Source organism: Zonotrichia leucophrys, chromosome 3 (genome assembly GCF_028769735.1).
Source record: "Zonotrichia leucophrys gambelii isolate GWCS_2022_RI chromosome 3, RI_Zleu_2.0, whole genome shotgun sequence".
Classification (NCBI taxonomy): Eukaryota; Metazoa; Chordata; class Aves; order Passeriformes; family Passerellidae; genus Zonotrichia; species Zonotrichia leucophrys.
Genome location: NC_088172.1, coordinates 40413366 through 40701723, shown reverse-complemented (window position 1 = coordinate 40701723; position 288358 = coordinate 40413366). Strand labels below are relative to the sequence as shown.

The window sequence follows — 288358 nt, the reverse complement described above, 5'->3', positions numbered from 1 at the left end:
CTACAGCTTGTTCTGAAATAATCACTCCAGATCCTCTTTACTGTGACTTGAGGGAAGTACTCATGCCTGAGATTGGCTAACTGGCATCTAGACAAATCAGTCATTGACTGAAGATTCTCTAGTTCTCTCTCTTTTCTCCACAGATACTCTCACACGGATCAGATTTTTCTTTTGTGCTCATTGAATGTCCAGGGACAAAAATCTCACTTTTAAAAATGCAACAGCTAAATCAAAATAACCAAACATTCAGCTACAGGCGCTGCTTTACCTGGTATGAGCAGTAGAGTCAGTGATCATTTTAGTGTAAGTCCCCTGAGCACAAGTTAACAGATGCTTGCTCTACAACAAATTCTTTATTTGTGAAAGTGAAAATTCTTCTAGTCCTTCTTCCTAGCCTGGAACTCTCCCAAATCCTGGGGATCATTACCAATAACACAGTTGACTTTGAAACAATCTGTTCCTTAGAGCAAGCATTTTCTTCACTGACCATAGACAGTTTTGTTTTCTATGTACATGAAAACCCCTAGAATATGCTCAGTATTTCCACAGTGTTGAAACATGGGGAGAAACCAACTAGTCTCAGACATTTGTCTTGTCCTTCCTGGTCAGGTAACTAAACCTAGGATAAAACTGCCTTCTTCTGTAAGGTGTAGGTTAACCTCTAAAATATTCCTGTGAACTCTTTGTCTTAACATTTTTTAGCATGGTAATAATAAAAACAAATTGATTTTGGTTTTCTGATTGCTAAAAACCTCCCAACACTTTCTTCAGCATCAATGCTGAATAAATCACTGTAATGTTCCCCTGAAGTGAATTGAAAATTAATTTACACAGTGAAGATGATCCTCCTAATAACAGGGTACATGGAATGGGGAAATTGGAAATCATTACCCAGCAAACATTATCTGTATTATTTTTGTAGCTGCTTTAGATTGTATTGTAATAGAAAATTAGGAGACTGGCTGTGAAGAAGTTTAAGAGGGTCCCCTGAAGAGCTTCTGCTTTAAAATTGATTCTTTAAAAAAGCATTAAAAAGCTATTGGAATTGATTGCCTGCTAATATAAAGGAAAAACTCTTTGCCACCATTTGTGTTAAAAAAGAGCATCTTCATTCATGCATGTTATTAAAACTACTGGCCTGAAAGCCCCTGTAGAAAGATAAAGGATATGGATGGGATATTAAAACAGCAATCTTTACTTTATCTGGGATTTAAAGTTAATATGTCGCTTTTATTAATTCAGCGGGAGCTATTAGTTAGTATGTCAAATAAGGGATTTACAATTAAAATACTATATAATAGAGGTATCTTTAGTAAACAGTGAAGCAGCAATTCTTCATTAATCTTCCAAGCATGAGGTATACCCCTGCAAAGAATAAATCCTGCATTTACAGTTTCTTTATTGCCTAGCTTGCTACATAGAAACAATAAAAGTCAGAGCTGATAACATCCCTGATTATCTTCAGCAGTTTCCACTGCTGTGGGGTAATGGTGGATCAGATCTTAGCCAGCCACCATATCTTATTTCCAAAGACTCAATTGAACAACCTTTGGAAGATGTTGCTGTATGTAATGCGTTTGTAATATTTAAAAATTACATGGAAATATAATTTCCTTTCTTGACTTTAAACTACTCAGTGCTTTTCATGGTGTTCTGATTTCTAACACATTTAGGACAAATTTCCCTTGTCTCTTTTAATTTGGGATAACAGGAAACATTTAGGAGAAATGAATATTGAGGAGGAACAATCTTAATAATGATCCTATTAGAAAAACAAATGGAATGAACTTTAAATCAGCAATTTGCATGGGTGCATTCTTCAATTTTGCTTTCTTTTAAAAAGGAAAACAGAGATTGTGTTAGAAGGAAGACCATCTTGGGAACTTTGTCAAACACAGCAATCAAGGTGAAGTCCCTTAGGTAAAGTTGCAAAGAAATTCAAGTTGATGAAATTATATTGATGAAACTATTGCAGATTCAGAGACCAAGGGAGTGGTAAGAGTGACAAAGCATAATAGCAGTCAATATGGAGATTAAAAGAAATAGCCTGATCAGGAAAGTGACAAGCCAGACATAGTAGAAGAGCACCCAGGTGGTAACAGAAGCCAGTGTTTATTTATTCTGGATTTCAAATGTCTGAAGATTAAAAAAAATATAGGCAGCAAAGCCCAGGTGTGAATAAAGTTAAATAGAAATTAAGTGTAATGCAAACTGAAGAAGGATATTGCCTACTACATGGACATGATACAAGGACAGTAATTTTTTTTTCAACATTCTGTATTGTTATGATGGAAAGGAAGATTAGCTTTTAACTCAGCCTAAGGACATGTTGTCATCTTATTGCAAAGCTCCCATAGCTTCTTGGTGACTTCTCATGTGCAGCGCCTCATTCTCCTTCTTCACAGCTCAGCCAACAAACCCCAACTCCCTCCTCACCCAGCTGACCCCCTCTTTTGTGGCACTCATCTTCTTATTGGACACAGCTGTGGCCCACTAAGGGCAAGCCTGTTCCTACTCTTTGGTGATTGGTACAGCTGCAGCTCCCCAGGTGCAAGAAAACCTTCTGCACTATTTTCTTACATTCTATCCCTCCACAAGGACAAACACTAGTTCTTGAACTGAGGAAAGCTGGAGAGGAAAATGGAAAGGTTGTAAAGAATTTAAGGATTAAAGATTCTGTAAGACGAGACAATATTCCTATGGATTGGTGGTTCAAACTTTCATATCAGGTCTGGGGCCTGGAAAACAAGATGTAATAGAAAACTACAGGGTTATTATCACATGACTCATAATTCAGTGCATAATTTAGTTTGTTGACAAATAGCAGGAACTTCTCTCATCAAGAAAATTCTGGAATTTTGGTCACTGGTTTGCCAGTCAGTCTAGAAATTCCTTATATTTTGCATTAAATAATACATATTGAAAATTTTAGATTAATTTAATAAATGGTGGTTGCAATGATTAACTCAATAGGATGCATTTTACACATCAAAACAAAATTGACTTTGCTGAAATGATAAATATTGATGTTAAGCCAGTAAAAAAATCTATATGTTCTATGAATAATTTTAATTCTTCAGACCATGATTTCCTGGCAGAAAGCACGACTATGCTAATAAATATTCCACTACTTCAAGTAACTACATGAAAAAAATTATTTATAAAGAAGAAACATTGATTCCTGAGTGACAAAAGCCATAGTAGAAATATCAAAAATATAAACATGTAATTCTGAATATACTTACAATAAAACTCCTTAAAAGTTCACCCTCAATTATCATTAGGTGTTCTTAACTTTTGAAATATTTAACTGCTTTTATCTACCATCAATAACCAAACTTTCATTTGTGAGCAAATACAGGTTACCTACAATCTTCACCCTCTGGTGTATTTGTGATTCAGAAGTTTGGAGGATGATGAGGAGGATGAAAATGAAGAAAAACTACCACAAGTCTTTTGAGAATAATCAAAGTAAGAGGAAAAGTCAATTACAAATTCCCTAGGCAAATAAGATGACAACTTTACGATGTCATGTATATAAAAAAAATAAATCCTTAACCTTCTATATTTTACATTTAAAAGTCTGTTGTTTAAGATTTGATAATTTCAGAGTTGTGTTATATACATGTACTGGTTATAACTGAGTTAAAAAGATCCCTGAACAGAAAGACAGCTACATGCATAAGCATTGATGCAGGCAACCCCAAAATGTGCAATTTTAGAAGGCTGTTCAATTACTTTATTAAGCTATATATATATTACACTACATACTATACTAATATTAAAGAAAAACCCATGACATTTTTCAGACAGTCATGATATAGCTTTGACCTAAATGGTCAATCAGTCAAAACAGCCATCACCAGTGTCCAATTAAGAAGTCCCTTCTTTGGTAAACAATCTCCATAACATATTCTGCATGTCTCAAACAACAGGAGCAGCAAATAGAGATAAGAATTGTTTATCATTCCCTTCTCTGAGCTTTCTCATTGCTTTCCCAAGGAAAAATCTGGGAAGATTGTGTCTACTGCTCTCTGTGAAGACAGCTGCGGCCACACATAAGTTTTCACTTGGTAATATGGGGATGTAGATTTATAGAATTTTTGCTATACTCTAACAACAGTCTGAGTGCTTGCTCTCATTTTGCAGTAAAAGTGAGACAGCTTATTCCTCACTGAAGAAGAAAACTACCTGTGTTTACCATAGCATAAGTACAGGCAGTTATTGCAGAGTACCTGATATCATAAATTCAAACTATAACTTAGACCTTATTGACCTGTTGAAAGATTGGGAGTCCAGTATGCTAACCACTGTACAAACATACAGGAATAAGTATCTTTTGTCAGGCAGAACAAAGAAAACAAATGACTGTCTGAATCACAGAAATCAGATGACTTGCTCAAGGACAAGATGTGAAATCACAGACCTAGGACTTGGATATTTATCTTTGAAATTTCAGTCATAAGACCGTCTTTCCTAACCTCAGTAGTAAAAATTCTTTTCTGCAAACAAAGTGTGCATTTTAGATATACACATATTCTTTTAATTCAGCACTTCCATTGTTTGCTGAAGTCACATCCCTACCTAGATCTGAAAAAGAAAGTGTTGGAAAAGAACCCATTCAGTGCAGTCACCCAAGGGTCACTGTAACAACCCTGAGGAATGTTCTCTTGCTATGCTGCTCTACAAGCCTTAAGAGCTTCTTGTCCAGGTCCCAGATGCACTACTTACCTGAGGCACTGCTTGGGAATGTGAAATTCATCTTTTTTTTAGTTTTTTTTTGAAGAGCAGGATTCTTAAACTGGTCTAATGCACACATATACAGCACGAGGTATTGCTCTACAGCATGCTGCAAAAAAATACCTCGAAGTCCAAATAATTACAAGAGCCACTACATTAATGCATGGCCTTTATGACAGAGATCTGTGATGCTTTTCTGTTATGCCATAGACTATAACAGTGATTTTGCAGATTTGTGCTCCCTTTCCTGTATTGTATTAATCTTATGGCTTCCTGGACATAGAGATGGATCTGGGTCTTCCAAAATTATGGCAAAAAGGGATAATTCTACTTTTTTCTTTTGCTGTTTAGTATGCTTATACAACTGTCCTAATAGCAGCCTCTATTTTTATTGAAAACTGGCATGAAAGCGTAATTTCAGACATATATTGGACATTCAACAGAAACTTCACTTTGGCATTACAAAGCAAATCAGCATCCCCTTGTAATTAAAATAATAACCTAGTGCTGACTCTTGGCAGTTCTTAATGGGTCTCTCTATTTTTCTCAAAATTTTTCCCCTGCAGTTACCATAGTGAAGCTATGGTCATATATACAATACACCTGGCAGCTTCGAATGTCCAGATGTCAAGTTTACCTTTCCACTATTGGCATTAGTTTATAAATCTGAAGTGATTTGAAGTGTGAGTTGTGCTAGAAAATATGTTCCGAGCAACAATTGTCAGAGAGGAGATGCTGAGCAGCAATAATTAATTTCCCATTTTGAATTTATTTTGGGTGATCACAGGTATCACAATTAAAGTACACAATTAAAGTATCACAATTAAAAGTACAAATGAATTACAGCAGTAGAGGAATATTTTTCTACTTGAAATTAATGAATGAGGGCTTTAATGGTTAATGCTGAACATTTAGGTAAATCCTCAACTGAGTTTTTCATGCACCTCCCTTTGCAAGTGCTAAGGCCTCTGATCCCATCTCCACTGATGGCTGATAGATAGAAGTGGGCTAAAAGGTAATAAGATTTGCTTTTCTAGAGCACTCAATTTCATCTAAAAGTGCCAGAAGGTACCCTCCTGACACCTTTGCGAGACAGACTGTATCATTTTCCCCCCAGTTTCCTGCAAAATAAATTGAGGATCAAAAAGGTTAAACTACTTGCCCATGGATTCATACAGAAGCCTGGGGCACAGCCAGGATTAGAATATGAACTTCCTCACTCCCACACTCTGTTTTGCCACAAGACCATTCTACACTTGGTAAACATCAGATTTGTAACTCAGCCATGGAGTAAATACTGCAGTAAAGTGATTTGTGCTTTTCCATCTCGCAGTATGAGCAAGGAAGCTCTCAAGCCAAAGAAATGGCAGTACTTTATACAAGGAAGGAATGCAAATCTTAAATTTTTTCCGGGGTTCTTCAGTGTTCTGGGACTATCAAGTACTGCTCATTTATAGATCATATAAAATTATATATGTTGGATGATTAAATAATTGAAAAATTTGTAAACTCCAACAGTAGGGCTCACAGTGTTTAAAATGGCAAAGTCTATGCCTAAATTATTGCAAAATGGAAATATTAGGTCTAAAAATATTAGTTTCTTTGCTGTATTTTTTTTTTCCTGTGGCCTAATAATCTCTGATATTTCCTTTTAATAAGTCAAAATATTTTTTTAATTCATTCCCTTTAAATTATACGTTTTCCCCTGTAAACTACGGCATTGCTTCTCTCTCCTTGTCAAGGTAGAAAGAGGCTATGCATATCCGTTTCCACCTATGGCATAAAGAAATTGTTTTGCATTATTTAATTTATTTTAATGTGCCATGTTAACCAACATCAAAATCCAAAAGAACACAACATATAACCAGTATGCTCCAGATTTCCCCAACTGCAATGAAATAAAATATTTGCTCTAAAAAGGAAAAACCCAAGTCATTCTTTTCATTGAAAAGTCAATATTTTATGGAAAATTGAGATGCTAAGAAATGCATTTCACAATTTCAAATTATTTCCCCATTATTTTTTTTGTATGTTTTATCTGAATTGTAATGAAAGCAATCTGGATCCTAATTCTGTACTGTCCTTTAGTTTTTCCTTTGTGAATTCAAAGAAAAGAATGGTAGAAAACCTACTAAAGAAAATATAAACAAATTTTAGCAATTAGAATCTACAAATAATATTTAAGAAAGTGAAGTGCATATTACTTGTTTTCATTTTAAGTTCAATTTTGGAATCTTGGTTGTCCTCCAGTGACTTCCTTTGCCAGTGTTTATTGTGAGTTGCTGCAGCTGCATGCTGTGAGAGAAGTACTAAATCACAAACTGGGAACTTCATCTAGATGCATAGTCTCAGGCAGTCTGTTTCACTTATTCATCATTTTGGGGCAGGGAGTAAAAATTATGAAGTATAATGGAGAGGATTTTTTTTTCCAGGCAAATAATGACCTACTCGTGAGCTCCCAATAATATGCAAGTATTACTGCAAGAATTGAATGAAAACTTTTGAAATATTTCTTAGTGGAGGTGCAAAATTATAAAAGGCATAAAATGTCACAAAACAAGGCAGAACCTTATGAAACAGAATATGCAAAACTGATTTGCTAATTTACCTTGGAAATGCAAGGAATTTCTCTGAGATATTCTTTTAAACATTTCATATGGTCCTTTGGGAGAACAAATTGGTTAAACATGGAGATGTTTAGAACTAGTATAGAAGTTAGACAAAGAGTAAGAGAAAGGGAGAAAATAGTGGAAGATACTGAAGGAAGCTTACCAGCAACACACCATTTCTGGAAACTAGATAACACTTCTTTCAGTGACCTTGTGGCAAAAGGATAGCTTGTTTTAATGGAATTTACTGATGTCATGACATTGGGAAAACACCCCCAATACAAAAGAGGTTTGGAAGACCTGATGACCTTAGAGACTTGCATTATAGTAATGAGATAAAAATTCAATCAAGCAAAGGGCAATGCCATACACTTAAGGGCTATCATTAAGAACTTATAAGCTCAAAAGATTAGAAAAGAAGAGAATCTACGTTTACCAATAATGCCTATGAACCATAGTGATATTCTTTAAAAGGCAAAGGTAATTCATACTTGTATCAGGCAAGGCATTTCCAGAAGGATCCATGGCAACTGAGTGTTTTTACACCAGGTACTGCTGGTTGCTTTTGGAGAACTGTGCAATATTTAGGATCACTCAGCAAAGAACAGGGTAAGAAAATGGCTCTTGGAGTATCAGAGAACTATGAGTCTTAGAAGAAGAATAAAACTGGCTTTGTTTGAGGTAATCTAATAAAACAGAAGTTGGATGATATTGAATTACTTTCTATAAATACACAGACAGGGAAACACCAGGGCAAGAAAGGATCTGTTTAGACTAAAGGACAGCATTGGCACAAAATCAAATGGATAGAAAATGCCATAAATAATTGTAGTGTGGAAGTCAGAAGAAGGTTTCTAGTTGTTAGGAGAATGATATTCCATGTAATATATTTCCAGTAGACTTTTTGCTTCGCCCACTCCACAAGTTTATAGAAGGGATTGCAAAGAGCAAATCTCTGCAGCAGCAAAGATCCAGGAGTTTCCACACTAGGTTAAATGCCCATTCCCTTCTTACTAAATAAAGGAAACATGCCACACATTAAATGTCATGCCACAAACCAAAATACATTCAATCTCTTAATGGGCAAAAATGGGTTAATGGGTCAAAATGGGTTAATGGGTCAAAATGTGAAGGGGAGGAACTAAGTAAAAACCAAATATTTAGTGAAAAGGTAAAGATGCCCAGCTGCAAAATGCTTTTATAATTCCCTTCTTAATTAAAGAGATTGTGCAGAAGGGCAAATCCTGTTGTGTAACCTGTTTAAAAAATACCCAATGATGTAAAGTTCCTACATGACTCCTTTAAACTTTATTAGAGAGTTGTGTCAGACTGGAAAGGATGCTGCCTGAACCTTTAGACCATTATTTATTTATTTGTACTTGGATTTATGTCAAAGTTAGACAGGAAGAAACACTAAACTTTTTACTGTAATGAACCTTGGCGTTTGACTTCCATTATAAACAATGTGAACTAAAAATGCCTGGAGGCACAATACCTTGTGCATCTGGCATTTATACAGCAGATTACCAGCACTCTCACTGACCTTGGCAGCTCTGCAGGGGACACAGTGTATATTCATTGAGCTGAGTTGATTTAAAAAATCTCTTGCCTGTGCACATCCGTATCAGGGTGAGGCTCAACTTCTCTCCATCATTGTGTCAAAGGGATTCATGTGAAGTTCATCATGCTTTCAGCAAAGCACATTTGTGAAGGTGTGAAATCAGATGGTGAGTGTATTTAAAAGCCCTCTGTTCCAAGACCCTTCAGCTCTTACATGTGTGTGCAACCCACCGTGTTCAGTGCAAATAAAAAATGTATTTGTTACATACATTTACAATGTATTTGTTACATTCGAGGGCCTACTAGATCAGAGGGCATAAACCTTAAGGGCCAAGATTTCCATAGACTGTTTGCAATTGTGTGCAATAGCTGTACACAAGGAGTTTTCTACTTACATGTTCTGTGGAAAAGTCATCTCCAGCACTTCAAAGGAATAAAGTTTGAAAAGCAGGCCACTGCCATCAGACATGCTGGATGGTAATCAAAGGCAAACTAACATGAAAGGTTTGGGAGAACAGATGTAGCACTCAAAAGCAAACAGAGACTGTGCTCACTTTCTTTACCCATCATTTCGCTGCACATTTAGGAACCAAGTCTCCAAAAATTACTAGCATATTAGGCACAACCAAGCCATCTAATCTCAGAAATACTTTAAAACCAGAGTTTGGGCTTTCCTGAAATGCACTACTTTACCTGAAGTTATAGTAGTGGTAGCTGTAGCAATTAGTCTCAATTTCCCTCACTCTTTCTTAAGTTCTACTTATAAGAAGACTTCAAATAATAAAAATGCAAAGAGTGAAAATTAATTCTTCTGGCAATCCATTTTCTGCATGTTTACTTCCAGAAAGGTTTAAAATGGAAAATTAATGGGTGCTTAAAACCCAAACTCTTTGGATTACTGTGAAGTAAAACACTTATTTCTGAGAAATAAAGGGCCAAAGTTATCCATACTGTTCTAAGTATGAAATTATGACCAATGCATATTACTACATATAAACATATTCATATATATGTAAGCCATTTGACATATATTAACTTTCAAAGCCTCTCAGAAGATATTTTTCATTACACATTAAAAGGAATATCTGCCAAAACATGTTATTTAGACATAATGGAGTCTATAACACTTCTTTTGAATTTCCCATTCTTAAAACATATCTGGTCACTGCACATACTGAATTTCTGAAGAGCTTTATTTCATGAATTTAAAGAATAGAAGAATCTTTTTACAGAATAATCTTTTCTTTCATTCAATAATGCAGTAGTCCAAAGTGTTCGCTAAATAGGTATAGCTATCTAAAGTGTGTTCTAAAAACGGCTAAAAGAATTACATATCCACATTTTGAAGTAGTGTGTCAGGTGAAAAATGAACACATTTTCTGAGAAGTGTTTACCAAACAATTATTCTTACTTTTTTCTATTTTTTTCAGAATTTGTCATAGATATTTTGTCACAAGCAGAAATACCCAAACCCAACATTCTATAGCTATATTCCTGCAATAGAAAAATACAAACTAACCTCTCTTCCAGTCCTAACAAGAGAAAAAATGAGAAAATGTTGGCTTTTCATTTACAACATCATTTCAGCAGTCAAAAATTTATCAAAACATTCCCTAAAACTAATTAACCAATTGAAATTAATAGCAGCCCTTAGTATTTCACTAATTTAAGCAGGCTTTGTTCATTTGACATTTTTAATTTTGGCTGCCAACCACAAAATGAGCTTCCTAGTCATTTAATTACCTGAAATTATGAGTATCTTCCTGATAGAGAATGCCAGTTAGATAGTAAGGACAGAACTTTTGGCTTTTATTCCAGAGTTTTTGTGTTGCTGATGTGGCACAAAGCTGACCCACTTGCTTCAGTTCCCAGTGTTCAGCCTTTCTAAAAAGTATTCTTGAGGGGAGAAGCATAGGAGCAAAATGGGGATTGGAAAAGATAGAATGCTATATGCAATGACCCAGTTGATCCTTGTCCATGAGTGCAACATTGTAAATTAGGGTATCCTAAAAATAATCCTAAATTACGGAGCAGATTTTCTTCACTAAAGAGGAATTATAAAATCATAGGAAAATGGCAGAAAAAACCCTCTCCCTAGACTTTTTTCAGATACTTTGAAAGAATTAATTCTCTGCTGACACCAGTATAAGCATTCAAAATATCAGACTACCCACATATTTAAAAGCGTGAAAAAAATGAATGCCTCTTTTTAAAAAATTATTTCCTATTTAATGGCAAGAAGTGCAGGGTTATTTGAAGAAAGGTTATATTTCAGTTCTCCCTTTGGAGTAATATTTTCTACAAAGTTAACAATTCAAATAGTCTCCTATTTTTCTACAAAAACCAGGCCTGTCATGCTTATTGACATGAAGGGATTAGAGCCCGGGTAGGGGAGGTATTGTAGAGTATAGCAATGTCAATTAGCATGTATATTAACACTTAAAGGGCCTGTAGAAGAAACGAGGCATTCCTTGCTGTATTCGTGTTCTTTCTGTACTGCAACAGCTCCTTCAGGTCACACAGTGAGGCAGCATCCTGTATAAAATGCAAGGACAAACAAGGAGACATTGTTTCCTTCTGTCTTGTTATTTCAAATAAAATGTTAGTTCTTGGAAGAACATTTATACCATTTCATTTATCTCTCCAACCTAGGAAATTTCAAGAGATGCTTATTCATTGTTCCTACATATTTCTGAGTGTATTCACTCTAGGTGCTTTGAACTTGAGCCCTTATGCAAGTTCAAATCACCTGTCTCAGGCAGCTTGATATGTAATTAATCACACTAGAGTAGGATTGTATGTTTAACACTTTCTCTGTATTTTGGAAAAAATCATACTCTCCAGAGGTTGCTCCATTTTCAGTGTAGTAATGTATATAAGGAACTTTCCATCAGCAAACATGTTTGAGCAGATATAAATTGCTTTACAGCATTTCATTGACTTCAGAACACAGAAAAAAACCCCAGCCAAATGACAAAAAACCCTACAAATTTGTTTCCACTAATGAAATAGAGTAACTTGCTTTATAGAAGTTTTTGACGGGTAAAAAGTAATGAATATGTGCTAAAATATATTCATGGTAAAGCTCTGATTAAGTTTAGGATGGCTGATATGTGATACACATTCACAGCAGAGAGAAAAAAAAATGTAATGAATTTTAGCAGGAAAAAACCAGCAAGTGAAACCCTTGAAGATTATTCCTTTTTTTCTGCAGAAAATCCAAGCACCAGCTACTGCTCAGCAAATCAGGATGAAGATACCCTTCAATGCTCGGCCATAGCAGACACTCTGCATGAGATTCATCTGAACAAAAAGGCTTTTAGTCCCACAAAAAATAGGCATTTCTGTGCTGAAAATCCTATCTTTTGAACTAAGCAGCTACATTTGGCCAGATGAATCATGCAATAAAAATGCCTGTCTCTCTCCACTCTGCTGCTCTCTTCCAGAGTCTATGCAGATGCCCGTGCTGTACTTTCTGACTTTTCTGTCATGAGAGTCCCATCCTAGTCGCCACCTCAGCATTAGTGGCTGAGCACACCTGCAGCTGCTTGCAATGCTCCCTTACCCTGGTAGTAGTTTAGCTCTATATCCTTGGGCAGCTGTGCACAAAAACTCTCTCTGATGACCTTTCTGAGCCCATGGGTACTGTAGCTGTAGTCTCTGTTGTCAGGCAAATTCTGTGAGACTCAACAAGTCCATATGGGAAGAATACTTAATGACTAGATCATTTCCAGTATAGAAAAATAAGAAAAATTACAAGTTAAGGTCTTCAGGAAAACAGAAGAGGGAATTCAGTAAAAACAAATAAAAATAAAACCACTTTTAAAGGGCTCAGAAAATGCTTCAGTTCAGTTCATAGCAAATAACAGAAAATTGCAATGTAAGGTGGAAAACTAGAAATAATTTTGGTGACTTTTGTAAACCACAGACCTTCTCTTTTGTACTCTGAGAAGAAATCATCACAAGGCTGACATGTACAATCCTTCTATGGGTGCCCTGATCTCTCACTAATCACCATTTCTCTGTAGGTATTAACTGCACTTCTCATATTCTCCTTTGAACTCTGTGTTCAAGAGGGTACTACTCAGCCTGGTTTTTTAATTATTTTTCACATAATTCACTCAATCTTCTTCCTCTCTCATTCCTCACAGAAATTGATAAAAATGATAAATTGACCTTTTTCTTTGACTCAAATATAGGAACTTCCTGATACTGCTGATGCAGCCCTTTGTCTTCTCTCCTGTTTTCAGTTCCACTTGTGCTATGGACACTAATTGAGATGGAAGAGCACAGCTGTTCATTAAAACACAATGTGTACAGCAGCTAAGTCTCCTAAAGGAGTCATTCCTTCAATCTGTTTCAATATGCATTGTTCTGTATATATTTATATAGAGAAAAAAATAAAAATAATAAAGACCACTAGTCTAAGGGTAATACATCTTGCTAGGAAAAATAAATTAATTTATAATTTCCATATGGTAATTTCTATTAAAATTACACTGGAAGGTACTCTCCCAGATAACAATGGCAATTCAGAGAGAAATATACAACAAATGAAATATGCAACAACAGCTGCAAGCAGTTTATACATCAAACATGTATTTTGCTGGAGTATCTTTTCAAGAATTTCTTGCTTTTGTAGCACCAGCTGAGTATGCTCTCTCCAGCAGCAACTCAAACCAGAGGGGCAGAGGGGAATTAAGAAGAGGTAACCATTGTTTCCCCCAACTAATCTCCTAGACTTCAAAAGTTTTTGGCTCAGGCCATTTCCTGAACCATAGAGAGTTTTTCTGTTTAGTAGCCTACAATGGATATTTCTTCAAAATTTCTAGTATCCCATGAAACCATGCATCCACAACATTTTTTGGTGAGGAGCTTGGCAGGTCTGCTACCTAAAAGTCAGGCAACTGTGAATGCACCACTTGGAAGGTAGAATCAGGACAGAATAGTAAGGCAAAATTATCTAAGAGCCATCCATCTCTAATTCTCATACCATACACCATATACCATAATAAGAAAAATTATTGAGTTTTTTTACAAAACTGTTGCACTTTTAGATACAACCTATTTATAAAATATTTATTCTGCAGCAGTGTACAGATTGCTGAAAATGTTCTGCTTCTCTCTCCAAATGGCTCCTTTGCATTACTACTAACAATCATTCTGTAAAGCTTTGTCTCTTTTTGGATACATGTAATCATTTCGTGTTGGAGTCAGTGTCATTTGTCCAGGACTTTAAAACCACTGTGACACTTCTCAGTTTGTCTGCTTAGTTTTGGCAGAATACCATAGGTGGAACTTTAATTCTGCCACCTCATCCCAGTAAACTACTTGCATCCTTTCTCAAGACTTTTCCATTTCTTTTCCTTTGAAGAGCAACCAAATTGTGTGTTAACAATTTGTAACCTGTATGAGGGGCAACCTACCAAATCAAAGTTTTAGGCCTGAACTGTACTTTTTTAGGTCAGTTTTGTTATTTGCTGTGATCTTTTTTCATTTTGAATCCTTTTACTTGCAAGAGAATCTACAGCTTATAAATCACTCTTCAGAAATATCCACAGCAGTATCTAACAGAAAAGTAGAGAGCTTTGTGTTTCAATTTTAAAAGGAATCCTTTTCAGAAGGATACTATAAGAGCTAGTAGAAGAAATGATGAATCACTTGAAATTTTTTTTTAAGAATAACAACTTAATAAAGACATTTTTAAGAAACAGTGAAAGCATAATGCTCTAATTTCCTGAATGAGCTGTAAATTGTCAACAGCTTTCACTTTAATAAATATTTTTTACTCACATGAAGTTTAAGTCTCAGATGCCTAACCTTCAAGGACTATAGTGTGAGGAAGAACACAGAGGCAGTGCCTTTGCATCTTAATTATAGCAGCCCTATTCTTTTCAGCACTGAGCCAAGCTACACCCAGAGGATGGGGAGATAAATGTGGGAGCTGTGAGGTTGACGTCTAATATCTGCTACTGAAGATTTGGGATTTGATTTAGTGCCTCTATTGGAAGGTTTGAAAAAAACAGGTCTTCCATCTTCTTTTAATAAATTCATTTTCAGACCTGCAATTTACCTTTTTGGCAGTTTTACGATTCAGAACAATGGGCCTGTTTTTAGTCGTGTAATTTTTTTGGGCTGTTTCTGTTTTCTCTCACATTTATAAACAGAAAAACAGTGTTCACTAATTTGCAGAATAGGGAAGCAGGAGACATTCATAGTTCCCTAGCTGGAGAAACTTTGCCATGATTCCTGAGTGCAAAAAGGCTTGGAGAGTATTTGACAATTTTTATCAGTGATAAAATGATACTTGTAAATTGCCAGATCACATTATATTACCTCCATGTACACCTGCTTTACTGGAATATCTGAAAAGTAAAAATTCTGAGGTGACATAATAACTCCTAGCAGAAGGGAAAAGAGATTTTCTCCAAGAAGGAAAAGAATACCATGAAAAGGCAACTTTGCTTTTATTTCCTATTATTCTTAAAATAAAACGCTGTGAGGGCAGGAAGGGAGGTAGTGGGCAGGCAGTGCTTAAAAGGACATATATAAGTTTGGAGTCTAGTGTTCCTGATGAATCTGAGACCTGACAAGCTCAGGACACCAAAGGTTAGCCAAATTTATAAAAAGCCAACACACACCTGAGCAACAGATTGTGCAATGACAGACCACATGGAAGAGTGTGGTGGCTGCTATGGGCAAAGACAACAGGATTACATGTTCATCACCCCTTAGGGGACTTTCTGAGCTTGCACCAAGAGACCACTGGTGCTTCAGTGTGACCTTCTGCTTATGTTGGCCTCACTTTTCATTGGCCTCTTCCTTGTGGCTTCCACTGGGTAACTGTGAGTGACTGTGAACTGTGATGAAACAAGTAAATGTACCGTGCAAACAGCTATCTGATATCAATACCAACAGCAAGATTATTTTAATAACAAAATCTTAATAAAAAATGGCTGTTCTGATAAATCTTGTTTATGATCTGCCCCTCTGTCTCAAGAACTAGTTGGGGAAAAAGGAGGTGACAATAGCAGCCTAACCCCTCTGCATACATGCACTGCATTCTGCCTGGTGGTTGTTTTGAGTAACATATATACTGTAATTGTGTATTCTTGAAGAAAGGTACAATCTAACTCAGAAAATTAAAAGAGTGACTGAGATTTTTGTCGTACACAACAGTTTCTGTATTGTACTGACCTGTCACAAACCTGGATGTCTTGAACACCTGGGTCAACCAGCTTTTAAATAAAATTTTAATTGCTTTTAAATAATCTATAAAGGAGGAAGAAGATAATCTGTATCCTATACAGATATAGATAGAATCACACAATCTGTCCTCTGTCGACCAAAAGAAAATAAACTGCCGAGATAGATGCAGTGATTCACTTGCTTGTATCACCATAAAACTGAAATAGCATCCTAGTAAATCAGTCCTGCTATCTATGCAAATCAAAGTAGATATTCTGTGCTCCAAGTTCCATTTATTTGGTAGGAAAGAGCTGCTGGAAATGTCTCTTGGTGAGAAACCAATTCCAGCTCCACAATGCTTTTGGTCCCTGCTTGGACGTAGATCTAGACAGGGTTACAGGGTGTGACTGATCCATATACACATACCTGCTCTGACTTCACTCTTTCTTGCCATTCGTACTGCAGATAGAATGAGTAGGGCAAGTGTATAACACAGGCTTATAGGCTTTTTCATCTGGGAAAATACCTTCCATGCTTGTAGGACTAGTGACAAGAAAAAAGACTGGTAAGTCCTTATTCAGGTTGCTCACAGGTCAATAAAAAGAATGTGGTTTTAGCTACATTATACCTTTGTTTTTATTTAGATCCTTTTCTGAAGATTGTTGGAAGGATTTTGGAATGAGGCTATTTTAAACATTTATTTAAGTAATTAAATGACAACATTACTCATATAATAAAACATTTGTATTCACTTGCTTCAAATTTCCTCTGAATTAACTACATTAAGGGAAGCACAACTGCTTTTGTATATGCATTAAATTTTGTTGATTCACAGTTAGAATCAGGGTTGTATTCTTGTTCTTTCGATTCTTGCTGTCAACATCCTTTTCAGTAAATGAAAGTCCCATAGGGCACCATTGCCCTTCCTTTTTATACATTTGTCTAAATCCAGTAAGAATGGAAGAAACACTAAGGCATTTAAAAGAAACAAAACCCACAAAAATAAAAACAAAATAAAGAAACCAGAAAGCACTGAAACACCTCACTACAAACAGTATCATTAGGACAATTAAGGTTTTAGCCTCCACTCAGCATGCATACATTACTCTGATTAACGTTATCAGGAAATACAGGCTCACAGACTGGAGTATAGGTCCCTTAGCTCAGAAGAGAGCATTACTCTTGTATCTGAATGTGCCCTTTTAAAAATGACCCTTAAGTTTATCCCACAGCAACTATTTTCCCTTTTACTGTACATTCAAAACTATTTTAGCTTGAAGTGCTGTCAGGAAACTAAAATCTTGTTATAGAATTCCCTACACAGTTTGAACCACATGTTTAAGGAAGCACTTGGTATTAATTGCAAGATATGTGGAAATAAATTCTGTGATACCCGTCTCACAGATGGAAAGGGCCCTATATGGATGTAACAGGGAACAGAGTCTATCCAATTTATTCTACTTAATGCAATACTATATAGGAGTGTTTTTGAAGAGAGAGAAAAAAGAAGAGGAAGAGGAATTGGAAACTCATTTTGTCCCCTTGTATCTTTTAAATGTCATTATGACTAATGGTCTATGGATAATTTCCAGGTCTACATTCTGCAGTAACAATAAGAAAAATGGAAACTTCTATATGCAGATATGGTATCTAGTTAAAAAAAAAAAACAAAAAACAACACCACAAAAAAAAACCTCAAAATCAAACAACTCAAATCTCACAGAAGCTTTACAGAACCTTACTTCTGTTCCAATTTTTCATATTGTATATGGGAGGAAACCTATTTTAGCAAGCCATTTACTGAAACAATCCCAAGACTTATTTCATTAACTCATGTTCCTCATATCAGCTGACAAGGAAAATATTCAAGGTTTTGCTTTCTCAGCTCTTTTGATGGGCAAAATATTATACCTCCCTCACAGTTGTGCCATCATGCAGAGCTACTTTCCAAACAAGTTTAAAGATATCTTGAACTGGCAATTAAAATGAATTACTCTGTTTAGCTAACAGATACTGAACCACAATGTCTTTTTCCAGCAGAATTCAGACTTGTTTCTGACTTACTGTACAACTAACTTGAAGGCCATCAAGTCATTTCCTCCTGTGTATGCTAGAGATTGTCCATTGATTGGATACAGATGCTGTAATTCACTTCTGTATATATATATAGTTCAATATCTCTTGTATTCCTCTGTGTGAAGTCTCTTATCTCTTCACTAAAAAATAGATGTGTTTAATCCTGGTAGAATGTGTTTCTTCTGGAAAGTTTACTGAGAATAGAAAGTAATTAAATAATTGGTGTGTGGCCTAAGAAGGTTAATGCTCTTCATTATTCTTACAGAAAAAAAAATCTACTTAGGTCAACTAGAGTATTTTAGTTGGCTTCACAGACTTTTATGGCCAAAATGAATCATTATAGCTTCTACTCTGAATGCCTTCGTATTGCATTTCATCCAATTAGCTTTCCAGTGTGTTCACTAACCTGTTTTGGCTAAAGCTTATCTTTCAAAAAGGCATCCAACCTTGATTTTATAACCTTAGAAGTTGAAGGACTAGTCACATCGATACGTATGTTGTTTCAGAGAATAAAATCTGTGAGAAAATGACATTTGCAAATTTAAGCTTTTCAATAATCAATTCCCTTGATTTATGTTTCTAGTAACTGGCTGGTTATTTTCTTATCATTGATAAGTTTTAGGCTTTTACAATCCATTATCTCCCTCAGAAACTTATTCATGAAAACACCTAATTTTTCAGTTCTCCTTTTAACAAACAAAACATCTTTCTCTGTCTTCATTAATCCCCAGCTAATTCTAGTTAATTAGAAGCTACCCTAAACTACTTTCTCCAGTTTAGAATCACATAGCTGTAGAAGACAAAAAATATCTAATTCTTTTTCCTCCACAGTTTTTACCATAGATTTAGAAACCATGGCAAAAGAGCAGATTGCAGCTGACAGTCACATTCAGATGTAGATTTACCTAAATGTATCCTGAATATGAGTCATTCTTTCCAAATCTATACATCTAAAATTAATTTTGCCCTTTTAATATACCACCACACAGGACAGTTTCTTGTCTGCCATAACCATCTCTTGGAATTGTTACTTTCCAGAGCTGCAGCCCCTCCTTCTGTACTAATAGGGACATCAGTTTTACATTCAGTGATTTAGACCTATGCAAATATGATTCTAACTTATGGTACTGCTGTGCATTTCAAGCTTTTTCTACTGATCTTCAGCTGTCTCTCTCCTTCATTTAATAATGAACTGCTGCACAGGGTGCTAGCAAGGCACTAGTACCTAACACTAGCTCCTTTTCACTCTGCACAGAGTTAAATAGAAGATAAGGGCTAGTGACTGGCACGGGTGAGCTCCAAGCTAGTAAGCCTGTACATTTGACTGAAAAGAGTAGGAAGTGCTGCAATAGAAGATATATTACATCATTCTCAAATGCAACTATGCCAGCAACAGCAGCTGGGAAGAGTATGGGGTTCTAATTACAGATTGCATCAATCTCTGTGAACAGAAGCAAATCTCCTTCCTAAGTTTCCTTTCCTGGTTGCAGCTTGCTTGGAGAGGCATAATGAGTTAGGATTAAATGTTCACTTACAATAGGATGACATTATAGGATGTAAGCAGATGTTGCATGCAAAAGCTTTAATGATGTATATTTCAGTGCATCAAAACTTCAAACTTCTAAAATTAAGTCTTTATAAACCCAACTCTATGTGTAAGGATCCCTGCATTTATTTTGGGATGCAGAATCAGTGATTGGAAGGTGTTCTCTATGCATGTTAAGTAAGATTATAAACCAGCTAAAAACTTCTTAAAAGAAATATTGAGAGAAGGCAACAATAAATATTTAAATATGAGCAGAAATGGTGGCTTTACAATGCTAAAAGTCAAAGATTACCAGACAATACAGAGGAGCAAACATATTATTATAGTTTTTCTCCCATCACAACATTAATCCCCAAAGACTCCAAATTAAGATGGCACTGTACTAGTCTGTTCGACTGGGACTGTTACTAACAATGCAATTGTAGTTTTGGGACATTAATCACACAATATTATATAAATATGACTTCAAAGTGCACATATTAAAGGCCAAGAGTTAGTTTCAACCACATCTCCATTTTGTTTTTTATTCCTGTTACTATGTCTTCATCACTACTTCTGGCTTCAGAAAAAAGTATATATTTCTTACTTTATCAGGAAGATTATTAAACAAAAAAAGACCCACTGAAAACCCCTTTAAAGGTTTAGTGAGAAATAGGTGCTAGATAGATTACCTCTGCATCATCTGTACCATGAAACCAGGTATATTGATGCACTTGTTCTCCCCTCTGGTGCTTGAAAACTTACATCAAAACACAGGACTTTTCAGGTATGGGGAAATCTAAGCAGAATTACAATAAATGGTGACAAGGGAATTTTTTAAATGCAGAAGAGTAGATACCTAGGCCAGGCTTCTTCTTCAAATAGGTGGCAAACCTGAGGGACCCTTACACCAGAAGATCATTACAGTCAACACATCTGAGCTTCCTTTGATCCCCAGGGATCAATTCTTCCTCTCATAGCAGGACACACTGCTACACAGTACCAGCCTGAAAAGGACATCTGAGACTTGGGTCTGCCTGGCACGAAGTGTGGCCTTCAGAACCAGGAGCTGCAATCAGACAATGACAAACCCTTCCCCTTATGACAAGAAAAGGTTTAGTGCAAGACTACTGACAGTGTCAACTGCTTGCAAAAACATTGTTTGGATTTTCAAATGAGATGGTTCTAGAAGACAAATGAAATGCAAGAACTAGAAGGCCAAAATAAATCCCTTTCTCCTGTTTGATGAAAAGGAGTTAAAAAGGGACTTGAAACCATGTTTGTTTTATATTCCTATTCATTCCTCATGGAGCAGATATCTATGAGCAGAAAATAGCATCTTGCTTAATAAGGTTTTTTTGTTGTTAACAATAAAGGAAATCATGAATCTACAAAATTTTAAAATGGCAAATAAAGCTTTTAAAATATTCTTTATGGAACTACTTAGCAAAATTTTGTGGTAAAACCCATGGTGCTCTATAGAAACATGTCCAAAATAAAAGAAGCGCAGATAAATCATGAGCACTATCAACAACTGCTGCTTTCTTCAGCAATTACAGTGCTTCAGAACAGGCTTTTGCTTCCACATTCCTCTTCTAGTGAGATAACACCCATATATTCATCCTTATGAATGCACTGCCTTGAGTACCATTCATGTCGATAAGGAGTTTTAAGGAGTGTTGGTGTCAGGGAGCAGCAGGAGCTGCTCTGTGAAGGAGGAGGATGAGCAGGATGTGAGGGGGACTCCAGGACAGACTGAGCTCATCGGCAGGCATCACCCTGGAATGAGCTGAGCAGGCCAGCAGGGCAGGGCTGTCACTGCAGTGCATCCCACCAACAGTCCAGTGGCAATGAGACAAACATGACGTGACGAGTCGGGTGGCTCCAAGGTCAAGTCAGCACAGCCAACATCAGCTGGGGACAAGGCTCAGACACATCTAAATCTTAGCTCAGCAATAACGGCAGGCTGAGCAGAAAAGAGGTGCCCAGACCCCTGTGGACAGTGTGGGAGAGGGTGCCAGAGGGTCCCAGGTGAGGCTAGTCAGAAACACCATGGACCACTGATGCCCTTGGGGCATTGACACAGCGATCCTCTTTTCTTTTTTCTTTTTTTTTAAAGCTAAGTAAGCTGCTTCTGGCATGTGCTTATAATTACTTTTCTTATATTTTGACAGACATGTACAGCTGTGCTCTTCAAGTACTTAAAATTCTTATTAACACGGGTTATTTCATTTCAAAAAGAGCAATATGCAATACCTATTCATAAATAAATGTGAAATTGGGTCATATTAGTTCAGTGACAGCAGTTTAATTGTGCTTCAAACCTTCCTACACAAAATTAGCTGGAAAATAAGAAGGAAAATTCTCTAAGTGGCTTCCTAGGATCTATGTACAGAAGGTGGAGAGTTTCTTAGCCACCCACAACAAAGACCAAATTACTGAGCCACAAAGTCTCCAGGAACTACAAAAAAGTCCAGAGCTTTCTGAGGGATCCTCTCTCCCTGCTTGCCATTTGTATGCACACACCTGCTTCCAGCAGCATGGCTCCATCCCTACAGGCACTTCCCAGGCACAGTATGTTATTTTCATTGCTATGGCATGGAGAGCTTGAATTTAACACTGAGATTACTTTTATTTAAACACTGCACAACTCAAGCAGTGAGAGTTTGGCTTCAGCTGCCGACCAGAGCCTCGGGCTTCAAAAATAGAAGCCAAACTTTTTCTCTGTAGCTTCAACCCACTTCCTGGCTGAAAAATGGCAACTACTGCATGCAGAACCTGTGCAGAAGTTGTGCAGCTTCACAAAGATAGATTTTATTGAGAAAAGTCACTACATAGAAAAAAAATATTATTATTACTGAATAAACAGGGTGACAAAGAGCAAGGACAATTAGCTAAATTTAGAGCACAGATTCAAATCCCTTCACCTTACATTGTTGATTATGTCTATTTTAGGACCATAGTTGCCAACAGAGAAAGACATTTCCACAGATAAATTAGAACACTAGTGGCCTTGAGGTGCTGTGGTTTTTGTCTGTTGCCCATACAAAAATCTAAGCTAGGTGATTTAATTAGAGGCTGGAATAGCAACAGGTAAAAATATCATTTCTGCAAATGTTTCCTTTTTTCCATCCATGTGTGCTGAGTTTAGAATAAGGTTCTCCTTTTTTACCTATATTTCACTTGGATGAATTATTATTCTTTCCCATATTAAGGCTGCTCAGGAGTTTTTCATCTGACAAACATAGGTTTCTCTATGGCTGGGAACAGTAATGGGGAGAGATACAGCTGGTGAGATAGGGATCATTTGGTTAGTTTAGCCCTGTTGTGAACCCAAGAGCTTGGAGGGATCTGCATTTTCTTGTATTTATTCTTCATTTTACATTTCCTTTGCATAGTAGAAACAAAATGCATAATGTTGCCTCGAAAGAAAATTTTATTTTTTACTTCTTCTCCTAGACAAGTAATTTATCTAACAAACACTGCTTTTCTTTGTTCTCCCTCTTAATTAGCCCTCTTGGAGTCTTATTTCCTATTTTGTTTCACAGGCATGCCCACCTTCCTTTCATGTTTTCTGCTCTGTGGTCACCCTTCTTGAAGAACACTTTTTCCCCTGCCACCCATTTATTCTTATCTCACGAACCAGAATATGCATTTTTCTTTGTGTTTGCTTTGGCATACTTGCTTTTTAGTTTTATATCTAAATACCATTTTTCTCACTTCCTGTCTTTAAGGATTCAGTTGACACAGAGAAAGCATAAGTTTCATTATACTAGATTTCTAATGCTTCTTTTGGATTACTTATGTCAGGTTTACTCTTCTCCTGACTGATTTTATCATCTTGTCAATATAATAAATGTACTGCCTGGTTGCTCAGTCAACATCTCAATTGGAAATACTATTCTTATATCCCAATCATTTCAAATTAAAATTGTTCCAAAAGCTGGCCTATAAGTACTGGCCCACTTACACGGCTTTGTTCTTGTCTGAAAAGGAAAAAACAAGGACCATGTGAAAGCTCTTACTTTTCTGAATTAAAGCAAAAGACTGACATGGTAATAGCCAGACAAAAGCTACTGCCTATGCTGCCTTCCTTTCCCATTCCAAGGTAATATTGCTTCAAAAAACCAGTGCTGTTCTGGTACTTCGTCTTTAATTTAGACTTCCTTAGAATTTGTCAGCTTAAACCAGAGACTTAATACTATTTTCATGCAGCTTTTTTGTACTTAATGACAGACAATCCATTCTGCTGTGGAGCAGTAAACAAGCTCACTGCAAGATGCCAATTGGGAATCACAATGGGAAATAACTGATCTCCTGAGAGATATTAGCTAAAACGGTGTGTCCTACAGCCAACCTTGAGACTTGGTAAAGCATTGTTGTGTGAGGGTTTAACTCACACTTAATACATGATGGAACAAACACCATACATTATCAGATAATACAAAGGCATTTTTAAACAATTTTGGTTTGTTGAGAGGCGATTAAACTAGCAATCATATATACCTGTCAAGAGATGTCTGTGTATTAATAGTTCACATGTGCAAGTACGTGTGAGTATGAAGCTTAAAGAAAGTTAAAAGAAACTTGAAATCTCACCTCTACTTTTTTTTTTTTTTTGCTACTAATACTGAAATAGTACTGAAGTTGGTTATTTTAGGCAAAAATACACAGGATCAAATTCACCTGTTTTCTCACATGTCCATGGGGTGCTATAGCTCATGCCAAACCAAAAAAAAATTGAAATCTGAAATAGCTAACAAGGGATTTGGGTTAGTGGTGGTGTTGAGTTTCTGACTATTTTGATTTTTAGAAATAGTCTAAAGCATTTAAAAAGTGCTGATGATATTTGAAAGTAACTTTAATGAAACACTTTCATTACACAGTAGTAAGATTGAAAAAGAGTAACTTTAGGAAAAGTCATTTCTTTACAACTACAAAATACTCCACTTCTCCCAAAAAACAAAACAAAACAAAACAAAACAAAACAAAACAAACAAAAAAACAAAGAAAAAAACCCCCAATTAAAAAAAAAAAAAAACAAACCAACAAACCAAATCAACCCCCACCATGGCATTGTAATATAAGCTCAGATCTCAGATCTATGTCTAACTGTGGTACTGATTTTGTTTGGTGGTGAAAAAGTATGAGATAGAGGACTTATTTTAAGCTTAATAGCTAAGAAACTAAGGATAATGCACCAACCGTAAGTTATTTTTAACTTATTCAGGTCATGGAGAAGGTAAAAGAAATTGTGACAAAGAGAAAATTATATAAAAGGGAACCATGACTCAGGATGCCTGAAAAATACCTTCTTCCTTTAAGCAGATTAGTTGGAGCCACATGTTCAGAATCTAATGATTGTTCTTTTGTGAGCAGATAAGGAAAAACTTGCTGTTCTCAGTTGCCTAAAGTTATCCCAAATGTTCCTGAGCAAAGTGTGATTGTATTCAGTGGGAAAGAATAATGCAAGGAAAATAAAGGAACTCCAATAGGGAGAAAATAAAAATTATCAACATTAGCAATCCAAGTCTCTCCCAGTGTCCTATTTCACACAGTCAGGATGCTGTAACTGGAGAGATATCAGCTTACACCAGTCAGCATTACTTCATTTTCTCTTGCTACCCTCTGGCTGAGAATTTCTATCTTGTACTGTTCAAGTTGCTCTGCCACCTGTCAGTGTTATCTTGATAAGTACCTTTCCTCTCCCAGTTAAAATGCATGGTGGGTCATGCATATGTAAAGCATTTCTATTTCTTGTAGGTGATCAGAGCACACATTATGTCCCGGGGTTATCAAAAAACCCCTGCAAATATGTCCAGCTGTTCCACAGCTGAGGTGATGCTTAAAGTTGCACAGTATGGGCTTCAGTTATTGCTGTGTTAAATTTTTTCTTTGACTGGGAAATTTTTATCAGGGAAAGCTATTATCTTCCTTACCTCCTGAACGCCACCTCCTGAAGCACAAGATTCTTTGCTGCTATTTTTACAAAGGACTTGCTACATTTTAGTTACTTGCTCTTCCCTTTGTGTGTATGGATAGACATAGATACACATTAAGTTCCCCCATTGATTCTGCAAGTGAAAAATTAACAATAACAATTATCTCCATTTCTTACTTAATTGCCCTTATAGGCACAAATCCCTTTTTAAATAGCATTTAAACAAAATGTGCTATTTGAATACTGATATTATATATCTCCAAACCTCACTTGAGGGGAAAAATTACAGCAGAAATACTATTTCCAGTCAACAAATTCACATACAATATACACTCTCCTAGTCCAGTTGGTTTGGAGACAACCTGTTTCCTAGACTTTCATGGTAGGTGGGACAGCAACTTCTGTGTAAGGTCAGTACTAACTCTTACATGTCTTGAGAAAGGAAAAGGCAATGTCAGTCAAGGTAAGAAAGTCAACATATGATGGAAAAGCCCTTCCCTTCCCTTCCCTTCCCTTCCCTTCCCTTCCCTTCCCTTCCCTTCCCTTCCCTTCCCTTCCCTTCCCTTCCCTTCCCTTCCCTTCCCTTCCCTTCCCTTCCCTTCCCTTCCCTTCCCTTCCCTTCCCTTCCCTTCCCTTCCCTTCCCTTCCCTTCCCTTCCCTTCCCTTCCCTTCCCTTCCCTTCCCTTCCCCTTTTTTTGGTAATGCTAAGGCCATGGGAAGCTGCTTCACCAAGTGTTTCATGCTAGAGCTTCATGGTAATTGTGCAATGTGGGACTCAGACATGTTTCAAGGAGATCTCAAAACACAGCAAATACTGACAGTCTGTGATCATCTCATATTTTCTCTGTCTAGTGTCAGACATGATTCACTGTGATGTAAGATGAGTAAGTTTATAAAAATAATGATATTTCCTCCATAACACAGTTTTGTTAGGCTCTGCATGTAGACTAACTGTGGGCAAGTGGGACAGTTTGCCCCAAGGCACACCACTAAGAAGGATCAGAGAGTCCAAACTTTTTACAGTTGGATATATCATCATATACGTAAGAGACACACAGAGGCTAAATAGTTGTGAATATAGTGGAGAAAGTAAAATCTGGGCCTGCAACTTTTTGGTCCTTTGTGAATCCTTACCTTCATGGAAAGGCCTCACAAAGAAGAAAAACATGTCCTCAAATTAAAGTCTGTTGGAAGAAGATTATGGGTCAAATTAAACCAAATCAAACCAACAAATAAAAATGGAACAAAATAAAAATCCACAACCATCACACATTTTTTAGCATACATTGAATATTTGTAAGGGTCAGAGCAAGGAACTCTGCCTAATTTCCATAATTTCATCAGGAGTCAAGAGTGAGTCGATTGCTATCTCTCACATCTCCTATTCTGAAAAATGTATGCTTCAGAAGAAACAGCCTAAGGAATTTGTATTCTGTGTCTCTAATTTTCTAGAATATTAACAGTGAAGCCTAAAGCAACTTGGCTCATATTATGAACATGTTTAAAGTTAACCCAGGGCCCTAAGTGCCACCCAGAGGGGATTCTTTGAAGCCAGAAATTCTTAGCCAAAAATGCAGACTTACATTGTTCAAGCCAAGCAGTGTAGCAAAATGAGGTCAAATAATATGTACTGAGTTATTGACATTCCTGTGGTTTCTCTGTGAAAGCATTGGGTAGCACAGCCTGGCTGATAATTAAAGTTTGTACATTTTGTAGAGCTTTCCAATATCAATATGATTTTCTTTCAGATAAAGCTTGAATGAGAAGGTTAGAGGTTGTGTCCAACGTACGTTTGAACAAATCTGTCAATGTTTGCCCATGTGCAGATTAAAAACCTTGTAATAGTGTGCCAGGTGTGTGTGTGTGGGGGGTTGTTTATGTTTTTCTCTTCATTGACTACAAGTCACGTATTTTATAGGGAAACTGTCTAAACTAAATCTGATATCCAGTATGACTTTGGTTTACTGCTGCTATGTGATTCAAAGAAAGAATTTTCTAACCCATGTGTTGCTTTAGCATTGGGGTTTCACAGTAACTAGAACTTTTAATTTTTCTGAACTCTTGGATGTGTGTATGAAATACTTTGTACTTGATTCTCCTCATCAGCACCCTAGCTGATTTCTCTTGAACTACTAAATAAAATGACACTCAAAAGTAGAGCAGCAAAACCATGTTTGTCATCCTCAGCAGCATGAGGTGTTATCACTTGCAGGTAATAGAACATAAAAGTTCTTATCAGAGAACAAATCAACAATCAAGTGCCAAGAGCTGTACCATAGGAAATAAAAGCCTCTTACATTTTAAGCAGCCTGGATGGAATCAAAAAAGATGAAAAATAAGGCAGTGGAAAAATCCCACAAAAGAGAGAAGTCAAGAAAAGAGGCACATCCAATATGATCAGTAGCAGTCATAGTACACTCATTATCTAACCAGGTATGTTTCACTGGAATCCCAAGTCATTACATGTGCAAATATTTTGCCTTTTGAAAAACTCTGAATGATCTGATAATGGGCACATGGCAGGGTATAATTGTCTCATGCTTTATTCCTGGCTTGTTCCACTGAATAGCTCAGGACGAATCCCTTTTTACCCCTCACCATCATCTAAGTGTGAATAATTATAGCTATCCTACTTCTCAAAGGTGGTATTAGGAACAATTTAATTGATGCCTGTGCAGTGCTTTAAGAAACTTGGGTGGGTAGATCAATGCTAAATTAGAGCAGGCAATTATATTCAGCCCGAGGGGGAGAAATCAATATCCATATGGCAAGGCAGGAGGCATACTTTCATGAGCCTCTTTTAAGTCTCCTTTACCCCACTCTCACATGCCTGTATTTTGTTTACTTCCTTGGAATTAGTTCTAATTCCTTGGAATTAGTTCTGGACAGCACTGGAAAAGGAGAGAGCACAGCTGGAATCCATGAGTCCATATCTGTGGGGAACCACAGTCAAAATGAGAGTTTGGAAGAGAAGGGAAACAGTAAAGGTGGTCAGAGCTGAGCTCTTCTGTATTATGCAAAATATTTAGACTTCTCCACTTTTACACACACATTTGGATTTTTAATCAAGTTTTATCTTTTAGGGCAGTATTATAGTTCTAGAGGAAATCTGAAAATGCTGACATTTTGTTTTTGCATTTTATGGCAGAATCTTTTTCTTCTCCTTCCTTTGGAATAATGATTGAATTTTTTTTCATATTTACATTTCTGTAAAATTATTTCTTACATGAAATGAGATAATAAATAATTCATTGGTTTTATCTTAACGGGTAAAAAATTTTTCTTAAGATAATTTTTATGTCTATAAACATAAATTAAACTAATAAATGTTTTCAAAATATTAGATTTATCTTAAAGCAATGCTGAAACATGAAAATATTGAAATAAAATTTTATAATATTTTTCTCATGAATGATATGGGTAAAAATTCCAACAAATGTTATGAGAAAGCACACTTTCTGGAAAAAGAAACTAGTATATAGTTATACATGTGTATGTGTGTGTTTGCTTGTATATATAAACAAATTTATTACATTCACAGAATTTGAAACTTAATTTTACTGTGATCTCTGCACTGCTCCAAAGGGTTCAGAGCTCTGTTTTCCCAAGAGGTGAGAACTGTTCTGGGGAGAGGGTGAGAAATAGCAAATACAGTAATCCATAGTTATTAGCACAATTCCTTTGGGTAAAAGGGAGGAGTTGGCAGCTGAAATCACGTTAGGCCAGCCCTGAAGCTGGAGTCTGCCTCCACTTCTCAGATCCAGGGCCAGAATTAAACAGCAGTTCAGATTTGGGCCTGGATAACGCTCGATATGAACACAGGCAGATGTATTCTTGGAAAATGCATATACACTTGGTTGTTGCACTTTGTGCTCCTGGGGACCACTAGGGAGATCTTCAGTTCAAGACTGGATCATATTTGAACACTGGTCTTTTGGTCTATTTTTTTTTTCCCTGTTGCTAATGAAATACATGTTTTGCAAACTTGGTGCAAAACCACCTTGAATTTCCACAAACTTATAAGGCTGAATCCTTTCACAAAAAAGTGTTTTTATCTCAAATCTTTCTCTTTACTGTTGTTAATGCTACTGATGGTTTTGGGGACTTGCAATTAAAAGTTAAGTGGAAGTTTTTGTTTATTTTGCAATAGAATTCTTAAATATTTATGAAGGACCTTAAGTCTAACTCGCCTTGAGGAAATATAGATGAATTAATAATTTATGTCGTTGTTTTGCAGAAAATTAAAGGTTGGGAACAAGTGTTTAAAAATTAAATCATCCACAATATAAGAGAGCAGATGTTATTTTGTTAAAATCTTGCTAACAACAAAGTACAATGAGGTGCTATCTTCTCCTTGGTCCAACTGAAATCTTAACGATTCATTACCATTGAGCAGATTCTGGAGCCTGAGGCTAGCTAATGTCAGAATAATGAAGAGGAACTTCAATTATGTAGACCAGATTTTTTTATTTGTTTTTGTTTTATTTTATTGCCTTCAGTGAGAAAGAGTCTGTATGTCTGTATTGCATGGTGATTTGTAAGATGCTACACTCCCACAAAAATCACTGCATATTTCACTAGTAATCCTACAACGGAATCTCCTGCAACCAAAATGTGTGTGCATCTACCTGTGTAAATAATAATAATAATAGCCATCATCGTTGATATAATGAGATTTTAGATGGAAAAGAGACACTGAAATTGCATAGCTTAATAACTTCAAGATTCTTACTCCTTTTATCCCAAATGACTTAATTTTTCTTCTTTCTTTCTTATAAATGAAAGCTGTTTCAGTCTCACTTACTCAGGACAGTATAGTTAGCCAATTTCTGGTCATCATCAAAAGTCCTACAGGTTCTATAATGAGTTTTCTTCTTGTCTTTGATAAGCTAAGGCCAAGCATGCAGTCTTTTGGAGCTAAAATTCTCTTTACAATACCTGGACCCTAAGCACAGCCCAGTTGTTAGTCCTACTTCTACATCTGTTTGCAGTGCAAGGCTTCTACTAAGATCAAGGCAAACCCCACAAAACAAACCAAACAATCAAACAAAAAGGGTATCAGATCAGAACTTGAACCAAGATTCATTCTGTAAATGCAAATTCTAAGAGGTCTGTATCTGCAGAAATGTAAACCAGGATCTGGAAAATGCATGCATTAGTTTCTCCTCTCATTTCCTTGCTGGTTTGAGAGTGACTGCAACTGCATATACAAAACTCTGTCATTTTGGCAAAGACATAAGCATATCAATCTGTACCCACAACTGCAAATATAAAAGAGATTTCTTTACCCTTCAAAGATCTGTACAGCACAGCAGATGAGAGAAATTTTTGCTTAGATTCCATCTAATAAGAACCCAAAGGATTTCATTGCTATTAAAAATGTAAGTTGAGAAAACTTCAATTTAAATAAAAAGTATATGTAGGAAAAATATAGTCATAAAGGGGTTCTCTTTCAAGATACTCTGTGAAGATTTAGCAATGTGATTCTTGAGATGCAAATAAAGACAGAAAAACTGAAAAATTGTACATTGCTTGACAGTATAATTCAGCTCAGGAGTTGTGCATTTTTTACTCGGAGGAAGCCAAGTATTGGCAATTCATCTACACTGATGCTAAATTATGGTTGGTATAGATATATAAGACTGTAATTGCACAGTAATAATAAATGAAAAACTTTCACAAAAACTACATACATAGCAGTTCATAGACTCAGCCAGCTCCATTTTCCATCTAAATGTTTATCTTCAATCAGCATTGCAAAAATCAATCTTTTTTTCTTTCATGTTTTTATTTTTCCTGTTCTGAATTGCTGTTTATGAGATTTACTATTCCGAGTGATTTCAGAGGAAGCTAGGTTTGCCTAACACACATATTTAATAAAATGGCAGCAGTCTGAATAAACTGAAGTATTTAAAATTAGAGTCACTTTTCTAAATATTAAATGTAAGGGACATAATGAGCAGATTGATTTGGTAGCATTAGAAGTTTTTTCTAGGTGTACATTTCCATATATGTAAGCTTTCAATTTTCAAGTGTTCTTTCTTCTGACCAAATGAATCTCATATTCACATTGCTGGGGTTATTTTCATCATTTATCTTGTTAGTATCAATCAAAACAGCCAAAACCAAAATCCAGTGCCTAGTTCTTAAGGGTTCATTGCCAACCATTTTGTTCCCCCTTAGCAGACAAAAAAAGTATGGATGTGATCAAGATTAGGGCTTTCCTGCATGAGGCAGTGTATTTATGTGATAAGTAGTATTACTGCAAAGGTAAAATATTAAAAATGTTCACACTTTGAAACAGCTGGTTTGACTTACTGTGTGATATGGCTGAAACCCAGAATTATAGCACACAAACTCATCAGTGGTCTGAAATGAGTTCTTGTTTTCTAGTGGTTGAGTGGGGAAAAGAAAGAAAACCTTTTGTTAATTGTCATGGAACAGAGAACATCTAACGTGCCTCAGAATATCTGGTAACTCAATAGCTAGCATGCCTCACACATGGAAGTTCAAGAGTCAGATTTTTATTCAGCTCTTTACTCAAAATAATTGGAAATTAAAATTTTCACTTTCCTTTTTCCTGATAAAATTTCTCTGAAGTCTTTTTATGAAGTATTTTAGTTTCAGTTAAGCATCATCTCATAACATGGTAAAAATACTTTTGGAGAAAGATTGCTGACTGCTGCATTGCTAAGTATTGTGAAACTTTATGCCACTGCACCTTTAAAGCAGAGTAGATTTAAAGCTGTACAAATGTCTGAAGCTCTGCTGACATCAGTAAAATAAACCCCCTTATGATTGATTCAATTGAAGTTCTGACCTAAAGGATGTAAGAAAACTGTCAAGTGTTAAATGAAGATAACTTATAATTGTAGTTCTCAAAACCCTTTTGTTATCTAGAAACAAAAAGTAAGATACAAAATATTTTGAGAAGCTGATAATGTATCTGACAGTTCTTCCAATTTCCAAATGATCTGGAATTCACAAACAGCTGGTTTGCATAATATCTACAAGCATTGCAGATTAGATGTGAGCTATCACTTTCAACAGGACTAGCCAATCTGAAAGTGCATTCTCCTTTACATTTTAGCAGTCATGTCTCATTACACAGCTAATGTTCTATTACTCTGTCTAATGTAACATGGCATGACTGGTAAAATTTGTGGAAGCAGACAATTTTTCATATTAGAAATCCCCTCTTCCTCTCTCTGAACTGGTTGTCAATTCCATTTGGAGTGCATCACACTGTAATCTTGCGTAAACCACTAATATGGGAGAGCTGTAGATCTTAGCAGCTATCTTATTACCAGAGGAATGAAAAGCCAAACTAGAACAGCTTGGCATGTCATTAAAAAAGAAAAAAAATCATGACATATGATGTTTGTTTCTTTGAATTTGCTTTGAAAGCCTGTTATGATTGAATACAAGGTTTTTCTCTTCTGTTTATGTTTTCATCTACCCACACACACAAAATATAATCAGGTTGTACTTTTTTTAATTAAGAAAAACAACACTTAGATAGATATTAAGGAAGATATATTGCAAAGCTTGGTAATTTTTTGAAAGCTGAGTACTTAGGATTGAGAGGAGATGGAAACATCGTAGTCCTGCATATGTTTTATGTATACAGTCCTCAGAAAAAAATGCAATTCCATTAACTTTGGTGAGTATCTGTTTCAGTAATGATTTTGTACCGAAAGTAACAAATACTTCTTTGGCACATCTGCCTGGAGCATGAGAAGGGCTGTGTCCCAACCTGAATGGCAGCTACACCATAATCCTAAAGTGGACAGATTTGATTCTACCTGTGGTCTTCAGCAGAGCCAATATGGACACAAGAAGTTATAGTAGTTTTCAGATTTGGGACCAATACACAGACTTAGGTCTATGGGATGTCCATGTTTCCTGTGCTCTATATGAGGACAGAATTTAGGAAGAAAACCCCCAAACTTTATGTCTGAACCTAATTAATTTGGATATCAGAAACGTTTTGAGACAGTGAAACACATCATGATCTCACTTTAAGGAACATGGAAAATAACCAGATTCCTGTAGAATATTGCTAGTCATAACAATCATTAGTTAATACCTCAGGACATTTCCATTATTTCATTAGACCAGGCCTAACTAAGTCATTGATAATAATAGGAGAGGGATTACAGAATCAGAAATGCAAATTAGGCTCAGAAGAAGTAGCAACAGTCTTACAAAACCAAGCTGTTCCAAGATTATGGCAATTGGGTTGGCTAGATCTCAGGAACTCTAGTCTCTCTAATCAGTGGCACCAACACCTCTACTTGTACATTATTGGAAACAAAAGCTATTAATAATATTGTTTAACAAAGCCCTATCACAGAAAAAAAAAGCCTTAACTAAACAAGTTTCTGCTCTACTTTGATGTCAAGTGTTTCTTTTTTCTCTACTTTTTCTATGAGTCAAACAGTGTCTTTAGAGACAAATTTCCTGTCTTGGCAGTAGTTGGGTTAGGTATGAACTGGGCAAAGGTATTTTACATGATAGAACTCATCCGTGCTGCTTCAAAGCTGCACAGTCACGAAAGAGGACTGTAACAGCTGTGTCTTTCTCTACAGAGATTTTGAAAAGCTTCTGAAAATTGGAAGAGGGAACATAGCAAAGAAATTCTTTTTATTCAATGGCTTTAGATATATATTTAGTATTTTTGATAGCCATAATATTTTCTTAATTTAAATGTACATAAACTATATGCAGCATATATACTTGGCACCAGGAAATCATTAATGGTATTTTTTTTATTAAAAATCTCCTATTAAATTTAATTTTGGTCTATGGACCTTGTATAAAGAAAGACAGTTTATTCAGTTTATAAATGTTACTTTATAAAAAGGAACATTTCATACTGTAGTACTAAATATTATGTAATTAATAACAATAACATAATGTTAATAAAATAAAAATGAATGTATTATATTGCAATAACCAAAATGTTAGGAATTTTAATAAAGTGTCAAGTTAAATATTCGCCAAAATTATTACTTGCTATATTTTATTCAGGTAAAAAATCCCCCAAAAAACAGTGATTTATTATTAAATCTTCTACATGTAATTCGATGGGTTTTTTTCAGTTGCAGCACCATTTGGAAAGATTGACATTAAAGAATACTCTTAAATTTTACCCCAGTGTAAATAAAATAGATTTTATGGCAAACTTCTTACTCAGGAAGAATACATCCTTAAACTACATATATTTTTCATATTTAGACAGTAAAAAAAGATGATGCAGGAGTGTGACAGAACTTTGTTTTTCTTAGTCATACTGCAAATAGAAACAAATAGAGGAAAAGAAAGAGATCTACATTAAATATATGCAATAACAATGGATTAAGCTTTCTTTACTAAGCACTAAGATTTTTTTGCATTTCTGAAAACTGTGGACTGGAGCTCATCAAAAGTGTATTGGCACTCCACCTGTTTTTTCTGACCATTTTAATTTTTAGCTTCCCAGCTTTCTCTAGACTTTTTTTTGATCATTTAAATCTCCTGTTGTTTTTTTTTTTTTTAATTATCATACCTTTAATAAGGTATGATAATGAAATGTCTATACATCATAACAATAACAAATATATATTTCAAGTCCTTTATATTTCATTCTAAACGCATATCACTAATATGACATGGGTTTTTGTGGATAAAAAGCTGGACATGGGCCCTCAGTGTGGGCTCACAACTCAGAAGGACATCCTGGACTGCATCAAAGGAGGAGGGGTCAGCAGGTGGAGGGACATGGCTCTCCTCACCTACTCTGCCCTTGTGAAATCCCACCTGGAAAGCTGCATCCAGCTCTGGAAGCCCCAGCACAAGAAAATTGACCAGTTAGAGTCCAGAGGAAGCCAAAAGGATGATCAGAGTGCTGGGGCACATATCTTATAAAGACAGGCTGAGAGAGCTGGGGTTGTTTGTCTCTGGAGAAGAGAAGGCTCTGGGGAGCCCTCCAGTACCTTAAGGGGGCTTGTAAAAAGAAGGGAGAGACACTTTTTATACAGGCAGATAGTGACAGGACAAGGGACAATGATTTTAAAATTAAGGAGAGCAGGTTTAGATCAAGTGTTAGGAGGAAATTCTTTAGTGTGAGCATGGTGAATACTGGAACAGGTTGGCGGTGCCCCATCTAGAGAAGGTGGGGATGCCCCATCTCTGGTAGAGTTCAAGGCCAGATTGGAGGAGGCCCTGAGCAATCCCATCTAGTGAGGGACTTGGAACTAGATAATCTTTAAGGTCCCTTCCAACCCTATCCCTATTTTGTGATTCTATAATATGCACTCAGAATACAGTATTTACTGTGTAATGCATCTCTCTTGCATTGAGCAGACACTAAAACTATGGACAGGTCCTTGAGACATCCATACTCAAAAACCTATAGCCTTTACAAATGGCTATAAAGTGACTTTAGATAAACAGAGACTTAAATATTGTATTGTTCTTAAAACAAAGTGGTTTTGATGATCAGTTTTCAGGTGTCTTTGCTTAGCAGCATGATCTCATAGGGAACTTTTTAAAAAAGGGGGAAAGACTATAACATACCATTTAGCTTAACTACTTCCCAAAGCAGAATTAGCTGCACCTAAAAAATTCCTGACAAATATTTCTCCACACACCTCTCCAAATTTCAGTGAAAGTAATTGCTTATTCTTCACAAGAATTCTGTGTCCATATGTAACCACCATAACTACACCTTTTCTCTTCTGGGCTGTAAGCCTTACAAAGTGGTAGTTCCTTGCAGAAGAGAAAAAGAAAAGGAAAATTGTCTTTTGAAATGTGTGTTTAGGAGAATGAAAAGCAATAGCGCAAGTGTTATCTGCTGCGGATTTCATCAGGAAGAAAAGTGTTCTCTTCTTCTGAACGACAGAGATTTGTCACTCAGTGAGAGGATAAGTTTATATTCTGTATTCTCCCAGAAATATTATTCTTAAAATAGACCATGTTTTTGATAGTCATCTACTTTTCTACACCTCAAATTTACTAGCTTCCTAGCTATATGTACATATGTGCACATATGTGTCTGCATGTACACACACACACATACACACGCACATTCCAATCCCACACGTATTTTAACTCTGTGAAAGAATATACTCTTGCTCTCATGTCAGTGTGCCAGCTGAATTGGTATCTTTTTTACTTTGTTGCCAGGACTATTACAATGAAATTGTCTCCACTTTTGATCTCATATTATAAAGATTCCTAAATCTCTGACAACTCAAGGCATTATGATATACTCTTCGTACACTGTTAAAGCAGACACAGAGAGCAGAGTTCTCTGTACAGGATAAGTAAAGATTTATAGACATGCTGAAAGAACACTTTGCCTGCTGCCTTCTTAAAATAATTATGACTTTCCATGAATCTCTTTATAAATCAAGTGTAGAATGACAAAAGCATAAGGAAGTAAGCCACAAAAATACCATTTACAATAAGCTTGAGTGGACTTATTTAAGCAGCATATCACTTTGCTGATGAAAACTGTATATAATTATTTCAAGAAAACGTACATGCCATAATATGAAAAATAAGAATTTATTGTGCTTGTCACTACGTTTCAAAAGCTCGCTTTCTGCCTTGATTTTTGTCTTACTAAAATACTTTCATATGATGGTACTAAATATTAAAGGAATGAACAGATACATACTGAGAGACACATAAAAGGACACTATATGACACAAAATAAACATAATAGGTTGACAGTTTCTAACAGTCATGAAGAAATACTATTATTTAGAATGAAAGTGAACACCCTTGAAATTTTACTGAATTCAGGCTGCAAGAGAAAACTCTCTGATTTGTTTCATTTAGCAGCAGCAGCTACCTGGCCTCATCGATAGGTGGGGTTAGGTATCTGCCGTGTGCTCAAGGGTATCAGTGACTTTCCAAGCCACCATTTCTGCCTGAGCTTCATATGCATCTCAGTACCAGTACGGGCTGCTGAAGTTATGCCCTTCATTCCTTGTGCTAATTACACAGAATAAACCTATTCAGTATTAGTTGCTAAATTGTCAAGAAACTGTGGGGACAAAACCACCCTTCTGTTATATGGATCGCAAATTCAGAATGTTGCTTCCTGGTGCTCTCTGGCAGCCTCTCTCAGCTGAGCAGTGCCTTGCCAGGCTGTAAAACCATCCTCACATCTGGCTGCTCAAGTGTCTCAGCTCACCTCCTCAGCCCTCACCCTGCTGGCAGGGTTTCCTCTCAGCCTCACAAGCAGGGGACAACACACACAACCCTCTCATAACAACAGGGTTTTTCCATTCAGTGAAGAGCACCCTCCTCTTCAGAGTAGGGTGAGGTGTCATCAGGAACCCTTTCAAATTAGCTGTCTTCATTCACAGCCACCCATAACCAACTCTTTCCCTCAGCACTCACATCTCCCTGACTGTATGGCTCCACACAGGTAGGTGGGCTGGGTTATCCCAATCTCCTTGGGTTCATAGCTTCCATTTTTCTGACCTTCAAACACTGGCTTGACTTCAAATGCTGTCTGTGGTTTTCATGGCATGAATCTGCATTTTAGAGATTGCTAAAGCCATTCAGACACCCTCCTGCTGTTATGTAGTAGTACATTCACTTTAGATGATTCACAGATCCAGTTAAAATCATTAAACTAAAAGATGATGTGGACATAAAAAAGAAGTGAATAAGAACAAGCTATCAAAACGATTTGTGTTATTAAATTGCATTAAGCCAAAATATACCAATTTGTGTGATGACTTCAAATAAAGTTACAACATAAATCCAAAAGATTTATGAATTACAGAGGGTCAGCACTCAAAACACAGTTCTTATAGAAGATATGGATGACAAAGCACTTTAAATATGGAGCTCTGAACAATAAAATAGAAAAAGGTTACTTTCTGCAAAGAAAGTGAAGTAACTGCCAGAAGAAAGCAAGGGCTCTAGACCTATTAAATTGTTTTATTTTTGCTATGCCAAACCTTCCACACTCTGATTAAGTTCTGTGCCAGTGGATCTTGATGGATAGTAAAGCTTTCTAACAGCTTGATTCTTTTAGAAGAGGTAATTTTATTCTCTAAAATAAAGCATTTCAGGTGTTTTGTACGTGCAAGACAGGCATCCAGGTAGTACTTTAAATCCTGTGTAACCTTGTGCATGCAGGGAGTAAAAAAACTATTTAAATGACACTTGGTTTGCAAATGTTGTCATGTTAGCTTCAGTTTCATTTAAGCTAACTAGCCTGTGAAGTAGTAGTGCCCTATAAACCTTACAATTATAAGAGTCTTTAAACAAGACAAAGCAGAGGAAAGAAACATGATGGAAAAGAAAATGCTTTCAGATACAAACAAGGCTGTTAGCAAGACCTGTGAACACATCTGTTTAGATTAAGGCAGCAATGAAATTTGGGCTCTTATGTTGGTAATGTCACTGCAATACAGCTGCTCCTCCCTTGTCAGTGAGGCAAAACATAATAGCTAGAAATAAACTCCTGAAAAAAGAATAAAAATCTCCTGAATCTGGGGCAAAAATTCTCCATAAAAATAGTAGATTAATAGTGCTCTATGCATCCTACCAAAATTTCACTCTGCAACAAAATGGCCTAAGAGGATTGCAGACTCAGTGGCTCCCCAGTGATCTCACTAAGCCACAGGTAGGTGTGTGTCCTGAAGTCTCAGCGCCCTTTACAAAAACCTTAGCTTAGGTAAAGAAGAAAACTAACCAACCATGCAAGAAACAATTTTGTTTTCTTATTCCTTGACATATAAAAAAAAGCAAGGAAAAAAATTGAAGCATATTGAAATGTTGTCATACAGAGGTGTATAAACTGCAGATGAGGAGGACATTTAATTTATTTGTTGCTTTTTTTAAATACTGTATTTATTTCAAAGTTCATAGAAACTGAGCTTTGTTGCATTATGTATGGCAATTTTCACTCCCAGCTGGACATAACCACAATAAAAATTGTGCCATGTTCAACGAAATCAAATAAGAAAATGTTATATGTAACACTCCTAACTGTGCTTTAACTATTGAAATTTTCCCTATATTTTGACTTTATTTCAACTTAGCTTGCTGATAAAAGATAGATATCAAATATCTGTAGCTGCATGTAGCATAGAAAAACTGTGCTTTCCTTTTCTATATTTATTCATATGAGCCTGTTCTTTTACTGAATGAGCAATGCTAATGGCTGTCACTTTTCTTTAGAACAAGTAACATGGCAAATTATGAAGTTTCACAGTGAGCTTCTAGACAAGAATTAAAATAAGCAAGGAAAAACTCATGTCCATTTTATTTTCTTCAAATTCAGTGAAGAATTGATGTATTTTACTATGTGCTTAAAAACAGTGTGAATATTTTATATCCAAATTGAGAACTATGAACAGTCTAGATATATTATCAACAAAGTATCATTATATACTATTATGTTATACAAAATATATTATTGTTGGAAAATATTAGGTATGGATATTTCAGCACACCAATCTCTAATTTGTAATGCCAGCAAAAATTTAAATCCTATGGGATAGAAGAAAAGTTCAAGACAAAGTCTTTATATAATTTTCTTACCTTTTAGAATAAAAAAAAATTCTCAATGTTTTCAAACATCAGAGAAGCTTCTTTTGAATTGTAGGCTCCTTTAACACTTTATTCCAAAGACTTTTCTCTTGCTCTTCATATTATATTCTCAACATATGACACATGGCTTTTGTGTAATTAAATGTGTTACTCTGGATGCTCACACAAAAAATATTCACATTTTAATGGGAAGTGCTGTGCAGGTGAAAAAGAAAAGACCTATTTGTCATCCTTCATTATGTCAATTCACCATAATAAATTAACAGGGAAGAAATATTCTCCATATTTCCACAGCACATTCTATAACTCTTCCCCTTCAGAGTGTTAAGAGACCAATCTTTGTATGGAAATAGTGCAGAAGTACTTAAAAGCACTTTGCAATCTGGTGTCTGAATTTCTTTCTTATAAACTCTGTTTGGCTCTGGATTAATATCTAATTTTTCTCTGACACGAATAAGCAAAACTTATGCCTGCTAAAAGGCTTATTTAGGCTGCATATGAGAACATTTGTTTCTCTGTGGGAAATATATATATATATATACAAAGCTAAAAAAGGGAGCTTGGGCTGTGGAAAAAAGACAGCACTTGAAGATTTGGTAATGCTGGCAGTTCACACAGCTGTGTACAAAAGAAATTATACAAAGTACATGAGTGTTTTAATAATCCATCTCAAACTCTATGCAATATATATGAACACTCACAAATGAAATACAGTGAATTATGTTGACAGAAAACATAATGGAAACAGGTAGGAAACAACATATACCCTTTACTATATGGAAAGTATGTTCTGGGATGCAAAATTAACTGGAAAAAAGATCTTATGGGAACATTGTATAATGACTGTCTGCCATAGTGATGGTGCTTACATGACTTCAGAGAACATTTACAAAGTTACTGCATATTGTAGACCAATTCTTGGACCTAATTCTATTACTTTTTTTATTTATTATTTTATTTTTTGTGTCACCACTCCTTTAGAGCTCTTACTGGTTTTTTATTAAATTGTGGAAATTATTCTTTTCCTGTCTCATCGTAAGACCACCTCTGTCTTATGATGAGACATATTTTGATTTGGTCACTTTTCAGAAGGTGCCTTACCTATCACTGCTAATTGATTTTGGTTCTAATTCAACCAAAGAGAAAATCACCCTGGGATTTCAGTGAAAAACTTGGGGTCACCTAACTCATTGAAAAGTTCAGGTCAAAAGGTAAGTTTTTGAGAAAGCTACAGTCATTTGCAGAGAGAAAACTAGAAACAATCACCTTGATTTCATAAAATACCACATATCATTAAGTGTTTACCTATTCTAGCATCCAGATAGTAGAGTTTTGTACTAAAATTTAAGAAGCCACAAATAGATCTGGTAATTTATTTGTTGGGTTTTTTTTTCAAACAGTTGACAAAGCATTCTCATGGCAATAAAAAAATGTGACAACCATTCCTTGTCTCCTAAAGAATTATTATAAGATTTTTTCCTTATCTGTGTATTTATTTGACAAGATAGCATTTTTTTCCCCCAATGTTGTAGTGGATATTTCTATTAAGTCATTGGCTAGATATATTTGCTATTGGACCACACAACATATTTTATATTATACATATATTTATATTATATATGTATATTCCAGATACATATTAATGTATCTGGAAAAAAGGATTACAATTAAGATAGACATTGTAAAATTGGCAAAGACATATTTTTAAGGGAGAGCAGCATACAAAGGCTTCAGAAAATATTATCAAGGTGGCTCCTAGTTGAGTTCTGCAGAATGCACTCCAGGAACTCATCTGGTTTATTGGTTTCAATCAGGCACAGGTTTAGATCCATAATGATAGCTATGCACGTGCAAGGTAGGACAGAGGAGATCAGAAATGAATACCAAAAGATGCAGATGAACAGAAGTAGGAGTAGATTGAAATGCAAGGTCATGCACATGGAGATAATAATAAAAAGTTCTCTGATATGCTGGAGGCTTATCAGATGGAAATGTTTTGTAGAAATGGGATGTGACAGTCAGGTTCTCAATGAATGAACTGACAGTGTGATGGAGCATAAAAATCTCAAACAGAAACTGAAAACTTGTTGCAAAAGGTGAATCTGTCAGACACAGGCAAGCACTGGTATCATTGTACTAGGCCCTGGTTAAACCTCACTGCAATCCAGCATTGAGATTTCTAGTCAGGCAGGTAACCTTGAGAGAGAAAATGTAGAGAGAAGGTAGAGAGAAAGTAGGAGAAAAGGAACAGTTTTAATGGTGATCCTGAAAATGGTTTTCTGGTATGAAAATATATAGAAAAATGAAGCAGATAGGGAGGTGATTGAGCTCTATAAATATGTCAGTGAATAAAGAAGAAAGAGCTCATTAAATCATAATACTGAAACAGAGAATATTCTATGGACATTCACATGGACATAAATGTGCTGAAGTGGAAATTGAAAAAGCTTCTAGCCATTACACCAAGCAAATTTTACAGTGTTTTTTTCAGTTATATTACATACAAAGAAAGTTTTTGAAAGAGTCATTTGTAGCCTCTTATGAATGGGATTATTTGGCATATGCTTGAGCATGGGGGAAGTGAGATACATGGCACATGTCCCTTCCACTCTCACCAGCAAGACTTCAGGTGCATCAGTGCTTCTAAGTGACTCTCAAAGTGTAATAATCTGTCCCATAATACCTAAATATATTGAGACTGAACCCATTTATTGATGTGTGTCTCATAAAAAAAAAAAAAAAATTGAATAAAAGAAAAAATCAGATTACCAAAGCTGGACCTGAAAGATTAAAATTAATTTGTACATCAGCTTCTAAATATGGAATCTAGAAGGACTTTGCCCAATTTATATAATGTAACCTGCAATACAGTTGCCACTTATCTTTCTCTAGTTTTGCCAGCTACAATGTAAATTTACTAACCATGTGGTTACAAGTGTTTATATTTGTTCCCTAAAAAAACTGTTCAATATGTCAGTAAACAGTCACGCTCACAGGCAGTACTCGAAATATGTTATTCAACACATACTTGTATACATTTGCTGGTTTTTCTTCTGGAAATTAGGGTCTGAGTTAAAGAAATTCAGCTGTTTCCATTGTCCAAAGCTTGTTGTGGATCCACAGTTCAAGCACGAAAACACAGCAGCAGGGAGAGAGTGCCAAGATGTGCATGACGCATTTTCTGAATTCTGTGGAGAAGAGAAGAGGCCTCATCTCTGCAGCACCTCTCCACTCTGAAGGAGATGTGTGGATTCAGGCAGGCACCTGGATCAGTCAAAGTTCAGAGTAGCAGTCTGTAGTAGGGCTTCAAAAGAATTGGTAACTCAGAAAACCAACGATGATTACAGACGTGGTGAAAAAACCAGGGCTTTCAACTTTATTCTTCACAAGCCTGACCTTAACTAACCTGGTTTTGGAGTACAGATTAATCAGATTATTTTTTTATCTAGCAAAGCAATTCCTTGCCAAAAAAAAAAATTAACCAAAAAGATATCAATTCAGAGGAAATAGTCACTGGGTGATTTTTACAAATAGAAGTTCCCACATGAGGTTGTTAGCAAAGAAATTGACACCCCTCCCCCCTTCCTATTGTATATCGATCCTTGTTAAGGTAAAGGGATTTGGTTTCCAGGTTCCTTCAAAAATGGGTATGAAAATAACTGTAACATTTTATGTCCCATTAAAATCCCCATAAGACATAATTTAGCAAGAGAATTTTCTTATTGTTGACAATAAAGAAACAAATTGACAATTTTACTTTTTCTTCAATGCTTGTTCCAAACCAGAAAACTGGAAAGGTTATCCTGGCATTGCTGTTAGAAAATGTCAAAAGAGAAGGAAATGGTTCCAGCCCCCACTAATTCTGAGCAATTTCCCTCTCCTCTAGTTCTGCTTGGATCCTTTCTCCTCCTATAAGTGCAATATCTTAAGTGTTCAAAAAAAATGAGATCACAGCACCAAAAGGGAAGTAAGCTGTCAATTTCAAAGCTGGAAATTTTACAGGCACTTCTAGACAGTAGACAAACTTTTCCAGTTTGGCTCAAAAATAAATGTTCAACAAACTTTTCAGTAACACATCATTCTGGGATTTAGAGTTTCACTATGCTTGAAGAACCTACACTCCGTTATGACCTCAGTCTTAAGCATAAGTGGGTTCCAGGGTAGCTTGCACACAGATTGTGAAAATATCTTACTTTTTTCTGCAAGACTTCTCATCCTCACCTCTGTGAACAAAGTGGGATGAGTTTTGTAACAATGCTGTCATCTTTGTTCTTGCTGCCTTTTATTACTATTGCTATTTTTGGCCCATATACAGTGAAAGAAGTTTCAGTATGCATTTCAATTAATGTTTCATTCTTAAAGTATTTGAATTTTTGTATGAAATGCAGGATATTATCCCCTTGCAGTGTTAGAAAATTCTAGTGATAAGCTAGAAAATTCACCAAAAATTAGCTGGTCACTTCTCAAAAGCTATTTTGATTTTGAATGCCCTACTTCAAAGCCTGTGTCTCATTTGTAGAAGTGGGCCCCTCTCAGCTGAAGCGAGCACACAGTAACCTTTCAAAGAGTAAAATGAAAATTTCTAGATAATTTACATTTACACTCAAAAGTGGTGGATACTCATTCATTAATTGGTTATGTCTCAGTTTCATCTCTGCAATGGGAATGGTGGAAGCACTGTAGAGTAAATTAATAATTTGTGAAATATGCAGATGTCATATTGACTGCTTTCACAGAAAATCTTCTGAAAAGGCAATTAATACATTTTCTCAATCGAGTTTAAATAAATTGGTAAAATGTGTCTGATTTGCCCAAAAGCCAATGAAAATAAAATAAAGGCGGTTAGCCATTAAGCAGGACTTATCTTTTGCAGTGATATCCAGTGTTGATGAAAGATGAAACAGTATGTTTTTGCAATTTTAAACTGTGTTATAATGTATATCCGCAAATAGGGAAGAAGTTGAGTAGAGTTAGTAAAGGCAATCTTAGTTCTAATGTTACCTAGTACATGACAGCAGGATTTTACTGCAATAAGAATTAAGAGGTTCCATTCTTCCCTTTCATTTTCCTCCTTCTCTTTCTCTTCTTTTCCACTTTCTTTTCTACTTTTCAAAGAAGGATGAACACAAGTATCTCAACAAGTGGCCTGACACCAAGAAGATTCATGGTTGAGGTTGGGAAGTTTAGACCTGCAGGGTATGTTTCTGCATGTAGAGCTGCTGTCAGGCCTGACAATGCCAACAGACGGTCACCTCTTGTGTGGAGCTGCACCAGAGGAGACTGAGGGGCACACTTTGCCAACAGCTCTCACAGATAATTATTGATAACTGTGAAATGCTGAGGTTTGGGATGGCTGGTTCATTTCCAAGACCTGCATGGCAGTATGCTCCAGTACCACAGACTTTTCTGTCTCTTTTTCTGCTTTTATGTCTTATTCTAGTTCTCTCTTTCTCTCTCCCCCACTTCTGTGACTTCATTCACATCTTCACATCTTCACTGGCTTTTTTCCACCTGACTTTTCACTTAGCCAGCTACGGTCTTCACTACTTTGATTTCTTCTTTTTCCTTGTCAGCATATCCAAAATTTTAAGCTTCTCACTTAGTTTTCCCATCTGAGTGCCACATAGGCAGATCCCTTGTCTCTTCCCATGCTCCTTCTCTGCACCTAGCAGTCAGTCATCTGAATTCAGTCTCTTCCTTACCACTTCCTCACAGGTCTCAGAACTTTCTCCCATACTTTTTACCATTGAAGTCCCTGTCACTTCATCCTTGCCAGCTTCCCAGTCCCAAGAAATCCAGGGAAGACTTCTTTCATTCCAGAAACACTGAAACAAGCCTACTTCTCAGTGCATCTTGGGCTCTACACAAAATTAAGAGTGGAGGAAAAACAGACCCTCTTGCTTAAGAGCAACAGCATAGGGAGACACAATTCCAGACCATTTCTGAATGTACCTCGGTGGAGAATAGCTAAACATATGCATTAAATTGCATATTCCTAACAAATCACTATTTCACCTGTGTCAACTAATCTTCCAAATGTTCATGAACTGGAAAAATGTAAATGAATTTTCATGGAGATACCAAGTCATCCTCAGCTAAATCCTGCCAACTGTAAGTCTCTTCTCCGTTACCTGAAGGTGCTAGAATTCTTTCAAAAATAGGCCTTGAAATGAATATATTAACAAGAAATATAACAAAATATTCTTCCCCAATCTTATTCTCAGGTACAGCTGAGCTGTTTTGGTTGGGTAGGCTAAAAACATGCAGCCTGAGACAGAACTTCAGTGCACAGAATTTCAGATTGAATCACTGAAGTTTAGCAAACTTGCAGTAAGCTGGAAGAAGTGTAAGTGTCAGGAAGAAACATGGAGTGGACAGAAAAATAGTTGAGAATTATTCCTCTTATGTGCAAACCTCAGCTACTCTGTCAATACCTATCAGAATGGAAAACAAGAGTCAATAGGCCTTGTATGTTAGTTTTTACCTGAACAAAGTAGAAAAAACATCATAAACATCTGTGAAAATGATGCCTAGCATGGGTGCCCAATGACCAAATAGCTCTGCACATACCCAAAGAACTTCCACTAAAATTAATGTTATGTGTTTGCATAAAATCTTTTTTTCCTCCTAGAGGGAATCATGCATGGACATTTGAAGGCAGAATTTGATTCTAAGCCTAGTATTTTTGAATTTATTTCCCCCAGAATGAAAGTCTCTCCTTAACATGCTAGTCACATTCCCCTACGATTTTAAATAAGCTGCCTCTCAGCCTATTATTGTTTAGTATGTTTTCCTATATATTCAGAAAGGGTTGTCATAACTCTCAGGTGCTGAAGATAAGCCTGCAAAGCAGAGCTTCAACAAAATAAAGAAGGAGATTGTATAAATTCTGAAATATATCAAGGTTAGATTACCTTTGTTGCTTTGTATATCTGAGATTTGAATTGATTTTTCTGGTATGAAAACAAAGGGGGGAAGGGACTTCTGAGGTAATGCTTCACAGAAACCAGAAAAGTCAATAATATGCAGACAGCTCAACATATAGTATTTACTGATTCAGTGAAGCATGTTTTTAATGGGTTATGAAGGCAAATTCCAACCTAATAGATGTACATTGGTTATAAATTCTAAGAAATCTGTTTTTTTTTTAATTCACAAGTTTACATAATCCTATGAGATTCTTAAAAACCTTAAGTTTTTAAAAGTTCTTGAAAAGAATTTTTTTTTTGCAAAAAGTAAGTCAGACTGCCATAAGTTAAAAAAAAGTTGGCATGGGAGACATTTCATATGGAACAGAATGCAAGTTTTAAAATTTGGGAGACAATTACATTAAACATACATTTATGACAGACCAGATGTTTAAGTAAAGAAACACTCTAGTCCAGTTCCAAGAACTATTAGTGAAACTTGAATTTTAGACTAAAAATCTTGGTGCCCTGGTGTTATATTTAGAGGAGTAGACATCCTGTACCAATCTGTGCACTTTCTCTGACATTTTGGCTTTCTTAGAAAATCCTCTTGAGTGTCAAAACCTCACTTGGTTTCAAGTTGTTAATGAGATTTCAAGCCAATGCAGCCATACAGAAAGGTAATAAAGGGCATTTTAGTCTTGCCATTTTTATCTAATTTTGCAGAGAACAAATTTTGCTTGTTATTTATTATCAATGCCTGTTTGTAATAAATGGTACATACTTCTTCAAGTTAGAGTACTGAAAATGAATACAGTAAAGCTGTTGGATAATAGGCTTTGTAGTAGAAAAATATACAAAAGAAACAAACAGAGCTTTATTAAAGAATAGAGGTTTCAATTTTCTATTTCCTTAAAAGTCTGGCTGCTGAATACCTCTTACTTCTATACCACATGAAAGTTGGGAATCTTGGATGGACAGAAACTTCACGGTTTTACATGAGCTAATGTCAATGTGAGTATCCTACACAACATATTAAAAGATGGAGCAGTGTGTCTGATACCTTATGACTCTTCCCTGCCACAGTAGATGGCTCTTAAGTAAGGAGAAAATACTGGATTTAGTGAAGAGAACAGAGAAAAAAAGCAAACAGAATATATCTGCTTTCAATCATTTGACATATTATCTACAGTAGAAGTAATCATTCATTAATTTTAGGGCTATTTATGACTACTCTTGCTGCAACAGGTGGAAATATAGCCTAAATTTGACATTACAGTGTAGATTTCCCTTTCTTTCCCATCCCTAGCATCTGCTCTTGAAGCCAGGAAGTCTCATACACCCAAAACTTTATGCTAATGTACCAGTCACTTCTTAATTTTATTACTGATCTTAATGAAAATGGGATCAAGACTACATTTTTGTGAATTAAATAAAGAGCCTTGAGCCTTTCTCTCCTTGGGCTAGGATAGAATGGTGCCTGGTGCCTACGTCTGAGGAGCTCGTTAAGGTGACAAAAAATACACCACTAAAACTTCCCTCAAGTGGTGAGCCCTATTAACTTAGATCCTTTATAATTTCCCAGAATCTCACATTTGGTATATTTGAGAGGACTCTTCCTAAACCACAGAGGATTTAGAAACAGTGTGTGGAGGTCTTGAGAAGGTGTAGGTGTTATCTTACACTCTGCATTTCTAATGAGCAGTAGGATGTGTTTTACAGCACAGCCTGACCATGGCAAAAGGAATAAAGGTCTTCTTTCCTGCTGCCTCCTCCACATGAGATTGCATTTGTTTGCAGGTCCAACCATGTCTGTAACATAGAGAGGTATCTCTATAACATTCTTGAATTCACTCTTGTTACCCAGCTAGCCCTTCTCCCCATTCCCACCACATATCCCATTCTTTTTTCCCCAGGTCCTCATGTGATCAGTCATCCCTTTTGCACATACTACCTATCCTCCATTCCCAGAGATGTAGTTTGATTTAGCAGGGACAGATTCAACCTCTCTGAATGTAGACTTTCCAAAACAAATATTTTGGCTATTAGGACCACAGCCTGATGTCCTACACAAAAAAAAAAAAAAAAAAGAGAAACACAGAAAACATTGTATACTTCCTTTTTATTTTTTTTCCACAGATGTATTTCTACTACTTAAGTTGTTTGTGTGAAAAATAAAGTGCAAGGTATAACTTTCATTTCTTTCTGTATCAGTGATTCTATGACTTCTCCTCCAAGTGGTAGCACTTTTTTATAGCACTCAGCAGGATGTTGAGAGATGTGTTTTTAGCTTTACCTCTTTTTATTCTAATTTTTCAGTGATTTTGAAATATGTTATTTATATAATTGTTATATATAGAGCATGTACACATGCACAAACATTTAGGTATGAATATATAGCTTCACACAGAATATTTTTGATTAAAGGGCATATATGCGTATATATATTTACCACACATGAAAGGGAGAAAAAGACCCTATATATCCCCTTTTCGTACTTTTATTTTGATTACATAGGGTTTTGCTTGGTTTCTCTCCATAAAGAGAACTGGAACTAAAACTCTGAATTCTAGATAGTCTAAGTAGTATTTAATCCAGTGATGAAGGTAAAAATTATCCAAAATCCTTCTTATAAAATAAGAATTTTTAATATGCCTCTGTCCACCTTTATGCATATTGCCTTAAGCATAGTACAATGTTTTTGCCCATAAAATGAACACAAAGCAGCTAAAAACTCACAATATTATTTCTTTCTCAAAATTTTTATTGTTGATACTCTATTTTTAATTGCAGCATAGAAGAGGGGAGTTTACTGTGAAAAGAAAATGGCTTGTCTTTAAAATGTAAGAATTTATTCGTGTGCTATTGTTGCCTGCCAACAATGAGCTAAAGAGGTTAATGGATCATAGGTCTGGCAAACAGCCACGCTGCCTCAAGCTCCATACATTTAACTGCATAATCTGGGTTAAGATTTGGTGCTATTTTTTTTTTTAATCAGAGCATGAACCGTTGATAAATAAAAATTAGCTTTTATCCAGTCTTTTTATTTTATTTTTTTTAAATTTATTTTGCAACCGAAAACAGAGCCACTTATCACAGATCTCTCATGGCACGGCAGGAGGAGCGAGGGGAAGCAGGCGGGGGCCTCCCTGCCGCCCTGTGCCCCGGGATGGGGCGCTGCCCCCGTTGGCAGCCGCCGGGCACTCCCTGCATCCCTCCGGCCGGGCATCAGCGCCTGCTCCCCCTCTCCCCGGGCTGCCAAACTCCAGGGCCCAAAATCCCAGAGGAGCACTTTCAGGGGTCCTCTACACACAACCCTTTCCCCAGGAAGCTCCTTTTGGAACTCCGAAACCACCACCTGCAGCCACCGTTCCATCAAAGGAGTGGGGCGTGCGGGGTGTGATTGATTGGGTTTTGGTTTGGGTTGTTTTTTTTTTTTTTTTTAAGAAAGAGATCACAGAAAAAGTACGTAGCTCCCCCTCTCCCATATTGTATGTTCTTTGGGCACACTGGTGGAGGTGCCAAGCAGCAGCGGCAGCGTTATAATGCAAATCACTAAGCGAGCAACTTTCAATGTTGTTGTGGCTATTTTTGATTTCTCTCCCGAGAACGGGCTTTTTTTAGTGTGCGTGTTGCTTTTTTCCCCCCTTTCCATTCGATTTCTATAATCAAGCCTTCCCTCCTTTCTCCGCTCGCTCCCCCCTCCTCCCCCAAAACATCCAGCAGCTATGATGCACCGTCCTCGGTCCTCTCCAGCGGGTCACTCGGCTCGGGCGGGAGGTGAGAAGCCGAGCGAGGAGAGAGCGGCGTTTGCAGGGATGCGCCGGGGCCCCGCACCGCTGCCCGGCAGAGGCGTGCCCTCGCCGCTGCTGCTTCATTCCTCCGCTTCTGGGCCCCGCCGGCAGCTCCTGGGGGCAGCCGCCTTCCCCTCCGCGCCCCTCGCTCTGCCCCTCCAGCCGCGTCCCGGCGGCGGCAGCCTCCCAGCGCCAGCCCGGTGCCTGCGGGAGCGCGGCCGCTTCCCGCGGAGGAGCCAGCGCCGGCGGAGGGCCCTGCCCGGCGCTTCCTCGGCCGCAGGGCGAGCCGGCAGCACCTGGCTGCGTCGCCCGCCGTAGCGGACTGGGAGAGGGAGGGAAGGATGGAAAAAAGGGAGGGAAGGAGGGAGGGAGGGAAAAAGGGAGGCTCCTGCGTGCGCGGGGAGCGGCTCTGGCTCTCAGCTGGGCGCTCCCGGCAGCGGCAGCCTCTGCCGTGCTGCGCCGCGGGCGGTGACGGCTCCGGCGCGGCGGGAGCGCTCCGCTGCCGCGGGACCGCAGCTCCAGGGCGGGGGGCTCAAACCTCGCCCGGGAAGTAGAGACAGAGTTTTGCGGGTTTTTCTCTTTTTTCCCCCTAGTGATTGGGCTTTTTTTATTACCCTTTTTTTAAATCCCTCCCCCCGCTCCCCCCATTCACCCGGCTGTGCGTGTGGTGGCGGGGAGGATGCGCGCCTCCCCCAAGCCGTTCCCCGGCAGCTCCCGCCGCGGCTGCGGGGCGCTGGGGGCCGAGGGGCCGGGGGCGCGCTGGGCCGCACCTGGCGGCACCGCCATGCCCGGGCTGCGCCCCCTGATCGCCCCCGCCGCTCCCCGCCGCCCTTCCGTGCCTGAGTCTCCCTTCGCTTGTGTCCAGCATCGCGCACACACGCACACGCCGTCACGCACGGAGGCACTCACTCACTGACTCTGCCGAGCTGCCCAGACTGCCGAACAGCACAGCGCAGCGCCGCGCAGCCCGCCTGGAGCCCCCTCCCTCCCTCCTTCCTCCCTCCCTCCTTCAATCCCTCCCTCCCTCTCTCCTCCTCCTCCCTCGCTCCCGCCCGCCCGCCCGCCGCTCTGAAGGATGCCCGGTAAGTAGCGACGAGGACCGGCACCTCTGCCGGTGCGTGATGTGAGGGGTGAGGGACTGCTTACACTGCTGCCGCCCGCCGGGGGGGCGCAGGGCGGGGGGCGAGGGGAGGGGAGGTGACAGCGATCCGAGGCAGGAGGCGGCGGGGCTCGCTGTGTGCTCCTCAGAAGGACTTTTAGCTGCTCGACCGGGGCTTGGATGTGGGCGCCGAGGGACGGGGTCTGTGCACCGCAGCGGGCACCGGCCGGGGCGGGGGCGCTTCGCCTGCGCTGCGGGTTGCTGCCTGCAGCACCGCGGTGAGTACGGGGCTCCGCGCCTCGCCGGGGTCCCCCGGGGGCGGGTAAGGTGTGGAGGGTGCCCTGCCGCGCTTGGGGCTCCCTCCTTGGCGGCTCTGCTCCGCGCCGTGCTGGGACCGGGGCACGGAGGGCGCGGTGCCCCCCGTACGCCCCGGGCACTGCCCGCTGCTACTCCTCGGGTTTGGCCACGTCTGTAGGGGCTGCCAGCGCCGTCCGGTGTTTGGGGCGCCGCGGCGGCACCGATCGGACACGGGGACGGAGCTCCGCCGGGCGCCTCACCTGCGGAGAGGAGCGGCCAGGTGCCGGGCACCGGGGAAGCGCAGCGCAGCCCCGGCCGGTGCCCCGGCAGAGCAGCGAGAGCCTGCCCGCGGCTCCTGCCGGCTCCCCGTCCTGCGCGCTCCGTCCTCCTGCGCTGCAGAGGGCTCCGGTGCGAAAACGCTCGTCCCTCGGGGAAGCGTAGTGTTTGTAAAATGTTTGCTATCAATTAGCGGGGGGCTCCGCTCTGCTCGGGTTTGCGCGCGGCTAACTCCGCTCAGGCAGGGGCTTAGCTCCGGCTACCAAATTCTCGGAACACCGTGCAAGGGGCTTTTTGTTCTCCTACACTGCCTGGTGCGATTTGTGGGAAACACATATGAAAGCGCACAGTTGCTGGCGATTTTTAGGTGGACTTTGGTAAATCATTGAAATCTTTTTACTTACTTCTACTGTGTGTACTTTGGCAATGATCTCACTGTGTTTTTCATCCTGGGTATAATAACTCCGCCATTGAAGTCAATGGCAAAACTCCCAACTGACTTCAGAGGAAGGCAATTATGGTCAATATGGAATGAAAGGGACTGGGCAGAAGATGGAGAGATAGCAAAGCAGAAGGGATGTATCAAAGAAACTTCCTCTTAGAAGCTAGCTCTCTAACCAAAGAGTTTCAGCAGTGTCAGGATTGTCTTCTAGAATTTCATTGCCATTTTTTGCACTGGAGAATACTGGAATGATTTCTTGATATGTTGGAAATCAAGTGGGCTGAATCCCATTTTTTTACCCATAGACATAATAACATATTACTTAGTAACAGATACTTTTTCCAGTATATCTTTTTTCTCACTAAAAAGTTGAAAGCAGTTGGAGACAATTAGATGGGCTCTCGTTGACTTCAGTGGCCTGTGGATCGGGCCCAGAAAGGCTCAATAGAGAAGTAACAAGAGAACTGTAGTACAGTTTGTAAGGAAAGGTGTTGCATAAGCATTTAACTCATGAACTCCCTCCCTCTAGAGAGGAGAAAAATCTAAAGGTACATTAATTTTTTATCCCATTTTATCCAACTCTTTCACAGCACAGATACAAATAAGAAAGAATGCTTCTGATTAATAATTAAAATGCCCATATTCATATGGATTACAAAGAAGATTTTATGCAAAAAAAAAAATCCATTAGCAAATGGAAGTTCTAGTTCACAGAACGTCCTCTGTTCAGTGCAGTATTTAGATTGGGAGCAGTCAGATATATAATGAAGCACCAAATACAAATATTGATATTCAAATGGCAAAAGCTAGACTTATTCCTGTAACCTGACTAACCACTCTCAACTCCTTAAAATGTCTTAAAAATGAAAATGTGATTTTTAATTTTTTTTCCAAATCTGAGTGTTGCAAGAACTCCCAAGCATCCCTGCATGCTGAATTTGGTCAAAAAACTTATCAAGTATCAGAAATATGTTCATGTTCATGAACAATGTAACTATTACAGTGATAGCTGTGCTGGGATGCCCTGGCTGGATGCCAGGAATTTACCAAAACTGTGTTATCACTGTCCTCCTCAGCCAAACAGGGAAGAGAAAATGTAACAAAAAGCTCACGGGTTGAGATAAGGACAGGGGAATCACTCAGCAGCTACTGTCACATGCAAAACAAATACTTATTGGGGAAATTTTTTTAATTTATTACCAGAGTAGAAAAACAAGAAATAAAAGCTAAATCTTAAACATCTACCCTTCCCCTTCCGCTCTCAGCCCCCTCTCTCACCCCTCCATTCGTCTCAGGCTTGACTTGGCACCTTAATTATCTACCTCCTCCCTGCCAATGGTTCTGGGGGATAAGGAACGAGAGTTAGGGTCAGTTCATCACAGGTTGTCTCTGCCACTCCTTCCTTCTCAGTAGGAGGACTCCTCACACTCTTCCCCTGCTTTGGTGTGGTGTTCATGGTGTGGGAGATGGTCTGCCATGAATTTTTCAACAAGTCTTCCTATGGGCTGCAGTTCTTCATGAGCTGCTCCAGCGTGGGGCCCTTCCACAAGGTGCCCTCCTTCAGGTGCAGGCTGTTCCCATGTGGGTCTCCTGAAGAGGGACACTACTCCAGTGTGGAGTCCTCCCTCCACAGGGCCACAAGCCTGCTCCAGCATGAGCTTCCCAAGGGGTCACAGCCTCCTCTGAGCATCCACCTGCTCTGGCACAGGCTCCTCCAGGAGCTGCAGGTGGATCTCTGCTCTACCATGGAGCTCCCTGGGCTGCAGGGGCACAGCTGCCTCCCCATGGTCTGCACCAGGGACTGAAGGGGAATCTGCTCTGGCACCTGGAGCAGCTTCTCTGTTGTATTGCACTAAACAGTTTATTTAGTTGTTTTGCACTGGGGTCAATCTTACACTCCTCCCACTCCCTATTCACTGACCTTGGAGTCTGGAGAACAGTTGCTTTCACATGTTGTCAGTCCTCTCTGTCCATGCAGTTTCTATTGCTCACTCCTCTCTCTGGCTGCAATTTCTGTTGCTCAGGGTCTTTTTTCTCCCTTCTTAAACCTGTTTTCTCAGAGGTGCTGCCACCATTGCTGATGGTGCCCAGCCTTGGTCAGTGGCAAGTCCATCTTGGAGCTGGCTGACATCAGCTCTGTAGGACACGGGGAAGCTTCTGGCAACTTCTCACAGAAGGCACCCCTGTAGCCTCCACCACTAACACAATCCAAGAAGAAAAAACCTTTCTCGTTTATGGTCCAATAATGATGTTTCCCTTTTAAGTACAACTTTGTGGTAAGAGGCAAATATTAAAGCAAAGTTTGAAGTGCTGCATCTCTTGTGCAGCTTTTTTTTGCAGGCATTTGGTAGAATTGTCATTGAAGTGAACTGAATGTGTCACTAATACTTAACTGTGAAAAGATTAAGATGTTCATGCTACAGCGGGGAAAAAACCTGCAAAATGGACAAATGCTTCACTGATTATCTCTTCTCTCCTTGCAAATCCATAGGCAAGACAGACACCTCATTCTTAAAATGTCATATTGCAGGTTTCTTTCTAATTTTCCTGTGAATTCTAATGTTTCTTTTATCATGTGCCATATATGGAAGTGGAGGGTACATGTTTTATGGGACTTTATGTGGAGTAAAATTTATTTGAGCTACTTTGTTGCTTCCTCTATTCTCCAGTCTATCTGCTGTTTGAGAACATGTTGTAATGCCACAACCTATTTTTGTTGACAAAACTTCTATTTCAAGTCAAATGTGAAAAATATGGTAATTACTTCAATATTAAGAGGTTTGGATTTTTTTTTTTTTACTGCAGGGTATGGTGGGGTGTGATGATGGTGCTTTTTATAAGATCCAAAGCAATGCTCCTCTTCTTTCTGTCAGCAGTTCTAAAAATGAAGATATTATTTGAATAAATATTTGGGTTTATCTGAGAGCCATTATTTATAATTATTTGAGGGTTTTTTTTTTATTTTGATGTTGTAGTACTTATTCTTCAAAGATGTGTATGGACAATCAGACAGATCCTGTGGACAGCATCTCCAAAACTGAAGTTTAGTTTTTTTAGGCTTACCTGTAACTAAAGACTTTATAAGATCTGAGTATTTAAGGCACAGCTGAATGAAGCCAGATAATGAAGTACCAGGAAACTCCAGAACATGATTCTGAATAACCATTACTCACTTTTAGCAGCAATATAAACCTAATCCTGTTTTGAGGAGTAAATGCTGTTCATCTTTATTCAGATGAATATATCAAGATTACTTTTGCTGTCCCTTGCCTGACTCTGAAACATGTTTATGCTTTTGTATTGCTATGGTTGTTAAGTCAATGGTAGCAAGCATTTACAGGTCTCTTGGTATTTGAATCTAAGAAGCAACATTACTGGGATTCTTGAAAGCCACCTAAATTTTGTCATTACTCCACCTATAAGAACACATTGAAAATAAATTTTATTGTTTGTTAGACTCAGAACACATTCATTGGATAATTTATTTAGGACTATATTCTTCTATTCAACAATTTAAGAACAAAAGCCTCCACTGTAGCTCAAATCATTCAAAATATTGGTTTTAGGTTATACATTGTACATATGGAACCTGGCATGTAAAGCAGATGGTATGTAAAATTATGCATAGCATGTCTGGAGAGCCATACAATATCTAAATGCAGTGCAACAGAACAAGGAAAGAGTATCATGTGCAACTTAAAATATCAATCACTGGACTATGTCTAGTCTCAGCTGTGCTTTGCTTTCACATGTGTGTGTGTATTTGTGTGTGTGTTCGATTTTCTCTTATGGAAACCAGGACATTTCCTTGATAAAATGATCTTCCTAAGAAAAGCATACAGACTGAAATGATATGCTACTGGCTAAACTAATTAAAAAGATGGATGTAACAAGAAAAACTAGCTTAGTTCCATTTGGGTGCAGAGCACAAATGTATGGAAAATAAAAAAAAAATAAAATCAAGAACAGAAATTTCAATCTTTTAAGGCAAATGGCCAGACATCACTTACTACCAGGACTGTGTTTTTCTCTGTTATTTATGCTTTGCCCAGCACAGCAATAGCACTTAAATGTACTTCTATCCTGTTGCATAAATACTGTGTTAGATTCATCCCTCTCTCTCTCTCTCTCTCTCTCTCTCTCAAGTATTACAAGTCTGTAAGCACAAATTTTTTTCCTGAACAAACAAGCATTACTGTGCATTGTTAACACAATCAGATGAAATGGTAATTGCAGAAAGATTCACATCAGCAAAACCCTTAAATAAATATTAGTCTTTAAGCATGTGCTGACCTCAAGAGAACCTAATCACATTTTGTTGAACAGAGATGCTTTTGTGATCAATGACCATGAAAGGTAATAGTTTCCCAGGTTTATTCAAATATGTAAATCTGTGGTTATAAAATTTTGTCAGCACCAAACAACTTTAACTTTCAGGGGAAAATCTTCAAATATTGCTACTTTTTCTTTTAATGTTTTATATACTTTAGAAGTACTGGAAGAAATTAACTGTTTTAAAATGGGTTGCACAGCTGTACTCTTTCATATTTCTAGCCAAAATGAACTTTTGTAGATAAGATGTGAAGGATGATGTTTATAATGAAGGACTACTGCAAAATGAACTTTACACATAAAAATGAACTAACTGCGCAAGGTAGACTTTAATAGCCAATTCTGTTAGATTCAGACATTTTTCAAGGAGACAAATTGAAGGAATGTCTCCATGGGTAAACTGTTGAATATCCCCAAACAAAGAATTTTTAAGATACCTGAGTTGATATACAACGTTTCACACTACAAAATAGGTAAATAAATAGATAATTCCTCAACTTTTTGTTCACTAATCCTCTTAGTCCTTAGGCATTTTATTTTTTGCAACAGTGTTGCTTGAGAAAATACAGATCTGTGTCTGGGGGACTAAAAGAACATATTTGTCCTCATACATTACAGAGCAGTGTCTAACAATTTATTTCCCTTTTGGAAATGAAAGAACTTTTATCCATTCAAATCACTGTAATACAATCTTGTATTATAATGGCTTGAACAATCTTGACTGCACACAGTTGCTGGAGTCTCCAAAGGACTGTCATAAATAAAGCTATTAGACTCTATTATAGCAGACACATATTCAGAGTCTACCAAGGGATGACAGGATTTTACGTTACAGCAGAAAATGGTAAAAAGTGTCTGCAAATTACCAAAAATTATTGATAGAAGGACTTAATAAACTGATTTATAATACATATATATGCTAATTTTCTTTTAGAGTGTGCAAATGCAACATTCATATTAATGAATTAATTCTATGTAGAATTAAGTGAAAAATGAGATGGCAAATAAGAGATTTGTCCTCTACAACAAGTGTTTAAGCTTGCTCAGCAGCGTGCAAACTTTATGCACTAACTGATGGACATTCAACTTACATCAAAACCTCCCTTTCCAACCTGACATTGCTGCTGTGATGACAGCCTTAGAAAACTGGCATCTCTTGAGAGATAAGTCACTTTACATCAAGGGAAATGGATTTACACTGCATCTGCATTCTTTGCAGACAGGTTTGTTTTTATTTTTCCTCTTACTTTTATAGAAGGCATGACATTTGCCAGGTATGAAGACAAAAATGAGTTTGGCAAAACCCTGAATGAACTTAGAAACAAATTTGGAAATGGTGAAGACATAGCAAAATGAAGTAAAAATATATATATAAAGATGTGTTATGTTGTTGGTTTGCATTTTTTTCAAGAGAGGGAAAAGTGCACTATTTTGTGAAAAGATCCCTAAGACAGAAGTAAGACATAAAAGAAGTGCAACTGAGGTTAAAAATAAAATTATGAAAGTTGAGTTACCTAACATGTTCTGGCCACGGGAGAAGTAACTAAAGCTGACATAACGACAGGATGGGAGCCTCAAAAGAAGACTAAAGCCAGAAAATAACCACTTCCCATGCTGGAAATCCAGATGGCCCTAACAGATTTTGTGTGCATTTGTATACACATTTATCTGTGTGTATACATGTGCATACGTATATACTTTTTTAATATCCAAATCTGTATAATCTTTGTTACTGACTGACTTCCTCATCCCAGCAGGGATTTGCTGGTTCTTCTTTCTGTCTGACCATGAAGTTACAGAGGAAGATTTGACAACACAGTAAATAGCTGAGAGTGGTTAAATTGTTTCCTGAAGGTAGAACAGTAGGGTCCAATGGTTCTCCTGCAGAATGTTTTAAACCCAAGGCTATAAATAAGAGGCAGTGCTGTCAAAGCAAAACAAAAAAACAAGCAAACATAAAACAACAACCAAAAAAAAAAAAACCTCAGCAACCCCCCCCCGCCAACCAACCAAGCAACCAATCAAAGAAAAGAAAAATAAACCCAAAAAGTATTCAAATCCTGAAAAGGAGAAAACAAAATGAATCTTTACTTCAGTGTCTGAAGCCAGTGTTACATTTTGTCCTGTAAAACATGAATCTGAAAGATTTTTGCCAACTACAGGCTAGTGTCATCTACAATCCCATTCAATGTTGTCCTGTTTAAACTTGAAAAATCAACTACAGTCTTCTACTGGAGAATTGAAAAAAAATTTTCTCTGAATGTAATGTGGAGCTTTTAGGTAAACTGAAGATGACAATGGAGCAGAGGAGTATTTCATACAGCATTTTATTTAATACAATAAATAGATATACCATTTTTTCATATAAAATTTTGATCCTGAAAAGACTGTTGAATGGATTGAGTGGAGCTAACTTTGTCATGATGTCAGAAGGAAAATCTGAGGAAAAATATTTTAGATAATTTGCTGCTGCATGTCCTCGCCTTTGTAAGTGCCATGTAAGTCTTAAAAAATGTCAGAAGTGGCAGCAAATCCTTCCTCTTTATAATTTCACATTCCTGCCTCTTGTAAAAGGATTAATCTCAAATCTAAGGTAAACCAGATTTGCAGCAGGAAAAAAGTCTGCCAATGTAGAATCTATCAGTATAGTCAAACAACATGTCTTTATTTGTCCTCTGGTGGAAAATTACATTCCTGAGTGATGATGCAGAATCTGCATAAAATAATCTATTATGATCTTTTTGGCAAATAATTCTGAAAAAGTAAATATGACTGATAAGCTCTTTACCAACCACAGAGTTTCACTCAGAAGTAGAAAACTTTTGAGGAGAACTAGTGAAAAATCTGTCCTGATATCAGAAATTCTCAGTTCACATATGAAAAAATTCTGGTTACCAATGACATTGCTAGCTATTCTTTTGGTGCTTTCTGAACTGAGAATGAAATTCACTTCCTTCAGGTATGGCAAAAAGCATGGGCTTCCAAAAGTCAAACTGCAACTGCAGGAAATGGAACTCAGGCCTTCGTTCTGATGTGCCTGAAAACATATTTCATTTCTCTGGTTGCTTTCCCAGCAGCTCCTTCAGGAATGCTCCCTGGCTGCTAGTGAAGTACATTTAGGTGAGCACGAAGCAACAGCTCTTTCCTCTCTTATATATTGGACGTACAGTGCTGTAACTGCCCTCCTTCCCTCCTGGTGGCAAACAAAGGGACAATTTATGGTGTAGATGCCTCAGAGAGGTTTTTGTATACCTCCACCTTCCACAACTTAATAGCAAGGTACAACAAAGGATGAATTTCATGATAGAAGCTTTACTTGTGAGCATTATACTTGAACAGAAATTATTTTCTTTAACAAGAATGGATTGAAAAGATTTATCTGTCATTAACATTTGTCATTTCTTCTTTTGTAACAAAACAAACTAGAAACTTTTGCTTTGTTTGTTTCAGAAACAGAGAGTATATAAGTCATTTTAATGATAGTGTGTAATTTTCTTTTATTTTCCACTAGTCCTTTTTTCGGGGAAGCAGAAAGTATTTCAGCTAGAAAAGAAGAGAAAGATGAGAAAGGGATAAAAATATTTTCTAAACTTTCAAACTATTTCTCTTTTACACAAAACAGATATATCTGAAAAATGCCTCTTTGTCATTCACCACTTTGAAAGAATCTTTATTCAATTTTAAAAATCAATTTGTAAATGTCAATTCAGAATGGATCAAAATTTCTTATCACAAAAGTCTTGTTTTTGAAGATATTTCAGTCAGGTCTCAAGTAAAACTTGAAGCTGGCTCAAATTTCTTTGAAATTTAGGTTTTTCTGACATATAAGTTAATTTAAAATTAACCTGTCCATAAAAATGACATATTGTCCTACATTTCCTGTGCACTGTGATAATATATTAATTAAAAGGTATATTTTTAATTTTTCTTAACTCTATAAGGCAATTTTCTTGTGAAAATAAGGAAAAATTATAATCTGCAAAAGTCCCCAAAATATTGACGCAAAGTTCTTGATCTGTCCCTAATAAAAATTCTTTTCTTCTGAGATTTTAAAGACTTTAAACTTACTTTGTCAAGTTCAGAAAAAAAGCATTTGAAAAGATCCAAATATTTTTCTGGATGGGGGGAATAATCCCTGCCCTGTTTCTGAGCAGACGCAATGTTGAGTAGATCATGGTTTTAGGCTAATGGACAAAGGAGAAGAATTAGGAAGGTAACTAGGGGATTTCTTTGAAAGGTACTTGCTTAGTGGAGGTTGATTATTTTATTCCTGGTAATACAGCTCATACATTAAGGAAGACTTCATGTGAGATGAGAAAGAAAGAAAGAAAGAAAGAAAGAAAGAAAGAAAGAAAGAAAGAAAGAAAGAAAGAAAGAAAGAAAGAAAGAAAGAAAGAAAGAAAGAAAGAAAGAAAGAAAGAAAGAAAGAAGAAGAAAGAAAAGAAAGAAAGAAAGAAAGAAAGAAAGAAAGAAAGAAAGAAAGAAAGAAAGAAGAAAGAAAGAAAGAAAGAAAAAGAAAGAAGAAAGAAAGAAAGAAAGAAAGAAAGAAAGAAAGAAAGAAGAAAGAAAGAAGAAGAAAGAAAGAAAGAAAGAAAGAAAGAAAGAAAGAAAGAAAGAAAAGAAAGGAAAGAAAGAAAGAAAGAAGAAAGAAAGAAAGAAAGAAAGAAAGAAAGAAAAAAAAAAAAAAAAAAAAGAAAGAAAGAAAGAAAGAAAGAAAGAAAGAAAGAAAGAAAGAAAGAAAGAAAGAAAGAAAGAAAGAAAGAAAGAAAGAAAGAAAGAAAGAAAGAAAGAAAGAAAAAGAAAGAAAGAGAAAGAAAGAAAGAAAGTGTCTCCTTGCCATAACTAAAGAGAGCAGTGAGTGGGAAATTAAGTGTGTCTTTTCAAAAACTTTGAAGAGGAAAATGCCCTACAGCTGAACAATATATAGGGTCAGGATGTACGTTCAAAATGTGGCTGAAAGCTTAGTGCGCAGCTGGGAGAAAGAAATCTGCCTTCCTTGGCATGGTGTTTGAGCACCTAAAGCTGCATGGGTGCTGCTGATGTGAGCTGACACGTGTCAGTAAGGGGTGCTTACGGGCCAGACAGCTGCCTGCAGAGCCGGCTGTGCAGCAGCACCCGTGCACTGGGTCGGTGAGGGAAGCACAGCGCGGACAGGCAGCGCAAACCCCCGGCGCGCTGGTGGGCAGGAGCTGGCCACTCGCGTCTGTTTATCCCCCAGGGACACGAGAGAACAGATTTGTCAGGGTTTGTCTCTTTTATTCCAGTAATTATGAGAGATTAATTGGGAATGTTTACTGTTGGGAGACTAATTGGGAATGTTTGTTGTTTACATGTTTGTTTGGTTGGGGCTTTTTCCTATTACAGCTGCATTTCTGCTCCTTGCCTGTAATCTTTATGAATAAATTGAATGATGCAAGGCCTCCCTCTAGCCTGGAGGCCAGCTAGGCACGGCCAATTCCATATGGTTAAGCTCCCTTAGCCTCCCAAGCACAGGCTGCATCCAGCCTGCCTCTTGGGAACAGCCCTAGAGCTGGGCTAGTGCCCTAGCTGTGCCCAGGAGGCCCTGGGGAGACAGCTGGTCAAGTAGCCAAGATCAAAAGAGTGTCAGGGCCTGCCCTGACATTTTATGTTCTAGGAAAAAATGTAGTTTCAGGGCATGAATTCATGCCCTACTATAATTCACTCATTTCCATAGATGTAATCTTAGTATTATTTAGGTCAGTGTGATTCCAAACACATAGATGCTGTTTATTCACTTTGCTTGCTAGGAATGAATGAACTAGGTTGATTTAAATGGTGCTACTACAGCATAGCATAACATTTATACAAATCGTGTAACAGGGGTTTAATATTTATTTGTAACCAGTCATTAACTGTGGAATATATAATACTATTCTGGAAATAGAGGAAGATTTGAATGTGGTAAAATATTTTAGATAATGGTTGCTACTCTTCTACATACTTTTCTGCATTACTTATAGTTAAATTTCTTATCAAATGCTGGGGTCATTTTATCCAGAAATTGTTGTTATAGGAAAGTTATTATCTATTTACAGTGTGTTTGTTTTCAGAAACTTATTTAGTGTTGAAAAATCTGGTTTTTCAGAGGTACAAAAAATTGAGGACACTAGCGCTGCTTTTAAAAGATGCATTACTAATTTTTGCCAAGAAGGCAAACAGACACAAAAATCTTCATTTGGCGATTATCAGTATTCTTTGTGTCAAGAAAACAAAAATAATGACAGATTTAGGGCAGAGTCTCAGAAATCAAAGCTTTAAAATATACACCTTTTAACTAGCTGGAAATTATGTTTAGACAGGATATTTTAGACAGTTTTAATATGTAGTTGAATGACAGTGAGCTAATTACATAAGAAAAATAATATTTAATTTAGTTGTGGGGGAAAACACATGTAATTTAAAGTGACTTTTAACAATTTTTTATTTCTTGATATTTAATGTCACTGCATTTTTTCCAACATCTATAAGTCATCTTCTCTAATCTTTTATTGGTGAGCTTTTGCAATGTTTTATTTTCTTTCTCTGATGCAAGATAGCAAAACTTCAAAACAGTAAATATTATTCTGGGTATGGATACATTGAAATGCTGCCTAGAAGAGACACTACTTCTCAGCATAGTCCTACAATATCAGTTTTATGGTTCATGAGTTACATATGTAAATTACAGTGCTCTTGGGGGAAAGGTACCTATCAGAGAGCTAATAATTTCCCATCAATGGTAAAATAATTGCCTTCAAATGCTGTGACCCCAGGTGAGTGGTAAGACTGAATCCCAGGGGGAAGGTCATGAGGTCCCAGTGCCTTCTCTGGACATTACTTCCAGTTAGGGTTTCAGCAAGCTGCATTTAATATCTCTGGAGGATTCAAATTAGGAGAAAGAACAAATCTAAATATTTTAGCCATTTCTTTCTCTAAGTGATGCTTTTAGTGGAATTTCAAGGAGTCTGATTTAATTATTGCACAAGCACATGTATAATGAACTTGATGTATCTAACTTAAGAAAACCCCCTGTATCTGAATCTGATAAATAGGCAGTAGCCAAATATCAGTTTCATTATTCAGTAGTAGCTTTAGGCTTGACCAACAAAGAAGTGAAGATTATTTAGAAAATTGAAACTTAATGAAGCATATCAGGATTTTTAGCTTAGCTTAGTTTGGAAGTTGAGATGATATATAAGTCACTTACTTTGTTTAGTGAAATCACTGAGTTCCCTAAAATTCTTCATGCTTGGAAAATTATGTGTAGCTTGCAACTCCATGAATATATTTAGGAACAGTAGGGTAGGAGCAGATATTGAAAGATCCCTTGTAAAAATTTGAGAGAGGTACTGTACGATTATTCATGATATACATGTGCATATTGATTTCTGATTTATAATTTAATATATATTGTGCATACTCTCACCTAAATATAAATTAATCTTTTCTCTTGGTATGGCATATAATGATTAAGGAGATCTGAGAGTGTTCTAAAAAGTTTAAGTTATTTATCACTGATACTTAAAAAGGAATAGTTAAGTAAGTAGATCTAAAGCCGGCCTGGAGCTTCTTTGGTGTGTGTCTGAAGCACGTCTACTAACTGCAACTGTAATTCATGATCTAAAGAGCATCCTGCTCCTTGCATCCTGCTGTAATGCCTCTGGTGCCTCTGCCTTTATCTCTTCCTTCCCTTCAGTTTGGTCTGCAGGGATGATAGCTCTCAGTGGATGAATGCAACTCATGCAGCCCAGAAAAAGAGGAATTCATACCAAGCAGTTGCTAATGGGGAGTGAAGTAGTAGCCAGCCTCAGATCTGGGTCAGACAAGGAATTTGCCACAAGTTTGAGATTTCTTGAGGTGTCTTTCTTTCAAAGATGAAGCTTCTTTCTCCAGCCTCTTTCTTAGTAAAAGCTCCACTTTAAGATCCAGCTTTGCAAATCATTTTGCAGATTGCTTCAATATCAAAAAATTGTATTTTTCAGCAATAAATTGTCTATTAAATATTTCAGTCCATTTGACAAAGGCCCTTTGAACAGATGTTAGACTGAAACATTCAGGGAGAAAGATCATGACACATTTGGTGACAATGTGGTACCAGTGCCAATAGCTTCCTATAAGCTGTGAAAAATCAGATGTTATTCTGGCCAAAATTGTGCCTTCCTCTTGACTGCTTTCAGCAGGGTGCAGGCCTGACTCTGACCCCCACTCCCTGAACTAACCTTGAAGGTGCTGTTGCAGTGATGGAGACCTCTCAATTAGCCTGATCCTACAACTGTTTGACACATGCTACAGCAAAATTGTCCTTGCCTGCCTGTGGCAGCTGCTGCCTCCAAAGTGGTACTGTCTGCTTATAACTCAAAGTATAACTCTGTCATACATACATTAGTGCAGAATGGCTCTTAAAAGGCATTTTAATCTGCTGGCATTTTAGTTCGTAGGCCTCTGGGGTCAGGTTGAAAAATTACACTAATGCTGAACTTACTCTGATATTCTGGGCAGCCTTCTGAATTTTAAATAACTATCCTCAGAAGGCTACCCTTTTCAAAAATTATCTTAAAGACTGCACACAGAATTTTAACTCTGTTCAGTAACCACACTGATATGCAGACCGAATTTTATAAAAATGTGAGGTAAGAATCTCTGAATTTATGGATAACAGCAGTTATTTTAGTTTTCATTATCAGAGTATCTGTTCCTACAGTGCTAACTATATGAGTTCTGTTTTACAGTAATTGTTAATATTTGCATCTGAATTAACTGTTCTGCATTGCTGGTTTTTGTCGCTGACTGCCTATTCAAATACATGGGATTATTTTGAAACCTACATAGGAACTGATTCTTTTATAGTCTGGAAATAGGCAAGGCAAAAGATACTGGTCCATTTTTCAACCAATGGCTCTTCTTCATCCATTTCTTTTATGTATGTAGGGAAAAAAATTGCCTTTGGAAATATTTATGCAAGTATTTCATATTTTGCTTATTTAGCATTTGTTGCTTCTCCCAGTGATCTGCCTGGATTGTTGCTGATTCTCATCATTTCCCCCAGCCTCTGTTGTACATCTTCTTATGCTGTGGCCTCTTCTGCTGCAAAATTGATCTTGTCCAGCTCAACAAATTGGACTCCTCTTCTGGTCCTCTACCACCCATCTCCTCTGATCTGACCCTGCCCTCAGACTCTTTCCAAAGTGCAGATTGCAGTGGGCATCCAGCCATGGAATGGGACCAGATTTTGGGCACAAAATAAACCCCACTGCTTCCAGGCAGGGACTGAAACCCGTTAGCCATCTGTTCTGCCTGATCGTTAGGGATAAGGGCTGCCCAGAGGTAGATTTTATCAAGGCCCTGAGCAAGTGTACCTTTCTGATTTATCTGAACCCTCTCTTGCTTGCAGCCTTAAAGACATGCTAAGTATTCTATATTCTCAGTATTGAAATCGGATTTTGAGAAGCTGTAAACTGTTCCCATTTCACAGCACTTCTTCTTACTCAGCTTGACTGGAGCTGTTCTCCTTTGGGAGGAGGTCTTGCTGAGCCAGAGGGAAAGGAAGGATGAGCTCAATATATTCCTTGTTCTACCAGCTGCCACCAAACATATTCATCTTCCCTCCAAGGAGCTGTGAGTCCAGATCCATTCACACTGTGCACCCTGATGAGACAGAGTGACATCTTCCATGATAGGTGATGAGGCTGTGGTTCCAACCTCAGGGGGTTTTTTAGGTTGGTTGGGTTTTTTTTGTCACATCTAATGAAGAATGCCAAAGCAGATGTGTTTCAGTGTTGTGCTTTCAGGAGCAGAATGAAATAAAAAGCCTAGGATGGCAGCTACAGTGAACTTTTGCAGCATGCTGAATATCTGGATTGTGAGGAAAAGTAATTCTTTGGCTGCTCAGATAAGTCACAATCTTTTCTGAACGCTCCAGCAAGCTGTAGGAAGAAGGTTTAATGACTTCTCATCTACACTGTGTTGGAAAAGGCTTTTTTTTGCCATGTGTCCAGCCTTTTGCTAGTTAGCAAAGAGTTTCTAGAATGCTTCTTCAGCTCCTTTTAAGATCATGTATCTTATTTTTAGATTGACAGCAAACTGTGCCTGGCAGTGACATCTGCAAGCTATTCTTTCTGGGGCTGAATGGTGGCTTTTGTGTTAGATGTGTGATGCATAAACACACCAGTTCTGCTCTTTGAGTAGAAGGAGGGCACAGTTTGCTTCAGAGGGTTTATTTTTTCCTTGTCCTAGTCTAACATCGTTGCCTCCATATGAACTGGGTGACTCTGATTGTTACTTGAGGTAGACAATGGTTCTGATTATACACTGGAGACTTCTGGTACAAATGCATCCCAAATAATACAAATAAGAAAATAATGATAATGCTTCATATTATTTAAAGGTCAGGAGGAAATAAACTGTTACTTTAGTAAAAAAATTGTTCTTTTAATGTCTATGAGCGCATGGTTGTATAGAAGATTTAAAGATATATCACAAAATCCCTGTCTTTTGATGCTTTGCAAGACTCCTCTTTCAAAAGTTTTGGTTGGGGTCCTTAGGAAGACAGAGATCTGTTGTCAAAGTATTCTGCTTGATTAGTAGTTAATTTTCTCATTTTGGGAAAATCTTTGCTGAAAAAAATATTTTAAAAAATGTAACTTCATCGCCCTTTGCTCCCTCTTGGGAAATACAATTACCTCCCTTTTTATGAACCGCAATTGTGATTTTTATCCAAAAGATTCAGGTCTTGAACAACACAATACTGTATTACTTGCTTTCATAATGCTAGTGAACCATGTCAATTTTTCATTAAAAGAGGAATGACCTATGCTTTCTTATCCTTTCCTCTCTCCTGGAATTTGACACAGAATTTCAATGTCACAGGAAACAAATAACATTAGATCTATGCAAAAATAATTTACTCCACCATATATCATTCTTAGCAGCATCACACTTTCACCTTTTTCAAAATTGGAAGATGAATTAATAAATTGGTGTTTGTTTCAATCATAATGGAAAACTGTGACTACTTAAACAGGCTCATGCCCTCCCTGTAATTGAAATTTGCAAATATTAATGAGATTATACCAGTGTTCTGTCAATAAATGTTATCAGCTGAGTTCATTTGGGTGGAGGTCTTGGGATTTCTGCAGCATGATTTTGCATTGTCACTCTAAAGGTTTCATATTAAACCTAACAGGTCATGACTACCTTTTTTAATTAACTCAAGTCCTCTCAAGCTTTATATAATATGTCAAAGGGTATAAAGTATACAGCTCTTGCACACGTAAGCAGGCAGGAGGAATGCACACTGATGTGACTGCTGCTTATGAAGAGTTACAACTATTTGGAGAAGTGCAGTGGCATCCCTCCCTGAAATAACCAAGTGACAGATAATCTAGGTCTGACCCAAGAGTAATTTGTTCCTGAATGAAGGTATATATCTCTCCTGGCCAAAAATCATCCAACACTGTCACTGGGAGGCACGGCTCTTAGCTCCTACCTCGTCCTTAGGTGGCAGCTTTGTGATAAAAAGGGACCCTGTAGTTAACCAACTCCTTAGTTACTTGTAGGGAAAAGCTGCTGGAAGAGGCTGAATCCTTTGGCACAGGCCCTGACAGCCAAAGCTGCAGGTGTGTATGAACACAGAGAGCAGGAACACTGTGACAGCACCACTTGGGTCACCTGCCATACAGATGTCACCACTGGGCAAGTTCTAACTACCTGAGCTATGTTTAATAACCCTGAGGAGTCAAAAGATGGGTTTCAAGGGGTTAGAATCTCTGAAAATGTCCCTGAACAGACACTTCCAGGATCAGCCTACCTCAAAAGGTCAAGGAAAACAGTTTCTCTTCTTAACTCTGAGGAAAACTCCACAATCATGCAAATCATGAAAAAGCATAATACTTGAATATTTTTAATGCCTGTGAAAACTGAAATTCCAGAGCTGAAAAACTGAAAAAGACAAATCCAAAATTGTCATACAAATAAGTGTTTCTTAAAATGCATTTGTTCATTCCAGTGATATTTGACTGAGCTCCAGGTTTTCAAAAAGTATATAGTGAAAAGGTTTTTTTTCTAAATTTATTTATAAATGTAGCTCTCTCTGTATATTTTTTTGGTAATTGTTTGGAATGTTCTGAGCATTCAAAGGAATGAAAGAGATCACTTATCCTCTGTGTTTGGCATGAAGGGTGTCCTAATGCACATTTAAGCTTTTCATTGTAGAAGAATGCTATCCTGTGGCTTGCTTACAGAAAATGGGAGAGGCTGTATCTGATACAAGCAGTCAAATGACATTGCGTAGTACACAGTCAGCACATTTCAAGCTAAGAAATCCTTTTTTCTCTTGTTACCTTCAAGTTTTTCCTTGAAAATATTTCCAGATAAGTGTGGAAAAATCATACTAAAAGAACAACTACTGAGAGGAAACTTGAACTGTCATTGTGCAAAACTGTAAACTTAATAAAAATAACTTATTGCAGGTATTGCCTACCAATTTTCTGTGTTCTGTGTTTTGAAAAAGGTCAGACTGAATTATCATATTTTTCCTCCTGACCTTAAAATCTATGTCAGCACGTTTTATTTTTTATTGGAACCTGGCACAGCATTTCTCTGGTGATTTTCTCAAAGTTATATCTTTTATTTTTAAGTAAAAGTAGAAAATCAAGGTGGGGGTGAGGGCAAGGTGGAGGAGAGAAGCATAAATCTCTAGCTGTGACCATGACAAAGAAAACTTAATAAAACCCTCAAAAAGTTAAGATTTTGCCTTTTTTTTTTATTTTTTTCTTTTTTTAATGAAAGTAACTGGCATTGAATTTTACTATTTGATATAGTCTAATTTAAGGTGTGAATAGTCATATTGCAAAGTTCTTTGTATCTACACTGGGCCTGAGATTGCCTTTGTGCTGTGCAAGGATTCTCAGACCATTTCTTACTGCCTGAAGCCCACCACAAAACTAAGCCACCCCATTTTTTTTCCAGTTAATTAAGAAAAGAATTCTATGCTGTAGGAGACTTTCTGAAGAAATATGACTTGAAGAGAATTTAAATAAGGAGAGATTCCAAAAATAATCAGTACCCCATCATTCATATACTTTTCCTAGTGATAGACATTCATGAACTCATGGCATGACTTTCAGTATCATCGCTGAATTTCTTTCACATGCAGGATACTTCCCTAGAATAATAATGTAATTTCCCAAAACTATATCTATGACTCCATAGTATATTAGAAAAGAAATTAATACAAGAAAAATAATATTTGCCGCATTCATTTCAGAGAAATGTGTTATTAATTAATAAAATATATTAAAAAGTTATTGCAGAAACCATTACAGTTGATTTATCTGCCATATTCCAGAACCTCCTGTTTTTTTAATAAATTTTATATTTTAATTTAATTATTCTGCAGATTATCAGATTTTATCACAGTGTTCAGTTTTGGATATGAAGAGAGTAAAGGGTGAAGCTCTCCAGACTGTATGTGCACAAGGTGCTTTTCACTGTGAACTTGGAAAAATAATTAATCTTTTTTTTTTTAATTTGTCATGTATTCAGAAAATTATCACATCTGTAGATTTCATAGGATTTCACACTTGGCTATGTCAGTGTGAACATTCCTATATGAGATTAAATGCTTAGTCTCATATTTGAGTCTTTTCCTTTCTTTACATATATAAACCATATCATACAGGCATATATTCTATTTCAAAGATGCAGAATTTTCAACATATGCTGAACTATTGCTGCTTTAGTCTACATATATATATATATATATGTTTATTTATTTATTTATTTCACTTTAGACATTTCCAGTGTATAAATTTGAATAAATTTTTTTACACTTATCTATCAATAAAACTCATTATTGTTTACATTCCTCTAGATTGTGCAGTTGAGCAAGTCAGGCTTTCATCTAGCTGAGTTATTGAATTTAACTTCCTTTTATATATTTGGTCATTTTCATTTTCCAAAATAAGGTGTTTACAACTATTTATAAGGAGAAAAAAGATAATGGGACTGAAAATGTTCAAATATCCAGTAAAAAAGGACACCATTCTACTAGTAAGATAGAGATATCTGTACTAGAAATGGCCAACACCTGTAATTTTTAATATGATTGAAACCACAGGCCTCTCTCTGATAAGATAGACTCTATTTTATAAAACTTTCTCATGAAACAAATTAATTTTTTTTGAATTTATTAATAATTAAATGAAATTACAATGATTTCCAAAGCAAGGAACATGCTTTTCAGGATATTCTTTCACAACATGAGCTTTAAAAAATATTTTAAAAGAAAACAAGAGGGACCCCCTCCCCACCCCAAGTTTTACTACATCCACCCTAAGGATTCTTCAGGTATTTCCTGCAATTAAAATAAGAGAACAAACTGTATACCTTTTCCATTATAGTGGGTATTCCACAGTATTTTCTTGTTACAGCACAGGTAAACAAGAGAGTGCTGCAGATCCCATTCCCAGTGTGGTAAGAGGAGCATGGTCCCATCATCAGACTATTGTTCTCACTTAACAGAGAACCTCTGCCATGCTTTTGGAAAACCTTGAGATCTAAAGATTTGATTTATCATACAAGCAGTTAATTGCAGCTTCTGCAGCATCCATGACAGCAATTTCATATAGAAGCAAAGGTGAAGTCTAGTGCAAGGTGTATAAGCTACTTTATAAGTTTCTGGCACAATCTGAACATTTGTGGTCAGGTGGGAGGACCTGCAGTGGACACCTTTCTCTGCAACATTAATGTAAACATGTATAATCAAGGAAAAGTGTGGAAGGGCTCTGAGGATGCCAGAAAAAGGGCAGAATGTCAACTCAAAGAAAAAGAAGTGATTCTTTTCATTCAAAATATTCTGTACGCCTGGCTGGACGTGTAGGTGCCAACTGACTAAGCATAATTTACCAAGCAGAGTTTGGGTCTGGATTGAAAGACAGGCAGAGGAAAAGAAACCAGGTCTGCAATCTGCTAGTGATAGCTGCATCATTTTTGCTGCCCAAGAGAGCCTGTGGCATAACAGGGGGGAGTTTCAACGTGTAACCAACAAGTGAACCCAGCTTGAGACTGTAATATCCCCTGCACCAGTAAGGAAGCCAACTCTGCTGCTGGGCCTCTCTCTGAGCACTGCCCCTGGGGTCTGTGATCTGAGGTGGGTCCCACCTGGGGTGAGGACACAGGAAGGCATCAGGCTCTCCAGGGTGACGACTCTCCTGTGTGTGATCCTGTGTGTGGCATGAGCTGGGCTCCCAGCATGACTGAACTGTAGGAATCCCTTTGAAATGCTCAGGTAGGACAAATTTTCAACAGCTGCCTTGGTAGCTAATTAGCCCTATCCAGGCTTTGATATTTGGTTCAGTCAGTACATGATGAAAAGACTTATTTACATATTTTCCACCTGTCGCCTGTTTTTCTGTCATCCTAGGGTTTCTGAAAGTGTAATATAATGCCAAGCTTTCCTGGAGTAATGGAGTGTTTGAAACAGTAGTATTTAAAGGGCTCCAATTTTATACTATTATGACCCAAACTAGATGACTCTTAATTTTTAATTTTTTTAACTGTATTATATGTTCATCTTACTTTTTCATGAGTTTTCTTTCCTGGGAGGAATTCAGAGAAGTCTAGTGCAATAGCAGAAGAAATAAAAGCCCATCGTCCTAATGGAAGTGATCTTTTCTTTCAACTGGTATTGAATGAGATATCCTGCTTTTGTTTAAAAAAAATAGGACTAGGAAATTTAATATGTTTCTTATTCTTTTGGTGTCATTTGTACTAGATCGTTAATCTGATTTTAACCTCAGAAAAAGATCATGACAGCCAAGAACCCAGTTGCGTCCTTCTTTTCTTTACAAACTTTTGTACTTAGATTTCTTTTGCATATTTATAACCGTTCTGCAATTGTACACAAGTAAGTGATATCCCTGCTAAATCTTGGCAGCAGATAAATTTGCATAGTGAGTTCGTATTTGAATTTGTGAAGGAAAAAATAAGAGGCAGGAAAGGACAGGAAATTGTTTTTGTGATGTGTTAAAGTACTCTAAAATGACCCAAAACCAAATCATCCCCACAATGTGGAGCTTTCTTACAGTCAGCTACACACTGTGTCACTTGACATGTCAGTGGACTGTAATTTACCACAGAAATGTAACCCACCATGCATTAATAAATAAAAATGCATAAAATATACTTTCTTTTCTGATTTTCTTCACCCTCTGTAATAATGCTGGGCTTCATTGTTTTGTGTACTGAATCTGCACACAGGGCTGATGGTTATGTCACTGGGAAGGAACTAAATCTCTGCTTGTCCCTCCAGATGAATGCTGGATCTCTTCAGTATTTTGCACGGGTCTGCACAGTTCATAATGTCATATGCCCCTGTGACTGACTGCAGCCTGCAAAGTGACTGTCACCATTATGTTATTGACATGGTCACCCTTTCGGGCGCAGGAAATGTGCACTAGCTGCATTTAAGGTGGGGAAGCTGATAATTTTTCCAGCTCAGAAGCTAGTGGTGGAGGATCTCCTCCTATCTAAATACTGAGGGCAGACATAACTGCAGGGCAGCACAGGTCACCCAGCCCTACAGCACAGAGTAACTTATCTCCCCAACTACCAGCAGCACATCTTCAGATGGTGGCAGCAGAAACTCACCTGCTGTGGGTCTGTAGCAGGTCAGAACGACCCATTTCCATGCAGTTGGTAGCATCTTCTGGGTGGAAAAGGGTGTTTGCTTGTCTGCCCTAGGAAATCCCAAACACTTCTTTTTTCTTTAAGCTTCTTTTTTCTTTAAGCCCTAGGAAATCCCAAACACTTCTTTTTTCTTTAAGCTGTCAAGTCCTTCCCACCAGTAAGATGATGGTACGATGAGAAATGTGTGGGTTTGCACTACAGAGCCTGGAAGCAGGGGCTCCTGCTCACATCCAGGGACTCCTGCTCACATCCAGGGACTCCTGCTTCCTCTTGTGTGGAAGTGCAGAGTGGGTGCACCGGGGGATTTTCTGTTCCTGTCTCAGTGACTGGATGTGCATCAGACAAGAAAGGCAAGAGAGCCAATTAGCCAAAGAATCCCTAGGATGTTCCAAGTTTATGATTGAATTTGTAAGCCAGGAGTGGCTAATTTCTTAGTTACTAGTTTTCTAATTTTATGATTTCTATGGTAGACAATAGTTCCCCAATAAACCCATTAGTTGACCTTAAATGCCTAAATATGTATTTTAATAATTTCATTTGTTCTATAGATCCTCTTAGAAACAAACAGAAGGGGTTTTTTTAGACATTAAGTTTTAATTTTTTAATTTATATATAACTTTCCATAATCATGTAAATGTAAGTTCTAATTAACAGTGTAGAAATCAAATTATTCTGTTAATCCATGACATACCATTAAATTTGATATTTTAACCATGATGAACTATAATTAGATGAAATATAATTAGATCAAAATAATGTCCTGAACATTTGGTATAAAAAGAAAAATATATGGCTGTGTACATATGCACCATTATGATAAATTTATTGCAGAAAAAACAAAAGCTAGTTTATTCTAAGTTGGTTTAGTGGTCTTGTTCAGAACATGGCAGGAGTAATTTAAAAGAGTTCTCAGTTTTATCCACATTATACATAATGAAACTGTCAAATTGAATCATTAGTATGCTATTTTTGGCTCTCTTAATAATCCTTTTTGTATTGTATATTCTTACACAATCTTACAATGATGGGGAATGTATATAATTGTTGGGTGCACTAACAGCTTGTCTGTATAAAAGGAGAACAATTTTAAAAATAACCACTGCTTTCAGATGTGCGGTTTAAGAAACCTTATTTAGTCATCCAAAATAAGAAGAAATTAAAATCAAGGATCATGATGTCAAACCAGTAACCTATCTTTCTACCAAGCTGTAAAGAAAGTAAGCATCCATATAACAAATGGAAAACTCTTAAAATTACTAGGAAGGCTTTGAAACCAAGAGCTCAAATGTTAGGAAATGTCACAACCGGAGCACTTTGTTTTCAGCCCTCTCACAAGGGTGCATTATGATTCAGACTTCAATAACATGAGTGTGCAGTAGTTTTTCTGAAGGAATCTTGACTCATCTGGCATGGTGATTAGAATGGGCTCTCCAGTGAGCAGTGCTTCAATTCTATTTTTTTTTTCTTTTTATTGTTTACCTAGTGAGCCCACGCTTTGTTCACTTCATGCTGTTATGGTCTTATTTTGAAGATAGAAATCCTGAGTTTCTCATTGGTTTTTTTCAGTGTTCATTGTTGAGATTTGCAAAAATCACTAATTTAATTATTAATTTTCATATATCCTGAAGAGTAAGCAGGCTATCATTAATGCATTTTTGCAGTTCAGAACTGTAGTTCATCTAAATGTTAGGACATGAACTCACTTCTGCTGTTCAGCTTGAAATTCTACTATTCATACAGATATGAAGACCTCATAGAGAAAATGAAAGAACAAGGTAGAGAAGATGTCTGGTTTCTTTCATATATATAAAAAAATTCTCCTGAAGAAACATTCCAGCTGTTCAAATGTTAATTTCCAAAATATGTCTCATTCGAGCGAATTTCTTACTTTTAAAATCAGAACCAAAGAACTGATTTTCTTTTTAAAAAATACCCCAAATGAAAAAATACTGAGAGCTCTAGTTTGTGAAAAGGGGGATTCTGGGATGGGGGAAGTTTGTGTATGTGTGTATGTTAGGAGAGTGCAATGGTACTTCTCCAGTCCTTGAGGAAGCAACAAACCCAGAAAATACATGACAGCATATGGAACCATGGCTGGGTGGTATGCTAACACTACTAGAGTGGTGGTCTAACTTTTAAATACAGATTGGCTCATTTATTTGGGGGTTTTTGTTTGTTTTTAATTATTTAATGCATGTCTATATGTCCATGAAAATTCTAACAAATGTAGAGGTTTATATAAGATCTATATTGAAGATCTGTTATCAGTTCAAAATTCTTGGAATTAAAATGACAGGCCTTTTTTCTCTACATTTGAATGGGGAATTTCATCAATAAGCTGGATGTATGCAATACATGTTTGCAATAATTGTTTGTGATTCCCTTGTTTCCATATATCTCATATTAGAAATTACTACTGTATAGGGCTTTTCTCCTACCAGAAGTTCTTAGTTTGAAAAGAGCCTTTTGTTTTATTATTTACAATATCAAAACCCATTTATTACTCAATTGGATGCAATTAAAGAATTTTTTTCAAATACAGTATCTTTGAGTACTATTGCTTCTAGTAGTTCATATTTGTGGTTTGGTTTGGTTTGGTTTGGTTTCCTACCACCATCCCCAAAAGAAACTAGTGAAACTAAGCCCCAGTATGGCACTTTGTTTTGTATGCATATGGACATTCTTTTACAAGATCCTTAGCTTCCAGTGTCATAGGAAAAATATGCTTTGCTACTTTATACAAGAGCAAGGATGTTAAACTCTGGTGTCTTGGCTATGTTCCAGATTGACTAATTAATATTCTGCATAGTTTCTCTAAAATTTCAAATTAAAAGATTGGTTTTTAATTTAGACTAGTAGCAAGCAGAGTATCATACATTGCCCTGCAGAAAACCTTGCATTTCTTACTGCAACTTAGTATCACAAAGCATCATCAACTCTGAAGAAAAATAATTGTGGAAGTATTAGTGTGTTCCAAGAAGATAAGTTTGTCTATTCAGAGCAGTGCTTACCTGTTGCAGGATATCAGATCTTTGATTGTAAATTCTAATTCATGTAAAAAACAAGTTGTAAATGAATCACGTGTGGTACATATGGTACAGTAACATGACAATATTATTGCATAAAGATGAACCAAAATGGATTTGAAGATTCCTGTGACCTTACTGACCCCTAGGAGGACAGAAGTAATCAGAGTCCTTGGGAACAGATGTGCTCAGGGTTGTTAAGTGGTGCTCTTGACTTGGGGGGAGATGGGGTGATGCACACACTTGCCTTTCTATTGAATGTCACAGCTGGCCAGGGCAGATGAGAGCATCTGGTGCTCCCCCTGCCACGCTGCTCTGCAGTCCCCTTACCACAAGCTCTGTGTTCTGCTTGATTCCCACACCTGTCACTTGCATAATAGAACTGAGAATGACCCCAGTGCAATACAGAAACTAAATTATGCAATCCGTAGCAGCAAATTTACAGTTTCAAAATCCAACCATATAATTGCATAAATAGAGATGGAACTAAAAATACAGTACTGCAGCTGTGTTTCATCTTGTGTTTTAGGAGACAACAAAGGATGAGTATGCCCTTAATGAACCAGCTCTCTCTTTTCCCACTCTCTTTTATCTCTCAACTATAAGTACTCAGTAATCTCACTGTGAAGGTGTTGAAAATCAATGTTATATTTGATTATATTCAATGTTATTGAGTCTTTTCCACTGGTATGAATAGGATGAAGAAAATAGTGGCTCAAGGATCTTTATTGAAAGAAGTCTTGTGATGTGATTTTGAGAGAAGGTGTTTCTGATATGTCTCAGGATCATAAAATGCTAACCAAGCCATGCTGTGGACATACCATGTGTTCCTGAATTACTTAGCAACACACATCAAGATAACTAGGATGAAATTGAAGTCAGATACTGAGTACTGGCTTCTGAATTTGGGATGGGATTTGACTGGGAGATTTCAGATGATCTCTTTAGGACATCTACTTCCTCCCTCTTATTGTGCTTCCAAGAGGTTACTGTATCTTTCCTTGTCATACTTGAGCCAGAACAATCAATCATCCTGGATATATGTAAAAAATATTCCTGGCAGCTTGGGCTGCCAACACATTGGCACCTGAATTTTCAGAGCTTTTGATATACTCATTTTATCTGAGCCAGTCTCCAAATGGCAAGATCTAGTCTTAAATCAAAATCACATAATCCTGAGGAAATTAGTGTCTCACCTGCTTTAGCACAACTAGATGCTTGGTCCTTGTCTGTCACCTCCCCTTTAAAGAACACTGAGAAGGCATTGATTTGAGGAGTGAATATCACTGGGAGAAAGAGTTTGAAAGCAGCCTTGTAAGAAACAGGGATAACATAAGAAAGGCAGAAGGCCATTTCTTGTCTGGGTAGCTCAGCCTGCCATGAGCTAATTGCTTCTCTGTTTGGAGAATGAAATAAAGTAGAAAAAAACAAAACTTGGGTAAAATAGCACTTTTCTGGGCTCATTGTGGTCTTTTGAGCAGGGGTAAAAACCTGGTGGTGGAGGAAAAGCAGAGGTTCTGTTGCCACATTATACTGCAACTGGCTCCTGTCCTAATCTGCAGCAAGGCAGGATTATCAGCAGGATCAGCGAGGCAAGGATAGGCCACTGCTCCTAGACATTATCTCCCCAAATCCCAATGACTCTTGTCAGAAAGTTTCAGTAGCTTCAGGATTCCTGATGATACTGTGCCTTTTTAGTATCAGAGTTTTGAGACACCCAGGTGCATTACCTTGTAGTTATTACCCATTGGTCACAGCTGCTGTCTGGAAGTCATCAAAGAAATGTAGCAATGTTTATGCTTGGAAAAGCCAAAAAAAAAGTATTTACTACAGCATGTTGTCCTTTGGAAGGGTCATTTATTCAGGGCAAGTGCCACAGAACCCTTTCTCTAAACTCTGTCAGGATAGCAGGAAAAAAAACCCATATTCTTCCAGTGTAGACATAAGTACCTTGTGTCATCAAGTCCCCATAATTTTACTGAGTCTCTTAAAAACTCCAGCCTCTTGGAGTTTTAAAAAATAATAAACAGGTTACAGGGAAGAGTCTGGTGTGGATGGCTGCTGGAGCCCTGCTGCAGAACGTGGTGCACAGGGAAGCTGGGATAGAGCCAGTGTGGTGGCTGCATGGGAGCCTGTCTTTTGGGTCACAGAGCCTGTGTAAGTGATAGCAGAAATGATCTACCAGAGCAGGGCTCTGCCACTGGAATCTGACTGTGCCAGAGTCTCTGGTGGGTCTGGAGACAGATGCACAATTTAGGGATGCTTGTCACAAGGTATAAGGTTCAAAAGGACTGGTTCCAGTGCTCCAACACAACTCACTCCTTTCCTTTGTGTTTGGGAGAGTATAATTATCTGGGTCATATGCCACCATCATGTAGAGGAGATTTGCTGTGGTGGTTAGATTTTTTCTGTTGTATGCCAGTATCTGACTGTATTTAGAATTTTGACCACTTTTCCTTCCATTTTTAATTCTTTTCTCTCAATCTAGAGGTTGTGGCAGGTGAATGTAGTGCTATGGGTCAGGCTGTCTTTTCCAGGCCAGAACAGAAAAGGACAGACAGTCAACATTTTTTATGTGCCATAACTATTAGTTTTTAACTGTAAAACCAATTCATTTCAAATAGCCTTTTTAAAGTTTACAGTAACAGATATATTTGTAAATAAACACAAAGGGTATCACTCTCTAGAACTTTCATGGGGTAACTTCACTCCTGTGGCTTCCCATACCATTGCCCCAGTTTCTAAAATACATGGTATTTAGGTATGTTCATTAAGAAAAAACAGATGCACTCATTGTCAATGAGGAAAATGATCTCACTGTAAAGAAAAAACAGATTTTCAAACCATAAGTCCTTACATAAAAGTATGTTTTTATCATAGTGAAAGTATTATGGGCTAATGTCCCATGAAAGTGTAGTAAAGAAATCAATAAAATGTGTCTGCAGTTTTGAAAGTTTCATAAAGTAGTTCACATTCTTTTTTATATTATGCTAACTCCAAGAATTTTGCAAGTTACTTTAACTATAGCTGTGATCATTGCATTCCATTATGTATTCAGAAATAGTAGTAGAATTTTGTGTATTAGAATAACTGAAAGCTTGTAGAGACATTTATGCAGTCCACAAATGCATTATGAAAGTACTTAATCTGAGGCAAACACAATTGTATATGCTTTATTATGTACTCTTTTAAATTCAGGTATAACAGAATATCTTCCCAAGCATTTAAAGATATTAGACAAAATTGAATATATTGCCTCAGTTCACCCTAATTTAAAGTACCAGTGGGGTTTTTTTTTTAAGAAAAAGTATTGAAGGGTTTTTTTGTAAAAAATTACTGGATTTTTTAATAAGAAAACTTTTGCCAGTGAATGCAGGAACTGTCATGAGGTGGTACATTCAGCTACAGCTTCTTTTAGCAAATAGCTATTTTCTGAATGGCAATTTATTTTTTCCCTCTGAGTTTGCTTAATGATGTTATTCATAGAGTGATAATTTGTCTCAGTGTGGGGCTGCCTGCTCCAGGGGAACTCAGCAGGGGCTGGGAGCGGCTGCCTCTCTCAGGTCACTCCACTGTGAGGCAGCAACTTGTGCGCCTATGGAAAGCCAAAAACATCCAACCCCCTCCCAAAAGAAATATCACCCCTCAGTTCCTGTTGTGTTGCTTTTTGTTTTGTTTTTTATTTCAATACCAGGTAGCATCTCAAAACAGCACAAAAGAAGCACAAAGAAAACTTCTATAGATGAATATTTCCCATTAAATATGGACTTTATGAGTGAAGAGAGTGTCTTCTGGCTTTTATGAATGCATTAAGTAGTTTTTTGACACTTCAATATAAATCTGTCAACAGATAACTAAAATATTAAGGAAGAGGACATTTTTGTTGACCAAGGTGTGTAGAGGCCCAGAAGGCTGGTTCATCACAAGGTGACAGCACAAAAGTCAAAAGAGATTATGTTCATTATTGAACTAAAGAAGCCTGAATTGTGTCTGCAAAATAAAACAAGCAAAAGAATTAATAAATACAAAGCTTTAAATATCTTTTGACATGTCTCTTCAAGGTCTGCCTTGTGTACCTGGAGGCAGTGATCACATGTATGTGACAGCTTCTTGATGCTGACACAAATATTACTTGAAGTGTTATGGCCAAACACATGTCTTCACATCTACAATTTCACTTCATTTCTCTGATTCTTAACCCTTGGAGCTTAATTTTTAGTGGCTATTATTAAAAAATGTGTGTGAAAACTATGTTTTCACTGTTCTATCTGTCCTAGTTATTAGAAGATTAATAAGGGATAGATATTCTCCTCTGACATTATGGAATAATTTGTATGTGGCTCAGTGGTTCATTCTGTAAAGTGGACATTGTAATACAGTCATTGATTTTTTTTCTAATGACTTTGAAGAGCCCACAAACATAATGCTTTATTAGGAAGATGTCCTGGTTTTGTCTGGGGTAGAGCTAATTTTCTTCTTAGTAGCTGGTGGGGTGCTGAGTTTTGGATTCAGTATGAGAATAATGTTGACAAAACACTGATGCTTTGGTTGTTGTTCAGTAGTGCTTATCCCAAGTCCAGGACTTTTCCTGTGCTCTCTCAGTGAGCAGGAACACAAGAAGCCAGAAGGGAGCATGGATGGGACAGCTGGGCAGCTGAACTGAAAAGGCCAAAGGGACATTTCACACCACAGAACACCCTGATCAGTGTATAAACTGAAGAGAGTTGGCCAGGAGCTGGTGATTGCTGCCCTGGGATGGTTTAAGTCTTAGTTAGTGGGTGGTGAGAAATTATCTGTATTAATATTATTAATATATTTTACTTTGTTTCAGTTATTGAACTGTTCTTATCTCAACCCACAAATTTTACTTTTTTTCTGACTGTCCTCCACATCCCACCTTGTGGCAGGGCTTGAGTGACTGTGGCACGTAGTTGATGGTTGGGGTTAAGCCATAACAGAGGAGCTGCAAGCAGGTGTGAAATACAAAACTGAACAGTATTGTTGGGAGAATCAAAATTGTCTCTCAATCTCTTCTGCCTTGCATGGCCCTTTGGAATTTACCGTATCTGTGTAACCTCCTTCTTTCACTCTCTCATCTTTAACTATAACCTCTGTTTACCTACTGAAACCTTCAAAAAAAAAAAAAAAAAGTAGTATAGAGAATTGCACAACTGTCTTAGCAATAGGCTTTAATTAATTTCTTTTTTTAAAAATTACCCTTCTTCATCATTGTTCCTTTGGATTTTCTAGAGCACAGACATCTGCTAATTTAGGTGGAAATGGCCTAGCTACCCATAGAGATAGGGGCAGGGGGACTGGATCATAGACAGTTTTTTGAATGTAAATGTTTAGGAGACATCCTGGACCTATGGATTTGCTTGCAGTTGCACCACGAAGATGAATGGGAGATGTATAGGTTCAGTGACTTTGACAATGAGGTTATATAATCTCTGCAGGGGTCCTTTATTTTGTTCGTGCTCTCATCCCCAGTGCCAAGCAGAAGCCACATGCATCAAAGAGATTATAGTTTCCTTCTAATGCTTTGTGTCTTACACCCTTTCTTGTCTTGAAATCTGGAGTTCACCCATTGCCTGGATTCTTCAGGCACCATATTGATTATACAGTTACTTTTAGGCAGAAACAAATACATCTTTTGGGGGGAGAAGAGTGACGGGAGTGTGAACTATAGCTCGTTCTGCTCAGCACTGAGGTTGTCTATAATGTTATCCAATGTAGCAATATTTTATAGAATCCCGGAAAGCTGCAGTTTTTCCTTATTTTCCTATGTAAAGAAAAAAAAAGTCAAATTGCATTATTTCTAGCATAGAATTGTTGGGAAAGGCATTTTTCCTTTTTATTTATTGGTTTAGTTGAAAGCATTTCTGCAATAATTAATAACTTAGACTAATTTTAACTTGGTGCTTAAAACCGATTGTTAATTTCTCTTTATCGCAATAATTGCTCAAATGAATGAAAATTTCACAATGAATCTTCAAGTTTATTATAGATCAAGGATATACAGATGAATAGATGCATTTGTTACTTCTGGAAAATGAAATTCTTATAGAAAATTATTTCAATGCAGTTGTATAAGATGAAATTTAACAGTGGTAGTCCAATAAAGAAGCTGTAATAATTAAAGGAAATGTGAAGAGTTAAAATCAAGAATTATCTTTTTCTTTGTACTATTGTAGATCAATTTCGGGAATATGGAGTGAGTTGGTCTCCATTTTCTTCCCTACCAGAATTATATACTTAAGTTCCAGTCAATTATATCTATGTAATGTCATTGCAGGCTTTAAAAGACAGTGGGGTGGCTCAGAGTTGTCTTGGGGTTTAATTTTGCCTTTGGAATCTTTATTACCAGTGATGATATGTGAAAAGGAAAGAACACAGTTTGGCTTTTGGAAGCTGGGGTAAGTTTTTGGCTGATGCTTAGGAGCAATAACATGCAAAGCCTTTGTAAACTGATCACAGACGATGTGCAAATCCCTAGGCAACAATAAAATATATTTATTACATTTTAGAATCAAAACCCAGTTTAACTTGTAGGTACTGCAGAGCTGGTGTTGTGAAGTGATTCTAAAATATTGATTTACACGCCTTAAGCTAAAAAATGTATGGCTACAAAGAGCAAGATCATATTAAACAAAGCAGCATGTTCCTTTTATTCCATTGTTCCTCACTGAACTCAGCAGTAAGAACTTTACCAAGAACTGGATCTACAGTGAATAATTGGTGACAGGATATTTTCTAACAAAAGATTAATTAATTTTCCTAAGAAAATTAGAAGTCCTTAAAATAAAGCAGATGATTTACTCTACTGAGATTGGACCGTTGTATTTTATGTGCACTTAAATAAACTCCTTAATTACTGAGAGGACACTGCAGGTGGCAGTTATGATAGATGTGATATAATTAGACCCTCATAAATCCTCTTAAAAAGTACCAAAAAAGTTGGTGTACTGTCCTGAAAATGAAAAGCCAAACAGTTTGGATTACCACCTGTCTTTGAAGAAATGTATTAAGTGCACAGTGTCGCTAACATTTTTTAAGATAAATATGCTAAAGCTAAATTATCTGCTTGATATTGAGCTAAAGATTTAACAGTAGACATGTCCTATGAAAACCCTAAACCATGGTAGAAAAACTTGTCCTCTTCAAACTCTGTTTGTAAAGCATTTACGCTTGTGACTTCTTCCTGTTTTGTCCCTAGCAGATGTGAGCTCTGTGAACTGGTCAACATCTCCTTTCTGTTTCAGAGGCTCTGTAGTCCACTCATCACTTTTTGCTTGCTTGTCCCTATAGACATTGATCGGACTTTACTTTTCATTGCTTCCCATCCTAGGTTTCCACTTTTCAACACTTGATGTGATTCCCTGTACATTCCATTCCCCTTTCTCTTCCCCAAGTTTTCTTTACCTTTACTAATATTCCCAGTGTCTCTGCTATCCTCAAGCCAGGATTTGTCATACCTGTTCTCATGTACCCGCAGCTTTGCGTTCCCATGGACAGCCAGGGGACTGTTTTCCTTATTTCCATGGAAGCTTCAATTTTTAATAGTGCCTGAAAGTTACCCTCTCCTCTGTGGCTCTTTCATCTTCTAGTCCCTCTTTCATTTTCTTTTAAAACTTATTTTTGTGTCTGAGAGATGTATCATTTAGAGCATTAGCCAACAAATTCTGCAGGGAAGATGGTTAGAGCCAAGGTGGGAGTAGTTTTGCTGCAAAGTATTAATTTGTTATTAGTTCTATTCTTTGAGCTGAAAATAATTGGGAAGATGCTTCTAACTGCTTAGGTAAATAGATGGCAAAGACTCAAAATTTTTTATTTTTTTTATTTATTTCTTCTGAGAAATCAATACATTTTTGCCCACTGATTCTAGAATTTGAAACAGGGATCACATGGGATATGCAAAAGTGCATGGACAAAGAAATGCATTAGGTTCAAACAGATTTCTTATAAACATAGTTGTTCAGTAAGCAAAAGTAAATATTCCTGTCTACCTTCCTCCATTCATGAGTAAAGAAATAGGACGTAATTTAATTTCATTTTTATAGGTAGTTATGGTTATCTACTGAGGCTTAACTCTCTCCGATGGATTTATGAAGCTTACTCAGATTATTTTACTTTCTATGACCAGGTATCTCTTTCATTTTTTGTTGTCTTTTATCTTGTCATGGTTATAGACAATAAGATTGAAATTGATTTAATGTAACTCTCAACAACTAAAATATTTTAGATGGTTTTTAGAGTTGAAGAAAGGAAAGAGGCATTTTTAGGGTATGATTCATTTGACCCTTTTCAGATGTCTACTTCAGGAATGGATGAAGCGTACCAAAGAAGTTCTTCCACCACAAAGAAAACCTAGAGGAACTAGATCAGATGTGAAACTCTCATTGTTGTCTTTGCACTGACTTGAATTAGGAATGTCAACTTTGTGATAAGAATTGAATAATGAAATCCACCTCTTTATAGAGATAATATACAAGTAATCTCTATCATCTAAGCCTTTAAACATATCTAGTCCAACATCCCTGCCAAGGGCCTGGACATCTTTCACTAGATTAGATTGCTCAAATCCTCATCCAATCTGACTTGAACACTTTCAGGGATCATCCACAGTTTCTCTGAACCACTTCTTTCAGTGTCTCATCACATTCATTGTAAAGATTGGTTTCCTTGCAGCCAATCTAAATCTACAGTCTTTCAATTTAAAATTATTGTGTGCTGTCATGAGAGGCCTTAGTTAAAAGTTTTTCTCTTTCTTTCTTATAAGTCATCTTTAAATATTGAAAGGCCATAATAAGGTCTCCCTGGATCTTTCTCCTCTCCATGCTTAACTCCAGCTCTCTCTTTTTTGTATTCCTAGGAGAGGTGCTCCAGCCTTCCGATCATCTTAGGGCTCTCCTCTAGACTCACTCCAGCAGGTCCATATCCTTCCCATGCTGGGAACTCCAGAGCTGGACACAGCACTCCAGAGGGGATTTCACAAGAGCAAATTAGAGGAGGAGAATTCCCTCTCTCAGCCTGCTGGTCATGCTTTGTATGCAGCCCAGGAAGCAGATAGATTTCTTGTACAATGTTGAACATTATTCTTTGTGTCCTTTCCCAAAAATGAACGCTACTTCCAGTGACAGCATGTTATTGTCTAGGGGGAAAATGTTAGAAAAAGAATTAAGGATGAAGCAGAAAGAGACTAGTAGGAATCTTCTAAAATCCAAAATATTATTTATAAAGATACCTTGTAAATAAAATCTAATGCAATAAATCCAAAATAATATCCAACATGTCTTACTAAAACAAGCAGAACTTTTAAAAAAATGGCCTATGACAGTTTCTTTACTTAGACCACGTTTGCCCTTAAAGCAATTTGCTGACATAGCTGGGCTAGGAAGAAGTGAGATATTTTCAACATGCAGAATGACATAAGTATGATAGCAACTTCCTGGCTGTAGAAATGTTTCTTAAAGAGCAAAAAAAGCCAATTTGCAAGTACAGCTTATTCTATTCATGGAATTAAACTCCTTTTGCTGTTGCTCTATCTCCATGGTCAGGATTTACCAATATAAACAAATGTTAGGATCTGATCATTGTGAGAAGCCTCTGCCTGAATTAAGGTGCAAGGGAGAACATATGCCAAAATCAACACTACAGATTTTATTTGACAGTAAATGTGAGGTAGAGAGAGAGATCAAAATAGGAAGGGGATGTGGAGAGAGGAGAGGGGGAGAGAAAGAGAGAGGGAGAGGGAGAGCTAGATTAAGCAAAGATGTCACCACCACATGGATTCCAATAGTGTCCTATTGGTCCTCTTCTTCTGGTCTTCTTGGAAGTGGGGGTCCTAAGTTGTTCTTCTGGAGATTCAGCTCGACACAGTTCAAGCCCCAGGTATCCAAGGGGTGGTCACAGAAGTTTCCACAATTTGGGTGGCATGGGTTTAAGCTGTTATTTCCTTTCTCACAGCTTCCCACAGCAGGAATTTTTGTCCAGATGCTACACAAAACTTCACCTCAATTAGGCCTGGAATTAGCTACTTCCTGCTATGCTGTCTGCACACATCTAAAATTCTGTTGTGGAGGCTTATCCTGTGGGGATAGTGTTTTGAGACATGTAACTTTGTTCTTTAGGTCCTCACAACACAGTATAATGCTTTTCCAAAGAACCCTTGTAAATCTAGTGAATGCCTTCTGCCTTTCAGAACCATCAATCCTTGAATTCTTGCTTTTGATAACCTTATGAATCAGCTCCAATGAAAAACCTTTTTCTTAATTGACCACATAAAAATATCTCCATGTCATATTTAGAAAAAGTTCATTTGACCTTTTGTTGAGGACCTTTTCTGCTATACAGCCAATTTATACTGGTCTCTGGAGTGGTCACTTATCAGATATGTATATTCATTCAATAAAGATATGCTGTCTAGCTGAATGTGTGCCAAAATGTTATGACTCCCTCTCTTCATTTCTGCCAAACAGTAAGAAGATTACTTAGTAATCTTTGGCATATTGTGTTTTGTCACTATGCACGACCTGAATGTATCCAGACATATGTTATACAGAGCCTTTATCTCTTCCTTTTCAGTGGGTGGGAGAAAGTCAATTACTTATCAAGAAACTGCTATGTTTAATTCTTGAGGGTATTTAGTTCAAGAAGATAGAAGAATTTGCATATTCAAGACATTCTTTTCGTGCAATCCAGGCAATACCTGGATCCGTAATCTTCTAAAAAGTTCACAGAAATTATTCCTAGCATTGAGAGCAAGGTGCATGCTGCTTTGTGCACTGGAAAAGAGTGCAGCACCTTTCCCACATAATTTTGAGTGCATCAGCTTTTGCAGGAGTCAGAGCACAGCTGGGTTGTTGAACAATATGATCTTGTCAGCTTTGGGAAAGCAAACTAGTATAAGCAAAGACGGGGTTTTCAGTGGTCTAAGTATACAGATCTAAATTCAATTTGTAAATGATCTCATTTTTATAACTTTAAATTGGGTTTTTTAATAACTTTAATTGGGTTGAGTCTTTTATATTGTTGTTCAATTTAAATAGACAATATGAAACTACGTGAAAAAAAAAAAAAAACAGAACCATTTTTAATGCAAACATTCATATGAGACAGTGTACCTATATGACTTATAAATAAAAACATCTGTGTCCAGACAAGCCCCTTCAGACAAGGAATATTTTATAGCCTACCAAGCCATCCCTCATCTTCTGAGTGTGTTAAAGCTGCACTGCTGTGCTTGGGGGAATACTGATTTATACTTGGTGTTAACACAATGCCCACTGGAGAGGTGGTTCCACCAGAGTTTCCTGTGCATGAAACTGTCCCAATGACTACCTTTACTCTATCAAACCAACAAATATCTCTGACAGTAAAACAATCTCTCTGCTTCTAGCTCATTTATGGGCGGCCTGTGAAAAAGAAAAAGCCTGCTTCCAACTGCTTGGACACTCTCTTCCACCAGATTACACTGTCTCCCCAGCTACTCCAGTATGACCATTTTATTATTCTTTATATCTATAAAAATGATCCAGGCTAAAGTAAGAGCAAGAGACATAGTTTGTGTGACAGAAACACGATACTATTCCATCTGAACTGATATTTCCCTAGGATTCAGCACAGCAAACTCAGTGTGATGAGAGTGCCTCCTAGTAAAAAACAAGATCTCATTCAATTGTATCTAATAAATATTTTTATGAGAGGTGTGAGAAAATCTCATCTTTTGCCAAGCCCTTAATGCTGTTTGCTCTTACAACTAAATATTGCAAAATTTCTTTGGGAGGTTTCTAATACATAACTAACATAACGTCACATACATTATCCTGGAGATTCCTCATAACTTGCCACCTCTGTTCTTTCACTTTATGTGTTATCTCAGAGTTAACTCTTTCCATAGACAGGAGGGTATGAGGAGAAACAAATTTGTTACACTCTTATCATGTTAGGTTATTGATGGCTGTCAAGTTCTGTGTCATTTAAGTCACGCAGTGTAATGCACACTATTAACTGTTACAAACCATGGTCTGAAGAGAGAAGTTCCTGCATGTATTGAAGGTTTCTTTAGGCAATGAAAATGGCAGGACCTAGAGATATGCCATGCCACTTATGCTGATTCAAATGGAAGGTTTAATTACCTCTAATTTTGTTATACCGTAGTACAGCAATGGAAAGAAGTATCTGTTGCTTTGCTGTTGGCTAGCAGAGCTGAGGAACTGACCAAAACATGATAAGTTATTGCAAACAAGGTTCTGTCTGGCACCTGGGGCTATTTAATTAGCCAGAGACTGAACTCCAATAAGAACAAATCACTAGAGGAGAGAGTTTTCTTTTTTTTCTTGTTTCCTTCTGAGCAAGGATAAAGTGAAAAGGTAAATGAGGTAAAAGTTCAGATAAGAGCTTATGATTTTTCCATAAGAATAGGAACATTTTTTTTTGCTTTCTTTCTTTTCCTGCTGTCTCTGTGGTGCTGAAACCTTTGGACCAGAAAGAAATGAGATGACAGCTGGGTTCTTCCTCATGCAGGGTGAACACTTTGCAGCACTCACTGCTCCGCACTTGTCACTGCCCTGCTGAGTGGCGTGGTTGTGAGAAGTCCCTCACCAGCTTCCAGCAGAGTGAAAGAGGCTATTTAAACAGTTTAAACTGCTAGTCTGGACTAAGCTGATTTTATTGCCATTGGATTAGGAAGCAATTGTATGAATTGCGCTGTTGGCTCTGCAACTTTTAGCCAAAGCTGAAAAATCAGCAAAAAGGAACAGGATGTTTGGGTGACCCTACAGCATCCATTAGGTAATTTTTCCCAAGTATGCTTCAAGACTGAATTATGGACTAGTTCTGTATCCTTTGGCTAGTGCTTAGTAAACATGACAGATCCAAAATATCTGTTAGCAGGAGAGTCAGTAGGAGGGGCAGCCAGTTGTTTTGGGAAGTATTAAACAAGAGCTAATTTAAGGCATAAGCAAACTGATCCACAGTCAGAGGAAGAGGGAGAGCAGTCCTCCCACAGCTCCTCTGAGTTAGATTTCTAATCTGAGCCACCAACATAGGCAGTCACTTACCTAGGAATCCCAATGAATCAGACACTCATTCATACTGGTCTTTTTTCTGGGAGAAGATTATGGAAGGAGTGGGGCTGAAATGTCTTAGCAGCACAGATCAGACTCTGGTTAAGCTGGATTTAAAACTATGTTGGTTCTGAGCTTGTTCTGGCTGCTGTAAATGCTCTTCTTCTGCTTGATGGCAATCAAGTGTTCATGCTGACATTAAGGTGTCCACTATTACTTTACTTAAAATTGGCACATTTCTTTTCTGAAAAGATCCAATGAATGATTGCTCTTTATAGCTGTTGTACACATAGAAATGAAATAGTTGGTGAGACTGCTGTTTCTCTATTCCTTTATAGAACATAAAGTTCATAGAACTTTATAGAACATTTAATTCATAAAACAGTAAAGTATTTGGAAAAAAATGCACATTTGTTCCCCTTTCTGAATTTACTTCTTAGTCAGACAGCAGTTCAAATTGCCAAAAATAAGAACTATATAACTTTCAAAATACTGGTGTAATAACAATACATTTTTCAGCCACTGTCCCAGTATAAAGAATTCTATGAAATACAGAGTAAGCACAAAGAATGAGCCCAACAGTGAGTAGAAAAGCTTACAGGTAGTCTAGCTGCACATCCACTGTGTACATCCTGGATCTACCAGTGAAGTAAAAAAGTTTATTTTGGATAATTTCTTCTCCGATACATACTTGCAACTCAGCTTTACAGAAGACCTCTGTGCCTGAACCAGCATAACTTCAAAATCTTTCTTTGTATAACTTCCATCTTTAAAATAGAATTTCAGTGCCTATGGCCAAGAAGGTTCCCTCTTGAAGCATCGGAAATCATTCAGCTCCTTCACAAGTTCAAGAACTTCAGACTTAGCTCACTACTTTGGAGACAAAAAAAGTATTATAAGTCCTCAACATGCTTAGCTAAGAAATACATTCTCTATGAATAAAGCTACAAGAATGATCTGGAGTTGTGCTTCTGGGCTTGGTGTATCTGAGCAAGTTTTCCTTGTGCCTTGAGAATGATTCAACCCAAGTGATTAGATACAGTTTGGCTTACTTTTCCATTTCAGAACTTTAGTCAGATGAGAAAAGTAACCTTACTGTTAGACAAGGACTAGACCCATTACACTGATGAATCACTTAATTAGATCTTTACAGCAAGTAATATATCTGTAATATGGTTGGATTGATAGATAAAAATCCCATAAAAGGCTAATTTTTTTCTTATTTACATTATAAATACATTAGTACCTGTGTTCAGACATGGAAGCTTGATCTAGCATTCTGTGCCTGAATTTCAAGTGCAAACAATATTTAGTTATTCTAGTATTTGTCTAACATTTCATTAATTAGATTTTTACATAAGGAACAAATGCATGAAAAGTATTTGTCCGAAACAGGACAGCCTTCTTTTCCTTGTATCTGTAATTATCAGCTGAGAATCTTTTCAGGCTGGATGGCATGCAGTGTGCTAGTTATTCACTGCTTGAGGTTTGAGCTTAGTTCTGACTGAAACCATGAATAAAATTAGCTTAATTTATTTTGATTGTAGTAAGTATTTATCTGTATGACAAGACTATCAAAGACCTAGGCATAATTTACAACATTTCCCAAGGCAGCACTTGTAAAACAACAAAGGTGTTGATAGACCCATTTTATGCCTTTTGGCAGGCTTTTGTGAGGAAACTTGCCATGTTGTGTCTGCATTATGTTGTTCTCACATCCAGTTAATGGGTTTCCTACCACTGCAACAGGAGACCTAAGGACTCCTTGAAAATCTCCAAAATCACTCAGAAGTCCAAATTTAAACAGAATATTCAACTGGAAATATGGAAGGCCCAGTAAATAAACTAGTTTTTTTCTTTTAAATAAACTATAGTGTAACAATTTTTAATAAACTAAAAGAACTTATGTAGAGACTCCAGTACCTTTCTTTTTTTCCAAGTTTGTATTTCTTTTTTTTTACTCTCAATATCATTGTGGTCTCTTATATATTCTTTATTCTTAATGTCATTATTGACAACTTCATTTTACTACTACAGTGAAATGTCCAGTGGAGCTGTTAAGAAACTAAGCTTCTTTTGGCAGACTCTCTAGTCCCAGTTTCCAATTTAAATTTGAGTCATAGCAAATTTTTTAACAATATCTCATATTAAAGGAATTCCACAAACTTGAGATGCATGAAAATCATCTAGCTTGACAACAGAGTAGTTTGCCTTTTGATAGTGTGAGTCAGCACTATATGTATTGATTCCAAACAACACAGGCATTGCAGAAGTATGGTGGCCCAGTTTTAAAATGCATGTTGTTGATTAGAATAGCCATTTCATTTTGGTGGTAGAATGAACAATACTGGACCACATCCAGGCCCTTAAAACAGTTAATGGCTGCCCTTCTCCAACAGATGGCCACTGTGTTTGTTTTATGGGATGGTTTGGATCCATGCAGCTTTCTGCATCACCATCTTATTGCAACTAGTTGTGCTGCAATTGGAGGAGCCACTTCCATAAGCAGATATGATGGTGTAATTTATACAAATAATTATCAGCATGGAGTCAAACCACTGTAAAAAAAGGATTAATTTCCAGTGATTTGAAGTGTTGGAGTTAAAGAAGGGAGGTTATTACCAGTTGTTCATTCACTGATGGACTAATTTGCTTTATATTATAATAAATTTGGTAAATTTTGATAGAAAAAGTAATGCACACATGCCTACTACTATTTATCTTAATGGTACTGTGACATTAGATTGCAGCATGAATGAAAAGCTGATGTGTTTCAATGCCTTGGCAGCTTGCAGTGACCTTCAGGAGAAATGAAATGCTCTGTTGGCTGAGGAAACAATTGAGCTGAAACCAGTCAGGCGCAGTAAACTCTGAGATAGTCTTTCCAAATTAAAAGCTGTTACTAGCAGCTCAAAACAAGGCAAAAAGTCAGAATATAACATCGTGCTGCAAGGTGATTTTAGGCTTAGATTAAAGGGCAAGGAAAAAAAAGCTAAGTTCAGATCTAAAGGAATTCCCATTAACTTGAAGAATTTGGAGATTAGGATGTTCATTAACATCCAAAGGTAGCTGATATATGAACACACTGTAGAAGCCATAATCTGTTCAAAATCATAGAGATAAATTTAGGCACTGACCTTTTAGTGCGTTAGGGCATGAAATAAATCACAGGTTGCAAGTAGTAAATTTGCTACAATCTAAATGCTTTCCAAGTACTTCTAGCTGTAGGATTCTGCAGTCGAGGGCACTACATATCAGGAATAACTTTTTAATATTTCAATTATGCCTGAGTATTCCTCACCCAATCTTGCCTTGTTGCATACCCCAAATTTTTGTTGATATCAATGGGTATTTCAGGGAATGAGAAAGTCAGGCCTTAAATCAGTCAGCTCTGCCCTCATAAGTTAATGATTATTTACATCCTGATAAAATTTCAGCTTAATCTCTAATAAATTTATACAGATTTCAGCTGCACTGCTTATAAATATATTCAGTATTAAAATTCACTTCATTGTATCCCTTTCTTTACTGGATGTGTGCTGCTTTACAGGTGGGTACCCTGAGGAAGTGAGCCCATAGTGTGAGAACTAACCAGCTACAGCTGGAAGTTCCAGTCCATGCTTCAAACATAACAGTGTTTGAGGAGCAGTTGTTGTAGTCGTACTTATTGTGCCCTGCTGACAGAGAAGAAGTTTTCATCTGTTCTAGCAACACCATTGTAAGAAGTCTCCCGAACTGCAGACAACATTGTCACCTTCTTTCTGTCCATTCCAGAGCCTTCACTTAAACAGTTTTAAAGAAAAAGAGAGACTTGATGACTTATATTTGGAGGAAAAAGTTACATCTTCTTCTGTTCTTCTGCATTTTTCTGACTCTAATGTCACTTACACATGTTTCTCTTTGCAGAAGAAATAATAATATAATCCACAGAGCACACATCTATCTGTACATGTCAAAGTGAATTCTTCAAGGTGTCAAAGCTTCATTCTTTCCCCTGATAATTGAGTTGGGTAGAGCATTGACTGGGGAAGCATGGGCTTTTTCTGAGGACCTTAGAAACCATTGTTCCCTTGAAAACTCAGAGGAGTTATTTGGGTTCAGCACTTATCAGTATAAGATTTTGGAAAAGATAAAGACAAGTTCTGTTTCTCTGCAGCATGGCATAATGTTGGTTTTATTTTGTTAGGCCTCATTACCCTCTTTGTGAGGGGAACTGGAAAATTGTATGAAAGGAGAAAAATTTTTCTTTGTCTGCTGAAACTCAAAGCTCATTTACTTCACCAGGTCAGCAGCAGTTCTGTGGCTCCTACCTTGGCTGGGGTAGTGAATAGTTCTTCTTCTCTTCCAACTGGCAAAGATTTTAGGAGGGTGGGGATGAGCTTTTAGTAAAACAAATTGATTTATGGATTGTTATTCAGGGAAGGGTCCTGTATGTTAAAGACTTCAACAAATAACTGCAATTAGATAATTATCAGATCATTTTTATAGGTTGGGGTTTTTTCTCTTTAAAATCCAAGGAATTCAGCCAGTTATGCCTGCTTTGCAGTACTGCATACTTGTGGCATTTCCCCTTCCCTGAAATGACTCTTCAAAGCATAAACTTTTATACTGCTCAGGGGAATAGAGCTTCCCAGGCAACTCTCTTGTGAGACTTTCAGGGAATAACATGGAGCAAGTTATTTCCTGCACAAATTTCTTAGCAAAACCAGAGACATGAAAATTCCAGATTTCCTTTAATTCTGACATTTCCTTTAATTCTGACTAGCATCTAAAGAGACAAGAGAGGTCAGGCGTCATAGACTGGTCGCTCCTTAAAAATGCATGCATACATACATGCATACATAAATATATACATAAAGCTACTCAGATTAACAACAGTAAGGATAATATGAATAGTCACATGTGCCCTATGATCTGCCCTTGATTCTTGATAATCTTGCTTTCACTTGAGATGCCATCTTCTACTTTGCCTATTGTCATCCAGACCTCTTTAATTTTACACTAAGATGACTTGCAATGAAGGGTTCTTTATTCCACAATGTCAACTCAGAAAAAAAGAAAGAAAAGAAAAAAACCCAACACCTTTATGTCTCTTCTTTTTTAGTTGGCTTCTAGTCTTTTTTTACCTCTCAAATTTTCAAAATCTGCTCATGAAGCTCTTATATTGGGCCTTTCTTCAGTGTTTGACTTACACTATGTCCACAGGAGTTAGGAATCTAAAACCATGATGTTTCTGCCCTCTCAGCATATTGCTGAACTCTGTACAGCTTACTTGGCTCTCTGTATAATGCCCTGTTTGGCAAAGATATCCAGATAGCATATCCTATTTGTACGGTGTTCTCAGAGCTTGGTGAAGTACAGAGTGGGAGGATCAGGAGCATGCTATTATAATAGTTGACCTTGCATGCAGCAATCAAGGCAATAAACAAATTACAAGAATTGTAAAGTACATAGAAATAGTAACACAAAGGAGGAGAGGGAAAGCTAAAAACAGAAAGAGGCACTGAAAACCCAAAAGCTGAAGATCATTCTCATTGACAGCAATCACCAAATATGTATATATCTATTATTTCATGCATATTTTTTCAAGGATAAAGAAGAGGTTTTTTCATCTTAGCCTCCCTTGTTAGTGATTTTTTTTTGTCTGTTTCCAGTACTCTTCTCATCTTATATTTTGCTTCTTTATTTTTAATCCTCTTACTCCTCACCTTTTGGGGATATTTTTTAAACTATGTGTAACATAATCCTTTCATATGTGGCTGTCCTTGGTAAGCTGCACAACTTGGTAAGCTGCACAACTATCAAAACTTTATCAAGATTTGAGATTACCAGATATTGATTCTAGGTGAGTATAATATTACAGGAAAGCAACTGGTTTATCTGCAATTTTTCAGAAATATATGTATCCTTATCTAGCAATGCATGAGAGACAAAGAAGTGATTTCCTGCTAAGGGATCATGTGCTAGTCTTCCTGGGGAAAATGTTTACATTTATATGACATTTAGAAAGTCATCATAAACAGGAGGCTTGGTAGTCAGTATATTATTTATTGGATAAAAAATCACTACTAAGCATACAAGGTTTGCAATAGAAAAGAGACACATCACTCTCTGTGTTATTTAGTTTCTCTTAAGCAATTTTGCAAGCATTCTGTTTGAAAACACAGGATACAGCCAATAGAAGAAGGCCATAAACTGAGATACAGGTCAATACAAACTGAAAGTCCACTAAAGATTCAAAAGCATTTTTGTCCTAAAAAATTGTATCAAGATTCTATAATTTTTTTCTGACATTGAAAATGTCAGAAAAAACTCTGCACAGCAGCTGGAAGAGCACAACTTGAATAATGACTGATTTTTTCTGTATGCCCAGCTTGACATAACCCTAAAACTCCAAATTTTGTGCAGTCCTGAACACAGGCCTTTTCAAATTGATATCTCAACGTGTGCCAGTTTGGATAAAGAAAAATTTAGATATATAAATTTTATGGGTTGAAAATATTCATGAAGATGTTTCTGCTATATAAACTATGAAACAACCTTATAAAGAACACTACTAACGCAATCTTGAATAATTTCATAAAGAGGAGCACCACTAACACAAATGCTGATGCTGTCATTGTTCTTGCCCACAGAACAGTAAGTGAGTCACAAGAAGGGTGTAGTCCATTCTCCAAGGGGACATCAAATGCATCCAATATGCCTTTAAAATACTTGTTTATTTATTGATGAAAATGCATTATTTTTATAACAGTGTTTATTAATTTAAATAAAAGTGCTTCCATGTATGCATTGCAAGTGTCCTTTTGAAATCACAGCAGAGGCTGCTGCACACTCCATTATTTAAACCTGCTCTACTTTTGCTTTGGGCTCTTTGTTGTCTTCCATGAATTCTTTCCCCATCTATCATTTGTTGTATTCACTTTCTTTTCTGGAGGAGACTTATCCATTATGCTCTTACTGATCTGGAAATAAGGATACAGTAATGCAAATTCAAAAAGCTCAATTAAAATCAAGGCATTTTGCTTCACTGTGTTTACTGCACACTGCTATTTGCTCTTCAATGTAAAGCATGGCTGGATTCATTTAGCGCTGAGAAAGGAAACAGGAGATTCCAGTTTTAATACAAGCCAAGGAATTGTGGTAAAGCAGTTGGCAGAAGTCAATCTACAAAAACTGGAGGAGCAGAAAGGTTTAATTTAGTCCTTTTGTCACTACAAAAAAATAGTGGGATTCCAAGAAAAAAGCAGCCACCTTCAGCCAAAACCAATCTTTCATTTCAGAAGAAGAGAAAGAGAACAAGATGCTGTCTTTTTCTCTCCTGTCAGCCAGAACCCTTCCTGAAAACTTCACAAGTCCTTCCTGGAGTCGCTCTTACCTATTGCCCTCCTCAGTGACCCTTCTTTCCCATGCTTCTTTGAAGCTCAAATGTGACCTTTGAAGCTCCAGCTCATGACAGCAGAGAGTTAATTTATTTATTTATAATTTCCAGTTCTTTAAGCTCTGCCTCTGTTTTAGATGCAGTAGTTAAAAACCTACATTTCCTTGAATCCAAAATGAGCAGTGGGAAGAATCCAAAAGGGTTCTAAATATGAAAAGAAAATTGAATTCATCATTTAGCTGCACTAATTAAAATTTTTTATTTGTTCAAGTGCCTTCATTGTTTATTTTAATATCAATATTTTATTAAGCATTGAGAAAAGAAGCTGCAGTTTTTGGAAAAATGCAAATTCACTTTTGTTGCTTTAAATAAAAATGCAAATTCCTTCTTCCCACTTATCTCTTCAAAAAGAGAACACAGCAAAAAAAAAGAAAAAATTCTTTCTACCACATGCATTTCCTTCTGTAGCCTTGGCCACACAGAACAGCTACCTAGGTACAAACCAAAAGCGTTAATTAAAATGACCTTGGTAAACAGGTGAAAATCTATCTGTGGATATTGTTTTCATCTTAGCTGTGTATTTTATGATCCAGCAGGGGTCAGATTTATGAATGAAATCACCCTTTTACTGATATAAAATGATGGACATATGAACACAGACACAGAGGTCAAGGCATATACTAAATCACTTTGACCTCATGAAAAAAAATTCTTATATTAGCCATCATTTAGGGCAGTGTTGGGGCCCATCTCTTCATGAAGCTGCTTTATAACTAAAGAATTTGAAGCTCTTCAGGGAAAGGATGTCATCACTTGTCAGAAATTAATATATTCTTATGCTTGAAGCATAAAGGATATGACCATAGCGCAGCTACAAAGACAATTCCAGTGTACCATGTAGGCAGAGATCTAGGATTAAACTTTATAGACTACTACTAAATTGCATTGGTAATGGCAACATAAACCTTGGGACAGGGTAATTTACCCTACTTGTGTGAAGCTTTTAGGCATACTCTGTTTCAATGTCCATGCAGGTGCCTATCTCAATATAACTATCAGCTTTGACATATTAGTGAGTGGCCGGGTGACAATATGTTACCAGGCATCAGTGGCTCCATGATAACAGTGCATTGTGCATGCTCCATTTCCTCATGATAAATGGGAGGTATTTGATATGGGTTACCCTCCTTAAGGAGAGTAAGCTTCTTGACATGTTCGGAGGATGCTGCTGCTGCAGAGTAAGATAATGCATAGGAACACTGGAGCAGCTGATTCCCAGGACTTCATTTTTGTGTTAAAGATTTATGTGAGATTTAAATCCAATTTAAGTTAAATCAGTGCAATTCTTCGCTGCAGGTGGAATGTTAAGATTACTACATTAGTGCACACTAAAATCTGTATTGGTACAATCTATGGTTTAAAAAGTCACCCAGTGGTAAATGTAAGTGGGCATGTATTAGTTCTACCTTCATGGAAAGGAAATAAGTCACACCATTCTAAGGCCAAATTTGTATTACAGGTTTTACTGGCATATCTATAGTAGCCAAAAGCCTGACAGTGCACAATCTGGTAGACACAACTGTAGAAGTGAAGGTACCTGAAAATATGCAAAAAAGGCGTTAAGAATCTTGAGATTTTGTCAGCAGCAATCTACATTCACAGTTGTTACTCTTCTGGTCATTCTAGATATAACACCCTTGATCAAAACAGTAAAGAAGGCAGAAGTTTTAGTTATAAAATCAACAAAAACTATTTTGACAGTATATGTTATTCTGTTCAAGGAGCTGGCTTAAGTTGTACTGGCAAAGAAAGCTATTTTATCAGTGATCTATTTCTGCACTACAAATGAGTGGCTGGTGTAATTCTATCAGTGTAGCTCTTATCACCAAACCTGCTAAGTGCAGCCAGGCTCTCAAGGTAACTTATTTATCCTAGGAAGAGGAAATGTGTTCTGGAGTAAAGTATACTTACTGGAATACAGTTTTACTGATTTAAATTGCCTTGTCAAGAAAAGTATTTTGTTTGTCATATTCTATCACAAACAACTCTTACACTGCCCCTGACCTGAAAAAAGCTTTTACTGTGTAAGTGGTCTTATCAGGTCTTATACCAATATATCACTTACTCTAAAAAAGTTAAAGTAATAACTGCGGTGTCTATGTAAAGTTCTATTTTGAAAAATTTCTTAAAAAAAAAAGATCCATTAAAAGAATTCTGTCTAAGCCAATATTTAGGTTCCAAAATTTTTTCTTTGGAAGTTGTCACTCGTGATTTTTTTTTTTTACATAAGCACTTACTTTTCTGATCTGGTTAACTTGTGATGCCATATAGGATTGCTTTGCTGTTTTGTTTTGGTTTTTAACTGGAATAAATAAAGATTTTATTTTGACTGCACCCAAGGTTCTGACCCCCTCTGCTATATCCTCCTTTGCCTGAGGTCATATCCATGTGTTGCATCCTGAAAACTCCAAATTTATACTCAAATTTTCTGCAAAGCATGTTTCACATAGCTATATTGACAGATAGAGGTATAGTACTGATAAAACTCAAAAATTAGTTGGGTTTTTAAGTTTGGTTTGGTTTGGTTTGATTTCGTTTTTTTTAATAGCATAATCTACAGGCTTAATATGATTGCAACAGTTGATGAAAATGCTCAAAGCAAACCTGTCTCTTCAGACAAGTTTATGTTGGGATTTTAGCAATTCCCTTTGCTACATTGTGTATTTCTTCCATGTTTCTATCCAGAATTTATCAGCTATTGCTTTCAGGATCCTCAGGACTCTTGTCCACTGTTTTCACCTTAGCTGAGGTGCATCAGACTCTGCTAACAGTGTTATTATTCCACATAGTTTTATTTCATTTTTCTGAAAGATAAGCTACTTTATCTCATGTTTATCAAATTCAAAAGAGATACATCCTCTGTCTTCACAATGCAACAAAGAGACAGGACTCTATAGTTATTGTATCATGTTGAAAATTAACATCCAATACAAAGATTCCCTGATCTTGACATTGCTAATACACACCTGAAATGTATTTATAATCAACCATGTAACATGGAAGAGTTACGGTATTCTCACTTCCCATATCTCATAAAACCTGCATACCAACAAAAGCATCAACAATTTGATGCTCATCTTTGCATGACCTGTACAAAATTAGAAGTGTACCTGGGGTACTTTTCAGAAAGAGGGAAAAGTCAGTAGTAGTCATCTTTTCCTATTATAACTTCAGATATATGAAGGTGCTGTGACTTGGTAGCCACCTTTGTTTCAGTAGTTGGTAGTACAGATAGACAGCATTCACATGATGATAACAGCATCAGAAGAAAAGTAAATTTAATATTTTTATAGATGCAGAAACTATTTGAACTTTGATATTCTTAAGAACTCATCATAGACAGTAATCATTTTTCAAACAGCTAGTTTTCATATGAGTTTTCTGCTGAGTAGGCAACATTTTCTCCTGAATAGAAGTATGGAAAATATGGAAAAAATAGTTCACAGGCAGCTGTCCAGAATCTCTAGTTCAAGGAGAGAAAATATAACATGCTTAAAACTTATATGAGAATTTAATGGTTTCATTTTTAATTCAAGTTCCATAGAATTAGTAGCAGCATACTTTATATGAGCACACTTAAAGCATAATCCCTTATCTCTTAGAAGTGTTTTAACAGTCCAGAGAGATTAATGGTATCACTTTCCCTCAGCTATTTTGGTTCAACCAAATCGTTAACTTATTTTTGGCCATACAAGAAAATTTTATGCTAACGGCAATGTAGAGACACAAATGCCTTATAATTATAGGGTTCTATGACATCAGTATTGTAAAAAGCCAAGATGCCACTAATAGAAAGAATTTTGGCAGACTACATTAGCTAAGAAAAAACCTAATTTTTTTTTGAAGATACTGTCTATAAGATCAGCCTTTGGAGTCCTCTTAGGCCAACATCTCCCAGTTGAGACTGAAGGCAAGTCTGACAATGTAGTGACAGTATAACTTGTTCAAGAGTAAGATAGATTTTGTGAATTGCAAAACTAAAGATATTGCATGGAGATCAGATTTGTAGTAAAAGCTGTATACATATTTGTGGTGAAAGCTGTATACATATTACAGTAGATTTGTAGTAAAAGCTGTATACATATTACAGTCACTATTAAGGTATGCTTAATTTAAAGGAATCTCTTTATAGAGAGTTCTAGTTATTGTGAGCTGCAAATTGTCTGAATAAACTAAACAATGCAAACTGTTTAAACTGCAGGCAGTTTTTAATCTACCTCCCTACTCAACTGTAAAATTCACCTTGTTCAGTGAGTTCAAGGAAGTCACTGGGGGGCAAACAAAATAGTTCATAGGCTAAAGAAGACAGGGCTTCCTCATGGGTACAGCCACTCTGCTGTATGAAACACAGAGATTAACTTGTAGATGAGTTCAAGTACATCCTCATGCTCTGAGCCTGAGCAAGCCTCGCTTGTTTCTTCCTATAACGAGGACCTGTCACTACACTGGCAGTGCTGCTGCTGCTGCTGTCACACAGAATGCACTTGGCAGGACAGCCTCACCTGAACTTCTAGAAAGCCACAGGATAGTGTCCCATCAATAAATTCATTCGATTTGGTGGCTACTTGATTCTCATGTATGCCAGTCAAAGATCTCTGTGATTCTTCTACAGTAAGAGTCAATCTCTTGATTTCTGGTTAAGATTTTGATGGTAACACTTTACACAATGGCCACCGTGCACAATGAACCCCCATTTCTATTATTGTATCCTAAAATAACTTCAGTATTTAAGGTCTAGCCTGTTAACTGTCTTTTCTCCCTTCTTAAAAATACTCGATTTTAAAATTAAGATGATTATTTATGGAGTCTATGGAAAACACCGAACACTGGAAATGTGGTTTTTGAAAGCAGGAGAGGGATTTAATCAAAATATAAAAGCAGTTTCTTTTGAGATACAGTTCTGACATGCAAATTGTCCTGTCATTACAGTCTGAAGGAGAGACTAGAAGCATATTTATGTCAGTTATTGCACTATTACAAAACTACCCACTCTGGCATTTACACCAAAAGTCACAATGCAAAGAAACATGGACCTACCAATATATGTACTCAAAACACCCCTACTGTGGGAGTGGCATCCCAGGAAATGCCATAATCAAGGTGTTTATGACATCTGCATTCAGTTCCCCAGGGTGTGTATCAGGATACAGGATCACACAGTCACAGCCTGGTTTCTGTGCACTTTTCCAGGGCACAGAAGACCACCATGTGCAGCTGCATAGGGTACTTCTTTGTCCTCATGGTTCAGTATGTCTTTACCCAGAACTGTGTACAGCTATTTTCATTTTGAATTTAATAGTGTGTTTTTCTTGTGCTTTTCCCTACTCAGATATTCATTACCATTTTGCCTGAGTGATTTGCAAATATTAATAGTCCTTCTTCACAAAGACTTCTAAAATGTGAAGTATTAGCTCCAATTTACAGGTCAAAAATTTATACATAGGGAGATTGAAATTAAAATTGTCCATGTATTTAGGAAGTCCTGTTTGAGATGTTGAAAAAATGGACCTTTTGCAGCATTATATAGTGGTTTGATTAATTAAAACTCAACATTTTTTTGCACCTGCTTCTGCCAGAATTTCTGCAAATCTGACACCAAAATAACATGAGTAAGGGAAAGAAGAGCAAAGATTAATCTGATTTAAACAATTCTCAGATATTTACATACAAATTCTGTGACTTAATCATATCTCCAGCTTGGCTTTGCCATTAATGTTCTATAGCCTAGAACCTGCCATCTTCCATAGGAAGTGAAACAAAAGCAGCTCTCAGTCTTCTCCTCTGAGTATTCCAGAGTCATTTGTACAGCATGGCTGTCACAAACCAGACCAGGCTCTTGTTAAAACATAGAAATAAAATTTGAAGATAATATGTTTCATCCCTCAAAAATTGATCCTACGGCATCATAAATACACTTAAGCATTCCTCAACAGACATGAGACACTTCCTATTCCCTTGTTGCTTGTGAATATATTCATTTATATAAAGATAGTGAGACCACTTAAAGATCTATAGCACTCTAGAACATACAGCTCTGATCATTATAGATCAGCATTACAGGAGAAAGAAGCACTTCAGATTCAGGGTGATTTCACAAATCACCTTGACAGCCATTTCAGGCTATCCTCCCAGACTTCCGAATGCTATTGCCTAGGTCACCTCATTCTCTTTCTTTTAAGGCAACTTGTTAGTCTTTCTTGTCCTGATATACTCCCATGTTTTACCATATTATGGTATGTCTTTCTCAGACTCTCTTCCATAGCAGTTTCCCTGACCACAGGTACATCTACTCTTCACCCATCTAGTTTTCCTTTTTCTTATTTCATTTTGCCCTTTCTTTCTTCTTCCTCAGTATCTTCAACTTGAAGGTTGTCATTGACATCCCATTCCAAATTTTTTAACTTGTTACTGTCTTAAGTTAGATTCCTGCCCCCACATCTGCTTCAGGCTTGGTTTTCCACCTATTCTTGTTGAATATACCCCTGAGGCCCATTGATACCCAGTAAATTCTGGTCACTTAATGGATCCAAATCTGGAACCCTCTCCTCATCCTGTCTCCTACCCCTCTGGCTGAGCTGTCCTGTTGACATCCTGCTGATCCATTGCCTCATCATTTGTTCAGGTTCCCTTCTCACCCCCAGATATTCAAAAATTCCTCCTGCTACGCAGCTGCTCCTCCATCACCACATGCCCAAGCACAGGGTGCACCCACCTTTTTCCTGCTTGTCACCTGAGCTAGGTGACTTTCTCCCACCAAGCTAACTGCTCATGTCACAGGCTCAGATCTGTGCTTGTGATGAGCCACACCACAGTGTAAAGCTGGTTCATGCCAAATGAGAACAAGATAAAGAAAAAAAACCACCAGCTAAAAATCTAATCTGCTAAATATGAGTGTTGATTTTGGTTTATCCCATGAAAATGTTTGTTTTCATGTGAGAAAAAATAAAAGACACATCTTTGGCATTAAGTTCATATCTGTACAATATCTGGGGTCCTTGCTCCCAAATCACTGGGGACTCTAAAATCCAAAAACTTATTTGTCCCCACAAGCATTCATTATTTGTTTTTTTTTTTTTAATTTGTTTGTTTAGTGTTTATTTTAGCACTGGTATTTCCAAAGTCTCTTTCTTTGAAAGGACTGTAATTTACGGAAATGTTTCATGCTGAGACAGATACTTAGGATGAATGCTCTAAGCCTCTATTATTCAAATCTGGGGAGGTTACAAACAACAGAAGTTAAGATTTTTCGATGGAAAGCATTAGGCAACTTTACATTTTCTGATATTGAAGTGAATTTCAGGCTATGACCTGATTAATAGCTGTAGAGTTAATAAGTATGCAGAAGACATAAAAAGAATCGATCAGCTCTCTATGGAATCTTTTGAACAGCTTAGGAGCTTTGGCACAATATATATAAAATGTTGCTGCTTTTTAAAATGCTGTACACAGAAGAGAAGACTGGAGAAACAATCCTGTTTCACTTATGATATTTTTTATTTTCTTTCCTTCCTTCCTTCCTTCCTTCCTTCCTTCCTTCCTTCCTTCCTTCCTTCCTTCCTTCCTTCCTTCCTTCCTTCCTTCCTTCCTTCCTCCCTCCCTCCCTCCCTCCCTCCCTCCCTCCCTTCCTCCCTTCCTTCATCCAGTACCTGAGGAGTAGTATTCAGGCTTTTTTCCTTTATGAATCTTTTTCCTTTTGGCTTTCATCCCTTCAGTCTCTGACTTTGTACAAACGTTTTTAGTAAACAAAACACTATACTGCAAGTGAAAGTCTGTATTTTAGGTTAGATATAAGCCATATGAAAAATAGAGCAAGCATGTACAGTTCTAAAATCTGGAGAGTAGTTTTTTTCATCACCTAATTTATCACTAACATTTATTTTTCTGTTTATGTTTCTAATATCTAAAAGGACATGAAATCACATCCATCATTTATATGGAAAAAGTCCAAACCTAAAAAGTTGGCTGATTTGACATTCATATATGACTCCTAAACACCTAGCATTCCTGAAACAATGCTTTAGCAATTCAAAGCAGCCTGAAGTGACCAGATTGGCTTTACCTGTATAATAATAATAGAATCATAGAGTATCTCAAGCTGGAAGGGATCCAGCTAGGATCATGGAGCCCAATTGTTCCTCAAAGAACTTCCTAAAACTAAACCATATGATTACAGCATCCTGAAGATTCTCCTTGAACTGACAGTCTTGTGCTGTGACTTCCCTGGGGAGCCTGTTCCAGTGACTGACCAGCCTCCCAGTGAAAAGCCTTTTACTCATGTCCAATCTGAACATCCCCTGGTGCACCATCATTCTATTTCCACATGCCTAAATAGCTTCTGTTAAAAAAAAAAAAAAAAATATATATATATATATATATTTGAATGCCTAAAAATTTGGTCTCTAGGGAAAAAATCTAACTGGAAAAGGTTTAACTTTTCAAACAAAGCATTCTCATCTGCTTCATAATCTCCTATATGACAGCTGTGAAAGGTGGAGTATGCATCCAAATTAGCTCAAACATCTCTAGATGAAACATTAAAATGTCTGGTGTTCATTTTGAGTATTTCAAGTACAGATATCTTTGAGTCTCCAAACTACCTTGATTTTTCAGGAACTGCCTGTCTCCACTTTGAGTCTTTAATTCAGCTCCAAGCCATCTGGAGTGAGCATCCAGTGTACCACCTAACATTTGCAGTGCACTCAGCTCTGTAAAGCTGCTGTTTGACAGCCTATAGCAGATTGCCTGCTTAATTACAACAAGGTTCTACAATTCAATACTACTGACATTGACATAAGCCAAGTACACATAGATGTGGACATTCAAGTTCAACATATTTTAGATTCTCTTGCTTTAAGATTAAGTAGCTCTTGCTTAATGGCTTTATTATCCCTTTGCTAAAAGGAGTCTTCATGGAGATACAGAATCCATAAAAAATGCAACATTCTAACACAATTTGTATCTTCCAACAAAGCTGCATCAAAAAAACTTTTTTTTTTTTTTATTTTGAAGATATTTTGGGAAATAGATACAACCAGACATTGACAATATTTCAGAACATTCCACCAGCTAGTAGAAAACAAAGCCATAGTACCCAAGCTCCCAAGCTCAGATAAGCTGTGCACATCCTGACAGCTCATGTCTAATCTGTTCTTAGAAACCTTCAGCAAAGAAAGCTACACAACCTCCCTAAGTGGTCTAATCTGCCGCCTGTCTACACCATTCACAAGTCTAAACTAATGCCTGAATTAAGCCTGCAGTTTCTTCCTGCTCCTATTCTGTCACGAGCATATCATGTGCAAGATGTCTCCCTCCCTCCCCACAAGTGGCCCATACTTTCCTGCCTCCCTTTGAGCCCTGACATTTATTTATGCCAATTCTGCACTTTTTTTGCTCTGACTATAAATCAGACTGATGAAATAGCATGTTTTTATTTAAAGAATAGACTTTTTTTTTTTTTTGAGTGCTTCATTTTGCAAGTCCAGTTTAGAGGTCAGCCATGTGAAGAGCTAAATCAGCATAACTGAGAAGAGGGAAATCTCCTAGGGGGAACTAGAACGAATGGCTAAATGTAGAAAAGATGAATCGTGTTTGGGCTGTTAAAAATGGCACAGTTAATGTTAAACCACAGTCTGCAGGTCATCATCACGGGATCAGCTCCTTGCTTGCTTTCCTGTCCCAAGTGGGTTCCTGATCAGAAATTGAATGTAAGGAAGAAAGTAGTCAGGATATCATATTATAATGGATGAAAGACGGCAGAAAGATGATGGGGCTGAAGCAGTGGAACCACATAAACATCATGAAAGGTGTGGCTCCCAGACTATCTGCTTGCTCTGTTTTCTCACTCTTTTGTCACTCCTTGCCCCCTTTTCCACTCATCTTGCCCCCCTCCCTTGGACAAGTCTCCAGCCTTTCAGTGTTTTTACTATGCTTAGTACCCTGTCAACAATGTCCTTGCCCTTTTTGCTGGGATGATGGGCTGCCCTGGTTCAGCAAAATGCCAGATGAGCAGCAGCAGCTGAATCTGTGCCACAGGTGGGAGCAGGAGAAGGAAACTGCATTGTCACTGTGTGTAGCTGTCCCATCAGAGCGGTTTAATGTCCCTTACACCATAGGAAATATCAAGATGGTATTCATTCCTTGTGATAAGCAAAGCATATGCCAAGGATGGTGTCTTATCTGCATGGCTTTTCACAAGCAGAACCTCAGGACTTGTAAAGCTGTGGCTGCTGGGGTTGCAGTGTTGTTCAGTTGTTCTCTGTTCTCATTTGTTTGACTAGACCCATTGAAATCAAGTAAACTCAGCACTGTTAATAAGTATTCACACTGGAAAAAAAGGACTCTATAAAGGATCATTATTTTAATCAATAGAATGATCTTCATTTTCCTAAAATCTCACAGAAACAAAATGACTGCAAAATAGGCAAAACCAAAATACAGTCCAAGAAAACAACAGAACATAAGAAATATACAGCAGTGTTTGGAAAAAAAAAGCATGGGGCAAATCTTGCCTTATTTCTTTTCCTGAAGGCAGTGACAGATTTGGGTTTGAGCCCAAGTCTCTCCCTGAGGTAAGGTCAGCATAGCCTTGCTCTCCACCTGGGGTCTGGGTAGTTGGGTGGCCTCCCTCATCCTGTTAACCTATTTAGAGACAGGAGACCAAGTCACGACCAACCCAAGCCATCAGGAGCCCCACTCATGACCAACCCAAGCCATCAGGAAAGGACAAGTGCCAAGAAGAAAACCTCAATCAGAGTATAATTAAAGCATCCTACTGTAAGAATGCCTTAGCAGGCTAGATCTGGACTTTGATGCCAGAGCTTTTAAACAGTTTGTTGTGCTAAAAAGGGAAGTAATTTGCAGCCAATGTTGTTTGAGGCCAACACTGGAAATCCTCATTCCGCTTAATTCCATTTTTAAGTGTTCTTTACTTCACTAGTGCTCTAAAGTTTTTTTCATATATTCCTAAACATCTGGAACCATAACATCTGTCCAGTTGTTTAGACTACTTAATTTTAACCAAAACAAGACAAATGCATATACCAGAAGATACATATAATTTTATGTTGGCTATACTCTTGCATGAATGATTAATGAAGTGCTCTTTTCTTCCTACTATTTAGCTCCAAGTTGGCAGCCTCAACAGCAAAAGGTTATGGTCATTATTTATGTGGCTGATACTTCACATTTGTTTTCAAGCTTGGGAAAAGTGGATTGTACATTTGAAAAAAATAGCTGGCCATAGTCACTGATTTATTCTTTCTCCCCTTTGAAGTTTTTGTTAAAATTAGGTTGGTATTACAGTTTGCTTATCAATAACGACAGAGTTATTGCCTTCTATAAGACTAATCATACATACAAAAAGATTAAAAAAAATTTGTAGCTTGTTGAAATATTGATAATATAGACATTTTTTCTGAATTTACAAAAAAAGAATCTGTACTTACATTGTACTTTTCTATGGTAATGTCACATTGTGTAGTAAGAAAAAAAAAGTCAGTTTCAAATCCAGTTGTATATTCTATAGAATTATTTCCAGTAGGATTTATACTGAAACAAACACAATTTTTCTGTAGTGAAGAATTGCTCATTTAAAATCCCTCAGTCAGCTTTTAACTTTCAGAAAAAAAAGTCCACTTCTACTTAGGATTGTCATATTATTCTGACTAAATTCAAAGTTTAAATTTTACCCTTAAAGCAACAAATTGCTCCAATGACTCTATTATTATTATATGTCCTAAAACATTAATCAATACAAGAACATTCCTTCTAAGAAATGTTCTTGTTTTTAATGGCTATTTATAAATTTTGAAGGTCTACCCCCCAATGCAAATGTATGTCACTGTCACTACAAGAACATTCCTTCTAAGAAATGTTCTTGTTTTTAATGGCTATTTATAAATTTTGAAGGTCTACCCCCCAATGCAAATGTATGTCACTGTCACTTTTTCAAACTACTCTTCATGGTCTATTTGAAGAGAAATGTTACTTTCAGTGATGTTGATCGGTAAAATCCCTTCTTCTTAATTGCTGCAATAGGGTTGTTGATACAAGTGCAGAAGTCAGCTGTAACCATTGTGATTGCATTTTCTTAGTTAAGTTGATTTTCTGAAGTCTGAGTATGTATCAGTATATAAAAGGCTGGCTAAAATATTTTTTTCTTTATTTTGCTATCAAATCTGATTGGGGTTTTCTTAGTGCAGGACCGGCTTTATCCAAAATTCAGGGTAACAGTTATAGTTTGTAGAGGGTCTTTAGCATTATACTCTATTCCTTCAATTTTTTTTTGTTATCTGTATCTGGAAGAAACCTTTGAACCTTCCTTTTTAAGTCTAACCAACTACTAATTATTCTGAGCATACAAAAAGAACAATAACAAAGTATTTGTCATTTTCAGCCCACAGCATGATGTACAGAAGTTATTGTTTTGGGTACAGTGAACACTTTTAAAAGCTGATTCATGTAGTGTTTAGCATATCTTTTTATACTGCTCTTTTGTATGTCAATTAGATTGAACCAGAAAATTTAACAGCAATAGCTAAGTACAAGAAAGGATTTATGTGTATTATATATATATATATTATGTCAACATGTCATTGCACATGCATATGACAGAGAGAAGAGAATGAAGGTTAAAGAGAAGAATTATTTGCAATTGCCAACTGAGATTTAGTAAGAAATAAGAGTAAACTAGAAAGCTGCACCACCACAGAGATTGGATTCAATAATTTATGTAGTCATGAAGACTGACAAAAAGTGTACTTTTTATAATTTTAACACAAGTTGATCCCTGCTGCTTTATACTGAAAGCCAAAAAGTGTTCTGAACAGAATAAATAATAAAACCAGAAGACACTGAAACAGGATCAAAACTGGAGACAATAACAGTAAATTTAATATTATTTATTCCATTTTAGTTTAGTACTCCTTGTAGCAGTACAGAGGAAAATTGCTACTTACAAGGAGTCCATTTTACATTACCCATTACAAGATCTGCAACAAGACTCCGCTATGCTAAATGAGAGAAGAGGGCCTTTCTGTGATTAAGATCCATTCTGTCTTCAATAAGTTCTCAGTCTGTTTCTTGTGTATTTAACTCAGGGAGGTGCCTTTTCCTGCTAGCAATCACTGCACTGCACACAGTTGTTGAGAAAGGAAGGCACAGCAGAGTCTACTGCTCACTTCACCAGCAGTGGGGCTGGGATAAGATTCTGAGGAAAAACTAATCAGAATCTCTGTAATTTGTCAGATACTCGCTCTGATATCTGAATTTTTAAAGCTGTCTCAAGATAAAGACCTATGTAGGGAAAGGTACAATTTTTTAAAGGCAAACAATTTAATTTGAAGAAAATGCATGTTTGAATTTACTCAATCAGACTGGTTGATGTCTCTAGTCTTTACAAATAGTTTACAATATAGGTGAAATTAAACAAACAAACAAAAAAAACTCAGAGCAATAGGAAAATTTGGAGTACAAGTAAGAATATTTACAGAATTAAGAAATCTTAACGTCTTTTCTGGTTCTGATCATTAGTAATACCCACTCCAGAGTTTCATACATAACTCAATATTTAATTGTTTTAAAACTTTAGGTGATACAACAAATCTCACAGTACAGTTAGATACAGTATCATCACAAATGTACTGATGGACCAGCTTCTGAACTCAGTATTTCTTCTTCAAACCTGTACAAGACTTCAGAATTTGGTCTATGCTTTAAAAAAACCTCACCTTTAAAGTGTTAGTTATTGCTGACATCTTGTTAGGGGAATGATAAATCACATTAAATACACCAAAACTTTGCAACTTTTTCTGGGAATTCTCTTCAAAATTTATGATGACCATATTGAATGTGTTAGTTTTAGAATGTGCATATGCTTTGGCATTTCAAACAATCAATACTAAGCCTAGTAATGCTAATATTTTTTTATTGATGATCCAATGACTACTCAGTTGACTTTAAATCTTCCAATAAAATGTATTGTTTGGATTATCTCAGAGTTCAGAAGACTGTGAGCATGCCAAAAAACCACAAATATAAGCAAGTTTAAAGGTCATAAAAGGATGTGAAAAGTGGTTGAAATGGTTGTCTAGTGTGCAAAAATATGAGACCATTCAAACTACAGAGTGTATTAAAATCAATCTACAAGGGATTACATTTTATCCTGTCTCAGAAATCAAATATTTCATTAGGGCAGAAAACTAAAATGTTTTCTGAGAGAAATTAACTAATGGAAATAATCTGAAAGGGAAGGTGACAAGTTTCCACATTAAGGAGCATAAAAACCTAGATCTGTTGAAAATATGTGAAAGCCAACATATAATCTAATACTATGCAGACACCTGCAGACTGGATGTGTCCTGGAAACTCCAGACTGGTGTGTGGCTGCACAGAGGATGCTACTCAGGGGACTTCACTTTGCCTTATCTGAGATGAAGTCCCAAGAGCAGTGGGTCAGAGAAGAAAAAGAAAAAAAGAACATTTTTACAAAGCTTTTGAAAAGAAGTTTAATGGTTAAAGGACCGAGAGCATGAGGAATGGAAGCCTAAAGGTAAAATCAAAATGCAGGAAAGTAAAAATTAATGAGAATTCATTCATAAGAAGAGGATGAGGGATGACAATAGTTCAGTATACTGAAATTCAAAGATACATAAAAATATACTGGGGCTGATAATACAGGAATAAAGGAAAACATCTGGGGGCTCTATTAAAAGAACAAAATATGATTTAATTTGTACAAGAGAGACATACCAATTACCCCTTTAATTCAAATTGCATAAATATTAGAATAAAAGATTTGTTTGTCCAAGTACAGACACTGGAAAAAGAGATTGATTCTTTGCCTAGTACCTCACATTTTGACTTCAGATTTAGATCCCTAGAAGACTGTAGACTGAATACAGACCAGATGGATAAAACATTTTGAGAGTATTTTTTATAATATGTGGCAGAATTACCCACTGGCAATTGAGGGTTTTGACTGTAGGTAGAGAGTGCTGCAGGGATATGATGTCCAGCAGTTTCTAAGAATGTGTCTGTGAGAAGACTTCAGTACAAAACTTCAAGAAAATATTTGAGGGAGACATTTTTCTGGACAGATTCCAGCCAACAGAAAGATATTCTCTGGTACTATGTGGGCTGAAGACAACATGAATGAGAATGACAGTGAATTGACAGAGTTCACAGCTTTTCAGAAAAGAGCCCAGAGAGCAGAATAACAAGCAACAAATGAGCAGGCAGTGAGCAAACACTGAGATTTGAGAAGTAAGCCTAATGGGAAAGGAGGGAGGTGGAACAGGCAGCTTTCAACAGGTAATTTTAAAAGTATAGGTTCAAATCGTTCCACTCTTATGGAAATAGAACAAGGGACAAGTATGGCTAAATCTAGTGCTGTTTAATGACTGCCAGATAAGCAGAAAATAAAGGAAAGGGAAAAATAGATTGGATTGCCATGAAAAACAAATGGAAGCAAAGCAAAGACCACAGAGACACTGTACATGGAGCTAGGAAGAACACAAAAGCCTCTCGCTCTCAGAAAAAAAATTATTTGCAATAAAGTTGACAAGTATAAACTGAACTTCAAAAGGAGAGAAAACTTACTAGTAGATAGCTCTTGGAAGGTCAAAGAGTGTAATATTGTGACAAATACATTGACTGATATGAGGTCAGTCTCTAGAGATTAGATGCAAGTAATTTAAATCAAGACTTTGCAGATTTTAGATCCATATTGGACCATGTATTTGATTTGTTGTAGATGTAGTCAAAGTCAAGCAACATCAAAATCTGACCACGTTTCCCCAGTCTTTTTTTTCCAGCCTGATCTCTAAAGTCTTTTCTATAATATCTTGATATCTCTGATGACATAAATACAAGTCAGAATAATGAGTTGAGCTGATGTATTGACAGCAGAAAATTTCTTTCATCATCTGAAAGACGAATCATCTGTTTGGGATGATTCATTGGAGGCACTTTTTTTTTTTTTAAATTTTCCTTTAACTTTACAAACATTGTTCTTGGGGAAAAATGTGTAAGGAAATGAAACTGGAATGGTTTATTTTTACGCATTTATCATTTGTATATTCATTAGCAATCTGTATTTACCCTACCACTACCTGCTAATCAAACTCATAACAAACATTGAAATGAATCATGAAATTAAATGAAAATGTAAAAATTCACAGTGGCATGTAAAAGACAGATTGTTCTGTGTTGTGGTTATATCACAAGCACTAACAGGGGAAAATGGAGCAGAAAAGTAAGGCAAATCCCATGAGGAAGTATCTGACTTTCCTATTCATCCTGTTTGCTTGTTAGAACTTATTTAATTTGCTATATACAAATGAAATTTAAATTATATTACCTGTAGCCTAAAGCAATAAGCATTTATTTTAGTTTGCAAAAGGGTAAACTATATTTTGCTGTCTGATTAGGACTGCATTATTTCATTTTTTGGCAAGTATTGACTAAAGGAACAATTCTGTCTTCTTCAATTCTTCTACAACATTCTTCACCTCTGACAGAAACAGAGACAAAAGAATATTAAACTTTTAGTCTTTTATATAAAATCCACTGCATGGTCAAAATGCAGTCTGTGGGGCAGAGCATGCATTTCAGGTTTCTGGCTGTATCTGGAAAATTACCCATTGATTTGTTTGGCAATTAATTTCCAAAAGATAACTACAGTTACACAGACAAAGTCTTTTCTGCAACTATTGGTATCCTGGATTCATAACATACTCATAGAAATTACTTGGGCAGGTTTTACTTCTATATGGAATGCAAAGAAATAAAATAGTTTTGATAAGGAGTCACTAATTCTGAAGCAAATTGCACTTTTCTTCCTGTGAAAGAGAATTGAGCAAACTGTGCATTGCAGAAATTGCTGTAAGTCCTTGATTTCTCCTAAGACCATGAACAACAGTTGGTGCTCTCTATGAATAGTAATCTCTATTACTCTGATCAATTTTTTTTCCCCAATCATTGAGGGAATGGAAATCCAAAACTTTTAAATATTCTGGGGTTTGTAAAGTTTGTAATTGTAATTACCTCTAGCCACCTGTCCTTCCCATAGGAAGAGTCTTTACCCTATTGGTCTTTAAATACAGTTAGATTATCCAGTTACATTTACCAGGAGAACAGTGTTCAAAGTTTTACATTAGAAAATTAGCAGTTTTCAACTAAATCTGAATCTGAGTGTGCCACTTGAAATAAATTTTGTTGGATTCTACACTCAAGAGCTGCATTTTTTAGTATGTTTATTTTCTGGGTACATTGAGTTTCAGGTGTTGTGCGATCTGTTGGATAAGTGAAAATATAGCTGAGAAAGGCATCAAACCCGAAAGAACTAAGGCATAACTTAAGGGGTGAGATATCACTGGTGCTGGTCTATGTAACAGTCTATAGCAAGAGAAAACAGTTCCTTATTTCATTTGAAATTATGCTTAAAGCAGCTTGGAAAAGATTAAAAAGAGAGGTTCCATATTTTAAAATGTGTTTGGAATTAGTACAACAATAAAAGAACATGTGCTTACTACTAAAACATCCCAAACTGTAATAGAGAATTGCCAAAACAACCCAACCCACCAAAACCACAAACTAACAAACAAAAGCCAAATAAAGCAGGGCCGGGGGGGGGCGGATAGAAATAAGCAACAAAACACCCAAGTCCTGGACATTGCACTAGAGAATCTCAATATCCACACATTTTACTGAGGGCTCAAAGATCCCCAGTATTATTGAGCCTAGAGTGCTGTAGATAGTGTGTTCAGTCTAGTCAGTTTCTGTTTTCACAGCTTTCCCTTCTGCTGCTTTAAAGAAGACCACGCACGGAGTGTTTGTAAACAACAACACTAATTACTAATTTGAAGTTAAAGAACAGATCTCCTCAATGTATTTTATCTTTAGCCAAAGCTTGGAACATGTAAAAAATGATCTTGCAAACCCATGCCCTGCCCAAGAGGTTATGTAATATGCATCTGTGCAAACCTTTAACAAGGTTTCAGAGTCAGGAGACTATAGAGACTGAATCAAATTTCTCTGTATTCTCCCTGGGGTCAGTGACAAATCAGCAGCTGTTTGTTTCCATCGATATAGTCCGTCTGCTGCTGTTGCAAAAAAAGACAAGTTTGAATTCTTGTGACTCAGCTCAGGCGAGACAGTGGGCTGGTGGGTGACTGGGTTTACAGATTTCAGACCAGGTGTGTTGTTGTCAGATAAGCAGAATGGAAAATGCTGATGCTTAATTGCTGTGTACTTGCATTGAGAGGGATCACACAGTAAAACGAGGAACAAAAGACTTACAAGGTAAGTAATTCTGTTTAAAATTGTTGTATAGTATAGCAACATTGTTTTGAGATTAGTAAGTTTGTAAAATAGGCTAGATTTGTGCTTTCTTATGAAAGCTTTCTTTTAGCTACTGCAGCAACTAATTTTTATACCATTTTCTCCAATGTGGTTGTATTTTTAAAATGTAAAGACTAATGCAGTAAAAATTGTCACTGGTGATAGTAATGCGATTAATTGATATCTCCTCTTTCTTCTGTGAGTAGTGAAACACTGGAGCTTACAAAAACCCAGTTTTAGTCTTCCAATTCTCAAGGGCCACCTCCAGCTTTAATAATTTATATTAGTGTAAAGAGTAGCCTGTTGAAGTCAAAGTACTTTACTTTCCATTCTTTTCCCTGTCCTTTGAGCAGCTGCCTGCTGGGAGCTGTCAGGGGGGTGCTTGTTCCCTGAGACTCTTCTGTATCAGTGACCTTTATGCGTGGAGAGCCCAAAGTGATTCTGGTAATACTAAAACACTCCAACAAAGGAAATAACATTATAAATAATCTTCTGCTGATATTTGTCATAGCTCTGATGACAAGGACACATTAAAAAGATGATCATTTCTTATATGTGCCGTTTCCTGTTACAAGTATCTTAGAGCAAAGATTTGGTTTTTACAAACAACCTCCTCTATAAAGCCAGCCTAAAGCCTCTTGAACTAGACAGCTTCAAAGACTTGAAATGAGAAGTTCAATGAGCTTCAGATCAGGTTATGAATTTCACCCCGATTTCCACTGTGGTGGAAAGCTGCCTATCTACAAGCCAAAGGTTTGCAAACATTTGTGTGTAAACCAGAGGCATTTCTGACTTGACTAGATCACTCTTATTGTCATTTAGAATCTAACAAAGTTTAAATATTTATAAAGAAAGATCTTTTTTAAAGTAATTATATATTTTAAAAAATTTAGAAGGCAATTACATAGGTCATCTCCACATTGAACACATTGGCTTGGTAATTTTTTTTTATGTATGACATAATTTATGTCTTTGATAATATTTCCACAGTTTAAAAAACTGCATAATTTTGTGGGGTAAAAAACCAAAACTCAATAATGAGTCCAAGACTGAGCAGTTCTAAATACTATTGTTGCTGATATATAGCTCAGCTTTAACGGACTCACACTGTCCTAGATCTACTCACAATTTATAGAGAGACAGTTTACCTAGATATAAATAATAAAGATATTAAAAGTTCAAATGCATCTCTTAAATTAACAGCCAGTGTATTTTTTGAACTATTATAATTGTGTGTTCACATTAGGATTTTTCCCATAATATTCATGAAATGGCATTCACAACTTGTTTTAGCTTCAAAATTATCTCACAAATACGTGATTTCACACAATGTCTGTTTTGGCCTTGTCTCAGCCTTGTCTCAAGGTGACAAAGGCACAGATAACAGAAGTAACACTCCTATCTGAAAGAAATGTTTTTATCTCACCATACAGAGGTGGAAGAACTCAATTTTACTTAGATGCTATGTGAACACTTAATAGAAATGAAAAAAAAAATCTATTTGGTTAGTTAGCCTTATGTAGCATGTACAGGTGTGGTGCAATCTGTATTTCCAATGTTTTTCTTTATTAATGCCAGTGCTCATCTAAGTTCCAGTGCCTGCATGAGTATCCTGAACATGTTACTGACCATACATTTCCTTTTCCCTGTCCCTTTAAGAAACCTCATGACCCATATGGACCCAATAATAAAGCCATTTATTGCACAATTAATAATCCATGGTTGTTTTAATGTCTAACATTCCACAGTCTTTTAAATGTAGGTAGGTATATCTCAAAGGCATTTGAACACCTATCTTTTTTTAAACTTTCACAACAAAAGCTATAACAGCAGCTAAGCAAGCTCAGGAATAGACAACTTTTCAATAGACAATCATTTTTCACCTTTCTTTTTAAGCCCCTCCACAAGCAAAAAGTCTGACTAGAGGGCAAGCTGGAACCTGGGAAGATATTTACTCAGCCATATCTAAAGAACTTGGAAGGGCCATCCTAAAAATCAGTCCCTGACACTTAAAAGATTGGCCCTGGGTTATTTTTGAGGATGGTCAGCAATGCGCTGCTTGAGTCAGCTCTGTTATAATGAGGCAATGAAGGCTAACCTCTATCACCGAGTTATTTGCAGTCATTCAAGTGAAGTGACCGTGTCCTTCATGTTGGTGAGGCTTGTGAGGCTTCATCTAGAGAAAGGTGTCAAGTTTTGGGCTCCCAACACATGAAAGATGGTGACATGGTAGAACAAGTCCAGAGGATGACCACCAAAATGATAAAGGGGATGAAGCAGACGAGATGTATGGAAAGGCAGATAGAAGGAAAGGTGGAGCCAGGCTCCTCTCAAAGATGGAAAACAAAAGGGCATGAGTTATAATAATTGATATTTCAGTCAAATACTGTGAAAATCATTTTTTGATCCTTTTACAGTAACAAGGGTCAAGCCCATTGAGAGACTGCCCAGGGAAGCTGGGAGATGATTCTTCGCTGATGATATTTAAAACTTGACACCATATTACCCTCAGCAACATGATCTAAATTCAAAGTAAGATCTAAATCTAACAGTGGCCCTGCTTTGAGCAGGGAGTCAAAACAGGTGACCTCCATAGGTCTTTTTAAATCTAAGCTATTTTATGATTCCGGTAAAAACCTGCATGCTTCCCAACTTCATAATCTTTTCCTACCAGCACACTCAAATCTTTCTTCTCTGTTGAGTTAAAAAAGAGCTCTTTGTTTCCTACACCAGTAACTCATAGCAATCAAAAGTTTTGGATTTTGTCTCTCAAAAAAAAATCCCCAAATTACTTTCTTTATTACTTATGGATATACTAAAATATATACAAATTTGAAATTCTCAGTCATCGTGTCAGTGAAAATGTCTACAAGCTATACTCAATTTGTTTCCAGATACTCTCTTTGATTCCAGACAAACCAGCTACCCAGGCTGCCTTTTTGACCTAATTATGTGCTCTAAAATCCAGAGTGCATTTTTTTCTAAAGCACACTTGATGTGATATGGATTTATTATCTGCTCCACATACAGAACAGCAGGAAATCAATGGGGACACAACTTATTCATCTTCCAAGAGCTGATAATAAAAAAATAAAAGTCAAAGCACTGACCATACATTCATATTTACTCTCCAAAATGTGGTATGTACAGTGTGGAAGACTAATAGAAGGGAAATGAAAGTTGTTTGTGAATTTTGAAGGCAAATCTTCTGCTAGTATAAATTATTTAAACATTCTCAAAGTCAATAGAGCTATGAAACTTTATAGCAGCTACAAACCTGTCCCTTAATCTTCCACATTCTAGTTAGATTTTGAATCAAAATACTTTAATAATCTCCTTTAGATCTCAGTCAAAGCTCACCAAGGTCAATAAAAATGTTCCCAGCAAAGGCAAGGGAATTTTGATCACAACTATTACAATTTAAGTCATTCGCATTTCAATGTCTACCTTGGTCCTGTCAAAATGACTTTTTTTTATCTGGGGGAAAAAACTGACAAACTCTGGGATATGCAGAGAGATTATTTGAATATATATTAATGAAACAAACTAGTGTTAAGGTTGCTTCAAATGCCTTTGCAATTGAAAGAAGGAAGTGCCATTAGTCAAGTTTGATACCTTCTGGGCACCACTTTTTTGAAAGATACCTCTTTTTCCACTCTTGACTACATTATGCCAATCTCTCATTCTTTCCCCTCACTCCATTTTTAAGGTTTACACACACACACTCACCACCTTCAATCTCAGTTTGTTCAACAAAGTTCTGATGGATATATCAGAAAAGCACTACATGGGTGGCTGAGAGGCAGTTCAAGTGTCTCACTCAAAGCAGTGTCTCAGAGAGGGATAAAATGTTCTGTTACATAAACCACAATATTTTGTATATGGATAATGGAAGAAACATACCCTCAAAAATCTGTACCTCCTTTGTCTTGCCACAGCAGACAGATCTAAAAAGCTATCTCATTCTTTTATTTGTTTCCTTAGAAAGTCAAACTTGAACAGTTTCCCACATAACCATGAGAGAAAAAAGAATTGGATTGGAGAAGAGGGAGTATTTTGGGGTTTGGGGTTTTTTTCAAGACCAATTACCCTTTTGATCATATTTGAAAGTGTTAAGTAATAGAATTGCCTCATTTGGATATGATACCACATAGAAGCTGCTCAAACAAACCCGTATTTGTTGCTAGAAAAACATTTTACACTAATTTCAGATTAAGTAGCTGAGTCATGAAAGAATTCGAATTAATGTTCAATTGGTGTTGTTCTGATATGTAATTGTTAAGAGAATAATAGTCACTTAAAACAGCATGAAGGGAAATCCAACACTTGTTTTAAAAAATATTTTTTGCAACCCAGTTCAGTATCATTATTCATACTATTAGCAAATTTTACATAAATGAAGGCATTTTTAAACTTCAAAAGACAATTTTGAATACTCTTCTGATAGAATGAATTTTATATGGAAGCAGCAATTTTGTCCCACAATTATTTTAGATATTGGAATGATTTCAAAGTTGCTTTTTCTTAAAAAAAAAAAATCAAACCTTTTTAAGCATAATTCAAAAAGAACATTTGAGGTTTTGAATTTCAATGGGACCATTCCCAAGGACTAATATCTGCAGTACTGGGGTGACAGTTTATTAGTCCCTATGTAGGGATGTGAATGAAGTCTTTTGGCTGCTATACTTCTTCCTGCTAGTAAAATTCCCCAGCAATAGATAATAGACATCTTTTTAAATCATTATAAACATTTTTAGCCATTTATGTTGCCCATGTTTCTGCGGCATTGCACTACAGTCTTGAATTACAGTCTGCAATGAACACCTATTTTCATACATATTAAGCTCCTTGCTCTAGTATTGATAAGTATTTAGATTATCAAATTAATTAAAATAATTAATTAAATTAATTTTTAAAGTATCCATTCAGGATAATTGTGAAAAAGAAGGAAGCAACAGCTTTAGCTTTTTTAAAATCTTTTCTTCATTTAAATTTTTCAGATAGCATACAGATTCTTCAGGTATAGTTTCAGGCAGATTTTGTTTATGGGGAACCTTGTAGGGACATTTGATCCAGTCTGTTGTCAGTGTTCAGTGCTGTTAGCAGAAGAAGTGATTCATTTTAACTGACTTGATCTTTTTGTTAGGAGAGTTCAATATCCTGAGTTTGTAGGGATTGAGCTATGGTTATAATGGTTTCTTTTTCAGCAGATTAGGACAGATTGAGATAGATTCCCTTTAAAGGGCTTTAAACTCTGATTTCTCTGCTAGAAGAACAACAAAAATGGGAAGATGATGCTGTGTGACTGGTGTTTAAGTGGATAATATTCTGGGTTTAAAAATGAGCAAATAAGAAAACTCTGTGTTTTCTAGTTGTGGCAAAGCCTGCCACATGCAGGAACACAGCAACAGAGTTACAGGTCTGATTTGTACACATTGATCCAGAGAAAGATTTGAATCTGACTATTAAAACTAATGCCAGCTGTCTGCAGCACCCCTGGGACACATATGCCAGATGGAGTTTGCCAGAACAGTATAACCATGTCCCTTCCCTGCCAATATGTTCCTTTACACCAGTGGGACTTGGGGAAAGCACTTGAGCTAACTGGGACACAGGGGAACTCCTTGGAGAGGGCTTTCCGCTTTCTTTGTCCAGAAGATGCAGTGAAAAAACAAGAGAGGGAAAAAACCAAACAGTGACTCCATCTTATCAGTTACTGTAGCTTTCCAGTATGTTTCTTCTGTGTTGTTTGTTTTGCCATTATGGGCTCAGTACCACAGCCTGTTATTTGATTGCTGCTTAAATCCTTTATGAGTGATTTTTCCAAGGACGGTTTTCTGAATTTTAAAACGGTTGCACTTGAATTGAACTTGATTTCCAGCTCATCAGGCAGTGGGTTGTATAAATCCACTGCTAAATATGACCATTCTCTATTCATTTCCACTTGCATGAACTGCATTCATTCCTTTGTAAAGGTAGTGGAGCTCTTCTGCAGGCTGAAGAACCAGGGACGTCCAAGTCTCTTTAATCTCTTAACCAGTGATGGGCTAGGATCATACTGGTGGTCATTTTAGCTGATTTAACAGAGTCAGCAGTTAACACAGCCAGAACTAAATCAGTGGTTAAAATGCTTCAGACAAGCTCTTTTCTACTCTGTCCTTCTGGGACCTTGGATTTCCCTATTTCTAGAAGGGTTTTTCTAAGTTTGCAGCTATTTAAAAAGCACAGATGTGGTTTCTTCTCTTCCCTGTCACTGGTGCATGGAAAGTGGAAATCTAACAGTGAATTATTATGCTAAAAAATTCTGCTGTCTGCTTCTCAGGTACACATCACAAAAAGACTAATTTTATATGGATTTTCCTGTTTGTTATCAGAGGCAAAATAAGACTGATATTCAGGTATACAAGAGAGGGTTTCTTTAAAATTTCATTTTCTCTTCTTTTCTTTCCTTTATTGTGTACAGGGAGAGAGAGGGATAGTTGCAATACTTTACAGCTATCAGAAAACATATGTTATAGTGCCCTTATTGCAAGCCAATAATGTAAAGAAGTCAATGAATATGCTTTTGAATAGGGAATTTATGTGGCTTGGGAATTAACTGTACCACAGGTGACACGAGGCTTTGTTCTTCAGTACAGAGCACCATGTCACCTGTGGTACAGTTAACACAAGGAGCCATTTTCACATCACTTAGGATATCTGTGGCGCACAAAGCTGTGTTTTTTCATTTCCCTTAAGTTTACTATGTTGTTTTTTCCCCACCTACTTTTTGAATATTTATACTTGCACATCCTCTGTGCTGTTCATATTTTTTCCATTTTCTGGGGCTCTCCAGAAATTACCCCAGAAAATCAGGGGCTGTTTATAACATGCCTGTGCATGTGTGCTGAAAGCTATAATAACAGGGCTTCTACCAGGAGTGTTTTTGCAGGAGGTTAGAACAGCAAACAGCAAGGAATTCCCAGTGAGTCTGTCCAACACAAGAACTGTTGCCTGGTGAACCTGCCTTCACCCTGTGTTACTGTGAGCAGGGCTGGAAACCATGAGGAACAGAAGCCTCTGTGAGGAGCGCAAGTCCCCAGTGCTCCATTCATGGTGGAAACAAAACTGGGAGCTACTGGCTCAGGGCAGTACACAGGCAGAGCTTCAAAGCTTCCCAGAGATCCACAGGCATCCACTGACCTCCAAGTAGTGAGGAATGGTCAGAGATGGTGTATTTGTGTGTTTTCCTGCTCCTGTGCAGTTTCCTATTGGTATGAAAGGTTCTGCTGAAGTTCTACTCTCTCAAAATCAACCCAGCTGCTGTTGCAAGGCAAGAGGCTGCGTAACACACTCGCTCCCTGCTGCAGGCTCCTTTTAGCTGATTAGTCATTACTGCAAGCACTATTCAGTTGCACAGCTAGTGTCTCACCCCAGCACAATGAGCTTTCCTTCCTTCTTGTAAAGGGAAATTAATAATCCCAGTGTCAAATACTACAGTCTATTGTGGTGAGCAAATTTTGCTCGCTGTTGTTTTTGGGTTTTTTTTCCTTCCCTGCCCTCCTAGTCCCTGAATGGTAAGCTACTAGTGAGCGATCTGGACTGTCTGGCTCTCTGCAGGCTATTTCCTTTTCTTCACTTTTCATTTTGAAAAATATGCAAACTTCCATCTGTTTCTTGAATACAATCCTTCTGAGATCTATGTATGCATGAGCTTTTTGTGCTGAAGAGGCAGGTTTCTTAGGACTGTAACATTTTACGTGAATGCATTTTGACATTGGTTTTCTGCTTCCACATACTCATCCTACCTGCATATTGTGTTTTAGGTGCCACTCAGAGTAATCATTAAACTTCTATCACACTTGTAATGCAATTGGGCACCAATATTAAGTAGGAGCAATAGCAAAGCTGATAAACAGTAAAATCTCAGGTTTCTTTTTTTAGCCAGGGTGTATGTGCTTCTGCTCTGCAGCAGATGTTTCTGCCTTTGAGGCAATTTCAATGCTGAGCTATTTTAAAGACAGATTATTCTACATGAACGAGTAAATTCATAATTAATTCTGCTTTCAACTTTTAAAGATTTTTTTTTTGCCATTGAGAGAAAAAATGAAACTGCCTAAAATGAAAGTTTATATAATTCTTGTTCCATCAGATGGTGTTCCAGTGACAAAGGATAATTCGTTCTGACCAGGGATGGATTTGATTCATACCTAACACTGAGAGGTAGGATGTGAGTCAGATAACTAAAGGCTGTCATTATATAACTGAAGAGATGCACATAAACCAGACCCCATTAGAGCACATTGCCTCAAATATCTTACCTCTCTAAGACAGGTGATGTTGAAAGCACTTTTTTTGCCTCCTATCTTCCCATACAAACTGCATTTATTAATTAAACTTGGGACAAAATTCATTTAGTTTGGAGACCCCAACTATGCAACCTCTCCTCAGAACTGTCTGCCAAATTTACTGCAGTTTCTGGATACCTTCTTTAGGGTAAGAAAGGTCATTTTGCTGAGCAAAAAATAAACAATGTTAACATTGTTTATTTATAATGTTTATTTCTAATGTTTATTTATTCTAATGTTTTATTTATGTTCGTTTATTTGTTTATTTATTTATACATTGTTGTGTGCACTGGTATGTTTTCTGAAGGAATATTTTTATGTCTTCTTGTGTTGTAAATGCAAGGTACTGTGATGATTTCTGGCCTCCTGGAAGGAATTTGGGGAGAGTTGGAATTGCAAAAGATGTTTTCAGTGGTGTATCCTTGCTGCAAAAGGAGAGGTGCTGTTCCAAATAAAACTCTCTAGTTTTTAGACAGTCCTATTAAGTCACCCAGATAACAAAGGCTTACACATCAGTGAAATTGGATGTTTCAGTGGATAATATTTTAGGTTCCAGACAGACAAAAATGGATGGGAAAAGCCACAAAGCAAAGTGCAGACTGAGCTGCTCTTTCAGCAAAAACTGCTGAGATTCATCAATGCCAGGTGAGCTGAGATGTCTCTATGGCTCTGTTCAGGGCTGTGTACCAGGAGAGGTACAGCTGCTCTGGAATGGCAAATGGCACAGGGAGATGTGGGGCAGTTGCCCTCTGCATCCTGCCTTAGTGACTCAACCACATCCCCCTCTCAGAGGATGTGACCCATGGGTCTTACCTCATGTATCTGAGTGCAGCAGAAGAACACTACACAAATATTCCTTTGATGTGAGGTGCTCTGTTCACATTCTTACAACTCTTGCAGCTTTGACTTTACCTTTTTATTTACTTTTTCAATGTCTGTGGGTTTTGTGAATGTTTTTTATGTGTGTGTGTGTGTTTTCAAAATGATGTGATTGTATTTGCTTTCCTTTCAAGGGTTGTTGGTGTTCAGACTGTAGTGTTTTGGGGGAAAAAAAAAGATATTGTAATGCAAAAGTTATCAGAAAACGTTTAATTTGAAGAATATGATCGTGTCAATACAACTCTGAGTGGGGCACTGTAAGTTTTGGGTCTTGGAATACCTTCTTTTTTCATCAGAGTAATGGAAGCCTCTGGTGCTGTACAGTGTTAGTAATCAACCCTTAGGGAAGAAAGAAAAAAAACATTAATTCTGACAGCAGAAGCAGTGGCTCTGAATGGCCTTGTGGATTTCAATTTCTTTTTCTCATTCCAGTGAGAATATGCATATTTATAGTGCATATTTTTGACAATTTCTGTTTTGAAGTTCACATGCAGCTTCAGACAATACAACATCTTCCAAACATCTCTCTCTTGCTAAAACTTTCTTTGGTTAATATAATACTTTAATTTTTATAGTCTGCTGAAATTTCTATCTTCCATAAGGGAAGCAAAGCGTGGGAATTTCGGACTTTTGGTTCCTGTCCTCTTTTATGTAGGTACTAGTTGTTTTTCAGATAGATATATCATTATCTTCCATAAATACTAAGGCAATGTTGGTCCTAACAGTCACATAAAATTATATAAACTAATTTAAGACACAGAATTAGAGTTTTGGTACCATTGTTTCCCTCGTGAGTGCCATTCATCTCACAGAATAGAAACTAGCATGTGAGGAGAAGATGGGGGATGGTGGAATAAAGAAGCAGGATTGGTTTTTGGAAAACAGAAACTGTGTGTCGCTTGGCTAAAAGAGGAAGTGACAATCAACCATATTTTATTAAATATACATGGAAGAGAACAACTTGCTGTGTTCACATAACCCCAAGTCTATGGGGGTTGAGCCACTACTCAGGGTCAAAGACTGTTTCTCATTTTAAAAACTGGTATTTAAGATACAGGCTAATTCCTGGAGGCACCCATTCATGCAGATGAAACTTGTAGATCAAAATTAATGGATTTTAGTCCTTAACAGGAGAGAAAGATGAAAAAAATATATGAAAATAGCAGATTCCTTCACTTGCCTCCCCCTTGTAAGAAGCAGGTTTTGCTTTCAGTTGCCTTTATTAATTTTTTGTTGAACCAAGTATACTGTCAGATTTTTTGTCCAGATTGCGCAAAACAGTACTTGGCCAAGCTGACAGCAATTACAAAAGCTTTTATTTGAGCCCAAATTATCTTTTCATAGCTACTCAAGTGAATCAGAGAATATGAAACAAAACTGAATAGGTTGCATTTTTACAACTATAAATGAACCTTCATTCTAGATATATAAACTGTCAGAAATGGTAAAACAGTATAAAAAAATCTCTTGCCTATTTAATATTTCTTAACATTGCCAGATACCATCAGTTTTTGACAATCATTCATGTTATGTCAGTTTTAATACTGTTGAACATGGTACATATTTCCCTTGGCTTTAACTGACATTTACTATTTATGTGAAGTGAGTTTTCTTTAATATAAATGAAGGCTACTTTTTCCCTATTTACTTTGTAGATTTATTTTTTCCAGACACATACTATATTGTAACATTGATTAATTGTATTTATTGACTTGTTCGCTAATTATTTTCGAACACATTGAATAAATTAATATGTTGCTGAGTTGTGTTTTAGCAAAGTAGAATCTAAATTAGCTCATACAAAAGGCAGATCAAGTCCCAATTCCAGAAAGCCCTTATTTTTCAAGCCTTAAGTCCTACTTGTCTCCCATTCACTCCTCTTCTCTTCTCTGCTTTACACCAGACATCAACTCAAGTTTGGCAAAACATATAAGCTTGTGCTTAATCCTTGCTGCTCAAAAATCACAATGTAAAAATAAATCCAAACAAGCCAACAACACTTGTTTTTATTTGCCTTCTGGTTTTATATTGTCTGATAATATTTTGAAAATTTAGCACCAGAAATATGCCTAGCAATTACAACTCAACAATTAAGTAAAAATAACTCCTAGAGGCTAGTTCTTTAGGAAAAGCACATTAGGACACTCACAAAAAGTTATGAGCACTCTCAACACTGAGTTGTCTCGAGCAAAGTACTTAATGCTCAATTATGGATTACATCTAATAGCAAAATGAGTAAGCAAATGTTTTAACAGACTACTTCTGCCAGGCTAGCCTTTTCCCTAGGTTTCTCTCAGGCTGAATATGAATCAGCTCTGCTCCAGAAACTACATAACTATGTCTGTGTGTTCCTAATTTGCTCTGCTGTGTCTCACTTACTGTCTGCCTGCTTTGGAAGGCTGGTAGGTCAGGCATCTCTCAGAATGCCTTAACAGAAGACTTTGTGTTTTGTGTACTTAAACTGGAACTTTTTTTCATTTCAGATTTCTTTCTTATTCTTTTAAAGACGTAATATTTTTCATTACAAACTGTACCCTCTGCTGTGGTGGGTATCTTTGCAACAGTGACTGCTTTGAATTGGCTTCATTTTCATTAGACAATAGGTAATAATTCACTATTCTGAGGAGCCTCACTAACAGTTAATATTTTATAAATACTTGGTCATTATGTATTGCAGCATGTTTTTTTAAAAACAGTTCTTTTTATATAATTCTTATGGGAGAAAAGGGAGAATAAAAGGTAATTGTGTAATATTTCACAAATCTATATTTAAAGTGATTAAAAATTGGATGATGCTGTCATTGTGAATCTTCTTAGTGATGACAATTGATAATAAAAATACACAAAGGAATTGAATTAAGTATTCCACATCCTTTTGTATTTCCTGTGGGGTTTTATTTCCAATTGTCTAAATAATAGACAATTTGTTTTTTCATTATATTTTTAATTTTTTTTTTATGTTCCAGTTAATTATCTTTATATTGATCAAAGCATCTTGTGAGTCTTGAGTTACAAGTACTAAACTTGAGAGTTTACTTCTCACAGTTCCAATTCTTCTGTGATTATTAATGTTACCACATACTTAAAAGTGTTTGTGAGGCTGAGGCTTACTTTTGAACAGAAGCTGTAGGAAATATTGGAAAGACTGAGCATGAACAACTAAATTATTCTACAAGCACAGGCTGTAATCCTATTGCTACTGTGAATTGCTCACAGTCTTCAGGACTCTGCACATAAGTATTTAAAAGTCAGATGTTAGGAAAAGGCTTCTGCCTGCTCCCTCCATCTTAGCACTGCCTGAGGGTGGGATTTGTTTGACCTAACTCCAGCTGCCAGAAAATTAGGTGTTTGAAATATATCAGTCACCTATTCTGTCACAAAGGAGACAGATTTATATGCACAGAGATTTATCAGCAGTCTCCATAGCTTGTGGCATATATAGGTAGTTGGAGTAGCTTTTGGGCAAGGATAAAAACAGGAGAGAAAGAAAAGGGAAAATGAAAAATTTCCCTGGGGAAAAGTGGGGAGAAGTGACAAGATCCACAGCTGAGCACGCTCAGGTCCTGATTCCATCAGCATCAGGGGTTTTACCAGCACACATGCACACAAGTTCCAGTAGTACCTGTACTGTCTTCATGTCTTCAAGACATGCTCAAGCTGTCAACTTTTATGGGCACAATGCTGTTAAGTGCTGATGGCAGCATATTTTGGGAGCAGGTGCTGCAATCAGTTAAGCTGAATGCATACCATTTGGTCCATTGAGTAAGCAAAGTGTTGGGAAAGGATGGAGGAAGGATGACTCTCACAATGGTGGTGGTCATTCACACAACAATGAGAAAATATTGTCATAAGAAAATGCAAAAACACTTCTGTTGTGACTTCAATGAGAGAATTGAGCTGCAAGTGAAAGCCCTTTGTGATAGAAAACACAGAGACTGTGCAACACTACCTTGGGAATGGATGGATCACCCCAGGGAAATGCATGTCTCCACTGCTGCAGAGGGATTCCAATTGAAGTTTGTTGTTTAACTTTTTGTTGATATGAGTTGAATCCTACTCCATATACACACATCTGACAGCATGATACTTTTAATGTGAAGTTCTTTATTTGCCTTCAGGAATACTCATAGGCCATGCTCTTGGTAATACTATATTTTTCTTGGTTATACTTATATCTATCTTTAGTTTAGCAGCTTTTAGTAGAATACTTTTATTTATATCAAAATGACATATTCTCTAAGAAACTGACACTCTTCTAAAATGATCTGAGAAAATGGTCTTGTTCACACTCAGCAGTTGCAGCACTTCAACTGTGCTATGAAGCCAAAAAAGTCCAGTATGCAATAACTGAAAATTATGCCTAAATATTTCAGCAGCTCAAGTTGTTATGTCATCAGTTATATCTAGCTTATCCAGGCCTATTCCCATTGGGTTTAATGAACTGCATAGAGTGGTAGTACTTCAGACCCATTAGCAGCTGGAGATGTAAAACAATTTCAGTAGAAGGAATCCCTTCCATCACAGAAATAGTTACACAGACACAATATGTCATGTAGAGCAAGGCTAAGAAACCATTGTACAATGATTTACTGACTACGGCACTGGGTTTTTATTCTCTTTTCTGCTTTCTACCACCTGCTGTATCCAGTTTTTAAGTTAGATTCTTCTTTTGACAGAGCATCATTCATGCAGATCACTGTCCTGTTAAGGTTATTTTGATATATTTCCTTTGTGTGACTCCCTCTTTGAAGATCAGGCCCTTCACCCAAGTCTACAAGGTTGAAGAACTGCCTGCTGTTCTGGCTGTGATCTCTAGTTCAGGAGTGAAAGGACTAGTAGGAGTAAAACTAGTCCCCAGGCTCTTTAACATATAGTACCTCGAGTATAGTGAGCTGGCTTACCTGATTCCAGCTCTTGTACTGCTTGCCTGTGCGTCATTCAAAGTGGGCACTCTCAGCTTTTGATGGGTGCATTGATCTGTACTTTATATCACCCATCACAAACCTACAAACACACAGGTGAAGTTACACCCAGGAATTAAGCTCTGATACTCAGAATGACATAATCAGTGATCCAAATACCAATGGTGGGATTCTGTGGCAGCTTCTCTTCCCAAGGAGTAGAGATGCTATTTCTACCAACAGTGAGAAGTGTTAGAGGACTAGCAGTGAGGTTGGCTGGTTTGTTTGAAACGTGTAGATGGCACCTTCATCAGTCATGTAGGTTTTAAAACACTTTTGTTAAATAGTTATCAGTTTTTCAAGTATATGCATTTCACAGAATAACAATTTCTGACAGCTAAACTAAGTTTGAAAGCATCAAGCACTGGCACTCAGATAATGACAGTGGCAGGAATGTTTTTACTGCATTAGATGCCAATTAAATTACTGATTTCATAATTATAAATCAGCATGTTACAGTGGATAATTAATGTTGTCACACTCAAGCTGAGACACTTTATATAAGCATAACCCTTTCCTCTGTTGATCTGCTTATTCAGGAAAGAGAAAATATTGCATATAATTTTTTAATATTTGAATACATATCTTTTAGGATTCCTGCTCCTGCCTGCAGCCATAGCAGCATTCTGTCCTATACAATGGTTCAATTTAATGAGTGTGGACAGTGTTCAGAAGGGACACAATGACCTCCAGGAAGAGAATGTCATTTAAAATTAAGACTAGTTTGGTGTGCAAAAAGAAGAAAAACAAAATACTTAAAAATAATTGCCAGGTATAGCATTTTACCAGTAAGAAACTGTGTTTAAAAAGGTTGTTTGGAAACTCACAGTAACAAGGATTTGGCACAGAAGGTTTGTTTGCTAGTGTAGAGCTGCTCTAAATTATAAAGGTAGTCATGGAGAGGTAGTACTAGAATAAGATCTTCCATTCTATAACACAACAGTATCCCCAATCTTTTCGGCACTTTAAACTTAGTTGTGGTCAAGGTGGTTCATTTGAAATTTGGAAGTCATAAAAATAAATATATGAGAACCTGACCAATAAACACAGGACAAACTATAGATTTAAACACTATTGTCCATCTATGAGAGGAAAATAGGGTTTTGGGTTTTTTTTCTCAAAAATAAGAAGAATCAGTGATAGTTGACCATGTATCAGCACAAAAATTCTACTTTTAACCAAGGATGAGTTCTACTGATTTGTGCTGGGAATTGGGAAGCCACATCTCAAGGCCATTCCCATCTTCAGGGAGTTTAAAATCATAGCTCCCTTCCTCAGGAGAGCAAGGCAGACTACTAGAACATTTTACAGCTCCCTCTTCCAATTGAGCTACATTGAAACCTGGAATGCAGAAATTATGGGACTAGACGTACAAATACAAGACACTTATTTCTGCTTTAAAATGGAAGACAGTGCTGCTATTAACCAGACATGGGGTTTCAGCTTCTGCTTTCAGAACTTTTTGTGCTTCTGTAATATTGAAAAGAGACCATTCTTTCAGCATGTCTTAAAAATGCTGACCTTGACATGGGCCTATCCTTAGATGCACATTCTGATTTGTAAGGAGATCAGGCATGCATGGCAGTCAAATATAGTCAGAAGTTGCTTTATCATTTTCTTCACCATCCATAGCATCTAATGCCACCACTCTGCAGCATACCTATCAATGTGTTTTCCTTTCCCAGCTCTATGATTTCTTTAGGTCTGTTTTCTTTACCAAATCACAAAATTCTGGTCATAGAGTAGAGCTGCTTTCCTGGCTGCTCTACAGGATCTTGTGCCTTGCAAACAAACCCTCTTCCTCCCCTGTGGAGCCAAGAGACTGCCCAGTGAACACGACAGTAGAGAATGGCACCTGCCTACCCAAATATTCGTATTTACACTAAAGAGAATCAAAGGAAATACTTTATGATGTTATAGATCTAAAAAGACTCCTTTTTTTTTTCAGTTTATGGTGTTCTGATAAAAGTGTATGAATTTAAAGAGGTAAAAAATTGAAAACCAGTCTATTTTAATCTAATTGTTCAGGATTAAAGTACAGAAAAAGTTATATTGTAAAATGTCTTTATCTTATAGTAGAAGGATAATTGTGGTGCTTTTATGAGTAGACAGGAATGATACAATGACTGATCGATCCCAGTTTTCTATATACATACACATTCTCTATTTTTAACATCAATACAGCTTTCAAACATTTACTTGAAAGAATTAGTCCTGGGTTGGGTTTTTTGTGCTATTACTACTTTTGTAGTCCACAACTTTTAAAATTGAAACTAAACCTAGTTATGATTATTGAGACAAAAGCAACACTCTCTTTATAAATATGTATACACGCCCTAAGTTAATCAGTACACTGCTCTGGAATTAGCTGACTTGTTTGCCTTGGTGTGTCGCCAATTAGCAGGAACTCAGGGATCCTGGCAGTTGACAGCTGGAAAGAGATCCCAAGTTCTGTGTCATACGGTTTGCTGTGTTGTACAAAACCCTGAGCTCATGGTATTAATGCTTTAATTTGCTTATTAGAACCTTCGTCAGCAAGCTGTCTGCTACTTTCTAATGAGCAAAATATACCTCTAGAACACTGCAAGGAGCTGATTTCCTCAATATAAGGCTCTTGTGATGTCTGAAAAAGTGGCTTTTTGCTTAGTATTACTAAAAGGAGCTGGTGAATAGAAAAAAAACCAAGAAAAATCACAACAGATAAACAGAATAAGGGAAGAAGAGTGAAGGCAGTTCTTTGTCCTGGAAATTGCATAAATCAGAAATATTTCAAAATAGAACACCTTTAGAAGATAATTAGGCGTTTGTTCATGGGACTCCAGCTTTAAAATAAAAGTACACACTCTAAGAACTAAATGTTTATTATTTAATAGCGTGCGACAAATAGTAGGATTCACATAGTTCTTCAATACATGATTGTGAATGGTTGACTTCTTTATAACATAAAATACACACGCACAAATATAGTCTACTAACATAATAGGTACAATATAGAAAAACAGTTTACTTCCTTTAAGATTTAGTATAAGCCATAGTTGTTTTCTAAGTCTGTTTATTCTTGAAAAGTTGGATAAATAAAACACAATCACCCAACACAATAGGATCAGAAAGTTAAGTCCCACAGTAGTGAGCAACACTAGAGTTAATTATTTTACGTCTTTAACTTCATTCTTCTCTAGAAAATAATATATTCTAGAGATTATATTCCATATATCCTTATATATATTTAGAGAATGAGAATGCAATTCTCCTTACATTTCACATATGATCTATAAGAGCAGTGCTGATGCTGCATACTCCTGCCACAGCTTGGGAATGAGCAGCCAGTCACATCCATGGCACAGGATGTGGCTGGAGTCATGAGAGCTCTGTGAGAATTACACACAAACAAGTCAAGATTAGTATTGATCTATTTCTGCATTATTTACAGTTCCCCTTGAGTCCATATGCATGGTTTTGATGGAGCTTATCTGCATTAGGATTCAAGCTAAATATCACATTAGAAGCCCCCCCCCAGGGAGAAAAGCTTTCTGAGTACAATATAATGGAAAACACATATCTGCAGAGTGCTAAAGATGACTACATAACCTCCCGTGCTGGCTGCTATAGAGATTAACACATGACTGTACAAAGTAATACATATTTGTTTATAAGGCAGAAGTAACACATGTAGCTAAGGAACTAAAATGAAAATTGCCACATTTCATCCTTTCTTTGGAGGAGTTTCATCAGTGAATGAAAACATCAGGAGAATGATAATAGAAATGAAGATAACTTCTTTACACAGAGAAGTTTGAAAACAAAACTTTGACAGGAGTGAAATGACCTTGCCTGTTTAATAAGCTTAAATAGGCTCCTGCTGGCAGTGCTCCTATCTGTTGAAGGACAGATAACAATCCTGCTGTTTATGTCAGGGTTTACAATCACTGTCACAGAGCTCGTCCGGTATTGTCTATGGGAGCAGCAGCAGGGAAAAGTGCAGAGTAGAAATCAGTGTTATTTGTGAAGAAAGATATTTCACTGTGAGTTAGAGCATTTGAAATGTATATATCCCTCATCGGAGTTCTGGCAGACTGAGCAAATCTACAAGTGGAGCTGCTGAGTCAGCATTATCCCTGATAAAGCCACACAGAATCAGCTTTGCAGTGTTAGGAAAAATGTATGTGTCTTATCCACATGTGTAGATACCAGCCAGTGATCCACAGAGAAAGTAGGGTTGTGTGGAGCACCAGTTTAAGGTGTTAACATTGGTGTCAGCAAATTGTGCTGGGGCAACATGAGATGTGGGGCTTGTACCTCAGAGAACCACTTTTTTCTGGATTTGATCTGTTTTGCTGCAAGTCAGCTGAAAGGATAGCAGTCAGCAGAACAGCCATAATAATGTTCTCCCTTACCTGGGGTAATTATCTTTCTCAAGGCTTTAGAGGGCAATATCCGTTGCAGTATCTCTAAGAGCAGCTCCAGTTACCTGGTGAGTTAAATATCTTGAGTAATAGATACAGGAAAATGGCAAGTTTCCTACTGCATAAGAGCACAGGACTTGCTAGCAAAGGATTCATTAATATTTCTTAATTCTTGATCAGAAACCAAACCATAGCCATAGGACAAGGAATAAAGAGTTCACACAGAAAGGGAAAATTTAGGTAGGTATGCAGAATTGTGAGGTTGGTGAGGCACTGGAACAGACTGTCCAGAGAAGCTGTGGATGCCCCATCCCTGGCATTGTTCAAGGCCAGGCTGGATGGGGCATTTAGCAACCTGGTCAAGTAGGATATGTCCCTGTCAATGACAGAAGGCTTGGAACTAGATAATTTTTAGGTCCCTCCTAACCTAAACCATTCCATGATTTTTTAACAATTATTGTTGCTGAACAAATACACATAGTAGAAAAGAGTGAAATTGATAGCTATCGTGGTTTAGGAATAGCAGTCTCCAATTTAGTTCTTCTGGTAAAACCACAGTTCTGCTTGCTCCTCCCTGCCCCCTGAGCTGGAGGCATAAGGAGTAAACATCACAGATTGGGATGTACTAGAGAGCTACAGGTAGGAGTTTACCGGAGTCAAAAGCACCACCACTGGTGAAAAAATAACCTCTCTGTTGTTGCTTGGCCTGTTGTAATGTTGTTTTTAAAAGATTTCCTGCAAGACTTCACACTATATCAAAGCCCAAAGGAAATAGTCCTTGTCTTTTAGGGCTCATAGGTTGTTTTTTCATTTTCCAGAGCCAAAAGAAATTATTAATAAAACTCCTTCTTAAACAGAAGTTATTATGTGTCAATTTCTGATAAGTGCTATGTTACTAAGGTACACTGGTGGAGGAAAGAACACCATTAGACGTAAGGGCTCAAGAAAAATAGTGTTTTATTCTAAATAAGCTTGTATTGAACCAAAACAAAAACAAGGGAAGTTTTTTTCCTTATTAAAAATTGCCTTACTCCTCATAAGGTTTTGTCACATTTTGTGAGGTTTTAGTGTTCTCTGACCTGCAAATCTTCAGCACTTCACCTTCAAAGAAGTTAGAAGTCATTTCATCCAGGACGGGTAGCAAGAGTTCTGGGGAAAATGTGTGCCCAGTGCATATATTCCTGGAGGGAGGTGGAGGAAGGATAGGAGAGCCACAATAGGAAAGATGAGTGAAAAAATAGGAGTCTACCCTTCTGTTTGGATGAATTCTGATCCCAGGTGCTTAAGACAGTGAAGGATAAAAAAAGCTGTAGAATTTGTATGCCATGGTGATCCCCTTGACTTGAGATGATTCATTCACTTCAACAACTTGGAGCACATGAGATGGAACAGCACCTTTGTGCCTAAAATAAGATTCTGCTGAGAAAGCCCGAGAGCATGGCCAGGGTTATGCTGCTCCTTCAGCTCAAATGTTTCTACATTGTGTCGCCCAACACACACAGTTCCAAAATCCTCTTCAGCCAGGAAATAAAGCAAAGATTTCTGTCTGTACCATCTGCTTAGACCAGTCCCTTTCTGCAGACTTCCTGCAGGTTTTCTTTCCTGGAAGTCCCATCAGGGTCTTGCTAGTTGGTCTTGAAGAGATATGACAAGAGAATCAGTTAAAAATCCCTAGAATGTCACAGAGTGATGATGGAGGACTAAAAAAGTCCAACCATTATCAGCACAGCCCGTGTAAGCCAGGAGAGTTGAGAGTGCTTTCTGCTGACCCAGCTGTTCTGCAAGGCAGTAAAATCTGTCAGATTTCACAGAATGGCCCTCACCCACCTCCCAGAGCACATGTTCACCATCAGCATTCATTTCTGTATGCATTCCCTGAATGTGATGTGAAAACTCAGTAGAGGTTCAGCCTTCCCTCATCAAGCAGAGCAGTCACATTGCTGAGAAATCAGAAGGGTCTAGCTGGACACGGTGGGAAAATGCATCTCACAGATATAGGAGACTCATTCTTTAGACAGGAGAAACAAGAAAACTGCTTGTAAGAGCTGATACAATAGGGGGTTAGTTTGAGTTCAAAAGTATTCCATAGTGACATAAAATTTGTGGCAGAAATTATTGTAAAATCAATTTTAACACCCCAGCCTATGCAGATATCAGTTCCATTTTCTATTTGGTTTTCTGATCTCAATGCGATTTCCTGGTCTTTTTTTTTGTTTGATCACATCCCCAATCAATCTTACACCTGTTAAATGTTTTTCCCCTTCGTCCTCAGTGCTCACTCCCTTGTGGGTTCATTACAATTTATTTTTCATATGACTGAGCTTTGCACACATCTGTGCCCAGTGCAGGATCTTCTTGGTATGGTTGTTGGCCAAAGATTGCATTCACACAGGTAAATCTTTGGCTCTAAACAGTTTTTCATCAGTGGGGAATGCTAAAGGTCTAAACTATCTTTTTTTCCTGTTTAATCCTCGGAGCTTTGTATAAGAATTATTTCACATATTCTTTAAATGGGTGCCACAGGTTTCAGTGTTGTTGGGAGAACTCACAACTACTAGTCAACAGTTAAAGAGTGCTTTTGTACTGAAATTTATTTACAATTACACATGTACAGAAGCAGTATAAATTTTTAGTAAGTGATATTTTTTTCTAGGAATAATTCAGAGATGCAAAACACCCAAGAAGTATACTTGTATCCCTTCAGAGGAGGTTTTCTACAATGTATTTATTGTTTTCTAAATATGCAGTAAGGCTTGCCAAGTATTGCATAAGAAGATGTGAGGGATGCTAAAGATCTGTCAAAACCATCTTTCACTGAGGTATTTTTTAAATTAATCTTTAAACTCTAAGCTTAAAGCTTGGTAAGGCAGCTCAGTTCAAGAAGGTGTCTTTTTTAGGAAATGGACTTCCTTGTGTTAGATTATTAACTGTCATCATGGATTTTGAGGTTTCACACTTACCATATTCCAAGCTCCATAGAAATTCTTCGAAGAATTAATCTTAATATGTCTTCAGATTGCATTGAAAAACTATAATGTTGTCTTCTGTCTTTAAAAGCCATTGGGTTATGGATTCTTTTCTATGAATTTTTGATAAAGTGGTCCAGAACAAGGAAAAGAAGTAGTTATTTGTCAAATAATCTCATGAAATTTGTATTGGCTGTTTAAATGCTTGTTTTGAAGAGCTAACCAAGATCATGCAAAAACTTCCAGTAGATCCATGAATAAGAAATAGTTTTGTCTTATGTATTTACTGCTGCAAGACTTCTACAATTTTATAAGACAATAGATCCCAGTTTGTTCAAAGAAAAAAAATTCAATAATGGAAAGAAATTTTGCTGCTTAGTTTCATCATTCAGTTCTGTCCCTAATGCGATTTTCATATCAGAAAAACCAAACTTGCAAAGCTGAATGTTTCTAGCAGCTGGTATTGGAGCTCAGGTTTCCCTTGGGACAGTGGGGAAGAAATCCTTGGTGTCCTGCATGCAGCTACAGATGCACCTGCTAAATCAGCTGTGCTCCCCTGCTCCAACAATTGCATGTCTGTGCCAACACGCAGCTCTGTTCCGTGCCACCCAGCCTCTTTGGAGCCTCACCTCCTCTTTAAAATATGTATACATCAGTTTTGTGTGTGGTGCAGCCTGAGTGCTGGGCAAAGCAGCAGGTTGTGTATGGGAGCAGAGCACACCATTTGTCTGATTTACCTGCACCAGTCGCATTTCCCTTCACCATGGGAAGCCCGATGTGCTGTGTCCCTGCAGCCCACCTATCCCACACCAAAGTGTCTGTCTTCCTGATGGCAAAAGCTGAGATAACTAAAATACTGCTTCCCTACTAAATATCCCCCTTCTGGAGATATGAAAGCATGTTCTGAGAAAATAACAAAAAGGTAGATAAAATGCAAATGATAATATGAAACCACCAAAAAAAATCCTATTCAATGGATACTAACCTTTCAATCAATCAAAATACTGGGGTGTTTTAAGTATTGATATTTTCTCAAACATTCATAGCTACCTTAAAGAAAAAGAGAACAATTATATTTCTTTTGAGGAAATGTACGATAGGGCACTAGAATGTGAAAATTAGTTTTCTGTGTTGTGTAATATTATTCTGATAGGGAGGAAAAATGATAAAAGAAGCTAAATGGTTTGGGGTTCAGTTTTGGGATTTTTTAAATATATGATTCACAAAAGAATGTCTTACAAAGTTTTGTATTACTTGTTACAGCAATTTTTTATGATGATTCATAGCTGTGACAATTCAGCCTATTGATATCAAAACCACTTTGTGCAATTGCTCTCTGCTCTTTTGTTCCACTGACAATATGCAAAACTCTACTTATATCACTTGGGATGTTTCAGTATTTGAAATTTCTGACTTGAGTCAACTGTTTAATCAATATATTTCATAAAACAACAAAGTTTAAAGATTGTTTTCTGCTGTTCCAGGCATCAGTAGGATAAGGAATGACAGTGGTTTTGTAGGTTTAAGTTTAAAACAGTGATTTTACCAGCTGTTGGGGAAAACTGCAATTACATTTCCTTTGTGTTTACATTCTGGATATGTTACAAAATTACTGTAATTATGTAGAATAGAACGTGATGATTATATGGTTGGCTTTTTGCATTTCAAAACTATAAAGATATTATAACAACATTACATGTCTAAGTTGCTCTCATAGGAAAGTAAAGGGTACAAGTTCCCTTCTGGCCTTAAATCAAGCTGTTTGTGGTATATTTCAGGTCAACATGTGCAGGCTGTAGCCACTGCAGTAAGCCCTCCAGAACAAGTCGTCCCTGAACAAAAGGTATTCAATTATTCAATTTGCAAACAACCTTTGAAACACTGAAATGAGAGTGAATCTGTTTATCTGGCCTGGCAACCAACATCTCATTCAAGTCTCATTCCCAGCTAGACTTAGATTACTGAAAAATTCAAGCAAAGACCCTCTGTGTAATATTGATCAAGAAAGAAATACATGTGAGTAAAATGGGTGTGTTTTTACCTGTTACCTGGATTGGCAAATTATTTTTTCTTGCATAAATTACTTTTATACATCACTTTCTTGGATAACAAGAATTTTGTATCTGTGACACTGGTGAAAGAATATTTTTATAATGAAAGAACTCGATGACCTGACCATGATGTGGGTTCCAGTTCTACCAAGGTGCAAGAATAAAATGGTTTCTTTAAATAGTCACAGCCCTGACTCTCATCTTTGGTATATTCCCAGCTTCTAAACCAAACAAAGTGAGTACTTCTGACAAGTGGCAGGAAAGTACACTGGGTGCCTGGGGCTTTGCTGTCTTCTGTGGGGAGAACAAGTGTCCTACTTAAAATTGCTGCAACCTAAGGAGCCTCACTGTGCATAACTTTTGAGTTCTAGATGGGGGATAATATCAAATAAGTCATCCCACAAGTGCTTTTGGAGGGGGGAGGAGGTAAGAAATAGAATCCAAAAGGAAATTGCAGAAATGTGTATCTTTAAAAGGGTTTGGGGTTTTTTAATGGAACTCTTGTCTGAAAACCTTTTTTTCTTCTCTCTTATCAGCTTAGCTTTCCCTGTAAATGTAGAGTCCAAAACTTAACTGGGAAAAATACAGTAAAGCTTCTTTACTAATGTCAAGATAATCTTTTAAACATAAAACCCAGAGGATAACAGTATGAATGCTACCTCTAAAACTGGGTCACTCATCACTCTTCTTAAGAAAAGTTATACTTCCATTCTTCACTTTATCAGAAAAAACATAGTATTCTGATAGGACTAAAAAATACTGCTAAAACAGCAGCACATATTTTAAATTATTTTCATTATTCCAACCTGTTTTGTTTCACTGAAGGTTTCTTCTTTAAATTTTTTGAGGGCTTGCCCAATTAAACTCTTTTCTACTATTCCTTCTTCTTAAATGCTATACATTTTTATATATAATATATATATATATAATATATATATATATAATATATATATATAATATATATATATAATATGTATATTATATATATACATATATATACAGATATAACTGTAATTATATCTGGAGTCCTGAAACTACCTAACTTGTTTCCCAATTACTGCCATGGGTTTCCTAGACAACTGAAAACTTTTCCAGAACACCTTCTGTGTTGCCCTTTCATCATCTCTATGACAGTGATTATCTCAGTCTATTCTAAGACTGAGACACAGTGGTGAATTTCTTGTTCCCTCCTTGAACTTTTGGTGTAGTTGGCTCTGGGTGAGGATGCTGAATGTATTTAATGCTAATTCAGCATTTCTGCACTCCTGGAGAAAAGCTAAATAAAGTTTGAACATGGGTGGGGGAGAAATGCCTTTTTTAGGTGAATGAATGCAGCAATTTTTTTTTGGTCAGACCCTCATTAGTGGAAATCAATGTATCATCATTGACTTCCATGGAGGTAGGGCAAATGACATCAGCTCAGAGCCTATATGCAGTGATGATATTTGCATTTGTTGAAGCTTTGAACAAGATCTATAAAGCTTTCATATGGAACAGATTTGTTGCACTGGGAGTTCTTAAGAATTTCTCTTTGGAGTGTTTGAAATTTGCTGGTTTTCAGCCTTTTGACAGTTCTATGAGGTATCATATTTCTTGTTTTCCTGGGATTTCCTAATTAGCAATGCTGAGCAGGAATTGTTTGAAATGCAGTGTAAATTGCTGCATCTCTGTCCATATTGCACATTTTAAAATTAATCTGTTTCATCAGAAATGTGTCTGTAGAAATTAAATGACCACAGCTGCTACACCTGGGTTCTTGAACCTGAAAGTTTGTCTATGCAAGTTCTCATTTGAGAGCTACTGTTCATTTGCATACACATATTTGCAAATAATACTACTCTTTAGACTTTCAGCAAAGCTAGTTGTAAAAGTTTAAAATTTGTTCCCCAAAATAATAAGATAAAATTTTGCAGAATTTTTCCATTTTATTTTATTTTATTTTATTTTATTTTATTTTATTTTATTTTATTTTATTTATTTCTTATGGTTTTTTTGCTATGTATAATTTTGAGCTTATTTGATGACAAATAATCATTGTCCATATGAGTCACCACAGGGCCTACAACTGGTGGGCAAGCTCAGCTTCAGAAAAAGAGAAGTGGAGGTTATATGCATGCTGTGACAGCAATAAGCCCAAGGGCAAAGCCTTCTGTTCTGGAGAAATGAGGGTTAGGTCCTTTGAACCATCTGTCTCACAGGTCTCCAGAGAAGATTATGAAGAAAGGAGTAAGCACTTACTCGACATAGATCTTCTCAGATATTGATTTAAGAATGATTCTTTCTTTGTAGTTCTGAAAGTAGTCCTAAATGGAAGAAACTTGGTAGATTAAACCCTTCCTCAGACATGCATCAGTCCCTATCTGTACTGAAATTGTACCTGTTTAGGGCAGGGGGTAGAGAGCATGGCTGAAAATATGTCTGTATGTTTAATTCAATTCTGCCTGGTGCCTTTTTCATTGCCTTGCTGTTGATCCCTTAAGAAAACCAGAGGTAGAATTCATGAGGATTTATGAACATCAGAAGTCACTTCAGCCTGAGTGCAAGGAGATGTAAGGGGCTGAGCCAACATCAGCATTTTGGTAGATCCACACAACTATTTCCATTTTCTGGCATCCAGCTGCCTCTGATACCCATTTCAGCCTCTGCTGCTGTATGGAGAGAGCACCTTAGGTTTCAGAGAATGGCCATTGATGATCTTTTTGGGCCACACTGTGTCAGATCCACCCAATCTGCCACTTAACCATAGCTGTTATGCAAAATTAAGGGGGGATTGTAAGAGAGCAGGAGAGCTCCTTCTCCATAAACACTTGCTTTGAAAAGATGATGTTTTGCTGGTGAGTATTTTGTTTTGTGGGGTTTTTTCAGTATTTCAGTATTTTTCAGTACTTTTTAGGATTTCTGAGTTCTTCAGGTACAATGATATTTTGTTGCAGTTTTGTAAGGTCCAGAGACAAGGGAGCACATAAGAACCTCAATTTTCATTGTGAAATGAATTAAAATAAGCCTCAAGTTATAGGAAAAGTAAAACCTAGAATGCATGCCCTAATTGCACAGGGAAGATTACCATAAAAAAATATAAAATAATGGCTCTGTTATCAGAGGAGGGGAAAATACTCTGTTTGTATTTTAATTCAAAAGAGGTTTTTCAACTGCAAAAGATTTTAGTGCTACACCACTGCGGGAAATCCTAAGAAAAATTTTAATCTGCATGTCTTTGAAACTCATGGATTGAGTAGTACACCTGTGTAGCTAAATCAATATTCGTCTTGTCCAGCTTGTTATGTCAGGAAGAAGAGCTAATAGAGCCTCTGCTTAACTTTTTGAACCCAGTTTTCAAGCTCTCTATGCAAATTATACACATTAATGTTAGTGGAAATCCCAACTGAGAAAGGCCTAGGAGGTTGCCTTTAAGTTTTCTTGGCTGCATCGTGTAACTCATAGGTTCATAGATTAATTAAGACATGCTAGGGCTGCAAACTAGTGCTGCAAGAGAAGATGTATTGGCCAAGGTTTGTGGCTAAACAAACTTTCTGTGTCACTCTTCTCCACAGCCTTTTGAAACATTATCACAAGTAGCATTATTTCAATATGTCTATATATTGAAAAGTTTCTACTCATTTCAAGGTCTTATTACGACTCTGGTGTCTGAGCACCCTAAGGATGTACACTTAATTTCCAAAACTGATATGCATGAGAAGTAAAGTGGTTATTCACTAATGCTAATTGGCTTCTAAAAAGCCAATTCATTTTACAGATAGCTCTAATCTTGATATGTTAAATAGAAATAGTGGAAGATATTCACCAATGTGAAAAGAAAGTTTTTGAAGCATTCATCTTCCTTTCTCAATGAAGCATCTTCTGTCACTTGCTTGCCTATCCTTGACAATCTTCATTTATCAAATCCCTCTTTTTTTAGTTGTTTTTCCCAGCCATCCTATTTGCTTAGCTGATGAAACTCCACAAACCAAAGACAGCAATTCTTGGTGATCTGTTCTAGAGGAACTGCTGGTGTTTTGCTAAAGCTGGACAACACTTGAGTGTAGAAATAAACAACATGAGTTGTTGTTTGAGTGTAGAGATAAACAACATGAGCTTACACTATTTTCATTTCAGTTGCTTTCTCAATTTGTAATGAAAGTTGCCTCCATTTTTGTGAGGAAAGATTTTTTTCAGGGCTGATTGTTTCTTAAGCAGTATTAGATAAAGAATATTGTGACTACATGCAAAACATCAGAGATATTTTGCTGGATTGATACCAGGCTCATTTTTCCAGGTAACCACAAAAAGCAGCAGTTCACCTTAGAGCAGCCTGTAATTATATTTTTCCTTTTCTTTTTCCCCTATGAGAAAAGATGGTATATTGAAACTGTCTGAGAAATACTTTTTTTTGGTAGTCTTAAGTAAAGTAAATATGACCATGGGGAGGAACTATCTTATCCCAGTAGACATGATGCTGATCTCTTTTGTGCCAAAGTAAATCAAGAATAATTTTACCAATGTCAGTACAGCCACATCAGTGCAATTCTAGTGGGAATATGGAATATGGCACAGTATCTCTGTAAAGAATAATGAAAGATTGCAATGGGAATTGTTGTGCCTGTGTATCTCTGCAGGAAGTCTGTGGAATTTGGTATTTTAGAAGGTGGAATAAAAGAAACTTTGAGTTTAAATTAATCGGGGCTGAGTTAATTAATCTGACATGTGACAGGAGAACACTGTGAAATTTTAACCATGTCATCTGAGACTGACCTGAATATCTCTGCTCTGTAAAGGAAAAACATATTTCAAATCTACTGTTAATATGATAATGGTTGACAGGATTTGGGCAGGATGGGGACTGACATAAAAGCAAATTGGAAATAAAGACTTCTGCTCTATCTCAAATGTGGCTGTTACATGGTGCAGACCAACTCTTGCTTTGTGTGTGTTTATGGTGGAAACCAGGAAACCAGCAAGATAATTTTGTTAGCACAGGCAAGTTTTTGGGTTCTTCATGGCTGACAGTGTCTTCACTCAAAGTACAGAACCAGTTTCTGAAAAAACAGCCTTTACTCTGCTTAAACAACTGACTGGGTAGTGATAGGCTGCTTTTTTAGTTTGTACAGACTGATACACAACGAACCCAGACCCAGAGTGCTGCCTCCTGCACCTGGCAGCTGTCCCTCTGCGTGCCTGTGGAAAACTTCCATGTCCACACCAGCTGCAGGTGTCACATGAGGCTGCTGCTGCATCGGCAGCCAGAAGAGAGAAGGGGTCCAGATTTAAGGTACTGAGATCAAAGGATGCTGCCTTTGAGGAGGGTGTTTAATCAGATACCAGGATGTTCAGTGCAGCATTACATTGATACATTGCCTGCCTGGAAACATACTAAAATCCTTCACATTGAGAAGATGTGAAGCTCCTGTAAATATAGATTAAATAAATAAGCTGTCCAGTCAAAGAAATTAGAACTGAAAAGTATTAATTCATCTAATTTGTACGCTTATCAGTTTTGGGAGTGAAAGTGATCAAGGGGAGACATGGAACTGATTTTACAATTGGCCTGTACTTCAGTCCCAAGAAGAATTTACTTTAATGGGCAAACACACTGAAAAGATAAGTCATAGTGATATTTGCATTCAGATTATATTTACTGCTCTCTACACTCTGTGCATCTTTGTAAGTCAGCTCAGGTCTGTGAAGTTATGTTTGCGTGGGACTGCACTTCCTCTGGAAAGCTGATGAGGCTGAGACTCTCTGGGTCTCGCGCATGAAATCTGATTTGGGACTCAGAGTACTGCTGTGTAGATTTCACTCAGAAAGATAAGCTCTTTCCTCTGAGCAACGGCTAGCATTTTTGTGGGAAGCAGTGTTTGATCTGTCAGGGGAGCCAGGAATCCTGCTCTGCAGAGTCACCTGGGGGCAAGAGGCCTCAGGGTGCCTCAGGTCCAGCCTCTCACTGCAAAGAGGCCAGGCACACAGCAAGCACCTCAATGCCATCCCAGTGCTTCTCATCCTCCCACTGTGGACCCCTGAGGAGAGTCTTTTTGGAAGTGTTTCCATCTATTCCACAGCCTCCTCTCAGGGGGCTGCAGACCAGCTCTCTTCCTTTCTTAGGCTGAACAAAGCCAGTTTCCTCATCTCCCTCCCTTGCATCTCATAGGCTGCAGTAATGGGTATTCCTGTGGATTTTCTTGCCTTCGTTTAAAAATATGGATAACTGGAATATTTGGAAGCTGCATTTGAGAGGGCAGGAAACAAGACCAAAAATATAGCTGTCCTCCCACTGCCTAACACCAAAATAAAGAAAAGCTTGCCTTTGAACTGGAATACGAAAGACAGTACCCATTACATAGGAGAGAAGAATTCCTTACTATGGTTTTTCAGCTTTTCATTTACAGATTGTATCAGGCATGCCATGGTAAAATGTAGTAAGCAGCTCTGAAGAGACGAAGAGGCAGATATTAATATATCTACAGATGTGGAAGGTAAAAAATACATAGCAGTTATCATAATATATGCTGATTTTACCCACTTCATTTTTGTTCAAAAATAATTTTTGTTATGAATACATGTATTTAAATATATTGGAACATAAAAATACATCTATTATGACAAATAAATTCATAACAAATGTCTTCTTTTTAGATATGGGTACCTTAACTGCATTCATGAAATCTTTGGACAGGGTTGTCAGTTTGTAACGTGCTGATGAGCATGTGTGAGTCCCACTGGCCCTTGTCATTTTCTCACTGTCACACAAGTTGTTGAGGGTCACTATGTGTTGTAGCCTTCCCTTCCCAGTGAGCAGAGTGTATCCCTGTTGCCAGGGCTGTGATATGAGTGCTGTCACAGCCCCATCCTCTCCTTGTACCCTTTTGCACTGTGCCTCCTGTAAGTGTGATGAAAGGCATCTCTGCACCCAGGCAGGGATGCTGGGCCACTGGCTGTTCCTTTTTCTGACTCTCAGATAAAACAGGTTTCCTGCCAAGAAAATTCACATTGGCTTCGCCTCTGCAAGGGGGTCTCTCCCCAAGTGGAAATTCATTATTTATTTCCTCCAAGAACAAGTGATTTCCTCATAAAGCTGACCTATTTCTGTAGATCATGCTCCAGTTTCCGCTGCTGTAGCTGTCTGTACAGTTGTGCTAATGTGCTGCATTTACATCAGTAAAGCAGCCACTCCTGTCACAGGTGGCAATTTGTACTGAATAATTGTAGCAGAGCTCATGCACAAGAACCCATGTAAAGTATATATTGTACATATTTATTGTACATATGAAATAATGTGGGTTATAGCACTTTTGTGGTACTTTGAACAGTACTCAGGCATAAATGAGATTTTGTGTGCTGTACATGCCCCTGTTCTAGGTTACCTTGAGAATATTTGTTCATTATTGTTTTATTCTTGTTTTTCTTATTAAATATTAACTGCAACACAGCCTTGTTATTTAAGACTACTACCTCCAGAGATTTACTGCACATTTCACACCTTTTTTTAATGTAATTTTAGTCTGATAATTTTTTGACTCGTTATAAATTTGTCAGTGTAGACTCACTGCACTAGGTTTACACCATAGTAACACATTACTCAGTGTGGAATGCTGATCTCACCTTTTGCCTGACAGTTAAATAGAGGAAAAAGAGGAGATTTGTGCTTATTTTGAAATGTAGACACACTAGCACAGTGTTTACCAACTTTTTCTATCTTGATGCAAATTTTCTCAGCTATGTTTTTTTCACTCTGAAATTTGGGTTCAAAAGGAAAAATATATATTTTTTAAAAATGCAGGTTGCTAGTGTTCACCTTTTTGGTGGCAAATCATTGATCTGCTTGAAATTCATTCTATCATGCAACCAGAACTGTAACCAGCTTGGACCTGAAAAGCTGATGATGAGCACAGTGGTGGGGTGGCCATTGTGGCTTGCCATGGCTTCACACACCTTTCAAACATTTTGAATAACAGCTGAAAAGAAAATATGTGGCATGTCAAAATTTGCAAGCATGGAGGGTTGTTTCCCTGAGGGTAAGTATGCTTCATATTTATGGAGCAGGTGGAAAAAGCAATCTGTAAAAATTCTTCCCATATTCCATCAGGAGCTCCTGGACTATGTGCGGTCATCTCTGAAGGACTGTGCTGGAGGGCTTCCCAATGCTACTGCCCCAAGGCTGTCTGTCAGAAAGATTTATCCCAGAGACACAGACACTAGAAGCTCTGGCTTCTTAGAAGTTGGGGCAGTCTGATTATCAAGGTTGAACAGATGCCATAGGCTCAGAAATTTGGGAGTTTTCTGAAAGTTATTTTTATGGAGCAGAGGGAAGTCAGGGGAAGCCTGAAAATGATAATATGTGTAAATGTCTGATCATTGATTTTATTTTCTTTTTCTTTGTCCCCAGTCACACAATTATGGCTCTCTGTATTTATTTTCATGACATTACAATAAATTCATTTTTTGTAGGGAATCTGATGGTGTTTTGAACCTTCCAGAGTAGCCTTGACACTTTGAGAGTTAATGCCTTCTGTCTAATTTTTTAGAAGTCTTAAGTGTGATTCAGCTCTCATGGTTTAATCTAACTTTTTTTATTTTTCATTGAAATGGACATGGTGTAGGCAGGTGACCAGATTTTGCGTATGATTTGAAGAGTAACTTTCATGTATATAAAGAGAAGGTCACTTACAACATCCAAGTGTTTAGCTGTTTGCTATTTTCTATACTAGAAAAAAAATTAAAAACCAAAACAAAATAAAATATATGAAAATTTATTTTTAAGTTTTTCCTTTACAGGATCAGGAGAGTCTTGTCATCTGTTTTTATAACATCTCCTGCACTGTGCTTCCTTTTTCAAAACTCCCCTGCAGCTAACAGATTCAGAAAAGGAAACCTGCAAATCAACTCAAGTCCATTATTTAAAATAAACAAATATAATCTTCAGCAAGTCTTATTTTGGCGTGGACAAAGACTCTAGTCTTACAGTGGATAAACACACTTTGAAAATAGATAGTTCACATTAGCACAAACAGAAACAGTTAAATTAGAAATCAAATCAGAAAAAAAGTATTATCCCATTTTATTTGATTTTTCACTTCATATGTATTCTTTTAAACTGTTTACAATAAATAAACTGATTATGTTTGTGATCATTTATATAAAATTAGATATATTGATGTTCACGCATATTCCAAATTGAATTGTGGCTTTTATTGGTAGATCTGTCATTCCTGAAGTTCATTGTATATAATTAATGAGTCTTCATCAAATAATGGAAGATAAATTCCATCTAAGTTTGAAAACAATCTATTCCTTGTAGAATATAAACAGTATCCATTTTATAAATAAATCTGCATACTGTCAACACATTATTGACTAATCTCCTCAAGCCTGATGGGAAACCAGTCCTTTCTGCAGATACAAAATGCCTGTAAAATGACAGGACTTTTAACAACATTATTCCCAGGGAGCTTGACTACTGCCCTGGAAAAATTTAAGTCATTTAATTCATGAAATACACCTTGAAAAGAGGGAAAATACTTATATGCAGCTTTTCTCCAAAAGTGTTTTCAAATCTCTCTTCTTTTCTCTGGAACCTAAAAGGTAGTGATGATTGCCATGGCACAGCCCATAGAATGCATTTTATTTTCCTTGTGAACAAGTCAGCTGAAAATCCTGTAACTGAGAGCAGGTCTTATTCATGATACATTAGGAACCCTTGAGAGCTCCCTCTTAAGGGATTTATCACATTTGTTTCCCTCACTGTCTCTGCTGCACATAGGAGTGATAACAAACATTTCTTTGGATGTAATGATACAATCTATATCTCTAAATATCACTGGCATCAAAGAATCAGACCATTATGATTTTCAAAGCCTCATTCACACAACTGAGAGACAAGTTCATTGTCTTCTTGATGTGACTATTAATATCCCCCAGGGAGAGCTTATAGGTTCATAGAGGCGTTTTCTAGGGTTTGTTTGTTTGTTTGCTTTCCAGAGCCAACTTATTAGCTCTCAAAGATACTGTACATGATACTGGCACGATTTCTCAGAGCAGTAGTTGAGATGTTTTATTAGGTATTTCAGCTGAACATTTACTCTCTGAAACTGAGCTATCCAAAGAGGGCTTTTGGGACACTATCAATTCGGTCTAATGTATGAGCTCGAATTATTGTATCATTATAATATGCTGCTTGGTGTCTTTTGCCATTGATTTGCCTACATTTTTTAAATTGCTCAATCAGAAGCCATTTATCTGATAAATTATTAATGAATAAATGTTTGTGATGGAAAAACAAAATACTCAGCATTGCAAATCATGTGCAATGTAGTCCTACAGGCAACAACAGTCAGAAGTAAACTGCTCTTGAGCCAAGTAAGTAGTTTATGTAATGTAGATGGAAACTATATGTTGAAATAAACACTTCATTGCAAAGAAAGGATGGCTGCTATTCTCCTAGTCTTTTACAAGACTCTTGAGCATTTATATGTTCTTTCATAGGTACAAAATTAAGTTTCAAGTGTGCAAAGGCATCTGCAATTTTTAGACTCCAACCATACTACAAAGGTGTTCAGATTGGTTGTTCTTTGCAATATCATTTGTAGAAACCTTTTGATTTAATGTTGATCCTCTACTCACAAGTATTTTTTTCCAGCTAACAGAATAATTGCAGAGTTAATGTCTTTTGGCAGGTCACATTGACATTGATGATTTTAAGGGCTTAACTGTATTCCAAATTCCTTGGGACTTGATTTACTTTGAATGAAAGTAGATACGTTCATGCCCGAAGCTAGAAATTGTAGTATGGGGTTTGCAATTAAATACCATATTCACATTTGTCTCTGTGACCCACGTCATCAATATGGAGGCATAGTCAGATTATTAAAAAAACCTTAAAAAACCACAGAAAATCAGAAAAAAGACAGGATCATCTAAACAATTCTCACTAAATGCTGTTACCATTTTCTTCAGATGTGTTTTGCATTGTTCCCAGTGTAAAAGCAGTTTTTTCCAGTGATTTACAAAATGGCTGCAAAATACATCTCTGGTCAATGTCAAGGGTGAAATGTAGCAGAGTAGCAGTAGTATGAGCAATATATTACCTCTCTCCAGTAAATATCTAACATTCTTTTTCTTGTAACTCATTTAAAGTAAGCGTAATTAGCCATTTTCAGTCATTAGGTATGACTTTTGTTTGGGACTTAGTATTACGAAATGCATTTATTGTAATTTTCCTTCCCCCTTCCCCTTCCTTTCTAACCTGTGCTCCAGATTCCAGGCTGCCAATGTTTACAAGACACTGACACAGTACTTCCAGAAACATGACCTGACATGCACTACCTCTGGGGCCCTACTGCAAAAATTTCTTTTCATTCTTAAACAGGGAAACTGAGGGTTTGGGTTCTTTCATTTCTTTGGTTTATTGGGTGTTTGTTTTTTTTTTTTTTTTTTTTATTTTCAAACATGCAGCAAGTGTCTTCTCTTTTTGTACAGGCTCAGCGCGTTGTACACCATTTCAGCAGAGATGTCTGATCTTTCCATCTGCTTACCTGGAGGTGCTTTATTCCCTGAATGGTCTTTTCAGTAACCACTAAAGACTTCTTGTGACTGAACACTGGAACAGATGAGTTAAGTCCTTCTGGAATGTTCTTCATCAGACACAGACGTATTGGACTTTCTGGATGTGCCTAAGGACACAAAGGTCAGTGTCTTCCTTAAAAGCCTCGGGTTTCAGGACTGTTTCATTTCATCTTTAGCACCAGGGACCATGTTTCAATTTGTTGCTTGAACAGGGACACAGATGAGTAAAATGGTGATTAACACAATATTTATATAGATGTGAGAATGCTTTTAACTGCCTCATAATAAATGTGCTTAGTGAGCTCAGGCAACCTAAAGGCTTCTAAATGACAAGCTGGCCACGAAGACAAAGCTGTGTCTATGCTCTGAGCTTGATTGCCATTAAACTTTTTGCGGCATTTCTTCTAGCCTTGTGTTTAGTGCATTTCAACCACTCTTACTTGATTTACAACCTGTAAAAAGGAGACAATATTCTATTTTGTTCATGAGATGATTCTTCTTTACAGTCAGTGGGGATCAGAGTGTTTGCTCAACTGTGTGCTTGATTGCTCTAGATGGCATGTAGGCTGCAGGGGAATGCCAAAGACATTCACAGCATGTTGGAAAAAAATAATTTCTTCTTAATGGCAGCTATTCATATTCCAGAAACTGTGAGATTTTGATAATATGCTTCATCTACCCTTTGGTTTCTCCTAAAATATTATATAATCTGCTGATATTATTCTGACATTATTTTGCCACCTCAGGAAATCAGCCTTGACCAGAACGATTCACTGACATAATTTTTCTATGGTATGATTGAAAACATAGAAGAAATAATTTTGTAAGCAGATACATGCTCACAAAGGTGGTAGAACGTGTGTGGGCATATGTGCTCATCAAGTCATGTCTCAGACACATAACTGACAAGGAAAGTAGCAGGATCATAAAGATACATCAGGATTTTCAGCACTAATCATAACACTATAAAAACCACTATGTTTATAATGGTGTGGATCATGCTATGAGCAGTAGAGAAGAAAAGTGAACAATCCTAACCTTGATTTTATTCTATGATTGCCATCTGTTTTTCATTTTTTGCAGAATATTCTTCAGGATTAATGCTCTATCTCGGTTTAGGGGAAGAGAGGGGAAAAGTTCTTTTCAGTTTCATTGTGTCAACTTCATCTTATTTCACGTGGACATTGAAAAAAACCCTTTAGTCTTATGGATACTACTTTTTCTTATTAAGCATCTCCAATTAAATCTATTTAAATCTATTAAAATAATTTCAGGAAACTTATTGGCTAAATCAGACAGAACTCAAACTTGATGTAATTCAACTATATAAATTGAATTCTGCTTTTTCTTTTTTGTGGAGGGATTCTAGTGCTATCATCTGAATAATAGCTTTCTAATCAAACTTCTTCTGTCTGCTACTCTAGCTAGCATTCAAGTTTGCATTCTAAGCACCAACTCCCTGTTAAAAATAAACAAAAGTTAAAAATATCATCCTTCATCAAAAAGAATTTTGCCCATTGGCACCAAATATCTACTCCAGATAGGAGGAGAAAAAAAAAAACAAACAAACAAAAAATGAATACAGTTTTGTTTTATCTAAGTTCTATTGAAGTTACAGAGAATCTTTGTAACAACAGACTTCAGTAGAAACAAGAAGATTAATATAAAAATACAAACTCCATTTAAAAGCAGAAGGTTAGAGGAGTTGCAAGATTGTACAAAGTTTGCTGTGTGGAGGAGAGCTGTGTTAGTTCTGTGAGGTGCCCTCAATGTGATACCTTAATATTTTCCAAGAAAGTAAAACTGATATAAGAGCATATGTTGTAACTTTAATATGTGGACTTTTAAAACATTATTACATCTTTTATACCCATGTGTGTGTGTATATTGTGAGGTGAATGAAATCTCAGTTGCAGAGTTAAAATGCCAAATGCATTGTAAACTTCTTCTTCCTTCACTGTATGTTTGTGCCTGGGAGGTTTGTCTAATATGCCTGTGTGTGACTGATAAATAAACATAAAGGATAGGATTATGGGTTTGACTAGCTCAGCATAGTTGTTGATAGAGCCTTGCTGTTTTAGGACAGATAATGCTGGAAGATAGGATCATGGAATGGTTTAGGTTGTAAGGGATCTTATAGATCATAAGTTACAACTCCCCTGCCATGGGCCAGGACACCTTCCACTAGACCAGGGTGCCAAAGCCTCATCCAGCCTGGCCTTGAATATACCCAGGGCATCCACAACTTCTCTGGGCAACCTCTGCCACTACTTCACCACTGAGAATAAAGAATTTCTTCCCAACATCTCATCTAAACCTACCCTCTTTCAGGTTAAACCATTTTCCCTTATCCTGTCACTATCTGCCAATATAAAATGTCCCTCATCCTCCTTTTTATAAACCCTCTTAAGGTACTGGAAAGCTGCTGTAAGGTCTCCCAGAAGCCTTCTCTTCTTCAGGCTGAACAACACAAGTTCACTTAGCCTGTCTTCAAGGGGAGGTGCTCCATCCCTTTAATCACCTTAGTGGCTCTCCTCTGGACCTGCCCCAGCAGCTCCATATCTTTCTTGTGCTGAGGGCTCTGGACCTGGATGCAGCACTCAGGTGGGGCCCCACAAGGGCAGAGCTGAGGAAGAGAACCACCTCCCTCAACCTGCTGCTGACCTTTCTCTTTTGGAGCAGTCAAAGGATGTGTTTGGCCCTCTGGGCAGTGAGAGCACACTGTTGGCTCATGTCCAGTTTTTCCTCCATGAGAACTCCCAAGCCCTTGTCCACAGGGCTGCTCTCAATGAGTTTGTCTCCCAGTACTCATGCTCAGAACTTGCACTTGGACTTGTTGTATTTCGTGAGGTCAAGTATCCTCCCTATCTTTCACTTTGCTTACAGGATTGCTACTAAAGCATGCATTCATTAGTACCAATATTTGGTATTTTGGATATAAATTTGGATATAAAATAGTGTAAAAATTTTGTTTTATTTTTCATTTCTGTGGATTTCATGGTTAATGCTGCAAAAAATGTTGCAAACTTTATTTGATAGATTGGAGAACAAACTGTCTTTGACAGGTAATAGGCATGTTTGTTTAAATGGTGCAAATCAAAATGAATAAGCTAAATTATCTGACTGACTGTAAAACCAGTGGAGTTTTACCTGTCCAAATTTTCCATGATTAATTTTTGTTACTGGGTGAATTTTATCAAAGATGTGCAAGTACATTTATACACAAGGCCTGCAAAAGTAAGAAATTACCCTGATGTAAGTGAATAAATGATGGTTATAATGAGTTCAGTACCTATGTTGTGCATTTAATGAGAGGGGGGGAAGAAAAGGCTTGTGAACTGGGAACATTTGGCATAACCTGAGATTCAAAACTGATCCTGGAGATTTTGTGCTAAGCCTACAGCATACAGAGTATATCCTGGAGGCTACAACTTCCTCCCAGAGGTTGGAACGAGAGTCCCCTGACACAGGAAACACTGAATTCTGCCCTTCCATGTCCTAGGAGGATGAATTAATGTGTGGAAACAAAAATGTCTGCTGTCAAATATATTTTGTGACAAAAAAACCCAGAAGTGATCTATCCACCATTTCAGAAGTAGGTCAGAGCTGTGAATCCTAATCTAAAGCAACAAGACTGAAACTCAGCATAAGGTCCCTTAAGATCCAGAAAAACAGGTTGTGTTTAAGATATGTCTGTACCCTTGTCATCACCTTTGGCTTTCTCCTTGGTCCTCCTGAGAACCACCTTTCACACGAGAGTGACCTCATCTTCCTCTCAGACAGTGCTTCTTATCAGAAAGCATAAAGCTGCACACAAACAATGTAACAGCAAAACAAGGCTTGGGCATGAGTTTGATCCCTGACTCCTGTTCATCCATCCAATCTATTCACTTGTTTCCTTGGTTTTGCCCCACAGTCCCATTCAGTGCATGGTAGATTTCAGGGAGCAGGCAGGGAAGAGACAGTTTCCAAGAAGCAGCTGAGAATACAGACACCTTTTTTCTGGGGTAGAGAGACAAGGTCACCCAGACTCTTGGCAAGAGAATTAGTCCTGGTTTGTTCAACTTAGAAGCACACACCCTGCCGAGTGTTGCAAAACCCAGACCCCCCACTGCCTCCAGTGGGAGCACAGACATCTTTTATTGTGAATGTTTCCACTGGCCACCACCTAAAGCATGGAGAATTTGAGGAGAATGAGCTGAGACACCTCCTCTTCCATTTTGAACTCTTAAAGAGGATGTAATGAAAAGTATTTGCAGTATGTATTGCTTTCACACAGTAGAAAACAATTGCTTAAACAACTACAGTGGCCTCTAATCCTTATCCCCAGGGCCTTTTTCTTTTGCTTTTTTTTTTTCTTTCATGTCATTTCTGGCTTTAATAAGAGATAAAGAACTCCCATGAATGAAGTTATGCTTACCATACTACTCCTGTGGCAGAAGATTATCCCCTGTGTCTTCTTGTAAACCCATGGTCTTTTGCTCTTTTTCTTGTATATAACCTTTTCTGGAAACTTTCAATATGATTTTATCTTAGTATTATGTTAGAAATCACACCTACTGATATCTGATCACATAGCTGATTCTGATATCTGTCATACAATTTCTTCCCATGCAAATTAAAAAACTTGTAAACATAGATTTTTTTCAGTAAAAAATGATGAGAGAGATATAAGCTTTAACATAATAATTAAACAATTAAAGCATAAACCCATATATTCTAGACACTTTGTCCCTTTTATTAAAAATGTGAATATCAAACAGTTTTTACAAGAGGCAGCAAAGGATTTATGGCTTTCCCTCTCTCAATAATTTAATTCATGTAAGATATAAAAAATATTTTACTTAAGAAAATGTGGGCATTTTTACTTACTTGAAAAAAAGGCATTTTAAACAGCAGGATGTAATTTCAGACTATTTGCAGTCAAGAGGCCTCTGCTGAGCAAAATACTCATTCAATTTAGGAATGCAGATTATAATAATTTTCCTATCTCCCTCACAGCAGGATTCCTGCCATCGCTTTGCAAACCCACAGGTTGCAGTATTGAAAGACTAGCTAACTTCAGTTTCAGGTAACACACGCTTTAAACGTATTCTCATTAGCTCAACTTAGTTATAATGCAAAGCTGCTTAGTTTCACCAAGTGAAATGGGATACACTTAAATTGCCTCATCTAATATAATACTCCTTAATACACACAAAGTGGTTTATGATGGCAAAGCTTGTAGAGCATGACAATCAGCAGGGAAAGTAAGGTTTTCTGGCTAAAATTGTCATAAAGAAGTCCTATTTTATATAATTTCTTTTTAAAGAGGTGAAGAATGAGGAAAGACAGATTGGAGTAGAAAACAATCAATCTAGAAAAATGCAAATTTAGCATGTTAACCTTTTAATATATCAGCTCTACCAAACAAGAAAATTATCAACTAAAGCTGTTCTTTCAGTAATATCCTTTGCACTGTAAAATTAAATGAAAAATACACAATGTCCAAAATGTATTGCAATAAGAAACAGTATTCTTCATTCTATCTATTTTATGCAGGGAGTTTTATATTGTGCGCCATGTTTCCATCTGCTAGTATTACAGCAATACCCAACTTGGTGTGGCTGTATTAATTTGCAAGGACATTTAATTTCAGGCAAAGAGTTACTTATCTCTCTTCCTCCTTTAAATGCTGAGTGAATATACACCAATCTTGTATGCTTTGCAGACACAAAGTCTGGTTTCAATAGGACCCCAGAAAAACTCGTAACATTTCCTTTTTTTCCCAATATCCTGCACCTGCAATCTGACCATAAGACTATAAATTCTTTTCCTACATCCCTTTCCAATACTTCCAGAAAACTCCAGAGAAGTGCTAAGCTGCTGCAGGCTTTGCAGATGACACCCAAGTGTATATCTCACTTTCTGCAGATGTAACCAGAGCCATCATAAAGATGTTGCACTGCCTAGAGGAAAATGGCTCCTGGAGAAGAGCATCTGGCTGAGAATAAATTTGGGCGAGATCCAGACAATACTGGTTGAAAGACAGAAATGATCCAGACAGTCAGTTGAGCAAGATTCCTATGTTCATGCCTTAAGCATTAGTTTGCAATGAGGCTGCTCATATCTTTGGAAAAAGGCAGGATAAGCACATTGCTCAGCTGTGGCCCCAGAGAATGAACCAAGAACTCTTCACAGTCCAGTTAAAAGCATCTGCAACACATTTTGGTTTTTTTCAGTCTGTGTTAGTTTTCACTTTAGTTTACAATATGAGGCAGCAAAACCAACAAAATCTAGAAAATGCTCACACACCTCCAAGAAGAAGGCCTAGCCACAAAGATCTCTCTGCTTCATTTCTACAACTCACTGTATCCAGGGCTGTTTGGCTCTTCACAGTAAGAGAACGTTGCTCCTGCAGTGCAGTGTCTCCAAGGCTGCTATTTACATCAGGATAGTAAGCACTAATCTTGTTCTCAAAGGTACAGCCATTTTAGTTCTCTTGATATCCACAATTGCTTTTTCATTCTTTGCAAATGGACAGCTTCTACAAGAAACAATCTGAAACCTTCTGAGCAAAGAGGGTTCCTGAGGGAAGTTTAATGATTCTTTTCTGGTTATGCAGTGAGCTTTTAGGATCTGTACATACTGCAGAAGCCTTTCAGCAAAGAATTTACTCCAGAGGTCCTGCGTGTCTGCTTAAATTACGACTTCTACTCTTGGTGGCAAAAAGGTTAAAGACAGATTATTTAAACTCTGGGAAGTCATACAAACATCCTTCATCAGGGATATTTCAGGATACAACAGCTCTTAACAGTAACAAATAACTGGCAAGTAGAGATGAAAGCATACATGAAAACTATAAACAAGTAACATTCCACAAAACTATTCCAAGTAACACACAACTGGAGAAGCCACACACAATACTTCTGGGGAAGATGGAATCCAATTTCAGGATGGACCAGGTCATTGAACCAGGTCCCAAGCCTTGATGAAAACTTATGAATGTCTTTATGAAGGAGAAGTTACTTTAAAACTCTTGGTAGTCACTGTAAAAACCTTGAACCTTCGACCTGAAAGCATTATCCTTTTTTTTACTCAGTTTCCACAACAGGGAGCAGAAAAAAGGCATCCTGGGGTCTTTTTCTTGAGGAATTTGTTGGTGTAAGCAGCCACCTACAGTTTAGTCCCCTAGATTTTCTGAGGCCACAATATGACCAAGTAAGATGTGCTCCTCTAAATACTTCCCTTGTATTTCTTCCAGTTCACATTCAGGAGTAAGAAAGAATAAAATGATAGTACAGATCTTCAGCTTTTTACCTTTCTTACTGATGACTGCATAGTTTTGGTTTTTGTGGGATACTTCTCAGAAATTTCTGACTCAAAAGCAAAGATGTATTCAGAAAGTGTTCAAGCCATCCTGTTAATTTTCCATGTATGTTTTGCGTATATGAACTGGAACATTGATCTTGATTGGTTAATCTTTGGGCCTTACAAGGAAAATACATTCCTAGAACATTTTCGTCCTGGTAATGCCTTCCTTGTAGTCGCTTGTTGGCTTGCCAGCTGTGCTGCTTATCACAGCTTCATTCACTTTTTGAAAACTCTTTAAAATGTTCTCCATTAAAAGCTGTGTAGAAAACTTAGTGCATGTCTGTGAAACACTTGTAGGAACATGTAGTTATTGGGAGGAATAAAATAAAAAATGCAAAGCTACTATTCAATTGGTATGTGCACAGCCATGCTGTACTTATTGCCATCATGAATAAAGCATTTGTTTTGCTAAATTGTACGTGTATTCCTAGAGGGGTACTTAAAAGACAGAGCTTGTTAGAGAAGTCATGTAAATGCAGAATTTCTCCTGTTTCAGTGTTCAAATCATAAGGTATAATCATAAGTCCTGACGGCAGTCAGACCAGCTAAAAGGGCACATGGGACTCCACTAGAAATCTAGGAATTTCTTTTCCATGACCACTTGTATAACCCAGCTCCTTAAGGAATGAACAACCAGCCAATACATGTCATGCTCTAGTGGTGTTGTCCCTCTCCAAATGCCCTGTCACTGCAAGAAGTCCCAGCAGAGACAGGGCAGTGAACACTCCAAAACACTTTCCTGATCAGCCTCTGCCTCCTGGAGCCTTTGCAAATCACGAGCTGCAGTGTGAACATTTTGCTCTCGAGGGGATCTAATGAAAGCTGACATGCTTTGATCTGCTAGGAGACTCACAGGAAATACTGCCATAAAAATACTGGGTTCCCTGGGGACTTTATGCTTGTTGATTTGGTTGGTGCTTTTTTCTATATTTTGAACTGTTACTTGAAAGCTTAAATCATTCTTCCTTCCATAAAAGAGAGTTACCAGCCCAATAACAAGATGTGTATACTAAAGCCTGCCAAATGCCTTCTGTGTCCTTTCTCATTGTTCTGGTAGAGGGTGGCATTTTCTCTCCTTTATTAGTTTGCTGGTATCTTGATGAAGATCAAGAAAACTACTGTTTTAATGGGCTTAACAAAGTGATTCCCACTTTAACAGCTTTTGTTTCAAATACCTCTTAATATTTCAGATGTACCACAATTTATGAAAATTTTATCAGAAGTTTCTTTTAACTTACTAATGCAAAAGGAAAAAAAAAACCTAAATAGCTTCCCTTTCCTTATTGTTTTTGATTTACTGTTCTTTTTGCTGTAGCACAGTACTGTAGTACAGTGCTACAAAACTTTTATGTTTTGTAGCACAAATACTAGTCTCTGATTTTTCCCCCTTGAAGGTTAATGTGCATTGAAATGAAGTAGTAATGGCATTTTCTTTCCATAAAGCACTTGCTTTTACAGCTGTTTAAATTGTGTGATTCCACCACATGATAATAAATACATATTTCTATGTAGATATCTGTTGGAACTTTGAAAGTGTCAGCTACACCTTCATGAAATCAAAAGGCTTATCATAAACAAAGTTTGGATGTTTGCTATTTTAACATCTTGTGGATGTGGCATTCTAAAACTGTGCAAATTCATACAATGGATAGAACTTTTTGATATATTTTTTTTTGTCCAATGTTTTGTAACACTGAGTTATTCCTAAATTATCTCCTTAAGAACAAAAGTCAATGTTCTCATATATGCTTCAGGATTATTGTCATGGTCCTAGAAGGATGCAAATACCTGAGGTATAATACAAGCAGAATCTGAATAGAGAAACCCACCAGTTGAAAATTCACAGGCATCTTAGCTTGCAAGAAAGCCTGTCACTTCAAATTCTGTCATCACCCAACCCAGAAGCATTGCTGTTCGTGCTGTGTTGCATATCCAGCTAATTCTTGCCTTCCACAGGCAGTTCAGATTTCACACGACAAGTATCTCCAAACACTTGTGTTTTGCATTGTTTGGATAGTGACAGTTTCCTAGTAATCTTCTGATTCTCACTTGAGAGAGTGGGCAAGTTTTTCTTGGTTTGAGTATTTAGGCTTTAATTAGGAAAAAAGTTGAATGGAGAATGAATTGTAAAATTTATGTCTCATTTCTAGAGACAATCCACACCCAAGTCTGCTTCCCAACACCAAGTTGGGATTGTGAAGCCATAGTGTGACCATGTTCACAGGGGTCTGAAGATGAGGGAAGAGATGAGGATCTGACTCCATGTTTAAGAAGGCTTGATTTATTATTTTGTGATATATATTATATTAAAACTATACTAAAAAAATAGAAGAAAGGATTTCATCAGGAGGCAAGCTAAGAATAGAAAAAGACAGAATGATCACAAAGGCTTGTGGCTCATACAGAGAGTCGGAGCCAGCTGACCGTGATTGGCCATTAAATAAACAACTGCATGAGACGAATCACAGATGCACCTGTTGCATTCCACAGCAGCAGATAATTATTGTTTACATTTTTTTCCTGAGGCCTCTCAGCTTCTCAGGAGAAAAAAATCCTAAGGAAAGGATTTTTCATAAAAGATGTCTGTGACACCATAGGATAATATATAGAAAGTGTATTCATCAAAATACTTCAGTTTTTACTGACTTGTGCTCATGCATTTGCATTCTTATGTTATAATGGATAGAAATGATGTTCAGTAGTAAATGGAAGAAAAACATGGAAAATAAATGGGCCATGCAATTTATCCACTCCTACTTACTGTTCCATATCAAAAATGCTTATTTAATATTTCAGCTCCCTGAACACCTTAAATCTGTGGATGTTTAGAAAAAAGGCTTTTCTACTTTGGCAAAATTCAAAATGTCACAGGAAAATCACCCCATTTGTGATTCAGATTAAAAGATTTGGTACTTTTCAATTTCATGTTCTAAAAATGGCATGGATCTGAAGTTTATTTTCTTCATATCTTCTCTTGAAAAAACCCTCCAAACAACTGGAAAAATTGCCCAACCTAAATAGCTATTCCTTTCCTCACATATATCAGAGATTTTAAGTCATTTTCAGAAGTTATTATAGCTTCCTCCAATCCTCTTATTCTCAGTAACTCTTGGAACCTGGCAGCTCAATCAGGTGTGAAAAATAATCTCATTTTCATAAGCACACTAAATATGTTGAAAGTTGGGTTTTCAGTAAATAGATGACATCAAATATCCTTTTTTTTTTTTAATCAACGTTCTTTCCAAGATAGTTGCATTACCTACAAATGGCAGTGAACTAACATAGAGGACTGGAGCGTTTTTTGTGCTTATACAAACTGTGCTGGAGACTTGAAGACATGCATTTGGAATCTTTGTCCCTGTTTCTGAATATCATGACTCTTTATTTAGAATATGACTATATCTCAAACTAAAAATAAAATAAGGAAACATTTTCCCATCCTTTTTTTTTTTCCTCACAAACTGCATAGATTTCACAGGCCCAAACTTGAATTGTACAATCTGTTCCTTGGCCTCATTGGAGGGACCGAGGAATTTTCCTGCCTACAAGCATAAGCATGTAACAGAAGTCTCTAAATTGAGAACTTGCTCATTTTAAGCTGATTTTGTAATCAGAAGCCCAGATCTGAATCACATTCTGGAAACATTTGTCTCTTGGCACTGATCACAGGGAGAGTTTAAGGTGACTTCAGCTCCCAACTTAGGCATTTTGCTGAGAAAGTCATCATGATGGAGAGTGAATCCACACCCTAATGCTGCCACATTCCCAATCCAGATTCCACATGAAACCTGGTTGCAGCCAAAGGAGATAGAAGCTGTGTATTTGACCCCAAGCACATAGATACTCTCCTCAGACCCTTTGTCAAAACTTGCCAGAATGTTTAACCTTAGAAAATAAGGACATATGGAAATATTGACACAGCCTTGAAAGCTGTAGCTCAAACGTGTCTGCAGTAAAATGTATTAAGCTTGTAGCTTTGACACAGGAATGGGATGATGCATAACTCAATGAATATAAGAGATCTTTTCCTTTGAAACTCCAGACAGCAATGCTTACTCTCTGCAAAGCTTAACAATATACAAATAGCTCTTTGTCACTTTCATGAATGCTTGTTTACAAACCCCTCAATCCCACTGAGTGCAAATAAAAACTGACAGGTAACACTGTAATTGAAGGTGCATGTGTATATGGTGCAGTGCTTGTTTATTTGTGCAATATTGTGCTGGGCTATGCCAAACACAATGGGAAAAAAGGAACCATTGCAGTCGTTTTAGCAAGTTATTTGGCTGTATGCATGATGTGATCTACTTCTGGGTCTCGTGAATGCATTCAGTTTTACTTGTTAACCAGTAGAACATTATTTATTAATGACTTCTTCATGCTTTATTAAGCCTAATGTCAAAACACCTCTGTGGGACTCTAGGCATGTTCTCTCTTTGTATTAACCCGTCTAAAGAAAATGAAAAATTATGCATCAAAGCTGCAGATAAAACCCAGTAGATATCCTTTCAATTTCTCTTGATCCTGGCAGATGATGTTTCTGAATATTTGTGAAAGCACAGCACTTGATTGTATGCTGGTTTAAATTGAAGCATTCTGCAATCTCAGATGTGCATAATTAGGGTGCCTTAGAAACCTAACAAGGCTACTGTGGTCTCCAAAGCTGCAGAGTGCTCAGATGGCAAAAACTGACAAGTTCACCACAGAAGAATTCTTTCTTATTTCGATAAATTGAGCTCCATATCACAGGGAAAGGCTACTTCATGAGAACATTGAAATTAAGCAAAGAGGAACAGGTTGAATTACCTGTGACTTCTGTGGTTTGAGATGGTTGGTGTGGCTCAGGAAACTAAAACTGCAGTTCAACAAACTTTTCCACCTTCATCTGACAGAACACCTTGCTTTTAACACGTGAGATTCAAATCCAACACATCTTAACCAGTAGCAACATCCTAAGACATATTTCATGGTTCTTCTATATGGGTTGGTATTTAACATTGATTAAGCAACACCAGAGTTTCGATCCTAGAGATACAGACAGAATGGAATAAATTTATCATTTTATGTAGTTGGAAGAAATGGTCATTCCAAGAAAGTCAGCATGTTCATCAATTTTTACATGAAAGAGAAGCCTTCAGATAAAACTCCTAGTTTTCTCTCATCCTACATTTGAAAAGGAACCTCTTGTACATGTAGTTTTTAAAAAAAATTTTGATTAACAGACTTAATAATGGCCAATCAGAATTGCCTGAGTTTTAAAAATAAGGCAGAATTCATATTAGAAAAACTTAAAAGGTAAGAAATTTTATTAATTAGAGGTCAGTTCCCTTTATGAAACCACAATATTTAACATCTGAAGTGACAACACAACAGTTTAGTTGTTGAAATCCAAAGTTTTGCACAGTAAAAATGCTGTTTTGTTTTTACTGAAGACAGAGGTTCATAATAGGTTTTATTGGAGAGCAGAAATAAGGTGTAGAGCCTTAATTTTACTCTCAACTAACCGTGGCCTATGTTTATGTATCAGATAAACAAGGTAGTAAAGTTTGACCAAAGACACAGGCCAAAAATATGGGGTCAATTTCCAAATCCAGCGGCAGAAATCTAAGGAGAAAAATTCCTGGAGGGAGTTGTAGATAGATGATTTGGACACTGCATAATCACTACTGCTTTATTTCCTACTTTCTGTTTGTAATTACTACCAGTTATGAATATTTAATGTGAGCTTGTTTTGTGCTTTTCCTTTTTCTTTCATCTTGCTACTTTCATCATCTTTCACAACATCTGAGAGATCAATGTAAGGCAATGGGATGGTTGGGGAATGTTCCATATCGTTACCATATCACAGCAAACATAAATAATTGGGAGGGCAGATCCTCAGCTGGTGCCTGTGAACGGAGCTGACCCAGTTTTGGTAGAAGCTGTCCAGTTACAGGCTGTCATTCAGAGACCTCTTGGCATGGAGGTTTCAGTATCACAAACTGAAGAGTGCCAGGCTTCCCTGCTGGAGTGCTTTGTTCCCTTTTCTGCCAAGTAGACACTGGAGCCTGGTTTGTCTCTTTCCACGTGGGTGCCTCATCATCAGAGAAAGAGTCCTGCCTGTCTGGTGCATGGTTTTTGTCTGGCACTAGCTATAAAGCTGTGAAATAAGCCAGGGGTAGTAGAATAGGGCTCTGCTCTTTCTCCTCTGGTTATCTTTTGTGATAAATAATTGATCCTGCTAGAGATGTTAGCCTGTAAATGCCAATGGGAAGGAAGCACCCCTGCTAGCCCAGGAAAAAATTCTAAAATGACACAGAGGCAGGATCAAAATTAAAGTCACATCCTTTCCATTGGTGCTCCCTAATATTTAGCATGGTTAAGTGCAGAAGGTTTCTCTTTCAGGGTGTGGGTTTTTTCCCCTCACATTATTCAGCCACCATAGTTATTACAGATTTTCCTCTTCCCAGCCTTCCTAATGCATTGTCTATGCTACATAGAGAACACAGTGTGAAGATGATGGAGGGGTGTTAAGTGTGGCACTGTAGTGCTATGCCCAGCAGCTGTCTGCTCTAGATCCAGCTCAAGAAGCCTTGCACTGCCTAAAGGCCAAAGAAAACAGGTAATCTGCCTTTCTAAGGAGTGTAAGGCAGTGCAGGCTGGTCACTGATACCATGGCACTTGGGCATGTTGCAGGTATCATCTTAAATGGCTGCTATTTGCTGCTTTTACACTGCTGTTTGTGTATGCTCAGAGATTTGTGCTAATAAGAAAGATGTCACATGGAACATTTATGTATTTGGTTACTTTTTCTTTTAGTACAAAAAAGATGTCAATAAAATTTCACCTGTTTTGGAACCAGGTAGACATTATTCACCACTAAGATTAACTAGAGTCCAGAAACCCAGCAGTAACTCATTTTAGACCAAAGGGAAGCTGTTGGGAGCTTGTCAGGTCCCTCTAGATTACACGGGAAGCAAGCAAGTCTGTATTATACAGATTTCCCAGGAGGACACAATTAAAAATCATCCTGTTCAGGAACTACTTTATATGCTTTTGTTTTTAATAAAGCCCTTTGAGACCATCAGTGGTGTAATATTCATACTGCTTTTGGTCTATGTATGGTCTTCATGCTGCTCATTGTCAATCCACCACACTTTCTTCTCATCTGGTTGCTGTTTAATGAGAAACTCAGGATTAGATGGAAGGTCACCCACTTCTTTACACATATTCAGTCCAAGCTCAGTTTCATTTATTTGATTTCCAGAAATGTAATTTCAGATGATTGCTGTGATGTGTTGATATTACCATTCCCGTGAACACATCATTTCTTCAGAGCACAAGCTGTCAGTTTGTAACTTACACTGGTTCACACTGTGGCATTCACCCCTCTGTGAGGACAGCAGAGCTGTGACAAGCTTCACTGGCGTTGCCCATGAGCTGACTTTGGTGCACACTGTCACTGATATTGATGCCTGGTGCACTGTCACATCACCTGAGCCCTGCGTGAGGGAGAGCTCACAGGCAGTGGTGAGGCGCATTTCCACCTGTAGTGTTGCTCAGAGGAATTTGCTACGGATGGAACCACCAGCTGGGACAAGACTCTGGTGAAATTTGGGTTCCACCCTCCCCTATGAACTCATGAAGCCAAGGACACAAAGATACTTGCGTCTTAAATCGATGCAGTTACTGGCAGGTTTGCTCTGGAGAACAAAAAGAGAACAAATGTGCTCAAAGATCTGGGTTCTGTGTATTGTCTTCAAGGCTATTTCACTTAGTCATGTGATTTTTACCCTTTGTTGTACACACACACCTCCCATCATTCCCTATCACACAGAGGAATATAAACTGCTGCATATGAAGTAATGAGAAGGGAGAATCATGCAAAATTAATGTTTTGATGATTGGACTGTCGCTTTGCTTTGCTTATGTTTGTGGGTAAAGCATGTGCGGAAAGCTCTTCTGTATCCTCAATTACTGCTGCTCCAGGCTATTTCTGCTTTTGCAGCAGTTCTGATAAGCCTACAGAAGAGAATCACTTTTCTGTTGACAGCACATTTTCTGGTATTTCTGCAGCAGTTCAGTAATGTCTTTATTGTGTAATGTTGTATTTTAATAGTCAATTAAAATTCCCATTGAATTGACAAAATGGACTTAAGAACTTCTGAAGACTATTTGGCTAAAAGTACACATGAGACTGTTCTGATAATCGCTGCTATGACACTTCTACATTCAAACTTACTCAAAAGCCTCACCTTATCACAACAGGAAAAGTACTGAGGCAAGAGAAAACATAAATGCATTCCATCATAAAGGAGTCTATTATTGAATTGAATCTCATTTCTCTGTCACAACCATGTCTCCTCTTTTTTCCCTCCAACACCATCAGCATCTCTCTTCTGCCTTTGTTCATTTTCCCAACTCCTTTCTGTGTTGTCTTTTCTCCTTTTTTTGTTTTTGTTTGTTTCCTCTCATCCTCATATTCTCTACTAATAACAAATCGTGCAGTGTCTTTGTGATGAGGATAGGAAGGTGATGAATAGTCCAGTAGTTAGATTTCAGAGGCTTCACACAGGGTTTGTGTGAATTCTTTTTTTGTTTTGTTTATGCCTTTCATAACAAATGTGTTTACAGCCTGCAGGGTGAAATGAATGAAGGTAGCAAATACCTTAGACAAGCTCTGTATGAGTAAGTACACCACTAACAGGCAGTAAGGCTTGCAAACACAAGTCATTCCCACTCACTCATTACTCACTTCTGCCTTCGTTACAACCATATCTACAGTCCCATGATACTTGGTGGGATTCTCAACACCCCAGCTGCTGGAATCACTCAGTGCATGAAGAACTATTCTTCCACTCAGCCTTTCCCAGTTCTCCCAGTTTCATGAGAGGATATTTTGTTTCCAGACATCATCAGTAGATATTTTTTCAGCATTTTTAAGATGATCTCCTCAGGACCTTACTTCATATAAAAGGGTAACAGGCTTATGCTAATAAATGCACTGCCAGATGTGTTGTGGGATGGTGTTTGTAATATTTAGCAATTCTTGCAATTGCTGCACAGAGGAAGCTTTTTCCAGCTTCCACAGTCAAACACTGCAAGCAAGAAAAATGACAGAACTTGGGAAAAGCCATAAATAGGAAGCACACTATTCAAGATACAAGTAAATCCATAGGGTTACTGTTTGAGAGAATAATAATAATTTTAGCCTTTTGGAAAGACAAGGACAGAAAACAACAACATTTTATTGCAAACAACATTTCAGTATTTCTCATTCTATTACCTCTGGCCTTTTGGTTTTCCACTATGGTGTGCAAATAAAAGTGAAATGGCACTTTCAAATGTACTTCTGTTACTCTACAGATGTGTTATTAATGTGGATTTTTCAAGGCAGAAATTGACTGTGATTAAATTATATGAAAAAAATACACTGGACATCTGTCGGATCTCAAGATCTCAGTCCTGAGGTGCTGAGCCACCGAGACCACCTTGGGGGGCTCGGGAGTCCTGGAATGTTGCCAGAAGTGTCTGGTAGCTGGACTTTAACCCTACACAGGAGACGACAAGGATGAGGGCTTCACCGGGGTGAATGGTGAAGGGATTAGTTAATTAGAGGGTGAGACACAGGGTTTAGGATTTATGTACAGGGGGGTTTAGAGGAGTAAGATGGAGGAATTGGGGTGTGTCCTGCCCTCCTTCTTCTTCCTCTTCTCCTCCATCTTCTTTGGCCACGGTGGCATTTTTGGATTGGTTATTACTGAGAGTGCACCGAGTTATAAGAATAAATGGTATTGGGGAAAAATGATAAATATTGTACACGTAACAATGGGTATAAAGATACGTGGCTGCCCGGGAGGGCAGACAGTGTGCTCATGGCTGACTGCTGAGCAGATCTCTGTTCGGCTGAAAGAACATCTTTTAGATAAACAATTAATAAACATAAAAACCGAAAGAAGAACTGAAGCCTCTTCTCGTCCTTCGATACGCGGGCTGCCCCAAGGCCACCCCGGGCCTTTCCAGGCCCCTCAAACAGCCGAGATAACCGGACAGACATCTGCTTGCAGATCATTCTTCCTATTGTTTACTGCACATGGTGAGGAATCATTTTGAACAAAGATGAATATTTGGAGAGCACACAAACAAGCTTTTACAAGGACTAAAATCTGGGGCATGATGGGCTGGGGAAAATGAAAGAGGTATATTTTAAAAATTGAAAAAGTAGTAAGGCCCATGAGAATTGTCAGAGTGAGGCAAGAGCTTGCTGGAGGCAGGTGTATGGGTCAGTAACAGAAGGGCAATCAGCAAGAACTAAAACTGGCATTTTTTTATTTCAGTATTTCTCTGTACTAGAATCATTCATTCCACCTACTGAAATATTTGCTTCTTCTTCCCTGTTGAGACCTTCACAAAGGTCTAGTGCACAGTCTGGTTTCAGCTGCACGCATAGAGCAAGGAGAGAAGACTGAGGCCACATGCAAACCTTGTCCTTGTTTGCAGTGGCCCAGAGATGCTGCTGTGTGCTCCCATGCACCTTTCAGTACTCCCACACAGGGGAGAATACTACAGCATGCTTTTTTATGTGCAAGCTGAACTCTGCCATGAAAAGCAAGAGTGCATAGAGAAGTGGCAGGTTTTTGCCCTGAAATGCAGCCAAGGTAAGCACCTAGGGACTAGTGTAGCCTATTTAAGCATCCATTTCTTTTATTTGCATGTGTTATGTCAAAGTTTTTAGTTAATGATTACATATAGGTTTTTTCAGACCTCTGCTGTGCTCTCTGCACAAGGAGGGACTATGCACTGAGAACAGCCAGCAATACACAGAAGAAATATGCTAATCTCTGTAAGATGCCTGTCTTGTGTAGTAGAAATGGAAATTATGTCAGTTAAGGCAGAAAAATGCAGAAAAAAAAAATTAAAACACCTGAGACTTCAAAAGTGGATATCGTAATTTTAGCAGTTACTGCCCACCAGCTGTTCATTACTGTGCTTTAGCTAAAGGTTTCTGCCTTCACAACTTAGTTGTATTCATGATTAACAGCTTAAAACAAGCCCACTGGCTTTTTGCTGAAGCTGACTCAATCTCTTGGTGAGGGCATTAGGTGGCTGTGGATGTTGTAACAGCAAGGGAGGGCAACTCCTTAGATTGCATCAACTCTATCCCAAAGACATACCTAGAGAGAACACTCTATGTTGGCCTCTGCCACAGGCTTCCTGGTAATGGTGGGCAGGTGACTAAAATTTTTTCACAGTTGTCCCCTAAGATTCCTTCTTACAATTCATTTCATTTGGCTAAGCAAAAGGAAATACTTGGGGCCTATTGGCAGAAATAGTGAACAAGTCTCAGCTGCAGTTGAAGGCCCTGGGTAGGCTCCCCCAGGCATGACATTGGAAAGAAGTCAGATTAAAGGCTTCTCAGACTGACTTTCAAATTCACTGTTATATTTTACAATTCATCTTGAACACCTGTGGTCAGTCCCCTGTCTTGTGGGGGAACATTAGCAATACTCTCATCTCACACAAGCATTGTTAAGATACATTTTTTGAGCTTTGAAAAGAACGTCACTAGAGAAAAATCTTCATTTAAGGAAGCTGTCATTCCTATTAGAGGTAGAAAGTGAAATTCAGCCCATCTGTTGTGTACCGCTGTCCGATTTCAGCTTTTTCTCTCATACTTGTAAAACTCTTGAATGTGACAAAAAATATGACAATTTTTTTTTTAAGTTGCTCTTCAGAGCATGTGGCAAATGATTCTTGGATATCCTTTTCACACTTCCAATGTGTGAGCAAAAAGATGTATGAAGAGAGTTGTCTGCCTTTTCTTTCCTTTTCTTTTTCTTCATTTGAGCGTGTAATGCCTCCTTTCCCAATATTACCCAGAGCCTTTCTGCATGCGCCCTTTCTGTTGCCTGCATTGGTTAGCTTTACTCTGTCAACTCAAGGTAGTGTTGATTAGGAAGCTGATATGGTTGCTAACAAACTGTATCTAATGTGTTGATTTCAGTCCACAAGACAAGTTTTCTTGGTACTATTTAAGTACCAAGAGAAAGCTGTTAACGTAATAAATTACACGGTTGATTTGTTTTTTGGAAATTTGCTTACATAATCACTAGATGTAAGAATTGTTTGCATTCCTATGATGCCATCACCAAACAATGAACTAGTCAAGACCCACCAGCTCAGTTATCTTTTTGCGCTCTGCTTAATAGTGACACTGCATTTGTGATGAAGAAACAGCAGTTTGAAATATCCCCTACTGATAGTGCCAGAAGAAAGCTGGAAAATGTCCAAAACTCTCTCATTTTGAAAACATTGCTGAATTTCTTTGTGAATATATGAATATACATATCTTGCTTATTTGAGCAATGAGATTTTTTTTCTCACTTGACTTTTTTTCTACTTGTGGTACTTATTGGTTCAGAAAGAGACTAAAGCTTACCTCATGTATCAAGGAGGGTGAGAGGTGGGAATTTCAGTGTTATGGGTATTAAAATTAGGAATTTATATTTTTTATCTATAATCCATTCTGCAAATAAGGGGGAAGTTAGAGAAGAGCATACACTCCATGTTAAGCACAACTTAATTGTCACTGTAATGGAATTGTTCCAGAATTGAAGGATACTGCTTAGAAACACCAGGATACTGATTAGAAAACACAGTAACAAGTCAGTAAAATCAAAAGGCCTGATTTCTATAAGAATTGCAGCCCCTTTTGTGAGAATAGAAACATGAACAAATTAGGAAATATGCTTTTGTATGTGGCCGTATGTGGAGGAATGAGTATTTATGCTTTATTTTAGATGACATTCTGCATCTTTGCTTCTGATGTTGGTGGGCAAACCACAGAGATAACTTGGGCTTAGGAAAGGAAATATCAGCATCCCAGATCCTGCTGCTACCTTCCAACAAGTAGCCAAAGAGGCAGGTACCCACCAGAGCCTTACCCCTGCCAGTGACTTGTTTTCAACCTTTGTCACTGCTCAGGAAGGACAATCACAACCAAAATTACAGAAGGACACAGAATGAAATAAGTTTGAAGGCAATGGTGAACTCATGGATGTGTGAATGGAGAAAGGCTTCCTCTTTTTCCTCCACATCTGCGCTGTCAGTCAGCCAAAACAAATTAGAAAGTGAAAATTATGGCCCATGTGAAGCCAAGAGAAGGCAGTACATCAGAAAAGCCCACGACTGCAAACCCAGGTGAACTGGATGCAAATTTAACAATGTTATTATTGCTCAGTGAGGAGGATTTCTCAGGGAAAAAAGGCAATAAGCACAGAAATATCCTAGGGCAAGTGTTAGTCTCTAGTGTGACCTGAGCAAACTCAGTTTTATTGTGAGCCATGTTAACAAGGAACTGAGCCTATAAGTCTTGTAATAGTAACAAAAAAGCAATTTATGCAAAATGGGGGCAATCTTCATCTCATAGTATCTAGAGAATATGCAGTTCTATAGGTGATTAATTTTAAAAAACAGGACAAACGCAAAAAAGGTTTTCATAAGTTATTTTAAAGCTTTTTAGGAAGCTGTGACTGGGAAAGTATTAAGAAAACTAGAAAGGGTATGGCACTTGAGGAAAAGGCAAGGCATTGTGGGAATACAGTGTGATATAAAGCAGGATTCATTTATGTAATTATTACAGAGACACTACAGTCATACAGTAGTTAAAAATTATGCCACAATTCCCCAAAATAAACCTCTCTTCATGAAGGCAAGTCTTTATCTTTTCTACTTGGTGTTTTTATTGAAATCACAATAAATCTAAACATATAAAGAAATTAATAACTATTTCTAAAATGCTGTAACACTGTTCTGGGTTTGTTATGCCTTAGGTTTGTTGTCATTTCTTCTTTTTTTTAATTCATAACATCTTCAAAATGATTTAATCTAGGCATTGCAAGCATAGCCACTCTGAACAGAATTGCATACTGCTACCTTTATGTGTATTAATCAAAATTGAAAGACATATAGCTTTACACTTTAGAAAGCAGTCAGTAACTCACACTGAGTGGTCCATTTGATATGCATAGAAAGAAAACACAAAGTATTAAATCAGCATTTAATATCACATTTCTTTAAGTGTGTAAACTTAGCTACCTGATATCATTAATCAAATTTAGTATATTAGGTCATAAATATTTACATTTCTTCTTAAAATAATAAACAGCCATATTTGCTGTTACTCTACAAACTATTAATTATGGTAGAGACCTTCAAAATAACTAAAGCAAATTTAACACCATGGGTTAAATCAACATAGTTATGAAAGCTAGAAACAATAAAGGATTTTGAATGGATTTCAGAAAGTAGTCATGGGGACTTCCACATCAATTTTTTTTTTTAAACAGATGTCCACATTCATATTGCCCCTTCTGAGGTGCTGAAAGCCTTTAATCACTTGTCGTTTATTTCAGTTTTTAAAATTCATTATCCATTTTTTATGTTTCTGCAGAGGCACGAAAGGATTTTGGCCTAAGGGAATTTAAAAATTTCCTCTAATCAGAGAGAACCACCAAACACTACTATTACTTTGCTGTAGCCACAATACAGTCAGCAGACTCTTATAAACATTAAAGTTAGAAAAGTCAACCTTTAGATCTGAAATAAATCAGTATCTTTCAATCTTATTAGTAAGATCAGGCCTAATGGATACACAGTAGTTATTGGTATGGGCCTCATTAACTCTGAATCATTTTCTTAGCTTTGGTTTCTCAGTCTCTGGGTCATGGAGGTACCTCTCCATCCCATAAACCAGAGCCTTAATCCAGGGCTGTGGCTGAGATTTTTCACCTACCCCATATGCTTGGTGTTTCCTTCTGTTTTGCTCAAGCAAAAGTGGCACCAAGTGTGTGGTATGAAGGGGGGAGGAAAAGGGAGGGAGAGGAAAAGGGTGTGAAAAAGACCTGCAGGTATCAAGGCCAAAGCCTGCTGCTCTCAGCTCCAAAGTAGCTTTGGTCCCTGCACAAGTAGGGACTGGAGGATCATCGTCTGCATTTCAGCACTGAGAAAACAACCACCATATTTTAACTAATCCCTCAGATTTATGCCTGATTAGCAAGACATTGCTGATGATTAAATGCTTTCAGAATATATATGTAATTAAATTTTCACCCAAATTTTATAGTTGGCAGAGAAAGTGGCAATTGGAAAATGTTAGGAATTCTTCAAAACACTGCTATCATTAATTAAATAGTAGCAGGTTTTTAAAGGTTGCTCCTGTTTAAAGGCTTTTTTTTTTCCAGTCTAAAATATTTATTCCAGATTTCAGCTTTAGAACAAGAGCAAATTATTTCTGCAACTAAGTAGTTTATAGTTTCCTTTAATTTATTCCATCTCTGTCATTATATTGTCCTTGAAACTATTTTCTGTCACTGTCAAACATGATAGCCTCAGGACAGAAATGAAAGTGAGATAATATATCTCTATGAGCTTTTCTGGTGAAATGTTTTTAAAAGTTTTCAAATGTAGCCATTTGGATTTAAGCAGAAGATGAAAGAACAATTAAACTAGGAGATTAAAGGAACAAAAGCAATTATTTTAAATGTTATTATTCTAACATTCCAATATTAATCCTTGAACACCGTTATAATTGCACCAAATGATTTATATAAGTAACAGAAAAATTATTTTATTTTACTTCTTCTATTCCTCTGTGAAGAATAATGTCTTCTATCAGTGTCTTTTCTCATAATTAAGATTCCCAAAAATATGTCACTGTGACATTTTTCCAAATATGATCTTAATAAGACGCTTAACTTTAATGTTTCATAAGATTATCCGACCAATTCCTAAAAACATATAATACGCTCATTTTCAGAAACCAGTGTAAGTTCTATTTGTGTTGGTTTTCCATTTCAGAGATTACCTAAATAAAACAAGAAAATCCAAAAGTAAGGCTTTCATTGTTGCAATAGTGTGGGAGGAAGAGTGAGGGGCAGAGATTAGATTTATGCTTTCCCTGTATTTTTTCAATATATGTGTGTTATAGGATTTATCATTTATTTCTCATATGCTAGTGTTTTAAGAGATTTTTTTTAACTCTCTTTAACCTCTCTTACATTTTCTAGATTGGAATGCTTGTCATAGAAGCTTTGAATTTCCATAGACTGGCATCCTTAGAGGAAGACAGACTGGCTGATTCAGGGGAGCTATGTCTTGCATTTCAGGAAATGTGATTCAGGGATCTTTGCATTGGTCTGAGTGTGGAAATGTTTTCTTTACACAAAATTGGTCTTACATGTTTGTTGGCCTTTTTATTTTCTCCTTCCTTAGAACTAGCTTCTTCATCAACACCTTGCACAAAAGCAAATAAGCATATTCTCTCCTTCAAAGAGACACAAAGGAGGGCTGGATCAATAAAGTTAGCAAGAATATTCAGAGGTTTTACTGCCTTAACTCACCTCAAGTTAGCCATGGCCTTTTTTCATCCCTGTTTTGATAGCATTGCTGATGAGACAGAAATTAATATGTGATAAATGGTTCGTATAAGATTGGCACTTTGTGTGTGGGAGCTGAGAGCACAAGTCCTCATCTCCACCCCTGGGACTTGGCAGTCATTTTGTGCAAACAGGATGGAAGACCCTGTTTATTTTGTTGGTCTTAAAACATTACATTTTCCTCAGCCAAATGAAAGCTTGCTATGCAGTGCTTCTTTTGAATTACCACTTCAGCCACTTAACAATTTCCCTACCAGTGATTACTGACATTACAGAACAAGAACTCTGGTGGGCTTCAATCTTTTCCTGAAGAATACTGGTTTGTTAATGTGAAAAAAAAAAGCTGTTCAGTTTACCTGCTCTTCTACAAAGACACACAAGAACGGATATTATATGAGTGTATGTGCATGCACGCATGTATACTCATCCCTTTAAAGAGAAGGAAATTCCAGTGGTGCTCAAACTTTTTCAGTCACAGCTAGTCTCCTTGCTTTACAGAAACACATGGACATGCAAACATCCACATCTATCTTTATATAATTACATGCATTTCCATATTTATGCACAGACATGTATTTTTTAACATATTCACAAAAAAATGTAACTGCAAGGGCATATGGTTAAAATTGCAAATGACTGCCATATTAATAAAGTGATTGAAAAGACCTAAAATGTAGTCTTGAAAGTGCAGTTTTACATTTTGTAAAAGGCATGCCTTTTTCAATGTTTCTTTACTGTCAAGAGATTTTATAAATCATAAAACAATAGAATGGTTTTGGTTGGGTTGGAGGAGCCCTTAAATACCAACTAGTTCCAAGGGCCCTGCCATGAGCATAGGACACTGGCATGAATTCTAAACATTTTCATATCAATACCCCACTGAATCCCATGGACAGAAAATATTTCTCATAAATGCTAACTAGAATTAAAATGCTTTTCCTAGTGAAACAAGGATTAGTTATTCCAACATTATTGAAAAATATGCTTCAAAGAGAAAAAAAATTGAGACAAAGTGCCCAGTAAATGTGATTAATTCATCTGGACATCCCACTGGGGAGATGCTGCCTTTTAGGGATTCCAGTAACTTGTGCCTGACCTCAGCAGTACTTGAAGTGCTTTGTGTCACTCAGAAGAACAAGGGAGAGGCCACAAAACAGCAATGTCCTCATAAGAGGTTTGGAAAATGCCAGCAGATGGCATGCATGAGTCCTCAGCAATGGGGTTTGCGTGGAGGGGGGAGGAGAGTTCTGAAACAACAAAACTTCCTTGAGTGTCCCAGATGATTTACTGTGAACAGCCTTTGAACATGATTCTAAATATCAAGATTTCTGAAGAGGTTATGCTAGGTAAGGAAAAAGTAAAAGACCCCAAAATAATGATTATACTTAGGAAAGGATTTGTCTGAGTCATTAAAAATATATATCTCTGCAATTCTCAGAAAGCTCAGTTCCTATTACAGATACAGATTAAGGATTCTATTTGTATGCACTTTTTGATCTGCACACTTGTCTTTGTTGCAGTTTTTAAAAAACACATTAAAAACATCAGCATTGCAAAAAAGGCTTAAAAGGAATTTGTCTTCTGAAAGATGTTTGTTTCATTGATGTTTGAGTTTGCACAGAAGTAGTTATAAAAACTGCATCTCTGATCACCAGAAAATGGATTCTAGTCAAAGGCACCAACTGTCCTGACAATGTGATGTGATGTCTTGCTCTCTCTCACTGCCAGATTCAGCTACAGAAACAGCATAATTATATGAGTAGCAACAATTCCCCTTATCTAATATGAACACTTGCTACTGTTAACTGCATTTCAATGTGCTAAAGAAGAAATAGAGTTAAAATGTATGCTAAGGTTCTTGGGTCATTTAATCCAAGGGAGAATGTTTTCCTCCTGGGTTTGTGGTAGGTTGTTTTGTTCATTTTGTTGGGGCATTTTTTAATTCTACACATCTGAAAATATGCCAGCCAGCCCAAGTGCAGGGGATGATGGCAGAGCCAGGCGATCCTGCGGCCCAGGACATGCCTCCTGCCCTCCTCTGGGCACTTTTTGCTTCCTTGAGAGTAAAATTTCTGTTCTGTCTGACTCCTTGTGCCACTGCCATTACCACAACCTTCTGACTGGGGCATTTGAGAACTAATTTTCAAATAAATTCAGCAAAAAATTCTCCATTTCTATCTTTCATTGTTGCATAAATAGATTTCCCAAGTGTAGACATTACCAACAGATCAGTCCAGATATCCTCATGCTGTTCATAAAGACAACCAATTAACAGTCCAAAATTCCTCACCTAAAGATAATTAACACCAAGGAAGGTTCTTATAGAGAAAACTCTGAATGGCATGTGAGGCAAGCAGAATAACCATTTTTGAACTGCCCAAACCCATGAAACTATATGGATATTCAGGTCACAAAAGTGAAGTAGTTGTAATGATATTAAGAATTAGAGGGATTTTGATATTAAAATATCTAGCTGGTTCAGTATGACCACAGTTAATTCCAAATCATCTCACAGAATCACTGAAACGACAAAAATGTCTGGAGGAAACAAAAAAGAGATGTATTTGAGTTAGAGTAGGGAGAACTGGAGAAAATACAGCTAAGTAGGATGAATCAAAATTTGTTGTATATTGAACAACCTAATTACAGTGATTATGGTTTTTTGTCATTTCAGAGTTGATGAATGTTTTCTGGAGCAAATGGAAATTTCCATCCCACAGTCATTGTAGTTGTCTAATATTGCTGTACGTTAGTATCTTAGAGGATCGTGATAGTATCAAATATAAACAGATTACTGAGGACAATCACCAGCCAAAAACAACAAAGAGGCCAGATTACATCCAGGCCTTTTGATCATCAAAGCTTTAATATGCTTTATAAGCTGTTTCATAAATTATGAATGTGAAATGGTTGTGGCAATAAGATCAAGGCTTACATATTGCTGTAGTAATTATTTCAAAATTAAATATAAGTAAACATATTTAAAATTAATGTATTTATTATATATAATGCCCAATGAGCCAAACACAAAGAAATATCTAGGAGGAGATTTATTATCTGTAGGTCACTTGTATCCTATTTGTAATGATTTCTTTCCTGCACTAAAGAGAAAAGCTAAAACAATTTCATAAAAGTGTCATATAGTAAAAGATAACCCTTTCTTTGGAATTATTTCTAATTTGTTGCAGAACTTCAGAAGGAAATATGACAGCATCAGGATTTATTTTTCCCTTTTTGTTTCACACATGCTGATTTACATATTTTGCTGGTCTTGTTGAAATAGTGTACCATCTTCTGTGAATTGAAGAGACTTCATTAGCAGCAATGATACCAGCAGTTCAAATTAGAATACATAAAATTCCTTATTATTTCACATTAGCACAAAATAGGCATCTTTGTCTCTACTAATAAGTAAAAAAATCATCAAGGTTTGAACACTCATTATCTGTACCTGGACTTCTAAAGAAAAATACAAAAATAGAGATCAATTTTTAATGCCCTGCCAAAGAAATTCAGGTGAAGGTTCAATGAAGTTAATCATCCCTTCCACAAATAATGAGGAATTAATACTCAAATCATCTACCTTTGATACACTTTATATTCAGCAATGTCATTTAAATGTTAAAACTGCAAGAATTATGGGACCTCTCAAGCTAATATTGATCTAATGGCTACAAATCAATGACAGTGTCAATTACTCTATATATATATATATATATAATATGAGAAGTACTGATGGTGTTAGAAACTGTACAAGACAGATAGGTCCTCCTTCCAAAACTCGAAAAAAGAAATTTCCCGATTACTTTTCCTTGTAGCTGAATTGGGTTTCAATACAAAACATTTACAGGCTTTTGTTACAGAAAATTATGGAACATCTTACCTGTGTAAACTTTAGACTATTTAAGAAAATTAGTTTAAGTGTTATTTAAAAATCCAATCCACTTCAATTTTCTTTCTATTTTTATGGTTGAAACTATTGTTCCCTTCCCAATTGTTTCCTTTTTTAGAATACTGTAACTTACCTATCATCAGCAGTCCAATATCTGCATTGCTCCATTCAAATTCACCCCATGAAAACACTAATGCTTGTTATGCCTTCTCTCAGCCCTTGCAGAAAAGTGAAAGAAACCTGGTGTTCTGCTCGTTGTTTGCACTGTCTAATTTTACCTCTTCATTAAATATGTCCTTGCTATTTTATGTCAGGCCTTTGCCAAACAAAATTCTCTTTGGGTGTAGATCACATCCCAGTTTATCACAGGGTGGTGTTAGGGAATAGTCAGGCAGTGGTCCAATACACTCACACTCACCTACATTTAAAACTATACTGTGTTTACTCTCAGTGAAACGTGGGCCAAAGAAGCACAGGTTAAAGGTGTGCCAAATGTCTGCCCAAGCATCCCACTACTGCTTGGAGGCTTTTGCCTCCTGCTTTCTCAGCAGGAATGCCCCATAAGGCAAGTCAGGTATTGCTCTAAGAGTGCTCAGCCTATTATGGATACCAGAGAAAAATCTGTAGCAAATCAGCTACAGAAAACAGGGGTTTAAATTCCAGATGTTCATTACAACAAAGCAAAAACACGTTGATTGACCCCAGGCTGCTCCCTTGGGGCCAAGAAAGTTCTGAACATTTTCGTGTCAGCACTCTGAGGGTAGTGTCTAAAACAAGCCCTCTGGGCTGCAGCTGCTTTGAATTGATTACACACTTTTAGTAAAATACTTGTAATAGTAATGTCAATCCTGAATGGAAGGACAGTTCAACAGAAATCTTTTTTACAAACCCAAATTGAATCTCAATCTTTCTCCACAAAAATCAGAGCAGAAACAGGAATATTGCCTTATTGGGATGTGACAAATTTTTCCACTGTGAAGGTCTGAGGATTTTTCCATTGTGGGAGTGGTTGGTGCCCTGGAATTGCACCTCCAGAACTCCCTGATGCTTTGGAAGATGTGTGGGGATTTCTCATAGTGGTTCACAGAGTACCTTAACTATTACTCCCAGTGACTCTTCATATAAATTTCTGACTTTTGTTGAGCTTCAGTGTGCCCTGGGAGTAACTCCAGAGTTGAGTTGTCCACACCTTGGGTAAAACTTCTTCCTTCATACTTGTCATTTAGCTCCTTGAGGTTTAAAATGTTACTTTTTTTATGAGAACCACTGAAGGATAGCACCCAGCCTGTCTTCACATCCTGGAAAATGGTGATTGAAAAGAAACCATACATCACAGTCTCTGAAATACTTATGGGTATTTAAAGATGCATGGAAACATGGGCCCTTCTTGAGGAAAGGGACCTGTCCTGTCTCTTCCACCTCATGTGTGGGAACATGCTGGATCTGTCTGACAAGAGGATGAAAGAAGGTGGTTGTTCCTTGTTGCCTGTTCAGTGGCAATATGGGGAAGATAAGGAATTTGCTTTGTATTTCTGCCATCACTTATTTTCCTGTACACAGACATGCATATTTCTTTCAAAACCCCACAGCTCTTGTCTCCCTGTGATGCATTACCCTCCATTTCATCAGTACAGGGAAGAACAGTTCTAACCAATATGAAAATGCCAAGGCACTGAGAAATGTCACAAACTGGAGACTCTTCTCTACAGGACACATTCTAAAATTTGTTCCCAAAACATACCAGGGCAACAAGAAAAGAAGGTGCCTCACAAAACACAGTAAAGCAGAGCACACATGTGAGGACACCTTTAAAAGGACAACTTAGCTACTTAAATACTGAAGTCCTTAAAACCTCTGATAATAGATATTGCTGCAAGCTTCTAAGATCCACAGCAATACCTTCTACTGCCACTTGCTAATCAACCAGACAAGTTGTCTCTTAGTTTCCCTTGTCTCCCTTGTATGGGTTAGAAGAAAAAAAGCATTACTGCATCCAGTCTTTGCTTCTAGTCTTCTAATGACTCTAATTCTTTTGAAAGAAACCTGCTGCATTTAATGTGTTGCATAAAGCACCACAAAAATTATCTCCTGGGAGATTCCCCTGTGAAAGAAAACAATCCTGAGAGATGTGATACAACATTAAGCATTACTGGAGAAACCTAACAGCTCTTATACAAGATATTAAGTGTTAAGTCTTCATCCTCCCTATATTGAATAATGTCCTTGTTACCTTGAAGAAAATAACATTGTAATCACTGCAAGTGGAGGAATGGACTTGCTTGGACATAAACTTTTCTCTAGCTGATGACTCAAATGATAACTTGTAGGTTTGCTGATGACTGGCAAGAGCCTGCCCTGAAATCATGGAGTACGGTATAATTAATAAATTATTTTATTCTGCCCTACATTGGTATGTTGGGGCCAAGCCCATACCACAAAGAACAGGTTTCTTTTATCTAATTAAAGAAGGATTTAATGGGTTTCTTTTCTCTCGAGGTTGCTACAGAAGTCACTGTTTTAAAGTAAACATTTCATTCATATCCATTTATCTACTCACTGGATTGTAATTAAGAGAAACTGGGACCCTGGAGTTCATAGTGAGAAGTGCCTCCTGAATGCAATGTCTTGGGTACTGAGTGGTAGCTACTCTGTGCACCAGGGATTCAGCAACAAAATCATGATTTGTCTTAAAAACTACTGTAAGAGGGCTTCATACTTGTCAGAACCCAGGTTCCAGAGAATAACTGATAATCCAACACAGTCCAAAAGGGGGTGTTCATCTATAACATAAAACTCAAAGAAACTGATGCTGTCTTTTGTTACATAAAAGTGTAGGCTTGACAAAGAAGAGAATGCTGTGATCAACAAAGACAAACCTAAATACTCATTTTGATTTTATTTTTTTCACACAGACCAAGCCAAAATATTGAAGGAAAGGATGGAAATAGTGATTTATAATTCTAGCAATTATGCTATCATATCTTTTCCCTATACAATTAATTCATATATATTTGTTCCTTACAAATAACTCATACCCCATTGCTGTGTCAAGCAAAGTATTTTTCATGGCATACCAGCACATTGTCATTATAGTGCAAGGGTTCCATATTGCTGGAGTTTTGCACCTCCTTGATGTTTCTTGCAGGCAGCTCCTCCAGACACTGACTCTTCCTTGTCCTCACAGCAGCCAACCAACTCCAACTCCTCTCTGCCAACCAATCCACTCTTTTATAACACTCTGCTGATCGGCTACAGCTGTGGCCTGTTAAAAGTCAGGCCTGCTCCTAATCCTTAATAACTGGCTCAGCTGCAACTCTTTAAGGGGTAAGATTACTTTCTATATTACCTTTATTTACTTATGTTCTATCCCCCTACACCAGCAACCTTACTTTCTGCTGCCACATGTAAGTTAGTATCTCCTCCTTTAACAATTTTTTAGCTGAGTGAGTAATACATAAGGTATTTAAAGTGCAGCAAGAGCTGCACCATCTATAATGATAATCTGTGACAGTGATAGTGTCTTCTACCAAGTCTGTGATAGTATCTTCTGTAATAAATTATCCAAAAAACTGCCCTAATCTATGGAATGTATACTTGTGTTTTTTTATTATGCTGTTTTGCTTACTATGTCTTAGTAGAAACAGAACACATAAATCCATCTCTGACGTTACCTGTTTAATGAGTTTACGATCTAGACATGCTCAGAAATGGATTTATAATCCTTATTTTCCTTAAGTGAACCCTCATAGATGAGTAACTCGGGTATATCACTTCAGCTTCTTCATAGAAAGTGTGGGTGAGTCTTTTGAAGAGTAACGCCAACCAGAGTGCCATATTCTGTGGAAGGATGTGGCTGATCAGTCAAAGCTTAACACAATTCACTCTCCTTTGCAGCAAGTGTTTCCCCTTTACCATTGTATCAGTCCTGAAAAATCTTGTCAAGCTAGTTGTCGCAGACATCTTTTTGTGAAAATCCTTTTCTTGGGATTTTTTCTTCCTGAGAAGCTGAGAGGCTTCAGGAACAAAATTTAAACAATGATTATCTGCTGCTGTGGAATGCAACAGGTCCATCTTTGATTGGTCTCATGCGCTTGTTTGTAATTAATGGCCAGTCACAGCAGAGCTGATTCGGACAGAGAGTCTGAGGCAGCTGCCTTTGTTATTATTCTTGTTTTTTCTATTCTTAGCTTAGCTAGCCTTCTGAACTTTTTCTTCTATTCTTTTTATTATAGTTTTTATGTAATATATATCATAAAATAATAAATCAAGCCTTCTGAACATGGAGTCAACATTCTCGTCTCTTCCCTCACCTGAAAACCCCCTGTGAACACTGTCACAGCTAGTCTCATTTTCATTGATTTTATTTCAAAATTCTGCCCAATCTTCATTTGCATGCCATATCCTACCTAACACCTTGTATGCTCCTTGCCACAGACTGACCTTTATTTCAGATCTTGCCTTTTCACTGGGGATGCTACAGTGTTCCAGACTCATATTTTTGTTAGTTCTTGTGCCAAACAATGCTGAGAATTTACTGCTTCATTGATAGTCTCTTCTTTACATGTATCTTGCACATTAGCTCACTAATTCATGGGTATCAGAAACACATACACCAGCCTTGCAGGATATTTTGGGATCTTCCAAACACTCTGTTGACCTGTATCATTCTTCTCACACCATTAAGTGTATTGAATTTCTTTTAAGCCTGAAAGTTCCTTCTAGCTATGTCAGCTGGTTTAAAAAAAACTCAAACCCTTATGCTACATAAAAGCCTCCTCTAGTGTTTAATCAGCAATGCTAACTATGCCAGGGACTGTTTGAACCTTTTAAATCTAAAAGCTTTGGAAGACATATGTACCAAACTTATTTAAACAGGTCCTGCATTATTACAGTTTACAAGTGGTGTGTCTTTCACTCCCTCTGAGATTAGCATTTTTCCTCCTATTTTTAGTGATGCTTTTGGAGAAGGAAGAGCCTTCAAAATGTCCATAATATTTTAAATTTTTCCTGTAGTCAGAGTAATGAGTGCTGAGAGAGATAAATTATAGCAGAAATGATCATTTTTATCAGTGGTGCAATTTCATCTCTCCTACATACATTGGATTTTGTTTTCCTGGCATTTTCTCACTCTGTCTTTTAATGCCCTATTATCTTCTACCAAGAATTCCATTGTTTTTCAGTGTAATATATTAAGTGCTGCAGAAAGAAAAAATATATATTCCATTCTATTACAAATTCATCCCCTTTCACTCTCGGGGAATGTCATTTTCATAACATTTCAACACTTTCAACCTACAAGTATGCTAAGTGTATTTTGTTTGGGAGGTTTCTTATATATTTATTTATTTTTTAGATTAAAAAAAAAAAGAGGAGAGAAGGAAATGCTGCTTCATGCAATATGGCCTGTGAAGCTGAACTGTTGTCATAGCTGGTATCTCATTTTAACTTTGCAGGTCTTGATGAAAAAGGATCTGAGTTCAGGCAGTTATTGAGCGTATGCTCCAGTGACTGCCAGATTGATGCTTCTGTCATACAAGAATGTGACAATAGTTGCTATGGGTTTCCTGGTTCGGTTAATTAGATTTTTCCCTGTATAATTAGCACATCTTTAGACTGAACTTCAAACTATGTCACCAATTTATTTTAAAATTAGAGAAAGTGTTGGAGAGGATTTTATTCCTCTCATTGCTTGTAAATGTCTGTGCTAAGACCCACTAGGAATATCACAGAGCAAAATTGTTAAGAGGTCAGTATGTGATGTGGAAACGGGCTGTTTGACCTAGTTTTGGCTGTGGCTCAGACATCTGAGCTCACTGAAGAGTGGCTGTGAGGAGAATCTCTCTTTGTTTCATTTCTCAGGATTGAGGTGAAGCTAGTGGGAAAGAGCGGGGTAGCTTTGCAATTATATGAAACAGCTATTCAGTTCCAGAGGTCATAGCAGACACAAAAGTATTATCATAGCACAAGGAGGACTGGCTCACTGTACAGGGAGGGAAGGAGGAAAGCAGCACTGCAGAGCAAAGAAAGGTACGCACACGGTATGAAACCTTCTAAGTCATCTAATTCATATGGGTAACCACAGGAGTTCAAAAGCCTTTGCTTTGTCCAGTAAAGTTTCTATCCTTTCATGTGCTCTTACAGAACTATTGTAAAACTATCAAAAGTTTAATTTAAAGAAGCGCTGTGTTCATACTACACAATATGACACAGTTATGACAGGAATGCTGTGGGGAATATTTGGCTGAGGTGGCATAGTTAAGCTGGAGTTCACTCCATAAATCCTCAAACCTTTATTTCAAATTATTTTTAACATAAGGTCTGTTGCTCTTTAAGGTTAAAGAGTACAACTTATGCAAAGAGAAATTTCTCATTTTGAGAGGCTTCTGAAAAACATGTCATCAGTTCGCATTACCTGAAGCTTTGCTTTGTGCTCTGCAGCAGCTCCTGAAAAATTTCTGATAGGCTGTGGCACACCAATACGGAATTGTTTAAAAGTGTATTAGTATAAGGATACATTTCAGTGAAGTAGAAAGGGGACAGTGGGAAGGGTATCATGGGATTGTGAAATCCCTGTGCATGACATGAAGCAAAACACATCAAAGGTTGAAGCTTCATGTGCTGGAGCATGTCTGGAGAAGAGCAATGAAGCTGGTGAAGGGTCATGAGCACAAGTCCTGTGAGGAGCAGCAGAGGGAAAAAGGATTGTTCAGCCTGGAGAAAAGGAGGCTCCCCTGAGCCCTTTTTTCCTTCAAGTTGCACCAGGGAAGATTTAGGTTGGACTTTAGGAACCATTACTTCACCAAAAAGTTGGTTAGTCATTGGAACAGGCTTTCTAGGCAAGTGGTGTAATAACCATCCCTGGAAATGTTCAAATGTTGTGTGGATGTGGCACTTGGAGGTATGGCTTAGTGGTAAATCTGGAAGAGCCGGGTTAATGATTGGACTCAGAAATCCTAGAGGTGTTTTCCAACCTAAACAATTTTACAATTCTCCAATCCTTGGTGCTCCCTCTGGCACCATGGCATACATGGGCTAGCTGATGTCCCTGCAGCAGGTGCTGTCTGCACTGTGCCACTCAATGAGCCTCCTCAAACCTTCCTGCTTTCCCTGCCTTTCTACAAACACAGAGTGTTGAGCATGACTTCTCTGTCTTTATGGCAATAACAGTTCAAGTAAGCAGCATTGAAGACGGCGCTCTGTAACACACCATCAGTGCAGACTTTCCAGCGGTAAGTGATAGGGAGCTCTGAATAGATGCAGATAGCACCAAAGAGGCCAGGTCATAAACCTTGCCTACACTTTTTTTTTTTTTATGTAAATTAATATTTGTTACTGTTGGAACAGAGATTTTGTATTGTCATCCAAAGGGATGACAATAAAGACAATAAAGAACTTCCTGTCATTTCAAGACATCAGATTGTTTATAACTATTCCTTCTCTCTCAGAGAAAAAAAAAACACTAAAATCACTTTTGTAGCACAGTTTTATGCCACTAGTGGCTGCTTTTATAAACCTAACTGACTAAACTTTACTTAATCAAAAACTATGACTTCAAAGAAGGCACACTGGAACTAACAGTGCTCATGTAAACACAGATGGTTTTGAGAAAAAATGACAAGAGATTTTGTGAAAAGCAAAAGGTAAAAGAAGGTGACAGACTTAGAATGTCTTACTTTCCTTTAAGAAGCTGTTTTGCATGTGTGCCTTGAAACATATTGATATCTTCTATTCTCATGTTATTTATTTAGTTTCATTGCACATACTGCACTGTAATGGGGAGAAACTTGTGTTAGCCCTTACTCCTATGAACTACAACTTCCAATTATGTTCTTCTGCTATTTGGTTCCCAAGAATATCTTTAAAGTTTGATAATAATTTATGTTGTGTGTCTATTAAGTCACTTTTATAGGATCCAACACAACCAACATCTGCTTATGTGAAGCCTGAAGATACTTTGGGTTTCTGTGAAGGCCATTTGATATCTGCCTTCTTTAATGGTTGACCTTGAAGGGGAGTTCAGTTTGGTAATTTATGGCAAACAGCATCCAGGAAGACCCATTTGCAAGATTCACTGTCACTTAGTGCTAAACGATCGCTCCTGACTCTGAAGACAATCTGAGTCCCTGACAGGGCAATCCCATAAAAAATATTGCTTGGCCACCCAGGTGTCTTTTCCAATTATCTGGAGTAGAAATTAATACTTTTAAAAGCTGCTAGTTTTTGAAAGGTTATTCCAATTTATTCCAGTAGTTTCTTTTGCACATTATGATAAATTGGTTTATTACACCGTTATTTTGAATGTCAGCTTTTTAGAAGATTGAATCATAATGTTGAAACATTAGAGTGAATGGCAAACATATTATTTTACAGCTGAGAAATATATTCCTTCTAAAAAAATTCTTCTCTCTTTTTAATAACAGGTAATTTTATGATTGTATTGCTTAATGCTGTTTCCCCACAATATTTATTTCTATTTAGTAAGGACTGGAGGACTTTCTCTCCAGTTGTCAGTGACAGCTTGGATAGGACACAAAATCTGTGGAAGTAAAATAATCCAAAACATGAGCTGTACTTTTAAGTATAAGAATTCATGATTTCTCAGTATCAGTTTAATATATGGAGCAGCTCCAGGGAGAATAAATGGGTAGGCTCACTTTAGAGGGCTTCTAAATTTAGAAGTAAGTTTTTTTAATGTCATGTTTTTTTCTTTGATTTTTTTTTCTTTCAGTGATAATCTCTGGGTGCTATTTTTGTTCCCCAAATCCTCTCCTACGGATCTATAAAAGGACTGTAATTAGCATTTTAATGGGAATAGTTGAATTTCACTGTTTCCCTACAGTGAGCATATTCCTATTTATGTAGAGCTCAGCAATACTCAAAGACATAAGAAATTCATAGTTTCTTTTTTTCTTTCTTTTTTTTTCTTTTTTTTTTTTTTGTTGTTGTTGTTTTGGAAGCTGAGAGAGGAGGAGATGGGGTAGGGGAGGAGAAGAAACAAAGCTAAAACCCTCATCCTTTTCAGCACTGTATCTGCTTGTAGAACAGTTTCTTTTTCCAGCATGAATTACAAATTTTTTGGCTCTCTATCATCAGTTCTGCAGGTGGCTGAATGCTTTGAACTCCTATTGACTTCTTTCACAGCACAATAAAGTTTCCATCCTGAGGTGCACAGCAATGCCCCTTGTATTTTTTAATTGGAACAATTATCTCAGAATGGTTCAGTACAAAGTACTATTTCAAAAAGACAATTTCCTGTAGGTAAATGGTGTCAATTTCAAAAGTAGTAGGTTACTGCTAATGAGTGTCTGACACTATTTTTCAAGCAGGCACATGTAAAGATAAAGATTTGGATCTCAGCCCAAATGTTTAGAGAGTAAGACACCTACAGCTCAAATAGTCAGATAATGGCATCAGAAATAATCTTCCCTCAAGCCCAGAACTTCTTCCCCATTACAATCAGAAATTTCTGTTGGCTGTGAGTAAGGAAACCTACCATAAAATCTGAGCACCTCACAGATATTGCATTCTTGTTTCCACAGGCTGATTTCCATGGCAGTGTGGAGAGTAAAGCCCTGATGAATTTATCTTCATAATGTGTGATGTGGAAAAATAATTGAAGTCCATAATACGTAATATCTGGATCCTTGCATCACATCTTAGCCACAGGTCCAATATAAGCAATAGTTTACAAATTGAGTGATTTCATATATAAGAAACAAGTTTTAGTGCAGGAGAACAGGCTTGGCTCCTGCTGTAGCTGGGACAAGTTGGTGGCACTGTTTGTGTGAAATTGTGGATCCCATGTGCCCCAGCTGTGTCCAGGAACTCACGGGTGTGCTGACCTCTTCACCCCCACAAGATTCACATGCAGCCTTTGTGGATACCCTCAGGAGGCTGCTGAACAGTGCTGAGCTGTGCCTGCACTTCAAGATTTACCAGACCACAAATCAGTAAATCTGTAGCTATGTTGACTAGCCTGCTCATTCTTAAAAGTAAATTCTTTCTGACTCTATTCCCTAGAAATGTTGTTAGTGGGTAAGAGTTAGGAAAGATGTTTTCTCCAGCCCTATCAATATTTTTTCCTACTTTATCATATTAATATCAATGAATAGGTCATATACTTGAAATTCAAATCCATGGAGGAGTGATATCCACATATTTCTGGTTAGAACACCAATAATAAATAACAGTATATACATAGCAGCTTCTTGTTTTCCTGAATAGCAGGATTTATCTCCCAGCACAATAAATATTGAAGTTGGCTTTAAATTGGTCAGAATTAGTCTTTCTGGTCAATAAATCTTGATATTTCCCTCCACGGAGATCAATATCTGTTTAATATATCAGATTATTGAATGAGATTAATAAATGTAGCTCTGCATGAAGACTCTCATAAATGGAGAACAGTCCAAGTTTAGGAGGCTCCACATAGACTCACAACATACTGTATGGACTCTTTCAGTTGAATGTTAAGAAACTGCTGAACTGTGCATTAAATAAATTACTGTATTGCTCAGAGAGTTACAGTAAGGTCTATTAAGTACTTATTTAAAGGCTTGGCAACAGTGAACAACAATAAATAATTCAAGTAGCACCTCTAATCTTGTTTGCTTTCTCCTTAATTGGTTTTACAGCATTGTTTTGACATTTACCCTTGAATTTAAAAAAAAAAATACTCAGAAAGAAGAAAATGCATGCTGTGCACTAATCCAGCTGTCTATGGAGTACTTACATATTGATGCATCAGAACAGCACAGGAGCTCCACTCTGTCTTCAGAGCTGGCAAAGCCCATTACTGTGTGCAGCCCTATGGGCTTCTGGGCTTGCATCAAAACTGAGTTTAAGAACTGTGTGTTTGTACAAATGTGAATGTATAAACACAAAATTACTTTTAAAATATAGAGATATTTCATCACCATCTCAGGGAGATTCCAGATGCATAAGAAACTGTGTATGATCTATCACCCAGGGAGGCATCTAAATGCCAAACATTTGCCAAGAAGGACAGATGGATCCAGAAGAGCTCAACAGCTGGAAAACTCAAGAAGTCAAGGACAGCCAACACTTTTGCTGTTCAGATTTTCCCAGCCTGTTGGGAACCATGGGTGATTCTAGCCTTCGGGTTTTAAACTCAAAAGGACTATGTCAGCTTTTAGAACTGGAGAAATTGATTTTGTTTTAGTTTAAATTAAGTTTACAGAATATAGGACATAGTTTGACTTCTCCAGAAGTTTTCCATATTTTTATCTAAACTATTTTGTGTTGCCTGACTATTCAAAAATATTAAGTTTATAAAATGGATTTTTTTTCCTGAAGAGAGAAGGGAATAGGAAAATAAAATACATGTGTTTTCCTTTCCATGAGTTTTAATTTTACTACATAATTTTCTTCAATGATATATAAGCTTGCACTTCTGAGCACAGGTAAATAAAAACTTACATAGACATATGAGAAATAAGAATATACTGTCCTTTTTTGAGCAATGTATGAATCTATTCAAAGAATACATTTAGTGAATGCCAAATTGGTAAAAATATGGCACATACAGCATTTAGATATCATATTGACACCTCTTGGAACTTCAGATGGAAGTATTAACACTTTTGTCATGTACATATCACCTCCATGCATATTCATATTGAAACTTCTATGCATAGTAAATAATTTTTTTCTGTTACAGACACAGTATGGGTTTGTATGTGCACCCACTGTTTAAAAATTACATTTTCCAACATATCCTTCTATTTCTTTTCTTCTAAAAAATAAAGAGATTTTTTTAAACACCTTTCTTACTATGTCCTAAAATACAAAAGTTCAAAGCCACCATTAATCAATGTAAAACTGAATAATATATTTTTTTTTACTCAGAGAAATGTAGAAATACTCTTCTCACTTCTACTTATGTCACTCATTATAATACAATGTAATTAAAAACCAAAACCAAACCAAAACAGTTTCCTAGGTACTTGGGCCATCAAAGTATTCCCAGAGTGCTGAAATCCTTCCATACCTCCTCATAAAGATATTCTACTGAGTGGTAAAAGACTGCAGTGAAGTTAATAAAATCCCTTCTGACAATAATGAATTTTCTTTCTTTGTTGTGATATGTGGTTGAGGTGGCTTGTATTGACACCTTCCCAGTAAGTCCAGACAATAAAGATAAAACCCACTGCTCTTATTTCCCATTCAATTTCCTGAATTTGTCTACAATAAACCTATTTGTGAATCTTATTTCATTCACCTATATCCGTTATAGGTAATATTTGACTAATGAAACATGAAACAAATCTAATTATCTTCATCTCTGTTTTGAGCCAGGTTACTAGCCAGGATAAAGTAGCTTTTATTCACCCTGTTTAGCTGTTCTCAAGGAAAGACTGCATTGCTAGCTCTGCTGATAACCTATCAAGGGGGCTGGGTTAAGTCACTTCAGTCCCCTTACTCCATTCCCACATCAAAAAAAAAAAAAAAGAAATATTTCACAATAAGTCCTTAGACCTCGTTGTGAGTCAGGGAACAAAACCTCATTACACCATTAGTATTTGCTTTGTAATAGTGTAATGCCCCCCCTGCAGGATTGATCTCTCTTGGAACTGGCTGAAGAAGAACTGGGAGTCAAGCCTGAATTAGTAGCTACACATTAAAATCTTCTCTCTACAGAGAAAAACAGCAGTCCACAAGTGGAATGTGTGACCTGTGTGAAAATGATGCCACAGGCTGGAATGAACTGCCTTTGGAGCATGCCTGTTACTCTCCATTGAAAGAGCCCTTGAAGCTTTTACTTGAAACATAGGGGAGTAATTAAATACCTGAATATATGTCCTTAGTGCATTTTGTGGTGCCCCAGAGTATTGCAGCTCTGTAAGGTGGGAGTCCTCCATCAATCCTGTGTCAAAACTGTTAGCATCATGCATGTATCCTGAATTACCATATAGCATCCCAATTGGTGCTAAATGCCTAGGCTAGGTACCTGCATAGCTCTTCACATTTTAGGGCTCTCCAGTGGAAGGAATTTTTTTCTCCTCCCCACATAGCATAAAGTGGATCTCATGAAGAAATGCAATGTTACAGCCCTTGAATGAGAGATGTCTTGAGAACATGCTTGCATATGCAAAGCAACATTTCCTGAAAATTTAACATATTGTTCTTTCAAATAATAATTTTTTTATCAGAGAATTATACGTTTATATATGCTAGTACATCACTGGTATTGAATTTGTCTTGAGTAACAAACTTATTCATGGTAGTATGACTGAAGCTATAACTTTGTGGGCTGCACTCTTAAAATATTCTGGTCTGGTTTTATTTTCTTTCTTTGTTAAGGACACATTCTGCCTGTAGATACATGACTTGTGCTCTAAAAGAGTTCTTTCTCTAAAAGTAAAGAAAACAAATAATATTGATCTAATTATCACTTGCTAATGAGTGTTTCAGGAAAGCAAATAATTTGGGAAAAAAGAGGTGATATGTTTGTAGTCTGGCCATATCTGTTATCATCTTAATTCCATAAAACTATAGGCTGACCTTGAATTGACTGTGCATTTTACAAGCTCAGATGAACAGTCATGCAAACAGACCGGCTACCACTCAAGAGAGAGCAAAAGTAGTCAGCTGACTAGTCACTTAAATTCGAGGATAGATCAATCATAAACTTAGAGATTTTGCATACAGTTTTGAAATAAATCCCTACAGTGGTCTCTTTGCAGCTGAACTCCACATGCTCTGTGGTTTGGGTAACTGTCAGTTCCTTTGAATTTGCATTTACCAATCTAACAAGTTTAGTTATCACATCCTTAGCAAAACATGGGACTGGCTTCTTCTCTAAGATGGCCTAATTCGGCTCCCATTAAAATCAATGAAATTACCCTGTTGGCTTAAGTGAAATCTGAGTTATATACTACACACAGAACAGCTGTGCAGGATCAGCTCAAAAGTGCATTTATTCCAGCATCCCATTTCTGGCAAGAATAAATAAAGTGTGCTTATGGAAGAAGTCATGGAAACAGGGCAAATACAGAAGGATACTTTAACATGTACTCTTGCTACTCCCAGCAATTTGCATTTCAGAGAATTTGTGAGCTGTATGCTATAATCACTTCACTGTGTTTAATAGCTTTTGATGGATTTTTCATTGAAAGTCTTCAATCTGCTTTTGAATCCACTTATACTTTTGACATTCGCAAACGGTTCCACAACTGAATTATGCCTTATTTGAAAAAGTACTTCCTTTTGTTTATTTTAAACTGCCTAATAACAATAATCTCATTTAGTTCTTCCTAGTTCTTACATCCTGAAAAATAATGAATAATCAGTGTCATGTTCAGCATCTACATGCAATTCACAATTTTATAGACTTAAATAATATTTTCCTTTTACCAACATTCCTTTTTCAACCTGAATAGTTCCAGTTTATGTAATTACCTCTCACAGGAAGGGCATTGCCCAGCTTCTTTGAAAAACTTGTAATTCTTCTTGGTCTCATTTGAAGTGACACAGCAAGAACTATTTGCAGAACTGAAATGTAGGTACACACAGTTGCACACAGTTTCCTCTGTTATTATCCCTTTTTTTCTACAATTTCTTTGCTATTTCAACTGCCCTGAGCACTAAGATAATGCCAGCATTTGGCACACAGGTATTTGCATCCAGTTGTCTTGTTGAGCAAGAGCTGATTCTCATGACTGTGTAATGCTTTAGTGTAAACTACAAGTATAATACAAATGTAGCAGTTTGTCTTTTTAACCACTGAATTTTGTCTGCCATCTCATTTTCCTGTCATTTGGTACCATGAAATACACAGAATCACAGAATGGTTTGGAAGGGACCTTAAAGATCACCTGGTTCCAATACCCCTGTCATGGGCACGTGCAGTTTCCACTAGACTAGCTTGATCAAAAATTCTTCTGCAACTCTTCTAATCAGGGGTTTTTTTGCACTAACATGAAACTTTTGTTTCCAACAGTTCCAGAAATTTTTGAAACCAACAGTTTCACTCTTCAGCCTCACAATTCAACACCATTTCTAAGACAGTTTTGTCTGTGTGTAATGACAAATCAGAATAAAGTCTCCTCAGAGAGATTGATTGTTTATTAAACCTCTTCTTCCGAAAGAACTGGAATTTTGATGTAGTAATTGAGCTGCAGTTTTACAGTGCTCTATCTTCCCACCTGTCTGTGATGGGTTTCTCTGTGAATTCCAAACTTCCTTTCTCTGACACATCCTCACCTATTCACTCACCCCAGGCAGATTATATTCTTCACATTATTAATTTGGGATTAAACCAGCATTAATTTCTTTCAATGGAAATTGTGGGCATTCAGGGATGATGCCCTTCAGTCACTCCAGGCAGCCTCATGCCAATCCGAGTGGCCATAGCCCCATCCTCCAGTGAAGCTGGACTCTGTTTGCTGCACTCACCATGAAAATTTTTGTGCCTCTAAGACCCTATAGTACTGCCAGAAAATCTTGTCTGAGCATGGCATTTGACACATTCTGGACTAGGTGGCACATTTTGGGGGTTTGCAAAACTGTTTCTAGTAACCATTTGAACAAAAATAGGAAAAAATATATGAAAAAACAACAGCAAGAGAGTTAGTGTACCATATGCAATACTTGGTGAAAAAGCACAGCTGCATTAGGGGCATCCCTGTGGGGATCTGTGACAACAACTAAACCCTTGAAGTTAAAACACTATCTAACACACTTTAATCAAAAGCCATGTGGACTTTTTGGATGCTCTCTTCCATCATTGCTTTGATTAACATCATCTGTTCTTTCTGGCAAGCAAATAGATAACTAAAACATGGTCAGATACTCTTGCCTGAAATGTGACAAATATGCCTTGCCAGCAGATGAGAAACACCTCTTTCTCAGGGGTCCACCAAAGTCAGAAACTTGTGAGGCATTTTTCAGTTTATTTGACGTGTGAAATTTGGGAGGTACACTTCTTCAGTAAAAAGCTGTCCTGTATGTGAATATGTCTCCTGAATAAGAACTGACACCAAACACAACAGGCTATGTGAGTTACTCCTTAAGAGAAATGAAATCTGCTTTTTAATCCCTTTCTTTCTGAAGACAAGGCGATTTACTTAAATATGCTGTCCATATTTGTCTGTCAGGCTCTTAAGCCTTCTTATATGTTTTTGAAACCCTTAACCAAACTTGACAGAAGGTCAAATAACTTGACAGAAGGAGTCTGTAATAACTATAAAGTGAAAATAATTTGGGTATAGAAAGTGACTATTTTTGTTATTAGAACCTTTTCTTCTACTATGTGGAAAAGTTGTGTGCCTGAATCAAAATGGAAAACTTTAGAAGTCACATTTAGGGTTAAATATCAAATTTTTATTGAATTTTGTTACCTTCTTTACAAAGATACTTAAAGAGATGTATTAAAAAAAAAACAAAACCGTGAATGAGAAAAAAATGTTTAATTTTTCTTCAAACAAATCTGTCTGTATCTGGAGGTGAACATGGACAGCAAGATGCAGACTGCATTGATTAAATTTCTGTGAAATTTTTACATCTAAAGAACAGGTGTGTTGTATCATATCCTCTGGGTCAGTTTATCTTTCTCTCCAACTAATCACAAGACTACTGCATACTTCACCTTGAAGGTGCAAGAACCAACATCTGCAAAAATAAGGAAAGTAAAAAATGTTTCAAGCTGTTGAAACTGTAATGGGCATTACATTTAGGAACAGCCTTTATTAAAGGCTTCCACATCCTTTTTCCTGTTAGAAATACGGGATTGCTAAGAACTGAAAACTGTATTTTTTCATACAATTTTTCATGTAAAATATGAAACACAACTAGCCCTAGATGCCAATGAAAAGAGCTGTCATTTTCTTGATAGCATGAACCATGATATGTGTGAGTTTGTGTTTGCATTCAAAAGTAATGGTTTATTTCAAGAGGCTTTTATATTTAAAAATGTGTACATTAAGGTATCTTCCCAAAAAACATTGGTTGCTCACATGTTGACTTTCATTTCAAAGAAAGAGGTCACAGTTCTCATCCAATTTGTTTTACAGTTAGACCTCAACTTTCCATAGAAGAAAAGTTACCTAAAGATTGTGGATTATCTAATACCTTTTGCTGGCAATGAATTACATAGAGCTCTGATTTTATCTGCCTTGGCAATTTCTATGACCCTGTGTTTCTTCTAATCTCTTCAATGTACCTTCACATCAGTAGAAATCCTGAGAGTGGTGTCAGGAAAAGCAAATGTATATTTGTAGGATGTCTAGCTAACATAGAAGCAATGAAAGGTGAGTTTCTTATTTTAGATTTGTTGATGTGCTGCCCACAATGAGGGAGCACATTAACAGCATAGTTAACAGTCATCACTTAATTACTCTGTTTTCACAGGTGTTTTTACAGATGCTTTCACAGCAATCTTTCCAAATATCCTTTCAGATAACCTTCATTGTTATAAAAAGCTTTTCTTTGAAAGCAAATATTTAGATAATTTTCTTTCTCAAAAATCCTTCATTGAGTGAAATGACTTTGCTCAATACCATGAGGCATTAAAAAAAAGGAGACTGTGATTCATGCTAAGAGAAAGGACTTTTTGCTAAGGTGAAACCATGAAAATACTCCAATATAAGTAAAATATGATGAACATAAACAAGAAGAATTTCCTCTGTAATGAGGGGACTCAACTTTCTCTACCCATACAAGTACAAAGACATATTAATATGTAGAGCACACATAAAATATAGTAGTAAACGGGAGGAAAGACATTTTAAGAGAAAATACTAATCTAAAACCCACTATTGACAGCTGTCAATAATATATTGTAGAGTAAAAACTGGTACAAGCTTCAGATTAAAATTTTGAGCTTAATATTTGAGAAAATGGCAAACAATTAAAAACTAGCATTTTTTTTTTCAGTCAGAAAAAAGTAATCAATCTATCTTCAGTACTTTTTCAATAGAATTTTTCAATCTTCCATGTGATTGTTCCCTCTTTTTCAAGTCTTGTAGGTGGTCTGAATATTAGAGATGTCCCCAAGATGTCTGAAGTCATGTAAAACAAAATTAATAGTTTGCACACCTTTAAAGATTTTTACTTTCAAAAAGTAGGTAGCCATTGCCACTTAAACAGACTTAAATATTGAATATATTTAGAGCAGAGATGTGTTTCACTAGCAAAAGAAACAATTTCATATTCCCTCAAATGCAATCAAGAAGAGATGATGATGACACAATGCTCCTTTATTGCCCCTTTGTGTCTGCAAGTCACCTTGCATGAGTCTAAAAAAAAAGACTGCATGAAATAACTATGAGACATATACTAGAAAACTGGCAACACAATTTATTTTCACTTTATGAGCATGCTAGCACTCAATTCAGATCCTCTGCTCTGTATCTGGGCATGCATATTTCTTTTATACTCGCTCTTCTACTTACTCTCCTGGCTGGGTCCTCTACGCCAGGCCATTTCTTTGTATCATAACTTCCCCATGCTTTTTCCAATTTTATTCTATTTTGAAGCTCAGTTCACTGCTGGTTCTCATTTTCTGAAACTCATGAATTATTTTGATTATGAATTTTCCATGTCCAAAAGTAAAGCTAAGACATCAGACAAATCTCAAACCTCCTCATTCAAAATGAGTTTGAAGGAGAGTTTGAAGACACAAAAAGCATCCTTTGCTGTTAGGAAATATCAGGAAATTTTTTGTTGGATCAGCAATTTCTACCCCACCTCTAAGTCCTTCCGTTCTAGTGGAACAGGGGATGCGCCTAAAGAGGCAAGAACAGAGAAGGTTCCTGTTCAGGTGGTAAAATTATGCATCAATTGGACGAAAGACCCAATAACAACCCATTCATTTAATTGCCTGAAATATGCCAGGATTTCACACAAAATCATCTCAGGCTTGTGATGCTAAATTATTTTCATTCATAGTGAGTTCAAAGGGAGCTAATGACTCTCAGCCCCTTCTGCAAGTGAACATTAACAAACAAGATGGCCAGGCAGAGATAGGACCAAAGGCAGAAAACCCTACAGACGTAGAGGTCTGGCTCCCTGCAGATAAAAGGTTTGTCAGGGTTGGCACCCTGGAAAGCAGCTGTTGGGAAAGCTGAAAATTCCCTTGTCAGCACATTTGGCAACAGGCTGGCTGTGCAGCTTGAGGTAGCTTTACCCTCACCAGCAGTTGTCCCAGCTGCTGAGGGCTGCCTTCAGTCCTTCGCATCCTGCTGCACAGCACTCCAGTTCCCAAAACAAAAGGGACAGAACAGTCCAGCCTCTTATCCCCAGCACCACCTTGGACCATTTACTGTGAAAACCAACATCAGCAGGCAGGTGGGGAATAGGCCAGGTGCCTTGTCCTGAGATGGGCAGTGTGTTTCCTCAGAACATATTCCTGGTCTGTGCTAGAGCACCATCACCTCATCCCCTTCCACAGCACTCAGCATAGCCACCTGTAGCACACCTCCTGGGTGACATCTGGGGTGCTGCTCTGCAGCTTTGTGTGACAAGGTATGGGACAGAGACACCAGGTTTCACTCTTAGGTGTCATGAGAGGGAGCAGTTTCACAGTATCACAGGTGTGATATCTTGTGCCGATAAAATTTGCGAAAATTTTCTTTTGGCGAACAAAAAACCCCCCAGATAATGTATTTTAGATTTGTGTGTTTTCCATAAGCTGAAATTTTGAAAAATATTTAGAGGCTTAAATCCCTAAAATGATCTGTCTTATCACTCCACCATAAAAGGCAGTTTAAAACAGAGGTTCATATATTATTTAAAGCTTTGTAGATTTGTTAGCTCCTGACGGCTATTCTAATTTCATGAAGCAGTTCTGTGTGCTGGAATTTTCTCAGCAAAGCTGTCTTCAAGATTTAGGTTATAAATAACAAATATATCATGAAAATGGTAAAAATGTCACAAATTGGTAAAAGAAATTCAGAGAATTTTAAAAAGCAGTGTGAAGTACTGGTGCAGAGCAGAGACACTAATTTTCAGAGACTTCAAAAGTAGTTTTCACTGGTTTGGGTTACTGGTAACATTCTTAAATGAGTGCCTTGCCTATCAAGTGCTATTTTTTAAATTTTCATTAGGTAGACTGGTAAAACAGTCCTTTATACTCCATACAACCTTGTTGTTGTCATTAATAGTGCAAGGGTTCCATATTGCTAGAGTTTCATACCTTCTTGATGTTTCTTGTAGGCAGCTCCTCTAGGTACTGACTCTTCCTTGTCCCCACAGCAGCCAACTAACTCCAGTTCCCGCCAATCCACTCTTTTATAACACTCCTCTTATTGGCTACAGGTGTGGCCTGTTAACATCAGGCCTGCTCCTGATCTTTAGTAATTGGCTCAGCTGCAACTCTTTAGGGGGTAAGATTACTTTCTATACTACCTTCATTTATTTATGTTCTATCCCCCTACACCTCTATTTGCAAGGAATCTAATAAGAAACAACACAGTTATAGTACAGATTTCCATGACTGCAATTGCTTTTCTGCTAACAAAGAATCTTGGACTCCCTGGAAGAATGCTGCAGAAGTGGAGGAAGTTTCCCTTGGTCTTGCAGCACCACAGCACTCTGTGGGAGGATTCTCACACTTCACTGCTGCACCAAGGCAGTCCTTGACCATGATGAGTGTCACATTGCATGAAATGATGCAGATAACCACAGCTACAGGTTGCTCTGCCCAGTGTTGTTTCTTATCTGAGATTCCAGTCCAGTATACAGGGAATTTGTTTCATGGAAAGTCTCATGCTGGAGTCTTTATAGGAGCTAGGCTTGCCTTGTGTGGATGAAAAGAATATGTCCTCCCTTTATAAGCAGGGCATCATGTACCCCAAATAACAATTACAGAATTACCAGAGCCAGGGAAGGAATCTAGAAATCATGCTGCCTAATGCAATTCAACCTCAGGGTTAATTTTCTTTCATTATTAAAAAAATTAAAAATGCATTAAAATTTTACTGTGATGCAGGGCAAGTGAAAGACACCTACCCCTCAGGCCTCACTGCTGGCCACAAACATCAATGTCTTAGAAAAACAGAGGTGCAACCAGTGCTGCTACAGTCCCCTCTGACATCAGAGAAGTGCAGCCAAGGACTCCCTGCAGAGACTGAGAGTAGCCAATGATGTAAAGGGGAGCTTCCCAGCATGAGTTCCTCCAGCTGCTCACTATGCCAGTGCCCTTCCTTCCTTCTAAAGCTTTCTTTCTGGTCTATATATAGAAGAAATGCAGATGTCTGCTGTGAGGGGGTGGAAGGCACTGTGGAATAGCTGCTTTCCAAAGCTACAGAAATTTAGGCAACTGCAATAATGAATTTGACTCATCCTTTACTTGGCACTGAGTCAGCATCTTAGAGCAAAGGAGGGATTGCATGCTGCAAGGTCACACATGACTTGTGACAATCAGCCTTACATGAATAAGAAGCAAGAGCAGCTTATTCCAGTCACTTTGGTAAAATCATTATAGAAAACGGTTACTCAGGATTAAAGGGATTCTAAACACTGCTCCATAAGCAAATTGATGCCATGCAGCTGGAAGAGGCTGAAAGCTGGCATGTGCCCCTCCACACTGTGCCTGACTCATGCTCTCACTGACATGACTTGCTTGAAAGAAACAATCAATGCTGTCCTGTGGATGCCACCCAGAGCTTCAGCAGACAGATCCGTATCGGCGCTAATATCAGATGCTATCAGCTGCCTGTGTGTAAATGCAGGAGAGAAAGGGATCTCTCACTGTTGCCAGCATGCTACTCTCAGTTTTGCCTTGGTGAGGGTGCTATGGTGTGGATGGGAGAAGGTTTATGGCTTTCCTCCTTAATTCCTCCCTACCCTGCTGTGGAAGGGGACATTAGCTAGGCATGGGTCAGATAGGGGCAGCCTCTTCCTGCTATGGACTGAATGGAAAGCAAGGACACAAATTTTGTTTGCACATATCTTGACTTTCTGTAAACCAGTTGATGATTTTCTTAATTTAATAGCTCATAGAATTTTTCTGTCTTTGGGACTGAGTTTGTTTGTTCCTGAAAACTGGTCTTCCTCTTCAGCTGTTACCTGGGGGGTTGGAAGTGAGGAGAAATTATAAAATTGCCAATAAAGAAAGATTGCTATGCCTTTGCTTCCTTTTTTGCTCATATTTATACCTGAACATTCATTTCTCTTGTTGCCATACATCAGAAGAATTTTTAAAAGCCCTGCCACTAATGAGGAATTTCATATATTAACCCCCAAGCTGATATAGTAGTACACAACAGATATCCAGCTTAGTTTTACCCAAGGCAACTAGAGTTCCACAGAACAATTTCACCAGAATACAGGGAAAATCAGGCACTCAACATTATATTTAGAGTTTTCTGGAAATTTTTCAACTGAAAAGATTTTCAATATAAACCAGGAGCATTATTGATGAAAATGTGATTACAAACTACATTATGAACTGCCTCTTGATATGATTGTTTATTTAGTTTTGCTGGTACCTGTCCAGCTGGCTAGAGAAAAATAATTGTCTTCCAGCTTTTCTTTCTATGTTTTTTTGGTCAGTCTTCTGATGGAAAATATTGAGGGAGAAAATGGCAACAATGCAAAAAAGCAGCATTTTTCAAAATACTGTTTGTTTAGAAAAAATGTCCATTTCTCACTCCTTGAAATTTTAAGAGCTCTACTTTTTATGTATACATGAAAGGAAGAGAAGAATTGTTTCACTAACTTGTCCCCTTAAGCAGAAAACTTGCCCATATGTCTTGCCTGCCCATGGCTGCTAGCAGTTTTTCATCATATTTTGTTCGTTTACATCCTTTCCCCACCCCTTCCATAGCCCCATGCCATTTGCAGAGCACTTGCAGGTGCTGTTTTTCCCTGGCATTCCCTTAGCTGCTCCTGCACCAGGGTGAGTGTTTAATGCAGCATGTTGGCAGTGCTCCATGTGGGGCACTCGCCAAGATTTCCCCTCTCTCCCCCTTGGTGTATGAATGAGTGCAAAATAAACTCAGCAGAAATTTGCATTCAGGCTTACATGGACTGAGTTTTGATGGATTGACCAAACTTATCAGAAGTTTTTCCTTTTATTTCCGTCACGGGAAGTAGGGTTGCCACATCTTCAGTTTACTCTGTATATGAAAAGAGCTGCACAGAGTTAATAAAAGTCACAGGAGCAGCTCAACTGTGCTGCTAGGTCCAGAACATGAGAGATCATATATCACTGTAACCTACCTAACCTTCCCTGTACTAAATGACAAACTGCTGCAAATAGCCTTTGGGTCAGGTCTCGCATTCACTAAAATACTTGTCCTTCAGCTGAGGACTCTGTTGCACTCATATATCACACAGCCTCTTAAATCACACAGACTTGCATAAATGCTAAATACTAATTAAGATTGGAAAAATTACTGAAAGATAAAGTCCATGAAACAGGTCAAATCAAGGCTTAATTGTATTTAGAATTTATCTTTTTAGATGACCTCAGAAAGATAGAAGACTGCGATTTTCTATGTGTTTATTAAGTTCTTACTGTACTTCATGCTACAACTCATGTCACCCTCAGAAACCACTTAGACTACAGCTTGTGCTCAGCCAGAAGAGGATTTCCAGTTGGACACTTCAAGAAGCAGGATGTGGCAGCCTTGTTGAGCTCACAGCCTTGTTGGCTGTGCTGAGCTTTTCAAATTGTCTTTCTATAGGACATGTCTGCTGATTAATGGATCCTAACAAGCAGTTCTTAAAAGGTTTTATTTGAAAGATTTTCACAGAACATTGTTGGGAAAAGGTTTTTATTTGAAACCTTTCAAGGACTGATCTAAAAACACATTTTGAAATAAAACAGGAATTATAAATGTTGGCTTTGTGCAACCACACAATGTAGTAGTCATGACTTAAACACTTCACCATGCATGCTAAATGCTTTCTGAGCAGTGTTTCTGCCCTGAGGAACAATCATGTTAAGAAGAAACAGCTAAATAATCAGCAGACACTGAAGAAAGGGAGCAAACAATTTATACATCAAATCAGTCAATTCCTTGAAAGTACCACGGCAGCAGTGTTGGGGGTTTTTATGTGACAGAAGGCAGGAAGGTAGCAGATATGCTCAGGGAGGGCAGTCAGTGAATATAGAGCTTTTAGGTGATGGAGAAGCTGACAAACTGGCTGATTTGATGTGAATTGAATCGCACTGAGGTTTTCAGAACTGAGTAGCACGATTTTGTGTAGGGCACACAGCATAAATAATGAAAAAGAGAAGGAGACATCGTACTGAGTCATATGTTTTGAGATAAGATATGAGTTGCTGGCAGGGAGATGCAGGACCTATTCTGAGAACAGCTGCAGAGGAGAGGACTCAGAAGAGAGAGATGACAAGGGAGGAGAGAAGGAGATACAGCACAGGAGGTCAGGAGGAGTCACACACATGACAAGCATTTGCCTTCTGCATTTCAAAATATGATGTAAGCACAACAGCCATATTTGATGATAACAGTATAAACAACTTTGTTCCAGCCCTTTCTCCATTCCTAGAAATCAGACAAAAAGGGTGGCACAGCACCATCTCGATTTACAGTCTGTCATTTTCCCTTTTGCTCCTGGGCTGTTGCAAGTGTGTTATTACCGCTGGCCTCTCACTGAGCAGCCCTGGATGCAGAGGTGTGATCCCCCTTCAGCAGCTGAGCTCTGGTCTGTGCTCTGCTGCCTGCAGTTCTGGGTTAGCCCCTAGAAAACTCTTACCAGCTGGTGGAATTTTAAGAAAGTCCAAAGCTGCTTTGAATTACACCCCAGCTGTGATGAATGTAGGAATGTAGTGGGAACTGAGTTTCTGTGAAAACTGCATGGCAATGTTGTGCAAGGCAAGGAGAGAAAGAGCCCAGCACATTTGTTTAAAAAGTCACAATATATCTGCAGCTTTTAAAATGCAGATTTTAAAAACATTTTAAAAGGAACATTTAAAAGGAATTCAGACAAAATTGTGATTGTTAGGTGTTTGATACATCTTATGATTAGCCTTTGTTGGAATTATCTGTACTGCAGAATAATTATCTATACACAATTCCCTGCATTAGCATTATAACCTAATCACATCTCTATAGCTTTCTGTATAACTTTTTAAATTGGTTTTGTAATAGCCTCAGTGTGAAAAACAGTAACCTGAAGTGATTAGTCATTCATTATTTCCCCTGTCCCTGATTCAAAAGAAAAGAGATGAGCTAATCAAATCCATACCACTACGCAGTTTTTTCCAGAAGTAGATAGAAGTACTAGAAGCTGCTTTTAGGGCGCAGAAATAAATTCAATTCTTTCCCCAAATGACTGCACAAAGTTTGGTGTGGAGTTCATAAAATATCTTCCTTGAAACTACTCTGGGTTTATTTACATCACAGGGAGTCTTCTTGTAATTGTGTGTAAGTCAAAGACTTATATAACACAAAGAAGAAACATATTCCTTTTATATCCAGAACTATCTTATTGACAGAAAAATTTTCACTAGATTAATAAATATTAAACAGCAAAACACAATTACTATCAAACCATACATATGAAAGTACCATATGTAGAAGTTATAACTTGTGGCTAACTATTCTGGTTTAGAGTCTGGAGTGAGATTAAGTGGCACTGTCTTATAAATCTTAAAAGCATAAGGGCTAAACAGCTAGTTTTGCATCCTGAGACAGGAAAAAAGAGATTGTATATAAGGCGTATCTTTTCACAGTCTTAATTTGATATACAATTCTTTACATATATATGTATATAATATGTAGTTATATACCAAAAATTATAACAAAAATGTACAAAAGTGTAGCAATAGTGAGCAAAAATATAAGTATACTATACAGTCTTATGACAATACTTCATCTTATGTATGATTTCTGTAGATTGGGACAATGCAGTTTTATGTTAAGCATTTTTTAAAGTCTTAAATAAGTATGCACATGTGATCGCTACTAGAAGAACACAAGCCCTATGAGGAACGACTGAGGGAGCTGGGGATGTTTAGCCTGGAGAAAATAAGACTCAGGAGTGATCTTATCATTGTCTACAACTCCCTGAAAGGTGGTTGCAGTCAGGTGCGGTTGGTCCCTTTCTCCAGGCAGCAGCTGACAGAACCAGAGGACACAGTCTCAAGCTGCATCAATGGAAATACAGGTTGGATATTAGGAAAACGTTTTTTATAGAAAGAGTGATAAAGTGCTGGAATTGTCTGCCCAGGAGGTGGTGGAGTCACCATCCCTGGATGTGTTTTAAAAAAGACTGGACTTGGCACTCAGTGCCATGATTTAGTTGAGGTGTCAGGGCATGGATTGGACTCAACGATCTTGAAGGTCTCTTCCAACCTAGTGATTCTGTGATTCTGTGAAGATAGTATTATTAAAGATGTAGATGTCACTACTTAATTTAATAGTGCCTAATTTACTAGTGGCCAATGCACTCAGTACAACACATCTTTTCATGTTAATCACTGTTCATAGCTAGAGAAAGACCCTAACTTGAACAGATTAGATGAAATTAGATAAAATGAAGAAAGAACATATTTTAAGACAGGGAGCTGGGGCACAGATATTCTTAAACACTTTACTGTCAGCAAATAGCTATTAAATGGAAGGGAAACTCATTTGGACATTCTGAGTCCTAATGAAGTATCCTAAATTCAGTGACCATCCTTCTCCGCTAATGACCACCTTATTCTGTTATTCCCCTTTTTATATCATTTTATCCTGTTCTGTACTTCTTTTTTCATCCAGAGTACATAATGGTGAAAGATATACCAGAAGTGCCAGAGGATAGAACTTCCATTAACAAGCTGATGATGTCAGGTGCTGATACCAATTTATTTACTTAAGACTGCGGATCTGGCAGCAGAAAACTAAGAGGGAACTTATATTTCCCTGATTCATCCTCAAAAGCTGTGACAACAAGCCCAGGGCATCAAGCTGGCTGATGTTATATGAAGGCTAAAGTGCTGTTGCTCAGCATTGTAATGACCCCAGTGCTCTGCAAGTTTGAATTTTGTGGGATGCCTTCCAATGATCTGCTCTGTCTCCCATGCTGCAGTCTCTCAGATGTGCACTGGAGAGGTAACCTTGGGCACCAGTACTTAGGAAGAAGTTTTAAAGCACCACCACAAGCCTTTGACAGTCTTCCTGAGCTCAACAGCAGCCTTCTGACACTGGATTTGCTTGGACTCAGCACGATCAGCCAGAATATCTAGTCAGGTCACAAAAATCATGATTTGCTAAAAAAATATTGAAAAAAAAATTGGCTTTCTATCAGATTTGAGCTTATCTTTTGGACAACACATCAATACTGTCTGCAAGCTGTTCTCCATGGCCATCAAAGCTGGTCAATTGGCTGCTGATACATTGAGTAGGGTGGGGGTTTTTTCATTCTGTTTTTCCTTTTTAATCACATGGATCTAGAAAATTAGGATTTATAAAAGAAATTAGTTACTGAATATGCACTTTAAAAAGATGAAGGTGGGATAGAGAGAGAAAAATCAGCTCTTACTCAGACAAACATCAATTTTATGCTTGTATGGCCAGCAGGTATAATTCAGATGGAGCTGAAACTTGAAAAATCATTTTTATGCTATTTTTTTGAGAGAAGGACCTTATTTCCTATCAATGTTTTATCCAAATACTCTGTTCCACACAAATGTTCGCAGTTCTACCAGATCAGAACAAGGTTTCTTTGTTCTGTAATTAAAACACCTCTTTTCTCTCTCATCTGTGCATTAATTGTCATTTCACATGGTGACATTTGGCATTTTTGGAAGGTAGAGCCTACAGCATGTAAATTTTTTACTCTGATTTTGATATTCAATTAGTGTAAGCACCTGTTGTATCAGGAAGTACAGGGCAAAACAATTATTGGGAGAGGGTAGAATAAAAAATACCTTTTAATTGTGTTAGCAGAAGCTAACTCTGTGACTTTATTTTCTAAATATATATATTTATAAATGGTTTACAATTTTAAATGGCATGAGAGAGTAAGAGGAAAACAGGACACGTTAAAATATTTGAGCAGGAATTCAGGAGAAATTTTCACATAAACCCAAATATAGGAGTTTTTCTTATGTTCCTAAGTACTGCAACTTGCTTAAAATGTTATATATTCACATTGAATGATACTTTTGAAACAAATCTTGATAGTAAATAGGAATAAGATGTCTCCATAATTTAATAGAAACAGATATAATTTTTCAGGCAAATATTTTTAAGATATATTTAAGACCTTTCTTCATATACGTGTGTATATATGTATGCATATAATGTCCTCTGTGACCTCCCTATTTTTCACAGAGAAAAATCTGGGAATTTGATGCATTACAAAATCCTAATATCACCCTCCCACTACACACTAATTTATCAAAATATTTTTTCTAGAAAATGGCTCTCCTCCAAAAATTCAAAGCTTTGGGCTACATTCTGCCTGTGTATTTCAGTTTCCTTTGAGGTGGGCTGTAAGGCAAGCATGGGAATCACTGAGTTCCTAGCAACAACAGGATGGGGGATCATTTGCTCTCAGGGAAAGTGACAGCACCTTAAAGACAGGACAGTAGACACTTTATTTCTTCGGAGCAAATTTCCAAGTTCTGACCCTAGTTTCAGGAGCTTGATGGAAAAATGGAAGTTTCATACACTGTTGTAGAAAAATAGCATGGTTAGCCTGCTTGGAGGAGTTGTACTTGTGACAGGTAAAAGAAAGGAGAATCCTTGTGTACTAAGGGAAAAACAAAGAAATTAGAGAGCACAGAGTGCTGCTAGTGGAGCTGCTTTTGCTGCCTCCAGTACCCACACTCTGCTTGAGAAAAAGGGAGATTCCTGCTGTGTCAGTGCTGGCAGTGCCCTGGCCCTGCAGCTGGAGCACTTCTGGGCACCCATCAGTGTGCAGCCTTCACTCAGCAGCCTCTGCAGCAGCTTGTCCTGACAGCCCCACAGCCCTAGTCTGGTAACTTCAGCATGACAAGATCAGTTTGCAAGGTTTACTGTCAGTGTGGAGGGAATTATCCCTCACTTATTCTACAGACAAAGATCATCTCTTGTTAGGACAAGGAAAAATGACCTTAAGTTCTGCCAGGGGGAGTTTAAATTGGATATTTGGGGAAATCCTTAGTGGAAAGCACTGTCAAACCACACAACAGGCTTCACAGAGAACTAGCAGAATCAGTATCTGAAAGATGTGTAGAGATGGCACTTGGGGACGTGGCTTAGTGGTGGACTTGGCAGTGCTGCGCTGACAGCTGGACTCCATGATCTTAAATCTCTTCCAACAGAAATTGTTCAATAACTCTGTGATTCCTTGATTCTATAATTTCTGCAACAAGGCTATGTTCACACAACTCTGTAAATAGCTAATCATGAGATATTGAAGACAAAAAAAATGTTTGCCTGAAATGATCAGTATCTGCACAAACAGTGACAATGTCAGATACAACAGAAATTGTACAAGACCTAGGGTATACCTAGTAAAATAATTGTTTTACACACATCTTACTTTTTAAAATTATCCACCTCTGGATTGAGACAGCAGCAAGAACTGAAAAACAACAGGTAATTCTTACACAAATGCACCGTCCTCTGGAACAGCTGGGCAAATCTGATTAGAGATTTTTGAAACTAAATTGGACGCTTCATCAAAAAGTGATTGTTAGGAGAAAGCCTGCATGGAAAAACCACAAGATAACACACCACTTTAATCTTTCCGTCCTGGAGTATGACTACATTGAATTAAAATTATCCTTGTTTTTCGCAAATCTGTTTTCTATAGGAATATATTTGATGGTCCTCAACAAGTTTGTTTCTAGGCCTGCTAAACCCAGGAGAAATTTTATTTGTTTTGCAGTAGTACTGCAAAATCATAACCTTGTTTTTTACAAAAGGATCTTTTTTATGTATATTTATGTTTATATAATGAATATAAATACCTGATGCTCATAAACCAAGCAACCATCTGCATAAGTTACTGTCAGGCAACACAATATGAGTCTTTCACTAAATCAATTTCAAAAAGTGATAAAAGTGTTGTAGTACCTGGTAGTCATTATGTAACTTCTCCAGGCAAGAAATGAGTGGAGATTTTGATGAAGAGTCTATTTCTTTTTCTTACTTCCACCTGTCCTATACCCTAGATAATTTGATCTCAGTACAGGTCCAAGGTTACTGCATCTTCTGATTTTATATCATCTCTCAGGATCACAAGAACCAAGGGCTGCACCCACTCTGGTAAGACAGTGCCAGGACAGATGCTGCAACACTGTCCTGTGGTTGTCCAGTAACAGAGAGCATTCTCCCTGACATGCACTTGGGTTCATGTCACCTAGAATTCCCTAAGCCAGTGTTCCAGCACTCTTCAAGAGGTTGTAAGTAAAATAGCTGTGTCACCCTGTTTTAAAAGGCATTTGGCCTTCAGGTTGCAAACTTCTTTTAAGATAAGAGAACAGGCTATAGAGCAGGCTATGGACTTCTTAATTTACCAGTCCCAATGTAGTGTTGGATACTGTGATAGCAATGACACTTCATGGCTTTAACACCTCCTGGCACCATGTGCATTCTGCCTTGTAGTGTTACCACGTGGTGAAATATCAGCCTTTACCATGAAGAAATTGTGTTTCCAGTGATTCCACATGGTTGTGCGTGTGACTGCTATGGGCATATACTGGGAGAAATGCACATGTAAAACAAGAAAGCATGTGTACCTTTTAGTGGAAAATCCATCTGCCTTAAATTGTATCTCCAGAGGGCTATTTAAAATGGTTTTTAGCAGCATAAAGATGCAATATTGTGCTCAGTAGTTCTTAGTACTCTTTGTGGCAGGGCAATTGTTCTCCTAATCTCGTACTCCTGAGAAGCGTAAAGGAAATAAAGCTATTGATATTAGTTCCTAGACTCTGAAGAGATGCCATTGCAATTTTGTCACTATACTACAGAGAATTGTTCATCGGCATTAGACTTTTAATTGCTGCAAACCAATACAGAACTCAGTTAATTGTGTCTTTTAAAAATTCTCTTTCTGCATAAAAGTAGGTTTAAATATTACCCCAATATCTTTCCCTTATAGATGTTTACATTGCTGGGTATATATGCTGGGATGTTTGTTATCCTTATTTTGCTTTGTAAGTTTTACTTGAGATCAAAGAGTTTAGATATCAGCAGACACAGGATGTGCAACATTCATTGGTACCTTTCTATGTCCTTACCTATTTATGTCCCTGCCTGTGACACTCACGTAGCCCTGCTTGCCATTGTGTGCCTGGGCCAGGATTATAAATATAAACAGGCAGGCACTTGTACACTGGTGCTGTGCCAGCCTGGCTGGGGAGGAACAAGTGGCAGACACCAGTGATGAGAACTGGACACCCAGGCCAACAAAACTGTTGAATGTCCAATATCTACACACAAAACATTCTAGTTTCTAACACCAATACAGCATAAAAATTTGAAGTATGAAATTTGTTTAATGATGATAAAGAATGGAAAAGAAGATGCTCCTCAAATACTTTTCTAGCTGTATCTTGATTGTCCTTGCATTCTATGGTCAGGATCAGAATTGTTGCAATTCTGAACTTCACAAAAAGCCAAAGCAGAGAATGAGTCATGAGCAGGATTTTGTCCTGGGTTCTCTGATGTTCCTGCTGAGGACAGAATTTCTCAGCTCTGTGGGGGTTTCATTTCAATCCACATCCACATTTTTGCTGGAATTAGTCTGGTTGAGGCAGGGGAATGCTTTTTCAGTTGCATTTCACCATTAATGAATACAAAAGCCAATCTGATTAATAACCAGTGTGTTGCAAGCCCCAGCCGACTCAGGAATAAATGATTAGCAATGGATCTTGCTGTCAAAAGAAATGATTGAGGACACAAACTGAATAGGATTAAATTTGACACCAGACTTTTAAATAATGAAAGCAGAAAAGAACCATATCCTGAGCACAACCCAATCACTGACTGAGAGGGTCAGGAACTAATTTCCCATTAAGCAAGTTCATCAACAAATGAACATTTTGATCACATTTTACCATGTTCTTTCTTTATCATTTTGTGCCGCTCAGTTCATGGAGAGGGAGAGGTAGGGAGAGGGAAGGGGCCAGCAGACTTTGGTCTCCCATGGAAATTGCCAGGTATAACTTGCTCAGATTCCTTCAGTATAGGGGGAAAGAGCAGTCCTGAGAAAAGGGGTCTGACACTGTGTGTCCAGAGGCAGCAGAGTTAGCACTGGATCAGGCACACCTTGTGAAGGGACATAGTATTTATTGGGCACTTTGGTCCAAACTTGGGCTGAACTTTCCAACCTGCCCAGAGGACAGCCCTTCCCTGACCACAGATAGACAACCGCTCCCTAGGCGAGCTGTCAGTTTGGCTTAGACTGGTAATATCCCTGTTCCTAATGGAAGTTTCTGGGATTTTTAACTATGTAATTTTGAGAATCCTAATTCATGAACACATGCAGAGATTTGTTGCTTAACAGTTACAAAACGTTTATGCCTGTAAGCAGGTGTAAAAATACAGAGAAAACCACTTGTTTTTATTTGGTGTCACATCAGCCTTTACTCTCTGATTTCAGAAAACATTATATGAAAAAACAGGACAATTTATAGTGGAGTATCATATTGGAAACCAGCCTAAGCATAGTATTGAGTCTGGTCTTTTTCAAATATTGGACCGAATACATTGTGCCAAATGTTGTACACCAATTAGCAACTCATTCAAAGTGTTGTGCCATGCACAGAAATCATTTGCCTCCATGAATGATCACAAGGTGTTAAAAAAATTTAATACTTGAATCCTGGAAGCAAATCCTAGAACTGCATCCCCAAAAGAGAATTATCTTTTGCAGATTGCATGCCAAGCTTTTTCTGAGTTATTATCACAGATGGTGAAAAATTCCCATGGCCTTATACTCATGTTCTTTTTCATTCCAAATGGAGTCCTTTGTGAAATAGCACCATGATTGCATATGTTTGAACTCTGACTGTCCACTTAAACGTATGCTGCACTTCAGTGGTGTGGTCTCTGGGAGGGAGTGCTAGGCTCTGTTACAGGAGGTTTAGGACAATTTATTTTCACCCCAAGGCCACTGAAACCCTGCCTAGCATTATCTCTGCTAGACTGTGCTGCTAAACTGGAACAGTCAGAGCTGAAACACAGTCTGTCATGCTATTCTTAATCCAACAGAGATGCAAGGTTCACGAAGGCAAGTCTGGTTTCTCCCTACCCTCTACACCCAGCTCCATGTATCCATCACTTCCCTCAGCTCTCCGCAGTGACTTCTCATCTCCAGAATTACAGATTTTCTCACAGACCTACTGGAAAATGAGGCATGGTTGGCTCTGTCATCTCTTGGTGCTTGGGCTGATGGATGAACTCAGACAAGACGCTTCAACTCCATTTCCCTTCTGCCTGTGCCCCTATACATTTGGGAAATGCTAAAGGTGAGGTCCGCTATCCTGGTGAAAGATCTTCAGTAGTAATCTCAGTAATTAGGATGAGCCTATTTATTGACAGGAAAATCAGATTTAAGGTTATTCAAGTGACTTTTCCTCTTAGACCTCAGATTTTCTTGTAATTATATCAACTGCTATATAGTGCCTGTTTTTACTTGGGGTAGTAGGTATTCAGAATAGTTTGAAAGTACATAGTATCAGAGATCTACAAAAGAAATCAGGAGCTGCAAGTATTCTTATGGTGGGTGTGAAATTTTATATCTGCTACGAATTTGGGGATGAAGATACTGCTCACATTTTGCACCTAAGTAGCTGGTGAATTTTAGATGGGATGTAGGGGCAGCTGGTCAGCCTTGCTGCAACTTTTCTGGTGTGCCCACTGTTTGTCATCTGATAGGGTCAGAGCTGACTTCCCAGCAGCCCTGCCCTCATCCTTCACTCTCCTGCTGCTCCATGGAGCTGGCTGCTGTGCCTGTGCGCCGCCTACATTTGTAGCTTCTGGGCAACAGCCCATGACTCCATACAGGGTAATTTCCCTCAGTTCCCACTGGTGGAGCAGTAGAGATCAGCTGGAGCATGCTTGGGGACTTGGCATTTAATGGGCTTTTTGGTGAGTAGTGATACAAGCCTTATGTATCTGGTACAGTACATGGAGTACGAACCGTAATGAAATGGATCCGTTCCACGAGAAATACAATTTTATGCTTCCTAATTGAGCAATTAATTTAGTTTTGCCTACTATTTCACAAATGTCAGGGGATACAGTTGAGAACAAGTGGTTGCTGTATTTGCATCGGGAACTGAGGGCTAAAGAGTTGGGCAAAATTGGTAGTATACAGAATTGCATACTACCAATATATATTAATGTTTGGGTGGATTTGAATAGAGAGTTAATTTTACTTTTTCACTTACTGATTTGATTTGAATGCCCTCCCAACAGAATAAGAATACAGATTTAAGGTCTTGTCTTCTTTGACTGATCTCTGTGAGTGTCCTTGAAAGTCCTTCTTTATTCTGACTATGACTGTACTCTTTTCCTCTGGGAAACACATATTTTCCTGTAACTCTAAGCTAGTAGGAAACAAGTGTCAAGAAAACTTGGATGTTTAAATCAAAATTGATTTGCCCGTCTAAGACAACAGCTATTTCATGTGTGGGCCAAACTATGGAAATTATGAAAAACTAATAACCAGAAAAATCTGTCTAAAATATTCTCAGTGTGTTTCATCAAATTATATTAATTTTATCCACTTAAACCATTCTTGAATAAACTTTATTTCAGTCATAGAAAACAAACCAATGTTTTTGCTGAATAAAGAGATAACAAACATGTTTAATATGAATATGTACTCATTTACGACACATTATTTTAATATTACTTGCATCTATTTGTGTAGAAAATTAGAAATCTAATCCAGAAAAGCCCAGAGAAGATGAGTTTCCTTGGTGTTACATCAGTTCCACACTACTGAGGAATCCATTTTATTTAGGGAGAATCCCCATGAAAGCAATGAAGGCAGTCAACGAGATGCTTTACACAAGTGGGAGGACTCTGATCATGCGTGTCTAAAATGTGCCATAGAAAAGACATAATTGCCCGTTTTATGGCATGTTGGACTTCACACAGAGTCTGCTTCTAGCAAAGAACATTTCTAAGGAATCACATCCAATAAATGAATCCTCCAGGATCTTGTTCTCAATGCTGTGTGCACTTCTTTGGTGTGAAAACTTCTGTGGAGGCTTCATGAGCTAAAAATTCTCTGAGGTGGTGTGCTGAGACTCCAGGAAACAGAACTGATAATGTTGTACCTTCTGGCATCTGCACTCCCTCTTGTCTATATTCAAAAATCAATATGTGATGATGTGGTTTTAGAAGACCCACTGTAAGCAAGTGGCTATTAAAATGGCATTAATAGTGCCTTAGGCAAATTGGTATTTGTTAAGCATACGGACAGTATTATTAGCATGACATATGCCTGGCATCCAAGTAAGAGTCACCAGTATATCTCAGGCAGAAGATGCCCACTTCATGGGTCAGTTCTCTGGTGAAATATATAGAGAGTTAAATTGAAAATAAATAATTGCTGAACCCCGTGCAATTTGGAGAAACTATTTGGTCCCTAGACCTTCCAAGTAACCCTGAGACTGAAGGAAAAGCTGCAGTTTGCTGAGGGGGCCTACTGAACAAAAGGTGATGAGGGTGCCTTCATCACACAAATAAAAACATGCAACAGCATCACACCTGTGCTGTGATGAAGTGCCCAATATGTGTGTGTCAGTGGCTCCACAGGCTGTGTTCTGTGTGTTTTGAAACAAAATCTTTCTTCCTCCTATTGACTTCTTGCCCTCTGGTACATTGAGTTGGCTGCCTGAGATGCTTTCACTAAGTACGAAGTCAATTGACTGTAAGTAGTGATGAAGAAAATGTTGTGTGATTAATATTACAGTTCAAGCTCCTCTGATCAGTCACAGAAAGAGCAGTCAAATAAACTCAACTTCATTTCAGAGAATCACACACTGTTAATGGTAGAGAGTCTGTCTGGAGCCCAAAGGGGAAAAACAAGCCACTTGAGGCAAATCTCTCTTCTTTTACATAGAACAAACTGGTTGAGCAGTGTTAAAAGCTGCTTATTGATTTGTGCCCAGTCTGAAAGCCATGCAGTGATGTAAATGAAAATGTGTCAAGAGTCAATATTGATTCTTTTTCTTTTCCTTCTTCTCTTTTTTTTAAAGCAAGGCCACCTCACTTGGGAAATGCTGTTAGCTATACCACTAGGTTTGTCAGTAAGTGAAGTAAGATTCTTTTCCACAAGACTACATAAGTCCAGAAATCAAATTTACTTCTTTTACTGAGGTAATATGGGCAGCATGCTGAGAGCAGCTATGTTCACAAAACTCATTTTTTTGAGAAAATTGTTAGGTGAAGAAAAAGAAATGACAGAGAAGAAATCAAATCTTAGAGAAGATAAATTTCCTGGGCTTAGCTTGCAGTCTAAGTAGACCAATTTTTTTCATTTTTAAATCTTTCCTTGCAATAGATTTGTGTAGCAATATAAATTATGTTCAGCGAGCACCAAGGACAAGGAAAGGGTAGAAAGGGAATCCTGCTGTCCCTAGAGGGGTGTGCACTCAGCTGGAGGAAACCTGGCAAGAGTTCCCTTCAGAAAGAAGGTGTCTGCAGGTGGAAGACTTTCAAGAGTCTCTCTTTCACCTGAAGACTAGCAGAAGAGAAATGGGTGATCCCTGAAGGGTAATCCAAATACATTATTTGTTGACTTCACACCATGCTTAGTGAAGGATATACAAAGCAGTTTAAGAAAATACAGCCAGCAGTTGCCTAAGTTTTCTTCGCTGAAGAATCAGTTGCAAACTGTAATAACTGCTGCATCAAAATCAATGCTATAGCTTTTTCTGTTGGATTACAAACTGCAACCAGGCTCTTTTAAGTAAAATTTCTACCTTGTTAACTCTTAGCCAGTAATATTCTTCCAGGTCTTTGACAAAAGCTCCTTCTCTGTAGCCAAGATAATCTTTTTTCAATCTGTGCCACAGAATCTGGCAACTAATTGCTTACACCTCAATTAGAGGTGACAAGAGGATGTGGCAGACAGCCCATTGCAGCTCTGATCTTCTAAGAATGAGCAGTTATCCACAAGGGAGAGTCATATTTAGTATGGAGTAAGGCTTGTGAGATGTTTTTTTTTAATTTATTGGCACCTTTAGGGTTTTGGATACTTCCACAGCTTCTAGCTTTTCTTCCTGGGCAGAAAAAACGTGCTTCATTTATGGTGGTGACTCTCTTCTCTTCATTCACCCATCTCTGCCTGCCTCTTTCCCTAAAAGAGAAACATTTCTCCTGTCTCTTTATCTACCCACGAGAAATCATCACCTCAACTATAGTCTTTCTGAAGTGACAAAAGAGCTATTTCAAACTAAAAATAAATAAACAGAGAAATTAAATTCTAACTTGGAGAAGAAACCAGAGTAAGTATCACACAGGCAAAATGGCAGTCTTCCAGCTACTGGCAGAAAAAGCTGCCCAAACTAACTGGTGGCAAATCAAAAGTGCAACTACAAACATATTAAGTGTGTGGAAATGCTCCTATCAATTTCATGTTGCTAAGGTTCAGCTGATTAAAATAGAAGCTCATTTTTAAGCTGAGCAAATTGAATTTGGGCTTCTATTAAAGACTGCAACTTTATAAATGTTATAAATGGATCCCTGGGCTGATAAACTGAAAGTTGTTCAGAGAGAGACATACACATGGCTCACACTTTATTTTTCATCTACTCAGATAGGTTTTTGATCCTTTTATTTGCTTTTTTCTTTTTCTTTTTTTTTTAACATTTTGTTGCCAAGCAGAATGATAACTATAATGTAATAATTTTTTTTGTGTTTTGAAGAAGCACAAGGGTAATAACATCCTCTGTATGGACTAAATGTAATTTGTCACAAATCTGGAAAGTAAGGCAATACTGATGTTGTTCATCCATTCTGCGTGCTTTGTCAGGCAGCTTGATTTCAATTTTGTGTTATAACCATTCAGATTTATTGTTATTAAAATTCAGGCAGAGGGAGACAGAAGAAGACATAAAACTATTCCACTGCTCGGCTCTGTTCTGTACATAATGTTCAGAGATAGTCACTCAGTGGAATTCCATAACAGAAGAAACTAACAAGAAATATAAAAGGCAAAAGACTCACAAAATTGATGTATTTTATCAATCTGTTTTAAAAATGTATGAATGGGAGCGATCTGGCATTAACTACTTTCCAAACATTTTACTTGTCTCACAATAATGTTCTCTGTGAAAATGATTTTATTTTGTTGGCACCACAATTTCCAGTGCTGTCTCACACTTTTCTATTCTGGGAACAACAACTGAATACGAGTGTCTTCAGCCAGCTTTGGAAACACCTACTTCTTCTGTACATTTTAAGAATTAAACAGGAGAGGGGCTGTAAGTTAGACCCTCTTAGGTGCTCTGGTATTTGGAAGATAGGTTCTGACATGCAGAGGATTTAGCTGTCATCTCCTGGGCTCCCAACTCCCTGGTGTGGTGCTCCACTTTGGAATTGTGCAGGAACCACCAGAACTAATAAGAAATTAAATGAATGGGAAAGAAGCATCTGCTTCTGGCCAGACAAACATCTTCTTTTTCTTGACATGCTTGACTGTAAACCCTGCTTTACAGATTGGTGCCAAGCCTTCTTTCTGTATTTTATGAATCAGACACATTATTTCTCATTTTTCCTTGATATTTCTTTCATTCATCCATTCATTTATTCACCTGGTGTGAATAGAGGCTTGTGATTAATTATTTGTTCTGGAGAAGGACTTGAATCTTGATAGCCTAGCTGAGTGACCTACTTGTTGGCAGTAATTAACCACAGCCTTAGACATGTTCTGAAGGCACTTCTCGGAACCAGCATGACTAGAAAAATGCGTAGAGAGTTGTCTTGTTTGAGAATTCAGCTTTAGGAACTGGGGATATTTGGTTTGTGCTAGGACTCACCTGAGGCACCACAACCTTTGTTTAAGCCTACCCAAAGACTTGTCTTTGCACTGTCACACTTCTGGCATCTCCTCCAACCCATGGAAGGAGAAGTCAGTCTAACACCAGCACAGCATAAAAGCAACAGTTGTATCTGAGTTCTGCAAGAGCTTTCTGAGATGCTGTTTGGCTTTTTGGGGTATTTGTCAAGACAGTGACCTGACCACATGATGACCTAACATCCAGCCAGTATCAGAAGCTGCCCCAATGCAGACACAAACCTCAGCAAACAAAGGAAGATCTCTTTTCCTGGGAGTCCTGCTGGCTCACCCAACCAGTCACCTGGAAGATGAGGGCTCGCTCGCTTCACCAGGCAGGGCAGAGGGAAGAACTCAGAGCAGGCACTGGTTTAAATGGCAAGTAGTTTTTGAAGCAGAGAGCAGAAAACAGTCCTCTTTCCCAGCTGAGTGCCCTGATTGCTGGCCTATGGTTGTGCTCTGTCCTGCTCTCTGGTCCAAGGAATACTTAATTATTTAATGTAAAACAAAAGAGCTTTCTCAGGAGCTGAACAAAGTGCTCTGTCCATCTCTAGGTCTCTGGGTACTGGCATATGCATGTGCATACATAAAGACAACAGCACACAGATGAAGAGGTTGCAATTCTCTTGGGAGGTGAGATATGTGAGTTTGAATCCTCTTAGGCTGGAGGGCAAGGGAAGATTAATTTTGTTTTGTTCATAGTCTTATACTAGAGGAGGATTTCAATGTGGGTCTTGAAGAAGCGTTAGTAGAGTGACCTTGGGAATGCTCTATGTCTGGTAGTATTTTGTTAAATGCTAAATTGTTTAACAGGATAGAGGATGATAAGTACGGGAAAAGAGGCAAATCAATTTATCTCAAATCTGTATTGGTTAAATTAATCATTTAAATGATCCCATCTAGGGGCTTTATAAGATGCACACTTTTATGTGTAAGCCACTTGTCTTTTTTACAGATTAAATGCTTTGAAGTCAGTATAATGATATGTTCCATTTCTCAGCATAGGACACAGAGGATAGACATGATAATAGCTTATCTGCTTTTATTTTTGGATTAATCTTTTTGAAATGTCTCCAATATGCAAAAATTGATGAAATAATAGTATGGTTGAAATAGTAGCTGTTCATTTTCTCTGAGAAATCTCTCTGACAAACAATATAAATAAACTCGTTTTTTAATGTTTTCTTTGTTTCTTCAGGTGATACATTCAGGGGTAAATTCAGAGTGTAGAAGAAGAGTTTTTGCATGAGTTTGAGAAAATAGCATAGTATGTGACTCACATAAAAAGAAAGGGGAAAAAAATTATTCATTTTCCTCTCTCTAACCCAACACTTTAACCTTCTTTAGCACTTTCAAGGAGATGCTTCTGACCTCTTGAATTCAACACAAACTCCTTAGTCATGTATCTGTAAAATGGAAGAGTCTGAGTTCCATTGCTTCAGGAGTGTGACAGAGGGAAGAGGCAGAAGGGAAAGTCTTGTGTTTTGTTTAGAAGAAAAGGAGACAGACATATGCAAGCATATATTGTGTGAATAGGAATATGAATCACACATTCAAAAGTCTTTAGAAATCCAGCCCTTCTTCCTTTTCCCTCTGACCTCCCCATGAAATTACTCTGGCTTTAATCCCGTCCCTCTCCCTTTTATGTTCGGTGGCACAGAATTATGTGACCCTGAAAGGTATCAATTGACATTTCCTTTCCTGCCCAACTCAGATAAGGAGAAGGAACTGTTTGAAAAATAATGATTATTAAATGGATTTTTAATGTATGCTCAGAATTTTTTGTGAGTGTTCGTGACAAAAGATTTTAACCTGCCTGATTACTTATGAAAAAAAAAAAAGCAAATAAATGTAGGTTGAAAACAAGTTAAAATGTGATTTCTAATTTATTGTAGTGCTTAGGAGCATATTTTAACTCAATTTGCCACACTCTCCATGATTACTGTAGACTTGTCAGTGAGAAAAACTCTTTGCAGTGAACTACTTGGATCCTTGCCCTTAAATAAAATAGGATTTTTATGTCTTCTAATCAAGGATATTGTTTACAGGGCAGATAACTGTTAAGTCTTCTTTCCATTATTGACTACATGATTTGTTTCCTTTTTGCAACTGCATTTAGATGTGCTAAAACCTCTCTTGGCTGTTTCTCATCTTCTCAGTGCCTTGCTCCAGTATGTGATTGCAGCCCAGTTATAGCAGAAGAGCTGAGTACAGAGCTCAGGCTACTGGTGACCCATGCCAAAGAGCCGTGGCAGTTGTTTTTGCTGTTTGTTTTCTGTCTCTAACAGAGCACCAAAACACGCTTAGGGAATAGTGTATTATTGGATACTGATATAAAGACTTCATCAGCCTAATGGAACAATTAACTCAACCGTTCTGCCACTCTTGATCTGCAGAATTCTGCTTTAAGATTAGAGTGATAAGGTGAAGATTAACACCTCTGGGTCAGTGGGGCTGATGAGACATGATTTATTAATCCTCAAAGAAAACCTTAATTGGACACTGGAGCACTCTCTTCTTCATTGTTAAACTCTGCCAATTCCCTGGATAGTCAGAAGAGATGGTGAGGATGATAGACTTACTGTAATTAGATGCACCAAAACTAAAGTAATGATTTTTTCCCCTGGGAACACCATGTGTTATTTTATTCAAATAAATCAGTGCTGATATTTATGAACACCTGAGAAACATCCCCTACACATGGTCATTGACTACTCAAACATAACTTATAGAAGGGAGCTACAGAACAGGATTCATAAGAATCTTTTGATTTAGAGGAACTGTCTTAAATCCTGGCCTTCAGAGCACAGAGAATTTACTGTGCAAGCAGGTTAATGATCAGGTTGATTTATCCTTATTTTTTTACCAACCATTACTCATTCTTTCATCATGTTTTTTCCATTAAGAGGCACTGATTTATGGGAGGAAGCACTCCTCTAAGGAGTTTGGTAGATTTTGAAACTAAGTCTCTGAAATACTTTTTTTTTATAAAAGAAATGTCTTTTTTTGCAGGCTGTATAATAAATAGGTTCATTACAATGCAGCATGCAGCTAAAGACAGGAGAAAAGTCCACAGGCATACAATTCTAGCTGCTGTACCTTGGGCTCAGGAAACGGAGCTTTGTGACTTGAGGATTCATTAAGACGCTTGGCGTAGTGCAACCCTGATGAAATAAGTTAGCAGTCTCATTAGGGGGTTGGAGCAATCATTTGGAAAAAAGCCTCCTTTGCTGCATTTGTTTACTCTGTTACAGGAAGCATGTCCTCAGTCAACTGGGATAATCATTGTCAGCATTTTACATAGTTACAAAGCAGGCTAATAAGCCAGATTGTTGAATTATGTCAATCATGTCTAAACATCAACAAACAAATTGCTCTATGCAGATGGGAAATTTGTGAGAAAGCTTAAATATTCAGTTCAGTGGGAACAGTGCACACTACGAGGTCATGGTTTAAGACTAATATCTGGAAGGAAGTAACTTTCTACAATGTGGCTCTGAAGTAAGATTTCTGTCTCTATGAAATTATTTGGTGAGGCTTTTCACATTTAGGGCACTGACTGAGGAGACACTTGCATCATTACGCATTGCATCCTGCTTTTCCTTCCCTGACTCTGTAATCACCACATTATCACACTGGTATATTAGTTGTCGCCCCCTTGCCTCTGCTGAAGTCCTCAGGTTTTATTGCAGCTTCACACCCAAACTGACTTCCAAAAGCTATAGACAAAGAAGAGATGAGAGCTGAGGAGTCAGAATTTTTTCTGCTATAAAAAGAAGAAAAATTTATGTATTCTTATTCATCCCCATTGGGGTTTGGAGTCAACTTTTAGCCCAGCAGTCCTGATGTCAGCTTTCTGAGTGACAAGTGCTTTTGGCACTTGTCATCTTTGCACCAGACACCACCCTAGGGGGGAAGGGCCCTGTTTGTGGCTGGTGGTTGCTGAGTGCTGGTGTGATTTCACCCCTGTCCAGGGTGATACCTAAGGGACTAAAAAATGAAGAGTTTAAAACTGCTATAAAGCTTTCTGAGTGCTTAAATAGACTGAAGTGAAGACTGCACCAAAAAAGTAAGATAAAAAGATGTTAATCTGTAGAAAGAGCAAAAGATCTATTAAATTAATCAATAGGTCTTTTACAGTGGCAAATATGATTTAGTTAAAGAAAACACAGAGAGTGCAAGAAGAATATAATGAGTTTTCCACTTCTCCTAAAAGCAAGGGTTGAGAAGAGCACTTATTGACTGACAAGTATGCTCTTCAGAGAGGAAAATCACATTCTGGAGGGTGAGTCTTGGAGCTGCACTGAAATTAGAGAATGTCTGCACTGTGGTGTCCCTCAGGAGCATGGCCTTCAACTCACAGTGTTCACCTGGTTAGAAACCCTGAAACATAACACACCAAAGCCAGTTTCTGTCCTTCCTACTATTTAGAAGGAAATAACAAAAAGGAGATATACATTGATTCTTCAGCAACTCCAACTGTGTTTTGACAACATGACGAATAATGATAAGAAAATAAAATGTACATTGTGGACAGAGACATCTGTCCAGGGTCCCAGGTAATGTGACCTCTCCATTATTGTACATACCAGTGTAAGATACTCATTACATTAGCTAAGTCCCAAAGGGTTTGCTATTGGTTCTGCCCAAGACATAAATTTGATTTTTCAGTCTCAGTGAAATGTAGACTTGTTTGTTTGGGGCTTCTTTACTAATATAACATGTCTTTAACCAAAATCTTTGTGTTCTGATACTGAACCCCATCACTTTTATGGTTATTCTATATTGATGAATGATTGGCGCAATATTGACCTCTTTTTCCAAAGGCTCGCTCAGTGGCATGTTTACCTGCATTGCTGTTGTATGTCATACATATGTCATATGTCATCAGACTTCCTCAGATTCATGGTCATTGTCATTTAGGATTCGTTCCTTCATCCTTCATAATACAAAGTTATTATTATATTCTTTCTTTACTAACCTTTCTGAAATACAGTCATAATCTACCCAGAGTCCAGGAATTTGGGGACTTAGATTTCTCTAATAGCTTTCCCCAGTAGCATCAAAGATTTAACTCCAGTAATATTAGTTATTCCCAAGACTGTCAATGTCACAGTCTGGATCAAGGTGCTCCATAGAATGCCCCTCCTCCTAATTCTGAATGTTCATGGGCAATTGCAGGTAACTGCTATTCAACAACTATTCCCTGAAAGCTGGGCCAGAGGAAAGCCAGAAGCACTAAATTAAATTGTTAATATAACACACAGAAGGAATGGGGGTGAGCCAACTCAACTGAATCATGCCTCATTTGACTGGAGTGCTGATGTTATTGGTTTAAAATTTGACCAACCCTCTCGGCTCTTTAGCACCCATAAATGTTATGTTGGAGCCTGATTCTCAAAGAGAGGGAACCAGGGAAAACTTAATCTACCATCATGAAGAGAGGTGATGAAATTTTCTTTTCTCGGTGTGAAGCAGCCTTGGCTGAGCAGGAATTTAGGAGGCCCATGGGGTCTGTATGTGCTAGCAGGCACAGAGGTTCATTTTAACTTCAGCTGGCCTTTTGGGAGAGAATAAATACATAGAGCATCTTTCTTTCCACATAGCTTCATAATAAACTTCCAGAGAAACTTGAGCTTGACAAATCTCACTGCAAAATTTTAATTAAAATAGATCTTCCATTTAAAAAGTCAATTCCACTTTAAGAAAAAGAAACCTTCTCAGTTCCACTTGAATCTCAGCCCCCCTAAAAAGACAAGCATCAGTAAGCTGTTGAATCTTGCGAAGAAAACACACAGAACCCAACTGATTGATTTTAAAATGCAATCAATTAGAAATCACAGCTGACTTTTTTGATTGGAACTTAATTTGATCTGGAATGGGTTTGTGTCCTTGCCTACTATTAATTAGCAGTAATAATAGTATTGTTCTTCTATGGGAATTTAAAACAGATCTGCCTCCCTATAAGGCAGATGGCTGGTACAGCTCAAAGCACTCTGAGTCACAGCAGAGGTCTCAGCTCCATTACTCCTGTTAGCTGGCAAGGGAAGGCTTTTGTAGAATAAAATGGTTATCCTGAACAAAGGAAGAAGTTGTCAGTGGAGCAAGTTTGTCTTTTCAAAGCTGCAACCTGAGAGACATTTACAAGCAGGAGAGATTGCAGCATTGTTACAGCATTGCAGCTCTCAAGGCTTGGACACTGGGGCACTGCAGGGGAAATGTGTAGGAATGCAGCAGCATAGTGGCTAGAGCCTACTGTAGAATTCCAGGTGCTAAACTGGTGTGAAATATCTGATCCACATTTCTGTCTAAAGCATTAAGCCAGACCTTTCTTGGCCAAAAGCAAACTCAATTGCATTATCTTCTGTTTGTTCAAGGGATAAGCCCAGCAGCTGTTCTTGTTGTGTAACATTTATATCTTTACAGAGGCTGCAATAACAGATATAACATTTGCAGAGGCTCTGTGTGCCAGGGCTGGCCCCTTCAGTGACCTTGGAAGGAGCAGGATGCAGAGCCATCTTTCACTGGCTGGAGACAATGGAGCAATGGCTCAATTTTTCTTTCTTTTACATTTACACTGAAGACTAAATGCTAGTCACTTTTTATTATTTCAATAATATTCAGCTTACAGACTTAATTTCAAAGCAAGTTTTGATATTTTCATAGATGGAGAAAAACTGTTAACATTCCTAGAGATAAAAGAGATTGTTTTTTCCTTTTTTTTTTTCTTTTTTTTCCTTTTTCTTTTTTTTTGCCTGGCACATCAAAAGGTGTAAAAACATTCATACATTTGGTTTCTCTAATAGACCTTGCTAGAGCTGTGAGTGTTTAGGATAAGGAGTGTGAATGTACATGGAGGGCTGGTATCTTTTTAGTCAGCTCTGCGCTTCACACAGCAGCGTGAATAAAGCCTGAAGTTGAGCACTGTGTAAACTGATGTGGAATGGCACCTTTTGGGATAAGTCAGGCAGAATGAGACTTAGTGCCAGTTTTATGTAATACTAGCCTAAGAGTCCATGTAGAAATCCGTGAACTGTGGATATAAATAAGCACAGGGACCCCTAGGGATCTCAAGGTGGGCAGGTGCAGGGAAATGTCCTCTCCCTGGGTCTTACCAGCTGTATGGCTTGTCCCTGGTGGCCCAGGAGCATGGGTGGATTGAGCAGGAGTCTCACACTTTCTACATAGGACAGGCTTCTTATCAGCAGGAAACTGGGGAGAAGCAGAGAGCAGCAGGAAGCAGTCACCCCATAGCAGGGAATCAGCAGGACACCTGTACTTGCCTGAATGCCATGCTCCAGGAGTCACAGCAGCACCATGGGAATGGCTCCTCTGATATGGGATAGTTTGATAAATCTGCTGCTGCTACAATTTTGGCTTGTTTTCTGCAAGTTTAGCTGGTGAGGGTACTGAAACAGCAACTGTTAGAGACAAAAAACTAACTTCTAGGGAAAAAAAACTTCTACAAACACAAAGAGGAAGGACAAAAGTGCATATATTAAACTTCAACTCCACAGTACTTCTATTTACTTAATACATACATGTGCTTTATAAAATAGAACGTAGTGACTTCCTTCCTTCACCTAATAGAACACAAAGACATCTGCAAATACAGTCTGTCAGGCAACTATTAAATAGACAACATTAGGACCATTAACTTGGAGGTAAGAGGTTCTTTATCTCATTGTGCACTCTTCAAAAGTCTGGTTCTGTTGATAATAACATGGACACAGACATCATCACACCTGCTTGGATTCTTAGTTGTGATCTGTACTGCAACACTATTAAATACATTAAATTTAACTAAACACAGAAAAGTGCCTGCCATTCTCAAGAATGAGGATTGCCCAAGAAAGTAATACAGGGCGTTAGTATATTAATGCACACAAACCCCACAAATATAGTTGGAAACAAGTAAAGTGGTTAGTTAGCATCAGGAATGTTCGGAGTCATAAGAGAAGCATCTTCAAAGACTTAAGGATTAAAGCGAACCTGCAGAGAGGACAGAAATTTGAAAGACATCAGTGAATTAATCTGCAGCTGACATTAGCAAAACAGAGTTAGGTAATGCTGTAACATCGTTTCCTATTTCTAGGCAGGTTGTTTGCCTGAGTGGCTGTCAACACAGGGGAAGGAGCTGTGGCACTGCCATCCATCCTCCATCCTGACAAGAGCCCAGGTGGGGATGTGCCACTGCCCTGAAGCAAAGGCAGCTCCATCAAGTGTCTCCCAGCCAGATGTTCAGTGTGGTTACCTCCTACAGACTGGAACTATTGACCAGATATCACCAGGTCCTCTTTGCACAGCTGGACAGAAATGACCACCAGCCCACTCCCACTAGAACATCCCCCTTTTCTGCAAGAGGGTTTCAGTCAAGGAGCCCTGAGAAGGAGCAGGAAAGGGATGAACTCCAGTGTAAAGTAAAATTATTTTGGACTGGTGTAATTGAGTCTGCTCTTATATCAAAGAGTGAGGACAAAGTTTTCCACCAGACTAAGCTATGATCTGGCTCCAGTGTATTATCACATTCTTTTACCTGTAAAGCTACCTATATAAATTGTTAAATGGGAATTTTCCTGAGCCTGCTACTTGGTAATTATATCAGCAGAGCAGAGTAAGAGATGGCAGGAAAGAATGTGAGTGTGTTATGGGAATAACAAAGGAGGAATTCAATAATAACAAACATTTGCTTAAGAACATATTGTACATTTGGGTGTGAAGAAGGACTAGTCTCTGTTTTATACGTGGTAGGGGAAGTCATTGAGAAGGTGTTCCATTCAGATGTTATTGCAACTGGGAAGTTATGAGACAGTCTCAAAAATTAACTTGAAGGTAATAGACTTATAACATATAAAAAGAGACCCTTCTCTGAATTTAGCTAGCAAAGCACATAATTCACTCAGCTCTAATGGTGTTAAAGAATTTGTTTCCTATTCCTTCTTCCATGACAGAGAGAGAGACAGAGAAGAAAATATAAATATTTCTTAAATTAACCTTATTTACATCCTCTTGTGAAATGGCAGGATGAAAACAGTAATGAGGATTCAAGGTCAAAAAGAATTCTATCCACATCTCAGTCCTTCTCACATAATTTTGAAAAATAAGAGCTGAATAGAGGAAGAATGAGCTGATTTCTTTTAAGTTTAGTCATTGCAAATGTAAAATGAATATCATTCTGCAGATATGGTGCCAGAGGACAACACAAGCTAACAAAATAATGGTAGTCCAAATAAATAATTTATGCACCATATCAAAAACTAAATGAGATAAAGACATAGAGAACACATTTGAAAATTTGGAAATTGCTCAAAGCTTTTCCTCCAGTGTCTCCCAGGAGGATGAGCATGGAGAACTAATACACTGTGTCTGTGTATAATTCATAAACTTTCCCTCATTTTTTGATTTTCAGTAGTTACAGTTTATAGCTAACAAAGGAACAGAGTGGAAAAATCCTGGTGAGAGTTGAGAGGAGAACATAAACCAGCTGATTCCTCCACTTAGTCTATTCATAAAGGGCATCTGTTCTCATCCCAAACTGCACATATATTTGTCATTAAACTTAGTACATTGAGAACAGAAAAAAAAGCCTTCTACTCACATCCTTATGTCTACTTTATATTTATATTTTTATGACAGCTATTGCAATGTGAGATTATAACACAAAAATCCATTTCCAGGTGATTTGTTTTAAAATTATTCTGTTGTGGCTGTTGGTTAATGTTCAGACTGGATTTCTTAGGGATTCATTCAATGGCAGCAGAGCAAACTCAGAGCAAACTAGTGAATGCTATCAGAAGACAGTGGGATGTTTCTGGATGAATTACATAGAATGAAACCTCCCCCACCCACAGCCACATTGGAAAGATGTTTCTAAGTTAAAGAAATCTAAAAGTTACATTCAGATAAGATTTGCCTTGAAAAGATTTTGATGGTCGCAGCAATGTGAAGTCACATTCTGAAGAGATATGGCAGGCAAAAGGGTTGTTTTTGACTCTGCATGTCAGCAATTTGTAACAGATTTTATGCACAGAAGAATTCAGTTACACAACCAATATTGCTTTCTATAAGATTCCTTGGACTTTTAATTTTTTAACCAAAACCAGAAGATAGCATCCTGTGGCTTCCTGAGGAAACCCTTTGCCTCCTACTCCGAGTAAACAAGCAGAGCCCAGCACATTTCTCAGCTGCATGACAAGTTTCAAGCTGCTGGGAGGCTGAGAGGGCCCCCAGCCTCTGCTGCCATATGTCGGAGCAAGCAGTGTCTGCCCTGAGCCGTCACAGCAGACTCGGTGGAACACCAGAGCAGGAATTTCCACGTGGCTTCCCACCATCACCAAACAGGCAAAGAAACCACGCGGCGCTCTCAGGGCACCTCTGCAGATCTGTTGTTCTGGGGGTGGGTAAATGAGAAAGAAGGTCACTGCTACCAGCAAGCTGCAGAAGTTACTGAGGGGAAGCTGCCCTCTGACTGTGCTCTGAGCCAAATTTTCTGGGGTCCCCTGTGACAGGAAAGGTGAATCTGACTCCATGTTCTTAGAAGGCTAATTTATTCTTCTATGATATGATATTATATAAAAGAATGCTACACTAAAACTATACTAAAGAATAGAGAAAGGATACCTACAGAAAGCTTAACAAGATACTAATGAAAACTCGTGACTCCTTCCAGAGTCCCGACACAGCCTGACTGTGATTGGTCAGTGAGTAAAAACAATTCACATGTTGGATAAACAATCTCCAACCACATTCCAAGGCAGCAAAACACAGGAGAAGCAAGTGAGACAATATTGCTTTCCTTTTTCTCTGAGGCTTCTGAGCTTCCCAGGAGAGAAATCCCAGGCAAAGAGATTCTTCAGAAGGTGTGACAGTGACACCTCCCTGCCTGTCCTGTCTGCCTCTGAGAGCCTGTTGTTATGTGAATGTTGTTTACTTCATTAATTTCCTCCTGCCATTAATTGATGAATGAATTATTCATAAGTAAATTTATAAATTATTCTACCAGTTCTATTGATGATTGAATAATATTGACCATATAAATTATTCACTCTTCTTTTCCCCCACCAAATGACAAATAAATTATTTGTGAGTATTGTTTTCTTCATTATTAGATCAACTCTTCCATCTGTTGAGACATCCATAAGATGTCACTCACTATGATAGCTGTAAAATTTTTAAGCAGGACCCTTTAGGAACTATGCTTTCATGGACAAACAGAACAAGTTTAACTTTATTGTATGCTTATATGGCAGTTTCTTTATATATAAGGTCCTTTCTTTACATATAAGGTCCAGTTTCTTTAAATATAAGGTCCTTTAGAGCATGAGGTAGTGTTTTGTATGTTTCACAGCCAAGTAAACAATGTGCTGAGATATTTTGGGTTAATTCTCGCCCAACCAAGACATTTTTTAATTGTGAAGTAATGTACTGTAAATTTACAGTTGTTACAATTTGTACTGTAATTTTACAGTTTTCCATATTTGGACTTAATAGTCAGGGTTGAGGCTCTAGCCTTCCCTTGATCCCAAAAGGTATCAGATTGTAGGTTCTGTAAAGGAGCATCAGTTGCAAAGCCAAACCAGAGATACCTTAACTAATTACCATTACAAATGTGAACTGCATAGGCCAGTTATTTCCAGTTCCTGGATAAACTACATGAGTTTTCCATCAAGATAGATCCATGCCTTCTGTCTCTTTCACTGATTCACCAGTAACTATTTGGCAAACAAGTGACAGCCTCTTCTAGTGGCAGCATTTCTTGCATATTTTACCATGCAGACAAAATATGTCTGTATCCAAAAATATGAACAGTCCATGTGGTTATGATGGGTCAGGGAAAAAATCAAAATCAATTTTAAAAAATGCATTTCTAGGAAAGTGATGCTAAGCCACAAGCACCCACAAAGAAAGGACTGCGTCCTCTCTGTTCCATGAAGCCCAAGTTGAATTAAGTTCATCAAGACAATCAAGCTGCATTAACATGAAATCAGTATAAGGATCATGAATAGTATGCTGAAAAGTAATCTCTAAGAAGTTGCTCGGAAGGAGACAGACAGAGGAGGCATCTCATGCCAGCAGAGGAGCAGCCCTTCAATAATTTTCCTGGTGTGAGAGCCAGCAAAGATCAGAAGCGCATACCTCTCTCTGCTGGCATTTGCTTGAGCCCGAAACCTATCAGTAAAGTATGTGCAAAGATGTTTCGGTTGACTTTTTATGTTCTTTTTTTAGAATTTAAAACCATGAAGCAGACTGGCATATTTGCCAGTCTGAATACATGTAAGAGAGCGAACGGAGACCAAAACTACAGTTCAGGCTGCCCAAGGGGAGGAAAATTAATAAACAGGCCATGCCAGAACAAGAGGACTGCCTCACTAATCACCAGAGAGCTCATTTATGGGGAGCTCTCCAGCACTGGGCAGCTCTGTAACATCATAGCACTGCAAAAGCTGTTTCTTCTTGTTTTCCCTTTCTTTTCCACCCAAATGATCTGTGATCTGTCACAGATTGTCCCTTAGAACACGTGCACAGCAGAAAATCCCAGCTCTTTCCTTTTCAGAGAAAGCTGTTAATAGGTCTGCCTCTCTCACTGAGGCACACTAACAAGTTCTTGTCTAAACTGTCATTAATGTTTTCACTTAGATTTCCACATTAAAATTGTCGGCTCTTCAGAGGGAAGTGTCGTGGTCAGGACTTACAGGGGAAGCACTGAGACTTTGCATTCTGAAAAATAATGATCTCCAGGGTCAAGTTTTTAAATTCTGTTTGTCCCTGCTCTTCCAGCAGAAGCCCCATGGGATACCCAGACACAGAAATAGACAGAAAGGTATGACAGAGAAAACGGGAAGGTGGTAAAAGTGTGCCTGGACAGAAGTGGTGTATTCAGAGAGCTGGAATGGAAGAATGCCCTTAGCAGCTCTGCTCAGAATGGAAATGAACGAATCACGGTTACGTTGCTCAAGGGCAGAGAAAAGAAAACTGCAGTAGTTGGGGTAAAATGGTGAAGGGAGCACACAGGAAAGACTTAGACTTATATAGGTGGGTAATGGACTGAATCTTTGGGACAATTATGACAAAGAAGTTATGAAATTTAGTCTGCATACGAGATTACAGAGAGCAGCCTGAGTTGATCATATTTCAGGTTAAGGGTCTGAGCAAAGGACAGAGATGCTGCTGATAAGAACAAGTGTAGGTGCTCCATATTAGGCAGTGTGATGTCTATTCATCAGCAATGGGACAGTTCAGAATATGAGTTTGAATAGGAGAAAAGAGATGAGTAAGTGTACTATATAAAGATATGAGCTGCACAGAGGCTACGGGGTACTCTCATGCAATGATATTTTTTCTTACCGGGAGTAAAAGCCAGGAGCAAAAATCTACTGAGATGGATTTACTGTAAATGCAGTGTACTGTCAAAATATATTTGCAGCTCAGTTAAGTTTTTGCTGTTAGTTTCCCATCAATGCTTTTGACTCCTATTAATGTTCCAAATTTAAATCAGTTTTGCTGCTTTTCTGAAAGTAAGTCACCAGAAAGCAGAGCTGCAAAAAGCTGCAGAAGGCCACATATATTTTGCCTTATATCTAAGAGAAATTTAATTTAAATTATCTGTCAGTTTCAGTTAATTAGGAAACATTCAAACAGCCTTTCATATGTCTTATTTCAGATGTGATATTATTTAGGAAAGAGTAATTTTTCCAAGGAAAAAAAAAGGAGCAATAGTCTGTGGACATGATTCTTAGTGAAAAAGAACATGTCAAAATTACTGGTATATGACAAAAGGTAATTTTATTTCACACTAAATCATATTAAGCAATAACTCTCTGCCTTATCCTGTTCAATGCAGTGAAACTGTTCATGATGAGTACTGGAAACTAAAGGAAGGACAAAATAAGAAAGCTCTGGATATCTACTTGCTTACCTTTTTCTCAGAAGACTCATAATCTTCTTCTTTAAGACTTTCCCAGAGCTGAAAAGCAAACTGCTTATTCCTAACATTACACTAGTATTAGCCTCTCTTTATGATTTCTCTTATAACTTTTGCAGTCATTGCTTCCCTCTTCCATGTCACTGAATTTTTTCCTCAACTTCTTTTTTCCTGTATTATTGTTACTTTTTGTTGCAGTTGTTTTAGTGCCATCTTGAAGAAACAAGGCTGGTATTGTCTTTTAAAGACTGTGAAATTATTATCTATTGTAATCTCTATATAACCATAACTGCATTTCCACAGGTTTTCTACTTTAGTGTCATCAGCTCCACCATTCCTGAGAAGTGGAGCAGACAAGGAAGGTGATCATGTCAGGAAGGTGATCATTTCATGAAGGTGATCACTTCAGAAGAAGAGGAGGGAAATAGGTGGGGAAGTACCATTAATCCGAGGAAAAGGGCCAACCCTATCAGATTAATCTCACTCTCTATGAAGAGCAGTATTAGGTAATATGCTCAGGATGCTGGCAAGGAGACAGGCGTCTGTATTTTGGACTAATGAAGTCCTATTAAGATCTGTGTGCTTGGAAATGTTCCTGGAGCACTATAGCTAAGTGTGGATCATGGCAAGCCAGCCATCGTTGAGCAGAACGCGGCCGCCCGCCTCGGCGGCTCGGATGCAATAAGGCAGCTTTCCTGAGCAGATGTGCCTGAGACCTCAAGGGCATCAAAGCGCCTGAGATTCCTAGCTGCTCTGACAATCTGGCAGCAGATCTGTTTGGCACAGGGCACCACAAAGTCAATAGCAAGCTTTTGGAGTTGTTTCTCTCTTCCCAACACCATATTGCTCAATGTCTTTCAGTGAGATGCAAAAGGGAAAAAAAAAAAGGGAAGGGTCAGGCTGAGAAAGGAATGTGATAAAGAGCCGGTTATGGCCTTCTGTACTGTTGTCACTTGACACAGCAGCTTCCTAGAGATAGCACAGTTATGGGTAGATGAGTCTCCTATGTGTCTGGAGTGAAATGTCCTGTGGGCAGTGGACTAAATAAATAGTCATTACCACTCCATGGACTCGAGACAACACAGATATCTGGCTATCCAAGCCAGCCCCGATGGGGGATTATGAGTTACAAATACTCTTTCAGCACTGATAGTGTGCTGACTTCTGAGAAATGAACATAAATGAACATATGTTTTCTTATCTAGTATCCATATACAGATGCTGATTTTGTGGGTGGTCTCAGAGTCTAGGAGCTTTTCTGGAGAAAGGCTTTCACCACTTCTTTACACAAAGAACTGGCTTCAAAGGGAGCTTAAAGACAGTCCTAAATCTCAAAATCTACAATAGCTGACCAAAAAAAAAAGAGTATTTTAGGTTATTGTCACAGCTGTGGCATAACAGGATAGGAAATCTTTATGTTGGAGTTTATCTGCATTATTTATTGTTTTCCGTCAGCTTTGCTGACATTTTCTTTTCCACTCTTTCAGTCAATATGAGTCATGAGAAGAAAAGGACAGGTTTAGTACACAGGGACACTTATATGAATCTGTGAACTTCTTCGATGTTATACTTCCTTATTTTCTTTATTTGAAACCTGGGTCAAGCAAGTGTGCATTAATCTTACTTCATCCCATTTCAGTCTTATGCTATAGAGAAAAAATTGAAAACTCTAATTACTCATGAGAATTAAATTTCTTTTTTATATTAAAATATGAACCATTAAGGAAAATATTAAAAAAAAATCCAAGTTCCTTTTCTGCAGGGTCAGCACTTTATCATTCCCTAAAATATATGGTATTTTCAATTCTTTCAGTTCCCATTATCCATTTCATTTTACTGTGTCAAAAAATTGAAGCCTTTTGTCTCTTCTTAGATTATTCCATGCTATTAGGAATGAAAAATCCTCTCTCTAATGAAAAATCATGTTCTATCATGACCATTCTAGTTCTTTAATACTGTTCACGTGGTGCAATAGTTCTGTTTCAATTAAGGAAGCCACCGAAGCATAGGCTATGGGCAAAAAGCACAGCAGCACTGTGTCTTTTCTTTGCTGCTAGCCCAGACCTTGCTCAGCAGTGAGACAGAGAACAGGGAGTGGGGAGGACCTGGAGGAGAAGCAGGAGCAGTAACACGACTGGCTCCTCCAGGCAGACCATGACTAAGATCATGAGCTGGTGAGAGTGCACACAGTTTGAGGCACAAATTCCCTCCTTTCCCAATCACCATATGATTTCACACCCCAGAAAAACTCCAGGTGCTTGATTTGTATGAATTTTAGTGACAGTGAGAAGTGGAAGAAACTGTAGTTAACATTCAAGAGACATAATGCAAACGTTCCCAGTGATAAGTTCCCTGACTTTTTTCCTGTCACTGTATTTAAATCTCCTATAAATTCAAAATATCTTTCTGCAGTGTACAACAAATATTTGTTGGTCAACAGCTGACCCCTGCTGGTGTGAAAAATAATAATAAAAAAACCCACACCAAACAATAAATACTAATAAAAACTACATCCTATTTATTATTTTTCCAGCCTCCTTTGTGCATATTTGCCTTTGGCTTGTACTTCATTTTGATTAATCACTTAGCTCTATCAGGACTGTATCTCTTCAGCCTGTTTGCAAAAAGAAAGGATGTTGTTGTTGTTGTTTCTTATACTTCCATCCATAATCAACCACATGCTATTCATTTATCTATAACATCTTTTCATGTCTGCTCCATGTGTCCAAAAATTTCCCTTTGATCATTTGCAAACAAGTTCCTGGCAATTTCTTGTTTCATTGTCTATTTATTTGGAAGTGGGGATGGCAGCATATTCTCTTTTCTGTGCTTCTGCACAATTCAGATTTTTATCAGTAATGCCATCATTACATGTATGCTTCTTCTCCAGTTTTCTCTTACTCATTTGACTTTCCCCTAACCTGAACCAAAAACTAACTTTTACAACAGCTCATAAAAAATTTACACTATTTGTCCTGCATGCCACTATCTACCTTTATACCCTCAATGATCCCTCAGTCTTGTCATGAACAAGTACATCTATTTTTCAGTTATTATTATCATCAGAGTTCTGCATAGCTGTACTGTCTTATCTTGGCAATTCACTCAATAACCTTTGCTGGTCCTCTCACCAGCAAAATGGGAACATAGGAAAAGGGGTTAAATGAGGCATTCACATCAACACACTGGTAAGGCTATTTTCTAATGTTTCTTTATTGAACTGTATCATGACAGTCTAACAATTCAGATCAGATGTACATCTGAAATCACAAACCACATTTTACTTTTAATTTACACAGGATTTTACAAACTACATTTTTAAATTTACGTGATGTTTCACACATTTTTATAAATCATGCATTCAGTAATTTGTATTGCTCTTTGTGCATTATGACTCTCAGATAGCCAGGAATGAACTCTCTTTTATACATATTTAACAAAATTGTCCAAGACAGATATTTCTAAAGTAAGCCCACTGGAGCTGTGCAACAGTGTCTTGTCATCTCTTTGAGTGGGAGGCTCCACATTCAGCACTCATCTGCTGGGAAAGTTTTACCTGCAGCTTTCTTCCAACCCTCCTCCCACTGGTCAGCAGCTTTTGTGACAGTTCAGCTCTTGTCCCTAAAAGAGAGCAAAATTTTTTAAAAGCATCCTTATTTGCATCAAATAACTGCTAATAGTCTTGTCACTTTGGATTATATTTTATCTTGCCTTCCAGCTTCTTGTAAAGGTTAAAAGTATGCATTCCTAACAGAAAACTTTGTACACCTGATAGTACTTCCCAGAATTTCAATTTCTTTCTTTTCATTTCTTCTTTCCATTTCATTTAAGTGTTGCTGTGTTAGTCTCCAGCAACATTTTCGCCTTAGGGAGCTTCACCTTAATCACATTCTGGTTGTATTAACTCTGTGTCTTAAATAGAAATGTTTTTTCAATCCTCTCCTGTGGCACACAGAGCTGTCTCAGTACATCCATTGCAAGGTGTAGCCTTTTCTGGAGTCAAGATATAATTTTTCTACGTTTTTTTCAAGAAAAATTTAACATCTAGGGAAAGTCTTATTCTGGAATAAAACTCCTTCCATGGCCTTTAAATTACATGCTAAAAATGAAAACAAAAATGAAACAAACAAATAAATAATGCCATCTTTACGTTTCTAGTGTGTGCTTAATACTTGTCATTCTGTGGAAAAGTTTTCTGTACTTAGGCACATGCAAATATAAAACTGGAACTGGTTTGGGCTTTTTTTGGTTGGTGGATTTGCTTGATTTTCTTTGTTTGTGTTTGTTTTGTGGTTTGGTTTGTTGGTTGTTTTTTTGTGTTGGCTCTAATTTCAAACACTAATATTGAAGTCCTGAGGCCTTGTAGAACATATTTCAGGAAACAGCTTGTCATTAATTTGATTTTGTTGTGGCCTGATGACCTCCACAGCCTCACTAAGGCTTGCAGGCAGGACTGAGGTGGGCTCCAAGAGCCTGTACAAAGGAGAAGACATGGAAACAACTTTAGTTTAATGTATAGAGGGCCGAATATGTATATGTTTTCTGAAAGACAAAGTTCATTGCTGTAGCACTGAAGTGAAACCTTCATTTGGAGGGAGCAACATTGAAATACTTAAAACTTGGTACCTATGAAAATTCACCCCCTTCTTCATGTCCTTCTCTTTCATCTTTTTAAGTTAAATAGTTAAAAGAGTAATTAGCAGTAACATATCAACACAAAGGTGCAGCATTTGTGCATTTTTCTTAATAGTTCAACTTTGTCTACGTATTTTCTTCCTTGCTCAATGTACAGAATTCCTAATTTATACATGATTTTTATGGGAAAAAAAAAGTATATTACAAAAAGGCAAAAGTTAACCATGTAGTTAAAGCACCAGAAAGGAATTATTTCAGACTTAATCTCACTGGTGCTACAGGTTTTCTTGAGCAAATCACTTAATCTCTGTGTATCTCTGCTTCTCATTTCCTTCTTAAAGGATGGTAATACTTCTTCTGTCTCTCTATTTACATTGCAAACTCCTTTTACTTGGTGTTTTATATTATTCTTGTTGCAATAAAGATCTTATCTAAGAATTCTTATGATAGAGTTGCTTTTATCTACATAAAAAACAATATATTTTGTATGATTAGTTATCCTGCATGATAGGTTATCCTGATCTGTGACCTGACTGTAAAAGGAGTTGTTATTATTGCAGTGGAAGTGCTTTAGAGACCAAGTCAGATCAGAATTTCAGCGTTGCATGACTCTTTTATCAAGAGATGGTGGGTTGTAATTAGAAAGCTTTCTCTGTAACAGTAAAATAAATGTGCTTCAGGATAGCTCTTCAACCACACTTGAAGAAAAACAGTTTGGAATGATTTGCATCTGCACCTTTAAACTGGGGCAGGCAGGCTATTGAATGCTGCCTGCTGGGAAGGGTTTCCAGCTTGTATTATCTCCCTGACTGTATCCTGGATTCTGAAGAGAGATTTCTGGGCCAAAAATTTAAAATCATGAGCAGAAATGGAAAAAGATCTTTCCAGAAATGGGAAGAAATGTTTTCAGGCTGTGTTTAGGAATGGCCAGTCAAACCTAGCAATCTCACTGAAAATTCTGCCTCTGTATATAGCTTCATGCCTATAATAATGTATCCCAGTCTTGCTTCATGTAAATCCCACAGCTGGAGAAGAAGAAAATGTGCTGCAAAAGAAACTTCGCTATAGTAAAACCTAAGAAACTTGACATCAAAAATTGTTCATAATAAGTCCAGACAAAATTTGGGAAAAAAAAAGTTTTTGTTCAAACTATTACATAATACAGTAAATATTCCCTGATAAAGGGAATTAGACTTTGGATCAGTATTTCAGGTGATTACAATTTATATTTTATTTATATTTTTATTTACCATTTGGTGATGAAAGCATTCTTTTAGGTAAGTAGGTAGATGTTATGGCTTTGCCCCTTGTGAAACAATGAGAGGATTGAAACTTAATTCTCCTGCATACTTACAAGAAAGCTCAGGACTGGTACAGAATGAAGAACCATGTCATCTTTGACTGTGCTCTGAAAGGAGGAGTTGATCTTTCTTCTCAGTTCATGTAAGAACGTATTAGGAATCCAGGTCTGAGTCTCCTAAAGAGATCTTCACAAATCACACATGTAATCCAGCCCAGAACATAAACGTAATGTTTGAGGAAGAGTCAAACTAAAGACAGTTTTACTCAGCACTTCTTTCTACCCTGGCTGGGAACCTCCTGCTTAAATCCTCTTGGCATAAGGTCATGTCTTTTTACTCCTCACCGCCTCGATAACTGTAGTATTTGAGTACATCAGAAAAAGAAATTAAAATATATGCTTTGGTATTGCTAAAAACTGGGAATGTAGGCATGCTTGTTTCAAAGGTGGCAGTTTGTGTCCCAGCAGGTCTTGAGGTGACAGTCAAGGCTGGTGTCATGTAGGTGAGGAGCTTAAATGGCTCTCCACAGAACAGACCAGACTGATGCCCAGCACAGACACAGCTGATAGAATACACTAATGCTGAAAAAACATTTTTGTGCCTACTCCAGCTACTTGCTTCCCAGTTCTGTCACAGTTCACTTGCTGGCATGAATCAGGGCATCTTTTTCGGATTTCTTTCCAGCATACACTCTAATATCATAGGGACAATGAAAACTCCATAAATTGTACGCAGGACCTGCAAGCCTAACTCCTGGTTACTGCAGCTTTACTTCACATCAAGGCATTTAAATATCTGTTGAAATCTAATTCTGTCTGATTCCAAAAGGTTTAAAATCTAAACATATTTACCTAACTATAGTATGAGCTTCTACAGTAAAGACCTTCATTGTGGCTATCCAGCAGTCCTAGTAGTGGTGGATGCAGCTGAACTATCACTTCCAGAATTACCATCCTACTCCAGATACATCACCATGTGGAACTGAAAAACAGTAGGAAAAAAAAAAAGACCAAAAATAAGTTGTTTTACTACGTATTTTCCAGTTTTGCAAAGATTTTCAAGTGTGACCTAATCAGCTGCAACATCTGATTAAAGACTACCCTGAACATACTATGATACTATGCTTTCTGATGAGTATTTTATGTGCTCTTGTCTCTACAGACTGAAGAAGTCCTGAAGATTGATGGAGGGCCATGCTATTCAAACAGCAGGCGTTGCTGAGACAGAAGCTCTTTGTGCTAGGCAGCCTTGCTATTGGAAGTCTCCTATATCTAGTTGCCAGAGTTGGGAGTTTGGATAGGTAAGTCATTAAGTAGCTGCTCTCTTGAGTAGAATGGGCTAAGATTGTCTGAGTTTCTGCTTCAAGGGTTTGATTGCTTTCATGCTCTGTTTTTTGGTTTGCTTTTTATTTTTTCTTAGAGTCTACTTGTACAGGAAGACAGAAAGACTGGCTATTTTAATGTGGTTTTCACTATTTATTCCTACCCTTTGGAGAAGAGAGCAGGAAAATAGTCACAGTCACCCCTATCAAAGTTGTTCTGTTTGTCCATTTGTATTCTGAACACACTGACACTTGTTTTCAGAGAAGAAATAAACTAGCATCCAGTAAAAATGTCATTACAGTAGCTCATTTTGCCTGTGTACATCTGTGTGTTGACCTCTAGTTTCAGCAAAACAGTTATGATGTATTTATACATCTCCTTTTCTAAATTTGTGAGCAAGCAATTAATGTGCTGCAGTGGTAGTTAAAATTAAGTATGAGCCTGCAGAGCAGCTCGTCAAATTTTGAATACTATTTCATTTGAAAGATTGCTTCAGGGTTTGAGAATTTTAACTATGTTAATTAGCTGGTATTTTCTGTAGCTGAATGTGCTAAATAAGTGGGTTTTCTCTGCAAATGATTTCCTGGAGAGCAGTAGAAAGCACAGTAGAGAAAATCAAAGTGTGTTTGGCACTTCTGACCAGGCTAACTTTTGGCTGGTTTTTGACAGTGCAACAGTAGTGCTACCTGCACTGACACTGCTCTTCCTGTCAGCTTTGAAATGGCCTGGGATTGCTGTGGTAGGTGCTACACAAAGTCACAACATATTAAAAATAACAGCAACAACAACAACAAAAACAACAAAGAAAAGAAAAAAAGCTGATTTAGAAACATGAATGAAAAAAACCTACACGATTTCCAGAATCAGGTAGACAGTGTTAATGCTGTATTCTTGTCCTTTTAAATGATGCAACGTATTGGGTGGTTTCTAAACTGTCACACAATGCTGTGTGAATATGTGGTGCTTGGAAAGGGAAAACTGCTACCTATGGTCCACTGCTAGGTAACAGTGGGCTCCATTGGCAGTCACTGGGTGCCTTCTTCCACTCCTCAAATCCACTCCAGAAGAAGGAGACCATGTATTCATTTGGGATAAAGCGCATTGCAAATTAAGCCCTGGAACTTCTTTCCCCTGATGGTCAAACCATCTCTGATACTTCAGAAGTAGAAATTTCACTGAGACTAATGTGATTCTGTAAATGGAGGCAGAAATCCTTACTGGTCCCTGCAAAAGTATATTTTATGCTCAGAGGCATGAAGTCTAATTAACCTTCTCCTATTATCTATGCTTGCACATCTACAGAATTTACTGATGGCTATAAAATTATCTAGCCACAGTATTTGACTCGCTGACCTCCTGCAGCAATGAATTCCGCTGGTTTCATACATAGTGTTGCCAATGGCAGTAAAATTCAGTTTTGTTCTCTTGCTTTACCCAATGTGAAGCATACCACACTGCTAAAAAGCAGTCCTGTGTATGGACTTGTTATGAAATAGAGAGAGAAAGAAGCACTAGAAAGGACAAGGCACAGATGAATTAACTGGAAATATTCTTCTGCCTGATCATTGTTGAATCTCTCAGTTAAAGGATGCTAAGTGGCTTCAACAGACTTTGGAATAACTAATTGTACAGGAAGAAATCCAGATTCATTTATGCTTAATTTATGCTGATCTAATTTGTACAAGTGAGCTGGGGGTGGCTCATGTTTAATCGCCTCAGATTGGGCTCTCCAATGGCAGTGTCTTGAGTTTCCTCAGGCCCAAAGGGAAATTACGACTAATTTATGTGATTCATTGAGTCATAAAATCTGATAAGATGAGCACTTCCCTCCAGGGGAGGCAACCTTCCTTCAGCTCCTGAGTGCACGGATCTGCTTCACATGTAGAAGCTCAAATAGATTCTGTGGCAATTTTGAGCATGTCTGGATTAGTCTTTGAGTTACCTGACTGGCAGTACCAGGGGCCTCCACATCTGATTTCCATGCTACAAAATACTCCTGCTGGAACCAGGTTTATAATCTTTTGCTGCTGTGACACCTCCCTTGGAAGAAATTTAGCAAGTATTCTGGATCAGGTGAGACAGCTCATTAAGATTGCCCTGACCTACTCCAGCTGTTTTGAAACTTTTCAGAAATACAGTTCCTGGAGATTAATTGGTTTATGGTGGGTTCTCTAAAGAAGAATTATTGTGGAGTTTTACTGTAGCAGCTTGAGAAATTACCTGTTTTGGGAGAGCTACTCAGTGATATAATAAGTGCTATATACTCTTTCTTAGCAGAGAACTGTTATTTAATGGGAAAGTTACTCAGGCAATTAAGAATATTAGCATGTTGCAATGTAGGAGTTACATCTTGGATTAAACTATGAGGATCTGCCCTTTACTTACCACCGCCAAGATCTTTTAAATGTTATTTTTTTATTGTTTAGAGAGAGTAGAATCAGGGGGAAAGAGTAAAAAAGCCTGAAATACAAAGGCTGAGGAAGGACTTCTAACAACATTGAATCTTTTTCTTAGGCTAGAGGATATCTTGAGTATTTATTTATTTTCAAAGGAAACCACCCTGTTTGACAAGCTGTTGTGTTACACTGAAGGCAGTGCTAGCTGTCTTTTTGAACAAGAGATAAAATTAGTTGAGATGGGTCTGGAACTGCTGTTGTGGAATCCTCTTTGCTTGAAAACAAATAACAAATACGCAGAAGGAGAGGGAAGAGAACAGAGACAACAATTGCAGCTTCTGTTTCTTATGTTTTTAACTGCCACTTTGCTGATGCATTAAGGCTCCCACCAACCACACCACAATCTGACCAAACTGTAGCATTGCTAAGATATTTCTTCCTCTTTTTTTTCTCAATATGGGCTGGTTTTCATCAGCATTTAAACAATTCAACAAAAAACTTGGTCTTTGCCACCAAGTCAGGCTTTTTCAGTAGATGGCAGAGAGCAAAGGGATAGAAGAAGCTAGACACTTGAGAAAAGATATAACAGGAACTCACTTTACATCACACTTTCTAATTAGTCTGCAGGACTTAGCTAGAGCTCATGTGAACCCAGCAATGTCATATGGATTGTTTCCCTGGCTCTGTCTGGACAGGCTATATCTCTCAACATCTGGATAATCAGGGAAGCAGCTAACAGGTCAGCCAGGGAGATCAGACTTACTTTGTCCCAACCATCCATTGTCCTGGAATCAGTGTCAAATTAGAGACCCCAACAAGCAGTGACGGATGGAAAACCGGCAAAGAAATAAATAATTATGTCCTGAAAGCAGGGTTTGAATAATATATAATAAATGAGTGAGGGACCACATGCTGAGAAACTAGAATAAATACTGAATACCAAAACAGCTATTAATGAGCATTGCCCATCTGGTATACTGGCTAAGGCAGGGGTCCTGTGAAAAATAATAGCATGTGGCTATGTAATTTAAGAACTGTATCATAATATATGCGCACAGCAAGCTCACACTAAAGATTGCCTAGGCAATCTTTGTTCTTACATATCCTTAAATTTGGAGAGCATATCTCAAAAAAAATTAGTAAAAATATTTTTTGTAGTGCCTTGGAAGCTCTCTGTACACACCAAGCTAATCTTCAGTGAAACATTGGCCTGTATAATGTCCAAAGTGCTGATTAGAGAGTGGACATGAGAGTTTTTTCACGGTTGTGTAAAGTTTTAACATTTTTCTTACTGAACCACTTCTTGGATCCAGTGGTATCAGATACAAGAACAAAGAATGAGAAAGTGGAAAAGAGGGGAAATAATTGTAGCTGAATATAAAAGAATAATACAAAAATGCACTTGCAAAAGAAGAAATAATAAAACACAAAATAAGTGGGAGGAGTCCCTTCAGTGGAAGAATACAAGAGTGATTATAAGAAAATCATTGATGTAACAATGTAATAAATGCATTTTTAAAAACTCTTCTTGCCATTCTTTTTGTACCTTGCTAACCTTGTCTGGATCAGAACCTTGAACTTTCTGGTTCTGACTGGCAGACAAACATTGGGCATATTTTAAAGAGGAAGAAAAATACTGAAAGGTTATGCTTAGAAATCTGGTTTTCATCCCTTTTCCTCCTCTCCATTAAAAAAGCCATTGCTGGATCAACACAATGGAAAGACTTCAGGCTAGAATGAGAAAAGTGTGGGAAAGAGATTACTTAAATCAACTGGATTTTCAGACCAAAATGTCCAAATATAATTCATCTTATAATGCCTTAAAAACTGCCAAACCATCACAAAATAATGAGGAATGTGAAGTTTAGGCAAGGTTCAAGAAGACCCAAGAACAGTAATCATAGTTCCTATGCTGGCAAAGGGCAGATTGGTCAAGTTAGGAATTCCCCAGCTAAATCAGAGGAAAAAAAAAAAAAAAAAAACCCAGACTGAATAATAAAAAAATATTTGCAAATTATTTAAGCATTGGCATAATAAAATAAGAGTTGAAAGATGGGCACATCACATTACATTTGAATATGATCCCAAGAGCATGATTCCTTTGTACATAAAACTTGTCTTGAGAGATATCCTCTTTTTACAAGTACCTCTTATTTTGCTTGCAGACTGCAGCCCCTCTGCCCCATTGATGGTCGTTTTGGACCCCGTGGCCAGGACGAAATCCCCTTGCGAGCCCTGCAGTTCAAGCGAGGTCTGCTCCATGAATTTCGGAAGGGCAATGCCACCAAGGAACAAATCCGACTGCACAATCTGGTTCAGCAGCTTCCCAAGGCCATTATCATTGGGGTGCGGAAAGGAGGCACCCGAGCACTACTGGAGATGCTGAACCTTCACCCCGCAGTGGTCAAAGCTTCTCAAGAGATTCACTTCTTTGACAATGATGAAAACTATGCCAAGGGAATTGAGTGGTACCGGAAAAAAATGCCTTTTTCTTACCCTCATCAAATAACAATTGAGAAAAGCCCCGCGTATTTTATCACTGAGGAAGTACCTGAAAGGATTTACAAAATGAACTCATCTATCAAATTATTGATCATTGTCAGGGAACCTACCACAAGAGCTATTTCTGATTACACTCAGGTGCTGGAAGGCAAGGAAAGAAAGAACAAAACTTACTACAAATTTGAGAAGCTGGCGATTGATCCTAATACCTGCGAAGTGAACACTAAGTACAAGGCAGTGAGAACCAGCATCTACACAAAACATCTGGAGAGGTGGTTAAAATACTTCCCAATCGAGCAGTTTCATATTGTGGATGGAGACCGGCTCATCACAGAACCACTGCCAGAACTCCAGCTGGTTGAGAAGTTCCTAAATCTTCCTCCGAGGATAAGTCAGTACAATTTATACTTCAATGCCACCAGAGGGTTTTACTGCTTGCGATTTAACATTGTCTTTAACAAGTGCCTGGCGGGTAGCAAGGGACGCATCCATCCAGAGGTGGACACCTCTGTCATTACCAAATTGCGCAAGTTCTTCCATCCTTTTAATCAAAAATTTTACCAGATCACGGGGAGGACATTTAACTGGCCCTAAACTAAACTTCATACAACATTTTCTGTTGCACCTGAGGCATGTAATAGGATGCCTCCGCTGAAATATGCACTTTTCATAGATACGACTAGCAAAGTAACTTTTTTCATGCATACGTGTACATAATGCAGTGTGTGACCAAATATACGGTGGGATCGAATTTTTCTACAGAGTAGTAACTAACATAAATTTACTGTCAATATAGTTGCATCTTTTAAGATATAATAATAAAGGGAAAGGAAGTATTTAGGGAAACAAAGTCAGACACTGTTAAAAGGGTCAGTGTTCCTCTCGCTTAGTGAAGTGTTTATGTGACATACTTATTGATCTAAGCAGAACATTATTTTATGCCATAAAAATTCTTGTTAAAAGTCTGTAAAGCTGTGGGAAAGCTTAATCTTGAGGCTATATTTGATATGTGTATTGCTAAAGGAATACTGACACTTTAAACAGAGTGCTGAATTTTTACAATGAGAGTGAATAGTACTATTTTCTTATTATTTTAAATTAATATCTTATCTCATACAAACTACATTGTTTTAGAGTTCCTGTGGTGAGTTTGCACTATTGTTTTATTGTATGGACCATAGTGTCACTTGTAGCATGTCAATCATGTGTCAAGAAAAGGTCAAACAATTTTTTCTTCTATACTTGTGTGTCAGCAAAGCTAAACATGGTGTACATAGTGTACAATGTTTGTAAATACTGGTTTCACACTAAGTAATTCTATTTTGTAAACTGAATATGGCTATTTAATTTATTGTGAAAATTAAATTTATTGTGGTATTTAAAAATGGAATGGATTAAAATTACCTATATGTGCAATGGCTTTTCACCTTTGCTTGATGTATGTCAGTGTGGTCCCTTAGCTTAGACAGGTCATAAGTATGTGTGAGATAGATTTGCTCAGGTAAGCTTGGTTTATTGACTGTGGAGGAAAGGGATACATGTGGCGAGGCAGAGCTTATTAAAAAGCTCACCCTTCTAAAAATCTGGTGTAATGCACACCTCCAAGAACATTGTTGCTCTTTGTTGTGGCACTTTGCAAAAATTAATGCAGTGACTTGTGAGGTTAAAGCATGACTGCAAAAGCCTACAGTAACCAGGTATATCAAAAAAGCAGAGTCCCCATTAAAACCAAAAAAACAGACAGGTGAACAAAATCAGAAGAAAGGTTTTGGTGATTTCATTACCAAAAGGTGCTGATGCTTCAGGAGTCACAGGAAACAATTGTGACACCTTTGCTTTCATCTGGTAATGCATGCATCTGCTCTGAAGAAAACAATCAGAGTACTGTTATTAATGGGATAAACATATAGCTCATGTTGCCATTCAATAAATGACAAGAATTTAGTTCAGGAAATTAATATTTTCATGCATTATATGTTTTATGGCTCTTAGAGATTCATAAGAAAAAAAAAATGAAAGCAAATTTAAAAGTATTTTAAAACAAGAAGGAAAACAAAAAGAAGTGAAGAAAAAAAAAACCAACCACTTTAAAACCACCATCTAGAGATTGATGGAGACAAAAATTTTGGAAGGTGTCCAGAACATCTGAATGTTCTGGGCTATGGCAGCAAAGTGGCTGGTAGTTCAGATTATAAGATCAAGTGTTCCCCATGGGCTGTTTATTTTGTTCAGCGATTTGGAAGCATTGGTTTTTCTAAGTAAGTGGTTTTTAAAACTCTTCTGAGAGACTGCTTCTTGTCTTGCTGTATCTTTAATCATATGTGCTAACACTGTGAGCAATGTGCCCTTTCTTCATGCTGCATCGCAGCCGTGCCAGCACAACACGGCAGAGCATATGTGAAATTCTCTGCAGTAACTACAATACAACTCACTGTTTCCCTGTACAGGAGCCATTTATCTTGCCTGCTTCCAGACAAAAAAGACAGATATTTAACTTATCTAATAGTGTTGAACAGGGAGCTTTTATCCAATTTAACATTTTCATGGTCTTCAGGTGGGCAGACAGATTCCAGGCAGTTTTGGGTGATATCTTGGGTGATACTTCATATGGTCCTGGCTACAAACTGACTGAAGGCTCTGAGATGTATTTTCAATGAAAGGGAAAAATTAGTTAGGTCAAAGTTACTTCCAAGCACAAAATATGCATTTGAAATTAATATCTCTCTGCATTGATCAGAAGAGTCACAGAGACTGTGATCTACCAGGCACGACTACGCACTTTCCTGTTAAAGTCAACTGGCTTAACTCCAGCTTATCATTTGCAATTTTGGAGAGACGTGGATAAATTTAGGCTATATCTTAGACAAATCTGGTTGACAAATCCTGTTCAAAAATGCACAGAAGAATAGTCAGGAACAGCAGGGGAGGAAAGAGGGTTCAAAGGCATTATATTTTATATCAAGAAGACTAAAAGAGCAAGAGTCTGATTCACTTTCACTAAGCCTTCAATGCAATGTTGTCAAGTCTGTTTGACACAACTCAGTGAAGAGAAAATTTCAAAATTGATTCATAATATATAGATACAACACATTACCCAAAGCATTCTCCTGGGTTAATGGGGATTTTGCCTCAGTGTTCATAACCAGTTTGTGAAGTCCTGACCTTATTGTACTTTTCTCTTCCGGAGCAATTTCTGAATAGTTCACTTCAACCTTTTTGCTTTGCTTCCCAAATTCTGAGTAAATCATTTCTATTCAAATTGATCATGAGTGTTCAGTCTGGGAAGTGCATTCTTAGCTTGAGATTATGATTTCAGAGTGATGCACAGCTACATGAAGTTGCAGCTGTTAACTTGTGGCATTTAAGTTCTCTAAAGACATTTCATCTTTCCTATTTTCTGTACTCTAGAATTATAGGCTCACAGCTCCGGTAAATGTTAGTATTAAAACAGCTAATATTTCTGTGTATTTTTATCAGATTGTCCCAGCTGCTATTTAAAATACATAGGACAATAATTTGCAGTATAACAGATTATCAGAGATGAATTTGAAATTGCATTTTTGGAAATTAGTACATTGATAAATAAAGGTCTGATAATTGGAGATAAGAGATTCATTTACCATTAACCAACTAAACAGCATTTTCTTAAGGAAAGTGGAATAGATATGAGGGAAATGCATATACAATATGTAAATGGATTTTTTCCCTTTTTTTTGCCACAATCTCTAAGAATAAAAAAGACACATAATTTTTTAGCAACATGTTTCATTATAATAGTCCAAGATTTTTAAAAGGCTATGGCCACAAGCTAAAAACACAGGGCCACCATCTGAACATCAGGAAACACTTTTATACTGTGCAGGTAAAGCACTGGTATGGGTTGCCCAGAGAAGTTGCAGCTTTTCCATCACTGGAGATATTCAAAAGCCATTTGCACACTGTCCTGGGCAACTGGTTTTGGGTGTTTCTGCTTGGGCAGTGGGGGTTCCATTTCCCTTCCAACCTCAACTATGCTGTGACCCTGTGTAAAATCTCTCTATACCATTTAGTTCTTATTGAGTACTGCCCATTGGTTCAGTGTTGTACAGACTACAAAGAAAGAGGAACCCGAGTGTCACAAGCCAGTCCAGCCACTGCTCAAAGCCAGGGTATGGAAGCACCAACAAGGGCACATATTTACTCCCTGGATAGCTGATCTAACTCATGCTGGAAGTCTGTTCAACTTACTGGAACCCTGTAATAGGAGAGATCTTTCATTAACGGCAGTGCTACAGATCACTGCTGCTAGTTTCAGTACAGACTGAGATGACCACAGAGACCAGGGAGTTCACAAAGGACCCTTCTTCACGCAGGGGAGGACAGAAGTTGAATATTACATGGAATGGTGTCTTTACTTTCATTTAAAATGGGATAAAATGCTGTTTCTTTCCTATGTAAAAATAAATTTAGAAACCAGGTGTGTAAAAGGAGTCTACAATCCCATGGCAGTTTAAGTCAACCCAGCTCATACCTGCCAAGGTCCCAGTCCTGTCCTCATACAATGCGGTCCTTCCCACGCCTTTGCACTGACTCTCATGATTACCTTCCATGTGGAGCTACTTCAGTTCCCTAGGAAGGCAGAAGACTAACCTTTTTAAAAAGAAGAGTAATGTCGCTAAATCTCTTCTGGATTAGACCAAACATCTTTTCAAATCAGGATCTGTCACTAGCAGTGGCACCAGTAATTAATGCTTTGTGCAGGACATTGAAAAAAGAAAACACAAAGACGTTTCCATGCTTGAATGGTGGGCACTAATTGGATGTCTCCAGTGGGAGAGGATAGGCTTCAGAGGTAACAGCACTGAGTGCCTTCCTCTTCTTTGTACTTAGCCAAAAACGCCTTTTGAACCCACAGAAGAGGTGTTCCCAAGCCGTCCTCTAAGCTCTCTTATGTTGTCATTTTGCTAGAATAGATTGCAAAGTGAATCAGAGAAATTTTGATAGTACCTTTTAAGTCTGATAGTAAGCATAAAGATATGGAACAGAAGTTTTATCTTCCTTCGTAACTCACCTCAAAAATGTTATGCACAATGCAATTAGTTTCTTGAAAAAATACTTGCCACAAGACTTTACACTTATTGAAGGCCCCTGAGCAGGTCCTCAGATTTGTAAAAGACTGTAGAAGCAGAATAAATTATGATAAATTTCACTTTTGAAAGAGCTTAATTACAGAGAAAAGGACTTCAGGTAAATTCTTAAAAGTGATTTTAATAGTAATCTCAGACATTTTTTGTTATTGTACTCCTCAATTCTGAGGACATCAATTGTCTACTTAGCTACATTGTTATTAGTTTTCTATTTAATTTAGAGTCTGCGACGTAAAATTTACTTCACAAAGAAAAAAAACAATTTAAAACTCAATAATATAGATCCAGTGAGTCTCAGATTGCATTATAAAGCCTTAATTTTGTTACTGAAGGCTCATGCGTGCTAGTGAAACAGGCATGTGCCCAGACTAACCATCATCAGTGCCTATAAGTTGATATTTCCTTTGTTCATTAGTTTCTTTGAGGAGATACTTTACATGTGATATTCCATAGCAGTCTTCTACCAGCTGATCAGCTTTTGCTAATCTGTTTTTTAAAGACTTACTTACCTTCTGACAACTTTGAGACAGACATAATAAACCATCTTCAGAGCCACCAACTCTCCCTAACTTCATTTATATTTATAGAGAAAGGATTTTCAGTCCTTTCTGCAATAATGCACTGATGAAAGAGTCAAGCCCTTAGAGAACATCCATGTGTTATCAATCTGGATACCAGCCTTTTTCCCAGGGCTTGAATTGACAAGTGCAAGGAAAGCACAGAAAAGACTAGAATGCCATGGTCCATCTGCTTCACCGTGCTTAGCATATGGTAAATAAGATTACCTGCTGTTCTGAGATTTTTAGTAAAACTGGCAGCAGCGTGGCATGACTTTAGGAGCTATGACCAAATTACTGGACTCTTTTTAGTTTATGTCAAGCTTACTTTCATTCCAACTTTGACTCCATTAACTTCTTATTTGTTTCAAAGTTTTTTCTCATGGTGCACAGTGACCCGCAGCGCTCTCTGAAATGTGAGACAATAAGAGAAATATCAGCACAGGCTGCCATTGTCTTTGCCACTGTGACCACAGAAAAGGGCTGTGGTACAAGGAAATTAGCTCTGCCGACATCCTTGTGATTCCTACATGAGTCCTTAACAACCTCCAAAATAATTTCCCCTCAGCAACAGTGCTCACTACTTTAGAATGTTAATGCTATTGTGAAAGTGTCCTGATTATTGATCAGGATATGAAACATCTATATTTTGGACAGATTGTAGTCCTTTGATACAGTATATATACAGTACACATAATATACAGAAAAACATAGCATATGACAAGGAAACAGTGCTACTTCAAGCCATCTGATGTTATGCCTCAGGCTGATTAAATAGACAAAAGGAAACATGACAGAATCATGCACATCTTACCCCTGGCCTTAATTGCAAACAACTGTTTTGTAATGTATGAGGTCTTTGCCATCCAATTCCTTGGCTGATTTTCTTCTGATGAAAGACTTTCCACTTCACTGAACTGTGAAGGCTTCGTTTTCATTTCAAACCCATGGAGACATAAGAATTCTTTACAATTCCCTACTATATGGAAAAGAAGTTATAGGCATTTCATAAGAGGTGGAACTAAAAGCAGCACTGTTACTAACTTCATCTTCAGAAAATTGTTCCAGTTGTTGTAAGCTCCTCAGTAAAGCTCCACTAGTAATACAGCTTTATAGGAAGAGAGAAAAAGCCTTTTTACTCTGGATGGCTGTGTAGCAGCAGAGTGTCTTGCAAAGATGCAGCCCAAACCTATAAGGTTAGTGAAGGGAAATCATCATTTGTCTTAAAAACTCCACATTTGGTATGCATTGAAACAGCCAGCCTGCTCCAAGGAGATGAAGGAAATAACAATGTCTTTTTTCTTTTTTTTTTAAGTGAATTGTAAGTCTACTCTTCCAAGAGGTAGCCACAAGTAATTATCATTTCCATCAGGAGTAATTAGCAATGCATATCCCATACAATGGGCAGCTACTATTACACCTTCGGGCTCATTTTAATCAATTTGCTCTGAAGTGCCCCGAGAATTAACTGGAGAAGAAACTTTCACTTAGTGCTGATGAGATAAAAAGTCCGACTATATTTCTTTCCTGGGCTCTAAAGTTTCCACCTTTATGCAAGTGGTCTTCCCTGTCACAGAGGGCTTCCATTCTGTCCACTGATAACAAAAGAGGAACAAGCAGAGCTAGTTATGCAGGTTCATTTATATTCAAGATTCAGCAAAATTTCCTTTGCAAAGCCATACAGGCTTTATTTTTAAATGCTGTCAATTGATGTTGAGTATTTCACAGCTGTCATGTTCATTTTGACTTTTGACACCTAGATATTAAAAGAAATACTGAATATAACTATGCAGACATCTTCTCAAGACTTGGAGCTACCTAACCAATTCAGAATTCTATTTTTAATCCATTTTAGTGGATGTGAATAACAATTGCACAAAATATGAAGTAACTTGACAAATAAAAGTAGTTGCAATGCATTTTTATTTTGCATAAAATAGTAAAAATAATCACAGGAGTAGATTAAAACGGTAGGTACCTTCTTTTCCTGGATGTTCCTAAGTGTAAGCCTACAAAACTCTTCTTAACAGCTTTCTTCTTCAACCCCAAAAGTGCACTGAGTTACACCCAGAGGCTGTTGCTGCTTGCACCATAATTAGGATATTCTTTGAGCACAGGAGACATGTATTCAAATTTCCTTAAGTTGAGGAAACTCAAATGTAAGGTAGGCACTTAAACACAGACAAAACAGTGGCAAATCAAGGCTGAGTGCTATGACCCTTCGCTAGGCCTGCTTAGCACCAGCTGATCTTGTACAGCCCCCTCCAGAAGCCTAACAGATGGATGCCACAAAGTCTTGGAGAGGTAAGAGGCTATATTCATATATCTGGCATGATTGATGGGTTGCTGAATCCTTAGAAGGCACTACACTTACCCATGTAGAAGTAACCTAGCAGCTACTCCTGTGTTGCAAAATCTGTGAGATGGTTAAAAGTTTTGACATTGCACAAATGATCCCCACTTACCCCGTGTCTTGGAGTGACACCCTTGAACTTGCAAATGTCTCATGGGAAACCATGCTCTAGGTCTGCAAGTTAGCAGCCAACTTAAAACCCTCTAAGCCTGCACAGGGAAACCAACACTGCCACTGTTTCCTGCACAGAGATGAGGTCCTCTGCAATATTTCATCTCTGAATAGAGAATTACCGGGTACAGTCATTTTGTAGGTGTTCACATGGCATAGGGAGACCTGAGCACTATAACTAGTTTGGTCAAGAGCTTGGGTGCTGAAATTGCTCTATTAGCCACCAAGAAATCATCCAACCTGATAATGCATCATGAGAACAGCATTGGATTTCATTTGAGTAACACTGATGATCTCATTTCATTTCCTTTATGTCACGTTAATAGTTACAATCCAACAGCTCTGATGTCCTTTTAACTTGTACAGCTCTGTGTGTAATCAAGCTGAAGGTTTAGTAGCACTTGGTATTCAATTAATTCCAGATTTTCTGCTGCAGCTTTTTGTAAGTGCATTCTGAGAACCTAAAAGAAGCTAATTTTCTCCCACATAAATGAAAGTGAAACTCAGGAGAGAATCAGACCTCACAAAGATAAAACTCTGCTGCCTCTTATGTAAGAGACCACATCTGCCGCCTGTATAGCCAAGTCATTGAGAAATAGCTCTGTTGAAGCAAATTTTGTGATTGTTTCCTGAGGAAAGTTTCAGGTGTGAGAAAGAAGAGACCATGACAGTGGCTGGAGCCATTGTTCAAAATAACATATCCTGAAAGGCAAGCCAAGGTTGTGTAGTAAATATACTTTTTCTGTACTGATTTAGGTCCTAGCATATCCAGTCTATCCCAGCAAATTTTCTGCTTGCACCCAGATTGGGAAAAGTTCTTTGGTGTTGAACTGCCTGAGTATTGGCAGAAACCTCCTTGGGGGTCTTACATAGTGCCTGTGGGAACACATGCGCAGCCATTCTCCTCCTCCTCTGCCTAATCTATCCCATCACCTTTCCACTCTAGGTCCCACACCATTAGGCTCCCCATAATCTCTACAGAAAGGAAGCAGAAATCCAGAATAATGACAAATCCAGTGTCTCTGTGGGTGATTGTAGAGGGTGCTGACTTGTACCAAGCAGAAGAAAGCAGGGAAGCTCCTGAGCTAAGCCTCCAAGCAGCCTCAGCGCAGCTCTGCGGGCGCAGTGTGGCTGCACTCCCCAGCTAGCAGAGGGGCTTGGTCTTCCTGCAGGAACCAAAATCTGCAATGGCAGGAGACCAAGGGCAAAGCAAGCTTGTTTGCTGATGCACTTTGTCCCATTGTTTAGTAAAGAACTATGATTCCTGGGGAGACTGCTATTGTCTTCTTTTTAGGGATATAAGGCAAGTCTCTCTCTTGCTACATAACCTTTCTGTATATGTACATGCAGAGCAAGCCTTATTCTGTCTTTCATGTACACCTGGGAGACAGACACTGGTGTTGGTCTTTTGCTGTCTCACCTTACGGCTATTTTTAAAATCTCTTGCTTTGATAAGAGTTTGTTCACATATTTTGTTGTCGCTTTGCAGTACAGAAGGGGCTCTGTGACTTTTGTGTGCTGGGTAAAGAAGTAGTTATGGATTGGCTAAGACTTCTCACATTAGAGAAATCTTGCCCTTTTTCTCGGTTTCTCACTGGATGAGTTACCAAATTTCCAGGGGGGGGAAAAAAGGCAGCTCTGTATGTCAAGTCAAAGGTGACTATGAGCATGACTGACAGTTTATTATCCTCCTTATCAAAGCACAGGAACAATTAATCATGTAACGAGAAACTTGTTTCAATTGTCAGCTAAATGTTTCAAGTGAAGGAAGATGTCCCCACACATTTTGAGCTATTATAAAGCAGGAATGGTCAAGATGTGATTCCTGACCTACAAGAATTTTACTCAGGTACAGTTAATGCATGCCTTTCAGGCAAGGATTATGTTATTTCTCCAACATAGGAAACTTTTCAGACGGCAGGAGGCAAGGGAGGCTGCAAAAGCTGTGGGTGAGAAATTTTATGTGTGGAGCTAACCAACTTGAATTGTCCAAATGAATCTTTGCTACAATCCTGTAGACTGTATCTTGGAAGGAAAAACAGGTTCTGTCTCCCAGAATAAAAACCACTTTAAAATAAAAAAAAAAAAAAAGAGGAAACTTGGAGAAAAATAGAAGTAATAGAAAAAAGACACTAGATTTTTGAGAAGAAAGAATACATAGAAGCAAGCACAGATGCAACTTGGCAAGACATGAGAATAAAATCCTATGGCTGCAAATATGAAAAAAATATATTTACTATGGGAAGGGAAAATAAATCAATTTCCATATTTGAGAGTACAATGTATGAACTGGAAGTAAGCAAAACCAATAAAAGACAGACAAAGTATTTAGGAGGAATAAAAAAGACTTTACAGGTATATGAGAGAAATGAACAACAGAGAAAATAATATGATAAGTAAATAAGAATTACATACCTGAAGTGGACTTCTTCAGTTTAATAATGGAGATTTCTTTTTCAATTTTCCGTCTATGAGTCATAGAGGATAATTTCAGGGAATCTCTTCAACATGTGAGAGCCGTGCTTTCTACCCTGTTCCCAGCAATTTCCAAGCAATCCTGCCCTCAGCCTACCTCTTACAGAGAGACCAAAACAGCACCTTCCACAGCAGCTGGATGCTTAGGTTTGAATTTCCTCAGCTTTTGGGATCTGGACTCTTGGTCTCCAGCTGCAGACTTCATGATCAGGGTTTCACAGAAAAGGTAATTGTGGCCAAGCTGAACATGGGTCTCTCTGGAATAGCCTTTGGCTCTTTCTTCTCTGCTTTGAAAGTGCTTCTAAGGTGTGTTCATAGCTTGGTCACTTAAAGTTCTTACACAGGCATGTAGTCCTCATTCTGAAGAACTAATACAACTATAATTCTAATAATAAAACAACAAAAACAATAATATTGACTAAAATGAGAATGTGAGTGCTGGATTATCCAACAGAGCTGGTGGGAGACATCTCTGCTCATCCCTCAGAAGCAGAGGTGTCAGTTTTCTATTCAAAGACCAGAGTCATAACTAAAATAACAATCTATATGTATATATTATGAGTAGCACTGCAGCTCATCATTTTGTCCAAGGGCATTTCTGCTGTAAAGCTCATCAAATTGAACATAACTCCTGTGGTGCATCTTTTTAATGTGATATCTTAAATACATAATTATTTAATAATTAATTTCATTTTTAAACACAGAAAATTCAATGGCTCAAAGATATTTAATATTTTATCAACACTGATGATCACAAAAGTCTTTCCCCAGCTATTTCCAGATAGCAGAAAAATTGGTGACAGAATGCATAATCAGAAAGTCAGCTGCTGCTACCCAATGATTGTATTTTATTGTCATTTTGGCCAAAAATACATCACTGGTTTATTGAACTTGACACAAAAAAAAAGATCAGTATCAGCTTCTAAGCAGAATTTCTCCATCAGTGTCAAGACCATTTAGATTATGTCTCCTTCAGTTTCACCATCCCTCCTTCCAACTTTGTTATATGATACTGAGCAAGTCCCTTCTGTATCATCTGCAGGATGAGTTATAAGGATGCAGGGTAGTTTTCATATCTGTCTGGGGGTTACTATATTTCTGTTCTTTTGCAAATGTCTTCAGCATATGAGCTATTCCATTATGCACAGCTGTTAGGCTGGCAAGGCTAGAATTTCCAAACTTCTGGCAGCTCAGCTGGCTTAGGCTCAACTGCTTCACTTGAGATGTTGAATATCAGGAACCCCCATCGCAACCGCCAAGATTCTTGTATCATGGATGAGTCAAAAATTGTTTGTACTGGATTGAAATTTCTAGGGAAAAAAATAAGTGCACATGCTCCAGAAGAGCAAGATAATCTATTTCATGAAGAAGCATCAGAACATATCACACAGAGCACAACAAAGTGGTTTGTTTGACAGCTCTGTCTGCTGCTGTGAATAGCACCAAATGGCCAAGAGTAGAGTGAATTTCTCTACAATAAGTTACAATAACAGCAGGACAAAGCAGGACAAAAGGAGAGTGGCTGATCTAGTCCTCATATCCCTTTCAAATCCTTTGCTTTTCAGCTGCTTCATGTGACAGGATCTCCGTGTCTGTGTCTTGTTCATAGACAATAGCTCTTTAAAACCTCCAACATTCTATTACAGTAAAATGAGCCAGGAATAAGGGCATGTTCTATCACAGAAAAGGTTTCTAAAGGCAGCTGTAGTAACTATGCAATGAAAATTTTAGTGCAAGTTTTTTTAAAAGAGACCACTGAATCAACATTCAACAGAGACTTCTGATCACTGAGAATGGACTAGTTTAATGTCTTAATTAGGGTAAAATCCTATGAGTATTAAAGAGATTATAGGACAATTAGCCTAACTTATTTTTAAGTAAAGCATTAGATACTATTTTTTAGACTTCAGATGGGAATGCTTTAAGAAAAGGCAAATGTCTTGATTTAAAAGTAGTCAAACTTCCTGAATGAAGTATAATCATGTCTCACTTAGAAAGGTGATGAGACAGTTGACTTCCATTTATCTTCAGTAGATCAAAAGGATATAGATAGCATAATAAAATTTCAGTGACTGAACAACAGAGTTTCACAATGGTTGTAAAGAGTAATGAGTTGGAAGAAAAGTGGAAGAAATTTTTCTGGCATTTATATGCTATAAGATTTTTACAACAATAATACTATGAATATCCATATGTGTTTGCCTATTTAAGGTTAAAAACTAACTGTTCCAAGAAACTGATATTCATGCCAGTTTATAAATTGCAAAGTAAAACATAGGAAGATTATTTTTACAAGTGGTATTGCCACTTTCAGGAATGTATTTTACAATGCAGAGAAAACATCAACAAAAGTCTCAAAAGAAGTATCAAGTCAGCAGATGAAGAAGTAGCTGAAAAGCAAATATTTATGAAAGAACTCACAAGTACAGATTTATGTTTCAAACCTTAGATATTCCAGCTAGAAATTACTGACTTTTAAAAGAGATACATGATCTGAAAAAAGGAAAAGCTTATCTTTCTATTAAAGCTCTCTCTGAAAAGTCAGGCACTATGGGTTGAATTTCTGGCTCTGCCTCACTCTCCCTGTATGACCTTTGGCAGGTCACTTATGTCTCAGTTTCTTCTCAACAAAGTGGGAATCAAGTTTCTATGCTGTGTAGGGGTTATACCAGGTAAATTCATTAACATCTGAGCCTGACAATGTACAGCAGTAAGGAGGTAAGAAATTAGACATGTAATCAGAGAAGTTGGTGGTTACAAAAATCTGTGTTAGTGTTACAGAAAAACAATTTCCTAAATATGTTTTATATTTTTTTCCCTTGACATTTAGAGTTGCTGGACTTTTACCAAAATCCAAAATGTCTTCCAGCTTCAGTAGCTGAATTTCAGTCTGGTAAGGAAGCAGATGCCAAATGAGAGAAGGCACCTGTTCTGCACCCTTACTGTATTAGGTAATTACGTGCAAAACAACTTAGATGTGCGGGCCCTGAAATTCAAACCATTGCCTCTATCCAAATCTTGAGCTACTCATAGAAGCAGTGAGAGTGTGTTGAATGAATTCAAAGTGAAGTATGTCTTGCCACCTCAATTAAATTTTGTGTGTGTGTGTGGTGTGTGGTGTGTGTGTGTGTGTGTGTGTGTGTGTGTGTGTGTATGTGTGTGTGTGTATGGGTGTGTATGTGTCCACAAGAGTACATGCATTCATTCCTTTGTGAATCTATAGATAATTTTCTTTTTTCTTCATGAAAGTGTTTGATAAAGCTGTATCAGAAGGCTTGTTTGTGTAAATTAATTGGAGCCAGCTGGTGAAATATAAACTGAACAGTTCATAAGGTCAAACAGACATATGGTTGGAATGCCAACATGTCACATTAGGTCAGAAAATGTCACCACAAAAGAAATACACAGGAGAATTTATACTTTAAAAAGGGTTTAGGAAAGAGATAATGATCCTTCTCTGATATGGATGATGAATGGTGCTGCATCCACTTGGCATCCAGTCACATCCATTTGAATGGTGTCTCCCAGAGATCAGCCCAGTCCTCTTCAATATCTTTATTGATGATCTGCATGAGGGGGTTGAGTCTACCACTAGCAAATTGACAGAGGACACCAGCTTGGGTTGGGATGCTGGATGGCAGAAAGGCTGTGCAAAGAGGAATGGACAGGCTTGATTGATGGGTCAAGACCAACAGCAGGAGGTACAACAAGACAAAGTTCTGGTTCCTACACAACCCCAGGCAGTTCTACAGGCTGAGAGAAGAGTGGCTGGAAAGCCGCCCTGTGGAAAAGGACCTGGGAATGTTGGTCAACAGCTGGCTGGACATGAGCCAGCAGCGTGCCCAGATGGCCAAGAAAGCCAATAGCATCCAGACCTGTGACAAGAATAATGTCATCAGCAGGACTAGGGAAGAGATTTTCCCCCACTACTCGGCACTGGTGAGGCCACACCTTGAATCCTGTGTTCAGCTTTGGGCCCCTCAGTACAAGAAGGACATTGAGGGGCTGGAGTGAGTCCAGAGAAGGGCAGTGAAGCTGGTGAAGGGTCTGGAGCACAAGTGCTGTGAGGAGCAGCTGAGGGATCTGGGGGTGTTTAGCCTGGAGAAAAGGAACCTCAGGGGTGACCTTATTACTTCCTAAAACTGAAAGGAGGTTGTAGCCAGCTGAAGGTGGGTGTCTTCTCCCAGGTAGCAAGGGACAGGACAGGAGGACATTGCCTCAAGCTGCATCAGGGAAGGTTTGGGCTGAACATTAGGAAGATTTTTTTCATAGAAAAGGTGAGTAGACATTGGAATGGGCTGCAGGGAGGTGGTGGAGTCACTGGAGGTGTTTAAGGAAAGATTGGATATGGCACTTGGTGCCATGGTCTAGTTGACATGGTGGTGTTCAGTCATTTGATAATCAAATTTGACTTGATTATCACTGAGGTATTTTGCAACCTAAGTGATTATGTGATTCTCTTATCTTTGAGCATCATGCTAATAGCTAAATCTGAAAATTGGCAGTACTCATAAGACAAAGAAAAACAGCCAAATATTTTTTAGAAGTGTTTTGCAATGTGAACAGTGCATACTTTCATGAAGAAGCTACTAATTCACAGGAACAATATAGATTTATATTTAAAATAAAAATATATATTTACATTTGTCATATTTACACATTGAAAATTTATTTGGACAGTATGCCTAATGAACCATACATCTATAGAGCTAAGGAAAAATTCAGCTGTGTTTGCTTCCTTTTGTTTCTCTTTAATTTATGTTTGTTTGCAAATTATTCTAGATTCCCAGTTTCTAGGTTTATTGTTTATCCATTTTTACTATTACTGCATTATACATAAATAAAGGAATTCATTATTTTTACTAACTGCAAAGTGGGAATTTTTTGCAGGGACATTTTACATCAAAGTCAGTGAAATACAAGGAAGCAGGCCCAGATTCTAGGTACATTTAGCACTTTGGGACTGAAGGTGCTCAAAGGTCTCACTGGTGGGGTTATAAAGGTGTAATTATACAGAACCAAGGGAATGAAGTCAAAATCTTGTCCATGCTACATATGTACTATAGGACAGAAGCTCACAGACTTCTGAATGCTGCAGCCAGCCCTACCAGTGTGAGCACTTAGCATTAACATGCTATTCTATTCTCCAGCCTTCACTGCAGACCACCAGGACCAGACTAGATCCAGCTTTATGTTGCAAGAACTGTATGTGAAGCTGTCATCACAGAATCATGTCATGTTTTTACTTAAGGAACACTGTCAGAAGACTTTTTCCTTCTGATAAAGTTGTAGAAAGAAATGTCCTAAGCAGGCCCAGTATAACTGCTCCCAAGGGCATGGCTGTCAAGATTTTCATCAAAGATGAATACTTCCAATGAAGCTCATGTTAATTTTCCAATAATCTGCACAAAATACGTGCAGAATATTAAGGCTGGAGGAGACTAACTAGGTGCTTTTTACAGCCCAGTAGTCAAATAAACAGTCTCGTTGGTTCTTGGATGGGGAACACAAAAAAGTTTAGGTTACTGATAATGAAGAGATGCATCACTCATCTACTTAAGACATTAGTTAGAGAGGAAGCTGGCCACATAATTCATCATTTCTGAGTTGTTTGTCAGGGAAAAAATTGATACCATGAAGTACTGATGAATGTAGAAGAGCAGCAGCTTTAGCAGAAAACACAGTGGCAAACAACAAACAATACCCCACCCTTGTGGGACATAGAGGGCAGAAAAAAAGTCATATCAGAAAAAGGTGAAAAGCAGACAATACAGACTAAGTACTTTTTAAATGCAGATCAAGGAAATAATAAATGATTATATATTTATACTGAATTTTATTTCAATTCTAGAAGTCTAAAGAGCAAGGCTGGGGTTCTATAATACTTTATTTAAATAACGGTATTGGTATAATAATAAGTGTATCAAGAATTTGTTACAAGGAAAGAAACTTGTTTAGTGCCATGGCTACTCTATCTATTTAACTATATTCATCTATCAATCATTTAATCAGAGGTAGGTCTTAGTCTAGAGCACTGCCTCAGCATGGTCCATGCTGCTAGAACTCCTTATGGCAAGGAAGTGACTTGTGGCAACAGTCTTCATATACCTTCTTTATTAGTATATATTGGTATATGTATAATGTGTATAATATGTATAATATCAGAGTATAAATAATATAGACAAGCTACAATATGCTTAAGATAAAATGTATGTCACATAAACAAATAAAAACACTCAGCCTTTTTTTTTCAGGTCTAAGCCAAACATATTCCTCCTTCACTATTGCTAGCTGTAACTTTGCCACTTTATGTTCCCTAAGAGATGAAGCAGGGAGGTCTCAGTCTTCTCCCACATTCCAAGAATGAGAGAGTCTTTTGGCCATGATCACAGGTAGCACCAGAGACATCATCATAATTAAGACTAGCTTAATATAAAACAGATGGCAGAGCTAATGAAAGGAGATGCTTTGGAGATGAAAAACCAAGAATCCCTTGGGAGAGCCATCCTGTGCTGAAAAACTGGGATAAACAGCAATAAGGCTACCTTCATTCAGCACAAGGCATATTCTGGTACATACCAGAATATGTACCAGATTTGTACCAGATCATGAACATCAATGCTTTGCTGAGTCACAAAGAAGGCGTAGAAACATTCTTCTGTTTATACTCAACACAAAACATCAAGCCGAGACTCTAAGAGAACAGGATGGGAATATAAAATCTATGGAAATCTCTCTCCAAGGTTTTAATTTCAACTAATGTCATGCTTCCCCTCTTCTTCTTAACCCTGCCAATATCCACCATTCTCTGAATGTATGCCTTAGCTGCAGAGGTACAGCTGACAGCATTGAGTGTCACCAGGAGTCACTTTCTGAAAGGAAATGACTGTCTTCAAAGCACTTCAGGAGCCCAACACTGACCATTGCCACCTCTGCAGTAGCAGATGATAAGCTTTTTCTCAGGCAGTAGCTTCTGTTCTGGCAGTGGTTGGCAGGAAGTGGTGCCTTTGAGTGAACTGCAGCAGTGTCCAGAGATGAAATTCCTGTTGTAGTAGGGAGCAGCTTGGCCAGCCATGAGCTCCATTAATCCAGTAGGAGCTAGAAACTACCAGCCCAGCTACCTGTGGTGACTAACTTTTGATCAGTGAACGGGCCAATGTGCATCTTCCTTTTCTTTTGCTCCTCATTTTGTGCACACTTGCCTAAGAGACAAGATTTACAATGCCAAGTCATCCTGAAAGCCTGGCCCATTCCAGCCCTACAACCTCTCTTTGCCCTTTGAGAGAAAGCTTCCCTCAATCACAGGGAACTGGGCCTGTGTTGCTACATGCTGCACAATGGAAGAATAGTGGTAAAGGTCTTCTTTAGACTTATGGCTGGCTTATCACTGCACAACTCCCTTATGATTGTATATGGAAAGCAAATGAAAACGGATAAAATACAGCATATTGAGATTATAATAAAGTCAATTTTCTTGCTTTTATTCATGTAGAAATAGTTATATCTTACAGAAATAAAGATTCCTTTCTTTCCAGCTGGACTGAAGGTCATTGATGTCTAAGGCCTGACTAAAACAGCATTACAGAAACTACACGACTAACAAAGGCCATAAAATTATTTAAATATTTGCTTGGGTTTTTGTATTGCAGAGGAAATAGAGGCAAATCAATGATATGTTGGTTCATGGCTTTCTTATCTAAATACTAGGATTTTTTGGTGTTTTGAAATACAGGATAACAAGAACAGGGATCCTTGATGTCTCAGTGTTTAACAACGTAGCCTGTTCCTAAGCATAATAGGCAAAATTGATGCCCAGGCACACTTGTAAGGGCAATCTATTTGCATTTCAAAGGCAGTAAGGTTTTAATCATGTAGCTGTTCACTCATAGAGTGCAATTATAATTCCATGTTAAAACGAATCTCTAAGTAGAAAAACAAAACAAATCTAAGAGGGGGGAAGTGGCACAGAGGGAGAAGGAGACAATCTGTTTCAATAAAAGAGAAACATGTTCCGGGTAGAAAAAATTACAGCTGGAAGATTCTACCTTACTATGAGAACCTCTGAAACTGCAGTTTAAAATGCAGTTCATTCTACATTCAAAATGACTGGGGTTAGTACTCCATACAGAATTTGTAGCACTTTTTTACCTTTTTCTCAAAGGGAGGGACGAAGAACTCATCCTAAAATATAAAAAGTTTTATTCCTTTCTCTTTGTGTGCAATAATTTATTTTTTTTTTAACATTTAACTTAGTGAAAACTATTATTCCTCAGAGAGTGGCTGAGAACCCACTGAAAAGTAGTACATGCGCTCTGGGCTGGGAGAAGCTGAGAAATTCTGTGCACACAAGGAGCATGAGCTGCAGACACAGGAGAATATTGTGCTCCCCTGAAGATGGCACAGAAATCTTGGTTACAAATCTTTACTGTGTACTAATTGAAGGGGAACAGCTGGAAAAGCAGTGTATCAGCTAGAAAAATAAACCTGTTAAAAATGAGTGAGAGATTCATTCCTTCAATTTGCCTATTAGCATCTTTAGAAAATATTATTTTACTTTGTAGAGTAGGGGTTTTCTTTTCAGTGTATTTCAACTTGCATCATTTTCATTAACTGGAGCTCCCCCTCAAGGAATACAATGGGAAGTCAGTTTTGCAATACAAGATACAGATTTCTCATTTTGACTAGAAGAATCTTTATATCCTAGCCTTCAAAATCTTAGAGATTTTATTCAGAATATTCCCTCACTTATTGCTGATATATAGCTTGCAAACCAATTTCATGTAGAAGTGAGACTGTCCTTAAATAAAGAAACATAGGCCAGAGAGGACTAGAAAATTTATTTGAGTGACTTTGGGGATTTAAGTATGATTTCATTCAATCTCCAATTCTTGTACCATAAAATATCTGATTCCCACACTTTGCACTAGTACAAAAAGCCTGTGTTTTGGCTCAGCCCTGTCCCTCACCCTTCATCAGAGCTTGAATGAGACCTGCCAGATGTGTCATTTCAGGGAGCTCTTACAGAGCACCTCTGCAGCAGCCCCACTGCCCACTGTCAGCCAAGCATCACATTCAGAAGAGATGAGGGGCTAGAAAATAACCCCCACTGTCTAAACAAGGGGACACTGGAGGACAATTCTCCCACACTCTGTCATGCAGGTGTAGGCCATGGTGTCCAAAAACTGTGGAAGGAACTCTTCCAAGACATGACGACCCTTAGCCTTAAATTTTGCATTTCTTCAGCCTTACTTCTCCGATATAGATATTTTTCAGTATAAATAAAGAAACCCGAATCAAATCAACATAACAGTATATATCACACAAAACACAGCACATCACTGTTTTGGGGTGGAGAAAAATGAATAGTATATGACAAATGTCAGTCAGCTGCCTGAATTAATTTTGGAGCATCATTAATAGTGTGAAAATACCCAGACAATGAGGGGTGAGGGAAAGAAGTGAATATCTAGTACCAAACAGCTGTCACTGAGTAGGTGAGCATGAGTGAGAACATCACCATCAGGAATGGGGCTTGACTTTGTTCCCTTCTCTGAGCCTCTAGTATCCCCACTGTCCCTTCACCTTGACTTGTCATAGGACAAGTCACACAGCTATAAAATTTTCCTAAACAGGAAAAGATGTCTGTGACTTAGGATTTGACCAAGATGCCCTCTGCAATACTTTCGGTGGCATTAGAGATTTTTCTGCCTGTCCACATTCAGTCATACTGAGATGGTACTATTATTATTATTATTATTATTATTATTATTATTATTATTATTATTATTATACTATATAAAAATTTGATCTGGCTAAGAAGTTTGTCCTAAATAAAAGAACATTCTTGCTGACTAAATACTAGCAGTTTGTGACAATTTCCACCTCCTCATATTGAGTAAAGACAATAGTGGCTGTGCCACTCCTGTAGGCTCCACCCTCCATATTTTCACAGTATTTATTCTTTGATTTCTTCTTCTATTTGTTAGTAAGATACTAAATGAGTCTAACCTTCCCCAGGATGAGTACTTGTTTTTTTTAATATTGAAAGTATTGTATTTCCTTTCATTTTTCTTTGTTTTTAATTTATAGGTTTTTAATTTTTCCTTAAACAGTACATAGGCTGGGTCTCTGCAATCACTTTGCAGAAAAGAGGCAAACAGAGAGGGAGATACTGGCTGAATGTTTGCTCACTATAATCATAGTTAATAAAGCTAATGTCTGACCTGTGCATTTTTATAATACCCTTGATCTTTGACAGCAACTTCAGAAATACCATTTTTAGTGTTCTTTGGGGACTTGGTCCCACTCTTAGGACTCTATGGTACGGTTCAGAATGATGAGTAGCTGTTAGAATCTGGTTTTAATTTAACTTCTTTCAGGAAGTGAATGATCTCACGAAGCTTTACCTGACACAGTATCTACCACTTGGTTTTCTTTTTAATGTTGTACAGTAGGTAGAGAGCAAAATTACAATATTGGCCCCAGTAATGTCATGTCACCAAAGCCCTTAAAAGCTACAGTTTCATGCTACTTTTCTTGGCACAGTACTTAGATTTTGCATTTTGTAGGCCCTCATACTTTTGCAGTAGACTGTGCCTTGCTCCTCTGTGGTTGCTCAATCCTTAAACTTTGGAGTCGGGTACCACCCTTTATTCCTCCTAAGCAGCTGGACTGAATGCTCAGTCATTCAGGAGCCTGGTTGCCAAGGATCTAATAGCAAATCTTTGTAAAGTATGCATATTTATTCAACAGAAACTGGAGGGCAGACACAGCCAGTGAAACCAGTGAAACCAGAGCATTTCCTGGAACCTACTGCACCTACCTACCTGTAGGTATGGTACAGCTGTAAAATCTGCTGAAAGAGAAGAGTGGTTTTTGCTCAGTTAAAAAAAAATAGCATGAATAGCAACTGGTTTAAAGTGAAAGGAGTTGCAGCTAAATGGACAGAAGGGAGTTAATTGACTTACTTATGTCAAATTTAGTTAATTATTGTTTAACTAGTGCAAACAAAGCTACTGTTCTATGCTATAAAACAAAATCTGTAGAACTGTAAGTAAATACTTATAATTTCTTACTCAAGAATTACCTTATTGTTAATATGACTCTCCATAAGAACCAAGCCTCAGTCTAGTTTTCAAATGTCTTTTATATAATAATCTAGCACAAAAAACCCTTCCCTGGTTCTCCAGCAGCTCAAGTCACAAATTTATGACTTTGAGGGGAAAGTAGAAATGCTCCACAGTTGATAGTCCTTTTCTGCTCATATACATTTACTGAGAAAAAAATCAATGTTGCCTGTCTTTTCTATATTCTGTGGCCTCTGGGCTGTGACCTGGAACTCAAATGTTTCAATCCACACTGGCTGAGAGCTGGAGAGCTGGAGGGAAATGGTCAGCAGCCAGGCATGTCTACTCACAGCCACATGAAGCCATAGTTTATACTTTGAAAGCAGTTCAACCGCAGTAGGATTTTTAATTTTTAAATGTAAATTAAATCCACCGAGTAGAGGGATCCATGTCTGATCTTAAAACTCTCTGACATTAAAACTGTACTAATTCCCCATACACAGCAAAACTATATATTTTTCTAGAAAACATTTGTTTTGATTCTTCTTACTGTCCTGTTGTGTGACTAAACCCTTTCCTTCCTCACCTACACCTTCATTTCAATGGACACGCAATATGCAGATGGAGCAAAGAGTCCAGTAAATCTATCATAACATTTATACCCCATCTCCTCACTATTGTTGGTCTCTCATTTGTCACAAACAATGTGCAACTGAGCAAATTCAAGTTTGGAACATCCAGGCTGCATCAGAAATTTCTATTCATGCAAGTAGAAATAATTCTGTGCCCTATGTCAGCTGGCTTTGTGGTTTGCAAAGGCTGTAGTATCATGGGCTGATTAGAAAGGAAATGAAGAATGCAGCAAATGCAATTGGTTTTGCTACTGCTACTCCCACCAAAGAAGGCACTTTTCATTTGTCTCTGTAATGAGGGAGCCTTTCCACTCACAGGTACATTAAGAAAGAATGTGTGCTTGGGGGGATCCCCACTGTGCACTTACCCTGATGTTTTCAGGACTTTTCAGATGGCTTCTGCTGAATTAGATGCACAAAAGGAAGAACTAAGCCTGCTGAATCAGGAAATGAGACAATGGGGATACTCTATATGATTCCCAATATCTTTATATTATAGTCTGCAAAGGCTACAGCTCTGAATATTTGATACTTGTCTAACTCCACTGAAATCAATGGGAATTTGGTGTACAAGTTCAAACAAACTGCATGGGGAATGTGGAGGACCCTGGGACCAGAGAAAAACATTTTCTATATTATTCAGGTATTTAGAATCTGTGTCTCAGTCTCATCTGTGTCTCATCTGAGTCTCTGAGTCTCATCTGTAAAACAGTATTGAGGTTTCTGAGTAAGACTGGGAAAAAATTACAACCTTATTTTCTAATATACCCTGTGCTTTGGGTGTTGTACCATTAAAATTTAGAATCACAAGCAAAAAGTTCTATTAATAGAGCAACAAAATTCATTTTAACAGCAGCCTATATGCCCACAATCTTTCCATATTGTTAACCTAACTAGTGACATCAGCTAGTTTTGTTGAATAAATAGATTAATTATTCTAAGAGCGGCATCCCCATTATTTTCCATTCTCTGCACAAAAAAAAAGATCAATCATGATGTGCAATTAAATTACATTTTGTAGGTAAGATATGCTTCCTTGATATTGTAAGCATTTGCATTTTATATACTTCAGTTGCCATCTGCTAATGGTAATTTTATCATTCAATAAATAACGCTAAAGAGATCAACATTAATGAAGATTAGGAAATTTTTTAATATAATGAATAATTTGGGTTTATTTCTGTGAACTGCTAGTGCAGCCAGCAATAAAAAGGATAATCCATTAAAACTAGAGCACAGTAATGAAAGCTGTTGTCAAGACTCTGGCATAGTGGATGACCAAAGGGGATTGCAGATTCCTAGAGTGTTGACTTTCTCTCCCCTTTACTAAGGAGCAATGTGTGAGTCATTATGCTGTAGACAGATGGGACTGCTCCAGAGAGACTGAGATTGCATGCTAGCCTAGCAGAAGTTCCAGAGGCATTCGTAGCTTGGATAACCACGTCTCCAGCAGGATGGGAGGAACCTGGGTATGACCAAACTCCTTCACAGAATGAAGGCTTTAGATCTCAGCTCAAATAAGAATGCTTCTCAAGGAGAGCATTTCAGGCCTGTGAATAGTCCAGTCAGCTTGACAACCATTACCAGTTTATATACAAGCATTTGATTACAGGATTGTCTTAGTAGATATATGCTGAGATATGCTTTTAGGTACTTGCCTGCTACCTAAGGTTTTAATTTGATTTTTTCTCAACCTATCAAAGAACAAAAAACCCCTTTTTTTAAAGTTTAAAACATACACTGGGTTTGATCTTGATTTCTGAGGCATAGCACAGATGTTTTCTGAAGTGTGACCAAAAACTGTTCTCTTAGAAAATCAGAAACTAGCTTAATCCCAAAATACAGAGCTCAGTTGTCCCCCAGTAAATTCCAGAATACCAACGTCTGTATCTCCATGCTCTGCACTGAACACAATTCATAATTCAAATCCTGGATTCAGGAAATGTAACAAAGACACAGAAGCAGTAGCGCTGTATCTGACCAATAGATAAGAAGAATTAATGATAAAATGATACGTCCTGTGGATCAGACCAAATGTTCATTTGCCAAGTATTTTCCTCTCGGCTATGTCAACAGGAGATGCTGCTTAGAGAGACATCATGACCATATTGTAATTATTTCTTTTTTTGTTCATCCCTATCATCCATAATCATTGAGGATGTTGGAGGGCATATCCTCTTTCTTTGCTATTTGTTTATGGGCACATTGTCAATGGATTTGTCTAATTCCTATTTGAATTTCCTGATATGATCTGTGTTCCTCAACCCATTTGAGCAACAACACCCAGTAGTGTCATCAATTATTCCAGGCTGGTAGGATTTCTAGAGGTCACCTAGCCCAACTTCCAGGGCATTTTATGGTTAACTTTAATGTTAGAGCAGGTTTCTGGGCCCTTGTCCACCTCAGCTCTGGAAACGTCTAAAAATGGAGATACTATAACATCTCTGGGCAATATGCTCCAGTATTTAACCATGCTCTTTGAGAAAAATATTTTCCAAATTCAAATTTCTCTTGCTTCCATTTCCTCATTTCATTTTATCTATCTTTCTCCTTTTTTTTTTTCTAACCACTGCATAAAAACTCCTTCTTTTATTTGTTTTAAAATAATCTCCTCCTGGATTTAAAACTTCTCCCCTGTAGTAGAGGCATAGGGTGAGAAATGTCATGAGTCTTTTTTCACACTATAAGTGAAATTTCCACAAAAGCAAGAGGATTTTTCTCCCCTGTGTTATGCAGTGAAGTGCTCTTTACTTCTGTTGAGGTGGAAATGTGACTGTATCTCAATCTTTGGATTATCTATAATCCAAGACAAACTATGACAGGAAAATTAAATATGCTACCAGTGATTTATTCTTGATTGCATGCAACTTATTACTTCAGAATAATTTATTCAAAATCAAGTTTGCAGATTGAGCAACGTCTACAAGCAGAGGAATAGACAATACTAGCAAACTCTTTGTGTGAATGTCCCTCTTTTGTACAAATCCTGAACAGCCTGTGGTTGGAGAAAGTATAGAACATTTAAAAAAGACTTTGAACCTGGTTATTTTGTGGTTCAGTATTTGATGGTCAGCTGTCTCTGACAAGGGTAGCTATTCCCATGACAGGTGAGTCTACATCAGCATCCTATTTATGCTTTATTTTGCTTGAAATGTTTACAATATAAATAAGCTTCTCACTGAGAAGAAATTTGCTGTTATTTTTTCTCACTCGCCCTGTAACTTTTTGTCTTTTAGTAAAAGACCTGCTAAGTAATTGCTCATCACTGAAGTGAGTTTTTCCCATTGATTGATGCCATCCTACTCTAAACTGATAAAAACAATCCCTTATCCATTCTGGAGCCTCCAGAGGTAAATAATTTGCCATGTCAACTAGTGCTCTAAATAATCCTTGGTTTATGAGCTTCTAAACCCTGTGGACTGAGGCATCATTTCCTCACTGTAATTCTAAAATAAAACATAATAAAATATTTTGTCATTGTCTTGAGTAAATGATGACCTCTCAAGCATGTGGTTCTAAGACACAGCAGAGGAAAGATTAAACACAAGCAATAAATACAGACAATTGTAAGGAGAGTGCAACAATAATGCAAAATTCTGTTGAAGAGAAACTTGCCATTCTTTCCAGTGGCAAAGAACAAAGGAAAAAAAATATATATGGAATGATGTGCTGCAGGAAGTGTGCCTAGATTTTGGCCCACATGTCAAACCAAGATGGAAGGAGCAAAATGGCAGTAATCATCAAGCAATTCTGCCTGGATGCATGTAGCACAAGCAGGTGCTGAAGTCCTGTGGACGCCAGGGGCTACTCAGGATTACTGTGCCTGCAGTGAGTGTTGAGGGATAAGCAGCTCCAGCAGTTTCATGTCTCCAGGAGCCATTGGTCTCTTGAACCCAAGCACGATTTCCCATGGCAGACTGTGCTGGCAGCAAAGTCCCAGTCCGTGACAGGCTGGGTAGATGTGTGATGACTGTGGTGACTCTCTGACTTCCCAGGGCTCACTGCTCTCTGTTCCAGCTCCTGTCCCTATGATCCCTGCTGCAGCTGCGGTGCCTGGCTTCTCCTTGGCTTCAGGTGATGCTCAGTACCTGACACCTAAAGCCTCCTGCTCAAGTGTTTGGCTACTGGCCAGTTCAGAGGGTGCTGCTGGTGCTGTGGACCCCCAGCCTAATGTTGCTGTCCCATCCCTTGGGATGTCTCACTCTGGCTCTCAGCTCACGGTCTGGCTCTTTTCCATGCCTCCATTGCTTGCACTAATGTACGTGGGATGAACAGAGGCATCTCCATCCAGTGTGGCTTGTCCCCTGTGCTAACATCTGGGTGAACCCAAAGGGCTGTACTCAGGATATCCTGCATTTCCTTCTTCTGAGTTGATGTCAGAGTCATTTTGGGGACAAAAATATCTCTACTGGACAATGCCTACCTCTTATTAATTCTTAGCTATTTCTCAGTCCTGTAGTCCCCACAGAATTGTTTTAGCAGGGAACAGCCTCTGCAGTTTTCACTAAACAAAAAGATTTAATTTTTTTTCTCAGTAGTCAGAAGACAAGATGGCTGTTGCCCTCAATGAGCTAATTTGCCTGAACCCAGCTGAAACATGAAGCCAGTTATTCAGGCTCAGGTGAAAAGGAACAGAGCCACCCCCGCTATTTCTTACAGTTCATTTTAGTGAATTTAGTTCCTATTGGAGACATGAAAGCAGATGACAGCAGCTATTATCCTGCTTTGTTCTGGTTATTTCTGGCTTGCTCTGAAAGAAATTTACTATAGAATAACCCATGTTAGAAACTGTGGCTCTGAAATTTTACACAAAGCAAATATAGCTTAAGCATTCTTCCTACATTGTCCTGACAAAGAAGAGTCCTCTCCCATGTTGAGGAGAGTGGATTTGTCCCAGTGCTCCTTCAACACTTGGTCTGTCTGCTAAGACAAGCAATGAGGTTGCCACTAGTAACAGTGTTTTACTTTGAGTACAGAATGGTATTTTTTCTAGGTCTAAATGTCTGGCAAGCCTATTAATTGTGCCCATTCCAGCAAGAAGTTGAAGAGGTAGTTGTAACACTTAACAACCAAATAGACATTCATTAAAAAAAAAACCAAAACAAAACAAAAACAACATCTTGAAAAATTAGTTCCATGCTTAGCACTAGAATAGTCCTTACTTTTTTCAAATCCACTGGACTGGAACACTATTACACTGAGAAAATGCAATTTGGAGCTACACAGGCAGTTTCATGGTAGGGAAAGTTTCAAATGCTGGAAAACTTTTCACTGTATAATTATTTTACTAAAATCAAAGGGGCTGTGCCAGTTAAGGATGAGTCAAGGATTTGCCTCATTGTTCTATTAAAATGCCAAGGCACAAATCAAATAGGAAAGTATTGGTGCTGCTTGAGCTAATCAAATGGCCATGTGAAAGCTGAAGTCACCCAAAATAATCCAACAGGATCTCTTAGCCCTATGTAGCTGAGTCATTTCAAGCTGAATCCTAATGATGTTGGAAGGCTAATCTGTGCATAGGCTGTTCAAACCACTCACTAGGAATAGAAAATGAGCTATTATATTGCACCAACTTCAGGAGTTCATTTAGGATGGTGGAGAGTCAATAGTGAACAATAAGCAAAAGTAAATACATAAACTGAGCAACCTAAGGGACAATGTATTTTAAATTCTGAGAATGAAGTGCATACTCTTGGGCAGATCATTTGACTCTTTTGAATTAAACTCTGAGACATTTAACAGGCAGATGCATTCTTTTCATTCCCAAGAGAATCAGTGAACATTTATTCCTTATGCCATCTTCATTGAAAACTGCTCAAACAATTGCAGCAGAACTCCATCACAGAGCCAGCTGAATCAAAATATAATAAAAGGCAATTTTTCTAGAGATCCACCCAGAGACGCAAGAGTTCTCCTACTGGCAAAAAAAATAGGGATGTGTGGCATTTGGGCTCTGCCAAGCTCATGCCCTGTGAAAGACAACAGACAACAAACTTGGAGATTGTGTACAATGAGGAGACAAGGCAAGAAAACAACATTTACTGCCTTCCTCAAAGATAGAAATTTTATCCTCTACCATTTTTTACCATCTGCACTTTATGATATTGGAGTTTTTGGTTTCTTAGTAATTTAAATGCAGGTTTATCCTATATGTTGAAAAGTGTTAGGCTTAGGGTGGCTTCCTCGGCTAGTGTAAATCAAATGCTTCATCTTCCAAAAATAAAATGTGTAGTCATAGGGAACCTTTTAGGAGACAAACACAAAAAAAAAGAAGCTGCATTTATTATTATTGCAAAACATAAGTAAGCAACTCACCAGCTCAGACTGAGTATTTTATGTGCACCTTAAGAAAGGGATTAAAGAATGATCACATTAGGTTAATTACAAAGTAATGACATAGTTCTGGTATGGAATTGACTGGTTAAGGATATTCAATAATTTATCTTGTGGGTTCAAGGTTTACTTTTGACAAATCTTGGTTCTCATGACAAGTAACATTCCATCTGGGATTAATGCAAACCAGTTTATTTCTATTTTCATGGCTTTAAAAATGTCCAGGTACTTATTTGAGCACATTCATGCCTTAAGGAACAGACAATTCTTAAGAGGACTAGGGTTTTGTTTCATGGGAAGGTGGTGCTTGAAGAAATTCAAAGAAAAGTCACAGGTAAGGAGTAAAATATCTTTTGGGAAACATGCAGGTAAACTGGAATGCTACCCTAACTTCCTTCACAGAAAGTCTGTTAAAATATAATTTTATGTAATTATTCAAATACTACTCCATAGGGCAGTCTTTGAATATTATCTTTGAAAGGTAGCTGGTCTCCCTTCTGGAAAGACAGATATGGGACTGTCTGTACACACTTGATGTGTCAGTCAACAGCTGGGTGATGGAGAATATTGCACCTGCTTTATAGCTGCAAAACATCAGCTCATGAAGCTGGAAAGAGAACACTGTCAGAGAACTGCAATGATGCAAGTTGCAGAAAATGTAGTGATCAGTGCTACATCCTCAGAATTAAGGACTGTACATGAATCACAGTCATAGAATCACAGAAAATTTTAGGTTGGAAGGGATATTAAAAATCATCTATTTTCAAGCTCCCTGCATGGGCAGTAACATCTTCCACTATACCAGGCTGCTCAAAGTCCCATCATCCAACCTGGTTCTGAACACTTCCAGGGATAGGGCATCCACCACTTCTCTGGGCAACCTGTCACAGTGCCTCACCACCTTTGTAGTAAAGAATTTCTTTGCAATGTCTAACTAAACATAATGCCTTTCAGCTTGAAGTCTTTCACTCTTCTCTTATCAATACATGCCCTGGTAAAATGTCCCTCTCCAGCTCTCTTGTACGCTTCCTTTAGGTACTGGAATGATGTTATAAGGTCTCCCTGGAGGTTTGTCCAGGCTGAACAACCCCAGCTCTCTCAGCCTGCCTTCATAGAAGGGGCACTCCAGCCCTCTGATCATCTTTGTGGCTTTTTGCATCTGCTCCAGCCGTTCCATATCCTTATGCTGGGGACGCCAGGGCTGGATGCATCACTCCAGGACAGCAGAGTAGAAGGGGAGAATCACTTCCCTTGCCCTGCTGGCCACATTTCTTTTGATGAAACCCAAGACACAGATGACTTTCTGGGCTGCAAGGACATATTGCAGGGTTGTGTTGAGCTTCTCATCCACCAGTCCTTTTATTTTCATGCATGATGGATGAAAATTGTTTAGTCTCAGCTGATGAATTACATATTCTAAAGCACCAGTAAATGTATGTACTACTACATATATCAGTATCAGAGGATGTCAAAATGTCTCAGCCCACTTCCTCAGCCCCATTCCTTTTCATATGATTCCCACAGGGAAGAAACCCAAACATCCAGACCAGGGAATGCTGCTGGTTGATGCAAAGGAAAATGGGCCAACAGTCTGTGCCATGCACCCACTGTTCAGGTGAAATGCAGACATTATGATCCCTGTGCTTCTTTCCTTCACTTAAAGCTTGAGTTATCTCTATTTCTTGCTGAAATAACTCCAATGAGGCTCACCTTTCATGACAAAATTGTTCATGGGAATAAAGAATCCAGTCTTGATGTTGTCAGTGAAATTGCTGCAGACTTAGTTTGATGTAAGTGGGACCAGAAATTGGGGTATAACAATTTGAAAACATTTTGAGGGTGTTATTTTGCCCAGAACTCTTTTATCAGTGTCTAACTTGGTGTGTTATTTATTCACCACACATTATACTGCAGTTTCCTGACCAGACTGTGACATTTTGCAGCATCCTTTCAGCATTATTGTCAAAATTGTCTAAACTAAAAGCTAAAACTTTAAAATAACTGATTTTTCCAGTTTGCTTTAATCCTATATTTGCCTCTGGAATATTTCCAAAATCTATAACAGATTGAAGTAAGTTGAAATTGCCTTCTCTAAATTTCAAAAGAAATGGAGAAGGGAAAAAATCTTTTGGAGAAAAGCTTAGCAAGTCAATTAAAAAGAAGTACAGTCTAAAGAAGTGGTCACATGGTCTAGGGAAAAGAAATCACAAAAGAATCTTATGGAAGACATTATCTTCAAGGTCAGAATTGTCACTAATGACAACTAAGGCAATTTTTTAAAAAATTGTTCCTCCTAATGAAAAAGAAAGGAGAACTTTAGTACTTTCTGCTTTGAATTGCTTTAAAAAATACCCCAGCCAAACAAAATACATTGCTGTGTGCCCCACTGGCAGGAATTCTATTTCTTAATTGTGTTGCCAAGTCAATTAAAAATGTCCCTTATAATGGATGGGGAAAGCAACATAATAAACTCTTAGTATGACTTTTCTGAAGCGAAACCTAATTTACTGCAGTATAAATGCTACAAAAGTAAAAAAAGGTAACTTATGCAGCCATTGAAAATTATTGCCTTGGCAAACCAAAATCAGCAACAGGACTTGAATATTATTTTAAATCATGATTAAATTATGATTCACAGCCCTTAGACCCTAATTCTATATGTTCTTAGCATGTGATGTTGAGAACAATGCTATTTATAGACATACAGAAATATTTCAAAGCCATCAAAACTAATTCAACTAGCTAAAAATACATATATGCAAATGATTGAATTACTTTTACACAAGGTCTAACAAAAAACACATTACTTTTTTTGTTATGAATGACCTATAAGTACTCTATAATTGTAAGCAGGATCATGAAAATATGCTGGTTCCTATTTAGTCACTTACAGCTTGTTTCCTTTGCAATTCTCTTTGTGAAAATGGCCATATAGACCACGTAATCCATTTTGTCCTATATATTTCTCACATTTGGTATGTTTCTCACATTGGAGAGACATATTTCATTGGATTCTAGTCTCACATTGTTTTTAGCACACACATTTTTAGCTATTTACCCAAAATTTATAAAAATAAGTTTCTTCTGCATCATATGCATGAATATTAATAGTAAGCACATGCAAAGTTTAGATTTGGTAAGTAAGCTGTAAAATATATTGGTATCTTTTAAATGTTATTTCTTTGTTCTCCAGATCATAAAGACTTGGGAGATGAGGGGAAATATCAATGTTTGTTTCTATTTGCCTCAGAATGAAATTTCCAGCTAACATGGTGGGAGACATGCTCTCAAACATGGGAACAGGATGTAACAGATGTAGTGGCATCTGCTTGCACTTTTGGAATCTTAACTAAAAATGTTCTGAGGAACAATTTTCCTCATCCTTCTCAGTGAGCACCAACTTAGCTACCCATTGATAATGTTTTAAATGTCAACATCCTTCTATCACTGCTTATCAGAGACAGAAGAGGAATGACTACAATATACCATCAAATTTCTCCCAACCCCAGGCTGGAAAAAGCTTTAAAATACTTAGCAATGATACTTAGCAATGATAAGCTCTGCCTTTGCAAGCTGAGGCTGAGCCAAGGACACATGAAGGTCAGAAGGAGGACTGGGTCCAGGAACCTCCATGTTAATTTGGATGGAGTACATATCATGAGATCATGCATATGTTATCATTCATGTGATCATGTGACAGCCCTGGGTCTGGATAATTTTTTTTGTATGAAATGAGTTTTTTATTTTATAAATAGCAAATGCTCTTCTCGACACTAAGCTGGGAACGTGTGTTGATCTGTTGGAGGGACGTAGAGCTTTGCAGAGGGACTTGGAACGGTTGGATGGATGGGCAGAATCTAATGGGATGAATTTCAATAAGTCTAAGTGCCGAGTCCTGCACTTTGGCCACAATAACCCCCTGCAACGATCCAAGCTAGGAACAGTATGGCTGGACGGTGTTCAGGTGGAAAGGGACCTGGGGGTGCTGGTTGACAGTCAGCTGAACATGAGCCAGCAGTGTGCCCAGGTGGCCAAGAAAGCCAATGGCATCCTGGCCAGTATCAGGAACAGTGTGGCCAGCAGGAGCAGGGAGGCCATTCTTCCCCTGTACTCAGCACTCGTGAGGCCTCACCTGGAGTATTGCATCCAGTTCTGGGCCCCTCACTTTAGGAGGGACGTTGAGATGCTTGAGAGTGTCCAAAGGAGAGCAACGAGGCTGGTGAGGGGCTTGGAGCACAAGCCATATGAAGAACGAGGGAGCTGGGGTTGTTCAGCCTGGAGAAAAGGAGACTCAGGGGTGACCTTATCACTCTCTTCAACTTCCTGAAGGGTGGCTGTGGTGAGCTGGGGGTCGGTCTCTTTCTCCAGGCAACAACAGACAGAACAAGAGGACACAGTCTCAAGCTGCGCCAAGGGACATGCACGCTAGAATTAAGGAGGAAGTATTTTACAGAAAGAGTGGTCAAATACTGGAATCATCTACCCAGGGAGGTGGTGGAGTCACCACCCCTCGAAGAGTTTAAAAGATGACTGGATGTAGCACTTGGTGCCATGATCTAGGTAAGGTGTTAGAACATGGGTTGGACTCGATGATCTTACAGGTCTCTTCCAGCCTAGAATTTCTGTGATTCTGTGATTCTCACATAAGGACAAATTCCTTCAAGCAGATTTGTGGAAGCAAATATTTTGCAACTATTGTTTTGGCTGGAAGAAAAAATACCAAAGCTGGAGGTTGTTTGTTTAGTTGGTTGGTTTGGTTTGTGGTTGTTTTTTAAGGGTTTTTTGTTTTGTGATTTTGTTTTTGTTTTTTTGGGTTTTTTTTTTAATTTTGGGGTATTTTCTACTTACTGAGAATCTCAGTGCAGAAAATCTGTCAGTTGTCCAAAATGCAGCAACTTCATTGGGTGGATTCTCCTAACTGGCAAATTTATTATCCCTTCTTTTCAACCACCAAATCTAGAAATATTTGTCTCCTTAGCTTTTTGTTAAAGGAATCTGTAGCTACTTCTTTCCCACACCTGGAACCGAAGGTAGGCAGATGCAGCTTCATGTGTCCATCTTACAGTTCAAAAATGCAGTTCACAACATTGTGAATGCTGCATAAACATCTTAGTATGTTTAATCATTGCCACCTAAAAATCTCAATCAAGGAACACTTCATTAATAGTCTTAAATTCTGTTTTACTTCAGGACTCTATGAAGAATAAAGTAGTGGAGAGCTAGACTATAAAGTTATGTATGACAGACTAACCTCAAGTTTTCATTTTCTCCATGACAGAGCATTAAATGCTTGAGTAGAAAAAAGATATGAGATTTAGTCCTGTTATTTGCTCTTCATGTTGGAACTAAAGTCTTTGGTTTCTACTATATTTTGCTATTGAAGTCTAGGTCTCTTGGGAAACTCAATATATATTTGGAACTGTTAAAACTTTTGACATAAATTCAGTAGCAGAAATAACTACTCAATGCTCTCAAAATAGGTTTGACTATTTAAGTAAACTGCAGTGAAACTAAGTTGTTTAGGAATCATTTGGAATGTAGCTTGTCCAGCTCTTCAGCTGGTATAATTAACTGAGGTGCTAATCAGCTGTTTGTGTAGACAGTTAGGCTTACGTTAATCACCATTTGAAGAAAAGAAGAAAAAAGATACTTGATAGAAGCCACCTAAACCTTAGAATTAAAGCAGTCATACTTAGGCCCTGAACCAGTTTTCTCCCTCTGCCTCTCTCATCAGCTCAATGCATTTTTTTGACTTGCCTTCTCTCCTCAGGCAGGAAGTATCATGGAAAACCTAAAATATAGATATGGCTGCCAACCAGAAGACTTTGCAATTTGTGATGCTGGAAAGAGTGAGAGACCACACTTGGGGTTGGAGATATGAAAGAATCAGGTGAGATTTAGAGTCTGGCTACACGTAAAGCACAGCTAGTCACAACCTCTCAGCCATGATCCTGCTAAAATACACCGATTCTTTGTTGCTCCTGATCATTTTAGAGGGTAACACTTCTATTAGTCTTATGCCATTACATTTACTCTTTTTTTCTTAGCTGTAGGCTAATGGACATTACTGTAATAGCCTAAGAGTACTCAGCAGATCTGACTCACTGCATGGTTCTTCTCTTTGGAGAAAACACAGGTCCCAAGAGTCTTCTCATTGGTGAAGCACTGAGGCACTTCCCACACACCTGCCTTTTGATCTTTGTCCACAATGGCCTTCTGATGGATGTGTCTAGGAACACATGGACCTGCACAGAAACCCAGGAAGGGACTGAAGAGGTGAGGGTGGTGCATTAAGTAGACCCTTTTTTTGATATAGGTGGTGTGATATTAGGGTGAATAGTCAACCCTGAAAATAGAAAAGGGTTGTAAGGTCAAGTAAGATTGATTGTGGTCATGCCAGCTGTCAGACAGTCTTCCAAGATGTCTGTTATTTAACCCTGATATTGAATATATCATGGGCTAAACCTGATTAAAAAGCATATAAAATGCCATGGGCAATTTAATGGGGAATAAATATGTAACAGTGACTTTCTCCTTTTTTTTTTGTAGCTTGTTCCTTAATCGCTCCAGTGACAAGAAACATGTTTCATCCTGCCTTTCAAATGCTTTGCTCTACCAGACACCATCTGCATGAATACTATATTCCTGAAGAAATCTACTTACTTACAGGGGTGAGGCAAGGAAACAGGAATATTAACAGAGATGTGAGTGTTCAGTCAGCACATCAATGTTGATGGCTCCAGGAAAAATGATGGCAGAAAGGTGTAGAGAAGGACTTGCTTCCTTTACCGAAGGCAGTGTTGCATGTAAAAGAACAAAATATGCACAGTATATATAATGCAGTATTTCCACCTGGGTAAAATATGACAAATTCTTGCAAACTACCAATAAAGCACAGGCCTTAAAATGGTAAATTTATGTGGTTTCTAGAATGTAATATTGAGTCAGTGCTGTAGAATGGATATTTTGGTATTTGGGAGAGATAATGTCTAATGCTTTTGGGGTTTTTTTGAGTGGTATTTCTGGGAAAAAATCATCTATGCATAAAAACTTCTAAATTATTACCATTTTTTACTAGATTTAAGACAACTAACAAGAAACCTTTGCTCATCTTTGTTTCTGTTTTTTGACACGCAGTTTGTGGTGCTGCAAAGAAATGTTGCGGTACATTGCACCTGTGATATATCCACCCTAACAACAGATGAGGAGAGAAGGAACATTCATGACTTTGCAATAATGAGATTGCTGATCCACAACCTGCTGACAATTTCTGTATAGAGGAAATAAAGTCAAATAGAATTGGCAAGGACCTCATCTCCATGCTGATAGCTGCACATCTCTTCAGATGCATCCATCCTCAGATCAGTCTTTCTGTTATCAAAACTTTTATTGTTATGGCTAAAGTAGTGGTGAGTGGTCTTGTCCTCTGAGCAATGAACTATCTGTAGATTCCATATCTCCATTATTTTTTTCAGATTTTATGCATTGGCAATTTTTTTTTATTGCCAAGACTCAGTCAAATAGAAATTCAAACTGATAGGTAACAATTCTAAGAGAAATTTTCCCCTGTTTACCTTTAATTGTTTTCTAATTGATACAAATAACTGTGTGGATACTGTTTTATATCAATTAGTCTCCAAAGATTAGAGTCAGTTTATACTGAAGATAACTCACCACTGTCAAATTGAAATAGTGCTTATACAAAGCCTCATGACACTATAAATTAGATTTCAATTGGATTTATAATAAATTGGTGCATGTCCCTTTTGCAGACACATCTTTATTTACTAACACTGCACTTGGTAGACTAGATACACAAAAACTAACACTGATGAGATGTTTGCATAAATGACCAGTGCTCACTGGTTTTTCTTGCTTTAGAGATCAAGGGTTAATCAAGGAGACAGGAGGAAGAGTGAATCATGCAGGGACTAGAATGTCTTATCAGCTGTGACCTGCTCAGCTGCTGAGACACGGAAGAAACAAGGAAGTGATTTATAGGTTATGCCAGTTCAAGACACACTCTTCAGGATTTGTTGGAGAACTATGATACTCTTCACCATGCTCATCCATGTCCTGTAATGATCCTCATCTGGGGACTTCCTACCAGCAGACTGTTTCCTACTCCTCATTTGGGGACTTCCTACTGGCAGACTCTTTTCCACTAGCATGACACAAGTTTCCCACTATGTACTGAAAACCAACCCTTATCTGTTCTATGTCCATACAGGTTTCTGTAAATTATACTGTTGCTAAGAACAAAAATATTTAACCCAAGCAGTTTGCAAGCATGCTAATACATACTAATTTATAGGTTGGGAAGGCCCATCTGCTACTTTTTACTTCTTGTCTTCAACTCAACTTCAATATTTAGCTTAGAAGTAGATAGAATAAAACCAAGTAAAACAGACATGAGTAAGTTACAAGTACTGTGCTTGATATGCAGATCTGTGTCTGTGGGAAATATATTATAAAGGATGGTAACTTTTACAATCTGTCATTTCGAATGTCATAAATATCTGTTGGATTTTCTAAAAAAAAAAAAAAGTCTTTCTTTAGACATTACCAGATACAGAGGATATAATTCAGTTTTCCCACTGAAAGCAGGAATTATTTAAATTGATCTCTCTTTGCAAACAATGACCACTGAAAAAGTCTATATACCAGGCATTTTAGCAATCACCAATAAATGGTATTTAAACTAAAAAAAGATAGTGTGAGACATCTAAGTTCTTCTAAAGGTGAATGTGTACCATTTTCCTTAGGTCTGTTAAAACCTTCAATACAAATAGGAAAAGTTAATTACTTTGCTCTCATTATACTATACCTACCATTTCAGTTTTCTTCTAATCCACCTTCCTCCTCTTAACAACTCTTTAAAAGGCAAGATTCTAAAAGAAAATATTTGAATATTGATGCTTCTAGCCATTTATTTAAATGCAAGCATTAGAACTCTTGAACTATGACACTTTCAATAAAACCTGCATTTGCATTTTTGTGCTGTGCACTGAAGACAGAGTTTCCCTGGCTATCAAACTACCAGGCACAGAACTGCAGAGGGAACCAGTTTCAGGCAATTGCAGGAGACATCCAGTGAGTGGGTACATCTGTCCCAGGCACAACATGAAACAGATGAATTATACTTACACACGTGACATAGACATGAAGACACTGCACAGAAAAATGATAGGCATGTAAGAGAATATGCTGGCCTGCTATTGCTTAAAATGAAGTCATTTCCATTACTATGAACATGTTACTATCAACATGAGCATTTGGGAGCAGGGCAAGTTGCCCCAGCTCCCAGACCATTGTATAGCACTAAACCAAAACCACTATTAGTCTTAGCACTTTCCAGCAGCAATTAAGAAAGAATATTCAGCAGCCTACCCTCTTGAAATTCAAAAGCAGTTAGTAGATAGCAATATTGCCAGTGCTTATTGCACAAATAAGTAATCTGAATCTGAGCAAATATGAACCTCACAGTTAATTTTCTATTTAGTTCTCTTCGTCTATGTTTTCTTCAATGATTTTGACATTCTGCACAAAGTGCCTTCATTGTCAAAGTATCTGCATGATGAAAGCTATGTTTTCTTCTCAGGAAAGTGACTCCAAAACCTTATTTACTCTTATGCTCTCCAGAGCTTATGTAATGTCTATCAACAGCATGAACAGAACAAGTCAGTAGCATTGTCTGTGATTTTTCTCCTTAAATTTATGTGTGTGTGATTACAAGCTTGCAGCTGTGAATGCTGCTAATAGGTATCACTTGAAAATGCTGCTTTCACAGACAAAAAGAGGATGGGAGGAAAAAGGAATATGGTTAGGAGCAAGGGAGGTGGGTGGGGTCCGCTGAGTTGTGCTTAATGGTGTAAGACATAACTCTTATAAGAGGAGGTGAATTTGTAAATACATTTGGTTTCTCTAAGTTAAGTTAGTTTTGGTTTTCTGGTTGGCTTTTTGTTTTTTTGGGGTTTTTTTTTTTTTGTTTTTTGGTTTTTTTTTTTTTTTTTTTTTGAGTGTATGGTCTAGAATGAAGTAATCTTAAAGACCCTTTCTGGCCTTTGCTAATGCAGAGATTCATCAATTCTTAGGTGAACAATTTTCTTTGCTTTTTAAAGAGAAGCTGTGTTGCTTCTTAAAGGCTTTGTGGTTTATTTTAATTTTGGTTGGTCATTTGGGGTTTCTTCTTTCTTTGTTATGGATTTCATTTTTCTGTTTTGATGCAATTTTATTTTAATTTTTTTCCCTGTTAATTCCATTGGTCATTGAGATCTGTTAGAGAGAATTAGGTGGCTATACCTACATGTGCGCATGGGCTTGAGCAGTCTGGATAAGCAACAAGCTAGGTGATGGCAAGCTTTCTAGCTGTATCATTCTGCTTTTAAATTATGTAAGGAGAGAGAAAGAACGTGAATTGTTCATCATTTCTGTGGTGTGCAAGATAATGCCACTTTTCTATAGCAGCTGTTCAGAAAAAAAATAGGTGCTCTAGATCCTCCATTTAAGCTCTGTTTTTAAAATACCTTTGGGGGAGTGGGGGTAGGGAGAGTGAAGGGATTTGAGAATTATAGATTGTTTTTTGATAAGAACAGTTAAGGGATGAACTTTTGCCTATAGAGAACTTCTTGTTCATTATTTGCATAATCATTTTGTGAGTTTTTAAAGTAGATGTCATTTAGGATTAATATGTAAGAAACAGCAATACCTTCTATTGCAGTGCTAGATGTATATGTTGAAGATGGAAGCCACTCTTCTGTTTAAAAGATCCTTATTGCTGCTTTATGTCCCTTCCCAAAAAAATCCCCTACTATCTAAGGCATAACATAAATTCAGTGTGAAAGAGCAAGATAATGTTAATACAATGAGGCCGGGAAAGGGTGAAATAAAGCTAGCATTCGCCCAGTAACAGAAACAAGCAATTACAGGAAGGTATAAAAAAATATCATCATTATGTTATAAAGTGTCTGCATGTTGCAACATAGTAAAAGGAATAGCAGCCTTTCCCAGGGATACTTTGTTATGTAGCCTATTCCATAATGGTCCTTTGCCTGGCTGGCTGGGGTTCATTCCTGTTTACCCCAGCAAGTGATGCTCCAGAGTTTCTCCTGTACCATTAGCTTTTGTGTAGCATGGCTGCTGGGCTGTTCCCTTAACAAGCAGCTTTGAAGACATCTGCAAAACCTGCATTTCTAGAAGGATGACTGGTCTAGGAAATCACCCTCATATACACAACCTGTGAAACTCGGTGTTTAAGCTTTACTGACCTTTACATGTAATGGTGTCCTTACTGTTATACTGAGTTACTGTGAATTCAGTGAAGGAATTCTTACCCCTTTGACTAAAGGATAATTTTGTATGCTTCCTGATGCTTGCTCAATTCAGGTATGAGTTAGTATTTGAGGAGTTTCTCTAAATGAGAGCTGCAATTGCCTGAATTCGATGTTAGAAGACCAGGAATAGTCATTTTTGCCCTGAAAGCAACATACTTTCTCTTGATTTAGCACATTTAAACCAAAATGTTATTCCTATATGAGGTTGCATATCCATTTGAAACTAATTTAATTATGAACTTTTTTCCCTTGCATGGAGTTGCTAATAAAAATTTCAACAATACATCACTGCTTTTATTGAATTCCCTATATGGTGCAATAAAAGTATTCCTGATATTGAGCCAGCTGATGTGTTGTTGTACTGTTTTGATAGAAATAATTATCAGGCAACTACAAAATATTGAGTAACTTCATAAACACATGGAATTTCAGTGGTCAAAGAAGCATATAATGCAGTGATTAGCCAACACAAAATAATGGAGCTTCTACAGTCCAGTCTAAGTCTGTTCAAATAGTGGCAGCACTAAGGCCAAGATAAAAAGGAATTTATTGGTAAGTGGATAATGTCATGCCTCTTATAGTGTTATGCAGATATTTTGCTGCACTTTGCACCAAGAAACAAGCATCAGCTGTATTATAAGGTGTAGAAATCAATTTTGTATGTTATTTCTAAGAGAGAAATTTCCAAATGGAATATGAAAAAAACTATTTAAAAATGCTATACTTCCTGACTACATCATCATATGGTATCTTTTTGTTAAAAGGTGAAGGGAGGGAAGAAAATTCATGATGCTGTAAGGCTATCCTTTGTGTGTACATGTGCTTAACAAACTTATTTTACATTTGGCTGTCTCTAACAATATAAAATTAAATTTTAATATCAGTTACAAGGACCCAGACTCCTATGAGGTACCTCTAGGAGTGAAAGCAGCTTCACCTTGGGAACAAAGACCAAACCTGTGTTCGGGCACGTACTGGTTTTGTTGTTTGACATAGGTTATACAAATGCCTTGTTGTCCAATAGAGAAGTACATAAGGCAATAACCAGGGTGTTTAGCTACTTTTAAAAGCTCCAGCAAATCAACAAAGCTTGGTCAAGCTTTGTATGAGTGGAAGTCTCTAAATATAGGCCTTTGGTGTCAGCTGAAGAAACAGTAAAGTTTAGTGTAACTGATGTGTATCCCCAGGCTCGGCTTATCAGGCCTCACAAGTGTTGACCCCTGTATAAATGCAAATACAAGCAAGCTGGCTAAGCATGAACGGAGTCATGGTTCTCCTTCCTGAGTTTGTGCCTGAGCTGAAGCAAGCAGAGAAAATGGCTGATAGATCTTGAAGACAAATTATTCAGATATTAAATGCTTCTTGTGTGGCATGCCTTGATGTTTTGGGAGAACTGCTATGTGAAGCAGGCTTTCAACTTCCTCTAGAACAGGGATACTGAGGTGCAACACTTGCTACTAGGGCTGAGTACTGACACACGAGAGTACTGAAAAAAAAACCCCAAAAGCAAACAAAACAGAAACCAGTTTTGTTGTGAATAAGAGTTAGACTCTTTCACTTGGGGAGGGGACAGGACGCGACGCCGCAGCCGGCCGAGCATCTGCAGCCTCCCCGCGAGGCTGAGGTTCGGGCCCCAGCGCGGCAGGTTACGAGGCACCCTCGGCCCCGGCCGGTGCTGGGGGCGGCTGAGGGGCCTCGCCGTGACCCCGGTGCTCCGCAGGGCCCGGGCCCGCTGCGGCCCGAGCGCAGGGCTCCCCATTTCCACTCCCGCCGCAGCCGCTGAGGCAGACTCCGCGCATGCGCCACACTACTCCTCTTGGGGGCGGGAATACAGCTCCGACACCCGCGGCGGATCGTACCATTGCGCACCTTGGGGGTGGGCCAGAAAAGAGTTTTCTTTAAGAACTCTCTTATGAAGATTCCTCTTTGGATTCTTCCCTGACTTTTACGTATAACTAAGGAAAGCTATCAGGAAGAAGCAGGCAGGAGCCCACGTCCGCTCGTGTGCGTTCTCTCCTCTTCCTTTTTTCCCTCTCCTCCCTCCGTCGGCGGCGAGTTGGGCGCGTCCTGCTAGCTGCCCCTCCCGCTGCCGAGGGTCCGGCCCGCTCCCGCTGCTGGCGGTCCCGGCGTCGCGAGTTCCCGCTCTCCCGCCCCCTCCTTCCCACCCTCCGAGCCGGCTCCGCGCTCTCCTCGGCTTCCCGCTCCCTGCCCACGGCCCCGGCGCGGCAGCCCCATGGCGTACAGTCAGGGCGGCGGCAAGAAGAAAGTCTGCTATTATTACGACGGTGAGCAGGGCCGGCGCGGGAGCGCGCGTGCAGGAGCGGGGGGGCGCCCCTCTAATGGCCGCCCGGGGCGGGCTGTGTCCCCGGCCCCCGCTGGCACGGCCGCCCCTGCCCCGCGGGACGAGATCCCCTTTCTCCCGGCCCGGGCCGGCTCGGCTCGGCCCCATGGCGGGCGGGGGTCCCCGCCGCCTCCACCTGCGCCGCCGCGCCCCGCTCCCACCTCCGGCTCTGCTGAGCCCCGTGGGCCGGCGGGCGTGGGGCGGCGGGGCCGGGGGTGGTGGAGTCGGGCGGGGTGCGGGTCGGGGAGCTGCCCGGTCTGCCGGGCCCGGGGCTGGGTGCTGTGGCTATTGTTGCCCACCCCGAAAATACCCACCACCCGCCCGAGCGCCCCCCCCACAACCCCCCCCCCCCCCCCAAAAAAAAAAAAAAAAAAAAAAAAAAAGAAGAAGAAAAGTTGAGACACTCCCCTCCATCCGCTGAGCGGGGTGGCGTTGAAGCCGCTGCTGTGTCTGGCTCCTCCCCTGCAAAGAAAGTCCAGGCCATGTGTAGTTCTGGCACCTGGTGATTGTTGAGCTGAGGCCTTTCCCTGCCTCGGGCTTTCGGACCGCTGGGTACGGAGGGACAGGGGCGCTCTGCCCCCATCCCCAAAGCCAACACGGATCAGAGCAGAGCTCTGGCTCCCACGGGCCTCTCTTCCCGCAAAACGCGGAAAGTTGTGTGCGTGGGTGTTTAATAATAGTGGAATTTGAGTTGCATGCAGGCCCTCTGAGTTTGCACACTTGTATGATGCGGATGTACGGGGGCTTGCGAGCTGCATTGTCAGTCGTGGCGAAAAAGTGCTTGGTTTGAGATATTTTCACCAACTTGTTTGCGGTTTTCTCTGGCCGCAGCAGCAACAACTTTTAGTTTTCTTCGTGAGCTTGAATTTATTTAGCCGTTTTTGTCCTGGGAGGTGAGCTGGATGGGCAGATTAGTTGAGAGATTTGATTAAATTGCCTCCTATTGTAACAATATTGTACGGTTGCATCTGAGGCTGGTCTTGGTATTAGCCAGGAAACAGAGGTTGAGGATGTTCAGCCGTAGACCTTTGGTGTTTTCACCATTTTGGAAGTGAAGATAAGTGGCTAAACCCACTCGAGATAACAAAGGTTGTGTTGCTGTAGCAAACCTGCTATTCTTTGGAAATGGCAGATCTTGTGGGGCCTGTCTTGGCTCTTTTTTTAAACCACACTAAAGGAGGCAGAGTGGTGGTTGCCGCCCCCTTCTCTTTGTTGCTAGCACTGGTTCTTTGTTCAGCCTAAAGGGGAAAGGAGGCCCCTGTTAGGGATACTTCTGTTGAGGCTGGGATCTTACTTTTCCTAGGGAAGAGGAACAACTTTTCGCCTTGTTGAAAGAAAAACAACAGTGGTAGTTTAGAAGCTTTCTCTCTGAAAATATTTGCCTTTTTTAGAAGCAGTTTCCTTTTTGTTTGGTTTTTTTTAATTTTTTTTTTCTTTGATTAAGTCAGGTAGCTTACTAGATGTTGATATATTGTTTTTTCTGTGATTACTGGATTTTGGTACTCGATGCTAGCATTAGATTCCCTTAATAGCCAGAAAAGCTGTGCTTGTGAAGAGTGGGGAGAAACTGGAAGAGGAACAAGTTTGGAGGTGGCAGGATAATGGTGACTTAAAGCAGTTACAGTTCATCTGTAGACTGGGATAAATGTAGTTAATAATGTAGAAAAAATAGTACCTGTCGTGCCTTAAAATAAATATTTCAAAACAGAGACAGTTTTGGAATATTTCTGATGTCTCATTTATTTGTGTTGCCAAATCCAACAATTATTTTTCATGTCTTTTGGAAAAAGGGTTATTAGAAGAAATTTTAGAGTTTATACCTAAAATTAATATCCTGATGCTACTATGTGGTTCATCTGGCAATTCTGAATATTTCTAACTATTATACCAGCAAAGCCATTGAATCAGAGTGAAGGGAGTGTCTGAAACCTTAAGTAACCTAAAACAAAAAAATACTGAGGTAGTGGTAGATCTCTGAAGGAATGTAATGTCTGAAGTAAATTTCCCCTTTTTTGGGTCATAATTGGCTCTCCACACATACTTTTACCGTTTCTTAAAAGTTGCAGACTAAAAAGTCTTGCAAAGTTCCAAAAGCACATATGCTTATCTTCTGAGATACAATAAACTTCCCCCTGCTTTTTGTGAAACTTGGTGAGATTGTCATTTAAGGTTGAATTTTTAAATTAGCCTGTCACTTTTGCAGTGTATTGCTGTTAAGGTGTTTTTTTTTCCTAAATCTATGCTTTTAATAGCCT

General features: G+C 37.8%; 2 protein-coding genes and 1 long non-coding RNA gene across 10 annotated transcripts in view; 2 read left to right on the top strand and 1 right to left on the bottom strand.

The window, feature by feature from the left end:
- Positions 1–51507: 51507 nt before the first annotated feature.
- Positions 51508–245132, top strand: HS3ST5 (heparan sulfate-glucosamine 3-sulfotransferase 5). 8 transcript variants are annotated; one of them, XM_064707914.1, is made up of 5 exons: positions 51508–51988; positions 139226–139290; positions 150965–151172; positions 238658–238796; positions 243380–245132. In XM_064707914.1, exons 4-5 carry the CDS (start codon positions 238690–238692, stop codon positions 244308–244310), a joined length of 1038 nt encoding a protein of 345 aa, XP_064563984.1. In that variant the 5' UTR covers positions 51508–51988; positions 139226–139290; positions 150965–151172; positions 238658–238689; the 3' UTR covers positions 244311–245132. The 8 variants fall into 8 exon arrangements, with proteins under 8 accessions (XP_064563984.1, XP_064563983.1, XP_064563982.1 ...); XM_064707918.1 differs by lacking the exon at positions 51508–51988 and adding an exon at positions 52265–52283; XM_064707917.1 differs by lacking the exon at positions 51508–51988 and adding an exon at positions 62050–62206.
- LOC135445127 (uncharacterized) lies at positions 195127–198907 on the bottom strand. Its single transcript, XR_010439473.1, has 3 exons — positions 198867–198907; positions 196639–196731; positions 195127–195343 (listed from the first exon to the last, which is right to left on the bottom strand). It is a non-coding gene; the product is annotated as an uncharacterized LOC135445127 (long non-coding RNA).
- Positions 245133–285784: 40652 nt separating the features above from the next.
- Positions 285785–288358, top strand: part of HDAC2 (histone deacetylase 2) — a 24056-nt gene continuing 21482 nt past the window's right edge. The window contains exon 1 of the mRNA XM_064707911.1: positions 285785–286047. Coding sequence (XP_064563981.1) covers positions 285996–286047 — 52 coding nt within the window. The 5' untranslated portion in view covers positions 285785–285995. The remainder of the gene's footprint in view (positions 286048–288358) is intronic.

What these genes read in the sequence shown, in the direction of transcription:
- HS3ST5 (XM_064707913.1), top strand. Translation starts at nt 238,690, where the DNA reads ATGCTATTCAAACAGCAGGCGTTGCTGAGACAGAAGCTCTTTGTGCTA. An exon ending in AGAGTTGGGAGTTTGGATAG is followed by an intron (nt 238,797 to 243,379) that starts GTAAGTCATTAA and finishes TTTTGCTTGCAG; the next exon opens with ACTGCAGCCCCTCTGCCCCA.